The sequence below is a fragment of the Leptopilina boulardi genome, unplaced genomic scaffold, assembly GCF_019393585.1.
Source record: "Leptopilina boulardi isolate dan_hultmark-lab unplaced genomic scaffold, ZJU_Lbou_2.1 LbouV2_134, whole genome shotgun sequence".
NCBI lineage: Eukaryota > Metazoa > Arthropoda > Insecta > Hymenoptera > Figitidae > Leptopilina > Leptopilina boulardi.
Window position 1 is genome coordinate 489 of NW_026137679.1, and position 288,358 is coordinate 288,846.

At 27.9% G+C, this 288,358-nt stretch overlaps 3 protein-coding genes across 7 annotated transcripts; 2 read left to right on the top strand and 1 right to left on the bottom strand.

The window, feature by feature from the left end:
• The first annotated feature begins 34,264 nt into the window (after positions 1-34,264).
• Positions 34,265-176,386, top strand: LOC127291361 (acireductone dioxygenase). Of its 2 annotated transcripts, none has more exons than XM_051320447.1 (4): positions 34,265-34,603; positions 87,425-87,544; positions 114,979-115,158; positions 140,180-140,791. In XM_051320447.1, exons 1-4 carry the CDS (start codon positions 34,481-34,483, stop codon positions 140,216-140,218), a joined length of 462 nt encoding a protein of 153 aa, XP_051176404.1. In that variant the 5' UTR covers positions 34,265-34,480; the 3' UTR covers positions 140,219-140,791. The 2 variants fall into 2 exon arrangements, with proteins under 2 accessions (XP_051176404.1, XP_051176403.1); XM_051320446.1 differs by lacking the exon at positions 140,180-140,791 and adding an exon at positions 174,512-176,386 and having other exon boundaries at positions 34,268-34,603.
• Positions 176,387-202,006: 25,620 nt separating this feature from the next.
• Positions 202,007-204,649, bottom strand: LOC127291362 (uncharacterized). 3 transcript variants are annotated; one of them, XM_051320449.1, is made up of 3 exons: positions 204,496-204,649; positions 203,928-204,078; positions 202,007-203,468 (listed from the first exon to the last, which is right to left on the bottom strand). In XM_051320449.1, the coding sequence occupies exons 1-3, from the start codon at positions 204,633-204,635 to the stop codon at positions 203,229-203,231; spliced, it is 531 nt and encodes a 176-aa protein (XP_051176406.1). In that variant the 5' UTR covers positions 204,636-204,649; the 3' UTR covers positions 202,007-203,228. The 3 variants fall into 3 exon arrangements, 2 of the variants coding, with proteins under 2 accessions (XP_051176406.1, XP_051176405.1); XR_007844595.1 differs by having other exon boundaries at positions 202,008-202,761; positions 202,868-204,078; XM_051320448.1 differs by having other exon boundaries at positions 202,008-204,078.
• A 13,120-nt stretch (positions 204,650-217,769) lies between these two features.
• On the top strand, positions 217,770-222,152 carry LOC127291363 (uncharacterized). 2 transcript variants are annotated; one of them, XM_051320451.1, is made up of 6 exons: positions 217,770-218,178; positions 218,414-218,524; positions 219,153-219,318; positions 219,736-220,676; positions 220,821-221,080; positions 221,187-222,152. In XM_051320451.1, the coding sequence occupies exons 3-4, from the start codon at positions 219,179-219,181 to the stop codon at positions 220,544-220,546; spliced, it is 951 nt and encodes a 316-aa protein (XP_051176408.1). In that variant the 5' UTR covers positions 217,770-218,178; positions 218,414-218,524; positions 219,153-219,178; the 3' UTR covers positions 220,547-220,676; positions 220,821-221,080; positions 221,187-222,152. The 2 variants fall into 2 exon arrangements, with proteins under 2 accessions (XP_051176408.1, XP_051176407.1); XM_051320450.1 differs by having other exon boundaries at positions 220,821-222,152.
• Positions 222,153-288,358: the final 66,206 nt, after the last annotated feature.

Here is a 288,358-nt window from a genome sequence, read left to right on the forward strand (position 1 = left end):
TTTTTTATTATTTATTGTTGTTTTTTTCAAATTTTAGTTAGTAACCTATAATATTGTGTCTAATTTTAAGTGTCATTAAAATCAAATGTTTTTAACTTAATAATTTTAACATTTCTTAATTTAAAACGAAACATCTTCTATTATATTAAGTTAGCAAATTTCGAAAAACGACACCGACCCCGTGACCTCGACACCGTCCTTGAAAAATCTATTTTCAATTATTTTCAAATAAATCAAAATACTTTGCATATATGCTGTTAGAAAATCTTACAAACTATTTTTATGTAACATCTTTTTTCAATTTTAACCCGAAAAAGGGTTATTTTGCAATTTTAACCCGAAAAAGGGTTCTTTAGCAATTTTTTTAGAATTTTTTGATTTTTTCAATTTTTTATTATTATTTTTTATTATTTATTGTTGTTTTTTCAAATTTTAGTTAGTAACCTATAATATTGTGTCTAATTTTAAGTGTCATTAAAATCAAATGTTTTTAACTTAATAATTTTATCATTTCTTAATTTAAAATGAAACATCTTCTATTATATTAAGTTAACAAATTTCGAAAAACGACACCGACCCCGTGACCTCGACACCGTCCTTGAAAAATCTATTTTCAATTATTTTCAAATAAATCAAAATACTTTGCATATATGCTGTTAGAAAATCTTACAATCTATTTTTATGTAACATCTTTTTTCAATTTTAACCCGAAAAAGGGTTATTTTGCAATTTTTTAAGAATTTTTTCATTTTTGCAATTTTTAATTATTATTTTTTATTATTTATTGTTGTTTTTTCAATTTTTAGTTAGTAACCTATAATATTGTGTCTAATTTTAAGTGTCATTAAAATCAAATGTTTTTAACTTAATAATTTTAACATTTCTTAATTTAAAACGAAACATCTTCTATTATATTAAGTTAACAAATTTCGAAAAACGACACCGACCCCGTGACCTCGACACCGTCCTTGAAAAATCTATTTTCAATTATTTTCAAATAAATCAAAATACTTTGCATATATGCTGTTAGAAAATCTTACAAACTATTTTTATGTAACATCTTTTTGCAATTTTAACCCGAAAAAGGGTTATTTTGCAATTTTTTAAGAATTTTTTCATTTTTGCAATTTTTTATTATTATTTTTTATTATTTATTGTTGTTTTTTCAATTTTTAGTTAGTAACCTATAATATTGTGTCTAATTTTAAGTGTCATTAAAATCAAATGTTTTTAACTTAATAATTTTAACATTTCTTAATTTAAAACGAAACATCTTCTATTATATTAAGTTAACAAATTTCGAAAAACGACACCGACCCCGTGACCTCGACACCGTCCTTGAAAAATCTATTTTCAATTATTTTCAAATAAATCAAAATACTTTGCATATATGCTGTTAGAAAATCTTACAAACTATTTTTATGTAACATCTTTTTGCAATTTTAACCCGAAAAAGGGTTATTTTGCAATTTTTTAAGAATTTTTTCATTTTTTCAATTTTTTATTATTATTTTTTATTATTTATTGTTGTTTTTTTCAAATTTTAGTTAGTAACCTATAATATTGTGTCTAATTTTAAGTGTCATTAAAATCAAATGTTTTTAACTTAATAATTTTAACATTTCTTAATTTAAAACGAAACATCTTCTATTATATTAAGTTAACAAATTTCGAAAAACGACACCGACCCCGTGACCTCGACACCGTCCTTGAAAAATCTATTTTCAATTATTTTCAAATAAATCAAAATACTTTGCATATATGCTGTTAGAAAATCTTACAAACTATTTTTATGTAACATCTTTTTGCAATTTTAACCCGAAAAAGGGTTATTTTGCAATTTTTTAAGAATTTTTTAATTTTTTCAATTTTTTATTATTATTTTTTATTATTTATTGTTGTTTTTTCAAATTTTAGTTAGTAACCTATAATATTGTGTCTAATTTTAAGTGTCATTAAAATCAAATGTTTTTAACTTAATAATTTTAACATTTCTTAATTTAAAACGAAACATCTTCTATTATATTAAGTTAACAAATTTCGAAAAACGACACCGACCCCGTGACCTCGACACCGTCCTTGAAAAATCTATTTTCAATTATTTTCAAATAAATCAAAATACTTTGCATATATGCTGTTAGAAAATCTTACAATCTATTTTTATGTAACATCTTTTTTCAATTTTAACCCGAAAAAGGGTTATTTTGCAATTTTAACCGAAAAGGGTTCTTTAGCAATTTTTTAGAATTTTTGATTTTTTCAATTTTTTATTATTATTTTTTATTATTTATTGTTGTTTTTTCAATTTTTAGTTAGTAACCTATAATATTGTGTCTAATTTTAAGTGTCATTAAAATCAAATGTTTTTAACTTAATAATTTTATCATTTCTTAATTTAAAATGAAACATCTTCTATTATATTAAGTTAACAAATTTCGAAAAACGACACCGACCCCGTGACCTCGACACCGTCCTTGAAAAATCTATTTTCAATTATTTTCAAATAAATCAAAATACTTTGCATATATGCTGTTAGAAAATCTTACAATCTATTTTTATGTAACATCTTTTTTCAATTTTAACCCGAAAAAGGGTTATTTTGCAATTTTTTAAGAATTTTTTCATTTTTGCAATTTTTAATTATTATTTTTTATTATTTATTGTTGTTTTTTCAATTTTTAGTTAGTAACCTATAATATTGTGTCTTATTTTAAGTGTCATTAAAATCAAATGTTTTTAACTTAATAATTTTAACATTTCTTAATTTAAAACGAAACATCTTCTATTATATTAAGTTAACAAATTTCGAAAAACGACACCGACCCCGTGACCTCGACACCGTCCTTGAAAAATCTATTTTCAATTATTTTCAAATAAATCAAAATACTTTGCATATATGCTGTTAGAAAATCTTACAAACTATTTTTATGTAACATCTTTTTGCAATTTTAACCCGAAAAAGGGTTATTTTGCAATTTTAACCCGAAAAAGGGTTCTTTAGCAATTTTTTTAGAATTTTTTGATTTTTTCAATTTTTTATTATTATTTTTTATTATTTATTGTTGTTTTTTCAATTTTTAGTTAGTAACCTATAATATTGTGTCTAATTTTAAGTGTCATTAAATTCAAATGTTTTTAACTTAATAATTTTAACATTTCTTAATTTAAAACGAAACATCTTCTATTATATTAAGTTAACAAATTTCGAAAAACGACACCGACCCCGTGACCTCGACACCGTCCTTGAAAAATCTATTTTCAATTATTTTCAAATAAATCAAAATACTTTGCATATATGCTGTTAGAAAATCTTACAAACTATTTTTATGTAACATCTTTTTGCAATTTTAACCCGAAAAAGGGTTATTTTGCAATTTTTTAAGAATTTTTTAATTTTTTCAATTTTTTATCATTATTTTTTATTATTTATTGTTCTTTTTTTCAAATTTTAGTTAGTAACCTATAATATTGTGTCTAATTTTAAGTGTCATTAAAATCAAATGTTTTTAACTTAATAATTTTAACATTTCTTAATTTAAAACGAAACATCTTCTATTATATTAAGTTAGCAAATTTCGAAAAACGACACCGACCCCGTGACCTCGACACCGTCCTTGAAAAATCTATTTTCAATTATTTTCAAATAAATCAAAATACTTTGCATATATGCTGTTAGAAAATCTTACAAACTATTTTTATGTAACATCTTTTTTCAATTTTAACCCGAAAAAGGGTTATTTTGCAATTTTAACCCGAAAAAGGGTTCTTTAGCAATTTTTTTAGAATTTTTTGATTTTTTCAATTTTTTATTATTATTTTTTATTATTTATTGTTGTTTTTTCAAATTTTAGTTAGTAACCTATAATATTGTGTCTAATTTTAAGTGTCATTAAAATCAAATGTTTTTAACTTAATAATTTTATCATTTCTTAATTTAAAATGAAACATCTTCTATTATATTAAGTTAACAAATTTCGAAAAACGACACCGACCCCGTGACCTCGACACCGTCCTTGAAAAATCTATTTTCAATTATTTTCAAATAAATCAAAATACTTTGCATATATGCTGTTAGAAAATCTTACAATCTATTTTTATGTAACATCTTTTTTCAATTTTAACCCGAAAAAGGGTTATTTTGCAATTTTTTAAGAATTTTTTCATTTTTGCAATTTTTAATTATTATTTTTTATTATTTATTGTTGTTTTTTCAATTTTTAGTTAGTAACCTATAATATTGTGTCTAATTTTAAGTGTCATTAAAATCAAATGTTTTTAACTTAATAATTTTAACATTTCTTAATTTAAAACGAAACATCTTCTATTATATTAAGTTAACAAATTTCGAAAAACGACACCGACCCCGTGACCTCGACACCGTCCTTGAAAAATCTATTTTCAATTATTTTCAAATAAATCAAAATACTTTGCATATATGCTGTTAGAAAATCTTACAAACTATTTTTATGTAACATCTTTTTGCAATTTTAACCCGAAAAAGGGTTATTTTGCAATTTTTTAAGAATTTTTTCATTTTTGCAATTTTTTATTATTATTTTTTATTATTTATTGTTGTTTTTTCAATTTTTAGTTAGTAACCTATAATATTGTGTCTAATTTTAAGTGTCATTAAAATCAAATGTTTTTAACTTAATAATTTTAACATTTCTTAATTTAAAACGAAACATCTTCTATTATATTAAGTTAACAAATTTCGAAAAACGACACCGACCCCGTGACCTCGACACCGTCCTTGAAAAATCTATTTTCAATTATTTTCAAATAAATCAAAATACTTTGCATATATGCTGTTAGAAAATCTTACAAACTATTTTTATGTAACATCTTTTTGCAATTTTAACCCGAAAAAGGGTTATTTTGCAATTTTTTAAGAATTTTTTCATTTTTTCAATTTTTTATTATTATTTTTTATTATTTATTGTTGTTTTTTCAATTTTTAGTTAGTAACCTATAATATTGTGTCTAATTTTAAGTGTCATTAAAATCAAATGTTTTTAACTTAATAATTTTAACATTTCTTAATTTAAAACGAAACATCTTCTATTATATTAAGTTAACAAATTTCGAAAAACGACACCGACCCCGTGACCTCGACACCGTCCTTGAAAAATCTATTTTCAATTATTTTCAAATAAATCAAAATACTTTGCATATATGCTGTTAGAAAATCTTACAAACTATTTTTATGTAACATCTTTTTGCAATTTTAACCCGAAAAAGGGTTATTTTGCAATTTTTTAAGAATTTTTTAATTTTTTCAATTTTTTATCATTATTTTTTATTATTTATTGTTGTTTTTTTCAAATTTTAGTTAGTAACCTATAATATTGTGTCTAATTTTAAGTGTCATTAAAATCAAATGTTTTTAACTTAATAATTTTAACATTTCTTAATTTAAAACGAAACATCTTCTATTATATTAAGTTAGCAAATTTCGAAAAACGACACCGACCCCGTGACCTCGACACCGTCCTTGAAAAATCTATTTTCAATTATTTTCAAATAAATCAAAATACTTTGCATATATGCTGTTAGAAAATCTTACAAACTATTTTTATGTAACATCTTTTTTCAATTTTAACCCGAAAAAGGGTTATTTTGCAATTTTAACCCGAAAAAGGGTTCTTTAGCAATTTTTTTAGAATTTTTTGATTTTTTCAATTTTTTATTATTATTTTTTATTATTTATTGTTGTTTTTTCAAATTTTAGTTAGTAACCTATAATATTGTGTCTAATTTTAAGTGTCATTAAAATCAAATGTTTTTAACTTAATAATTTTATCATTTCTTAATTTAAAATGAAACATCTTCTATTATATTAAGTTAACAAATTTCGAAAAACGACACCGACCCCGTGACCTCGACACCGTCCTTGAAAAATCTATTTTCAATTATTTTCAAATAAATCAAAATACTTTGCATATATGCTGTTAGAAAATCTTACAATCTATTTTTATGTAACATCTTTTTTCAATTTTAACCCGAAAAAGGGTTATTTTGCAATTTTTTAAGAATTTTTTCATTTTTGCAATTTTTAATTATTATTTTTTATTATTTATTGTTGTTTTTTCAATTTTTAGTTAGTAACCTATAATATTGTGTCTTATTTTAAGTGTCATTAAAATCAAATGTTTTTAACTTAATAATTTTAACATTTCTTAATTTAAAACGAAACATCTTCTATTATATTAAGTTAACAAATTTCGAAAAACGACACCGACCCCGTGACCTCGACACCGTCCTTGAAAAATCTATTTTCAATTATTTTCAAATAAATCAAAATACTTTGCATATATGCTGTTAGAAAATCTTACAAACTATTTTTATGTAACATCTTTTTGCAATTTTAACCCGAAAAAGGGTTATTTTGCAATTTTAACCCGAAAAAGGGTTCTTTAGCAATTTTTTTAGAATTTTTTGATTTTTTCAATTTTTTATTATTATTTTTTATTATTTATTGTTGTTTTTTCAATTTTTAGTTAGTAACCTATAATATTGTGTCTAATTTTAAGTGTCATTAAATTCAAATGTTTTTAACTTAATAATTTTAACATTTCTTAATTTAAAACGAAACATCTTCTATTATATTAAGTTAACAAATTTCGAAAAACGACACCGACCCCGTGACCTCGACACCGTCCTTGAAAAATCTATTTTCAATTATTTTCAAATAAATCAAAATACTTTGCATATATGCTGTTAGAAAATCTTACAAACTATTTTTATGTAACATCTTTTTGCAATTTTAACCCGAAAAAGGGTTATTTTGCAATTTTTTAAGAATTTTTTAATTTTTTCAATTTTTTATCATTATTTTTTATTATTTATTGTTCTTTTTTTCAAATTTTAGTTAGTAACCTATAATATTGTGTCTAATTTTAAGTGTCATTAAAATCAAATGTTTTTAACTTAATAATTTTAACATTTCTTAATTTAAAACGAAACATCTTCTATTATATTAAGTTAGCAAATTTCGAAAAACGACACCGACCCCGTGACCTCGACACCGTCCTTGAAAAATCTATTTTCAATTATTTTCAAATAAATCAAAATACTTTGCATATATGCTGTTAGAAAATCTTACAAACTATTTTTATGTAACATCTTTTTTCAATTTTAACCCGAAAAAGGGTTATTTTGCAATTTTAACCCGAAAAAGGGTTCTTTAGCAATTTTTTTAGAATTTTTTGATTTTTTCAATTTTTTATTATTATTTTTTATTATTTATTGTTGTTTTTTCAAATTTTAGTTAGTAACCTATAATATTGTGTCTAATTTTAAGTGTCATTAAAATCAAATGTTTTTAACTTAATAATTTTATCATTTCTTAATTTAAAATGAAACATCTTCTATTATATTAAGTTAACAAATTTCGAAAAACGACACCGACCCCGTGACCTCGACACCGTCCTTGAAAAATCTATTTTCAATTATTTTCAAATAAATCAAAATACTTTGCATATATGCTGTTAGAAAATCTTACAATCTATTTTTATGTAACATCTTTTTTCAATTTTAACCCGAAAAAGGGTTATTTTGCAATTTTTTAAGAATTTTTTCATTTTTGCAATTTTTAATTATTATTTTTTATTATTTATTGTTGTTTTTTCAATTTTTAGTTAGTAACCTATAATATTGTGTCTAATTTTAAGTGTCATTAAAATCAAATGTTTTTAACTTAATAATTTTATCATTTCTTAATTTAAAATGAAACATCTTCTATTATATTAAGTTAACAAATTTCGAAAAACGACACCGACCCCGTGACCTCGACACCGTCCTTGAAAAATCTATTTTCAATTATTTTCAAATAAATCAAAATACTTTGCATATATGCTGTTAGAAAATCTTACAAACTATTTTTATGTAACATCTTTTTGCAATTTTAACCCGAAAAAGGGTTATTTTGCAATTTTTTAAGAATTTTTTCATTTTTGCAATTTTTTATTATTATTTTTTATTATTTATTGTTGTTTTTTCAATTTTTAGTTAGTAACCTATAATATTGTGTCTAATTTTAAGTGTCATTAAAATCAAATGTTTTTAACTTAATAATTTTAACATTTCTTAATTTAAAACGAAACATCTTCTATTATATTAAGTTAGCAAATTTCGAAAAACGACACCGACCCCGTGACCTCGACACCGTCCTTGAAAAATCTATTTTCAATTATTTTCAAATAAATCAAAATACTTTGCATATATGCTGTTAGAAAATCTTACAAACTATTTTTATGTAACATCTTTTTGCAATTTTAACCCGAAAAAGGGTTATTTTGCAATTTTTTAAGAATTTTTTCATTTTTGCAATTTTTTATTATTATTTTTTATTATTTATTGTTGTTTTTTCAATTTTTAGTTAGTAACCTATAATATTGTGTCTAATTTTAAGTGTCATTAAAATCAAATGTTTTTAACTTAATAATTTTATCATTTCTTAATTTAAAATGAAACATCTTCTATTATATTAAGTTAACAAATTTCGAAAAACGACACCGACCCCGTGACCTCGACACCGTCCTTGAAAAATCTATTTTCAATTATTTTCAAATAAATCAAAATACTTTGCATATATGCTGTTAGAAAATCTTACAAACTATTTTTATGTAACATCTTTTTGCAATTTTAACCCGAAAAAGGGTTATTTTGCAATTTTTTAAGAATTTTTTAATTTTTTCAATTTTTTATCATTATTTTTTATTATTTATTGTTGTTTTTTTCAAATTTTAGTTAGTAACCTATAATATTGTGTCTAATTTTAAGTGTCATTAAAATCAAATGTTTTTAACTTAATAATTTTAACATTTCTTAATTTAAAACGAAACATCTTCTATTATATTAAGTTAGCAAATTTCGAAAAACGACACCGACCCCGTGACCTCGACACCGTCCTTGAAAAATCTATTTTCAATTATTTTCAAATAAATCAAAATACTTTGCATATATGCTGTTAGAAAATCTTACAAACTATTTTTATGTAACATCTTTTTTCAATTTTAACCCGAAAAAGGGTTATTTTGCAATTTTAACCCGAAAAAGGGTTCTTTAGCAATTTTTTTAGAATTTTTTGATTTTTTCAATTTTTTATTATTATTTTTTATTATTTATTGTTGTTTTTTCAAATTTTAGTTAGTAACCTATAATATTGTGTCTAATTTTAAGTGTCATTAAAATCAAATGTTTTTAACTTAATAATTTTATCATTTCTTAATTTAAAATGAAACATCTTCTATTATATTAAGTTAACAAATTTCGAAAAACGACACCGACCCCGTGACCTCGACACCGTCCTTGAAAAATCTATTTTCAATTATTTTCAAATAAATCAAAATACTTTGCATATATGCTGTTAGAAAATCTTACAATCTATTTTTATGTAACATCTTTTTTCAATTTTAACCCGAAAAAGGGTTATTTTGCAATTTTTTAAGAATTTTTTCATTTTTGCAATTTTTAATTATTATTTTTTATTATTTATTGTTGTTTTTTCAATTTTTAGTTAGTAACCTATAATATTGTGTCTTATTTTAAGTGTCATTAAAATCAAATGTTTTTAACTTAATAATTTTAACATTTCTTAATTTAAAACGAAACATCTTCTATTATATTAAGTTAACAAATTTCGAAAAACGACACCGACCCCGTGACCTCGACACCGTCCTTGAAAAATCTATTTTCAATTATTTTCAAATAAATCAAAATACTTTGCATATATGCTGTTAGAAAATCTTACAAACTATTTTTATGTAACATCTTTTTGCAATTTTAACCCGAAAAAGGGTTATTTTGCAATTTTAACCCGAAAAAGGGTTCTTTAGCAATTTTTTTAGAATTTTTTGATTTTTTCAATTTTTTATTATTATTTTTTATTATTTATTGTTGTTTTTTCAATTTTTAGTTAGTAACCTATAATATTGTGTCTAATTTTAAGTGTCATTAAATTCAAATGTTTTTAACTTAATAATTTTAACATTTCTTAATTTAAAACGAAACATCTTCTATTATATTAAGTTAACAAATTTCGAAAAACGACACCGACCCCGTGACCTCGACACCGTCCTTGAAAAATCTATTTTCAATTATTTTCAAATAAATCAAAATACTTTGCATATATGCTGTTAGAAAATCTTACAAACTATTTTTATGTAACATCTTTTTGCAATTTTAACCCGAAAAAGGGTTATTTTGCAATTTTTTAAGAATTTTTTAATTTTTTCAATTTTTTATCATTATTTTTTATTATTTATTGTTGTTTTTTTCAAATTTTAGTTAGTAACCTATAATATTGTGTCTAATTTTAAGTGTCATTAAAATCAAATGTTTTTAACTTAATAATTTTAACATTTCTTAATTTAAAACGAAACATCTTCTATTATATTAAGTTAGCAAATTTCGAAAAACGACACCGACCCCGTGACCTCGACACCGTCCTTGAAAAATCTATTTTCAATTATTTTCAAATAAATCAAAATACTTTGCATATATGCTGTTAGAAAATCTTACAAACTATTTTTATGTAACATCTTTTTTCAATTTTAACCCGAAAAAGGGTTATTTTGCAATTTTAACCCGAAAAAGGGTTCTTTAGCAATTTTTTTAGAATTTTTTGATTTTTTCAATTTTTTATTATTATTTTTTATTATTTATTGTTGTTTTTTCAAATTTTAGTTAGTAACCTATAATATTGTGTCTAATTTTAAGTGTCATTAAAATCAAATGTTTTTAACTTAATAATTTTATCATTTCTTAATTTAAAATGAAACATCTTCTATTATATTAAGTTAACAAATTTCGAAAAACGACACCGACCCCGTGACCTCGACACCGTCCTTGAAAAATCTATTTTCAATTATTTTCAAATAAATCAAAATACTTTGCATATATGCTGTTAGAAAATCTTACAATCTATTTTTATGTAACATCTTTTTTCAATTTTAACCCGAAAAAGGGTTATTTTGCAATTTTTTAAGAATTTTTTCATTTTTGCAATTTTTAATTATTATTTTTTATTATTTATTGTTGTTTTTTCAATTTTTAGTTAGTAACCTATAATATTGTGTCTAATTTTAAGTGTCATTAAAATCAAATGTTTTTAACTTAATAATTTTATCATTTCTTAATTTAAAATGAAACATCTTCTATTATATTAAGTTAACAAATTTCGAAAAACGACACCGACCCCGTGACCTCGACACCGTCCTTGAAAAATCTATTTTCAATTATTTTCAAATAAATCAAAATACTTTGCATATATGCTGTTAGAAAATCTTACAAACTATTTTTATGTAACATCTTTTTGCAATTTTAACCCGAAAAAGGGTTATTTTGCAATTTTTTAAGAATTTTTTCATTTTTGCAATTTTTTATTATTATTTTTTATTATTTATTGTTGTTTTTTCAATTTTTAGTTAGTAACCTATAATATTGTGTCTAATTTTAAGTGTCATTAAAATCAAATGTTTTTAACTTAATAATTTTAACATTTCTTAATTTAAAACGAAACATCTTCTATTATATTAAGTTAACAAATTTCGAAAAACGACACCGACCCCGTGACCTCGACACCGTCCTTGAAAAATCTATTTTCAATTATTTTCAAATAAATCAAAATACTTTGCATATATGCTGTTAGAAAATCTTACAAACTATTTTTATGTAACATCTTTTTGCAATTTTAACCCGAAAAAGGGTTATTTTGCAATTTTTTAAGAATTTTTTAATTTTTTCAATTTTTTATTATTATTTTTTATTATTTATTGTTGTTTTTTTCAATTTTTAGTTAGTAACCTATAATATTGTGTCTAATTTTAAGTGTCATTAAAATCAAATGTTTTTAACTTAATAATTTTAACATTTCTTAATTTAAAACGAAACATCTTCTATTATATTAAGTTAACAAATTTCGAAAAACGACACCGACCCCGTGACCTCGACACCGTCCTTGAAAAATCTATTTTCAATTATTTTCAAATAAATCAAAATACTTTGCATATATGCTGTTAGAAAATCTTACAAACTATTTTTATGTAACATCTTTTTTCAATTTTAACCCGAAAAAGGGTTATTTTGCAATTTTAACCCGAAAAAGGGTTTTTAGCAATTTTTTAGAATTTTTTGATTTTTTCAATTTTTTATTATTATTTTTTATTATTTATTGTTGTTTTTTCAAATTTTAGTTAGTAACCTATAATATTGTGTCTAATTTTAAGTGTCATTAAAATCAAATGTTTTTAACTTAATAATTTTATCATTTCTTAATTTAAAATGAAACATCTTCTATTATATTAAGTTAACAAATTTCGAAAAACGACACCGACCCCGTGACCTCGACACCGTCCTTGAAAAATCTATTTTCAATTATTTTCAAATAAATCAAAATACTTTGCATATATGCTGTTAGAAAATCTTACAAACTATTTTTATGTAACATCTTTTTTCAATTTTAACCCGAAAAAGGGTTATTTTGCAATTTTTTAAGAATTTTTTCATTTTTGCAATTTTTAATTATTATTTTTTATTATTTATTGTTGTTTTTTCAATTTTTAGTTAGTAACCTATAATATTGTGTCTAATTTTAAGTGTCATTAAAATCAAATGTTTTTAACTTAATAATTTTATCATTTCTTAATTTAAAATGAAACATCTTCTATTATATTAAGTTAACAAATTTCGAAAAACGACACCGACCCCGTGACCTCGACACCGTCCTTGAAAAATCTATTTTCAATTATTTTCAAATAAATCAAAATACTTTGCATATATGCTGTTAGAAAATCTTACAATCTATTTTTATGTAACATCTTTTTTCAATTTTAACCCGAAAAAGGGTTATTTTGCAATTTTTTAAGAATTTTTTCATTTTTGCAATTTTTAATTATTATTTTTTATTATTTATTGTTGTTTTTTCAATTTTTAGTTAGTAACCTATAATATTGTGTCTAATTTTAAGTGTCATTAAAATCAAATGTTTTTAACTTAATAATTTTATCATTTCTTAATTTAAAACGAAACATCTTCTATTATATTAAGTTAACAAATTTCGAAAAACGACACCGACCCCGTGACCTCGACACCGTCCTTGAAAAATCTATTTTCAATTATTTTCAAATAAATCAAAATACTTTGCATATATGCTGTTAGAAAATCTTACAAACTATTTTTATGTAACATCTTTTTTCAATTTTAACCCGAAAAAGGGTTATTTTGCAATTTTTTAAGAATTTTTTCATTTTTGCAATTTTTAATTATTATTTTTTATTATTTATTGTTGTTTTTTCAATTTTTAGTTAGTAACCTATAATATTGTGTCTAATTTTAAGTGTCATTAAAATCAAATGTTTTTAACTTAATAATTTTAACATTTCTTAATTTAAAACGAAACATCTTCTATTATATTAAGTTAACAAATTTCGAAAAACGACACCGACCCCGTGACCTCGACACCGTCCTTGAAAAATCTATTTTCAATTATTTTCAAATAAATCAAAATACTTTGCATATATGCTGTTAGAAAATCTTACAAACTATTTTTATGTAACATCTTTTTTCAATTTTAACCCGAAAAAGGGTTATTTTGCAATTTTAACCCGAAAAAGGGTTCTTTAGCAATTTTTTTAGAATTTTTTGATTTTTTCAATTTTTTATTATTATTTTTTATTATTTATTGTTGTTTTTTCAAATTTTAGTTAGTAACCTATAATATTGTGTCTAATTTTAAGTGTCATTAAAATCAAATGTTTTTAACTTAATAATTTTATCATTTCTTAATTTAAAATGAAACATCTTCTATTATATTAAGTTAACAAATTTCGAAAAACGACACCGACCCCGTGACCTCGACACCGTCCTTGAAAAATCTATTTTCAATTATTTTCAAATAAATCAAAATACTTTGCATATATGCTGTTAGAAAATCTTACAAACTATTTTTATGTAACATCTTTTTTCAATTTTAACCCGAAAAAGGGTTATTTTGCAATTTTTTAAGAATTTTTTCATTTTTTCAATTTTTTATTATTATTTTTTATTATTTATTGTTGTTTTTTCAATTTTTAGTTAGTAACCTATAATATTGTGTCTAATTTTAAGTGTCATTAAAATCAAATGTTTTTAACTTAATAATTTTATCATTTCTTAATTTAAAATGAAACATCTTCTATTATATTAAGTTAACAAATTTCGAAAAACGACACCGACCCCGTGACCTCGACACCGTCCTTGAAAAATCTATTTTCAATTATTTTCAAATAAATCAAAATACTTTGCATATATGCTGTTAGAAAATCTTACAAACTATTTTTATGTAACATCTTTTTGCAATTTTAACCCGAAAAAGGGTTATTTTGCAATTTTTTAAGAATTTTTTCATTTTTGCAATTTTTTATTATTATTTTTTATTATTTATTGTTGTTTTTTCAATTTTTAGTTAGTAACCTATAATATTGTGTCTAATTTTAAGTGTCATTAAAATCAAATGTTTTTAACTTAATAATTTTATCATTTCTTAATTTAAAATGAAACATCTTCTATTATATTAAGTTAACAAATTTCGAAAAACGACACCGACCCCGTGACCTCGACACCGTCCTTGAAAAATCTATTTTCAATTATTTTCAAATAAATCAAAATACTTTGCATATATGCTGTTAGAAAATCTTACAATCTATTTTTATGTAACATCTTTTTTCAATTTTAACCCGAAAAAGGGTTATTTTGCAATTTTTTAAGAATTTTTTCATTTTTGCAATTTTTAATTATTATTTTTTATTATTTATTGTTGTTTTTTTCAATTTTTAGTTAGTAACCTATAATATTGTGTCTAATTTTAAGTGTCATTAAAATCAAATGTTTTTAACTTAATAATTTTATCATTTCTTAATTTAAAATGAAACATCTTCTATTATATTAAGTTAACAAATTTCGAAAAACGACACCGACCCCGTGACCTCGACACCGTCCTTGAAAAATCTATTTTCAATTATTTTCAAATAAATCAAAATACTTTGCATATATGCTGTTAGAAAATCTTACAAACTATTTTTATGTAACATCTTTTTTCAATTTTAACCCGAAAAAGGGTTATTTTGCAATTTTAACCCGAAAAAGGGTTCTTTAGCAATTTTTTTAGAATTTTTTGATTTTTTCAATTTTTTATTATTATTTTTTATTATTTATTGTTGTTTTTTCAAATTTTAGTTAGTAACCTATAATATTGTGTCTAATTTTAAGTGTCATTAAAATCAAATGTTTTTAACTTAATAATTTTATCATTTCTTAATTTAAAATGAAACATCTTCTATTATATTAAGTTAACAAATTTCGAAAAACGACACCGACCCCGTGACCTCGACACCGTCCTTGAAAAATCTATTTTCAATTATTTTCAAATAAATCAAAATACTTTGCATATATGCTGTTAGAAAATCTTACAATCTATTTTTATGTAACATCTTTTTTCAATTTTAACCCGAAAAAGGGTTATTTTGCAATTTTTTAAGAATTTTTTCATTTTTGCAATTTTTAATTATTATTTTTTATTATTTATTGTTGTTTTTTCAATTTTTAGTTAGTAACCTATAATATTGTGTCTAATTTTAAGTGTCATTAAAATCAAATGTTTTTAACTTAATAATTTTATCATTTCTTAATTTAAAATGAAACATCTTCTATTATATTAAGTTAACAAATTTCGAAAAACGACACCGACCCCGTGACCTCGACACCGTCCTTGAAAAATCTATTTTCAATTATTTTCAAATAAATCAAAATACTTTGCATATATGCTGTTAGAAAATCTTACAATCTATTTTTATGTAACATCTTTTTTCAATTTTAACCCGAAAAAGTGTTATTTTGCAATTTTTTAAGAATTTTTTCATTTTTGCAATTTTTAATTATTATTTTTTATTATTTATTGTTGTTTTTTCAATTTTTAGTTAGTAACCTATAATATTGTGTCTAATTTTAAGTGTCATTAAAATCAAATGTTTTTAACTTAATAATTTTATCATTTCTTAATTTAAAACGAAACATCTTCTATTATATTAAGTTAACAAATTTCGAAAAACGACACCGACCCCGTGACCTCGACACCGTCCTTGAAAAATCTATTTTCAATTATTTTCAAATAAATCAAAATACTTTGCATATATGCTGTTAGAAAATCTTACAATCTATTTTTATGTAACATCTTTTTTCAATTTTAACCCGAAAAAGTGTTATTTTGCAATTTTTTAAGAATTTTTTCATTTTTGCAATTTTTAATTATTATTTTTTATTATTTATTGTTGTTTTTTCAATTTTTAGTTAGTAACCTATAATATTGTGTCTAATTTTAAGTGTCATTAAAATCAAATGTTTTTAACTTAATAATTTTAACATTTCTTAATTTAAAACGAAACATCTTCTATTATATTAAGTTAACAAATTTCGAAAAACGACACCGACCCCGTGACCTCGACACCGTCCTTGAAAAATCTATTTTCAATTATTTTCAAATAAATCAAAATACTTTGCATATATGCTGTTAGAAAATCTTACAAACTATTTTTATGTAACATCTTTTTTCAATTTTAACCCGAAAAAGGGTTATTTTGCAATTTTAACCCGAAAAAGGGTTCTTTAGCAATTTTTTTAGAATTTTTTGATTTTTTCAATTTTTTATTATTATTTTTTATTATTTATTGTTGTTTTTTCAAATTTTAGTTAGTAACCTATAATATTGTGTCTAATTTTAAGTGTCATTAAAATCAAATGTTTTTAACTTAATAATTTTATCATTTCTTAATTTAAAATGAAACATCTTCTATTATATTAAGTTAACAAATTTCGAAAAACGACACTGACCCCGTGACCTCGACACCGTCCTTGAAAAATCTATTTTCAATTATTTTCAAATAAATCAAAATACTTTGCATATATGCTGTTAGAAAATCTTACAAACTATTTTTATGTAACATCTTTTTTCAATTTTAACCCGAAAAAGGGTTATTTTGCAATTTTTTAAGAATTTTTTCATTTTTTCAATTTTTTATTATTATTTTTTATTATTTATTGTAGTTTTTTCAATTTTTAGTTAGTAACCTATAATATTGTGTCTAATTTTAAGTGTTATTAAAATCAAATGTTTTTAACTTAATAATTTTATCATTTCTTAATTTAAAATGAAACATCTTCTATTATATTAAGTTAACAAATTTCGAAAAACGACACCGACTCCGTGACCTCGACGCCGTCCTTGAAAAATCTATTTTCAATTATTTTCAAATAAATCAAAATACTTTGCATATATGCTGTTAGAAAATCTTACAAACTATTTTTATGTAACATCTTTTTGCAATTTTAACCCGAAAAAGGGTTATTTTGCAATTTTTTAAGAATTTTTTCATTTTTGCAATTTTTTATTATTATTTTTTATTATTTATTGTTGTTTTTTCAATTTTTAGTTAGTAACCTATAATATTGTGTCTAATTTTAAGTGTCATTAAAATCAAATGTTTTTAACTTAATAATTTTATCATTTCTTAATTTAAAATGAAACATCTTCTATTATATTAAGTTAACAAATTTCGAAAAACGACACCGACCCCGTGACCTCGACACCGTCCTTGAAAAATCTATTTTCAATTATTTTCAAATAAATCAAAATACTTTGCATATATGCTGTTAGAAAATCTTACAATCTATTTTTATGTAACATCTTTTTTCAATTTTAACCCGAAAAAGGGTTATTTTGCAATTTTTTAAGAATTTTTTCATTTTTGCAATTTTTAATTATTATTTTTTATTATTTATTGTTGTTTTTTTCAATTTTTAGTTAGTAACCTATAATATTGTGTCTAATTTTAAGTGTCATTAAAATCAAATGTTTTTAACTTAATAATTTTATCATTTCTTAATTTAAAATGAAACATCTTCTATTATATTAAGTTAACAAATTTCGAAAAACGACACCGACCCCGTGACCTCGACACCGTCCTTGAAAAATCTATTTTCAATTATTTTCAAATAAATCAAAATACTTTGCATATATGCTGTTAGAAAATCTTACAAACTATTTTTATGTAACATCTTTTTTCAATTTTAACCCGAAAAAGGGTTATTTTGCAATTTTAACCCGAAAAAGGGTTCTTTAGCAATTTTTTTAGAATTTTTTGATTTTTTCAATTTTTTATTATTATTTTTTATTATTTATTGTTGTTTTTTCAAATTTTAGTTAGTAACCTATAATATTGTGTCTAATTTTAAGTGTCATTAAAATCAAATGTTTTTAACTTAATAATTTTATCATTTCTTAATTTAAAATGAAACATCTTCTATTATATTAAGTTAACAAATTTCGAAAAACGACACCGACCCCGTGACCTCGACACCGTCCTTGAAAAATCTATTTTCAATTATTTTCAAATAAATCAAAATACTTTGCATATATGCTGTTAGAAAATCTTACAATCTATTTTTATGTAACATCTTTTTTCAATTTTAACCCGAAAAAGTGTTATTTTGCAATTTTTTAAGAATTTTTTCATTTTTGCAATTTTTAATTATTATTTTTTATTATTTATTGTTGTTTTTTCAATTTTTAGTTAGTAACCTATAATATTGTGTCTAATTTTAAGTGTCATTAAAATCAAATGTTTTTAACTTAATAATTTTATCATTTCTTAATTTAAAACGAAACATCTTCTATTATATTAAGTTAACAAATTTCGAAAAACGACACCGACCCCGTGACCTCGACACCGTCCTTGAAAAATCTATTTTCAATTATTTTCAAATAAATCAAAATACTTTGCATATATGCTGTTAGAAAATCTTACAATCTATTTTTATGTAACATCTTTTTTCAATTTTAACCCGAAAAAGGGTTATTTTGCAATTTTTTAAGAATTTTTTCATTTTTGCAATTTTTAATTATTATTTTTTATTATTTATTGTTGTTTTTTCAATTTTTAGTTAGTAACCTATAATATTGTGTCTAATTTTAAGTGTCATTAAAATCAAATGTTTTTAACTTAATAATTTTATCATTTCTTAATTTAAAATGAAACATCTTCTATTATATTAAGTTAACAAATTTCGAAAAACGACACCGACCCCGTGACCTCGACACCGTCCTTGAAAAATCTATTTTCAATTATTTTCAAATAAATCAAAATACTTTGCATATATGCTGTTAGAAAATCTTACAATCTATTTTTATGTAACATCTTTTTTCAATTTTAACCCGAAAAAGTGTTATTTTGCAATTTTTTAAGAATTTTTTCATTTTTGCAATTTTTAATTATTATTTTTTATTATTTATTGTTGTTTTTTCAATTTTTAGTTAGTAACCTATAATATTGTGTCTAATTTTAAGTGTCATTAAAATCAAATGTTTTTAACTTAATAATTTTATCATTTCTTAATTTAAAACGAAACATCTTCTATTATATTAAGTTAACAAATTTCGAAAAACGACACCGACCCCGTGACCTCGACACCGTCCTTGAAAAATCTATTTTCAATTATTTTCAAATAAATCAAAATACTTTGCATATATGCTGTTAGAAAATCTTACAATCTATTTTTATGTAACATCTTTTTTCAATTTTAACCCGAAAAAGGGTTATTTTGCAATTTTTTAAGAATTTTTTCATTTTTGCAATTTTTAATTATTATTTTTTATTATTTATTGTTGTTTTTTCAATTTTTAGTTAGTAACCTATAATATTGTGTCTAATTTTAAGTGTCATTAAAATCAAATGTTTTTAACTTAATAATTTTATCATTTCTTAATTTAAAATGAAACATCTTCTATTATATTAAGTTAACAAATTTCGAAAAACGACACCGACCCCGTGACCTCGACACCGTCCTTGAAAAATCTATTTTCAATTATTTTCAAATAAATCAAAATACTTTGCATATATGCTGTTAGAAAATCTTACAATCTATTTTTATGTAACATCTTTTTTCAATTTTAACCCGAAAAAGTGTTATTTTGCAATTTTTTAAGAATTTTTTCATTTTTGCAATTTTTAATTATTATTTTTTATTATTTATTGTTGTTTTTTCAATTTTTAGTTAGTAACCTATAATATTGTGTCTTATTTTAAGTGTCATTAAAATCAAATGTTTTTAACTTAATAATTTTAACATTTCTTAATTTAAAACGAAACATCTTCTATTATATTAAGTTAACAAATTTCGAAAAACGACACCGACCCCGTGACCTCGACACCGTCCTTGAAAAATCTATTTTCAATTATTTTCAAATAAATCAAAATACTTTGCATATATGCTGTTAGAAAATCTTACAAACTATTTTTATGTAACATCTTTTTTCAATTTTAACCCGAAAAAGGGTTATTTTGCAATTTTAACCCGAAAAAGGGTTCTTTAGCAATTTTTTTAGAATTTTTTGATTTTTTCAATTTTTTATTATTATTTTTTATTATTTATTGTTGTTTTTTCAAATTTTAGTTAGTAACCTATAATATTGTGTCTAATTTTAAGTGTCATTAAAATCAAATGTTTTTAACTTAATAATTTTATCATTTCTTAATTTAAAATGAAACATCTTCTATTATATTAAGTTAACAAATTTCGAAAAACGACACCGACCCCGTGACCTCGACACCGTCCTTGAAAAATCTATTTTCAATTATTTTCAAATAAATCAAAATACTTTGCATATATGCTGTTAGAAAATCTTACAAACTATTTTTATGTAACATCTTTTTTCAATTTTAACCCGAAAAAGGGTTATTTTGCAATTTTTTAAGAATTTTTTCATTTTTTCAATTTTTTATTATTATTTTTTATTATTTATTGTAGTTTTTTCAATTTTTAGTTAGTAACCTATAATATTGTGTCTAATTTTAAGTGTCATTAAAATCAAATGTTTTTAACTTAATAATTTTATCATTTCTTAATTTAAAATGAAACATCTTCTATTATATTAAGTTAACAAATTTCGAAAAACGACACCGACTCCGTGACCTCGACGCCGTCCTTGAAAAATCTATTTTCAATTATTTTCAAATAAATCAAAATACTTTGCATATATGCTGTTAGAAAATCTTACAAACTATTTTTATGTAACATCTTTTTGCAATTTTAACCCGAAAAAGGGTTATTTTGCAATTTTTTAAGAATTTTTTCATTTTTGCAATTTTTTATTATTATTTTTTATTATTTATTGTTGTTTTTTCAATTTTTAGTTAGTAACCTATAATATTGTGTCTAATTTTAAGTGTCATTAAAATCAAATGTTTTTAACTTAATAATTTTATCATTTCTTAATTTAAAATGAAACATCTTCTATTATATTAAGTTAACAAATTTCGAAAAACGACACCGACCCCGTGACCTCGACACCGTCCTTGAAAAATCTATTTTCAATTATTTTCAAATAAATCAAAATACTTTGCATATATGCTGTTAGAAAATCTTACAATCTATTTTTATGTAACATCTTTTTTCAATTTTAACCCGAAAAAGGGTTATTTTGCAATTTTTTAAGAATTTTTTCATTTTTGCAATTTTTAATTATTATTTTTTATTATTTATTGTTGTTTTTTTCAATTTTTAGTTAGTAACCTATAATATTGTGTCTAATTTTAAGTGTCATTAAAATCAAATGTTTTTAACTTAATAATTTTATCATTTCTTAATTTAAAATGAAACATCTTCTATTATATTAAGTTAACAAATTTCGAAAAACGACACCGACCCCGTGACCTCGACACCGTCCTTGAAAAATCTATTTTCAATTATTTTCAAATAAATCAAAATACTTTGCATATATGCTGTTAGAAAATCTTACAAACTATTTTTATGTAACATCTTTTTTCAATTTTAACCCGAAAAAGGGTTATTTTGCAATTTTAACCCGAAAAAGGGTTCTTTAGCAATTTTTTTAGAATTTTTTGATTTTTTCAATTTTTTATTATTATTTTTTATTATTTATTGTTGTTTTTTCAAATTTTAGTTAGTAACCTATAATATTGTGTCTAATTTTAAGTGTCATTAAAATCAAATGTTTTTAACTTAATAATTTTATCATTTCTTAATTTAAAATGAAACATCTTCTATTATATTAAGTTAACAAATTTCGAAAAACGACACCGACCCCGTGACCTCGACACCGTCCTTGAAAAATCTATTTTCAATTATTTTCAAATAAATCAAAATACTTTGCATATATGCTGTTAGAAAATCTTACAATCTATTTTTATGTAACATCTTTTTTCAATTTTAACCCGAAAAAGGGTTATTTTGCAATTTTTTAAGAATTTTTTCATTTTTGCAATTTTTAATTATTATTTTTTATTATTTATTGTTGTTTTTTCAATTTTTAGTTAGTAACCTATAATATTGTGTCTAATTTTAAGTGTCATTAAAATCAAATGTTTTTAACTTAATAATTTTATCATTTCTTAATTTAAAATGAAACATCTTCTATTATATTAAGTTAACAAATTTCGAAAAACGACACCGACCCCGTGACCTCGACACCGTCCTTGAAAAATCTATTTTCAATTATTTTCAAATAAATCAAAATACTTTGCATATATGCTGTTAGAAAATCTTACAATCTATTTTTATGTAACATCTTTTTTCAATTTTAACCCGAAAAAGGGTTATTTTGCAATTTTTTAAGAATTTTTTCATTTTTGCAATTTTTAATTATTATTTTTTATTATTTATTGTTGTTTTTTCAATTTTTAGTTAGTAACCTATAATATTGTGTCTAATTTTAAGTGTCATTAAAATCAAATGTTTTTAACTTAATAATTTTATCATTTCTTAATTTAAAATGAAACATCTTCTATTATATTAAGTTAACAAATTTCGAAAAACGACACCGACCCCGTGACCTCGACACCGTCCTTGAAAAATCTATTTTCAATTATTTTCAAATAAATCAAAATACTTTGCATATATGCTGTTAGAAAATCTTACAATCTATTTTTATGTAACATCTTTTTTCAATTTTAACCCGAAAAAGGGTTATTTTCAATTTTTTAAGAACTTTTTGATTTTTTCAATTTTTTATTATTATTTTTTATTATTTATTGTAGTTTTTTCAATTTTTAGTTAGTAACCTATAATATTGTGTCTAATTTTAAGTGTCATTAAAATCAAATGTTTTTAACTTAATAATTTTATCATTTCTTAATTTAAAATGAAACATCTTCTATTATATTAAGTTAACAAATTTCGAAAAACGACACCGACTCCGTGACCTCGACGCCGTCCTTGAAAAATCTATTTTCAATTATTTTTAAATAAATCAAAATACTTTGCATATATGCTGTTAGAAAATCTTACAAACTATTTTTATGTAACATCTTTTTGCAATTTTAACCCGAAAAAGGGTTATTTTGCAATTTTTTAAGAATTTTTTCATTTTTGCAATTTTTTATTATTATTTTTTATTATTTATTGTTGTTTTTTCAATTTTTAGTTAGTAACCTATAATATTGTGTCTAATTTTAAGTGTCATTAAAATCAAATGTTTTTAACTTAATAATTTTAACATTTCTTAATTTAAAACGAAACATCTTCTATTATATTAAGTTAACAAATTTCGAAAAACGACACCGACCCCGTGACCTCGACACCGTCCTTGAAAAATCTATTTTCAATTATTTTCAAATAAATCAAAATACTTTGCATATATGCTGTTAGAAAATCTTACAAACTATTTTTATGTAACATCTTTTTTCAATTTTAACCCGAAAAAGGGTTATTTTCAATTTTTTAAGAATTTTTTGATTTTTTCAATTTTTTATTATTATTTTTTATTATTTATTGTAGTTTTTTCAATTTTTAGTTAGTAACCTATAATATTGTGTCTTTTTTTAAGTGTCATTAAAATCAAATGTTTTTAACTTAATAATTTTAACATTTCTTAATTTAAAACGAAACATCTTCTATTATATTAAGTTAACAAATTTCGAAATACCATACTTTGCATATATGCTGTTAGAAAATCTTACATACTATTTTTTTTTTATAAGTCCAAGAAAATTAGGGACTTAGAAAAATATTGATTTTTTTATTTTTAATACTTAATTTTCATTTACAATAATGTAAAGTTATAATATGTTTTAATTTATTTATGGCATCCATTCTGCAATTTTCGTAAGTTGTTTTATTTCTTATTAATTTTTAAATTAATTTTTTATAATTTAGTTTTATATGAGTGATGTTATTAATAAATTATTATAATTTATTATATTATTTTCTTTATGTTATGCAGCCGTTACTACTCAGCGCAGCCAGTTTACAGTTTTTGTTATTACTTGATTATATTTTATATATTTTTGTTAATGAGGGAGCATATTTTATATATTTTTTTCTTTTAAATGGTTTTTTAATCCTTTCTATGCGATATGATCAGTATAATAATAATTATAATATTTTTTTATGGCGCTGCCGTTACTGTTCAGCGCAGCCATTTCCAATTCAATGAATTAATTTATTTATAAAGTAGAGTTAGTAGATTTCTTCGTAGTCGAATTTTTTTAAAACATGTGTTAAATATTATTGTAATACTTCTTGGTAAACAATGTTTCTTACATAAATTTCTTTTTCATTGCCTATCTTTTTTGTTAAAGCAAATCCAAGCCTTATTTGAAATTGCTTTCTTGACATTTGAAATGGTATTTCTTCGTTAGACGGTGACAATGTAATTCGTGGCAAAATTACAATCTCATTTTTATAATTTCGCGTTATTACTTGTGCATGAATAGAAAAACTACCCATTTTAATAACTTTTAGTCTTGTTCCATTACAAAGACCTCTTTCTAAATTAATATTCCTTAAAAGTATCACAATTGCACCAATCTTTAATATTAATTTGTGAGGAGGAAGTCCATTTGGAGTTAAACTATTTAATACTTCAATTGGTATTAAGTTAGTTATTGTGTCACACTTTTCATCTTCTTCAGATGAATCTTTACTTAAATATTCTCTAGGTTCACCTGTCATTCGTTTAACAACATCATTATTTAATTCAAATACATCATTGTTCCGGAGAACTAGTAATATATGTAAAATCAAACAAGAATCTCTTTATAACGGTTTACTATAGATAATAAAAATAAAAACCGATATTTTAAAAAGTATTTCGATTTATTACGAATATTTTTCTCAAAAATTTACAAAATCTACATGTGTTTGTGGGACAATTTACATCAATATAATATAATATAATATAATATAATTTAAGATAAAAAAAATATATTATAATATAATATAATTAATATTGTTGTCATAATTATAATAAAAAAAATCTAATATTTAACAATTGTCATTTCATCCTTCAATGAAACTGATCAAAATTAAGATAAATTTTATACAATATTAATAAGATATTAATTTAAAATATAAATTATATATATAATATACATAAACTACAATAAGTAAACAACAATAAGTACAATTTTAACCGAGCGTGCGTTAGCGTGCGAGGAATACATCGCTAGTTGTAATATTAATTTTTAAAAAAATTTGATAGTTATTTCTTAAATAACATTTATTACTTTTAAATAAATTAAACATGAAATTAAATTAAATATTTTAAATTACATTAATAAATATTTAAAACAATAAACAGAAAAATTATTAAAATAAATAAAATGAAATAGTAATAAAATTTTTTTTCAAAAATCTCTGCCATATTGGGTCTGCCATTTTGAATTTTTAAAAACTGATATCATATTCTCAAAGTATATTTTACAATCACCAACCGTAAAAAGGATAAAACTAGACGAATAGCAATTAAATCACCTCTACATTACAAACAAAGAAAATCATTCAAAATCCAGTAAAAGAATGGGAAATTATTGAAATCGGTTGATGCTCGTTTGCTAGTTTTGTTCTGGAACGCTAACGTCTTTCGTAATATTATAGACTTAACAGACAATAGTATAGTTGGTGATGTGTTATGTGTGTCAGAAAGTTGGCTTCAAAAACCTCCTTCTTTCCTACCTGTACATTTAAGTAAATTTAACTTTATATTTCATAATGCGTTACGTGAAAGTGTAATGTGTAGGGCAAAGGGAGGTATGGCAATATTTTTTAGAAAAATCATTTTTTATATTCAAACAATTTAAAAAAAAACCGTGCCATTTTTGTACTATTCAAAAACGGTGACTCAGTTTTTGTAGTGGGGTCGGTGTACTTTAACCCAACCTTGGAGGAAGATTCTTGGCGATCAACCCTGAATGCGGTCTTTACTCGAATTGAAAATTTAAACTTGTGCTGCCCGATAATAGTGGGTGGTGATTTTAATGGTATAATTGGTGAATTAAATCAATTGGATAAAGTTGCCCTAATAGAATCTTTTTTAATTTTTTATGCATCAAGAGAATCTCTTGATAAAGTAATAAATAAGAGAGGCCGTCAGCTTGTGGAATATTTTGGGGATCGCGCATTCATCCTGTTAAATGGTAGATCGAAGGAGTTTTAAGAAAAAGGGGTAAATTTTAAATTTAAAAAAAAAAATTTCACCATGCGAAAGAGCAGAAAAAAACCTTTCGAAAACATATAGGTCAACATTTTTTTCATTTATTTATATAGGAGTTACGATTTTTTAAAGAATCCACTGTTCACATTTGATGAGAAACTTGAACCCCCTCTACAGTTTTGCATAAAACTTAATAATAATTTATATAAAGCGGTAAAAAAGTGATTTTGTTTTGTTTTTATCTATACAATAAGCCTATGCAAACAGATTTTCTCTACATTTTTACTCCATTTAAAATCTCTTCCTAATCACCGTTTCGAACTTTTCAGGGAACCAACGATCCATCCAACCAACGATGCAAATATCTTGACCTGATCTGTAAGTATTTTTGTCACCTTCCACAAAATGAAGTAACAAAAGGATTTGTCGAAATCGGTTATACGGCATTACTCTTCTGAAATTGGGTGCTTCTAACATTTTGTTTCTGGTCAATACATGTCTAATGACGGTTTTTTCACTATGCCCATCAGGAATATAAGTGCATGAAATGCATAAATTTCGTCACATGATGTTTCAGTATATTTTAGAATTCTTGACTTTGGCTTCAATTTACCAAACTGGCGCAAATCATTTAATTCCTTATTTGCATACGCATTCGTTTCGTATGGAATACTCTCTATTATATCTTCTGCAAGAAATGTTTTGAAGATTTCTGACGGAGTATTGCTTATAGAAATACCGCTTTCTGCCTGAATACCTACATTATTATCATTAAACGAATAAACAATGGGAGTAAAAATACCATTCTCACTCCATTTTAGATCTTTTTGAAAATTAGCTAAACGCACAGATAATAGTATGTCAGACTCATCCTCCGAAACAGAGTTAGCACCCATCAGAGGCAAAGTATTTTCAATTATTTGTTCTGTGTCATTCTCAGAATCATTTTCACCAACTAACCATTCATCATTTGAATCATTATCATCGCTGTCGTCATTTGTCATAGGCTCTGTAAAGCTATTCTATGAATCGAAGCTGCTCATTTATACCTGATCAATTTTTCTTTTTTTCAAATTCGCACTCATTTTAAATAATATTTTATTTTGAAAGATAATTCGTACAATTTGACTTAATTCACACCACCTTAGACAGGAAAAACTTATAAGTGCATCCGAGGAGCAAATGACTCGTGAATTAAGGTATCCCAGTAAAAAAAAGAATTGAGAGTAAGCGAAAAAAATTGGTGGTAACTTAAGCTGAATTCGGTTTGGCGAAAAAACCGAATTGGAACGTTACGGTGAATTATTTTTTTCTTACCATGAATTATTATCTTTTGACCATTTCAATTGACGTTTGTTTACATTATAAATGAATAGAATAAATGTTACGAAGTGTAAAAAAGCCGATTTGGAATAAGAAACATATAATTTTTTAAAAAGAAATAAAAGAGAAATGTGACAGATTCACCGACAATTTTATCAAGTGTGTAATGTTCATATTATAAATTTACCATATGAGTACTACTCACATCGTAAAATTGTCGGTGAATCTGTCACATTTCTTTTTTATTTCTTTTTAAAAAATTATGTTTCTTATTCCAAATCAACTTTTTTACACTTCGTAACATTTATTCTATTCATTTATAATGTAAATAAACGTCAATTGAAATGTTCAAAAGAAAAGAATTCACGGTAAGAAAAAAATAATTCACCGTAACGTTCCAGTTCGGGTTTTTCGCCAAACCGAATTCAGCTTAAGTTACCACCAATTCTTTTCGTTTACTCACAATTATTTTGTTTTACTGGGATATACTTTTGTCAAATTATTCTAAATTATCTTAACCTTCGCGCTACCGGGAGCCACCCGGGGTGACGCGGCGATAAAGAATGTTCAAAATCTACTTGAGTAATCTGGTTCTTAAAGCAAAGTTTACCAAATATTATTACTCATCGTAAGTGACTCATCCTTCGAGTCATTTACATATTACGTTTCACTTCAAAAGGAGCGTTCATAAACTACGTAGTACTACAAGGGGGAGAGGGACGTCAAGCTATTATCTACGACAAGAGAAAAAATGGCGCTAATACACTTTACAGCGTGCTACATGAGGGGTGGGGGGAGTTAAAATTTTTTAAAAAATGGTCTACGTTGTTTATGAATGCTCGCAAAGAGAAGGGGTAGAGGGGGGCCAAAAATGGTAAGTTATTGCAATCACAATTAAAAATTTTTAATTTAAAGAATGTGATGCAATATTCGTAATCAGAAAGGCCAAACACTAATAAGCAATAAGTTTCAAGTGAATTCAGCCAATTTTTATCTATTTTTCAATCATATTGAAGCTGACATTTATAATATTGAAAATCTGTATTCAAATTCGCAATCAGCGACCCCAAAAACCCCCGAGTAACCACTTTCAACCGAATCCGCACATTTTTAATAATTTCAATCTGCCATATTGAATCGGCCATTTTGAATTTTGAAAAACTGATGTCAGATTTAGAATCAGCGACCCCGAAAACCCCCGAGTAACCACTTTCAATCGAATTCGCACATTTTTAATAATTTTAATCCGCCATTTTGAATTTTGAAAAACCGATGTCAGATTTGAAATCAGCGACCCCGAAAACCCCCGAATAACCACTCTAAATCGAATCCGTACATTTTTAATAAATTCAATCCGCCATTTTGAATTTTGACAAACTGATGTCAGATTCGTAATCAGCAACCCTAAAAAACCTTAGTAGACCAAGTTTCATGAAAATCCGTTAAAATTTTTTTAACACTCTTTTGGCCCAAAACAGTGAAAATCTTGTCGACTGCCAAGGGGTTATTATACAGGTGAACTTTAAAAAAAATTTTATTTAATCGTTCAAAACAAATAGCGATGACATTTTTAAAAAAATTTCTGAGACCAATTCCAAAATTCTTTAACATTTTCTACGTACTGGTTATAAGATGGACAGTTTTCCTTATTTATTTACATCAAGGCTGTTAAAAATCATGATTTTTTTATTGAAATCAAATTTTTTATATACAATTTTTTAAATGTTTACTTTTAAGTGGTTTGTTTTTTTAATAACAAGTACTAAAAATGATAAAATTTATAATAACAAGTTGTAAATTCAGATGTTCATTACATGAACATTTTGCTTCCTGTTTACGATCAGCAAAAAAATTTGCTTCCTCGTGGAGAAAGCATTAACATTGAAATAAACATACAAAAATAATATAATAATATAAACATTTGAGTACCTATAGATTTGAGTTAAATTTAAAGAATTAATGGAAGTTAAAAAATCAAAAATTCACATTTTAACTGAAATTTCTAAAAATTAATGAAAAATAATATATAATTTATAATTATTTACAATTATATCGGTTTGTTTCAATGCAAGGAACACAATTATTTTATATTTAAACTTGAATTTAAATAAATACAAAATTTTTCAGCTAAAATGTGTATTTTCTATTTTTTAACTTTCATTAATTTATTAAATTTACCTCAAATTTAAATTTTATATATACCAATCGATTCGTTTTTATGTAAGGAATACAATTATTTAATCTATAAACTTAAGTTTAAATAATCACAAAATTTTATAGCCAAAATGTGGATTTTTGATTTTTTAACTTCCATTAATTCTTTAAAATTAAATTAAAACTGTACTTTATATATACCAATCGATTTGTCTTGACGTAAGGAATACGATTTTATTATATATATAACCTTAAATTTTTCTATTTAAAAATTTTTTCGATTAAAAAAAATTATGGAAAAAGACGATAAAATTTTTTTTTTTTGTATTTTTTAAAATCCTTTGGTCAGATTTGAGATATTAATATGATAAATGGGCCTATCAAATTTCATCTAAATCCATTAAAACCTGTTCAAGTCATCTTCTAAACAAAAAAGGGATCCACACATACACACACATATACATACAACATTACATCCGGACAATTGATCAGAATCTCATATAACATGTTTCTATATAGAAAAAAATTTTGTTTCCGCCACTTTGAAAATTTTTTATAAACGAAAGGACTACAAAGCTTCCTCCACGAGGAAGAAAAAACATTAAAAATACTTTCATTTTTATTAAGAATGAATTAACAGGGTTTCCACAGGATATGAAAATCAGGGAAAAGTCAGATTTTTAAAAATTCCTGTTTAATTTTTTTTAAATTGAAAATCATTTCAAATTTTGAATTTGGGTTACGAAACAAGACAAAATTCTGTCTGGAAATCAGGGAAAAGTCAAGAAAAACAAATTCAAATTTTGGTAACAACCGTGTAAATTATACTAAATTTTAATGAATTAATAAACTTTTTTCGCAAGTAGCTATTAATACCAATTTGTAGAACTGACAATTTTTGTTTACTATGGCTTATTTTTTATATAAATAAATTATCTATAACTTCAATTAATCGACTTTTAAAAAATGCATCGTTTTGCAAATATGATTACCTATTTGTCTATGAAAATAAGCGAAATTTTCTTAAGATTTAGTAAAAAAATTTTAAACAAAAAAATTAACTCAATAAATCAGTAATATAATTATATATTACGTTTCGAGGAATTTACATTAAATACTTCGTATTCTATTACTGCTGGAATTAATTGGAACATGTCACTGAAGACTTCGAGTATACACATTTCATTCTTTGAATTATAAAAAAGTTTAATTGGGCACAGCAAGTCAGGGATTTTTTTGTGGAGATAGGAGAGGAAGAAGAATGGGAGAATCTTACAGTGCAGTCTATACAAAAAAATAAAAAAAAATGGATAAATAATTAAAAAATTAGAATGAGAGAAATTGATTTAAAAATGGCCCATGATTCTTCCTCACTCCCCCTTTATCCGCAATTGACTTCTGATCTTATATAAGGACCCCAAAAATACCTCTCATTAAGGGACATTCCTCTCAGACATGGTAGACTGATTGCACAGCTAAGATTATTTAATATATATCAACCCATAATTAAAATGGAAGGAAGCTCCTTTAACGTTAGTCATAATGATTACTGTGATTTTTGCTGCCAGATATTATATGAGTTTGATGATTTATTATATCACGTTTTGGTAAAATGTTCAAGGTTTTCGTTGATTAGACAGAGTATAAGTGAAAAATCACAAACATGTGACATAAGAAATGACTGGATGGATGCATTGAATAACTTAGATAAAAACTTTGTGAAAAAGGTAGTGGTTTTTACTAATGAAGTGTTAAGCACAGAGGTAACTCCTCGATAATGATTATAAGTGATGTAATATAATTCTATTCCTATTGTAATATACATAAAACGTAATGCTAAACTCCTTTGTATAAATCTGAAGATTTAAAACAAATAAAATTATTATTATTATTCTTTGAATTATAATAAATTAAACCACTCATATTAAGAAAATAATTACTTATAGTTTTTTCATGAACTGTGTTTTTATCTGGCTTCAAGTTAATGCAATTTCTTCCATCTCTCACTTTTATCATTGACTGACTCATTTTTTAAGTTGTAAAATACTCTATACGAAAGACAACATAAAAATCTACGAGAGCCACAAATAAATAAAATTTTAAAGTAAAAAAACTAAAATTCTTCTTCAAGTGTAACATTAGTGTGGTTATTATTAAAAAAGATGCATGTGCTGGTAAAATATTTTGAAACAGATCTAACGGAAATACTACTTTGTGATGAACTCTTTAAAAAATCCACTTTCTACTAGTTCAGAGTAGGAACAACGAGTGACACGAAGTAAACAACTTTCCTCTAGTTAGACGAACTCCGTGCCACTAGTGGTACAAAATATCGCCACTTGCGTCTGAGACGCTGGTGAGCCGTAGGGGCTTCCGTAAAGTATGCATACTTTCCTATAAAGGCCTTTTTCTAATATGTTCCTAAATGTTTGCGTTGCGTGACTGACGCGTTGTTTGGCAAGCGCAGTGACGTCATCAAAACATTGATACCAATCACGAACAAATATTAAATAACACAGGTAAACAAAAAAAAAGTTGTTTGTTTCTTGAACTATAGACATACCATTCCTATAGTATTTTAACCCGCTGAATACGAATATGAAGTCAGAATTGCTTCATTACCCTCTAATTTTTTTTAAATCGAAAGAACCACCCTTAACCGGACAAATTCAAACTTAGGGGATAAAAAAATTAATAACAGATTTTTTTATTAAACAGAACCTTACAACTACGTATTTTGGCTCCACTAACTCAAACACAAAGCCATAACTGATCCAGCACCCTCTGAATTTTTTTTAAATCGAAAAAGCCACCCTTAATCGGACAAATTTAATCTTAGGAGATAAAATAATTAAATAACAGATTTTTTTAATAAACAGAACCTTACATCTTACCTTATTTTTGCTCCACTAACCATAGAGATATAAGAATAGAGTGCGCAAGAGGCTCGAAAAAACGACAGATTATATGAAGGCAGGGCCCACTAGTTGCATCTGTCTTCTTCTATTGGTTTGTCTCAGCGTAACTTGGAAATTGTACAGGCTTGCGCACTCTATTCTTATATCTCTATGCCACTAACTTAAAAACAAAACCAGAACTGATCTAGCACCGTCTCATTTTTTTCAACTCAAAATAATTCACCCTTAATCGGACAAATTCAAACTTAGGAAATAAAAAAATTAAATAATAAATGTTTTTTTAAAAACAAAACCTTATACCTACGTATTTTTGCTAGAATAACACAAAAAAAAGCCAGAACTTATTCAGAATCCTCTGATTTTTTTCAACTCGAAACAATTCACCCTTAATCGGACAAATTCAACTTAGGACATAAAAAAAATTAAATAACAGATTTTTTAATAAACAGTACTTTACACCTACGTTCTTTTGCACCACTAACACAAAAATAAAATCAGAACTGATCCATCAACCCTCAGATTTTTTTTAAACGAAAAAAACCACCCTTAATCGTAGAAATTCAAATTTAGCTATTTCGTTGGGAGAAAAATTGAAAGCAAGTACAAATAAAATTTTCTTTACATCTGATACGGAAGAAACCATCATGCCAAAAAGATTGATACTTTTGTAATACTTCTAAGTTTGAGTTTGTCCCATGAAGGGTGGCTTTTTCGATTGAAAAAAAATTAAAAGGGTGCTGGATCAGTTCTGGCATTCTTTTTGTGTTACTCAGGCAAAAATACGTAGGTGTAAGGTTTTGTTTAAAAAAAACATTTGTTAATTAATTTTTTATCTCCTAAGTTTGAATTTTTCCGATTAAGGGTGGTTTTTTCGATTTGAAAAAAATCAGAGGGTGCTAGATCAGTTCTGCTTTGTTTTTGAGTCAGTTGAGCAAAAATAAGATAAGGTGTAAGGTTCTGTTAATTAAAAAAATCTGTTATTTATTTTTTTTATCCCCTAAGTTTGAATTTTTCCGGTTAAGGGTGATTTTTTTCGATTTAAAAAAAATTAGAGGGTGATGGAGCAATTCTGACTTCAAATTCGTTTTCAGCGGGCCAAAATACTATAGGAATGGTATGTCTAGTTCAAGAAACAGACATCTTTTTTTTGTGTGCCTGTGTAATTAAAATTATTAAAAGCTGTCGAGAAACATTTGCATTAAAAATTGTAATGTTGGAAAACAGGGATAAGAGGAACATATACCAAACGTTTTGTTCGAGATTGGTATCAATGCTTTGATGACGTCACTGCGCTTGCGAACCAACGCGTCAGTCACGTAACGAAATCATTTTGGAACATATTGAAGAAATGCCTTAATACACTTTATCAAGTATGCGCTAAAAATCTCAATTCAGAAACAGCCAAGGCGACCGCCGAAAATAGACCATGTGATGTAACCCATATCCTATGCTTACCTTTAAGGCTATGTTTACATGACTATTTATGTTATAAAAAGTTAGAATTTGCATCAAAGAATCAAAATAGTTGGATGTGTAAAAATAACTGAGCACTGTTTCTTCAAATTTTAATTTTCCGTGAGAATTGTAAGCAAGTAAAAGTAAAATGGTTAATATTTGGTATATGGACAATAGTAATGCTGATCAGAGATTTGATCATCAGAAGATACCACAACATTTCTTAAGTACTCAAGAACTTTTAGAATTGACTGGAGTTGAATATTTTAAGGTAACATTATGGTATATTGTCAACATCGTTGCACTGCTTTAATGCTTTGTTTCACATTGAATCAAGTATTGCATGCTTGATAAACAACAATTTTTGAAAACAAATTGGGGTGTGCTGGGGATTGAACCTACGTTCGCCGCGCGCTAGCTAAAGACCCTATCCACTACACTACAGATACCTGGCTGGAAAAAAAAATCTTCCACACACTCTACAACTTACTGATAGACAAGTGATCCTACTTATCGACTCAAAAGGGCGGGCTAATTTAAAAAGGTTTTCACGGAGATATTTCAATATTCCAAATATTTACATTGTAGATGAATATAAAATTTGAAAGTGTGTCGAAATAATACTGTAAAATATTTTTATATAACTGAAGGTCATATGAAAGGATTATTATAAAATTAATTAATTTTTTAAATATTATTTACTAATTAAAAATTTACAAATTGGTGGAAATTAATTTCAAAATTTTTTATTTATTAATAAACAATTCTATTAGTGTTTTATAGCCAAAAAAGGCTTTTTAAAAATAATTAAGGAAACAATTTCAATATATTAAAATAAAAAATGAAAGTGAACATATAAATTCTATTTTCTAAACATTTAAATCAAAATTATTATTTACAATTTATTTATTTATTATAATTGAAAAATTTATTAATTAATTAAAAATTAATTTTTAAATTTTTTTCGTTTTAAGAAAGATTTAATTAATTTTTTAAAGTGGAGAAAAATTGTTTGTTAAAATTAATGAAGTAAACAAATTAAATACATTAAAATAGAAATAGAACAAGTAAATAAAACAAGTAATATAAACACATTAAACAAAATTTAATTTTCAATTATAAAAAAAGGATTACCTAATGTAAAATAATATATTAAAAAATAATAGAACTAGCTAAATTATGTTTTCAATCTATGTCAATTATAAAAAATGCACTATAAATTTGAATTAGAAAAATACCACTGACAAATAAAAATATTTACATGTGAAGATCTATCAGTATCACATAATACCCAAGTAGCACGATATATCAACCAGATGTCACGGTGATATCACCGGGGAATGTCACCGTGACATCAGGAAAATGTCAAAATGTCCGCCTTACGGTGATATCATGGTGACATCAAGGTGATATCACAGTCATATCACGGTGATATCATGGTGATATCACCGTGATATCATGTTGATATTTTACAGGGACTTGAAATTTTTAATAATTTAAAAAATAATAATAAATAAAAAAATAATAAAAATAATAAAAAAAAAAATAATAATAATTTTTTAAAAATTTTAAGTCCTTGTAAAATATCAACATGATATCACGGTGATATCACCATGATATCACCTTGATGTCACCATGATATCACCTTGATGTCACCATGATATCACCTCGATGTCACCGTGTGATATCACCGTCAGGCGGACATTTTGACATTTTCCTGATGTCACGGTGACATTCCCCAGTGATATCACCGTGACATCTGGTTGATATATCGTGCTACTTGGGTATATTATTTTACATTAGGTAATCCTTTTTTTATAACTGAAAATTAAATTTTGTTTAATGTGTTTATATTACTTGTTTCATTTACTTGTTCTATTTCTATTTTAATGTATTTAATTTGTTTACTTTATTAATTTTAACAAAAAATTTTTCTCCACTTTAAAAAATTAATTAAATTTTTTGCAAAACGAAAAAAATTTAAAAATTAATTTTTAATTAATTAATAAATTTTTCAATTATAATAAATTAATAGATTGTAAATAATAATTTTGATTTAAATGTTTAGAAAATAGAATTTTTATGTTCACTTTCATTTTTTATTTTAATATATTGAAATTGTTTCCTTAATTATTTTTAAAAAGCCTTTTTTGGCTATAAAAAAACTAAAAGAATTGTTTATTAATAAATAAAAAATTTTGAAATTTATTTCCACCAATTTGTAAATTATTAATTAGTAAATAATATTTAAAAAATTAATTAATTTTATAATAATCCTTTCATGTGACCTTCAGTTATATAAAAATATTTTACAGTATTATTTCGATACACATTCAAATTTTATATTCACCTACAATGTAAGTATTTGGAATATTCAAATATCTCCGTGAAAACCTTTTTAAATTAGCCCGCCCTTTTGAGTCGATAAGTAGGATCACTTGTCTATCACCCACACAGCACCGAAAGTTTCCTAAACCTGTATTAAAGCTGTGCGTGCCAAGTTGGAAAAATTTACCGTAAAGCTTAGCACAGGTTGTGTAAATATGTAAATGTCCGCAATTGAGTAAATGTTTAGCGTAAAACTGTACTGAATCTTTAAATTACGTATTTAGTACAGGTTTAGCGTAAAACTGTACTGAATCTTTAAATTACATATTTAGTACAGGTTTAGCGCAAAACTGTACTGAATCTTTAAATTACATATTTGGTACCCCTATCGAAAATTCCGTTATCGAAACCTATATAGGAAACTATATGGGAAACTATATTTTTTCCCATATAGTTTCCTATATAGGAAGCTATATATAGCGTCAATAATATAAAAAAAAAATTCTTCCGACGTGTTGACTCTGAGACACGAACCCTCGACCATCATAGCTCTCAACCGCACTGGGAGCGCCTTAATGGGCTCGACCAGGGAAGGCTATGAAATATCTTGAGAAAATGTCTCTTATAACGAAAATACTTTAAACAGATACTTATATTATTTTGTAAAGTCATCAAACAGTTTTTCAGATGTTTATTATTACAAAGAGTATATTATTGTATACATATATTTTTTTCCAATGGTATATGCGTTTTAATACCCAATTTTATATTCGGAGTTTATTAACTTCAACATTTTAATTTAGAATGACATGAATTTAAATTTTAATCAAGTGAACTCTGCATAAATTTCAATTTTTTTGGAAATAAATTAAGTAACAATGTTCGTATAGCAAATTTTTTTTAATAAACTAATGTAATTTGTATAATGCTAATACTTAATTACAACTCACTTTAAACCAGAATTTTCTTATATGAAATTAATGTGATCAAACATAAATTATTACATAACTACAATTCAATAATTATTTTTTTTTAAACAAGGAAAATAAGTTACATTGACAGAATTCTCAAGTTTTTAAAAGTTCCAAAAAAAAGTTATCAAGCAACAAAAATGTACGCACAATTTTATTATTTTTAAACACTATAATATTAGGGGTACCTCCAATTTTAATAAAACTTGGTATACTAACGTATTTTGGTGCGTTAATTATGAAAATGTTAATGAAAATTGAAGCAAATTTGATTATTATGGTAAAAACCGACGAAATGTTTAATAAAATTGTGCGTAAATTTTTGTTGCTTGATAACTTTTTTTGGAACTTTTAAAAACTTGAGAATTCTGTCAATGTAACTTATTTTCCTTGTTTAAAAAAAAATAATTATTGAATTGTAGTTATGTAATAATTTATGTTTGATCACATTAATTTCATATAAGAAAATTCTGGTTTAAAGTGAGTTGTAATTAAGTATTAGCATTATACAAATTACATTAGTTTATTAAAAAAAATTTGCTATACGAACATTGTTACTTAATTTATTTCCAAAAAAATTGAAATTTATGCAGAGTTCACTTGATTAAAATTTAAATTCATGTCATTCTAAATTAAAATGTTGAAGTTAATAAACTCCGAATATAAAATTGGGTATTAAAACGCATATACAATTGGAAAAAAATATATGTATACAATATTATACTCTTTGTAATAATAAACATCTGAAAAACTGTTTGATGACTTTACAAAATAATATAAGTATCTGTTTAAAGTATTTTCGTTATAAGAAACATTTTCTCAAGATATTTCATAGCCTCCCCTGGTCGAGCCCATTAAGGCGCTCCCAGTGCGGTTGAGAGCTATGATGGTCGAGGGTTCGTGTCTCAGAGTCAACACGTCGGCAGAATTTTTTTTTTTTATATTACACAGGCACACAAAAATTAAAATGTGGTTTGGCCGAGACACTACACTAGTCTATTTTCATGTATTTTTTCACGCTGAATCCGAATCCGAAGTCAGAATTACCAGATTGGCTTTTATTCTTGAGATAAACTCAAAAAACTGCTCAGAAAGAAAAATAAAATCAAAAAGTTAAAAAAATTTTTAATGTCACTGCCATAGTGTAATTCCATGTATTTTTTGTCACTGAATCCGAATCCAAAGTCAGAATTGTTAGATTCGCTCAAATTTTTGGGATAATTGCAAAAAAATGCAAGTAACAAAAAACTCAAAATACTCAAAATCAGTTTTTTGGAATTATCTTGAAAATTTGAGCCAATCTGTCAATTCTGACTTCGAATTCTGATTCAGCGTGAAAAAATACATGAAAATGCACTGTCGTAGTGTTTCGGCAAAAAAATTATCTGTGCCCCTAATTCAGAATTTTTATCAGTTTTTGGCGATTTTAGCTCAAAGAAATTTTTTTTTGCCGAAACACTACGATAGTGCATTTTCATGTATTCTTTCATGCTGAATCAGAATTTGAAGTCAGAATTGACAGATTGGCTCAAATTTTGAAGATAATTCGAAAAAACTTATTTTGAGTATTTTGAGTTTTTTCTTACTTGCGTTTTTTTGCAATTATCTCAAAAATTTGAGTGAATCTAACAATTCTGACTTTAGATTCGGATGCAGCGACAAAAAATACATGGAATTACACTATGGCAGTGACATTAAAAATTTTTTTAACTTTTTGATTTTATTTTTCTTTCTGAGCAGTTTTTTGAGTTTATCTCAAAAATAAAAGCCAATCTGATAATTCTGACTTCGGATTCGGATTCAGCGTGAAAAAATACATGGAAATAGACTAGTGTAGTGTCTCGGCCAAACAGCTTTTTATTTTTTGTGTGCCTGTGTTATTGACGCTATATATAGCTATATATAGCTTCCTATATAGGAAACTATATGGGAAACAATATAGTTTCCCATATAGTTTCCTATATAGGTTTCGATATCGGAATTTTCGATAGGGGTACCAAATATGTAATTTAAAGATTCAGTACAGTTTTGCGCTAAACCTGTACTAAATATGTAATTTAAAGATTCAGTACAGTTTTACGCTAAACCTGTACTAAATACGTAATTTAAAGATTCAGTACAGTTTTACGCTAAACATTTACTCAATTGCGGACATTTACATATTTACACAACCTGTGCTAAGCTTTACGGTAAATTTTTCCAACTTGGCACGCACAGCTTTAATACAGGTTTAGGAAACTTTCGGTGCTGTGTGGGCAGTAAGTTGTAGAGTGTGTGGAAGATTTTTTTTTCCAGCCAGATATCTGTAGTGTAGTGGATAGGGTCTTTAGCTAGCGCGCGGCGAACGTAGGTTCAATCCCCAGCACACCCCAATTTGTTTTCAAAAATTGTTGTTTATCAAGCATGCAATACTTGATTCAATGTGAAACAAAGCATCAAAGCAAAGCAACGATGTTGAAACTTATTTATTTTATTTTTATTCCCAAAAAATAAATTTTTTTATTGTCCTCCGATAATTAATAACTAATAATTAATAATAGTAATAATTAATAACTATTAATATAAATTAATACAACAATAATAATAATGATCTATTATTATTATTATTATTATTATTTTTAATACTTCTTAAATATTATTTATTTTTATTTTCTGAAAATGTAATTTAAATTTTCAGGAAATGTTCGTCGTAAAAATTGACTGAATATTTAAATTAAATTTTCAGTCCACTTTTGCGATAAAACTTAAACGAATGTTTAATTTAATTATTTAGTCAACTTACCTGCTAAACATTTAACCATGGAGAATAGACTACAGGAGACCAATCTCGTGTATGTGAAATGAGCGTTTTCTTGTTGTAAGCTATTAGTTCTGAAACATGTCGCGCGCGGCGCAGCGTTCGCATAGTTTCTTCTAATTTGAAAATGAAAGTGCTTCTTGGTTCAAAAATATATTTCCCGGTAAAGACACATGTCTCACATCATGAATTTTTCGCGAAGTTAGTTTACATATTGTTTTTTGGCGAAAAAAATGGATGAGGTAAGTTCAAAATAAATATTTTACCTAAAAAAAATTTCCATTATTCACAATGAATATTTATATATATATTTGTATTTTACTTCTAATTCAAAAATAAAATTATTAGTGTAATAGTCTTAGGTTATATTTTGTTCTGGTTTTAAGTTAAATTTTAAATTAATTTAAAGGTATATTAATTTACAGAATAATAATAAGAGGCGAAAATTGACAAAAAGAAAATGTGCGAAATGTGATTCATTCTTAAACCTGAACACAAATCGCAGTTTTTTTAAAGTACCAACAGTAAGTTTAAATCTTTAAAAAATATTTATCAATATTTAAAATTTATAAAATTTATAAATTTTTTTTCTATTTTAAAATTTAGAATGTTACTTTAAGAGACAAGTGGAAAACTATGCGTTTCTTTCGCCACCTGTCGGAACGTACAGAGTACTACCGCTGAACTTGCAACAACTCCCAGCCCCATTTTAGTCAAGCGCATGCATGGGAGATTTGTCTCCTGTAGTCTATTCTCCATGCATTTAACGAACATTTAATTTAAATGTTTACTCAACTTTCGAACTAAACATTTAACGAACATTTAATTTCAATGTTTATTCAACTTTCGAACTAAACATTTAACGAACATTTAATTTAAATGTTTATTCAACTTTCGAACTTAACATTTAACGAACATTTAATTCAAATGTTTACTCAACTTTCCTGATAAACATTTAAGGAATATTTAATTTAAATGTTTACTCAGCTTTCCTGATAAACATTTAACGAATATTTAATTTAAATGTTTACTCAACTTTCCTGATAAACATTTATTCATGGCGGACATTTTAATATTTATGCAACCTTTACTCAAGTTTGCAATTAAACATTCCGAACATTGCAGTTAAAGCTTTAATAAATGTTTACTAAACTTTCAGTGCTGTGTGGGTTTAAATTCAAAAATCCATAACTTTGTCAAAAAATAAGTTAATCTTGTTTTCTAAACGGGAGTGTCCTGCAAAATTTATTCAACATTATGGGAAAATTTTATATGAATATTAATGAATAACAATTTTTTGTTTATAACAATATAAACACAAGTATGTTTTTGTAAGATTTTTAAAACATAGCTAATTATAAAGAGAAATTCAATATAAGTTAGAAAAAATGACAACTCGGGGGTTTTTGGGGTCGCTGATTATGAATCTGATGTTAGTTTTTCAAAATTCAAAACGGCAAATCCAATATGGCGGATGTTTTTTTTAAAATTTTCCGGATCTGTATGAAACTTGTTAAAAAATTATTATTTATTTATTTATTAAAATTATTGGATTTGCATGAAATTCGTTACTCGGTGGTTTTTGGGGTCTCTGATTACGAATCTAATGTTAGTTTTTGTAAAAAAATAAAAAAAACAAAATGAAAAGAAACACAAAAAAATGGGATCAGTGTTCTGTAACCTACCCGTGGTTGATCCCGGTAACTACAAGTAGGTAGGCAAATGACAGAAAAAATTGGCCCTGGATTTCTAAACAGCCATCGCACATCCGATTTTTTTTTAAATTGTTAGCCATATTGGATCCGACATTTTGAATTTTAAAAAACTGACATCAGATTTGTAATCAGCGACCCCAAAAAAAACCCCTAGGAACGAGTTTCATTCAAATCTGATAATTTTTTTTATAAATCACCGATTTTCCATTTTGGAAAACTGACATCAGATTCGTAATCAGCGATCCAAAAAAATTCTCCAAGAATGAGTTTTATGCAAATCCGATAATTTTTTTAAAAAATCATTTTCCATATTGTATCCGCCATTTTAAATTTTGAAAATTTTTTAAAACTGATATCGGATTCGTAATCAGTGACCCCGAAAACCTTTAAATACAGTGGGTGATGAATTTTTCGTTACTTTAAAAAAGTCAGGCGTTAAAGGGTTAAATTTTTTTATTATTCAAGTTAATAAACATAAAAATAATATATATATATATAAATTTAATGAAAATAAAATTAAAACGAATTATTTATTTCATTTCTTTCTTTCATTGTTTATTTGCCTTCTGTTTATTTATTTACAACATTAACGCAGAAATTATTAGAAATAAATTTGGAGGGACTAGGGAATGAACCCTGGTTCGCCGCGCATAAAGAAACAACCTAACCAACTAACCTAACAACACAATAAAAACCTGGGAACAAAATGATCCGGCTGCCGGGATCATTTTGATACGCAGTAAAAATGAACCGGATCAGGGTAATTCTGAGTTTGAATCAAAATGATCCTGATCCGGATCATTTTGATTCAAAGACAAAATGACAATTATTATCGAATAACAAGTAATTATTCAAAAAAATGTGAATTAAAATGATTGTTTCTAATAAGCAAACACACTGCACTTGGAAAAACTTTAATATTTATTGCCGATTTTGTTGTATTTATTACACTGTAAAATATTTTTTGGTTAAAATCCCCGAAATTCTAGTGACGCAAATTTTCAGGGCATTTTGTGGAAAATTCCCTAAAATTTTCTGGGCAAACTATTCCCTAAAATTTTAGTGAATATTCCCAAAGATTAATATCAATAGTTTAAAAAATTGAAATAAAAATTTTAAAATTTTATTAATGTAGAATTTATATCTTACTCACATTATTTATTGGTACCTATTGATAAAAATTTGTTTTCTTGAAAATTATCAAATATTATCATGAGGTCTCGAACGTAAGCGTCATTAGGAGAGATTTAGAAGTCTAACCCTCTACTAACTACGCCACGCAGGCTCATGAAAATACAATTATAATTTCAATATATAAGATGAAACTATGTAAACATGCTTTGTAACTTTAAAAAAGGAAACAAACGTTAAAAATAGTTGTGACTTATGTTGTGAATCCTTTAGAAATATAAATGTTTGTCTACTTAAAAATACTTATTTAGTTAAGTTATAATAACTTATTTATTAAATGAATAAATTATATTACAAATATCTTTCTGTAACTTAAGTAAGTCTAAAGTTTAACTTTTTTGAAGAAGGATTTCAAAAAAATTGAGCAGTATTCACCACATGTGTTTGGGGAAAAATATATTCATTGGAATTTTGAGAAATTTTCATCAACTTTTTTTAGGGTAAATATATACATTAGAATTTCACGGAATTTTCAACAAAATTTAGGAAAATAATCACTAATTTTTTTGGGGAAAATACTTTCCCAAAAAGTATGAAATATTTACCAAAAAAAGTTGGTGATTATTCCCAAAAATTTTTACAGTGTAAATTATGTAAACTAAATTTTTAGGTTACGAACTGTCATGAGTGACAACGTTCACACCGTTTACAAATAACGTAAACAAAATATTAACGGCGCTACTGTCTAAAAACCAAAGATAATGGCGCAAAATTCAAAAGATGAAAAAGTATAAATATTTTATAAAATTGGTTAAAAATATCTTACAAAAAAGAAACAAACATAAACTAATTTCGAAATTAAAAATTTCTTTTACTTTAATCTTTCTTTTTACTTTAATAATCACTTTTTTAAAATCATTATTAATTTTATTAAAATTTTGAAAAGAATTGAGTTTTACAAAGAGTCACAATTGAAGTTATTTACAAATAAACAAATATTACATTTTTTCTGTTATCTTCTTATAATTTTAGCATGAATCGAAAGTTTATTTGAAGTTTATTTATTTATTTTGAAAGTTTATTTAGAACCTTAAAAACCGTTATAAAGGCCATACATTTTTTTAAAGCATCTGAACACATTAAAAATTTTAATTTTACTTTTTTACATAAAAAATATTTTTTTTAACACCCTTTATTTTACTTCATTTAATTGCAATAAATTGAATGAACATGTATGTAATTAATTAATTATTTAAATTAATTTAATAAAAATAAATAAATGTTGAAATTTAAAAAAATTTAATAAACAAAATTATTTTTAAATAAATGAAATTAAGGAACAATCAAAATCAAAAAAATTCTTATTCTTAAATATTTTTAATTGTTATATAACAAATGTAGTAATAATGATAAATTACCTTCATTTAATTTTTTAATTATTTATTATTGTTTATTTTTAATTTACTAAAAAAAATGATAACTTTTATTATTAATTTTTTGACAAATATAATATATTTAAAAATTTTAATAATATTTAATATTTTTTTTAATAATTATTAAAATTAAATTATTATTATAAATAATATTTTTTTAATAATTAATATAATTTAAATAATTATTTAATAATTTTTAAAATTAAATTATTATTTAATATTATTATTTTAATATTTTAATTTTAGTGTGAATCGAAATATTAATTCTTTAAAATGTAGTAATAGTAGTAATTGACAAACCAGTTCACTTAATTTTTAAACTTAAATTTTCTTCGGAATAAATACACAGCCACACAAAAAAAAATTTGTTTTTGACGTGGAGGTCTTACTATGTCTACCTTATGTTTTTGGGGTCGCTGAATTCGAATCCGAGGTCGATTTAACCCCATCAGATCAGGGTTTTGACATAACCCCAAAAAACCAATATGGCGGACACCTTTTGGACAAGTTCATCGGATTCGCTTGTAACTCGTTACTCGGTGGTTTTCGAGGTGGCTGATTACGAATTTGATGTCAGCTATAAAAAATTCAAAATGTCGGATCCAATATGGCCGACGGTTTTTTGAAAAACTCATCAGATTCGCTTGAAACTTGTTACTCTGGGGTTTTCAGGGTCGCTGAATCCGAATTTGATGTCAGTTTTCAAAAGTTTAATACGACGAATCAATATGTAGGACAAATTTTATAAAGAAATTCTAATTTTTTTGAAATTTGGTATCTAAGAGTTTTTCTGGTCATTGATTACGAATACTATATCATACTCTAAAAATCTCACAACTCCAATAACATTTAACTTAATGTATGGACGTACAAAAATTACTTTAATAGTTTGGATTAAAGTCCTAATAGAGGTCTACTTCACTCTATTGAATTCTGCTCAATGAAGGCTTCAGTATACATTAACGAAAAATACCGATAATAAATCTTATTTCGGTCCTCTATTCGAGAAGAGTACATTTTATGTCAATAGTACGAGTTCAGAATTGTTTACTTCGTCCAAGTTGCACTTAATGTTTTCTGCTTAAGTTCTATGCAGTGCAATTGGATCTTGCGTTTGTCTGCATTCAAGACAGGACCCCCCTCCACGTGGTGACGGTGGGCAACGAAGATTCTCCGCTATCCGGCTAAGTCCCTGATTAATAGCTTTGATGCCGTCATGGCAGACCCATGTAGGAAACGTCTTACGATGCAGGGACTTAGAACCCTAGTATCTGCGGTACAAGGATTTAAAAAAGTGACCTTAGTTAAATCAATATAAAAATAAAGTCATTTTTTGAGGTTAGAAAAAAATCTAATCTGATAGGGTTAAATAGACTTCCGATTCAGCGACCCTGAAATCTCTCGAGTAACGAATTTCAAGCGAATCTTATGAGTTTTTCAAAAAAGCGTCGGATTCAAGCGAATCCGATGAATTTTTCCAAAAAAAAGGCCGCCATATTGGTTAAATCGACCTCGGATTCGGATTCAGCGACCCCAAAAACATAAGGTACACATAGTGAGACCTCCAGGTTAGAGCCAAACTTTTTTTGTGTGGCTGTGATATCTTTAATAGTAACATAATTTGATTTTCATTATTATACACTTTATTTTTCATTGTTTAATATTCATTTATAAATAAATTGTCAATGCTGTTAAATTAAAATCTGATCTTAAGTTTAAATTTCTTTGTATCTTAATCACCAGATGGCGCCCTATTATTTAGACCAACTTAATAATCATAATCTTGGCGAGGATCATTTTGATTTACTTGAAGTTTGCCAATGAATCATTTTGATCCGTAACTCAGAATGATACGCAGCAAAAATGAACCCAGGTTTTTATTGTGCAAATTAGTAGAGCTGTGCCAGTTCTAAACACAGGTAATGCAGGTATCTACCTTACCGACATATGGTAACTCTAGTTTACCCTTGGCGGATGTTACCGACCGTTGTCGCGAGATGGCGCTGTTGCTCGCGGGAATTTTTGAATTTTAACCCGTTTGGCTAGGTTGGTGTTACCGACCGTTGTCGCGAGATGGCGCTGCTGTTCGCGGGATTTTTTGAAATTTTTAACCCGTTTGGTCACCTCCCTTACCACCCACTTTCCACCCTCTTGGTCACCCACCACCCCCTTTATTTGCATATGTCTTTTTAAAATTTAACCCTTTTGGTCGCATACCAACCACCCCCTAATTTGCATATGTCTTCTCTATGTATAAACATATACGGTCCCAAAAATTCAAAAATCATAATTAGAACCTCGAGATAATTGACACTCAAAAAACAGCTGAGGAGTCTACAATTGAGATGGTTAGGAGAACGAGGTGGGGGCCATTGGTGGAGAATCCATCATCGCCAACAATATCTTCATCTGTGAAACGCAAGCGATCTGGTGATGCCATGGCGGGTGCTGCTGCTGTGTATGGCGCCATACCGTTGGGGAAGCGTAATGCAATTATTCCATGGGTCCGAAGGAGTGCGCCTCAACCCTTGACATCAGCATCACCAGGACGAGTCCCGACGCTGCCGCCACCGCCAAAAAGATCTCGGCACGTCATGGTGGCAGCGGCTGCTGCGACAACTTATGCCGCAATCCCATTGGGGAGATGCAACACACTTTTACCATGGGTTCGGAAAAGAACCGAACCCAAAAATTATAATAAATAATTATTAAGATAAATTTTTTTTTTATTTTATAAATAATTTTTTTTATAAATATATTTTTTAAATAATAATAATTTTCTCTTTTTCTGTATTGCAAAATATAGAAAAAAGAGAAATGTTTTAATTCTAAGAAAAAAAAATATATATTTTAAGAATATTTAAATTTTGTAAAATATTATATATACATATATGCATACATATACATACATACACACGTATATATTCTTATAAGAGTCATTCCATTATATTTCGAACAATGTCGTTGCCGACTAATTTTTAAAAATTATGATACTTTGCAGGGATGATCTTGAAGTTATAAAGATCACGAAATGAAAAGATTTTTACTAAAATTTTTATTATTTACTTTAAAATATGAATTTAAAGTGTACGAGGTGCTGAAAATTGACAGTTTTTCAGCCAGCAGAAAATATTCGAAAAAACCTATAATTTACCATAAAAGTGTGAAAATTATTATTGCAATTTATTAAGAATGACTAAATTTACTTTTATAAATTGATTTAAGCATTTAAAGATATGAAATAATAGGAAAAACATGATTTTCAATTTCATCTTAAAAATAACCTAATTTTGCTATTTTTATCGATTAATTATGAGAAAGGGTAAATATTAAATTAAAAAAAAACTTACCAAATATCAAGTCATTGCTATTAACTTTCAGATTTTCTTTGTACTTTTTAATTTTTCTCTTTATTTATATAAAAATTTTGAAAAAGAAAATTGCCACTTTGCTAATTTTTGCGATTTTTGAAACTGAATAACTTGTTTACAGTAAAACGGAAAAATCTGGGATTTTGGGAGTATTTAAATATACACTAAATAAACACACTCTAAAAGTCTTGCGTTGGTTTTTGAGCTATTTTGTAAGATAAAGCAGATCGAAATTTCATTAATTTTGAGGCTATATTGACAATAATTTGTTCTTAACTTGAAGTTGGCTCGCAAGTGTCGTGTCTTATAATAAATTCATATTTATTTATATTAAATGACAACACTTGCGAGCCAACTTCAAGTTAAGAACAAATTATTGTCAATATAGCCTCAAAAGTAATTAAATTTCGATCTGCTTTATCTTACAAAATAGCTCAAAAACCAACGCAAGACTTTTAGAGTGTGTTTATTTAGTGTATATTTAAATACTCCCAAAATCCCAGATTTTTCCGTTTTACTGTAAACAAGTTATTCAGTTTCAAAAATCGCAAAAATTAGCAAAGTGGCAATTTTCTTTTTCAAAATTTTTATATAAATAAAGAGAAAAATTAAAAAGTACAAAGAAAATCTGAAAGTTAATAGCAATGACTTGATATTTGGTAAGTTTTTTTTTAATTTAATATTTACCCTTTCTCATAATTAATCGATAAAAATAGCAAAATTAGGTTATTTTTAAGATGAAATTGAAAATCATGTTTTTCCTATTATTTCATATCTTTAAATGCTTAAATCAATTTATAAAAGTAAATTTAGTCATTCTTAATAAATTGCAATAATAATTTTCACACTTTTATGGTAAATTATAGGTTTTTTCGAATATTTTCTGCTGGCTGAAAAACTGTCAATTTTCAGCACCTCGTACACTTTAAATTCATATTTTAAAGTAAATAATAAAAATTTTAGTAAAAATCTTTTCATTTCGTGATCTTTATAACTTCAAGATCATCCCTGCAAAGTATCATAATTTTTAAAAATTAGTCGGCAACGACATTGTTCGAAATATAATGGAATGACTCATAAATAAAAATAAGTTTTAATTTTAAATATGTCCATTTATTTAACACTCTTCTTTTCGAATTATTTTATATATATAATAATTATTAAATAAATAATAAATAAATAATAAATAAATGATAAATAAATAATAAATAAATAAATGTAAATACAAAAAAAATAACATTCTACAGTACAACTTTGCATTGATGTTACTAACATTTTTCTAATAGATGGCGCCACCTTCTACGCAGTGAATTTAAAACTTCAATTCTATATATGTAACGCTCCCAGAGCTGCTTTTCAGTTAAGGTCCATTCACTGTCTCATGTCACGGTAAAAGTGAGCCTTAAGTTAAAAGCATATTAGTATGAACATTTTCTAAGAGATGGCGCCACCTTCTACGCAGTGAATTTAAAATTTCAATTCTATATATGTGACGCTCCCTGAGCTGCTTTTCAGTTAAGGTCGATTCACTGTCTCATGTCACGGTAAAAGTGGGCCTTAATAGTAGAATAGATATTGTAAATGTGGAGTTGCGTGCTCAAATATTAAGTATGTATTAAATAACAGTAGGGGTATTGAGATTAAAATTTTACATTTGCTTATAAATAAAAATGGTATTACCCCCTCTCCATAGCCCACTAACTTCTAGAAATATCTTAATGTAGATATTTTCCACCCCCTCCAGTCCAACTTGCGTGCGCATTCTTTCAATAGAGAGGGTGATGCTTACACTATGTTAAAGTGAAGATGCGTGCGCAGTTTTTTTAAAGTGGGAGTGAAAAGAAGTGAGAGAAAAAAGAAGAGTGGGGTTGATGGCATATAATGCAGAACACAAGCCCGGAGATAGCATAACTGTTACAGATATACTGAAGGAACAACATCCACAGCTGCAACAGTATTAGCATCACTACTCTATATTCTATAAGGTATATATTCTACTTTAACTCCATTTTTTAACCCACTCCCCTTCCAGCTTAATTTTGATTTTTATATTAAAATTTTCCATTTACTTCTGCTTACAGATATAAAAAGAAATCATGGATTTACAAAAACTCAACGCTATTGGTCACATGGAAAGTTTCCTGACAACAAAACCGTTTGCTGAGTTGACTCCAAATGCTTTATATACTGTAACCAAAATAAAGAGGGTGCAGACAAAATTCGGAGGTAGGATTGTAGCAGAACTAGATACTACATTCAACACTTTCCTCCCAGCAAGGTTCGCGAAGCTGTTCGAAGCTGAACCTACGTCACTCACAATGATGGAAGAAGCCGCACAATCTCAAAAATTACAATTAAAATATATCGGCAGAAAGTTTAATGTAATCGAATTTGAATATAAGTAATATTAAAAAATTATTAAAATATAAAAAGAAAAAATAATTGTAATATAAAATTGTAAATAATCAAAATGTGAGAAAAATAAATGTATTAATTTACATAAAAAATTGTTTCTTTTCTTATTTTACCTTCATTATTAGTCTTAATTCTAAAGGTATAGGTTCAAGTAATAAATAGGCGTTTTTTTATTTTTTAGAAACTAATAAATTAATTTATTCAGATAAAGTATTTAAAATTTATTATACATAAGATTCAGAATTTTCATAAAAAGATTTTAAAGTAGTATAAGTACAATCCACTTCATCGACTCCATTTGATAAATTTCTCAATTCATTCGATACATTCAGAAACCAATTTCGAAGAATCATAACAATGTTTACAGCACAATGATTAGTTTGAGTAATATGATGTGTACATGTAGTTAACAATGATTCAGTTTTAATATTTTTAATCGCTGGACAGTCTATATCTTCTAAATTTTGTACATTTAACAAATATTTTTCTAACCACTGCTTTTTTTCAACACCTTTCGTGTAGATAGTTTTTGCACCTCGTAATGTTTTTTGTATAATAGTACGCAGTTCATCATAAGATACATCTCCAGACATCCAGTGGATTCCATGATAATTTTTTGTTAGCCAGAGATTTTCACTTTTATAACGTTGAGGTAGTGAATTCCAAGCACATGGAGGTTCAAAGAGGTAAACTCGAGGTTGAGCATCAGCTTCAAGAGGAAGTATAGCCAACTCTTTGAAAATGAAATCGTTGCAGGGTTTCTTGAAGCCTTGAACGTCTACGATGAACACCATCCTGGAATAGAAATAAATTTCTATCCCAGGAACGTGAGTTATATACCTCTCAGTTCAACCCCCCATTACTTTCATTTTACCCCCTTCACTGCTTTACATCTTCTTGACTATACCGCTGATTGGTTTATACTGTACAATGCGATCATGTATGATGAGGCAATAAGCAGTTGTTTCAGCTGGTATATTATTTCTAGCTTCAAATTCCAAACGTACATCAACTGACGTTTGTTTGAGAAACTCATTTTGTTTTGAACAATCAATAACAATTAGAGGAGTTAATGATTTAAAAGTGTCAAGCTTCAATATGGGTTCAGAATCTCTTCCATAGTAGAAAGATTGAAAATTACCATACATATCCTAAAGTATAGAATATTGATTTTGATTAAAATTTAAATTTAAATTTCCATAAGGATATGATTGTGAATTCAAAAAGAGTTTTACATTTGTAATGTCGCAGTGATCAAAATAACTGGCAGACTTTTTACGTTTATCTTTTCTTCCTGTTTGGAATCCAACAATTACATATCGAGGCTTCTCTAATTGTGTTGACGATTTTATTTGCCACATGACTCTTGTACTTGACGGAATTAAGGGATATTCAAACATTTCCCATGATCGAAAACTCATTGAAATTAGTGGATCTTTCTCGATAAATTTCAATAATTTGATTTTATTATTATCAGATGGTAAAACATATGGCACTAACCATTCCCCTTTATTAATTTGTACTTTGAACTGTTCATCTGCACCTTCGCCCGTTTGAATAATAGAATTTAAATCACTACGTGCTCTTATTAAAATCAGTTCATGTTTCGCATTCATAACAATTTTTTTATAATCTTCAGCAAAACCAAAAATCATACCAAGTGGTACTGATACATCAAAATATCCATCTTGTAATGACATTCTTGTATTCAATTCCATATTCAAAATTCCTGCATTTTCAGCGCGGTTAAGTTGAGGTGGTGTTAATGAAACCAAGCTTTTCATAGTAGTTGTATGTCCAACGTACTTGCAACGGTCAATCTCAATACCATTCAATTCATAACGAATTTCATCAAACAAATAGGCTATCGCATTGTTGGTGAAATGAATATTTTGTGTGGCATCAGTTCCATCAGCATTAGTCAACCTTCCAAAAATATGTAATACACTATTGCTTGGTAAAATAGATAAATCTTGATTTTGTACAATAATGCGAATTTCATCACTATTGTTAAACGATGAGGATGCATATGGTTGATGACTGTGAATCTCATAATTAGCTATGGATTCATCAAAATTCACTGATGCTGGAATGCTGAGAATCTCCTCCATTTTTCTTATAACAGCTACACAAAATAAACAAGAAAAAATTTTCTCTCTTCTCTTCTTTCTCTTCCTTAGTTTTGATTTCTGACTCGTAGACCTAGCTGCTTCAGGAATTGTCGACTCTGAGGTGTTAACACCTTGCGAGCTGTATTCAAACTGATCTTCGATGGACATGGTGTTTGAGTTTTATAACTACTTCCGACTTTTCGATTATAAACAATACCCATTACATTGATTTAATGTGTAAACGGATTGTTATTGTCTCTCCTCTAAAATTAACTAAAATACCGTTCTGATCTACTATACGTAGCTGAATGTTATGTATTGTCCTTACGGCGACTGGAAGGTAAATGATGTGTGCTGGAACTTCTACAATCTTATATCCCGGTGGAACAGTGGGGAAAAATTCATGTATAGTGTGGACTTTTTCATTATTTATAAACGCTCCAGTGGTAATATTACATTCAATGCGTAGAGCATTCACTTTCAATATTTTTACAGGTAAATCAGAGGAATGTTTTACATTTGGTGGTAGTTTGCGAGCAGTGAATCCCAATAAACTAGCAATAGAATCTTCAGGAGTAAAGTCAATGCAAAGATTTGATTTAATATAGCATCGTAATGTACTATTGTTGCACTCTATTGACAAATAATTTTTATCTGTTATTTGACGTTTTAAATATGCTTCTATATCTTTAATTTCATAACTACCAGTAGGTATAGTAATCTCAATATTATTTATATAAAATTTGTTGGAACTTTCATCAATATTAGGAATTGAGTTATATGTAAATAAATCAACAAGTCCAAGTGTATAATTTTTATTAGGTGAAAGTTCAATAGGTGGGAAGTATGAAGCCTCCAGAACTGAAGACTTTCCCGTTAACGTTAAAGTAAAAGAGTCATTCATGTTGGACATCTACTTTTATACTGAAGGTTATAATCGTTTACATATTCTTATATAGATTAAAACTGTTCTTAACGTTAAGTTGCTTACATAAGAATTTAAGACATAAATGACCACATATAAATGTATCAAAATTTTGATATCTCTCATGATTATATTTGATATAGCTACCAACACCTAGATAAACAATGAGATCCAATGGTGGTGAAAGATTTCCAAAACTATCAAAATATTCAGTTTCATTGTTTATCTTTTTATATGCTACCCAATGTGTTCCAGGACCTTCTTTATTATCAAGATTAATTATGGCTGATTCACATTTATAAGGTCCTGTAATAGGTAATTCATTTCTCATGAAAACTCCACGAAATTGAGGTATTTTCATAAGTTTAGCATATTTAAGTAAATCATAGTCGGTTAGTGCGCGGTGAGGTAGCTTCAATATTAGTTTTTTTGAACACTCTTTGTATATTTCAATCCATTTCCTTGATGTGGTTTAATATAAAGACCAAGTCCTTTACGATAGGGTTTCAAATATATACCCTTTCCTATAGCAATGGCCTCCATTGTTTCATTATGTCGATGAGTTTCTGAAAGTTGTTTTTTAGCAGCATTAGCATCATTTACTGCTTTTACAATACCACTGACTCCACCACTAAGTGCTCCTAATGCACTAAGCCCCGCAAAAATTGGTATTAGTGGTAAAATACCACCAACTTTTGAAGGTACAGGAAGAATTCGAGGAGATGAAATTTTACATTTACTACCAAGATTTTTAATTGCATTTTGTGCACCAATCATTGCTGTTTTAATAGTGTCCGTTGCGTTATGATTATTTTTCATATTATTTTTAGCAGCATGAATAATCTTCCCTAATGTCATGCGTTTATTTTTCTTGGAAATTGTATTCCTCTTCTTATTCTTCAACTTCTTCTTCTTCTTCTTCACAATCTTTTTCTTAATATTATTATTAATTTTTAAACCCATCCCAAATTTAGATTTAGCTTTCATTATATTAGTTACAGCTAATGCAGCTGCTTTTTCACTAATTTTAGCGTCCTTGGAAATTACTCGTTCCCACGCCTTTTCCGCTAGTATTTTGTCTGCAGTATTTCTTGCAGCCACGTCTTTATCTTTTGAATAGGCTATATCATGCTCCTTACAAGCCGTATCCAAAGGATTTATACCAGGATCCCCTCGTGCAAGACGTTTTGCCAACTTTGTTCCAGGTCCACAATATTGATAACCAGGAATGTGACACTCGAATGGTAATTTGTTAATTAAAGTATTGAGAAATCCTTGACCACTGCAAGAATTTTTCTTCACTTTATCGTGAGTAATCATTCCTCACTCGACAATGGTCTATAACCAACTGATTGAGGGTGACTATATAAGTGGGGTATTTATAGTTTTTTTCATTAGTCAATTCCAAGATGCAGTTCAAGGTACAAGCTGAACAACTCCCGATTGCAAATGTGGATAACCTCATTGAAACTAAAGATAATGGGGTTAAACGACATGGAAGTTTATTTTCAAATAGTATTCGAGCAGCTTTTTGTGGACCTTCAAATTGTGGAAAAACGAATGCACTTCTTTCTCTGATTATACATCCGAATGGTTTAGGATTTGAAAATATATATTTATATTCAAAATCATTACAGCAGCCGAAATATAAATTTTTGGAACAAGTACTTAGTAAAGTAGATGGCATCGAGTTTTTCCCATTCAGTGAACATGAACAAGTTGTTACACCTAAAGATGCAAAAACTAATTAAATTTTCATTTTTGATGATATCGCTTGTTAAAGCAGGACAATGTTGAAGCGTTTTTTTGTTTGGGGCGACATGTTAACGTCGATAGTTTTTATCTTTGTCAAACATATGCTCATATTCCAAAACATCTTGTTAGAGATAATATTAATTTGCTTGTGCTATTCAGACAAGATAAATGGAATCTCAAGCATGTTTACAATGATCATGTTAATACAGATATGACTTTTACACAATTGCGAGATTTATGTTCAGTATGTTGGAACACTGATAGGTATGGATTTGTAGTTATTGATAAAGATAGAAATATGAATGATGGAAGATATAGGAAGGGATTTGATTGCTTTATTCAGTTATAAATATTAAGCATTTCAAGAGAGAGCGAGAGACACTACATCAAATAGCTGCAGCAAGTGATGCTATACGTCGAAAGCATCGTATTCTTAAAAGTGGCAGAGAGTCAGCTGAAAATATGTTGAGAGAAACCTTTCAACCATTAGTTATTCCATTGGAAAAATTAGTGAATATAAATAAAAATCCTACAAAGATTGAAAATTTTCAATACCATGTAAAGGAAGAAGAAGAAGACTTTGAATCATCTTTTAAGACTGACATTAGTAAAGATACACCTTTCAACAAATCTATTTATAATGATGATGTAACGTTTTATGATCCTATTTAAGAAGAAGAAGAAGACATGCAAAATTTATCAAAAGAAAATATAATTGATAGATTGTCAAGTCAAGAGAATCATAATGTTATTACTAATGAGCAAAATAATAATATACTTAATGATGACATTCATGAGCAGGGCATGTACGATATTAAGGATGAAAGTAATGTGGTTAATACTGTGGAAGAAGATTCTGATAAATTAACAAAGAAATTTCTACTAATGTTGGACAAAAATAAGAAACAATATATAGATACGGTTTATGGAGTACGTAGACTTCCCGACGGTAGATATATGATTGGTGATACGCAAATTGATTTTGAAGGTTCTTACATTAATCTAGTTGGGAAGAAAAAATATTCTAAAACGGATGGATTATTAGAACTCATATTCCGTCAAAAACCTGATCAGAAGTTAACAAACGCTAATGATTTCGGAAACTATAAAGAAATCCTGCATATAGAAAGAACTATAACCCAAATAAACCTATTCGTCGCATCACAACAGGCTGGCAATTCAAGTCATAACAATGAAATTATGTCAATAATTGAAGAAATTATCCACGTCGAAAAGTAGAAATGCGTGGAATTGATGAAACTTGGCAAGCAGATTTAGTTGAAATGATACCTTATTCTAAAGATAATAAAGGTTTCAAATATATGCTGACAATTATAGATATATTTTCTAAGTATGCATGGGCTATTCCTGTAAAAAGTAAGAGTTGAAAAGATGTTTCTGAAGCTATGGAATCTATACTTGTGAATGGACGTGCTCCTAAAAAATTGCATACTGATAAAGGAAAAGAATTCTATAATTCTATATTTGAGAGTTTAATGAAATCATATAAAATTAAACTGTATTCAACTTATAGTAATTTAAAAGCTTCAATTATTGAAAGATTTAACCGCACATTAAAAAATATGATGTGGACACAGTTCAACTTACGAGGAAATTACAAATGGGAAGACATTTTACCATCTCTTGTTAAAAAGTATAATAATAATAAACATCGTACTATTGGAATGAAACCTAAAGATGTCAGCAGAGAAGATGAAAAGAGACTGTTGAAACGCATATCCAAACAAAGGAAAATTTTACCTAAGAAAGCAAAATTCAAAGTTGGTGATAAAGTGCGAGTTAGCAAGTATAAGAATGTTTTTGAAAAAGGATACACACCCAACTGGACAACTGAAATATTCACCATCACTCAAGTAAAATCAACAAAGCCGGTAACATACAAGCTAAAGGATTATCAAGATCAACCCATCAAAGGCGGTTTCTATGAAGAAGAAATTTCCAAAGTCAAATATTCAGATGTTTATCTTGTCGGGAAAGTTCTCAAAAATATTCATAATAAAGTCTATGTAAAATGTCTTGGATTCGATAATGCTCACAATAGTTGGATAAATAAATCAGAAATTTAAAATTTTCTAAAAGTTAAAGTTAACTTTTCTAAAAGTTAAAGTTAACTTTTCTAAAAGTTAAAGTTAACTTTTTGAAAAGTTAAAGTTAACTTTTTGAAAAGTTATATATAAAAAGCATGTAAATTTTAAGAAAGTTAAAGAAAAGTTAAATTGACTTTGAAGTAATGTTAACCTAAAATGTAATAATGTGAATTTCTTTATTTCCTAATTGTTAAACTATATTAAGGTTCTATTAAATAAAGATAGACAAAGTTTCAGAGTATATAGAAAAAATTTTTCATTTATTTAAAAACCAATGTGTATAACAACATTTATAAAATATTGATCAATATAATAAATAACATCAATAAATATTCATAAATATAAATAAAATTACATTTTTCTTTTCTATTTACAATATAATACTTATATTTTATTACAATAAATACTTAAATTCTATTTTATAATTCTATCATTTCTACATCGTTTTCTATGGCTTTATCTCTTTCTATAATATAATGACCCCATGCAAGAGTGTCAGTGTTGTGTTTCAATAAAAATCTTTTGTCATCATAGGGACTTAGGGCTATTTTTTTCTGTTTTAAAGTAAGGACCTTGTGGAGTTTGGAGCGAATGGAATATTGAGTTCGAGATTGGATTTTAATATTTTTTAAACAATAAATGTAATCATTAAAAGTTATATGTTTCTTAACTACATTAGACTTTACACCTTTTGCCTTTTTTAAGAAATCTTGATTATCCACACGTAAACTATACATTTTACTACGCAAACCAACAAATTCAGTGACAATCCTCCCATTGCATTCGTCCTTCATAAGACCTAACACTTTTTTGTTGGCTTGCGGAATGCCATATATATTATTCATGGGATAATCAGAAGTATCAAATTTGAAAATGTCTGCTTTCATATCAGAATAGACATCCTCACATTTGATATTATAAATAAGGCTGTCAGTGTCAGTATAAAGCAGTTTACAGTTGTTTCCATACTTTTTCCTCATATAATCATAGTGAAAATCGTACATAAGGGTTTTTGAGATGTCTAACACGCTAAGACCTATATAAATCGGCTTATTCATGTACACCTCAGTCTTCCTAAGTTCCACAGCTATCAAATTTTCGCTAAAGATAGCTCGCGTGTGGAAGTTAGGTTTAGCAATTAATGCTTCTGCCCCATACCTACCCTCCCACTTTGTCACGAGTTTCACGTTTACGTGATTACGTGCATTCTCCATTGTCTTACCATACACCGCATTATTTATTAATTTAAACAAGTTTTTCTCGAATTCATTACTAGCCTTTGTTCGTTGACTAGTATTAAAATCGACATAATCTTTAAGCCAAGTTGACTGTTTAAATTGTAAAATGCGGTGGATGTGAACCAATTTAAGCCCATTGGCTAATGCTTGTTTAAGCGCACAATAATGGAGAATGTATTTTCGTTTAGGTTGGAGAGTAGTTAGAAGCTTTTCACCATAGGGAAGAGACTGCACCATGGCCCAACCATACAGATTATTAGCGTCTAAATATACAATTTAAGAAGTCTCCTCATTCACATTGTGCTCTTTCATATATTGATTATTTGCTTTGGCATAACGATTTGTACATTGACTTATGCCGCCTCTTATACCACGTTCAATAAACATTATCATATCAATGTCAGTGAGAAGTTCTAGTTTTACATTTGTATATTTTAACATAGCATCCCAAGTAAAACCAGGTGTCGTGTAATAGTGTGCAGGATCTAACCCGTATGCTTTTAAGCATTGTTCACGGAAATTTTCAAATACATCAGCAAGCAGCAAGATGTCAGTTTTCATATACAAATAAACATAATCACTGAGACTTTTACAATTGAATTCTGACCATACTTGCTGAGCATGTGAATATTCTTGATCTGATATATTTGAATCATTCAATGTACTATAAAAGCGTTCTTCTTGGGGTAACTGAGTTTCTTCGAGTTTTTCCTTAGAGTCGAGATACTCGTAAGGAAAAACTCCTTTTCGGGTTAACAAATGAACTTTATCATCACTATAGGTTGAAAAGTTTGATTTAACAATTTTATATTCATTCAAATAAGATGCTAATTTGTCTAAAGATGATGCCATAAATCTTAATGAATCAATAAATCTAAATTTAATGAGACTTGCTTCAACATGTTTTGTAAAATTAATATATTTTTCCTTGTTAATGGGAAGAACGTCAACTTTACCTTCAAACTCATTCGCGATTGCTTTAATAATAAAATGTGCATCATAACCACTTAAATTATGAAAGACTACAGGAACTATTCGAGAATCTTGATAATTGACATTACAATCTTGATGGGCTGCACCTCGATACACCCCAGTCAGATGGCAATGATCTCTAACTTTTACTTCTCCATGCTTGATAGTTTTCATACAAATATGGCAAATATTAGCTACTTTAAATGCAGGCTTTTTGATCTGCATTTAGAGTATCCATTGGAATATTTACCATAAATGTAGGTTCAATTTCTTCCGCCAACTTTTTCAACTCTTTTGCAAACCATCTCGCCGGATCTTCTTCATTCCTGGGTGATGCCCGGTATTCATTTAAAGAGTCATCATAACTCTTTAACCATAGCAACTTCCAATGCTGAGAAGCTTGATGTTGTCCTGAACTACTTCCTGTGTGACATCCCATACGCATGAAGAATTCTCCCCTGGAACTAGTAGACTCTCGCAATCTGCATATATGACTGAATGGTACTTTTTCTTTCATCTACTAACACGTTTCTTGAATCTCGAATCACTACTAGCATCCTCGGTTTAGCGCTAACGACTGATCCTTTGGTGTTATCTCATTCCTTTTGGCAATCCTCAACGTGCTCGGTAAGTTTATCGTTGCTTCTGAAGTAGTGAAGACAACGATCGCAAATAAATAACGCATGTCCATCTGTCGACACTTGGTTATTTATAAGACGTGATAGAGATTTTATCCAAACATAGTGGAATTTGTTGGAAATTGCGGAATCTTCTTTATCATCGTCCTCATCAATATAGCGATCATCAACACGTAGAAGATTAACATGTTTGGATTGTTTCTGCGAGGTTAGGTGTATTGGCGAGACGGTAAATTTCCCCTTTCGTTTAACAAGACAGTAAACATTTACTGAAATATTGTTAAGCACTTCAAATCTTGCAACGTCATTGAGTGCTACGGGGAATTTAATATTTGTAAAATTTAACTGATGTTGAATATTTTCATAGTTTTGCAAACGAGATGGATTTGACGAAGCTTGATACAATGCCGATAATATTGCCCACTTGAAGCATTCATTATCCTCTTCATTTCTGACATTGACACAAGCACGTTTAGCTTTAATAGATGGCGGTAGATCAATGAAAGAACCAACACGCAAAGGATTGTATTTGTTAATATTGACATCTAATCTATGGATTGAATAGAGTTGCCAATTTGATTCTTTATCTTGAAAATCTTCAATTTCTTTAAGTGTTTTCTGTTTTACATAATCATTATACCAATCGCGTAACTCAGTTGAAGGGAAAATTGTCTCTGACTTATTAATGAAATATTTTATATCGAATTCTGTAGTACCGTCAGGTAAAAGCTTTTTATATTTTGCATTGAATACTGTATATACTTTCAACGGACCGAACGTGTCTAAGCAAGTTCTAATATGATTTTCAAAAGGAACAAAGGCATCATCTAAAAATTCATTAACATCTAAGTGACTTAAATTAATGACTGTACCGGTTTGTAGTCGATTATTAAAAGCCGAATCAGTTAGAGCCCATTTAATTTTTTCATTTGTTTGATTAAGTCCTGCACCGTGCTTCATTAGCGAATCAAAGTGGCATTTCAAGTAATTTATATGATGTAATAACGTTAAGATCCTATGTTTTTGAAGAACTGAGAAGCTATATTTTTTAAAAAATTGAATTAAAATTGCATAATTTTGTCTAGACTTGTGTTGCCACTGAAACGCACTATGGAGTCGATCGTCACCGGATTTTCTAGAGCATAACTCTATATTGGCAGCATCAATGAAATTGTCTGAGGCTTCACAAATCTTATTGAAACTATCAATAGAGGTGTATGGTTTAGATGTTTCGATATTTCTACGGTTAGCCATTTTTTTTAAATTCTGAAAAGGATTAAATAAGGAAAAAGCTGAAAAAATCTGAAAAGAACGCTGAAAATAATACTGAAAAGAACGCTAAAAAGAAGGCTAAAAAATGCTGAAAATAACCTAAAAAAATCTGAAAAACCTATCAAAAGAATTTGGAACAAGTTGGAAAGGAATTAGTGGTGGTGAAGGGGTGAGGTAGTGCTCGATGACAAACGCTTTTTAAAGATGTCTCCCGAAGATGATGTTGTGAAGCTTCACTCTGCTACTTTTAGTATATCTGAAACAGAAATAGAATTATAATCAATTTGATGAATATTAACCCTTTAAGGCCTGAATTATTTAAAGTAATGAAATACTCAACATCCTATGCAGTCAACGGTCATTTGGGTCGCTGATTACGAATCCGGTGTCAGTTTTGAAAAATTCAAAATGGCGGATCCAATATGGCGGACGACGATTTTTAAAATTTATCGAATTCGCTTCAAACTCGTTACTCATGGGTTTTTGGGGTCGCTGATTACGAATCCGGTTTCAGTTTTGAAAAATTCAAAATGGCGGATCCAATATGGCGGACGACGATTTTTAAAATTCATCGAATTCGCTTCAAACTCGTTACTCGGGGGTTTTTGGGGTCGCTGATTACGAATCTCAGATCAGTTTTTCAAAATTCAAAATGGCGGATCCAATATGGCGGACGACGATTTTTAAAATTTATCGAATTCGCTTCAAACTCGTTACTCATGGGTTTTTGGGGTCGCTGATTACGAATCCGGTTTCAGTTTTGAAAAATTCAAAATGGCGGATCCAATATGGCGGACGACGATTTTTAAAATTCATCGAATTCGCTTCAAACTCGTTACTCGGGGGTTTTTTGGGGTCGCTGATTACGAATCCGGTTTCAGTTTTGAAAAATTCAAAATGGCGGATCCAAAATTCAAAAAGTTAAGCTATGCTCATGAAACTGTCCACTTTGCGGCTTTTGGGGTTGCTGATTACGAATCCCGTGTTAGTTTTAAAAAAAGCAATATGATGGATCTAATATGTCGGACAAAAATTCAAAAAGTTAAGCTATGCTCATGAAAGTGACTACTCGTGGTTTTTTCGCTGATCACGAATTCAATGTTAGTTTTCTAAAATTGAAAATGGCTTATTTAATATGGCGGTCAAATAATATAAATGCTGATCTAAGGTCTTGAAAATTTTACTGTGTGGTTCTTAGCGTCACTTTTTACGAATTTGGTGTCAGCTTTTAAAAATATAAAACTGCGGATCTAATATGGCGCATCGTACACGAGGCGCATGCGCATGTTGATCTTTCCACTGATACTGAACTCCCACTCCTACAGCTCTTTAGCGAGAGCTTGCAGCTCGATTGCGGACTAACGTACTTCATTGTGCTTTTGAATGAGCTTATAGATTATATGAACATAAAAAAAGCATTTCATCACTAGACGCTTACGAATACTGCGCGCTCAAAAAGTTTATCCATAATAACTGTACATAATTATGAATAGAAAAAAACAAACATATTCACTTCGTTCGAATAAAAGTAACGAACAAAACTTTGCTCTACCTGTCAATCCCGAAAATTCTGACGTTGACGGGGACAGTGATTCGTCAGATGAGAATGACGATGAATCAGAACCCTGTGGCGAAATCGACTCAGGTTCAAATTCTGATTCAGATTCTCATTCTGAACCCGAAAGTTGCGATGAATCTTTAGAACAAAATGAAAATTGGTCAGAGGATACAAGTTATTTTAACCCTTTAAGGGTTAAAATAATGTCTGGGACATATATGTCCCAGAAACGCGTTTAAAAATTCATAAGTCCGACAAAAATAGAGATTTTGTGGTTCTCTTTTCGGCATGATTATCCTACGTTCTTCTAGTTTCTAGAAAATATGTCCACTTAGCAATATTTATAAAAATTTATTAACTATAACTGAAAAAAGCACCCTATGTTTATTGTATATTAAATAGTTTTATCACAAAAAATTAGAATTAATAACTAAAACGCTTTGAAATAAAATAAAAATTCACTTCACAGACAAATTTGACTTCTTGAGAATTATAACCACCGCAAGTCTCAAAAACTACCCCTATAATCGACCCCTTTTACAAGAAAATATTTTTGGTTACTTTTGCGTTATGTCACTGTATGGACATCTGAGAAAAAATTTTAAATCTTATTTTTTTTTAGTTTATATGCATACTCTAAGGTTTTTGGGATTGCTGAATCCGAATTTGATGTCAGATTTTCAAAATTCAAAATGGCGGATCCAATGTGGACACCCAAATTTTTAAAAATTGACCAGATTCGTTTGAAACTTGTTACTCGGGAGGTTTTTGAGGTCGCTGAATCCAAATTTGATTTCAGATTTTCAAAATTCAAAATGGCGGATCCAATATAGACACTAAAATTTTTAAAAATTGACCAGATTCGTTTGAAACTTATTACTCGGGCGGTTTTTGAGGTCGTCTAATCCAAATTTAATGTCAGATTCACAAAATATCAAAATGACGGCTCTAATATGGCGACACAATATGGCAAATATTTGTATTTTTGTACTGCAATTAGCCTCCAGGTTAGTAGTTTCCAGGGTCCACCGCGCGGAGGTTACAGTACATTTCCAGACCCCTTTTTTGATTTTTTTTTTGTTTTTTTATTATTTTTTTTTGTTTTTTTAGATTTTAAAAAAAATTTTTAGTTTTTATATTTTTTTAATTCAAAAGTTTGTTTTAGACATCTCGTCTCCTATTGGAGTGACGTTTTTGTCCTGAATCATTTTTCACGTAAGGTTTAGAATTACCCAAAAAACAGATACTCACAAGAAAACAATCACAAAACATAGACAAAAACAAATTCATAAATATGGACGAAAATTTACAAAAAAAAATTAAATTTACAAAGCCAACCTGGGTAACTCATTGGGAATGAAATTTCTGGAAACAAGGATCAATGCAAAGGGGAATTTTGCATGTTTTGCAAACTATCCTGGTTCTAGTTTCTTTATTATTTGCACTGCACAATTGGCATCGCTTTCTGCTATTTTCTTTGACAGGCATGTGTTTGTTTTCTTGAGTCCGAATGTTTTTTGTAATTTTCAATACCTTCGCATCGTAATGAATCGGGCGACCTCTTTTTTTCCGTGAAGAAAAGGTGCCAATCAATTGTTTTGCCAAATTGATACGAAAGTCAAGTTGATGAAGCGATTTTTTTTCCTGGTGAATTTTAAAAATTATGAACGAATTTATAATTGCGAGATCAATCAGAAAATAAAAAATTCGATGCCACCATTTCTTTGATCGCCTGCCTATGCCATATCGTTCTTTGAACTGATCAAATCGATCTACAGCTCCCATAAATTTATTATAAGCAAAGATTGCTTCAGGACAAGGAACAGAAATTTTTGTGCCATCTTTATTCTTCCTAGTGACGAAGGTGACAGTGGTAGGATTATGCACCGTTGTCAGTATTGTAACTGGCTTAGAATCCATCCATTTAATAGCGCCAACACAACCTTTTGTCTGGTAAACGTAGTCACCTCTAATCATTTTCTGTCCTCTTTTCCCCTTATTTACATTACTCTGCTTCAATATGTCTGGTAGACCTACACGATTAGTTCTCACTGTACCTACCGCAAAAATTTGTTTGGCCTTCAACTCTTTCATGAGATTGACAGACGTGAAGAAGTTATCAAAGGCTACCAAGATTCCAGTGTTTCGTAAATGATCAGTTAACTGAATAACAACCCGTTCACCTAACGTATACCCTGTCTGGGAATCTGCCAGGCACCAATCTTTGTACCCTCTTTTTATGGGCTTCATTGGATTGTACTGTTTTAAAGTTGAACGACCTTTAAATAAAATCATGGATTCATCAACTGCCACAGTCTTCGAGTTACGATAATGCTTCTTTATATTTTTATTGAGAACTTCAATAAGAGGCCTAACTTTATGAAGCTTATCATAATTAATGTTTCCCCTAGGCAGCATAGTATCATTAGAGTTTAGATGAATTGATGCAGTTATCTGTTTGAAACTGTCACGCGTCATGACATTAGATATTGCCTCAACTCTTAAAACTGAATCTGAACTCCAATAATCTCGAAGTCTTGGAAGTTGATGAATTCCCATGAGAATATGCATACCAATCCAAGCCTGCAATTCCTTAGCACAAATATCTGTCCAGATCGTTTCTGTACCACTTGTGGATGTGCTAGAATTTGAACACGGAAGAGTGGAAAATTTTTTTTTGGCATATGAATTTGTCTCAGAGACAATGAAATCTAAAACTTCTTTAGTAAACAGGTGGGAAAAATAATCAATTTCTGCATGATTTCTATTAATTTTCAATTTTACTTCTGGATCACCATCGAAATTTATATTTAGTGCATTAATTTGAATAATAAATAAATTTAAAAAGATATATAAATAAATAATAGTTTAATAATAAAATAATAATAACGGAGATAATTTGAGAGAAAATTCTTGAAAACTAACAATTTAAAATTTTATGTTTCCACTGCACTTTTCCGGAAAATTTACTCCTATAATTTTCTGAAAGTTAACAAGAAGTTACTCAGGGAAACTGCCGAACCAAGAAGACTAGAACCAGGAAAGCGAACTGTAGAAGTGCGGAGGGAACGAATAAATCGGTTAACTGTGAGACGGTCTTCTTAGTTGGGTTAGAGTGCGAAAGACGAATTTGAGTATTCTGCGCATACTAACACAAAATCACAATTCCACGTGCTGCATATAACGTATTTACATTGCATATGTGTTAGTATGCGCAGAACACACAAATTTGTCTTTCGCACTCTAACCCAACCCTGTAAAAGAAGTTAGATAGCGAGAAGTGTAGTTAGTCCAATACGTTCGATTGAAAATAGCGTTAAAACGAATGAAAAAACGTTTTAAATGGAATAAAAGTGACCTTTTAATAATAAGAAGATTAAATGAATTGTAGAGAGACCAGAATTAAGAGAAAAATGGAACTTTCAATTAAAAATAATAGAATTAGGTTATTTAGTAAATGTGTTACCATTGAAGAGAGCTATTCGTCGGGTAAGTATGCTACTCTGTTTACCGACAATGGATAGAAGTTATTGAATTTAAATTTCTATTGTCGGTATAGAACTGAATAGAATAATTACTTTTTTCTATAAATTAATTAATTGCAGATAATGTAAATAGTGATTAATAAAGAGACAAAACAAGAAAATTAATTAATAATAATAAGTGCAATAATAAATGAAAGGAAATTGAGAATAAATAAACTAAATCCTCATTTTAAAGGTAAGACAAAATGATTTATTCACGAATATTAATTGATTAATAATAAAAATAACCACAACTTTTTTACAATGCTCATGTATATATTAAATAAATAAATATATTAAAAAAAGAATAAGGCCTTAAATTAATTTTCTTTTTATACCTTTTATTAACTAAAAACTAAATCAGTTGTAATTAGATCTAGAGATATGTCCTCAGTAATTTCAAAATTATCTAGTTCATTAAAAATGCACTCTTCGTTAACACCAGTACTTTGAACATCTATTTTTTTAAATCGGCTAGATAAGATGCTATTGTTCTTAACAGAGATTCATTCTCTTCAATCAGCCGTTCACATTCTTTAATTGAAGCAGAGCAAACCCTGCAAAAAAAACCGCGCCTTAAAACTTAGTGAAAATCCGCAAATCCTGTTAAGCCCCTCATTGTCCCCTAGTATTCTTACACACTTAAAATATAGTGTCAGATCTGATCCATTGAATTTGATTTTCAAACCTTTCCTTGATAAAAAGTGAAGATCCTCGATACTTTTTCTAAATAACTGTTTAGTTTTAAATTTTTTTAAATGCTTCGCATAGAAAATCGTAGAAACGAAAATGTTTTGCAGTTTTGCAGACATGTAAGGAGGCAAACAAGCAAGGGATACATATACACCTCCAAATTTCTCTTCCCCAGCATGGCTTTTCAATGCGTTTCGTGTTTCGAATTCATCAAAGTATAAGTGAAGCGGTAAAATGATTTTATCTGTCTCTTGATACTTCTTTTCTCACAATTCTTCTTGTATAACGTTTGATATGCAGTCTTTTTCTTTACTCAAATCACTCATATAAGTGAAGATTGATTGCAAGACACCTGGAACCGAAAGCGCTGCTTGCAAGGTATCCTTTAAAGAAACGTGTGCTGCGTATACTGTTTTCATTTCAACGCGTACATTTTTATCGTCATCGGTAATATACGTACTTTCTTGTCCAACTTCAAACAGTTGAGGTTGTATAAACAAACTTTTTTCTTCGTATAATTTAAATCTTAAATGTTCAGTAGAAATTGGTCTAAAAACATCTTTAAAATTTTCTAAAATGAATTGTGTTTTTAAAAATGGCGCTTCCGTTGAAATAGGTCTTACAAGTAGGTCAATCTCATTTTGAAGAAATGGAACGAACTTTTGTGAAAGAAAGTCACTAAATATATTTATTACAACATCTACGTCTTTTCTAGAAATGTGCGAAATATTATACAATGAAAGAGACAACTTTAACATTTCTGTACTTAAATCATTTCGTGTAATATTTTGAGGAGTAGCGAAGGAATTAATGTTTTCCATTGCAATAGTTTGAAGATAAACTTAATAAAGAATTTTTTTTAATTGAAAGACGTTTAATGCGATTCACAAAATATTATGACTCTGAATGAAATGATAACTATAATTAAACAAATCACTGAGTTATTTAACTGTTCAAAACAGCAACAAAATAACGATAATAAATAATTATGACTTTAAAGGTACAAGAAAATAGAACGTCCCATTTAAGTTGGTTTAGCTTATCTATAACATTGGCTACTGCACCACTGAAATTAGAGATCTCAAACTTATAAACTTCTCTCCATACATGATTGCAAACGTGCGAAAATTTTTTGCGAAAAACTTTAACGCATTGGAAACACAAGTCAACAGCTTTCGAAGCACTCTGTACTTGATATGTGTAATCGCCGAGGATAACATACGCAGATGTTATGTTATTTAAAGATGGGCCATTTATGACAACCAAGGGTTCCAGCATTACTTTATGTTCAGTGTGCAAAACTTGTAGCCGCTCACTTACTGCCCTCAAAGAATCACTGATATTGTCCTCGTCCTTTTAAAAATTTTTTAAAATTTTTAGTATTTAGTATAAATACTTTAAGTTCATAAAAAATTAATTTTTAAATATTAAGGGGAGGTTCCCATTGCGGAGGCCAAAATCAACACAAACTTTGACAATTTTTTACAGGGAACGGTTAAGACTTAGTCTAAAACAAAAACTTAATATTTTTTAGAAAGGTGACATCCTAAAGAATAGGTTATACCTATAAAATAGTTAAAAAGTTAAACAAATGACAAAATGGCGGCCAATTTTTTAAAACACTGCGTTTTTTGCCTTATTTTTTCATGTTTGACCTCTTGTAAAAAATCTTTATTGTTAATAATTGTATCATATTAAAGGTATAACCCCAGAAGAATTTAGTTACCTTTAATTAGCCGCAAACCCGAAGTTGATTGGTCAGATAGTTTAGACGCTACGATGCCCACCAGTTTGAAGAATCTTATTTCGAGAAAAACGCGTTTAAAGTTTTGGGAAAATTTTGAAGCATTTTTATGTGTAATATTTGTCTACTCTTAAAAAGCGATTCAAATGCCTGAAATTCCTTACTCGGGAGTTTTTCGGGTCGCTGATTACGAATATGATATCAGATTTTCAAAATTCAAAACAGCGGATCCAATATGGCGGAAGACTTACGACCTCAGCGGTTCTCAGCTTCGGAACGTCGGTGAGTTCAAGACGCTATAGAAACGAAAATATTCTTCGGATCAAAAAATCGCTTTACACACACATTCCACACATATATAGCTTTCAAAAAATGCAATAAAAAAAAAATATTTTTTTTTAGGCCCGCAATGGGGAACTTAATAATTGCAAATGCATGAGCTAAAAATATTTATTTATAAATAATTTAAAAAAATATTTTTATAAGTTTATAGTTTATACAGAAACACATTTATTTAAAAAACCAAAAAGATAGGTAATTTAATTTCCTGAACAAAAGTGTGATTAGTATTTCTAAAATCGTTATTGACTTTATTTTTTATAGCAAAAATACTAAAGACATACTGTTTGATAATATATTTATATTTTATTTTATTTCCAATCAAAACACAATAAACATTACACTTTACCTGCACAAGATGAACGAATGTACTTAGTACTACAGATTTCTCAGGATTCCAAGCTTTGCTAAGACTTGACTTCTTTGTCAATTTTGTGATTTTTTTGAATAGAAATGGCAGTACGATTAATGCGAAAGTATTTGCTGACTCTGAAAGATAAAATAAATTTTGAGAAAGAATTTTTAATATATTTATTTAAAAATTTCAAACCATCATTGTAATTTTCAAAAATCTGTTTAACCTCCTTATCCCTTTTAAAAGATTTAGCCAGTTTAATTATTTTCTGAGCTACAGTTGGCCAATTAGTCTCGAAACATGTTTCAGATTTTTCAAAAGCAACTTGAAAGTCTGCTTGTATCTGTAAAAAACTGACCAAACTGTAACCAAGCGAATTGGTTAAAACAGGAAACGTCTCGAAAATCGTGTTCAAATCAGATTTCGAAAAAAAACGAATTTTTTTTATCAATTGCAGTCCCTGTCCATTTCGCTTTATAATTTTTGTCTACAATATTTACAGGTTTTCTTAAATCTTTAAGTGCTTCAAGAAGCAGTGCATCTGAAATTTTTAACATAAAAAAGAAACAATGAATGAATATAATTCAAATACTATTTTTCAATTCAATATAACTTAATGAAAAAAATTGATGTTATACCTTCATCTTCAATTTTTCGTTTTCGATTTTCGGATATTTTAATCAGTTGTATTGCGATTGCTTGTTCTCGAAGTTTTGTGTAAAAATTTAAAAGTACTCCATGTGCAGCCACATTATTATTCGCACGACAATAGAAAGTTTGTTTTAAATATGGTGGAAATAAATCTGCTGCACTTGCTGCCAAAAACTCAAATCTGTCTGACGTTATCCTTAAAAAAATGATAAAAATGAATTTTAAAATAAAAGTTTTACATTGTGTTTGCAAATATATGTTTACTCACGAATACGATTGTGTGCGTTTAATTTCGTGGTGCACTAGAATTCTGGCCACTTTGTGAATAGAAAAATAAGTTTTCTGTTTTGTGTTCAATAAATGCTGTCGATTTTCACCTTCTTTTTCGAAATCGTAAGATTTAATTAAAACTTCTCCTTCATTTGTTTCAGATAAAACTTGATATACATAGTTTCTGAGTCGATGAGGAGTTTCTTCTTCAATACTGTTTTCATGTGCATTGGTTGATTCAAATGAATTAAATAGAAAACTATTTTCATGATCCAACAGTATTACATTTGAACCAAGCTGCACACTGTTAATGAAAGAAGAGCTTGAACTTGATTGTAGCCTCAATTTATTATTTGAAATATCTGCTGAAAAGAAAAATATTATTAGTGAAACCATATGAACTTTATATATTTCTATTATATGACATTATCTTTTAACTCCATAATTTTGTTTGACTTCTAAGATCCAGTTGATAAACCTTTCTTTAGACTTCGTCATATAAAATAACATGCGATAAATTTATATAAATCTTATATAAACCTGCATCAACTGGATCTAGGCGCAAAAGCATATTTGCAAACCTTGTAAACATTGAGAAACCGTAGTTGGCGGTACTTCTGGACTTTTGAAACTCATCTGACTACTACCCTCGACTTGATTTAAAGAATTCATTGTTCTTTTCTACATGTATCCTATATAAAAAATATAATGCATTTAAATTTGTCAAAGTTAAAAAAATTATTTTACTTCAAAATTTCGAAACATTTTAGTTAATGCAAAATTAAAATAATTTTTTTATAAAACTTGTGGATGTAATTCAGACTTAAATACCACTTTGCGCTTTTTATAGGTTCCTTTTTTATATCACGTCACATTATATATTTACACAAATCTTCCTGTACTTTTTAATAATATTAAATTTTATCATCAAGAAAAGTTGTAGCCATCGAATTTAAATTATCATAACTAGTAAATCAAAATTTTTATTTATTTTCAAATTAATTAACACACTTTAGGAATGTTAGATTACAAATAAAAATTTTATTCCGGAATAGTAAATTCACGTAAAAATAATTCAATTAAGAAACCGCAGCACATAAATGTAAAATTCGACAATATTCGATAGCAAAATCCATTTTCTTTATAACTATAAAAAATGATGAAACACATAACCTAGAAATATTTTACTTCAACTTTACTTCCATATTTACTGACAAATTTCAAAATGAAACATTTACTAAAAATGTATGCTTACGTGATAGAATATTTACTTGATGAAAACTAACTTATTAAAAAAATAACAATAAACATTATTTATAAGACGTGATAATATACGCTGCTAAAAATGTGTGGGAAAGTCTATATATAACTTATTTCAAATACCGCGTGCAAGCGTCGTTAATGTACAACACATGAAAGCGAGCATATACTTTTTTAATTATTGTAAATTTATTATGTATTCAATTTTGTACAACGCACAAGACAAACTTATCAACACACGCGCTTGACACTCAGATTGTATGGAACATATACTCAAAAAGCATGGGCAGCCTGCAATTAGAGTAGGGTGACACTACATACGAAATGCGCGAGGCGGCGCTGCTAACCAAGTATACATTTATACTACAAGAGCAGAACTATTACGCCTTTTTCGTATAGGGGCCTATCACACCTGAAACGTATGAATTTATACTTCATAAGCAAGCGAAGCAGCCCTGCTATGAGAGTATGACTACTCTCATACTGCAAACCCTTGATTTTTTTCTCGGTGTATCTTTTAATTCTTATTCAATTAAATTAAATAATGTAATGTTATTATTAATTGAAAAATAAGATTATCTTTTTAAATACGGTTAATAAATAAGGAAAAGAATAAAATCATTTATTTTATTAAAAGAAGTTTTACATTAGGAAAGGATAGTTTATTAGAAAATTTTCTATTATAATATTTCTTAAATATTTAAACGCTTAAAAATTATATCTTTTTCACACTATTTTAATGACAGACAAATCTCTTAGTATTATTTGTTAAATATTCAGTCTTTTAACAATTATAATTATTTATAAAATTAAATGACAGTCAAATCTCTTATTAAATATTGAAACATTACATTTACTGTCCACTAAAAATTGTTGTTTTATTATTTTGCATCCTGATCCTTTGTTGCTTATCTTGTAAAATTGTGCCATCATGCTTCAGTCGTAAATCTGCATACGTTTGTATGATGAAAAGAATCAGTTGATGACGATGATTTATCAAAGGTTCTTGTTGAAAACAGTGGTCTTGATCGAATAAATTTTCTTGACGTCCTATGGTTTGTTCGACTCTTTTACAGATGAGAAATACGTCTTCAGAAGCGAAAATCAGACCTCCACGATTTTTTAATTTCGTTAACTTTGACTCTACTTTACTTTTGTCTAAAATATCACAACAAAAATCACAATGAATTTTAGATTTTACAATTCGAACTACTGCTCCAGCAATATATTTAACTACTTCTTCCGCATATTCCGTACATTCACTTAAATGATCAACAAAATCATTTTGGAAATCATCACGTGGAAAAAAATCTGTGACTCTGATATTTTGTTTTTCTATCTTTCCTGCTTTTCTGATATGGCTTGGTTGTAAATCCTCCGTACTTTCGACTAAATTTTCTTCACCAACATTTTCAGCACTAGAAATCAAAATTGTCGCATCCAAAGGAGAGCAGTCGGCATTTGCAGAAATGGCGATGTTGGAATTATTTAATAAAATCTTTTTATACGCCGATAAGTATTGTGTAGTTGTCGGATTGTTATTGAATCCATTCATTCGCCTAATAGTCGAGAAAAACATTTCCACGTGATCCTGGGAGAGTTTGTAGCTTAAAAAATACTTAACAATTTTGCGTTCGATCAAGTCTATGGACAAACTATACAGGTTTCGTAAATAAATGATAAAACCCACAAAACCTGTGTTTACAGAGTATGATTCAACAACAGATTTTCGCGTATAAGTTACCTTACTATAATTACCATTATTATCACAGATTTGTTTATTTTTTCTTTCGCGAAAATTGATTTCTAAATTTTCAATGTAATTTACAAACTCATCAACTTTTTCTTTCAATTTTCCTAAAGAATCTGAATTTATACTCGATCGACCTGGGGTTTTACAAAATTGATTTCTAACGTTGAATAAATCAAAAATATCATTGAAATTGTTACAAAAAGTAGCTGTCGGAGAAGCATTTTTAAAATTCTTATCTTTTAAATCTTTTTCTAAAAACTTCAAGGCACAATACTTGCGCTGCAAGAAATACTTTCAATTTCTCTTTGTGAAAATAGACATGTCGTTTTCGAATTTTACATGCGCAATGAAGATTTTCATTTTCTTGTTTAATCTGGAGCTTTTTAATGAACTCCCAGTCTATAAATTTTGTTTTTTATAAATTATCGGACCCTTTGTGCCAAAATAATTTCTTACGAGCTTCAGACAATGACAAGGATCATAAAAAATGTAGACTAGTTTTGAACTAACGGGATGTTCGAAATAGGGCGTTTCTTTGTTTTTATAATCTAAATTGGCTCCTAACTTTTCGCATGCTGTTCGATGACTTTTGTCTCCATCGAAAGTTACACTGACAACATTAATCTTCTTTTCATGCAATTTTACCAACAGATCTTTAAGAAGAATAGCCTTTTCATCCCCTTTCAATGAATTGATTAAATAATGTGCTACTGGAGTTTTAAATGCACCGATTATGTTAACAAGCATGAAAACCAAGGCTTTGCTAGCAACCTTCGGTTGAGAATCTTCATTGGAGTCTTCAAGGGTTTCATGTAATTGTCCACCTAAGTCAACCAGACCTTTCCAAGAATGAGTAGTTTTGTCCCATTCTCTATGCTGTTTTATATGCATCTCGTCGAAAGTTACGTTAAAAACAAGAGGTTTGCCTTTTTTTCCTCGTTTTTGACTATATTTGAAATGTTATTGATGACATCTTCAGAAATTCCCGGCTTAAAATCTTTTGAGCAATACCACTTATTCAGCGTTTGCGTGGATGGTAAACATTTTAAAAAACTGTTTCTAACGGCCTCATAAGCAGCTGGCGAATGAAAATGTAAGGTTCGCGCAAAGTTTTTAAGATTCGGAGGAAAAGGAGCCGTTGGTTTGCGATTCTTCATACGAATTAGCAGAATTAAATTCTTCTCTTTCCTTTAGCGATTTTAATAACTCCCTGCAATGACGTTAATTTCTTCTTCTTACGGAAATATCTGCAGTATCCAGCAGCTCCTTTTGCCCGTTCATTTACAGAAAATCTCAAAAATTTTTCCTATGCCAAATCTGAAGCGAAATATTCTGGAGAAATGTATTCTGTTGAACCACTTCGTGTAAAACGAATTTGTTTTCTTGGTCGACTGTCCATTGATGGCAATGAACGTGGCCTATAATGTAAATATTTTTACCTTAAATAGAATTCATAATAATAAATAAATAATAAATACTCTAAAGAATATATTTCTTTAACAAAAAAAGCATTTTTTATAGTGAAATTTTAACGACACACATGTTTTAAAACAATTAAAGTTTAGCTTAAACAAAATAATTTGTATCTAAAAACTAGTTCTATAGAAATAATTAAAAAAATCTGCGTAAAAAAGGTAATTTTTAAGACAACAAAGAGATTTTATTAACTGTGATTTAATTAACCATTTTCTACTGTTTTCGGTAGTATTTGATTCACCATTTTTCTCCACGTCTGATTTCTGCCCACATAGCACCGAAGATTTAATAAATATTTATTAAATATTTATTTTCAATGTTCGCAGTATTTAGAATAAAGGTTAAGTAAAGCTTCTGTAAATATTTAAATGTCCGCACTTGAGCAAATGTTTAGCGCGAACCTTGAGTGAAGCTTGAAATTAAATATTCGTTAAAGGTTCGGCTCGAAACTTGAGTGAAACTTTAAATTAAAAATTCGGTAAAGGTTCAGCTGGAACCTTGATTTAAGCTTGAAAAAAATATTCGTTAAATGTTCACCCAGATAGCTGGATTTAAAAATTAATTAAAGTATTAATTGTATTAATAATAATAATATAATTAAAATAATTATATCTTTATTTTGAATCAGTTTAATAAATAAATTGATTTAAGAAATTTTAGTTTTCGAAAATGAAAAAAAAATAATTTCTTAAATTTAGGGACTCATACTTGATTAAGTAATTTTTTAGAGACTTTAAATAACGAAATTAATTTTGAAAATAAATTGGGGGACCGGGGATCGAACACGGGTTCGACGAACGCAAACGCAATACCTAACCAACCGAGCTATACGAGCAATTACTTAATCAAGTATGAGTCCCTAAATTTAAGAAATTATTTTTTTTCATTTTCGAAAACTAAAATTTCTTAAATCAATTTATTTATTAAACTGATTCAAAATAAAGATATAATTATTTTAATTATATTATTATTATTAATACAATTAATACTTTAATTAATTTTTAAATCCAGCTATCTGTGTGAACATTTAACGAATATGTTTTTCAAGCTTCACTCAAGGTTCGCGCTAAACATTTGCTCAAGTGCGGACATTTAAATATTTACAGAAGCTTTATTTAACCTTTATTTTAAATACTGCGAACATTGAAAATAAATATTTAATAAATATTTATTAAATCTTCGATGCTATGTGGGTGTTCATCTGCATTTGCATCTTCAGCTACTGATTCGGAACTTTGATTAATTTCTCCGTTTACAGTCATTTCATTACTGTCATTGTTCAATGGTTTTTCAAAAGTAAAATTTTCTGATTTTGCATTACTGTTTAATACCGTTTTCTCCGATGAATTATTTGCTGACTCTTCATAATTTAATATTATCACATTACTGTCTTCGGTTTCAGTTATCACATTACTGTCATCATTCGATTCTTTTTCAGTGGCAGTATTTCTTGATTCTTTATTAGTTAATGTTAGACCAGGTAAACAATCTGAGCGTATTCTTCTCTTTAATGTCTTATCGTTTCGCCTGGAAAATGAGGACTGGTCAAGATGATCGCTACATACGTGAGCGGTTTTGAAATTAATCACTTTTGATATTTTTAGAGCATTCAACCATCTTTTTCTTTTATCTGGTCCTTTTGGAAACCTAAAATTATAAACATTTATACAGAACTACCAAATTTAATTTGAGGGGTACACATAATTTTGAGGTTATAAATTATATACTGAATATATACAAAATTTTAAATTGAAACTTCCATGTGAAATGTTCTACTACATCCCTCGTTTGGTTTACTGCGACATACAATGCATTTTTTCACCATGATTTTAACTTTTATGCATAAAAAAATAATAAATAATAAAAGCCACGTTTTCCAGAGAAAACATTCGATGAATTCTGCTGCTTCTCTATCGCGCATGCGTCATTGAAAGAGGAAAGAGAGTTGGCCGAGATTGACGCTGTCTCTTTCTAAAACGTCTGTCGCACTTTTCAGTCGTTCGCGCACTCTATTCTTATATCTCTATGGTTAATAATGACAAGCTGTCCCCATTTACCCCAAAAATTTGAAAACTCAGGGTAAATGTGGACAGTTTGTCACTATTAACCAAATTGGTAAAAATCAAAAATTAAAGTGAATTTCTATTATAGGAGTCATAAAAAATAAGAAAAAAATTTGGTACGATTTTTAAGTTTGTTTTCTTTGGAATGCGAGACATAATTCTGAAACAGTTTGACATTGATTTTCAAGTTTTTATGCATTAAGCGATAACTTGAATTATCTTGCTTCCAATTGTCAAGATAAAAGCTTGGCAATACTGAAAACTTCTTGCAGGTGATCTGATGTTAAAATATTAATATTAATTAAAGCAATATTTTTAGAGTTTAAGTGTTAGAATAAATGGCAACAAATCGTATTTCATTATCTCGTGTAGTTCTTGCAAACTTTTCTGAAAAAGAGGCTAGGTTAATTAGTTTAAAGAAATTTAGAAAATATACATTGGTACCTCCATTCAAAACAAACTTATCTGGCAATGGTCGTGTAAATGAACCGCTCTTAATTTATCCCTCTAAAGCAGCCAGACTTCTTCTTTCTCTAACCTCGAAATATTTTTCAAAGCATTTTTTATTTACAGCAAAACATTTAGAATGAAATTTATGCATTTAATTTTTTTTTTCATTACAAGAAAGAACATTTAATTTTTTTATTACATGATGCACAGTAAACTAATGATTCTTAAAAACCATGCACGTACGCATTAAGAAACTCGTTATGTTATTTGTTTGTTATGTTGTCTTGTATAAGAAGTTCTAATACAAGAACTTGTTCCAAATTCTGGTGCTAAAATTGTACATTTTCTTGTACATTTTCTTATCAGAACTGGTACAAATTCAGTTGCTAAACAGGTACATTTTCTTGTACAATATCTTGTACAGGAATTTTTAATAGGGCGTTTTTAAAATTATAATATACGACTTCTTGAACTTCTTATTTTGACACAATACGTTTTTCATATCCAGCACTTCAGAGTTAGTTAAAGAACGAATACATGCTGAGTATATTAATACATTATTTGAATATACATATTGATATCTTCATTGATGTCTTGTCCTAATTACTAATAAATTATAATTTCTTTAAAATTTGGGCATTTTTTTAGGGCAGGAAAGATATATAAAAAACATCTTTAACGTTTCCAAACCGGTACTTGTTTCCTCATCAGAATTTATTAATCTCTTATCATATAAATGAATGTTAAATTATTTGTTTTTTAAAAATAAATTATTTTAAATGAGATAAAAAATCTACATACGGTCAACTTCTGACAAATTAAATACAATTTTCGAATATGATTGTGATTAAATCCTATGGATCAAGATAACCTATAAGAAATTATATCTATGTATTGGGATGTCCGCTGAGGGCGTGGCTTAGCATTTTATCCTACGTTCAGTAGTACCATTTTTCACCACTATGTCTGAAAGTTACTCTGATTGGTTTAAACTGGACAAAAATTGACAAACATCCTACTTTCAAGGGTTAAAAATGTTTTCAACAGAGAGCGCTTCACAGTAACGGACATCCCAATATATAAATATATTTTGTCAATTAAATTTCCATCGGAAATCCGATTCTGTGGAAGTCACTGTCATTTTAATGCAAATAATTTTAACATTTCTCAAATGTTAAGCGTGTTTTGACATTCCACTTATATTGCATGTTAAATTTTTTATTTATTGATATAGGAAATTTAAAAATTCAATGAAAGATTCGTCTTACTCTTAGAAGATTAGCTGCTCTACCAGTTCATGTAACTTCTAAAAATATCAGTTCTTAAGAGTAGTAGGGCTGTACCAGTTCTAAAACAGTTTGACCTTGAACTCTTTTTTCAACCCTCTTGGCCCCCCACCACCCCCTAATTTGCATATTAACCCTTTTATTCACCACCCACCACCCCCTAATTTGCATATTAACCCTTTTGATCACCACCCACTTTCAACCCTTTTGGTCACCCACCTTCTGAATTTTAACCCGTTTGATCACACCCCCACCACCCCTTACCACCCACTTTGCATATTAACCCTTTTGATCACCACCCACTTTCAACCCTTTTGGTCGACCATCCACCCTAATTTGCATAACCCTTTTCAGTATAAACATATACGGTCGCAAAAATTTAAAAATCATAATTAGAACCTCGAGGAACAAAGGGTTCGCGAGATACCGCGCGGGGCTGTGGGTGGTGCACAGTGGATGTCTCAAAAGTGAAAGGTGCGCGGCAGATGTGCGCGTACGGTCACCGGGGCCCGTTGGTAGTCCATGCGTCAAGTGGGGATGGAGTTCAGTGGTGGGATGTTGTGTATGGTGGGGACTACATGTATCTCAGGCGATTTCAGTGGCAAGGAAAGTCATTCTGTTCTACCTTCCAGAATCAGGAGCATCAGACCTCTGGCACTAGTCATATATCTACAGCAATCCTCTTCAGAGGTCTCATTCCAGTACAAAACTTTGTTGAAGAAGCATTACCAAGAGCATCAGTGTAAGTTAATCTTATTTATATTTTCTTATGTATAAATTATATCAAATTAATCATAATCCTTTTTTTCTGTTATAGATTCAAAAAAGTAGCAAGTTAATCTTCCTACAAGAGACAAACATTCATTTGCATTGCCAAATTGTGTAGCAGCATTGTAAGTTTACTCAATTAACATCTCATTCGCAAACATTTATCTTAATATGCATCAAATTGATTGTAATTTTATTTCTGTTTCAGTTATACTTAAACGAGCAAAGTGAAGCTTCGCATGAAGAGAATTACTTATTTGATGAAATATATAGAGAGAGATTTTTATAGTAGATGGAGAGAGATGTGATGAGACGCTCGAATAGAGAGGTAGTGGGAATTATTACCCGCCAATTCATCTAATTCGGAAACATTCGTAGAAATACGAATCCCTGCGAAAGGTTTCTTATATAATTTTATTCTCATGCGTTTTCCACACTATTATAATTAATCTCGAGATTGACTTATCGCTGCACGATAAGCGCGTCGCCGACGACCTTATAGGTATGTCTCAAGTGTCATTTTGGTGCAGTTGTAATACAAAAGTATGTGATTTTGTTCAGTTATTGAAAGAAATATGTTGTAAATTTTTATAGTGTGGCGATTTTTAAGTGGTTCTCTTCCAATGTAAAAGAGGTTTCATTCCTCGCCTCGTGGTCAACTCCAATGGCATGTATTTCAAGTGTCCGGACCATTCATTTGCAAGTGGAGTATTTGACTAACGAAGTCCGTGAGTCGCTATTCTGCATTTGGAGGATAATCTCTTTTTACTCTAAGGAAGCGATAAGTCCATATTTTATATCACATTGTATTTGTAATTGTCTCTAAATTGTCTATATCTCTCTCTACATCTAAATTATTATTATATCTACATTCTATTTAATAATTAAATTTGCATGATGAGCTCATCTATAATAAATAATATGACCTGATTGATATTTGCTTTATTTGGGAATGAAATGTATAAAATTATTTGCGATTGTATGACTGTATTAAGGACTGATTTATTTAATATATATATATATATATATGAGGCATTCTTTGTCAACTGAAGCCCCCCTCTGTCCAAAATTGGTTTAAGTATAAAATATCGGGCATAGGCCTATTATTTCAATAAAAATAAGTACTTTTTAATTCCGTGTGGCGTTTTTCAAAATTCAAAATGGCGGATCCAATATGGCTACTAATTTTAACAAAATTGATTGAATTTACTTGGAAATTGTTACTCGGGGGTTTTTGGGGTCGCTGATTACGAATCTGGTGTTAGTTTTTAGAAATTCAAAATGGCGGATCCAATATGGCGGATTAAATTTTAAAATTTACTCGGATTCTTCTGAAATTTCTTACTCGGGGGTTTTTGGGGTCGCTGATTACGAATCTGGTGTTAGTTTTTAGAAATTCAAAATGGCGGATCCAATATGGCGGATTAAATTTTAAAATTTACTCAGATTCTTCCGAAATTTGTTACTCAAGTGTTTTTTGGGTCGCTATGTACGAATGCGGTGTTAGTTTTCATAAAATCAAAATTGCGAATCAAAAGACCAAAGACCAATCAAAAAGTGCGCCATACATTTTTTGTTCAGAACTTTCTTCTAATCACTATGGCGGTATTCCCGAAAGATTATCTAGCGAGATTAATTTTTTGAAAATTTTTCCAAATTATTTTTGAGTGTAGCTCAGCATCCGCTGGACCAATCAATAGGTGCGCCATACATTTTTTGTTCGCTACTTTTTGCTAAAGACTTTGGCGGTATTCCCGAACGATTATCTCGAAAATTTAATTTTACGAAAATTTTTCATAAATTTATTCGAGTGTAGCTCAGCATCCGCTGGACCAATCAAAAAGTGCGCCATACATTTTTTGTTCGAGACACCCGAGTTTAGACTTTGGTGATATTCCAGAAGGATTATTTCGCAAATTTAATTTTTCTAAATTTTTTCTGAAAAAAAAGTTTCAAACAAAAAAGTGTATGGCGCACTTTTAGATTGGTCCAGCGGATGCTGAGCTAAACTAGAAAACAAATTTGGAAAAAATTTAGAAAAATTAAATTTGCGAGATAATCGTTCCGGAATACCGCCAATAAAATAGGGAAAAAGTTTCGAACAAAAAATGTATGGCGCACTTTTAGATTGGTCCAGCGGATGCTGAGCTACGCTCGAATAAATTTATGAAAAATTTTCGAAAAATTAAATTTTCGAGATAATCGTTCGGGAATACAGCCAAAGTCTTTAGCAAAAAGTAGCGAACAAAAAATGTATGGCGCACTTTTTGATTGGTCCAGCGGATGCTGAGCTACACTAAAAAACATTTTGGAAAAATTGTTGAAAAATTAAATTTTCCAGATAATCGTTCGGGAATACCGCCAAAAAAATAGTCAAAATGTTCTGAACAAAAAATGTATGGCGCACTTTTAGATTGGTCCAGCGAATGCTGAGCTACACTCAAATATAATTTGGAGAAATTTTCAAAAAATTAAACTCGCTAGATAATCTTTCGGGAATACCGCCATAGTGATTAGAAGAAAGTTCTGAACAAAAAATGTATGGCGCACCTATTGATTGGTCCAGCGGATGCTGAGCTACACTCAAAAATAATTTGGAAAAATTTTCAAAAAATTAATCTCGCTAGATAATCTTTCGGGAATACCGCCATAGTGATTAGAAGAAAGTTCTGAACAAAAAATGTATGGCGCACTTTTTGATTGGTCTTTGGTCTTTTGATTCGCAATTTTGATTTTATGAAAACTAACACCGCATTCGTACATAGCGACCCAAAAAACACTTGAGTAACAAATTTCGGAAGAATCTGAGTAAATTTAAAATTTAATCCGCCATATTGGATCCGCCATTTTGAATTTCTAAAAACTAACACCAGATTCGTAATCAGCGACCCCAAAAACCCCCGAGTAAGAAATTTCAGAAGAATCCGAGTAAATTTTAAAATTTAATCCGCCATTTTGAATTTCTAAAAACTAACACCAGATTCGTAATCAGCGACCCCAAAAACCCCCAAGTAACAATTTCCAAGTAAATTCAATCAATTTTGTTAAAATTAGTCGCCATATTGGATCCGCCATTTTGAATTTTGAAAAACGCCACACGGAATTAAAAAGTACTTATTTTTATTGAAATAATAGGCCTATGCCCGATATTTTATACTTAAACCAATTTTGGACAGAGGGGGGCTTCAGTTGACAAAGAATGCCTCATATATATTTTGGTTTTCTTAGAAAATCATTGGAATATTCCACGGTGATATTCAAGGGATGTTGAGGGGCTACACCGTGCTGCTTGGGTTCCTCTATTATATAATATTAAAAAATGGAAATGGAAAATGAAAAAAATGTTAATAATTTCCTACATGACTGTAATTATGGCGTCGCAAATGACTTTCTCACAAATAAGACTTCTTATGATTTAAAAATTTAATTATTATTTAACAATATTAATTTAAAATTTGATATATGTTTATTTTTTTCGATATAATGAATCAATAAATCTTGTTTTTTGAATTGATGTTTCATGTTTATATTCATTACATTGTATTATAATTTTTCATTAACAGCAACACCATAAAATTTGTTTAAAAATATTTATAAAATTTGAATTTTAATTCTTGACAATTTTTCTAAAAAACAAAGAATAAAGCATCTCATGTCACTCCCAATCTTACACAAATGCACTCAATCAATGCACATTTCCGAAGATTTCATGCACATTTTTTTTAAAAATATTTATAAAATTTGAATTTTAATTCTTGACAATTTTTCTAAATAACAAAGAATAAAGCATCTCATGTCACTCCCAATCTTACACAAATGCACTCAATCAATGCACATTTCCGAAGATTTCAATGCACATTTCCCTTTTAGATTTTTAAATCATTGATTACGGAGATCGCTAAAACGATTTAACATTCGTTTTGGCTTTGATAAATACGAAGATCAGTTCCCTTATATATTTTTAGATTTACAAATTTTAATACTATATAATATTAACAAGTAGGGTATTTGTTAGGAAAAGTGGTAAGGCCAGTTTTCCTTACATAGCATTTAGTAGCAATTGAAAAAAAGGAGAAACAATTTACAATCAATATTGTAGAATAAAATCAGAATTTAAGTCAACAGACATATGAGGCAAAATTCCTGAAATGTCCGAACAAAAAATTAAAAGTTCTCGAATTTAATCCATACTTTTCTAAAATGTTGTTATTGTTGGTGAAAGTCTAAAAATCAATTATTATTGAATTTAATAAAATAGTTTTTGAATTACAACGTTTTTAATTTTTGACTTTTGAAAAAAAAATTTTTTTTCAATGTACAATATTTATAAGTAGAATGCATAAAAGTTAACATATATATAATGATTTTTAAAGCTTTTTTGACAAGCTACACGCTGTTAATAAAATTTTTTTTTTAAATAACATTTGACCTTGAGATTCAAGGTCAAAATGTTAATTTACGTTTATCTCAAAATCGGATTTTTTAAAATTATTTTTAACTATCTCAATGGAAAGCTTGAAAAATTTCCTACAAAATATGTAATTTTCAGAGTGGGATCTTTTAAAGTTTTTGAGATATTAATTAATTAATTAATTAATGTTTATAACAAATGAAATATATTACAAACGAATAAAGTTACCGTAATTCTGAAGTTAGTAATTGAAAGTTAACGTAATTCCGCATCCAACGAGCCCTATATGAAGTATTTTGGATAAGTAGATTGTTAATAAACAATTAGTTAACATTGCAATTGTTTATAACCAATCTACTTATCCAAAATACTTCATATAGGGCTCGTTGGATGCGGAATTAGCTTAACTTTCAATTGGTTAGTTTAGATTTATGATAACTTTATTTGTTTGTAAGATATTTCATTTTTTATTGTTATTTAACTAAAATTGAACAAAAATACTTCATATAGGGCTTTTGGATGCTTGTTGTTAGTAAAAAATAAAATATTTTACAAACAAATAAAGTTATGGTAATTCTGAACTTACCAATTGAAAGTTAAGGTAATTCCACATCCAACGAGCCCTATATGAAGTATTTTGGATAAGTAGATTGTTAATAAACAATTGCAATGTTAACTAATTGTTTATTAACAATCTACTTATCCAAAATACTTCATATAGGGCTCGTTGGATGCGGAATTACGTTAACTTTCAATTACTAACTTCAGAATTACGGTAACTTTATTCGTTTGTAATATATTTCATTTGTTATAAACATTAATTAATTAATTAATTAATATCTCAAAAACTTTAAAAGATCCCACTCTGAAAATTACATATTTTGTAGGAAATTTGTCAAGCTTTCCATTGAGATAGTTAAAAATAATTTTAAAAAATCCGATTTTGAGATAAACGTAAATTAACATTTTGACCTTGAATTTCAAGGTCAAATGTTATTTAAAAAAAAATCTTTATTAACAGCGTGTAGCTCGTCAAAAAAGCTTTAAAAATCATTATATATATGTTAACTTTTATGCATTCTACTTATAAATATTGTACATTGAAAAAAATTTTTTTTTTCAAAATTCAAAAATTAAAAACGTTGTAATTCAAAAACTATTTTATTAAATTCAATAATAATTTATTTTTAGACTTTCACCAACAATAACAACATTTTAGAAAAGTATGGATTAAATTCGAGAACTTATAATTTTTTGTTCGGACATTTCAGGAATTTTGCCTCATATAAAATTTGTTTTAGTACATTAAATTAAATTTTTTTTAAAAAGTAATTTGAAAATTAAAAAAATTGAATTACTATAATTTATAATGAAATAATAATTTAAAACAAAAAATAAATATACATATGAATAAACTACAATACGTAAAGAAAATAAAGTAAAACTTTAACCGAGCGAGCGAGGAATATATCGCTAGTATATAATTAATCTCCATCTCCACAAATAATGCTTTTCACTACTTTTGTCACTCTTCCGCCATTTTTAAATATTGATGCACTGCGCAGTCTATAGTAACTCTTACGAAATAAAAAGTATTTCAAACTACGCTGTTTAGTAGAATCTAATGAACGGAACTATACTACGTTTCATACATGCAACTTTATATTTAGTCGTTATTACTACTTTTTCGCTTAGTAAACGCGTAAAGTAGAATCCACTAAAACTCTTCTCTCCGCGCACTTGTGTAGTATTCCTTGTCACATGACCGTTATCGACAAAAAGCAATTCGGTCGTCTAATGGGGACTATAAGCAATACATTTTATAGAATTCATGTGACTACCTAATGGAAAAAATACCATTGGCGTATTAATGGTCCAATAATGGGAGCCAGGGATGCCAATATAATTTCAATAATGGCACCCAATAATGGACCATTATTGGTAATGTCATGGGCTGTCCACGCCGATGCCAATGATTGGCAAATTATTGGCAATCAATAATTAGCCAATATTAAAAATTTTAATAATAATTTAAAAAATCAATTATTTAAAAAAATTTTTTTTTATTTTCATTATTTTTTAATAATTGTTATTATTATTTTATTTTTAACAATTAAATTAAAATTAAAAAATGGTCATCACAGTATTAGTGAAACCATTTCTTTCAAAAAAAAGTTTGTCTCACATCCCAATAAATATGAGAGACATCGGGCAGAAAAAAATTTCGACGAGAAAATAATTTTCGATCACTGGTTATATACCAATCTAATGGCATCTCAACGGCCAGAAACAGTGATGTTCTCCCTCCCTGTGGCGTTGAGCGAACTAAAGGAGAGAAATTCGAAATTCAAAATAGCGGATATAAAATGAAAAATTAATAACTTTTTAAAAATTTGATCGCCATATTGGATCCACCATTTTAAATTTTCAAAATCTGACATCAGATTAATAATCAGCGACCCCGAAAACCCCTACTTACCAAGTTTTATAAAATATTTCTAATTTTTAAAAGATATATTGTCACTTTTCATTTAGGGGTTGTTTTCACCCCTAAAAACAACAAACGACTTGATCTAGCAAAACGGCCAGACACGGGTATTTTTTTTGGGTCCTAGTTTCCGAAAATGTTGGATTTTTTTGTGGGTCAAAAATCGTGTCGGACGGTGTAATCAAACTAGAAGTTTTCAGTTTTTATTGTCATTTTCATGCAACCTAAAGATGCTTTAAGCCTACCGTGTTATGTCTTAACACATCATACCATGCTAGGCACGATTTGAAATTAGAATTAAATTAGGAAATATACTTTACAACTTATAATAAAGCCGCAGCGTGCAATAACATGCACGCTTTACTTTGTTTGGACTGTCTGTTCCAACCACAATGTCTACTGCGAGTTGCGATAGCCCTGCGTTGGTGTTGTTGTTGCACGCTGCAGCTCAATTGAATAATTCACAATCATTTCTTTTTGTTTTTTCAGCGAAATAATGGTAACTTCCGAACTTATCATGATTTTCCCTATTAAAAATCCCTGTACAAGAACTTGTACAAGAAAATGAACATGTTCAGCAGCTGAACTTGTACAAGTTCTGGTGCGGAAAATGTACATTTTCTTTTACTAGAATTTGGAACAAGTTCTTGTATCAGATCATGTACAAGAAAATTTATTTAATATTTGTATACAAGAAAATATACGTATTCTTGTACACATTCTTGTGTAGGTTCATGTATATTTTCTTGTACAAGATTTTGTACAGGGATTTTTAATAGAGTTATTTTCAATTAATTGAATATATTAATTTATTCTTTTATAGATTAATGCCTCCAATCATAAAACTGATACAGTTTTGCGGGATTTAAAGAAAACACGCAATTACACCTACGAGGATGAAATTACTTGCTCCAAAGAATACTTAGAAAATTATGAAGAAAAGGTGATATATATTTGTCTTAAGCCATTTTCTCTCTATCAGTTAAGAATAACTGTAGAATAGTAAGGTTACATGTAAAGATTGTAGTAAGATTACATGTAAGGTTGTAGTATGCTTACATGTAAAGATTTAAGTAAGCTTACATGTAAGGATGTAGTATGCTTACATGTAAAAGTTGTACACATGAAAAAAAGTCTTACTCCGAACATAGTCTAATTTCTTATTTTGATTAGAAAGTAGCCGATAACTAATATTAATCACAAATAATGGTCTAAAAATAAGCCGTTGAGGTCTTAATGAAAAACGAGATATTAATATGAAAAATATTTAGTTCTATTAGATTCAAAACAAGCCTTTGTGGTCTTGGACTCAATACAAAATTTTATTTGCTATAAATGAGACGTTAAAAGTCTTCAATCAATCCCATGAGGTCTAGATACTATTGAGTTGTAACTAGACGTACAACGAAAGTGCCACGAGTGTAAAGTGTCATGGACGCCTTTCCAAAAATGTGACGCGTCTATATTTAATCGGAACTTAAAGAATTAATTCAAAAAACTCTCATCTTCATTCCTGTATAAAAAATTTAAAAACTATGTTTATAAAACATTTTCATATCATGAATTGTTTTTGTCCTATAAATTCAGCTTTAGTTGTTATATGAATGTGAAAATAATGTTATATATACAACATAATTTTATTACAATTTTCTCACACATATAAAAATGTATAAATTATATACAAAAATAAATTGGTCTCTTTATGTTTTATATATATATAAAGTATAATTTATATTAATAAGATGTTTTTTGATGTTTTAAAACTTGTGTAAAATTTCAATAATATGGTGTTGACAGGTTTCATAAAAGTTTAGGTTATGTTAGCTAATTTTAGCCCAGGTTCGGGCTTGTGGATACTTTCTATTTCGAAAGGCAGCTTATTGTTATCCCCTACAGTAGGCTTAAAGTAAGACTTATTCTATGAGCGAGTTAGAAACTATATCACTCTAGTTTGTGTCCCATATTGAAACTAGCTTCTTTTCAGGTGTGAAACAAAACTTATTTTTTCCTGTGTAGTACCTTACTCAGTAAGGTTATGGTAATCTTACGTGGTAAGGTAACCCAGTAAATAATAAAAGATACCAAAACTGCGGATTCTGGTTACAAGCTCAATAGCTGGTAAACAAATCAGTGAAAATCTCGGATACGAGCACTTTTCGGTATCCGAAATGATTATAAGCTTGTAAACGTACTGCAACGGAAGACTTTTGTAGAGCTTTTAATCAAGCAAAAGCAGTTAAATGGATGTAGAAACAATGGAAAATTAAATTAGAAAAGAATGAATGATTATTTATTAAAGAAACGTACATTTAACCAAAAAACAATTATTCTCATCAATTCAAACTTCTCCATTAAAAACATTGTGAGAACAGTGTACTGTTGGTAATTTTACCATGCAATTCGGAAAATATGTCTTTCTACTTTAACAACACTGGATATTAATTTAAAAGGGGTGTTTCGATTTTTCAATTTCAAAAGCAATCCAAAATTATTAAAATACTAGCTAAAAGAAACGCGCGTGGTATATATAATTTTTTATGAAAAATTAAAAATTTATTTTTATTTGACGAAAAGTTATTGGAATTTTGATCTCACAAAATTAATAATGTTATTTTTGAAATCGTTACTGTATTACTATTTCAACATTATGGTGTTATAATAATATAATACCTATTATTGCACAGTCAATATGACCTTTAAATTTTGTACTCAAAAAAAGATTATATGCTACGATCATCGAATTGTTAGCAATATATTTAATTGACCCATCTCAGGATCCATGCAGGGTGAATTCCTATTTTGTTTACCACAATGCCCATGAACTTAAAATCGCTTTACAATGTTAAAAAGTTCTGGATTCTTTATTTCGTCTGTGATTTCAGCCCATGTAATTTTATTTAAAGTTTCTGAATCGCAAATTTGTGTACGTAAAAATATAATTAAACGCACATGTGTCAATCCCAGCATTTTTCTTCTCTATGAAAGACGATACATATCAAATTGTAAATGAATAAAATTACAAGTACCTTGAGTATGCTTAAGGTTAACAGTCCATCCAGGATCACCATAAGGAAACATTGTAGGATATGTCATGGGATTAAAATTTTCACTAACAATAAGACTAGAAATTATTTTCTCATTATTTTCTGTTGTGCATACTGAATTTACATCAACATGTAAATCCTTCCTCAATTTCTGTAGATAATTTCTTTATCCTACATGACAAATTTTTTTCTTTGGGTATTTTCTTTTCATTCTCAGTTTCAGTAGACAGAACTCTGTTGTCATTTTTACTGGCAAAAGTCTTACAAAAATATGAAAGGTTTAGTCCACCATTTTGAAGTTCTTTAGCTCGATTTATGAAAAGACAATTCCAATCATTCTCTACAAATCGAAATACTAATATTAGACATTCTAACTGCCGGAAAATGATTTAATTAATTGTTTTCAAAAAATGATATCAAATGCTTGCTCACTATATTATTATCAATTTCATAAATTGATATTTTAATTTACACTGTTAACCAATACAGATGTTGCAAATGCTATTTCATATACTTCACACTTAACTGTACCAATCGGTTGTTGATCAAGAGCTTCAAAAACTACTGTTGGTTGAAAAGGGAACAATCTAATTAAATATTCTACTTGGAAGAACATTCAAACACCCTGCATTAAGACTTTCAAAAATATAAAGTTTTCTAATGTCTTTAAATCTCTTTGTCTCTCAAATTAACAATTGATATTCAAATCAATATTCTGCTCACAAACTATTATTTCACCCGTAAAACAATATTCAACCCGCTTTTTATGTAATTAATTTTCAAAAAGCAAGCTTCCACTAATATCAAACATATAATATTTTTTTCCAATATCAAAATATATTCAATACCAATTTTATCCTCAAAATCCAAATAATATCCTTATTACCAATGTTGTCCAACACAGCATTATAAATAAATAGAATAATTGTTTCGAAGTGCAAAAAAACCGATTTGGAATAAGAAATATATAATTTTTTAAAAAGAAATAAAAGCGAAGTGTGACAGATCCACCGACAATTTTATCAAGTGTGTAGTGTTCATATGATAAATTTACCATATGAGTACTACTCACATGCAGTACTGCTCACATGATAAAATTGTCGGTAAATCTGTCATATTTCTCTTTTATTTCTTTTTAAAAAATTATATATTTCTTAGTCCAAATCGGCATTTTTACACTTCGAAACATTTATTTTATTTATTTATAATGCAAACTCGAATAAAAAAACGTCAATTTAAATGTTCAAGAGAAAAGAATTTACGGTAAGAAAAAAATATTTTACCGTAACGTTCCAATTCGGTTTTTTCGCCAAACCGAATTCAGCTTAAGTTACCACCAAATCTTTTCGCTTACTCCCAATTTTTTTTACTGGGAATATAAAAAAAACTGAATGGAAGGAATTTTTTTTATATATCTGTATTCTGGGACTATTACAAGTTTTCTTTAGTAGCTGTTCCACTGCTGTGAGAAGAAGAACCCCTATACTCTATCGGACTGGGCCTATTTCAGGACCTCGCGAAAGGCAGACATTGCGGTAGGCCTGAGTGGCGTTATCGGGCATAGTCATTGGTAAGTAAAGTATGGGTTCACCACTTCCACTCACGGGAATTAAACGGTCATCACCTGTGTCACGTATACAATAATAGAAAACAAATTTCCCTCAACCCAAGGCTGTGTGGATAAAACGGGCGATCACGGATTGCGTCCTGTAAAGGGAACTGGTGTACTCCTACTCAACAGGCATGGCTCAAGCTTGGACCTCAAGTAAGTCAATTACAGCGCGGGGCCTGTGTGGCGTTCTCAGTCTTAATGACAATATTATTTTATAACGCTTAATGAGTTTTTCATCAAAATTATAAAATTTTTAAATATAAACATTTTTTAATTTATTTTGATATATTTCTCGGAATTTCACGATTACCAGCATATGTTGTTCCAAATATATATGTTAATATTCAAAAGTTTTATAATTTTGGTACAATAAACCTATACGATGTATTTTAAACCAATTTAACCCAAAGGTACTGGCACCAAAGATTTTCTTCTTCATTTTGATTCTCCAGTATAAGCACATGGTTATAGCTTGGGCGCGGCTGGTAAGATGAGGGACACCACTTCTCCTTACAGGACAGTAATTAAACGATCACCGACCATCTTATATAAACAATAATAGAAAATAAACCCTCAACCGAAGGCTGTTTTTGACGAAACAAATTGCAGGTAGAAACCCTCGAGAACCCTCATTATCAAAGCAAAAATGTATATGTATATATAATCTAATAATAACGAGAAATTTTAAGTGCTAAGAAAATGTGAATGAATGAAGGAAGGAATGAATACATGGATTATTATAAGATAATAATAATAATAATTAATATTAAACATAACACAGGCACTCAAAAAAAAGTTGTTTGTTTTTTGAACTAGACATACCATTCCTATTGTATTTTGGCCCCCTGAAGACGAATATGAAGTCACAATAGCTCAATCACCCTCTGATTTTTTTTAAACGAAAAAAACCACCCTTAATGGTCAAATTCAAACTTAGGAGATAAAAAATTAAATAACAGGTTTTTGTAATAAATAGAATCTTACACCTACGTATTTTTGCTCCACTAACACAAAAACAATGACAGGACTGATCCAGTACCTTCGGATTTTTTTTAAATTGAAAAAACCACCCTTAATCGGACAAATTCAAAATTAGGAGATAAAAAAATTAAAAAATAAATGTTCCGTTTAAAACAAAACCTTACACTTACGTATTTTGGCTCCACTAACTCAAAAACAAAGCCAGAACTGATCTATCTGAAAAATCAAAAGCAAGTACAAATGAACTTTATATTACCTATGATACGGAAGAGACCATCATGCCAAAAAGATTACTACATTTGTAATACTTCTAAGTTGAAGTTTGTCCGATGAAGGGTGGTTTTTTCGGTTGAAAAAAATTCAGAGGGTGTTGGATCAGTTCTGGCATTGTTTTTGAGTTAGTGGAGCCAAAGTACGTAAATGTAAGGTTTCGTTTTTAAAAAACATTTTTTTAATTTTTTATCTCCTAAGTTTGAATTTGACCGATTAAGGGTGGTTTTTTCGGTTGAAAAAAATTCAGAGGGTGCTGGATCAGTTATGGCTTTGTGTTTGAGTTAGTGGAGCCAAAATACGTAGTTGTAAGGTTCCATTTAATAAAAAAATCTGTTATTTAATTTTTTATCTCCTAAGTTTGAATTTGACCATTAAGGGTGGTTTTTTTCGTTTTAAAAAAATCAGAGGGTGATTGAGCTATTCTGACTTCATATTCGTCTTCAGGGGGCCAAAATACAATAGGAATGGTATGTCTAGTTCAAAAAACAAACAACTTTTTTTGTACCTGTGTAATATTGTACTCATTTTTAATTTCCTTTTTCCCTTTTAATTAAATACTCCTGGATTGCTTTTGAAATTAAAAAATCTAAAAACCCGCGCGTTAACTTAATATCCAGTGTCGGTAAGGTAGAAAACCATATTTTCCGAATTGCAAAGTAAATTAACAACAGTACACTGTTTTCACAATGTTTTTAATGTAGAGGTTAGAATTGATAAGAATTCTTAATAAATAAATTCTTTAATAAGAATCTATCTTCTAATCCATCTTCTTTAAATTCTTTAATAAATAATCATTCATTTTTGTTTTTAATTTAATTTTTCATCGTTTGTGCATCCATTTAATCCCTTTTTCTTGATTAAAAGTCCTACAAAAGTCGTCCGTTTCAGTGCGTTTACAAGCGTATGATCATCGCGGATACCGAAAAGTACTAGTATCCGAGATTCTCACGGATTCGATTACCAGCTATCGAGCTCTTAACTCGAATCGGCGTTTCTGTTATCTTTTATTGGATATTGTAAGTTATGATTATAAGCATACTGTATTTAATATTCTAAGCTTCCAAATGGGAAATAAACCACTGGTTTTGGGCCAGAATTTCTGAAATGGATCACCTAAAAAAAATTTATTTTTTCTCCGAAAATTATTTTTTTTTACTCCTTATAGGATTAAAAAAGTGTCCTGAAATTTTTAAGTAAAAAATTTTTTTTTGTTATTGTTATTAAAAATTTAATTTTTAGGTACTCTTAATTTAAAAAATATTTTCTCGACTTACAGTTGACCGATTTAAAAATAAAAAATGGGTTTTCTTCGTCATGAAATGCACTTCTTAAAACTAATTTTTGTTTTTAAAAATTTTTATTATTAATAATAATTTACATTATTTGTTTATAAATTGTTAATAACAAATTATGTTCTGCGTGTCTTAGAGAAAAAAAAGAAATTGTCTTTTATTTCTCACATATCCCTGAGTCGAAAACCGCTGAGAAAAAAATGTACGTCATTTACGAAAAAAGATATTAAATAATAACTGTGACTGTGGAAAACTATAACGATGAACTATAGTCGCACAACCGTGGCTCTATTGCTTCTGTGTTACATATAAAAAGACGGGGTCGTGTCTCGGATTTTTGTCCAAATTCTGTAAATTGTAGTTGTACTTGTGCTAAATAAGTGTACAAATTTTGAATTTGAAATTTTTAATATTTTTGGAGATAATTACAATAACAAATTTACTGAAGCCAGGACAGTAAAAACAAAGAGGACACTATATTTATGTAAGGCTTTGTTTAATAATGTATTTATAAGAACAATTTTCTAAAGAACAGTGTGTAAGAAACATAAGAAAGAGACTAACTAAGAGGGCGACGACGAACAGAAGTTCAAAAGTTTTACACAAAAAATATAGATGTCGCCACATTAATCAAACTTAAACATCAAAGTTTGTCATATTAATTCAACATTTCAATTAAATATTCAACACTGCCTCTTAAGCTGAAAGGTTTAAATTTAAAAATTCACTGATTTTAGTCCAAACTAAGTTCAATAAAAAATCTTCTTAAATAGAAGCTCCTTAGCTGCTTCTGTCAACCCCATATATTCAGCTTTAAGACTTTATTGAGCAACTGTTACTTGTTTTTTGCCTTCCCAAGAAATCGATCGTCTACCTCGTTGACCTGTTTTGAGAATTAGTGACCTGCCAACAGTATTTCTTGAACGAGCTTGTTCAAATCCGAGAAAAGGTTCGTTATCGGTTGAATAAACACTATCATCATCAGCGATTTCGATGTCATCTTCTTCCTCAGTTTCAATGTCATCTTCCTGGATTGAATCTTGTTGTTGAATCTCTTCCCTGGGTTGAAAAACGAATTCAGTACATCTTCTTTCATCAGCTTCTTTTTCAAAATTCAGCTTGACAAAAACTTCTTCAAGGAGTCGATTATGTAATTTGATTAAAAAAATGAAAAAATTAAACTTTAATTTAACGTCGAAGTTAAATAAAACAATGAATTTGTTGAATTAAATTTGACATTGACATTTAAATGAATTTTATTTTGACGTCAAATCAAATTACATAATCGACACCCTGAGACAAATTCTTCTTCTTTTTGCGTTGACATAAACTGATTAATAAACGATACATCTCGAGAAACTTCAATTTTTTTCATTTGGGATCCATACTCTGTAACCCTTTGAAACTTCAGAGTATACAACTTTTCCAGGTTGATCCACTTTTCCTTTGTTTAGTTTTTTGTCCAAAATCACAACTTTACAACCGAACGTTCTAAGATGAGATAGATCAGGCAGCTTTTCCCTCCAAATTTCTGTATTTTGGTGCGCTAATGACAAAAATCAGAGTTATTTGATTTAATTTGTATGGTGAAAATCATAAAAACAATCATAAAATTTTTGTTTTTTTCGTTTATTATGTGTAAATTATACAAAATTAAAAAAAACTTTTAGGCAAATGTTGTAAATCTTATTGTAGTACGTACATACATACATACCAAAATACATTAATGTACAAAGTATAAATAAAACCGGAGATATTTTAAAAAAATTCAAAATTCCGAAAATATTGTAAAAAATGTTTGCCCACACCTGGACTAGGCTTAAAAGTTAAATTTGAAACAGTTTTTTTTACAAACAATTTTGAAAAGAATCGATCAGTAGGGTCAGCTGGGGTAAATGCGGGGACAAGAGGTGTTGGAGCTTAATTTACAGTTTTAAAATGAAGTTCAACGTCAAAATTTTAACCTCAGATCACCTACAACAGGTTCTGAGTATTGCCAAGCTTTTAGCTTGACAATTGGCAGGAAGATAATTCAAGTTAACGCTCAATGCAAAAAAAACTTGAAAATCAAAGTCAAAGTGTTTCAGTATTTGAGTTTTCAAATTTTTGAGATAAATGGTGACAGCTTATTATTATTAACCAAATTGACAAAAATAAAAAATTCTAGTGATCTCAATTTTTTTCTGCTGCATAAAACTAATCGTGAGAATGAATAAATAACAACTTAAAAAAAATTAACCCGCAAATATTACTATTTAAAGAAAGAAACTTAGGTAATTTGTGAAAAATAGGGAATTTGTCTCCATCTACCCCAACTGACCCTACGTCAATTGAGAAAAATAAATTTTTATCTTTAAATTTAAAAATTTGATACTAATAACGTTTGAAAAAAAATTTTGATTTTTTTTAAGTACGTTTAAAAACACATTTAAACAATTTTTTAAATTGATTAGTTTTTAAAGAAGTTAAGAGCATTCAAAATAAAAAATTATTAAAAATTTGTAATTTCGAATAATCTAGATCTCGTAAATGACTTGTAAAAAAATGGAAAAACTCATGAAAGTTATTCTCAATTTGTACTAAGAAAAATTTCAAAAAAAATCGAAAATATAATTGCAGATAGACCTCCAATTTAATGTGAAATACATCATTATGTTAAATATGTTCGATTTTTCTTCTATATTTTAAATTTGTATTAAAAAAATAATGTAACAGTAAGTATTTAAAAAATTGAAATTAAATAAAAAAAATGACTTTTCTCAAAATTGAAGTAATACAGGCAAACTTCCATACGGTGGACTTCTATACGGTGGAATCTCTGTAGGTAAGCGTAGAAGGGACTATGTCGGTGAGCGTTGGGACTGTGTGAGTGATATAAAATTCAGGGCCGAAAAGTTCTAGTGCCACTTAGTTTTGTGCGAAAGTAAATATGTCGCCAAAAATGAAGCTGCAATATTTGACATTTAAAGAAAAAGATGAGGTGTTAAGTGATATAAGTGCGGGTGTTTCTAAAAATATTATAATAGAAAAATATAATATTAAAAAAAGCACGTATTATAATTTACGTAAAAATAAAATTGACTTAAATGCAATGAAAAAAGAAAACACTAAATTTTACAAGAAAAGATCGAAATTTAGAAAATGTTCTTATGCTTTTGTTGATGAAGCTGTGTTAAGGTGGTTTCGAGAAAGAAGGGACAGAGGTGATCCCATAAGTGGACCAATTTTACAAGAAAAAGCGCGCATTTTCAACGATATGTTAAATGGTCCTTCATCTTTTACGGTAGGAAAAATTGTTTTAACATGATAAAATGTTGTATTGTATTGTATTTTTTAATCTGTATTTTATATATTTTATTTCATTAATGTAAGTAAGCTTTATTAATTGAATAATTTTAAAATGTTATTATTTATGTATCAATATAGACAATTAGTTTGTCGAGGAAATCTTTACACTGTTTACAATTCATATATTATAAAGTGTCAATACATATTAGAGAATTAACTTGAACAGCTACTTACCATTAATTAAAAATATTTAAGATTATTTTGTTGAGGTTACATTTTTAAACATATTTTTTAATTTTAAAAAATTAAAATTCCCTTTTAATCGATAAACTTGCATTGGTTGGCTCGAAAAATGTAGAAATACATAAAATTAAATAAATTACTTGTTCATCAATTTGAGTATTTTAATGTAATTGTTATTAAATTAATGTACTTAAATTTTGTTTGAAACATTTTTTTAAATTAAAATTTTAAAATTGAATTAAAATTAAATTAAAATTAAATTTAATTGAATTTATCATTCTAGAGAATTTGTTTTTCGAGGTCATCTTTCTACTGTTTACAAATTGTTATAAGTGTCAATACTTGGAAATTAATTTGAACAGCTATTTACGATTAAGTGAAAAGCTTAATATAATCTCGAGTATATAATTTAAACAGTTATTTGTTAATAAAGTTCGAGTATGTTGTATTTTTTAATTTATATTTTTTTAGGCAAGTAATGGTTGACTCGATAAATTTAAACTACGTCACAATATTGTTAATGTTAAATTGATGGGTGAAAAATTGTCTAATGACAATGAAGCTTCCGAACATTTTTCAACATTTTTAACTAATAAAGTGAAAGACGAAAATTTAAATTTACACAACATTTATAATGCCGATGAGTCCGGAATTTATTGGAGGCTTCTGCAAAATTCCACCTTTGCCTTCAGTGGAACAGATGTTTCAGGGCGAAAAGAGAGTAAAGATAGAGTTACAGCGTTATTTTGCTCAAACGCCGCTGGAAACCATCAAATTCCGCTCTTAATAATTGGCAAGGCGAATGTGCCAACATGCTTAAGCGGATTCATGACCAGACGACAAAAAAAGCAACGGATAAAAAATCTAGAAGAACTTGGAATTCTCTATTCAAATTCAAAGAAAGGCTAGATGAATAGGCAGATATTCTTGAACTGGTAACATATATTTAGTAATAAAAATTATCTATTAATATCGAAAATTTCTTGCATTTTAAACTCGATGTTTTTCAGGTACCAGGATGAATTTATTCCACGAGTTTTAGAAAACCAAAAAAAACTAGGAATATCTGGGAAAGTTGTTTTGCTTCTCGATAACTCGCTAACTCATCCACTTTTAGAAGATCTGAATGCCATCCATACGAATTACTGCGCTTATCCAACCTTTGGATCAAGGTCTAATTGCGATAACCAAGAAATTGTACAAGAAACACCTGTTAAGAAGTTTACTTATTGAAGAAAAAGCAGGTAACAGTTTTGAATTTTTGAAGTCAATAGATTTTAAAAACTGTTTTGGTTTACTCAGCAAAGCTTGGGGAGAAGTTAAAGAAAGTACCCTTCGAAAGGGATGGAAACCGATCTTAGGTGAAGAAATTATAAGAAACTTTACTGAAAATTCTATGACAAATGAACGTTTTTACCCAGAACATTTTGACGAATTACAGTACCAAAATGAAATAAGAAATATATCTTGTGAATTTTCAAATATAATTACTGCAGGACCTAACTCATCTTATACAGAAATTAGAGAAGCTCTTCATCAGTGGTTTGAGAAAGATGCAGACGATTGTGGATGGCAAGCATCATCTGACGAAGACATTGTGAATTTTGTCACACATAGGAAGATAACAGCAGAAGAGGTTTCCGACATTGAAGAAGAGGAAATAGTAGATGAAAGTTCGGAAAAAGAATCAGTTTCATCAACAGAAGCATACGAGAGTCTTTCGAAATTTAAGAGTTGGCTGCAAAATCTACCGCAACACTTACAGTATCATTTACACAGTATTGATTTACTTCAGGATTTCGTACGACAAAATAGCAAATTTACGGTGCCTCAACTTTAAAAAAAACATATTTACAATTGTGATTTTTATAAATACACAGATGTTTATTTTATTTAAATTATTTAATTTATATTTGATTTAAAATTTTTGTTTATTTTATTATGTAAATATTTTATTTTATGATAAATAAACAAAAAATTATAAATTTATTAAAGTACATATAAAACAAAATAATTACAAATAAAAATAAGATTTTAAACATGTGATTTTCAACTGCAGAAGACTGACTTGTTTTAATTGTTTGTATATATATATATATATATTTTATATTGAAAAACTATCAATTAAAATTATAATATACATATATAAGAAAAGTTAAAAAATATGTATGAACTGTATGTTATTAAATTAAATTATTAATAAATTATCATAATTTCTATTTCATATTTAAAAACCTTATGATTTTAAACGGTTGATACATTCCTGAACGTTCACTCACTAATAGCATTTAAATGCACCTCTCTACGGTGGAAACGTCAAATTGCTTTCCACCGTATGGAAGTTTGCCTGTAGATTATATAAAAATTTTTTTATAAATTTAATTATAAAATAAAAAAAATGTTAATAATATTGTTTTGGGAAAAGTCTCTTTTTAAATTTAATTTCAATGGTTTAGATGCTTTTTGTTGTACAAACGTTATTTCCTACTAGATATTTAAAAAATAGAAGAAAAATTAAACGAATTTCGTACACAATATTATTTTTTATCCTGTTATCAGAACAGGGAAAAAAGGCACATTTTAGCACAAGCACAAGTTACATTTTACAAAACCAAATAACTTTAACAGTTTTTATCAAACATCTCTGTGTTCCTTGGTCACCTGTCAATTTCAGTTTGTTTACATTTCATTTAACTGATACACAGTTGTGGGAACGGTTAGATATGTCCCCTCTCACTTTTTCCGGCAGGGAGTGGGGGATTATGTAGTGTGCGTGAATTTAGTAAGAACGTATGTGATTTCGGAGTAGCACGTACGCGTGTTATCTCATTTGTATTTTAAACACATATAATTATATTTCGGTATATTAAATAAATAGTGGTTATATTTTGTAATTATGGAGTCAGATTTATTTGAAAGAACACAATGCGGAATTTTCTAAATATTAACTAATAAATTAGAACAACATCCCACATTGGTAACCCCGACGATGCCTCGTGTCGGTAGTGATTTTTAATCGATCAAGATATGACTAATAGTGTGACCATCCAAGGATTTTGAGCAAATCAAATCGAAAATAAATTTTTTTCGCATCTGTGGTCATACATATTTTTACGATGAAGACGATTTTTCAAGAAATTCCGACGTAGTAGAGGCCAACCACGTTTTCTATCTATGGGACGCCATTGTGTTTTAACCACAACCGAGAGTATTTCCAAGGATTCTTGCCAATTGAGAAGATAATCTGGAATTTGTTTTTATATCAACCTAACCACGCCGAGCCGAATTTAAAAACTTTGTGTACCTGGTGCTATTGAAAATGGAAACATTCTGAGAAAGTTCCTGACGGTGAGGATGACGTCACATGTGATAGGCGTATTCGAGTTTGGTTGCTGATTTTTTAATAAACAAATACTTTTGAAAACGGTGCATGGGCATCATATTCCAGCCCATGCAACAAGTATGTGTCATTTTCCCTGGTTTTAGCTAGCTAACAGTTTTCAAACAATTTTCGTCGCTTGATGCGTCGTGATTTTTTTCTATGTCCTTGCGGCCGAGCGCCTGGGTTTTGTGATCGACATGGGCCCGCCGAGATCTGGAACTCTTTCGACAGCTGACTGAGACATTTTTTGAGACGCATTCAGGATAATCGTTACCGTGGAATGACCTTGAAGTCACATGTCATTTCTACATCGAGCCTTTTATGGACGCCATCGCCATGGTCTACGACTCTTCCCATCATCAACGACATCGCAACGTTTGGAGCCATGTTCTTCTGCATTTCGACATTTTGTAGCATATTTTTTTTTGTTGTGTAAGTGAGAATTTGAGTCAGTGAAAATTTTTTCTTTCGCGATTTTAATTTTTCATTACCGTTTGGAACGATATTTTTAATTTGTCACATCTATAAATTCTTTGATCTAAAATATTTTACGCCTTCAAATGAGAATTATTTTTAACGTAAATTCGATTAACGTAAATAATATGTTTACTGGTTTGTGTTCGGTCGAGTCACGTATAACTTTAACAGTTAATTAGTGTCCTATTGTCACATTGTTGTCAATGTATTTTCTTTGCCAGTTTACATATTCAGCCAATTTAATTTTTGAAATTTTCGATGTGATTTCCTTAATCACATTTATTTTCGAAACGAGTATTTATACTTGAAATTTCAGAATTAATTTTTAAAAAATATTTTTAATAAGATGCGTATCGTTTTAAGCACACCGACGTTTGTTGACAATTTCATTCGGTTGTGTTTATTAGTTATTATCTAACGACTTTTCTTAATTTATCCAAAAGTTAGTATGGAAATAATTTAGAATTTTACGCGACATGCGATTTTCGACAAATTATTGTGTTTTTTATGTTTTTAATCGCATTTATCGTTTCAAACGTGATGTTTTGAATCTCGGAAGGAACATTGTTTGCAGCATTGCTTTTTCGATTAAAATATTATTGTCGGGTTTTAGTAAAGTAAAATGGATTTTCAATTTGGGAACGGCGAGGCACATGAGCGAACATCTTTTGTTGGTGCTTTCGGTCCTGCCATATCCCCGGGTCAGGTGTTGGATGGTGGATCTGTTCGAATCCCTAAACTGTCGAGTTTCTTTCGCAAGGATTCCGTTTTATGGTTTGCCCAAGCAGAAGTGACTTTTGAGGTTTTGCATATTTAATCTGAACGGACTAGAGCTGGAGCAGTTGTGTCGGCTTTCGATTGTGAGGTCCTTCAAACGGTCGGTGAATTATTGACTTCTGTTGTTCCCATTCCCAATTTATACATGCGAATCAAAGAAAGGGTAATTGAAAATTTTGCAAGCTCTCCGGAGAGCGAATTACGCAGTATATTAAAGGGAGATAATTCTTGTGATGGTAAACCATCTGCTATCTTAAACAGAATTCGTCACTTAAGTCGCGGTCGGTGCAGTGAGGAAGTTTTGAGGTCGATATTCACCACAACATTCAAAATGAAATTCTTGAACTGATGGCTATGGAAATTATGACTGAATACTATAACAAAATATGTGAAGCAGAATTTGTTTCTATTTCAATTGATGAATCGGCTGACAAATCTCAGTTAGAACAAGTCTCCATATGCCTGCGGATAGTTTTAAATGGCTTGATTGTATCTGAAATTTTTGTAGGATTTTTTCAACAGTGGACACTACAGCACAGGCACTATTTGAAATTGTCAAAAGTCTTTTTTTTCGTATTGGTTTGCCAATGACCAAGCTTAGGGGTCAGTGCTATGACGGGACTGCTAATGTATCGGGCAGATTAACAGGGTTACAAGCGCGTATTCGAGAGGAAGAATCACGAGCTTTGCATGTGCACTGTACAGCTCACAAATGGAATCTTGTTGTCTAAGATTCAATTGAAAATGTTCCAAAAGAGAAAAATTTCATTGGAGTAGTCAAAGAAATGATTTAGTTTGTTCGTGACTCGCCTAAGCGGATTGCGCAGTTTAAGTGCATACAAGAAAATACATCCGATGGCGACTCCACAAGCAAGAATCCAAAACTTTCAGCGTACTGACCAACCAGGTCAACAATGATTGAATTGCTAGACAGAATTGAAATTCTGAATGGTAATCTTCAGAATAGTGAGTATTGCGTGATTGATTCTTATCAAAAGGTGGAGGCAGTTATCGATAGTTTAAGTAATTCTCGTGATTCAAAATTCGAAATTATTTGGGAAAAAGCTTGTAACGGTGTTGAAAAATTTGACATTGAAGAACCGTCTTTGCCACGATGCAAAAGAATCCCGAAGCGATTATTACATTCATCAAATGCCAATGTTCAAGATCATGCTTTTCAAACACCGAAAGATATGTATCGAAAGTTATACTATGAAGTTTATGATCAATTTCTTACATCGATTTTTGAAAAATAATATCTTTTTACACGGATGACTTTAATGAAGAAGGTTTGCTTAAAGATCGTCATTTGTTTTTAGATATAATAGGTAGAAAAGAAATCAAAATGAATAAACTCAGAGATGTCGTCAATTTTTTGCAAGAAAACGATTGGTGCTTCGGAATTCTTCCCGAATATATTCGTTTTATAAAATTGTTGTTAACTATTCCCGGGTCATCGTACACAAAAGAGCAAAGTTTTTCGGCCCTCAGAAGGTTGAAAAATTACTTGCGATCAACTATGTTGCAAGAACGGTTAAACAATCTTGCAATTTTACATGTTTATTCACACGAAACAATCGAACTTAACATCGAATAATTGTTGGATATATTCATTTCTAGAAATAGCAAGCGAACTTCAGTTTTTGCTCTATTCACGTGTAAAACGTGATATTTACTGATAAATCAGTTCCATCACTTAAAATAATGAAGTATGTTCTTAAAAACTCAAATTTATATAAATGTTTAAATTTAAAAGAAAAGTATTTCATTTTGATCGTTTATTGACACCAATACCAAGTAGACAAAAAACCATCAAAATTGTGAAAAAATTATAGAGGAGGGTAAATAGGTTTCAGGGGAAGGGATAACTTAATTTGGAACTCAACACACCACTTGGACCCGTTCCGCCGCCCCTAAATGCACTGAAATTTTAATCTAAATTCAATAGGAAAGATATTTTACAGAAATAAAATCCCAATTTTTCGGGAAACCTACATCCAACATTTTTAAGTGTGCTCTTTCCAAAAATTCTATCAAAAAAAGACTTAAAAAATGTTAAATAATGTTTATTAACCCTTTCGTGTCCCCGGGAAATCCACCAAACGGATTTAGTTGAAACTTGTTACTCAGGGGTTTTTGTGGTCGCTGATTACAAATCCGATGTTACTTTCTTAAAATTCAAAATGGCGGATACAATATAGCGGAATTTTTTTAAAAAATTGTTTGGATTTACTTAAAAATTTCGTATTCGGGGGTTTTCGGGGTCGCTGATTACGAATCCAATGTTAGTTTTTCAAAAACCAAAATGGCGGATCCAATATGGCGGATTTAAAAAAAATTGCTTGGATTTGCTTAAATATTGGCACTCGGGGGTTTTTGAGGTCTCTGATTACGAATCCGATGTTAGTTTTTCGAAATTCAAAATGGCGGATCTAATATTACGCAAATTTTTTTAAAAATAGTTTGGATTTGCAGTTTTCCAGGAAAACAACAACTGAAAATACCTAATAATAGGACAGAATAAGAAACTAAGAAAGAAAGAATAAGAAAAGCTCTGGAAAGAACTGATTTTTATGTTTAGACTATTAATATCCACCTACCTGCAAGAACACACGAAAAATTCGTAATATTTTTATCTCAAAGTTGTCTGTACTTACACTACCGTCGGAAATTGTCGGTACGATTGACGTGCGCGGGATGAAATGTTGATGTCGCACCTAAATTAAGATATTTTAAGTTTGAGAAAAGCTAGAGAATTGAAACTTAGATCACCTGAAAGCTGATAAAATTCTGCTTCTGAATATATACCTAGAATTTTTTTTCGACTTTCTGGAGCGATTATAACACTGGAAAGATTTCGAAAAAAAAACGTCTAATTTTCCCAATTTCGTACCCAGTTTTTGATTCCCTGCATAATCTAGGAAAATGCAAGGAAAAATTTGTAACTCCTACAACATAATCTTTAAGATCTTAGCTTTAAAAGTAATTTTTAAGACTTAAAAAATATTGTTTCGTTTTTGAGATAAGTTGAAAAATGTCAGAGCATGTTTTTTACACAACTCAGCGTCAAAGATTAGTTCTTGCATCCCCGCTGCTTCGCCCGTTCCTTGCGCCAGGGCCGAATTTGCGTGCGGGCCCCTGCTTGAAACCCGTCTTGTATTTTCTTACATTTACAGTTATTGATTATTATAAATGTTATAAATATTTTATTATTATTAATATTTATATTATTATTAATATTTATATTATTATTATTTATTATATTATATTATATTATACTATATATAATTTAGTGTACATAAGAAAGTTCTTTTTTTCTGAAAATTCACTTTCTGCCATTTTAATCGAGACTAATTTTTGTATCTACATTCAAACTTTTGGTTAAATTTTACCTATAATATTGTCAATAGCTTGAAAAGTTTTGGAATCTTATGAGAATAATGAGAATAATATTTCGACAATTTCTAATAAGCAAAGAAAAACAATTTTTTCATAATAATTTCTGAATAAATTAATTAATATTCTAATAATCAATAACTGTAAATGTGAGAAAATACAAGACGGGTTTCAAGCAGGGGCCCGCACGCATATTCGGCCCTGGCGCAAGGAACGGGCGAAGCAGCGGGGATGCAAGAACTAATCTTTGACGCTGAGTTGTGTAAAAAACATGCTCTGACATTTTTCAACTTATCTCAAAAACGAAACAATATTTTTTAAGTCTTAAAAATTACTTTTAAAGCTAAGATCTTAAAGATTATGTTGTAGGAGTTACAAATTTTTCCTTGCATTTTCCTAGATTATGCAGGGAATCAAAAACTGGGTACGAAATTGGGAAAATTAGACGTTTTTTTTCGAAATCTTTCCAGTGTTATAATCGCTCCAGAAAGTCGAAAAAAAATTCTAGGTATATATTCAGAAGCAGAATTTTATCAGCTTTCAGGTGATCTAAGTTTCAATTCTCTAGCTTTTCTCAAACTTAAAATATCTTAATTTAGGTGCGACATCAACATTTCATCCCGCGCACGTCAATCGTACCGACAATTTCCGACGGTAGTGTATATACTTCTCAATTTGTCTTGATTGTGAGAGAACCTACCCTAACTACGCCTGCACCACCTTGTGGACGAAAATACAATTACAATATAAAGCGCGCTATTACCTGGCGACTACACAGGTCAACAAAGCACCAATCAAGTATCGAGGTAAAGCGCGTGTTTTTATAAAAATGATGATAACGATGCAAATCACAAATTAATTTAAAAATATTAATTCAACATAATTTAAATAAATTGAAATTTAACGTAATAATAATAATAAAAAATTTTCTATTATTTTACGAATAAAATTTAAATCATAAACAGATGGTTAATTTTTAGACATTGATATTTACGATCTAAAATATAATTTTAATTTTTTTCACTATTTTGGAATAATCAATTTGAATTTTTAAAAACTGAGATAAGTTTAGTATTCAGTATATTTCAAAAAGTCTTTAGTAGTGAATTTCTTGAGCTTAAATAAATTTTTGAGAAACTCGATTGTCATATTTGATCCGCTATTTTGAATTTTAAGGAACTAACATCATATTCGTAATCAGCAACCCCGAAAACGCTTATACTGTGATTTTTGCCGAAAATAATCATTTTCTAGAAAATTTGATAGTTGTTTTGACAGCTGGCAATTGTCAAAATGTAAATCTGACATCATATTCGTAATTAACGACCCCGAAAACCCTTAAACTGTCCCTTTCACCTAAAATAATAGAATTTTAGAAAAGTTGACAGTTGGTTTGACAGCTATTAACTCTCAAATTGTCAATTCGACATCATATTCGTAATCAGTGAACTCGAAAACCCTTAAAAACATGTGCCACTTATTGATAATTATTATTACTACTTGGGAAACGTAAGATATTTTTTCTATGTTTAGGGCGCCATCTATGATTCGCCATTTTGAATTTTTAAAAATTGGTAAAAGATTTGTATTCAGTGGTTCAAAAACATTCAGTGAACGTGTCCGATAATTTGTTTTTGACATTGATCTGTGCACGCGAACTCACTGGTTTTTTTTCTCGAAACTATGACCTTTACTGAAGTTTTATAAGAGGGACATAAACGTCCCGCAGATGTTAGTGGGTTGATGTTTATTTGCAAAATGACGCGATTTTTTAATGATTTTTTAATAATTTTACAAATATTCAGAAAGGAAAACAATTTTTCCGACAGCTATCAAATATATATATCGTGCACTCGATTGTTAAACTTTAAACAAAAAATGATCCCCCTCTTCTCCAGACTTTAATTTTTTCAAAATGGCGTCCAAAAGTTCAAAAAATTATGAAAAATAATTTAAATGTGCCAAATTTTTTAAAGTCGACGAATTTAGCTAAAAATATTTACTTGGGGGTTTTCGGGGTCGTTGATTACGAATTTGAATAATCAAATTTTTTTTGTTTCTTTTCAAATCCTGATTATATTATTTTAATTACATTTATATATTATGTTGTGTTTTTTATTAACAAAATAAAAAATAAATAAAAAAGTAAATAAAATAATAAAATCAGAAATAGAATAGTAACACAAAAAACCAAAAACTATTTCAAAAAAAAAAATATTTATATTTCAAAAAAACAAAAAATTTTTTAAAAAATGATTCTTAATAACTATCTATTTCTCCGTGGTGAGAGTCGGGCAACACCAATTAGGACTAGGTGGTTAAAGATGTTATTGTAAATGCATTTAGCGATCTCGAAAACCCCCGAGTAAACATTTTTAGCTAAATTCTTTGACTTTAAAATTTTTTGATCGCCATATTGAATCCACCATTTTGATTTTTCAAATTCTGACATCAAATTCGTAATCAGCGACCCCGAAAACCCCCGAGTAAGCATTTTCAGCAAATTTGGACACAGTTTAAAAAATTTGGCACATTTAAATTAATTTTTTGAACTTTTCGACGCCATTTTGAAAAAATAAAAGTTTGGTGGAGAGGGGGAATATTTTTTGTTTAAAGTTTAACAATCGAGTGCACGATTTATATACTTGATAGCTGTCGGAAAAATTGTTTTCCTTTCGAAATATTTGTAAATTTATTAAAAAATCATTACAAAGTCGCGTCATTTTGCAAATAAACATTATTTAACATTTTTTAAGTCTTTTTTGATAGCATTTTCGGAAAGATCACACTCAAATACATTGGATGTAGATTTCCCGAAAAATTAAGATTTTTTCTGTAAAATATCATTCCTTGAATTTAGACTAAAATTTCAGTGTATTTGGGGCTTAAGGGGTTACACCACTTTGACCGCATGAAAAAATACGCGTTTTCAAGAATTTGTTTTGATAAACGGAAATTTTTTTACTAAAATTCAAATAAATAACGTTATTATGCTACTATTAAACTCTAAAAAAAATATTAAAGAAATTTTTTTTTGAATTGGCTGTTTGGCAGGTAATTTAGCGGAGCGGTCCAAACATCAATGGTCCTGCGGTGGCCCAGATAACTCACTCCAGATTTGAGCTAAAATAAAAAACCAAAAAGCTTTAGTTTCAGTATCCTAAAATCTAGAGAAATACGTAGTGATTTTTAAAAATATGCATTTTTGACAAAATGGCGTCGATTTAAATGAAAATATACGTTTTTTGGCCTAAATTTCGTTATTTAAAGATGTTCAGAAATTGTAAATATTAATATTTCGAAAAACCCCTACGTATTTCTGTAGATTTTGGGCTACAGAAACTAATGCTTTTTGGTTTTTTATTTTAGCTCAAATCTGGAGTGAGTTATCTGGGCCACCGCTGGACCATTGATTTTTCGAGCGCTCCGCTAAATCACTTGCCAAACAGACAATTTGAAAAAAAAAATTTTAATATTTTTTTAGAGTTTAATAGTAGCATAATAACATTATGTATTTGAATTTTTGTAAAAAAATTTCCGTTCATCAAAACAAATTCTTGAAAACAGGTATTTTCTCATGTGGTCAAAGTGGTGTAACCCCTTAATGGGTTAATGAGGGTATTGTTTGTGTTAAGTTTTCTGGGGCTCTAATACAGGTATATATACAGATATACAGGGTGTCTCAGTCATGGGTACATATTTTACGGAAAGAAATAAGACAAAAAGGCTTCTACAGTTATTCAAAATTTTTGTAATTTTTGCGTAAATTGCAATTGAAAATTTTTAAATTACACGTGGTGATTGGCCGCGCGAGCTCAGTGGGCCGGTGGGCAGGGCATAGCGCGCAGGAACTTTCCTGATTTTTCAAGCGTAGGCAAGTATAGTTTACGTGATGAGTTGAATTAATCCTGTGAAAAATACATACATTATGTATATGTATTTTTCAAAAGAATATTTTAACTACTTTTTTTTTTACTTTGAGAAATACACAATGTATGAATTTTTCAAAGGATTAATTCAACTAATCGCGTAAACTCTGCATGCCCACGCCTGGAAAATCAGGAAAGTTCCGGCGCGCTATGACCCACCCACCGGTCCACTAAGCTCGGGCGGCCAATCACTACGCGTAATTTTTGAATTTTCAATTGCAATTTACGCAATAACTATAAAATTTTTTGAAAAACTGTACAAGACTTTTTGTCTTATTTTTTCCCGTAGAATATGTACCTTTAATAAGTACACCCATGACTGGGACACCCTATATATTTATTTTTATTTTCAAAGCAAAAAGGAAGAACATTAAGATTTTAGACGAAGATGTCATTTTGAATTGTCTAGATAGAGAAATGCAATGTTAATCGAATAAGTACTTATGTTATATTCCTTGGTCTAAAAAAGAAAATTATGCGATACCTATTAATTCAGTTTTAGACTTTCTTTATAGCTTTTCCATGTGACAAAGGGAGAAGGTAATTATAACCTGGGTCCACAAAGTTATTAATTAATCCTCTTTAACAGATTGCAGGTCAAGCGAACCCTCATTTGCAAAATAAAGACATATCTTTGTCTCTCCATAACATGTTCTTCTCTTTGTCACCGAAAACACAGCAGGGGTGCGGACGAAAGAAATGAATGAACTGGCAAATTATTATTATCTTATAATTATAATAATCTCTGTATTCATTCCTTCATTCACATTTTCTTAGCACTTAAAACTCGTTATTATTAGATTATATATATTATATACATATATGGGGTAAAATTCCTGTAGCGAACTAAGTGAAAAAAAAGTTGATCGGATCGGTCTGTAACTTGCACATAGTTTAGCCCTAGGGGTGCCCAGGTGCGAATTTTCCGTCGGCCCATGGTTGGGCCAACTTTGCAAAAGTTGGGACAACTTCACCTGCCAAAGGGTGGGCCAACTAGCGAAATTATAACGGTTTACCACCCATTGGCATCGATGGTCGGGCCAACAACTCGTCCCAAGGTTGGTCCAACTCTAAAAGTGTATGTTGTACCAACTATAATTCTCATTGGTTGGCCCGACAATTTGTCCCAAAGTTGGTCCGACAACTTGTCCCAGAGTCGAACCAACTTTAAATGAGTATGTACCAAAAATATAAATAATTAAAAACATGAATTAATTATACAATTAGCACACTGGTAAGTTCTGAAGAATTTTACATATGTCCTTACTTATTAATATTAAACGCAATCTCCTAATACATTTTTGAAAATATCTAACGCTCGCTGGGATCGAACCCCTAACCTAACGCATCGCAGTCTTATACGCTAACCATTACGCTACGCTTACATGGGATTATTTTTCAGAAATGTATTTGAAAGCTGACTGAAGAAAATAATAGCTTAGGCAGCATTAGAAGAATAAAGAAACAATAATGATGCGGCACGACATACATATTTTAATAAAAAATATATTTAACAAAATTGATAAACGTTATTAAAAAATGAAATATTTTAAAACTAATGAAATGAGGATTATTCTGAATTTATTAATTAAAAGCTTATCAAATTCTGCATTTAACATGCCTATTATATGAAGTACTTTGAATTAACGAATTGTTAACAAATAATTAATAAAAACAATTTGGCCAACCATAGCGTTTAGGTCTTTTAAACTACGTTTGCCGAAGTTTTGCCGACGGTTGGCCCAACTCTGGTTTAAGTTGGGCCAACGGTTGGCTTTACTCAGCATGCCATAGTTGGCATGCAAAGTTGGCCCGACCTTGATTACTTGTAAATACCCAGGTTGGACCAACTTTGGTTACCAAGCTTCGCTTGCCAAAGTTAGGCCAACCTAGGCCCAACCATCCAACTCTGGCAGCCAGCCTAAATTCGCACCTGGGTAGCTGGACAAACTTTCCGACCATCGGGCCAATCTACACCCAAAGTTTGGCCAACCAAACTTTTTGAGTCTTTTAAAGTATGTCTCCCGTAGTTTTGCCGACGGTTAGTCCAACCTTCACCCAGAGTTTGACCAACCATAGCGTTTAAGTCTTTTAAACTACATTTGCCGAACTTTTGACGATGGTCGGGCCAACCTTCACCCAGTGTTTGGCCAACCATAGCGTTTAAGTCTTTTAAACTACATTTGCCGAAGTTTTGACGACGGTCGGGCCAACCATCACCCAGAGTTTGGCCAACCATAACGTTTAAGTCTTTTAAACTACGTTTGCCGAAGTTTTGACGACGGTTGGGCCAACCATCACCCAGAGTTTGGCCAACTATAGCGTTTGTCTTTTAAACTACGTTTGCCGAAGTTTTGACGACGGTCGGGCCAACCTTCACCCAGAGTTTGTCCAACCGAAGCATTTAAGTCTTTTAAACCAAGTTTCCCGAAGTTTTGCCGACGGTTGGCCCAACTCTGGTTTCAGTTGGGCCAACGGTTGGCTTTACTCAGCATGCCATAGTTGGCATGCAAAGTTGGCCCGACCTTGGTTACTTGTAAAGGTTGGAGGTTGGACCAGGTTGGACCAACTTTGGTTACCAAACTTCGCTTGCCAAAGTTAGGCCAACCTAGGCCCAACCATCCAACTCTGGCAGCCAGCCTAAATTCGCACCTGGGTGAGTAATTTAACCCCGAAGTATTGTTCGGTTTTTTCAAAAACTGTAGAAGAGGGAGGGAGTTGAATTTTTTTGAAAAATTTAAACAGTGAATTTTTGAAGACTTGTAACTTTTAAACAGAACGAAGAAGAAAAATTTGTCCCATATGTTTTCGAAAGGTTTTTTTTTGCTCTTTCGAATGGTGCAAAACTTTTTCTAAAAAATTCAAATTTTAACCCTTTTTTTGAAATTAAACATTTTTTCAAATTTTTTTTTAAGTTAGGTCCTTTTTATTTTTTTTATTTATTTTTTTTAAAAGCTAAAAATGTGTTTTTTCACCACAAAAAATATTGAGTTGTCCTTTTTTGTTATTTTCGAGATATTAATCAATTATACTTTTAGTAAAAAATGTGTACAAGATAAAATGTGAGCTTTTTTGAGACCTACAAGTTTCGTCTAAAACATTTTTCTAAATTTTGCTTTTTTTACGAGATAATCAGAAAAAGCCATGACTATATGATGATTTTTATGGTTTTGGGTGAAGTTCCAAAAGCGTCTCACCTCCGATCTTAATGAAACTTGGTATACTAACGTATTTTTGTACCCTGATTACGAAAATGATTGTGAAAATTGGCGCAAATGTGATTATCATGGTAAAAACAATAAAAAACACCATAAAATCATGTTTTTTTGCGATTGTCTCACAGTAAACTTGGTTGTCTCTTTTTCTATTGCAACGTTTTGATCCACATAAGTTATATCAAAAAGAGATCATTTTGTGTATCATTTTTAGAAATGATACACGAAACGGTCTCATTTTTTGATGCAAAAAATTTAATCAATTTATATCAATCATGGCCGAATTGAATCGACTCAAAATTAAACGAATTTTTTTCAGATATTTTGGTAATAGTACAATTGCGGAGACCATTGCACTATTTAATTTGAAAATGAAAATAACAGAAAATCAAAGACAATGTGCAATTCGATAATTAAAAAGTGACAGCTTATAAACATAACCTAAAATGCATGGGAAAAAATTTGTCGATAAAATCAATATAGCCGAGCTTTTTAGAAGGTAGATGGCAGCACTCATCTATTTTCTTTCTTTAAATTTTTTCTGAATCCTTTTTAAAAAAAGCAAAACTGCCATCTACCTTCTAAAAAGCTCGGCTATATTGATTTTATCGACAAATTTTTTCCCATGCATTTTAGGTTATGTTTATAAGCTGTCACTTTTTAATTATCGAATTGCACATTGTCTTTGATTTTCTGTTATTTTCATTTTCAAATTAAATAGTGAAATGGTCTCCGCAATTGTACTATTACCAAAATATCTGAAAAAAATTCGTTTAATTTTGAGTCGATTCAATTCGGCCATGATTGACATAAATTGATTAAATTTTTTGCATCAAAAAATGAGACCGTTTCGTGTATCATTTCTAAAAATGATACACAAAACGATCTCTTTTTGATATAACTTATGTGCATCAAAACGTTGCAAAGATTTGATGCAATTTTTGGTCTCAATTTGAGACTTTTAGGAAAACTGTGCTCTTAAAAATCGCAAAATTTCAAAAAATGTTTTAAATAAAAGTTGTAGGTCTAAAAAAACACACATTTTATGATTTATGCATTTTTTACCAAAAGTCGTTATTTTTCGAGAAAGTTCCGAAAAACCATAAAACATCATGAAAATGACGGAAAAAAGACTCAAAAAACAGTGCACATTATAAATAGAGGAAAATTTAGTACTTTTAAGTATATTATCGTATTTTTGTGCCCTGATTACGAAAATGATAGTGAAAATTGGCGTAAAATTGATTATCATAGTGAAAAACATAAAAAACACCATACAATCATGGTTTTTTGCGATTATTTCGTGAAAAACGCAAAAATTTTCGAAAAATGTTTCAAATAAAAGTTGTAGGTCTCAAAAAAACACACATTTTATAATTTATGCATTTTTTACCTAAAGTCGTAATTTTTCTAGAAAATTCCAAAAAAACATAAAACATCATGAAAACTGACGGAAAAAACAGTGCACATCATAACTAGAGGAAAAATTAAGACTTGTAAGTAAATAACCGCGTCATCAAATTGCGTAAACTGCTACTGTTGATCCCACCAACTTTGTCCGCACAATACTTTCGCCCATATCCACCCCCCCCCCACGCCAAGGTGTCTTTAAAATACGTAAAGAAAAGAACTTTACGCGGCCGAAGCCCGCGTCATTAAATTACGTTAACTGCTACTGTGGATCCCACCGACTTTGTCCATAGAATACATTCGGACATATCCACCCCACCCTTGCCAAGGTGTCTTTAAAATATGCAAGAACAGTACTTTACCGGGCCGAAGACCGCGTACTTCGTTTTCTGTGGACTGCAGCTTATGATCCCATCTGACTTTTTTTTACATTTACTTTCATTGACATTCATTATTTGTATATGGTACACTTAATGTAAATACATATACATATACGCGGTCCCCTTTAGTATTATAACATATCTTATTAGCCATAGTCATTTCTATGTATGTTTGACACTTTTTATAAAAAATGCATAAAACATAAAATGTGTGTTTTTTTTAGACCTACAACTTTTATTTGAAACATTTTTCGAAATTTTGCGATTTTTACGAGATAATTGCAAAAAACCATGATTTTGTGGTGTTTTTTATGGATTTTACCATGATAATCTCATTTGCGCCAATTTTCACTATCATTTTCGTAATCAGGGCACAAAAATACGCTAGTATACCAAGTTTCATTAAGATCGGAGGTGAGATGTTTTCGTAACCTATATATATCCATGGTTTTTACCATGATAATCAAATTTGATCATGAGGCTTTATGTCACAACTGTTCCAATTGTTTCACGAATTATCGGCCAGGAGTAAGTTGGTTCCTAAAATCTGTCGCTGGCTCCCGGACTATAATATGAATCCAAAGAAAAAGAAAAGTTATTTTTTGTCGAGTTAAATAATTAAATTTTTTTAAGTTTTTAGACATATTTATAACGTTTTTTTAATTTCTTCTGTTATAGCTTAAACAGTTTTTCGTAGAGCATCTTCATACCGATGAGGAAATTCGTCTGGTTTTAAGCGGATCAGGATATTTTGATGTTAGAGACAAGGACGACCAATGGATTCGAATTGAAGTGAAAGAAGGAGATTTAATTATAATCCCAAGTGGTATATATCACAGATTCACATTGGATATGAATGTAAGGCTTTCTGAAAAGGAATGTTTTTACTTTATGTAGGTTAAAATTCCTGTCCCTTGATTAAAAATAGAATTACAAACATAATTTTGCTAAAAGTTTGAGTTTTATGAAATTTCGATATATGTAAACGTTCACATGAAAAGGACCACTTCGGTACTATTTGACTTATCTGCATGAGTGTATGCTTGATTAAATATTTTGAAAAATTTGAGCGTTTTTCCCGAAAAATGTAATTTCAATTTTTACAATTTTTTATAGATTTGTTAATGTAGTGAAAACAGAAAATATAATATTCTTTATTAACATTATTAATTTTAAATTGCAAAACAAACATTTTTTAATCTAAATTAACATATTAAATATAAATATGGAGTTTGAGTCCGGGCTTGGCTAACGAGAAATACTACTCACGGAATAATTTATATTTTATTTTCAAATTTAAGTTTCGGCGAAATCCTTGAAAATTTATTTTAAACGGGGCAATTAAATTACCACGTTACAACGTTTACACTTACTTCATTTATTTTTCCGAAGGTTGTTTATGTTTGTACTTGAGCCAATGGCCAAGAAGCTTCATCAGTGTGAGGATTAACCGTTAAATGAGTTTACTGTTATTAAATATAATTAAATCAAATATTTGTATATAAAATTATAAGTGAATCAACATTCTGGTAAGTAAAATATATATACAAATTATTTTATATAATAAATTTCGTATATGAGAATAAATGGAATAAATGCACGTATATTTCAAAAAATGTATAGGTTATGTTGATGAGTTCAAAATTTAATTCTTTAAAAAAAGGTTTCTTTTATCGGTATATTTCACAAAAATTTTGAAAATCAAATACGAATCAAAATTTACAAGAGTTTAAATGTTTAAGGTAAAAATTTTTTTATTTTTCTCCCAGAAATCCAATTTACTTGAAAATGTTTATTTGCAGTTTTTGGGGTCGCTGATTACGAATCTAAAATCCGTTTTAAAAAATTCAAAATGGAGGATCCAATATATCCAATAAAGGCTAGATGTAATGCCGAATATTGAAAATAACTGAAAAAATAGAGAAGTAGCAGTGTTGAAAGTTACATCAACAAACCAAACATTACACATAAACAGCTGCGTCAAATTCACTGAAGAAGAAAAAATTAGAATTCTCCCGGAATCTTCACCTTCCTCTTCATTGTCGTGATAAGAATCGTATAAAAGAAAATTATTTCCACCGAGAGTTTGCTTGTATTGTTCCGGAATTTCTTCTAAATCAGTGATTCAAATAGGGTTGCCTTAAATATTTTTGCATAATGTTTGGCACATCTTTCCGCAGTTACTAAACTAGGATGAACTGAATCGGTAACCTGATAGATTTAAGTACGTAAAAACGTAGTTTTTCAAATTTTTGGTTCAAAAGTCCGCCATTTTTTTATTTTTTGGTTGAGAAAGTCACCACATATGACTATTGATTCAAAATGGCGGAATTGCAAAATAATCCGATTTATGATCAGATTTTTGTTATCCGGAATATTATTTATACGATTCCGGAGTTAGTCCAATTGTATGCAATTAAAGATTAAGAAATTTGTCTGGTCAGGGACGGAAATAATTTGTTTTTTACTACAAAGTCCGCAATTATTCCGAAATACTCCGAATTATGGTCAAGTTCAGGTCATCTGGAATAATTTCAACTATGTTTGAAAGCAATGCGGTTTAAGTATAAAGATGTGAATCCAGAATTAGTACGAGCTAATCCCGAGTTAGTCAGGTTGCATGAAACTATTGAATAAGAGATTAGTCTGGTCAAGTACGAAAATAATCGTATTTTATACTTTCAAATCCAGAATTATTGCAAAATAATCTCATTTATAATCAAGTTTATGTTATCCGGAATAAGTCCGGTTAAAGCTTAAATCAATATGGTTTTAGAATAAGTTGCGAATTTACTGATTTCCGATTGTTAAAGACGGAAGTTAATTAACAAAAATAAAATAAATTATTTAAAGAGAAAATAATAAAGTTAGAAATAATACTAATTTTTATTATTAACAATTCCGCTTATTTGGAAAGCGTAAATTGCTCTTTGCTAACAAAGTTAGATTAAGGTAGTGGACTGTCGCTTAGAATATTATACATTCAATAAACCCGGATAGACGGTATTTTAGTGAAAATGATCCAAAAGCGAGATATAATATAGACATCAAAAAAGGTGGTTGAGTAAATAGAAACGTAATTATCACAACAAAAGAAATCTGTTTATTCATTCAACCCCCAAAGATATTACATTCAATTTCTCAATTGATCCATAATAAAAATGATTACAATAAAAAAAACAGCTACTACTTTAAGCTACTTGAATTAGAAATTCAAGTCTCACAAAAAATCATTTATTGCAAGTACAATAAAGAGATCAATAATAAAAGAAAGATTTTAACAACAAGAAAATAATTCGTGCATTTGAAATAAGTGTGATAGTGTTTGTTTTATGAGATTCTGTAATTTTCAAATAGTGAATATAAATTCAGAGCAACTCACCTGAATAATAATAATTAAAATGATACAGAAAAGTATCAAATTACTTTCCTAACTTTTATGGAGTTTAAAACTCTTATTTGTTATACGACTCTGAGGTATGCGGAAGTCGTTCTTTTTACCTTCCTTTTATTTTATATATTTTCTTTTGACAAACTTGTATTATTTATTGTCCTTGAACAATTATTTCAATATTTCAAATTCTGTTTATTAAAAATTCAGAATATTGGGTTCACCAAACCTGAATTTTCAAACAGTTAATTTTGAGATATAAACAATTGTTGTAATAATAAATACTTTCAAAAATAGGAAAGGATTCTGCACTTTAACATTTATAACACTTTGTACTTGATTCAACGAACTTTTTATATGATAGTCGACTTCACAAATTGTGGAATATACACTTTATAATTTTAGATAATTTGACAATTTCAACCCTTACTGCGGGGAATAGACAATAATCTCAACCACTCTCAGTGGGAATAAAACTTTAAAATCATCCGTCTTTTTGCGGAAAATACATCCGCTCTGCGGGAAAAACAAATTAAGACTCCTTGAAGAATAATTCGGTGGCAACGATCACACCCTGTTTGTATGTTATGTTAAGTAGTAGGAGGGTTGGTTTTTCAATCAACACCTCGTTGTTTCCATGCAAGTTTTAGCAAACTTGCATTTTATTAGTGGCGTGATCGATTCAACCACCTGAGTTGCCTTTGTAATTTATATATGAGGCAAAATTCCTGAAATGTCCGAACAAAAAATTAAAAGTTCTCGAATTTAATCCATACTCTTCTAAAATGTTGTTATTGTTGGTGAAAGTCTAAAAATCAATTATTATTGAATTTAATAAAATAGTTTTTGAATTACAACGTTTTTAATTTTTGACTTTTGAAAAAAAAAATTTTTTTCAATGTACAATATTTATAAGTAGAATGCATAAAAGTTAACATATATATAATGATTTTTAAAGCTTTTTTGACGAGCTACACGCTGTTAATAAAAAATTTTTTTTTAAATAACATTTGACCTTGAAATTCAAGGTCAAAATGTTAATTTACGTTTATCTCAAAATCGGATTTTTTAAAATTATTTTTAACTATCTCAATGGAAAGCTTGACTAATTTCCTACAAAACATGTAATTTTCAGAGTGGGATCTTTTAAAGTTTTTGAGATATTAATTAATTAATTAATTAATGTTTATAACAAATGAAATATATTACAAACGAATAAAGTTACCTTAATTCTGAAGTTAGTAATTGAAAGTTAACGTAATTCCGCATCCAACGAGCCCTATATGAAGTATTTTGGATAAGTAGATTGTTAATAAACAATTAGTTAACATTGCAATTGTTTATTAACAATCTACTTATCCAAAATACTTCATATAGGGCTCGTTGGATGTGGAATTACCTTAACTTTCAATTGGTAAGTTCAGAATTACCATAACTTTATTTGTTTGTAAAATATTTTATTTTTTACTAACAACAAGCATCCAAAAGCCCTATATGAAGTATTTTTGTTCAATTTTAGTTAAATAACAATAAAAAATGAAATATCTTACAAACAAATAAAGTTATCATAAATCTAAACTAACCAATTGAAAGTTAAGCTAATTCCGCATCCAACGAGCCCTATATGAAGTATTTTGGATAAGTAGATTGGTTATAAACAATTGCAATGTTAACTAATTGTTTATTAACAATCTACTTATCCAAAATACTTCATATAGGGCTCGTTGGATGCGGAATTACGTTAACTTTCAATTACTAACTTCAGAATTACGGTAACTTTATTCGTTTGTAATATATTTCATTTGTTATAAACATTAATTAATTAATTAATTAATATCTCAAAAACTTTAAAAGATCCCACTCTGAAAATTACATGTTTTGTAGGAAATTAGTCAAGCTTTCCATTGAGATAGTTAAAAATAATTTTAAAAAATCCGATTTTTAAATAAACGTAAATTAACTAATAACTAATTGTTGATAACTAATTGTAATTCTATTGAGCACCTATTTTTAAAAATTAGCAGTTTTTCTCTTATTATTGGTACGGTCTACATACCCCCATGTGCAACGCTCGAGATTTATAATTGTTTGTGTCGTACTATTGAGGATACACTTGTGCCATTACAAAACTGCTCGCTCTGTCTGGTCGGCGATTTCAATATGCCATTTGCAAGGTGGAATTATAATAATAAAAATGAACCTTCATGTGCAATTAAACCTAATTTTCCCTTGAGGATGCATAATGATATAATTAATAATATTTCTGACACTTTAGATTTTTTGAACTTATCGCAGTATAATAATTTTCCTAATAAAGTCGGCTCAATTTTAGATTTAGTTCTTTGTAATTTTTCAAATTTAAATTTAGATTTATGCCTCGATCCACTGCTTCCTGTTGATGAATTTCACCCTACTTTAAAATTAACTTTAAATGTGAATGACTCTGTGACACCTAATAATAAATGTAATTCGCTCTATTCATTTTCAAAATATGACTTTAAAAACGCGCATTACGGTGAAATTATGAGACTTTTGGATGAAGTTGATTGGGAGAGTGCATTAAATGTTACTGATGTCAATAAGGCAATTGATATTTTTTACTACTATATTTACTCTGCGTTAAATTTATGTGTTCCTCTTAAAGTTATTAGACATAATAATTATCAACCCTGGTTTACCCATGAATTAAGAATGCTTGTATCGGATAAAAAAATTGCGCACTCAAAGTTTAAAAACTCTGGTCTATTGGCTGATTACGAATTATTTTCTGATTTGAGATCTCAGTGCAAAAATTTATCACGGCAATGTTATCATACGTACATAAAAAATACTGAAAGTGCATTATTAGATAATCCTAAAAAATTTTGGAGTTATGTCAATTCTCGCCGTAAAGTTGGAGGTATACCTGATCAAGTTTTTCTAGATAATAATATCGAGAGTGGCAATGTAAACATTGCAAATTTATTTGCTAAAAATTTTAAATCAGTGTATTTAGATAATAACTTCTCCAACTTTACACCTAATTCTATATTTCAGGATACTGTTGATATTGCTCCATTTACTTTTAACGAAAATGATATTGTTATCAAAATTAAAAATTTAGATATTAACAAGGGACCTGGAGCTGACGAGATACCTCCAATATTGATAAAGGCATGTTGCTCCTCTTTTGTTAAGCCTCTATCTCTCATTTTTAATAAGTCTCTCTCTTTAGGCATTTTTCCTTATGAATGGAAAAAAGGATTAATTATTCCTATTCATAAGTCGGATTCTGTTTCTGATGTGAAGAATTATAGGCCAATTACTATTCTGTCCACGCTTTCTAAAATTTTTGAAAGTCTTATTGCAGATATTCTTACTGCTTCAATTTCAAATTTGATAATTCAGGAGCAGCATGGCTTTGTTAAGGGAAGGTCAATTAACACTAATTTATGTATATTTTTAGATAATGTTATCAATGCGGTGGAATCTGGAAGCCAGGTTGACGTGATATATACAGACTTTGCCAAGGCCTTTGATAAAGTTGATCACGGTATTCTGGTGGCAAAGCTTAAGAACATTGGCATTCATGGAAATTTTTTGAGTTTGCTTTCCGATTATTTAAATTATAGACCTCATGTGGTACGCATTAATTCTGAATTTTCTGACCCATTTCTTGCAACTTCAGGAGTACCACAAGGATCAGTACTTGGTCCACTTTTATTTATTCTTCACATTAATGATATAGGCACAGCTCTTGACTCATGCTTATTTTCTTTGTATGCTGACGATTTAAAAATTTATAGAGTAATTAATAATCGAAGAGATTTTGACTTACTACAATCTGCAATAACTGGCCTATTGAAGTGGTGTGAAGAGAATAATTTTAAACTTAATGTTAATAAGTGTTCTGTTCTTTCTTTATCGCGGAAAAAAACAATATATAAACATGAATATCGAATTGGAAACAGTACTCTTTTAAGAGTTAATTCAATGTGTGACCTTGGTGTAACATTTTGTGAAAATTTATCATTTAATACTCATATTTCGAACACCACTAGTAAGGCACTCAGAGTTCTGGGCTTTGTCACCAGAAATGCTGGATTATTCAAAAGTCCCCTTGTTCTTAAGGTCCTGTTTTTTTCCTTGGTCAGGCCAATTATTGAGTTTGCATGGTTAATTTGGTTTCCATATTACGAATTGCATATCAAACGCATTGAAAGAATACAAAATCGTTTTCTTCGCTTCGCTTCTTTTTGCTTGGGATTCCCATTCGATCGCCTTAGTCATGATTATAGTGATATTAGAATCAATTTGAATATACCATTAATTTCGGATAGATTTCTGTATGCTGATTTACTCTTTCTTTATAAAATTTTACACGGATCAATCAACTGTACGGACATTATATCAAAATTTAACTTTTTTGTACCATCTTTTAGACTGAGATCTCAAAATATGTTTAAAATTCCCTTTCATAGAACTAACTACAGTAAATTTTCTGTTTTTAGTCGTTTAAGTAGTGAAGCGAATGACTTTTTCAACGATTTGAACTTCTTCGATTCCAATGATAATGCATTTGTTTCGAGTTTGCGCACATCAATATTAAAACTATAATAATATACTCTATGTACTATACACTATCACTGTATCTCTATAGGGCTATAAGCCCGTTGGTTCATTAAATAAATAAATAAATAAACATTTTGACCTTGAATTTCAAGGTCAAATGTTATTTTAAAAAAAAAAATTTTATTAACATCGTGTAGCTCGTCAAAAAAGCTTTAAAAATCATTATATATATGTTAACTTTTATGCATTCTACTTATAAATATTGTACATTGAAAAAAAATTTTTTTTCAAAAGTCAAAAATTAAAAACGTTGTAATTCAAAAACTATTTTATTAAATTCAATAATAATTGATTTTTAGACTTTCACCAACAATAACAACATTTTAGAAAAGTATGGATTAAATTCGAGAACTTTTAATTTTTTGTTCGGACATTTCAGGAATTTTGCCTCATATATTTCCTAATATTCCAGACTAATGTGGCAACTTCTATACATTGTAATTCCCACAATTAGCGAATTCTATTCACAATTTAGTTCGTGTTATTTCGCAATACGAAGTTCAATAATCTCAAATCATTTGGGAAATAACCATTGATTTTAAAATTAAAATAAATGAAAAATAAAATTATAAATAGTTATTAAATTAATTTGAAATATTATTTGAATATTTTAGTATCAGAAAATTTATATATGTGTGTGTTGTGTATGTTTTTGATGTATAATTGACAACATTTTTGTAGTATTAATTAACAAATATTATTTTTAATAAATAATATTTAACGAAAAAAATTAAAAATTTACGGAATTCCGTCCGTAACAAATACCCCCCTTTGTTCTGGCTGACGTCCCTTGGCAGCCTGTGTAGGCGTGATGTCATCTATTTATAATTTTTTTTTACCAAGAATCCTTTTGTGGTTTTACATTTTTAATGTTTACAAATTACCCAAGATCGTGAAATTGTTGTAGTTTGTAGAGTAGCTGAAATAAAATTTTAACGAAAACTGATTTTCCTTTTATAGTGGTAAATAGTCGTTTCCTCTTTTTTTTTGTTTTAGGAAGATTTTTAGGAAAAGGTCAAATTAGTTCTCGCCTGAAAAAATGTGTATAAAAAGAATACAAAAAAACTGATATTATTCTTAAAAATATAGAGAAACAAAAAGAATAAAAGCAAAATGATTAAATTTTTTTGTATTCTGATTAAGTTATAAATTGGTATATTAAAAAAATTAAAAGCTGATATTTTGTTAAGTTTGATTAATTTTAAAATTATTATATAATTAACATTTAAAAAGGTTTACTAATTTGCTGAATTTAAAAAAAATAACACATAAATTCAAGTGTATGGATGTATCTTAAAATAATTAAGAGAAATATATACTACAGATAAACAATTTGAATTTTCAAATTTGTATATTGATGTCACTGTTATGTCGTCAGTCGCAATTGTCGTATTAACGAGTTTATATATTTTATATAATTTAATTTTTTATAGTTGGAAAAAATTTAATGTTTAAAAAAAGGAACATACAAGAAATATTAATTTTTATCAGATAATTGTCCTAAAAAAAGGACTAACTTCATGAGAGTTGGAAAAGTCATAAAAACTTACAAAATTTTGATGCCAAGAAAGATTATATAGGTAAAACAAAAAAATTCGTCCCCAGCGGAGACAATGTGTTCAATATTTTTTCACAGTTTCTCACTTACTTTCGAAAAAAAGATTAAAATTTTAGAAATTTGAAATTGTACATAAATAATTGTTTCCTTTTAGAAATTTTCTAGTTATCTGGCTTAGTGCGTTCATTCCGCAAGTGGTTCCTCTATTTACAAAGAACACAGCGATTTCTAGTTTTATTTGACATATTATATAAAATGCAATTTTAAACTAGTTTTCCTTTTTAAAACTCCGCTTCCAGATTTTACAATTTTCATTTTTAAAGAAAACTTTAAAAGAGGAATAAATATTGTAAGTTATTTAAGAGGTTTTCCAATTGCACTGTACCGTCGGTAGGTTTTCATATATCTGTATAGTCATGGTAATGTCGTCATCTTGAAAATCAGAATCCTGGTTAACGTATTTTGATCCTTTTTTTAGCGCCCCTACTTATAACATATAATAGTGTCGATTTTCCGTGTCTTTTGAAAAGGGAAAAATTTACTGTTTCTATTCGGCGGACTTTAAGGTCCTGTTGTGGAGAGTATGTGAGTAAGTCAGCTGTTTCGATAAAAGTCAGTTAGTTTCTCTGTAACTCTTCTCGATCTACAATACCACCGTAATGAAGCGGGAACTTAGGGTTATAGGTAATAAAAAAATCAAATTTAAATTTTGACATTGGTTAAAACACATATTTAGGGGATTAAATTCATGCATCAATTTGCTTTCAAAGAGTACAGTCTTGTTAGAAAATATCTTTTTATAATGCTATTTTTCATTCACCAAATCTGTGAAACTAAGAAAATAGATAGGGCGAAAATTCTAATTTTCCTTTTTAATTCAAAACTACTATATCGCTGTCATAGTCTACCGTCGTATTGGAGTCTCATGTCCAGTCTCCATTGCGCGAGGTAAGGGGGTAACTCTACAAACTGGTTTTTTCTTCAAAATTGGGTTCACAAGATTGTGATAAATTTTGAAACTAGGTGGTAGCTCGGTTTTTGATTTGACTCGTTTTCCCGCGCGTTTCCCCCTAAATTTGTTTTTCACTTGACGTTTATTTATTTTCCCGGGTGACATTTTGACTCTAACTTAATGTTTTATGGAGAGTGAGAAAAAAAACAACAACAATTTTCTCTTGATTTTCCTTCTCTTAATTTTTCATAATATAAATTGTCATGCTACATCAAGCTTAGCATGTTAAACTTTCCTACACGGGGAGATCGTACCGGATCAGCGCTTTTGAGCTTGCAAAGATGAGAAGAAAATGCTACTTTTCTTTTGATCTTATTTTTCTCTAGAAAAATCACTTAAATGCAGCCAAGATTTATCCGATCTCGCGGCGTTGTACCGGCAACAGCGAGGGAGAGTAATTGGTTGGGAAGTCAACAGATAGATCGATTGATTTGCTAACTATCGATTCATGACAATTTTTTAGTATGGGAAATTATTCGAAATTTTGAATCAATTGTATTAATTCACAAGAAGATTTTTGCATTTCCCTTTTTTAAATTTACTGTAAATATATCAATTCTAACGCACTTTTTCATCCCAACATACCAGGATATATAATTTACGAGAGTGACGATTTTCCTGATATTTTTCGTGCCCTAATTGAGTTTTTCCGACCTGTGGTGGGTGTCCTTGTACGGGGTTAATTTCTACTTCTGCTCTATTTAATATACATTCAAAATAGTATGAAAATTCTTCCCATTCGTTAAAAGGTTTTTTAAAATTATCATCAAAAGCTACCAGTTACAGTTATAAGAGAAAGAAAGAGAAGAAAAATCATATTCTTTTTTGTATTTCTCTTTCGGTTTTAATAAGATTTTATTTTTGAAAATAAATCACGATGAATTGCCTGGCGCTCTCCTTTCGGTCTCAAACAGGAGAAAAGGGATTTTCTTTTAATTCTTTGGATTTCTGGAGCTCCTAACTACTGTGAGTTTTCGGAGCCGTGTCTTCCAGCGAACAATTTGCGGAGCATCGTCTACCGGCACTGTTCACCAAGAAATTGAATTAGCTGGATCAACAAAAAGAAAAGAAAACTCTCTCTCTCTCTTCTTTTTTGTTAGATCTCACTTCCTTGTCGATTAGAAGAATTCTAAGTCAATTAAGGATAGCCAGTGTTCAGTTTTCTGAACAATCAGATCTCCGTGCCGATAGCTGGGTTGCGTTTCAAACCTTATGGTGAATTCACGGAGCCGTGACTGCCGATAAGCGAATGACGGAGCCTCGTCTATCAGTGTTTTCACCAAAACATCGAGTAGTAGGTCTACGTAAATTATGCCTTACTAGTCTTTCCCACTATTTGCAGCGGAAAATAGATTGTTTTAATAAAAGATAATTAAAATAGTATCTGAGACAGCTCAAAAAACAAGGCATAAACATACATGACTACAAATAGGGACAAAGAAAAGAAAAACTCTGATAAATGTAACACTTTACTTCGTCACAAAAGTAACGTGGCTAGCAGCTACGTATGAAGCACCCCACCGCTGTCACCATCAGCTTGTTACATACCGGAAAATTATTTAATGAAAAATTATTAATTTTGAATTTAGGGGAAGCACCAAGCTGCCAGAATTTAAAGTTAACTGAAAGTGTATAAGAAAAGAAACTTGTGGGTCCACCAAGTTGGGATGGCGCAGTTACCTCGGGTAAGAACTGGCCAGTTGATTAACAAGAATTCCAATTAATTAATCATATAATTAATTAGAATTCTCACTCAAGTTGGCTTCCACTGGACTTTGCCGGCTAAAGAATTTTATTTTATTTTCGTCCGTCCTTGTTTACTTATAACTTTGTATGAAGATCTAACACGGGTTCTGACTCGCAGACGGGCTTAGTCGCGGCGTTTCCAGACTCAAGGAACTCTTCTGCCAGGCTAAAGCCAGGAGAAGAGTTTCTTATTGAGCGGGGAAAGTTGTATTGCGTAAATTTAAATTTTGCGACATGCCTTTAGTCCTTACCTCGGGGTCTAGGTGGGATATTTTAGAATTTAGGGAGTAATAAAGAATAGAAGTAGGGAAAATGCACGAGGCCCATTAGACATTGCATTTTTGCTGACGTGTTTGAATCTCACGCTGATCTTCGTGAGAACGGAAACACCTAAAAATTTGTTACTTTTCGGGAATCATTATTTCTAACTAAAATTATAATTATACTGTTAAATTTTGTTTATAATTAGAATTTATCTATAGTTATGTCTATTTGATATGACTCACAAGGATAATAATTTTCCTTGTCCTATATTAATATAAGTTACAGGTACATGTATATTTATTTAAATATCCATGTAACTTACATCCTTCTGTCTTTTTATTGCTAGTTAGCAATAAAAAAATTAACCCAAGTTGCAACAAAATGTTTAAATTGATTGGGATTTGAGTCATAGCATTTCATAACACACACTTTGAGAATAGTGCATTGTATATACAGCAGTAAGCTGAAATTTCAAACTCACATTCTTTTGTTTTGAAATTCTGTAGTCCATAGGCCTGTAGTTTCAGAGGAAAGAAATGGGGATCTCAAAACATAAAATTTGGATTTTAAATTTGTGTACACAAATTAACGCAATCAATGTAGCAACATATATAAATTAAATTGATGTTAATTTCTGTCTTACTTTCTGAACCTTTATTACTTTGATTTAAAAATAACTGTTTATGACAACGTACGTAACATTTTATTTCACTTTTTTAAAATTACACATTTTTAATTTATGTGAATATGAAAATTGCATAACGGTCATGCTAATCATTGGCATCTTACTTATTCACACTCTAAAAATTTATAAATTAATTACATAATTTAACTAAAATCGACATCGACTCAACGAAGATAATATAAAAATATTAACTTTTTGAAAGAAATGTGATATCTTTCTAATAAGTTTATTATGTATATTAAACTAGAAGTTACCTAACCTCAAAATTTTTAGTTTAAAATTACAAATTTTTACAACGATTACATCACTTACCTTAAAAAAAGATAAAATTCAAGTTAGGGAAGATTATTATTAATAATTAGTAGAAAACACTAAGTTAGACAAAGTCACACATATTATTTTCTCGATAAATAGCACTTGTTGCAGACTGACCTGTTGCTATGCTAATTTCCTATATTGTCGCTATATTGTCGAAGCTAATTTTTGAAATGTTCAACAAACATTTCGGACATCATAGATAAGGTACATGAGAGTGATATAATTTGTATTTGTAAAACGTAGACTACTAACCCGGACATAAAGTGTCAACAACTTCCAGATTTTATTTCAATCGTCTCACCAGCTTCTAGATCAAGCATTTACGGCAGGGCTAAGGGCGGCCTTTTACTGTTATTAAACACATAAATTTACCAAGTAACTGAGATATCAATTAGCGTATGTCATATTTTTGTAAAAATTAAATCTTCATCTATAGTTTTTATTTTGGGACTAATTTATTTTCCTCCAGATGATAAGTTTTCTGAGATTTTTGACAATTTGGGTTCGATTTTGAATTTTATTGCTGAGAGATATTTTGATTTACCATTAGTTATAGGCAGCGTCGCTTTTTTTTAGTCAACTGTGCTATTTTAGTCCTGAAACATTCTCTTATGATTGTATTGTTAATTTTAAGAGAAAGTGTCTAGTGGAACTTTTAGAGTCTTGTAATTTGATAGTTTTAAATGGTTGTTCTGTAAGTGACTCTCCAGCAAATTTCACTTCCATAGGTACACAGGGAATGAGTGTCGTGGATTTGGTATGGTGTTCATAAAAGGGATTGTCCTTGTTCTGTGATCTCCATGTCTTAAACCTACCCTCTCTTTCTGATCATCTTCCAATAGCTTTGTCTTTCAATTCTCCGGTTACGCCACTTGAAATAAAGAAATCAAATGGAAATAAAAAGTTAGTTTTTGATGAAAATAAAATAGAATAATTTAATTCTTTAATGGCATGGAGAAGGGAGGTAGTAGACTTGGACCAAGATGTGAATTACACGCTTATTTCTAGCATAACTTCGGTGGCGAAAACCTTGGCTGGATAATGACTGTAAAATAGCTAAAAAACAAGTATAGTTAGCGATAAAATGCGCAAAAACAAATGCTTTTTCGGAAGAATCAAAGTGTGAGTTGTTGAATGCAAAATCAGCCTTAAGAAATGTAGTAAAAACTAAAAAAGAAAAATATAAAAAAAATAATTGACAGAATTGCTGGTTGTAAACAACAGAATCTGTTTTGGACTGTCATCATTTCAGTTAGAAAGCATTCTTGTTAAGAATCACTTACATGGCTTACTTACATGGCAGAACTTTCTCCAGTCGTTTTTTCCTGTAGCTCATCCGATCTCACTGTCAAACAATTCTTTTTAAAATGTATCTCATCCTATTCTGGACAGTTGTATCACAGTCGAAGAATTAATCTGTGGTATTTCAAATGGTAAGAGTGGGAAGGCCCCGGGAATCGATGGAATCTGCTATGAAAAATTGCAAAATTGGCTTTTATACGTAGAACGATTTTTTAATAAAATGTTTGATACAGAAACGGTTCCTCAGTATTGGGGAAAATTAGTAACTTCTATATTGTTTAAAAAAGTGGACGCGGGATTACCAGAAAATTATAGACAGATATCATTGATCAATACAATTGCAAAAATTTTTACACAGTTTATTTGCAGTCATATAGTTGCGTGGGCTGAAGAATTAAATTTAATACTGGAATCACAGTCAGGCTTTAGAAAAGGCAGAAGCTGTCTGATAAATCTACGGGAAAAGAGAGAATCTTTTTCACATTTTATCATATTGTCCGGCATGTACTCATTTGTGCGCAACTGCTTTTCCTGATGTTTACTCTAACTTTGATCCGGTGGAAGGATGGCTTTCGGTTTTAAATTCCTCAGAAATTAGTATTGTTAAATCTTTCGTAAAATTAATTATTCAATTACTACATGAACGACATAATAGTGAAATAAAAGAGTATTAATGTTACAGTCACTTCTATCAATTGTTTTTTGTTTTAATTTTAATTGTATCTGTACGAAGTAAATAGGTATAAATGTAATTTTATCTCATAATTTAGTTTTAGTTTCTTGCGATAGTGATTCTCCGCTTGTAATCATGTTAAGAGGTAGACAAGAGTAAATAAATTAAATTAATACACTAAAAAAAAGTTGAAAAATATTATTTTCCTTATATTTTTCATTAGTTAGACCATTAATTGAATTTGCTTCATTGATTTGGTCACCTTATCAAGAATACTTATTAATAGTACTAGTCATGACTATACTGAGCTAAGAAGGATTTTGGGTATTCCTCTATTAAGAAACAGATTTTTATTTACTGATTTACTTTTTATATTTAAAATTATTAACGGCATTGTTAACTGCCCTCCACTCTTATCTGTACTAAATTTTGCTGTTCCTTTTAGACAAACCAGAGCAACTAATGAGTACATAAAAACATTGATTTTTATGGTACAGTCGTGCGCATGCATGCCTTCCCTCTGGATAAGGCACCAATTTCAAGTAATTTGCCAACGCTCTATGATGTTTTCATGGCGTAAGGATTAATTTTGCGGAATGTGAAACGGGAACTGTCAATTCTGAAAATTTTTTAAAAGAGGTTGTGTTGTTGTTTTTATTTTGGTTAAATTTTATGCGAAACGTGAAAGTTTAGTGTTAAAAATAATAGTTATTAATAATAATCGTGTTCAGAAAGATGGAAGTCTAAGGGATTTATAAAATTTTTGTTTAAAAAAATTGGTAAGTTCATTTATAAACGTATTAAAAGCACATTGTTTTTGTTCATTTTATCAATTTTATATTTAAAAAGTTATAACGAAATTATTAAATTAATTAAATGTTGTTAATTAATAACGCCTTTTTAAGTTACAAAAAGAAAACCCAACGTGAAAATTGTTAGACGCCAGCCGATTTTTTTATGGAATTGGCAAACCAGAAAAATCACAAATTTCACGAAATAACCCCAACACTCAAATTAACCAAATTAAATCTCAGAGGAGATTCTGTCAAAAACGAAAGTCGCAAAAAGGGACACGACACAACAAAATTGGACTTACCCACGACGACAAAATCAGCACACAGCTTCCCCTCGGCAGGTCCTCGTGGTCGATGAAAACTCGCCGGCGTCGAGAAAAGGGCTGATTAATAAAATACACACCACACTTCTTTTCTACTCTTTATTTATTAGTGAGTCGAGCTCTATCTCGACTCTATCTCTCAACACTCTCGACACTCTTTACAAAAAAGGAAACACACAAAAATACTCTAAACTTCTTGAACTGATTTAGTACCCCTGTACTCTCAATACACGTTCGTAGAACAACTTGATCGATTCTCTCATTGATCGCCTTCGTCTCCGCCTCGTTCCGTAGTTGGCCGCCGTGATGGCGCCACCTCCCGGACTCCTGCGTTGTCTGGGCTCCAAACTCCAAAACGCGCGAAACTCAACCCGAGTCAAAAATTGCCTTGTGACGAATTACTTCGTCACAAACACCTCCCCCCTAGACCGTTACTACTCCCAGCAGTAACGCCCAACCAAACCACCAAAACCCAAGTCGAAAAATTGTCCGTCCCTTGTCGACTACATGGAGGACTACATTTTGTCCAAGGTCCTTGAAGCTTTTGTCATTGATCTCGTTCTCTGTGTCTCATATTACCCTTGTCGAAATTCCTCCTCGAATCTAAAATTATATTATCATTAGTAAAAATTAATGAGGTCGTGGGGGAAGATATCGTTTAAGGTCTGAGACATGGATTTTAGGAATACGACGACTCTCGTTATCGCGTAAGACAAAAACTGTAGGTGATAATTTCTCCACGATCTCGAAGGGGCCTTCATATTTCGTGCGAGTTTTGTCGCGAAATTCCATGTACCACTCGACAATTTGTGTGATTTACGGAGTACTAGATCACCCACATTAAACAACCCCTCACGTCGATTACGGTTATAGTACTCGGTCTGTCGATCACGTTCTTTGTCGATAAATTTCGCTACCAAGTCTCGCAACGCATCCAACCTCTTTACCCTGTCTACCCAATCTTCTGGCGCAATTCTCTTAACCTGATCTCGTGGTTCTACCTCCCGTCGCAAACTTTTAACCGGTCGAGGATGTCTTCCGTAATTCAAAAATGCGGGAGACGTTTTAGTCGCCACCTGTGTCGCAGTGTTCATAGCATGGCGAAACTCGTGAACATGAAGATCCCAGTCGCGATGATCATTCCCTATGAAAGTCGCAATCATGGTCTTCAATGTGCGGTTACTCCTCTCCACAGGATTAGCTTGCGGGTGGTAGGGTGGTGTGGTGATGTGTTAAACACCATATTCCTGAAGCGTTTCCTTGAGGAACTTGTTGTCGAACTCCTTCCCATTGTCTGTTAATAAAAAGTCAGGGGTTTCCCAGCGAAAGAGGACCAATTCTTCAAATGCTTTGGCCACCGACTTTCCATCAGCTGATCGCAACGGTTTCACCTCAACCCACCTCGAGAAAAGATCTTGGAACACGACAAGATATTTACACCTACTCTTGCTTGGTGGAAACTCCATCGTGTCCGCTGCCACTACAGCCCAAGGTCGCTCAACTATCCTCTGTCCCATTAGTCCTGCCGGTCCAGCTTGTGATGCTTTGTGAAGCTGGCACTGGGGACATTGAGTGACATACTGGTGGACATCATTCCAGATTCCTTGCCAGTAATATTCTCTAGCCACTCGATTGTACGTTTTCTCCACCCCCAAATGACCTGTCGACGCCAACCCATGGCCGTCGTGGAGAACTCTCTCTCTGTACTCCTCAGGTACCACCAGTTTCCAACCATCCTCGTCGCCAACAATCGGAAGGAGTAACGGGTCACTCCTATGTCGATAAAGATGATCGTTCTTAATTTTCCATCCAGGAAAACGCTCCGGGAATTGTCGAACCAAATCTCGTCGCTTAAGGTACCACTGGTCCATAATGGTATCAAAGGCATCGATCATCTCCTCGTCATCCACACTCATTCTGGACAATGCATCTGGGATTTAGTTCAATGCACCTCTCCTGTGAATGATTTCAAAATCCCACACCTGCATTTCCAGGGCCCATCTCGCTAGTCGACCACTCGGGTCTTTCAAGTTTCTGAGCCACTTTAGGGCACTGTGATCTGTGATCACCTTAAACTTGTATCCCTCGATATACGGTCGCAACTTTTTAATCGCCCACAACAGCGCTAAACACTCCTTCTCCGTGACGCTATAATTCCGTTCTGCCCCTGTCAGAACACGGCTGATATACATCACCGGATGTTCACCGTCGTCAAACTCCTGAGTCAACACAGCTCCAATAGCAAAATTACTCTCATCACATTGGATGGTGAATGTCTTACTAAAGTCAGGACGGGCCAACACTGGCGCTGTTGTAAGTTTGTCCTTCAACTTGTCGAAAGCCTCTTGTTGCTCCTCGCCCCATTCCCAGTCTTGACACTTCTTGAGCAATTTAAGAAGAGGTATCTTGATTTCGCTATCATTCCTGATAAATCTCGAATACCACCCCACCATGCCCAAAAATCTCCGGAGTTGTTTGACGTTCTTTGGCGCTGGATAGTTTCTCACTGGCTCGGTTTTTTCGGAGTCCGGTCGCAATCCTTCATTGTCGAGAAGATACCCCAAGTAGGTAACCCTAGAGCACCCAAACTCACATTTCTCTGGGTTAACCAAAAATCCCGCGTCTGCCAACTTCTTCAAAACTATCTCTAGCCATTTCACGTGTTCGTCGAAAGTATCTGTCACAATTATTATATCGTCGAGATAACCAAACACGTGAGGTTCAAATTTCGATCCGAAAAGAGCATCAATTACTCGTTGAAAAGTCATCGGCGCATTAGTCAAGCCGAATGGCATTCGTCAATATTGCCACAGTCCCGAGCCGGGTATGGCGAAGGCCGTGTACTTTCTGCTCTCTTCTGCCATTGGAATTTGGTGATATGCCAGTTTCAAATCGATCTTCGACAAGTATCGCGCCTTCCTCAACTTGTTGAGTATGGAGTCTATCGTCGGAATTAAATAGGCGTCCTTGACGGTAACCTTGTTGACATCCCTATAGTCCATACACATTCGAAAATTTCCATTTCCTTTTCTGTCAATCACCGGTGCACTCCTCCAGTCGCTACTTGATGGTTCGATAACGCCTTGCCCATGTAGTTGAATCATGTGTCCTTGAGCCCACGTGATCATAATAGGTGACATGCGTCTCTAGCGATGCTGTACTGGTGTCTCGTCTGTAACCCTTATATGATGTTCTGTCAGATTTGTCACCCCCAGTACGTCAGATTCTGGAAGAACCAATCGGTTCACCATTTCTTGAATGATCTCTCTTTGTTTGTCCGTCAACGCAGAGATTCCAGCGCATTCAGCGTAGATCGACTCATCACTCTCAATCCCATCCTTGACGCCAAAAACATGCCAGTCGCCATTGAAAACTCTCCATAACCCCAGTCCCAATTGTACCTCCATATTCCAGGCTTTGCAGAAATCCACACCCAAAATTATATCTTGTACTACTGAACTAAGGACCTTGACGCTAAACGGTTGAGAATGGCCATCCACCTCGATGTTCAAATTCAACAATCCAGCTGTCTCAGTTACTCCTCCAATGGCGCTTCTTATCGATGTATTGCAAGGCTGGATGCGGCTCTTATAAGGCTCAGCCACTCTGTCGCTAATCACCGAGATCATCGCTCCAGGGTCAAAAGTGCCTCATAAGATTTGTCGCCAATGGTCATTCGAAAGAAATAACGATTTTCCATACGACTGCCGTCTACATCCTTGTCGAATAAGGGTTCTGTGTCAGCTGTGCCCGTCACAGCCTCTCCCCTCCCCTGGACTATTGGTACTGACTCCATTTCAGTATCTTTAGTCCCATCTGTCACTAACACGTTTTTGAGTGAATGCTCTCCACTCATTTGGCTTTTTGGTACCTGCGTCACAAATTTAAATGAATTCTCTTCATTTAATTCGTCAGTACCAACAACTCTCTCATCACTACGTTTGAGTGGTCTCTTCCCACTCTGTTGCCCACTGCAGGATGCACCCTCGTTGATGGGGAAAAAATTTAACCCTCTTGGTTTACTCTTATCTTCCCCTGAACCTTCTCCAACCCTGGTCGCTACCCCGTCGTTAAGAATCGGTTTTAATGATTCTTCAGTGGGTTGGAGGGGGGTACAGACCCGCTCTGTGCCCCCCATTGTCCGTTTCCCATAGCGGCCCTCACTTGGACGCAATTCGGACAATTAAGGAAATTCACGCCAGGTGATCGACAAACAAGGCATGACTCGACCTGGACTCTAGCTGGGCACTGTGCCGCGAAATGACCACGCTGTTGACAAACAAAGCATGTCCTCATGGGGCATTCCGAAACTTTGTGTCCGACCATCTGACATGTGAAACATGCCCCCACAAATGGCTTCGACCCGCCAGTCGCAATTTGTGTTGTATGTCCAGTGTTTCCAACTCCTTGTTTTGGTGGAAATTGGCGCTTGCCTTTCCCAGCCGCCACTGTCGCAAAAGTAGGGTTAGAAGCCCGTATCGGAGTCGCGGATGGCTGAGGACTTGATTGCTTAATTGCATTCACCTCTGTAGTCCCATTCTCAGAATCAGTCTTCTTTGTCTTCTTCGACTTTTTCCCCTTACTCTTCTTGTCGACCACCTTCTCTACCTCGCTACCCGTCACTGACTCGTCTTCTAAAGCCGCTATCTTCTTGGTCTCTTTAGAGGAAGATGGCTTTTTCTCATCTTTCTTCGTACCCTTATAAGCCGCGGCGGGAAAACGCATTTTCTCTTTAGGGGGAGGGGGGACGTATCTGTCGTCGAGATCTTGAACCTTTTCGAATTGTCGCAAATTTCTCTCTAATTTCGAGAGTGATTCTAACCCCGATGAATCAACTTGTTTCCGATAAGTGGGGGTGAGTCCCTTATACGCGATTTTAACCTGTTCTCTGGTCGACAATGGTTTCCTAAGATGCCCCATTATAAGTCGCAAACTGGTTATGTAGGAGGATATTTTCTCCCCTTTCGCTTGGGTCCTACTCCTCATCTCGTCTATCACTTCGTCGTCATCAATGGTCGTTAAATACTCTCGTCGAAAAGCTTTTTTAAATGATCTCCACGAACCAATTTCTTTACGAATTGTGCGGAACCACCTACTCGCATTGCCCTTAAAAATGCTGGGAAGTGTTTGGAGGAGGTCTTCGTCGCTTATCATGACGCAATCTCGGCAGTCTTCAATCCTCTCTAAGAATTCTTCGGGATCTTCTCGCTCTTCACCCGAGAACTTAATATCCCAATCTTTTAGAGTCCTATTGACTTTATTTAATCGAGAAGCTAAACGATAATCTCTTCGCCTCTGAGTCCTGTCACTAACGTCAGTCTCGTTGTCAGTCGAAGAATTTTCAAAGAGTGTCCTCCTAGCATCAATCCGTTGAGTATTCCGAGAAGTAGGTCTTCGGCTGGAATCCCTACGTCTCTGACGATCCCCTTCCCTAGTCGAGAATCCGTCGCTAACTTCCGATCTCACTCTACTGTCGCTATGTAACTCACTGGGTTTACTCTTTACTCCGGAACACCTTTCTCTCTTTATGTATGTGCGCCTACTGTCACATACTTCCTCACTCCTAATCCTGTTTTCGCCTACTGTCCGGGGGGTTGGGTTAGGGATGGTGTTGGGACTCTCTCCTCCTGATAGGCCCTGATTAACCGAAGTTATTTCATCCCCTTCCCCTGTCGCAATTTCTACTGTATTTTGAGATGGCCGGTGATAATTGCTATTATCCCCCAAATTCTGACCCATACTAGCAGCCATTAAATGGTTATTAATGCGGATCAGCTGTTGTAGTTCTGGACTCAGGGTAAACTTGGCTATGGATTGTCGCAAGCTAATCACCCCGGGCGACATCGTCGCTGCAACCCTCATTGACGGGGCAGAATTCACGGTGGTCGTTGGCGCGGAGTTCATAGAATGAACGGCTGACATTCGTGGTGGGAAATTTGTGGGGATCGACGCTGTGGACATCACCGGTGGTGATTGTGGAAGGGGCGGTGAAGGGGACGGAAAGTCATCGGTGGTCGGACTTAGTCTGCTGTGCGATGATTTATCTCCCAACCTTTTTCTTATGGCCCCTTTACTTTGTTGATCTCCTAAAAACCCCAAGTCACGAATCGACCGTGAATTTTTCTCCTCGTCGCTACTCGAATAATACTCGCCTCCTCTTTTAAGATTTACATTGGGCAATAATTTTTCTTCTGTGAAAGCCTCAAACTGAAAAACTTTGACTGAGTTCCCTTTATCGTACTCGTCGCAAAAGGGTACGTCAGTTTCTGGGGGGAGCGCGAGTTTCAATTCTGCCCGAAACAATCGTTCTCGCAAAACTTGTAACGAGCCACTGATACATAATTGATTAGTCAACAGGCTCGTTACCACTTGTCCTACCGCCATTCCTAAAATCACTTGCTACAATTCCTTCGCCTGTGGGATTGTTAACAAGAGACGCATCCTTTCTTTGTAGAAATGCATTCGTTCAATTGCCTCTGCCATCTTAAACGCTCAAAAAATTTAATTGTCGAAAAACAAAAAAAAAAATTTATTTTAAGGGGGCCCGTTCCCTATTAGATACGGCACTGGTCAATAAAAAGAAATGCCGTTAAATAATCGAGTCGCCACAAAGAAAATTTTTCTCCCTTAAAAATTTTCACGCAAAATTGTAAATTTATTTTTTGAAGGGCCCGTCGATCCGTTGACACGGCCCTGGTCAATAATTTTTATACACTTGCTTGACTAGTCGCAAAGGAAAATTTTACTCCCTAAAATTTTTCACTTATTTTGGAATTCTAGAAATAGGGGTGCCAATTTTATAGGTACGGCCCTGACAATTAAATTCAAGTTAGCACCACTTGACTTTTCACAAAAATAAATTGTCGCAAAAATTAACCAGTCGCAAAAATTAAATTTGGTAAAAATTATAATTTTTGGGTCCCGCTCACTATTAGTTACGGCACTGGTCACTCGTAAAAATTCAATTTTATAACCGGGTCGTCGTCATTAAGAGAATTTTTCCCATTAAAAATTCTATTCCACACGTTTCATTTAAAATTTTCAATTTCTCCACTCATTGAAAATTTTACAAGTCGCAAGATTCCCTACTGCGCAAGTCACAAGTGTTTGAAATTTCTATCTTCTTCCAAGTCGAGAAGCATGGGTCTCAAATTCAAACACCGAGATATCACGTAATACGCATGCGCGACGAATCACATGGTATGGTATAATTAATACGCCGGCCACGTGGGAAGCAATTATTAATAATAAATAATTTTTTCAAAATATAATCACGCACAAAAATCCAGAAAAATTCACTGATTCCGAGAAAAATTGATTCGTCAAAATCAGTCGAGAGATGTCTCTGAAATTAATTCTTGAAAATTTCAACACGTGACTATGGCGGACGCTATGCATATTAAATTTACCTGGGAACACTCGCGAAATTGTCTCACTTTATTCGCCCGAACACAACTCCTCAACCATGTCGCAAATTATAAATTTCAGGGCAGAAACAATAAAATTCATTACATGAAAAATTACAATCAGCAACAAAACATTTTCTGTCGAAAATATCAGGTCGAGAAAGTCACAAAAATCAAGTCACAAAAATTTTGTCCTGTCTCAAAGATTCTCAACGAGGCCCCACGTTGGGCGCCAATTTTTATAACGAAATTATTAAATTAATTAAATGTTGTTAATTAATAACCCCTTTTTAAGGGGACTTTCTGGTTTAGAATTGACAAAAAAGGAAGGTTTTAAAACCTTTATTGTAAGAACAGTATTAAATAAATTGTAAAAACTATTTTTGGACATTGTAGCACATTGCGTAGAGAAAATTTAAAAAATATGTTTGAGTGTATTTAGTTCAATTTCATAGCTGTAGGTGGCGTGTTCCAAAAGATACCTTTTTTTTGGTACGTTAGATTCCGGGCAACCTGTAATACATAAATTCAAGTTCCAAACGGGAATCTTTTTATAAGGATTTATTCTTGTGCCTAAACCTCAAAAACGATTTTTTTAAAGGTTTTTTATGGAATTGGCAAACCAGAAAAATCACAAATTTCACGAAATAACCCCAACACTCAAATTAACCAAATTAAATCTCAGAGGAGATTCTGTCAAAAACGAAAGTCGCAAAAAGGGACACGACACAACAAAATTGGACTTACCCACGACGACAAAATCAGCACACAGCTTCCCCTCGGCAGGTCCTCGTGGTCGATGAAAACTCGCCGGCGTCGAGAAAAGGGCTGATTAATAAAATACACACCACACTTCTTTTCTACTCTTTATTTATTAGTGAGTCGAGCTCTATCTCGACTCTATCTCTCAACACTCTCGACACTCTTTACAAAAAAGGAAACACACAAAAATACTCTAAACTTCTTGAACTGATTTAGTACCCCTGTACTCTCAACACACGTTCGTAGAACAACTTGATCGATTCTCTCATTGATCGCCTTCGTCTCCGCCTCGTTCCGTAGTTGGCCGCCGTGATGGCGCCACCTCCCGGACTCCTGCGTTGTCTCGGCTCCAAACTCCAAAACGCGCGAAACTCAACCCGAGTCAAAAATTGCCTTGTGACGAATTACTTCGTCACAAAGTATAAAAACGGTAATTGATAAGCCATTTAATTGTAGTAGTTTATAAATTAATTACTTCTTTATTAAATTAATACGTAACTGTTTTTAAAAAGTAAAGAAAGTATTTTTAAATTCAATTATGTGGAAAATTTTAAGTGAGGTTATCTAATGAAACTTTTGTAAAAAAAGGTATATTGAAAATTTTAACACTATTTCTTATTTAAAAATAATTAAGTAAAATAATTTAGTTAAAACGAAAAAAAACATATTGTTTAATTAATTTAATTTCGTATTTAATTTTTTGCTTTCAATTAATTTTTGCAAAACAAAATTTATATTTATCCCAGCAACAAATCTTTATTTTAATTACAATTTGAATTATCAAGAATAATTATATAATTAATATATATTATAATGTATTAAATATAAATATATTTAATCCCGTTTATGATAGTAAATAAATAAATATTGAGTAAATATAAATAAAATATAATATAAAATGTAATAATAAAATTTAAAAAAAATTTATTAATTAATTTCAAAATAAGTTTCCCAAAAAAAATTTATGCCTTTGGTTTCAGTGACATTGTATCTGAATAATATTTGTAGATTTTTTTAATTAGTAATTGTTTCAGAGTGTCTGCAATATCGAACGAAGAGACTGCGTCCAATGAAGAAGAAAATAACGTTGAACGTCTAATAAGGAAAATATTTGAGGAAAACGGTGTCATCAGTGTCAGTAGATTGACAACTAAATCAGTGGATTCTTCATAGAGATAATATAAATAGAGTAGACAAGGTATAGGCGGCTGCGTAAGAGGGAAGTGTCCTGACATAAACAGAATGGGTTGGAAAGAGAAGAAAGATTTAACACCAGTATCTGTCCTTCAATAAGCACCAGCGCAAGAGAGACACCTACTGGTGCTAAAATCGCGTTCTCTTTCTATCAAACGGACGCCTCTATACAGACCATCTCCACTCTATTTATATTATCTCTATGGGATTCTTTGAACGACAAGAGTCCTTCGAGCACAATGACAAACTAATTGTTAAAGAACCTCGATATATTTGTATAGTGATAGTGCCAGTGTCAAGAGTTAAAGTCCTCTGTTCAAGCATCATTTTATTAAATTTATAATTTACAATTTGAAATTTAATCAAATTATTTAATTTTTATTTGATTTATACTTCAATTTATTCATATTTTAATTTTTTTAATTTTAATTGTCAGGAATTATAATTCTTCTTTATTTTTAGTGATAAAAATGATTGAAATTTCAATTAAATTATGCCGAATCTTAAATTTTTGTAATTTAAATTCATTATAAATTAAATCATCCCCAAATTCAACCCATTCAAACTTTAATTGATCTAAATTTTAATTAATCCATTTTTCAATCGACTTTATTTTCAATGCATCCACACGGAAAAAAAATTTAAGACGTGAACGAACGATTTTTGGAAATATATTTAATATGAAAAAAGACACAACCAACGCTGGGAATTTAGCTTCACCGCAATAGTCGAATGTTTAGCCAATTCGGCTAAAGTGAACATAAGTTGAATCTCATTCGTCAGCCATATTGAAAATATTTGGAAAACCGTTCTTACCAAGAAATATTTCTTAAATCACAAATATCAAGTTTTGTGATCTTTAATTTTAAAACAGTTTTAATTTGAATTTATTTTCAATTGTTTGTAATATGAATTATAAAATTAAATAGATTTAAAAATACGCATTTAATATTACTCTCTACATAATTTTAAGTATATTTGTCATTTTTCGGTTATGTTGTTCTTTAACTAAAATCCAATATCGCCAGTCCGGTGATATTGCCAATATCGCTCGTTCATTTTCGACTAAATGTTTAGCTGTTTTGGCTAAACCATTCACCGGTTCAGTTGTAGTTTTTTTTCCGTGCAAATTTCAAAAGATTCAGGTTTCAATTATTAATAATCAAGAATTAAGAAATTAAGAATCAATTTATCAGAATTTTAATGGATTATTTTTTAAATAATCGTTTTATATCAAATTTGATATTTGTATTTTATCTTAAAAGCAGAAGAAATACCAACGTTGATAAGAACGACCAGAGTTGTTAGCACTTGAACACATTTTGGCCTTTCCGGAAAATGCAACAACGTCTCCTACAACTGTACGAAGAGCCCATCGTTGGAGGAGATTTTTCGTTGACTTGAAAGAGATGAAATTTCTTCGATTACTTTTTGCGAATCCAGGATGCACAATTTACTTATCAGGCTGCCTTGCATAAAATTAGGTCACTATAGAAAAAATTTTTTTATTTTACTTTGTCAACAATTTTTTTAAATATTCTAAAGTTGTAAATTTTAATAGAATCATAAGATTCAATTTTTCATTATTTAATTCTCCTAATTGCTTAAAAGTTATTGATTTTATGTTTTAAATAATAAAAATTTTCACATTTTGAACTAATTGATAATTTCTAAGTTTTATTGTTTAATTTCATTTAATTTACTTTGTTATTCTAACTTTATTTTCATAAAATTTCTATTCAAATGTAATTATTCAATAAAACTTCAATTAATTCCATTGATATTATAAAATTTAAAAACAATAAAATATTTGAATTTTTATTTTTCAGAATCCAACAAAGTCATAAACAACTGGATTTTGATTTGTTCATGGGCATTATTAATTAATTTGTAATGCCTTTCTTTAGTCTTTTTAGATTTTTAATAAATTTTAAAATTTTTAGAAATTTTTAATAATTGCGAATATACACGAAGAAAAATAATCAGCTTCGATAGTTAATAATTAGCTTTTACAGTCTATGTGTTTGATTCTTAACTCACGTCTTTGCTGTCATTGCTAATGATTTTTTGTTTGGCGATTAATTATTAGCAATCACAACTAATAATTAGCTATCCATTTAATTGGGATCTGACATTCGTACACATGCCATCTGGTGTTGAAAAATGTAACTAGTTTTGGATAACTGTTTGTGTCACTTGCAATTGTAGTTCCGCTGTCATTGTTAATTATTTTATCATTATGAATGAATCTACATTTTTACCGCGTGAGAAATCTTCCTGCAGAATTAAGTGTTCTGTGAGAGGCTGTGGCAGTACTGTAGCGAAAAATTTAAGCGTAATTTTCCATAAATTTCCGAAACCAAAACAACGAGTAGTGGATGTGAAATATACGTTCGATAATTTTGAAAAAGTCGATCAATTAAAGGCCTGGAAAAATGCTTTAAAAATAAACAGTATAAAGCCTTCTATGAGAGTATGTTCTCTGCCTTTCAAAAGAAGTGATTACATTTTACCATGTAAGTTTAAGATTTTAAAATTTTGAGGTTATATAATCTTTCATATTACCCGTGTATGTGAACATTTTGAAAGTTAATTTATCACTGTAAAAACGGATAAATACATTTTTTTTCACTTCTTGTTAACAGACTTTTACAATGAAAAATGAAATACATACATTTATAAATTTTCATATAATTACATGAAATATAAAAGGAAAATACAATACTTTTCTTGCACATGTATCGCTGGATTTGAGAAAATAATTTGTATAAAAATAAGATTTCTTTTATATTTTTATTCATGTTTGTAAATAGGAATGTAAATAGTAATTTTGTATTAGAAAAATTCACTTATACATTTATTAAATTAAGCAATATTTTTTAAACGATTTTAAAAACGATTTTTAAACATGCATCCCATGTTATTCCCATGTAAATTCACTAAAAGTGTTACCCAATTTACGCCATATTGCTTTAGGCCCCGCCCCCATGTCAGATCCATTGAGCTACCCGTGGAAGCTGATCTTATTTCTCTGTGTCATTGACTTATTTAAGTAAAATACAACTTTTTTTGTAAAAATGTAACCATTTGCGGCTTTAAGGATAATTTTTTTTATTTACATTCATTTAATTTTTTAATTTACATAAGATTAAATCATGAGGATTTTTCTAGCTTAAAATTGTTGTAATTATTTAATTCGAAAAAAAAACTCAAAAATTTAACCAAAAATCATAATCATAATAATACTGATAAATTAGACTTTAAAAATATTTAAAGCAAAAAAAAACAAATAATTTATTATTTGTTTTTTTTTGCTTTTATGTACAATTTTTTTTTCTCAATTCTAAAATATTCTACATTAAATTTCTTTAAAATATTTTTTAAATTTGATCCGAGACCTGTTAAAACTTTACAATTAACAGTGTTTTAATAATAAATTGTTTTAATTTTATAAAAATATTTTTTTTTTACTTACAGAAACTTTTTAACGGTTAGTCAGATAAAGTCAGGAAATTTTAAAATAAAGATATGCTGGTACTTTTGTTGTCTATTAAACCGATTTGAACAAAAATGTGTCCAAATAGAGAAATAATTTTAAGTTTACTTTGTTAAACTTGTTTAAAAATATTTCAAGTTTCAAAATGGAAAAAAAATCGTGAAATTCTATATTCCTTTTTTCTATTTTCATATAAATTATTCATAGACTGAAAAAATAAGTTTTTTTACAATTTTTCAAAAAAATTTTTAAATATTATAGAATTTCACAATTTAAAAATCAAAAGGCTTAAGATTATAACTAACAATTTAGTTTGCGATTAAACTGACTGTTTCATTACATTTGTCATAAAATAAAATTTCAATTAAAATTCAATTATTTAATTAATTTTATTAAAATTATATTTAAAAATATTACAAAATTAAAAACAAATTTTTTTTTGTCCAACAATGTCACCAAAGATAGGAATTCATTTTCTGATTCATTTATCATGCTTGCAACACTACGTATTTTATGTATTCTTTAAATAAGTTGAACTATTTGTGCCCGTTTATTGTGAAGAGTATTTATCGCAATCAACGTTCAGCGATACTAAGGGCGATACTAACGAAGAACTAAACAGACAACCCGAAAAGCAAAGCACTCTTCACTACGAGTTTAATGTTTCAAGAATAAAAGTTAAATTTACCAGAAACTGTCGAATAGTTCATTTTTGTAACGTTTGTCACAATATTTCTGGCAAAGCAATAGTGTCAAACAAATTAATTTCTATGATTGCAGGCAACATTTAGATTAATTAAATCATTTTCTGATAGATAATCTACAATTTTCTGAACACAAGCATGATTGACTTGGAAGAAGTTTTCTAATTTTCGCAGCAATTTTTTTTTCGTGAGCGAGGCTAGTCTTTTTGCTTCTTCAAGTTTTTCATTTATTAAATGATGGAAATCTTGAAGATAGGACAATTTTTGTTCAAAAGATTTTTTAAATTCTTCATTTTGTAATACTACAGCGATTTGTCTAGTGCTCATTTTATAAAGTGATTTAACAGTAGTATAGCAAAGCCGGTTCTGGCGCAGGTTCTCATCTCGGCTAAGTTACCCCCAGTCGGTAAGGTAGATTTCTACATTATCAGCAGCTGGCCGAATTCAAACCCAGTTGGTAAGGTAGAAATCTACCTTACCGACCGAGTTAGTTTACTAACCACCCAACAGATGGCGCCACTAGCGAATTCAAATCTGCTTGGCGGGAAATTTAAAAACTTATTTGACAATTCAAATTTGCTTGGCCGCCATTTTGTTTTACCGACCGAATTAGTTGAGCGGACACCCAACAGATGGCGCCACTGCCGATTAGGTCAATTGTGCTATAAGAATTTTTAAATTTTGGCGGTAAAATGTTTATTGGTAATACATGCTCTGCTTTACCGACCAAATTAGATGGTCAAACACTTAATAGATGGCACCACTTTACTTTATTGATTATTTACCATCAAGTTAATAAAAAAATTATATATTAAGTAAGCTTAATACAATCTTTTATTAATTATCTTATTAATTATGAAAGTCAAACTTAACCTAAATGTAATCTTAATTCTAAATTAATACTAATGAGGTATTGAATTAAATACAACGTAAATAACATATTATACATTTATTATATGCAATATACAATATTTACACTTGTTTTATTTTAAATTCAATATGGTTGTATGGACCACCAATATACTTAAGCCGCAATTGTCCAGAATTAATAGCTTTTTGCATTTGGTTCAAGCATATCGAGTCATCAGTGAACATTGGTACAAATCTTGAAGGTAGGAATGTATTGAACTTTTTATCTACCTCAACAACAATTTTTTCTCCATATTTGGTGTTGACTACCTGGATCTTTGTAATTGGATACTTATGTCCAGGAGTCAATTCGGAGAGCGGCTTCGTTGGCAAAAATGCATCCATACGGCCAATGGCGTTAATTTTACTGAGATCCATAGCTGCTAAAACTGTGAACAAAAGAAGAATGAGCAAAAATGCTTATGGACCCTATATTTATACTCTAAAATTTTGCTCGCGCATGAGCAATAGACTTTTACCCCTACTCTTGCTATTTACCCCCACTCATTCTTGTACGCATGCGCAGTTCTTTTTTGCTTTTTCTACGCATGCGTGATACCCCCACCACTCCGAAGTTAGCACACCCACTTTGTGACGTCATAAGACAAGTTTATACATGCTTAAACTCGTTAAAAATAGCTTAAACATATAATAAAGATAATAGGAAGGTAGGGTAAATTAATTTAAAACATTTTAAATACATTTTTATACATTTATTCATTGCATATAAAATTTTCACAATCATTATAAAAGTCTTTTAATGTACAATCGTTGTCAACTTCATAATTATTTTCTATATTATTTCGTAGTACATTTGATGGTTGTATCAACCAATTTCGTAGGTTACATACATTTTTAACAGCGCAATTGCTAAAACTACGTGTGTGGTTTGTACATGTAGATGAATTATCTACATCTAAACTTTTTAATGATGGACATTTGAAATCATCTAAATTAAATACGTTTAAAGTATATTTTTCCAGCCATCTTTGTTTTTCCAAACCTTTTACGTAAACAGTATGGCGGCTCGAAGAGGTAGACCAATGGATGAGCATCTTCTTGAAGAGGTAGAATAGCCAGCTCCTTGATGACAAACTCGTTGTAGGGTCTTTTGAAACATTGGATATCTACAACGTACGACATGATATCTGTAACAGAGGTATGACCCAAGCTGCATAGAACTGCTCCTTTTATATTCACTCCTCCCCACCACTAACACCCTTTCCTCTCTTCTAATTGGCTATTACAACCACCAATCATGATACTTTTTTAACAACGCCGCTGATTGGTGTATATTGGATAATACGATCATGAATTATTAAACAGTATGCAGCTATATTATTGGGAAAATTATCACTAGCTTCAAATTCCAGGCGTACATCTACAGATGACTGTTTTAAAAATTCGTTTTGTTTTGAACAATCTATGACAGCTAGTGGTGCATAATCTTTAAAGTTATTTCTGTTTAGCAAAGGCTCAGGTTCTTTTCCATATTGAAAATTACAATACATATTATAAAGAATAGAAAATTGACCTTGATTAAAATTTAAATTCAAACTACCATATGGATAGTATTGTGAATTTAAGTAAAGTTTTACATTGGTTAAATTACAATTATCAAAAATGTTGGCATACCTTGTATGATTTTCTTTTCGGTTTGTTTGAAAACCAAGAATAACATATCGAGGTTTTTCAACTTGAGTTGAAGTTTTTACAGTCCATATATGTTTTCGTGTAGCAGGAATCATAGGATATTCATACAAGTCCCACGCTCTGAAACTCATCGTTATAGGTGAATCTTTTTCAGTGTATTTTAGTAATTCAATTTTTTGTCGATCACTAACAAATAAATATGGAATCATCCATTCAATTTTACTAATTACAATTTTGAATTCTTCACGCTCTAATCCGTCAATGTTAACTATAGCATTAAGGTCTGTACGAGATCTTGTTAAAATAAGTTCATGTTTTGCATTTACAACAATCTTTCGATAGTCCTCAGCAAATCCAAGAATCATATTTAGTGGTATATTTACATCAAAATATCCATCAGTATTAGTTACTCTACTAGCATCATCAAAGTCAAGATAACCTGCATTCTCAGCATAAATCATCTGATTAGGTGTTTGAGAAATGTATGATTTCATAGTTGTCGTTAGACCAACATTTTTACAATGATCAATCTCAACCCCATTTAATTCATAACGAATCTCATTAAACATGTAACAAATACTATTGCTAATTAGTTTTGTATTTGTTACAGCATTATTATTAGTTTTAACTAATCTTCCATGTACATGTAATGTACTTTTAGAGGGAAGAATGTATAAATCTAGATGTTGAACTGCAATTCGAATCTCATCACTATTATTAAATGCTGATAAAACATACGGTTGATGAGCATGAATTTCATAATGTGCTAATGAATTATCATATTTTACTGGACTTAGAATATTTAAAGTCTCTTCCATTTTTATTACAACAGAAAAAGAAAAATATGTGAATTATTAGTTTTCCTTTCTTTGATTTTCTTGATAAACCCGCAGACCGAGCTGCTTCAGGAAACGTAAATTCTAAGGTGTTAGCCTCTTGCGAACTGAATGAAGACTGGATGATTTCTGACATTGTGACTCGTTTATGTAGTTTCCACCAGTTTTTCTATGAAATATAATACCCATTACACTGATTTAACGTGTAATCGAATTGTTATAGTTTCACCTCGAAAATTTATTAAATCTCCGTCTTGATCGATGATTCGTAGTTGAATATTATGTATAGTCTTCACGGCAACTGGAAGGTAAATGACGTGTGATGGTACTTCCACTATCTTATATCCTGCAGGAACAACTGGAAAAAATTCATGAATTGTGTGTACCTTTTTATTGTTAATGTATGCACCAGTAGTAATATTACATTCAATTCTAATAGCATTTATTTTGAGAATGGCTACTGGTAAGTCAGACGTATGAGTTTTATTAGCTATTAGCGCTCGTGGTGTAAATCCCAACAATTCACCAATAGAATCTTTAGGTTTAAAACTTACTTTGTGAGTACTTTTTATTTCACTACGTAACGTATTATTGTTTGGTTTTATAGTTATACTTTTAACTCCATCTGTAATAGAATTTTGAATATATTTTTCAATATCTTCAATTTCATAACTACCAGGAGGTATAGTAATTACTTGATTATCAATATAAAATTTATTTTTACCCTCATCAATATTAGGAATTGAATTGAAAGTTAACAATTCAACTAAGCCAAGTACATAATTTCTATTAGGTAATAGTTCTATTGGTGGAAAATATTCAGACTCCAGAATAGATGAATTGCCAGAGATAGTTAAAGTAAACGATTCATCCATGATGATGACTTTTTATAAACTGATTAGGTTATATAAATACCATCATTTATATAGAATATATTTTTGTGTGATTTCAAGTTGTCCACATAAAAACTTAAGACATAAATGACCACAATGAAAAGTATCATAATCTTGATAATTTTTATGATTGTATTGTATTAGAGTATTATAACCTAAATAACTAACAAGTTCAAATGGTGGTTGAAGATTACCAAAACTGTCAAAGTATTCAGCTTTATTATTAACTTTTATATATGCAACCCAATGGGTTCCAGAACCATCTTTATCATCTTAATTAATAATAGCTGATTCATTTTTTCGCGGCCCTGTTGTCGGCAATTCATTTCGCATAAAAACACCTCTAAAGTTAGAAGTTTTCAAGTCTTTAACATACTTGAGCAACTCAAAGTCAGTTAGTGCTCGTTTAGGAAGTATCAAAAACTTTTTTTTTTGGCATCTCATGGAGCTGTCAATACAAGTCATAATAATGAAATTATGTCAATTATTAAGGAATTACGTGAGGCTAAAATCATATATTAAGGTGTGCTTTAGTAAATGTCATTCATTTCAATAATGAGCATTGATCTGTTCGGACATCCTCTCAGTCAAGGAGGAACAGTAATAGCAAGACGTGGACCTACTGGAGTTGGATTTAAAGTTAATTCAAGTGGCCACTTTGATATAGATAATAAAAGACTTTGTAACGTTAAGGACGCTGAAGAACTGCATGATGCAGTAAATTTAAGACTTGTACAAAACATTGTAAAAAACGAAATAAAAACTATTTTCCAAGTTACGTCATCATTAAGATCATCTATTGATGACTTGAATCTTTTTATGCAAATTATTGAGGACAGAGTTAACGAAAAACTAAAACAAATTGAATCACAGCAAAATTTATATTTAATGCAGCTAAATTTATTAAAGAATGATGGCTGATAAAAAGTTAACAGTAGTAACTGAACTTCATACACAGGCTAGAAAAAATTTCCATCGCCGTCGCGTAGAAATGCGTGATATTGATGACACCTGGCAAGCAGATTTAGTTGAAATGCTACCTTATTCAAAAATAAACAAAGGTTACAATTACTTACTTACAGTCATAGATATTTTATCCAAGTATTCTTGGGCTGTTCCAGTAAAAAGTAAAAAATGGAAAAGATGTGACTAACGCAATGAAATTCATATTTGAAAAAGGACGTATTCCAAAGAACCTTCATTCCGATAAAGGTAAAGAATTCTACAATTCTCAATTTGAAGCTTTAATGAAAAAGTACAAAATTAATTTTTATTCAACATACAGTAACTTGAAAGCATCTATTGTTGAAAGATTTAATAGAACACTTAAAAGGAAAATGTGGATGCAATTCAGTTTACGAGGAAATTACAAGTGGTATGATATATTACCTAACCTCATTTCTACTTATAATGACACAAAACATAGAACAATTGGAATGAAGCCTAAAGATGTTACTGTACAACATGTTGATATTTTAAAAGATCGAATCTCGAAGCTCAGAGAAATTCCGTTAAGACGATCTAAATTTAAAATTTGTGACAAAGTGCGAGTTAGCAAATATAAAAATATTTTCGAAAAAGGTTATACTCCTAATTGGACTACTGAAATATTTACAATTGATAAAGTGGAATCAACACAACCTGTGACTTACAAACTCAAGGATTACCAAGATCAACCCATCAGTGGAGGATTCTATGAAGAGGAGCTTCTAGAAGTGAAATATTCAGACATTTATCTTGTTGAGAAAATCCTCAGGACACGTGGAAACAAAGTTCTTGTCAAGTGGCTTGGTTTTGATAACTCTCACAACACTTGGGAAGACAAAGCAAATGTATAATTTATAGTTAATGTTAAATCAATGTTGAATCAATGTTAAATCAATGTTGAATCAATGTTAAATCAATGTTAAATCAATGTTAAATCAATGTTAAATCAATGTTAAATCAATGTTGAATCAATGTTAAAACAATGTTAAATCAATGTTAAATCAATGTTAAATCAATGTTGAATCAATGTTAAATCAATGTTGAATCAATCTTAAATCAATGTTAAATCAATGTTGAATCAATGTTGAATCAATGTTGAATCAATGTTATAATGTATATATGTAAGGAATTTTTAAATAAAAAACACATAAAATTAAAATACAATTCTTCTATTTATTTCTTTTTTCACAGTCTTTATATTTCCCGACATTTTTTTCGAACTTATCAACTATTTACAAATCGTCGAGATTTGGGATCGCATAGTGACCCCACGGTAGAGTGTCGGTACTCCCCGGTAACAAGTACCGTTTATTATCATGCGGACTCAATGCTACTTTCACTTGTTTAACAGTTTCTACATTATGTAACCGTGACCTAATATTATATTGAGTTCTGGTCTGAATTTCAAAATTGTGAAGGCATTTTACATAGTCATCAAAGTTTATTGTCTTTTTGACGACCCCTGCTTTAATGCCTTTAGCTTTCTTAACAAAATCCTCACCTGCAACGCGTATGCTATACATTTTACTCCGCAAGCCAACAAATTCGGTAACTATTTTACCATTACACTCATCCTTCATGAGGCCGAGCACTTTTTTGTTGGCTTGCGGCATGTCATACACGTTGTTCGTGAGAAAATCAGATGTGTCACACTTTTCAATGTCTTCTTTCATGTCTTTGTAAATGTCTTGACATTTCACTTCATACACTAGACTGTCTGTGTCTGTGTACAACAGATTACATGCTCCACCATATTTCTGGAGCATGTAACTGTAGTGAAAGTCATAGACCAGCGTTTTCGAGATATCCAACACACTTAAACCGAGACGCCTACTTTTTCCTCAATTTTTAAATAACCGAATTTTTAATTAACATAATTTAAAATTACAAAAGTGTTAATAAACCGAATTTAAATATTTCAGAATTTTTAAAAAACCGAATTTTTATAGTTCCAAATTTTCAGTTTACACAATAAAAAAATAATCGAAATACCATTGGTTATAATTTTTATGTTCTCGAATATTAAAATTACAGAAAATGAAAAGAGCAGAAGTTTCACTTGACAGACTTTCTGTTCAACCTAATTGCGATTGGACAAAATTTTAAGAGAACAGAAATATCAGTTAACATAATTTCAATTTTGCAGAATTTTTAGTTAACATAATTTAAAATAAACAGAAATGTCATTTGACATAATTTTTATGTTCTCGAATTTTAACTTTTCCGAAAATAAAAATAACAGAAATTTAACTTGACAGACTTTCTGTTCAACCGAATTGTGATTGGACAGAAATTTAAGAAAACAGAAATATCATTTGTCATAATTTTAATTTTGCCGAATTTTTAATTTACAGAATTGAAAAACAACCGAAACACCATTTGTCAGAATTTTTATGGTCACAAATCTCAGATTAACCGAAAATGAAAACAGCAAAAGTTTCACTTGACATACCAAATCCATTGTGTATTCATTGTTTAAACAATCATCAACAATGGATTTATTCTATCAAATGAAAGTTCTGCTGTTTTTATTTTCGGTTAATTTGAGATTCGAGAACATAAAAATTATGACAAATGACATTTATGTTTATTTTTAATTATGTAAACTAAAAATTCTGCAAAATTGAAATTATGTTAACTGATATTTCCGTTATCTAAAAATTCTGTCCAATCGCAATTAGGTTGAATAGAAAGTCTGTCAAGTTAAATTTCTGTTATTTTTATTTTCGGAAAAGTTAAAATTCGAGAACATAAAAATTATGTCAAATGACATTTCTGTTTATTTTAAATTATGTTAACTAAAAATTCTGCAAAATTGAAATTATGTTAACTGATATTTCTGTTCTCTTAAAATTTTGTCCGATCGCAATTAGGTTGAACAGAAAGTCTGTCAAGTGAAACTTCTGCTCTTTTCATTTTCTGTAATTTTAATATTCGAGAACATAAAAATTATAACCAATGGTATTTCGATTATTTTTTTATTGTGTAAACTGAAAATTTGGAACTATAAAAATTCGGTTTTTTAAAAATTCTGAAATATTTAAATTCGGTTTATTAACACTTTTGTAATTTTAAATTATGTTAATTAAAAATTCGGTTATTTAAAAATTGAGGAAAAAGTAGGCGTCTCCTTAAACCCACATAAATTGGTTTATTGAGTAGAATCTCAGTCTTACGCAGTTCAATGGCCACAAGGTCCTCATCGAAGATCGCTCGACTGTGGAAATTTGGTCGAGAGATGAGAGCTTCGGCACCATATCGGCCGTACCAGTGTGTAACCAGCTTAATGTCAACATGCTTGCGAACATTTTCCATGGTCTTACCATACACTGCGTTATTCATCAATTTGAATAAATTCTTTTCAAATTCATTTTTCGCAGTGGTTCGCATGGCAGTATTATAATCAATGTAGGGTTTCAACCATTTGGATTGGTTAAATTTAAGCACTCGATGAATTTTTACGAGCTTCATACCGTTTCCCAGAGCCTGTTTTAAAGCACGATAATGTATGACATACTTTTCTTTAGGCAGGAGAGTCGTGAGTAATTTCTCATGCTTAGAAGTAGGAGGTTTTGCATTTACTGCGCAAAACGGCATGTCTTTGTGAAAATCATGCAAGCTCTCGGGATACTCGAGGTCAACTTCCAACATATACCCGACTGAAGAGTCGTCGGGTACGTTGAAGTCGAACGTCTCGTTAGGATTGGCAATCCACTTAAAACCACCAATTGGAAGTGCCTGTGTCATTGCCCAACCGTACAAATTATTGGCATCGAAATACATAATATACTTAATGTCTTGAGATGGATCAAACTGATCCATATTGGGATTGTTCGCTTTAGCATACCGGTTACAACACTGGCTAATGCCACCTCTGATGCCCGACTCAATAAACATCATCATGTCTATATCGGTTATAAGTTGCAATGCTATGCCCGTATATTTTAGCATAGCATCCCAAGTTAAACCGGAGGTAGTGTAATAGTGTGCTGGATCTAACCCGTACGCTTTTACACACTGTTCGCGAAAGTTCTCAAATACATCAGCAAGTAATAACACATCAGTTTTCATATAAAGGTGAACATAATCGTTAAGGGTTTGACAATTAAATTCAGACCAGACTTTTTGGGCATGCTCATATTCATCATCAGATATACCAGCGTCGTAGAGAGTACTGTAGAATCTCTCTTTCGCTGGCAACTTAGTTTCATCAAGTTTACTCCTTGAATCAATATACTCATAAGGGAAGACACCCTTGCGGGTCAATAACTGTATCTTTTCATGAACAGTCACTGTACTGCCAAATACGGATTCAATGATTTTATAATCATCAAGGTATGACGCTAACTTCTCGAGAGATGCAGCCATGAATCGAAACGAGTCGATGAAGCGGAATTTAACCTCACTCCCCTTGATATTTTTCGTAAAGGAGATATATTTCTCCTTGTTCAAGGGGAGGAGGTAAACTCGACCTTCAAAGCTCGTCGATACAGCATGAATTATAAAGTGTGCATCGTACCCACTTAAATTGTGAAATACAATGGGTACGATTTGACACTCTTGATAATTCAAGTTGCATGACTCATGCGCAGCACCTCGGTATTTACCAGTAAGATGACAGTGATCTCGCACTTTTTTAACACCCGCTGGTATATGCTTCTGACAAATATGGCACACTGTTGCTTTATTAAAATCAGCTATTTGCTGTTTAGTTAAGACATCCATAGGTATTGGATTCTTGAATACATTATCAATTTTTTCCGCGAATTGTCTTAACTCACCAGCAAACCACTTTGCAGGGTATAACTCCTGCCTTGGACACGGTACATATGTAGATAATGAATCATCGAAACTACATTTGACATAATAACCAAGACTTAACAATTTATGGCGCTGGAAAATTTCAGTTTTACTTAAATTATCTGTATCTTCTTCAGCGGGGAGAAGTAAACTTTCACAATCGGCGTAGATGACAAAAGGAACTTTTTCCTTGTTTACATAGTTCTTAAACGTAACTATACAATTCTCAGGTTTCGGTAGTTTTACGCTACATATATTCTTTAGTTTACAATTTTCATCGTGTGAATTTAATCTTTCTACAGATGAGAAGTAGTGTAAACAACGGTCACAAATAAACTGTTTATGATCTCTTTTAGACAATTGTTTCGAGACAAGTCGTGATAAGTCCTTAATACACACATAGTGGAAATTTTCGAAATTAACATCATTATCGTTACAATTTTGGTTCATGCTTTCATCGAAATAAAAATCTACTACATGCAGTAGATTTACATGTTTCACCCTCTTCTCTGCGGTGAGATGAAGAGGGTGAACTGAAAAATTACCATACCTTTTGGTAAGGCCGTAGACATTAATCGATATATCATTAAGTTTTTCAAATTTCACAATACTTTTCAACGATACAGGAAATTCTATTCCTTCAAAGTTTAGTTCATTGTCAAAGTCTTTATAGCTTGATACGCGATATGCATCTCTTATATTTGAGTGCAAAGCTGACAATATAGCCCATTTGAAACATTTTTTATCATTGTTTTGTACATTAATACATGCCTTTTTTCGATTAATTTGACTAGGTAAGTTGATATATGAACTCGCACGCATTGGGTTATATTTATTTACATTAATCTCTAACTTAATGATTGACTGCAGATTCCAGCTGGACCCTTTCTCATAAAATTCTTCAACTTTCCTTAAGATTGGCTGCTTCATATTTATCTCAAACCATTCCTCTAATGGTGTTGTTTGAAATATACTATTAGATTTGGCTATGAATGGTATTGGCTGCACCACTTCTTCTTCATTCTGCATCCTCTTGAAGTTGGCAGTTAGTACACCGTAGATCGTGAAGGGGCCATTTTTTTTACAACGTCATTTATATGACGTTTGAACAAAATGGCCGCATCATTCAGAAACGCACTTATGTCTATATGTACAATGTTTATTATCACATACGTATATAAGCGGCATTCAAATGCACTCTCACACATAGCCCATCTTACACGATTATTAACATTAAGGTCTTGTACACCACCGCCCACTATCGTTTGAGATTCGAACAATACTCGATATCTCATTATCGATTGTAAAATGTTCTGACAACGACTTTTTTCATGTGTAAAGTACAATGATCTTAACATGCTTGTTAAAACTTGTTCATTGCGAGAACATTCTTCAACCCATCGTGATATGAAATTTGTTTTATTGACATCATTACTCAAACTTGTGAGCAATTCTAGAGCATCCTTGATGAGTGCAATCGTGACCTCACATTCATCAAGGATGGTGCTATAATTAGGACGCTTCGCTTGTCCTTCAATGCTTGTAAACTTTCGTTTACCCACAATTGTACAAGTAATAAAAATAATAAAAAAAGGAAAGTAATTAATCAGAATAATAACAAAAAAGAACAATACAAAACTTTGAAAAATAGTTAAAACTAACTTACAAACTAATGCACTTAAAAGCTAAATTATAATATAAGAGAACGCAAAAAAGAACAATACAATAAACACACTTATAAACTAAATCCTAATCTAAGAGATCACAAAGAAAGGAACAATACAATAAAAGTGCTTATAAACTAAATCCTTATCCAAGAAAAACTGAAAAAAGAAGAGTACAATAAAAATGCTTACAAAATAAATTCTAATCTAAAAAAATTTGAAAAAAAGTAAAACAAAAACGTGGGATACTGTAATCGGTGTTAGCTTAACTGCGTCTAATCTGGCTGAGTTCACAGATTACAATGAGAAATCTACTCATGAAACCCTCATTTATGATCTGAAATCCCCACTCTAATACCCAAAAATCTCCCACTACTTCTTTTGCGCATGCACAGAAGATCCACTAACCCCACTACTTCCTATGCGCAGGCTCAGAAGACCCACTAACCCCCACTATTTCCTTTGCGCAGGCGCAGAAGACTCACTAATCCCCACTATCTCCTTTGCGCAGGCGTAGAAGACTCACTAACCCTCACTCCTACTTATCACGCATGCGCGATTACTTACTACCACAACTCTCCATCATTCTACCGCTATTTCAACATTCACACGTGCATTACATTGTAAATCCCTAACCCCCTCCAGACTCAACACATAATAAATACACACTCATTTTCAAAACTGAACCTTTCTATTATTACTAATTATTATTATTATTATAATTATTAATTATAATTTCAATATAAATATTTTGACGTCGTTGTCGCTGACAACGGTGACGTCGTTGTCGCTGACGACCGTGACGTCGTTGTCGCTGACCTCCGTCGTTAGGTTCAGGTGGCGCTGTTGGACCAACCTCTGGTGGGGGTGGCGACGGCGACCTGGTTAGTGGCCTTGGCGAAGACGACCGAGATGGTGGCGTCTCTGGCCGGTGCCATTGATACCTCGGAGGCGTCGGCGATCTGGGAAGTGATGGTGGCGTCGGCGACCTTACAAGAGGTGGTGACGTCGGCGACCTGGGTGGTGTTCCCAGTTCTACCCAGGGTGGTGACGTCTCTGGCCGGTGCCATGGATATCTAGGGGGTGACCCTGGTGGCGTTGACGGGAGTGGCACCTGTTGACCTGGGTGCTGCAGCTAACATATCTAATTATATAACAATTTAATTATTAATAATTACTTACTTAATTATTAATACTTACATTGTACGCAGACACCATCCGCACTAGGCAGTTGTAGCACTCGCACCTTTGCTCCATCGTGACCCACCTGCTGCTGTGCTGAGAGCTGAATAAGCTCCTCTGCTGAGTTGCTTGATACTTATAGGAATATCCCTACCACGCGTTCTCCCCACTATACATTCTTACGATCACGCTTTGCAGCGGTTGAGGGAAACTATCATAATACTGACTACCCGTCGGTAAAGCGCGAAATTCAACTTTCTTGAAATTTGAAATTGTTGAATAATTTAATTACATTTTTTAATTAAAATTTTCTATTCATTTCAATAAAAATATTAGCTTGGTTATATTTTTTAAAATTAATTAAAGGTTTAAAGTTAACTAAAGTCAATTAATTAGAAGTAAGTTTATATTTGAAAATTGGTTCACATTAAAGATTAAGTGTATTTAATTATATTATAAGGTATTATAAGAATAAAGTAATGTAAAACATCTTTTTAACAAAAATATATATTTATTTAACAGTAAATTTCTATTTATATACAGTTATAAATATACAATTCTTTAATAAAAACATTTATGAAACTATAAATACTAAAACTTGAAATTAAAAAACAATTTTTTATAGAAAAAAAGAATAGTAGCAAAACAAAACGAAAAAAGAATTTTTTTATAGAAAAAAGAATAGTAGCAAAACGAAATGAAAAAAGAAATTTTTTTATTAAAAAAAGCATGAAAAATCTTTAAAACATTTATGAAAGAAGTAAAAAGAAAACGAAAAAGAATTTTTTTTATAGAAAAAAAAGGATGAAAAAATTTTAAACATTAATGAAAGAAGTAAAAACAAAACAAAAAAAGAATTTTTTCTATAAAAAAAAGCATGAAAAACTTTGAAACATTTATGAAAGAAGTAAAAACAAAACAAAAAAAGAATTTTTTTATAGAAAAAAAGCATGAAAAACTTTGAAACATTTATGAAAGAAGTAAAAACAAAACAAAAAAAGAATTTTTTTTATAGAAAAAAAGCATGAAAAACTTTGGAACATTTATGAAAGAAGTAAAAACAAAACAAAAAAGAATTTTTTTATAGAAAAAAAGCATGAAAAACTTTGAAACATTTATGAAAGAAGTAAAAACAAAACAAAAAAAGAATTTTTTTATAGAAAAAAAGCATGAAAAAACTGTCAAAGCTTCTATTCGAAGCTTGTAATACGTTTCCGTTTTGCATTTTTTTGCACAAATCTCTGCATAGCAGAACATAAATTTTCTTTCGGCTCCCTTTGTTTATGCCCCTTTTTTAACATTTGAGGTTCAACAAGTTGAATTTTTCTTTTTTTTTCTTGAGCGTTCGCAACTTTTAACCTCAATCTTTCGATATTTGTTAGCCCATCGTCAGGCTGCTTTCGTGATGGACTTTTTTCTATTTTTTTTTGTCTTAATGTGCGGTCAAATTCTGAGCTGTGAGATTGTGGAATTGTATTGCACCTTTCTGCTGGCTTATGTGGATCTTGGGTTGAGGCTTCTATTTGGTTTTGGAATCTGAATATTTTTTTAAATTTGGATTAAAATTTTTATGTTCTGCGTCTGTTTGAAAGAGTCCAGGTAGTTCCGGATTGTATTCCATGCCGTCAATATTTCTAAATAATTTATTGAACACTGTATTTTTTTTTTAAATGTCAATACGTTTAAATAATTGTGCATTTCTTACATCCATCTGAAACATTATTAATTAAGTAATTAATATTACTACTTACGGACTAATAATATGTAATAAAATAAGTGGTAGCTTAAGTGGATATTTATTTCCTATATATTTAATTTCAGTTTTTGTAATTATTAAACTAATAAGTAAAAAAGTAAACAAACTACATAGTTTATTTTAACAACTAATAAAATTGAATAAATGAAATCATTTATAAAATTGAAAAAATATTTAGAATATATATAAAGTAAAAAATAGAATGTTTTGCATGAGAAAAAAAATAAATTTTGTTAGGTTAGGTTGAATTTGGTTTAAAATCAAATTGAAAATTTGATTAATATCAACTTTAATATTGATTTACTTTTTGATTCTATATTAATGTATAATCACACTTTAAATGAATTCTATAATTATATTAACTTTTATTTAAAAAAACGTGTGAAATAATCATACCATTTTTTCCTTGTCATCCAACACATTTTCAACCCCTTGCACATTTACAATCTTCTCCATATTTTTAATTCCTTCCATATTCACGTTTATCGTCTTTATAGCTTCCTAAATAGGAAAAATAATAGGATATAATATTATAAAATAAATGTTCTTTACAAAATCCTTCTTTTAATGACAAAATAGTAAACTTACAATTGTTTGGTTCCTTCAAGCACTACACAAAGTTGTCTGCAAGCATGGGTTGATTAGAAATGTTAATATTAAAATAATACAATATTTTGGAAGAACTTATGTTCTTCCAAAATTAATTTATAAATAAAGTATAATTTTTTAAATAACATGAAAGGCGGGATAATTTAAAAAAATTTATTAATATGGGAATTACAAAACTTATTTTACGTTTATTGTAAACATGACTTCTTGTTCGTTAAATAAGGCGCGAAAACATTTTAAATTCAAAATTAAGTTTTTTATTATATCAATTACATAAATAGAATTCATTGAAGAATAACTTCGGTTTTAAATATTACATTATAAATTATATAGAATTCAGTGTTGTAATTAATAAATAAGTTGTAAATAATATTTTGAGTTAGAGTTTTGATAAATAATATAATTTTGTAAATAAAAGTAACTTGTGTTTAAATTTAGAATTTTCAAAAGTAATTTATATTTCGCAAAAAAACATAAGTATATGTTATATACTTACCTTTGTTCATAAACTAGTGAAATTAAATGAAGATAATATTTCAGTAAATTCTACATATGAATTAAATAAATTTACACTCCTTACTACATAATTGGTAATAAAATTAAATTAATTAATAAATATTAATTAATATTAATAATATTCAAAAAGAGAAGATAGTGATAATAACTAATTATTGAAAATAAAAAGAATCAATACGATAGGTCGGTAAAACAGTTTCACCCGCGAAATTCAAAATACCCCAGAGAGTTTATTTTTGTAAATATTTTTAAACCTCCCGCCAACAACTCGGTCGGTAAAACAGGGATGGGTAGCTCTCTGACCAAGCCAATTTAAATTGTCAAATAAATTTTTAAATTTCCCGCCAAGCAGATTTGAATTCGCTAGTGGCGCCATCTCTCGGTGACAACCGAAACTATACTTGGTCGGTAAAACAAAATGGCGGCCAAGCAAATTTGAATTGTCAAATAAGTTTTTAAATTTCCCGCCAAGCAGATTTGAATTCGCTAGTGCCGCCATCTGTTGGGTGGTTAGTAAACTAACTCGGTCGGTAAGGTAGATTTCTACCTTACCAACTGGGTTTGAATTCGGACAGCTGCTGATAATGTAGAAATCTACCTTACCGACTGGGGGTAACTTAGCCGAGATCAGAACCTGCGCCAGAACCGGCTTTGCTATACTACTTTTAACTGTAAACCGATTGCCAATAAGAATTTCTTTGTTTTCATATATTTCTAAATTTAATAGTTTTACTTTAAAATAAGCTGATTTTTCTTCCAGCTCATTTAATTGCTCTTTCAAATTTTTTGATAAAAATTCTCGATAATTAAATGAAACAAAAGCCAAAGAAATAAAATCTTTAATACTGGGTTCTATTTTAATACTTAGAAAGTATTCAATTAGTCTAAGGTAATACTTAATCTTATTCACGCTTAAATTTTTCATTTTTATCATTTGCTGACACGTAATTGTAATTATTCTATCTTCGCTTGTTGAAAATCCATCTTGAAAAATTCCTGCTTCGACTGCCGTTTTGATATAATCTTTTTTCTTTTTGGATAAAACCATTGTTTTCAGGAGTGTATATCCGTTTACGCAAATCCCCAAATCTCCATAAAACGTTTGCATAATCGTCTTAATACTTTCCACTGGCAAATTTCTTTTAATGACGTAATACGCCGCAAGCGTTGTCCTCATAGTCGTCTTTGAAATTATTATTTCCTACAAATTCATTAATACTATCGTGGTCGTTCATTGCCGCAAAATCCAAAATTTTTTGAACGTCATCATTAATCGTTTCTTCGGAACAATTAATACTCATTTTTGTCATTCCTACAAAAGAAAACTAAAATTTTGATTGATTCTTAGGATTAATTTAAATTTTTTTAAGTCCACCTAATGTTTTACTCCCAATTAATTCGCTTGAAATAAGAAAAGATTGATTTGGAATAAAATTACAAAGATTAAAAGAAATACATTCAGTTTTAAAATAAAATCAGGACTCGGATTGCATGACTTTTTTGTCTTTTTTCAACAAATGTGATTTTTTTCGACTTATTTTAATAAAATGCGATTTTTTCGACTTTTTTAATATAATATGAGATTCATTTCGACTTTTATAGTCGAAAAAATTGACTGATCAAGTTATTTATTTTATTTTTACGTGATGAACAGGACATAAGCAAAAATATTAGTTTTGAATAGTTTTTAAAAATTTATTTTTGAGTATATTATAATTTGTAAATTATAAGTAAAAATCTTAAAAATTTTCCTAACTTAAAAATTATTATAATTATTTGATTCAACCATTTTTCAGGAATTGATCTTGAATAAGTTTTTACAAAACTGATTTTACTGATTTTGAAAATTTTTCATTCTTTTAACTTTAAAGTTTTATTCAAAATCTGCAAAAAATTTCTACAAATTTACTTTAAATAAATAAACAATTAAATAAGCCTTGAAAAATTGTTGAAAAAAGAAAAATTTTGAAACTCTGTTTAATATAAAAATTTTAAAAATTTGTTTACTTTAGATCTGAAAAATATTCTAATGAAATTAATCAAAAATATTTCCATTAATTATTCTTAATAAAGAATTAAATTATATTTTTACAACTGTTTCATGTTTGATTGCATCTTTATATAATAAATTTTGACAAAACAAATAATAATAAATTAATTTCCTTATGAAAAAAAGTATAAATATCATAAAAATTATGCCACTATTTTTGGGTTATAATTTGACAATCGATACAATAACATGACTGTACAATATCTTTATCAATCAAAATTTAAATATGATTATAAGAAAATTTGTAAGTTTAATATACGTAAATTATTATTATTAGAATAATTTTTGGAATACTTACAGGTTTTTTGGAATACTTATTAATTTAAAAAATTTCTAAACGTCAAACTTGAAATTTTAATATTTAGTGCTTGCGTGTTATATGTTTTTCAATTGTTTTCCACCCACATAAATTTATTTCTTTAGGAAAAAATCAAAACATTGTTTGCAATTTTTCTACAATAGTCTTGCTATTTTATACCAAATCAATCTTTTCCTATTTCGAAAGGATGTATTCGGTGTGAAATAATAGGATTCATAAAAATTAAAATTCGTATTTAAAATGAAACAAATTAATTTAAAATGAAACATAACAGTATTTAAAAGAAATAAAATTAAGCTTCCGAAAAAGCAGATTGACTGAGAAAAGTATTTTGATTAAAATAAATAAAAATTTAATTATAATTAAAATTTTATTTAACAAATCAGATTTTATTACTATTGTAATTCTAGAATATCTTACACTATGTATGAAATAGGGCTAAATAAGATTCATATTTTAGAAATAAAACATAATTTTCTTTTTATTTTGTAGGAATATCAAAAATGAGCATTGATTGTTCCGAAGAAAGAATTGTTGATGCCGTTTCAGAAATTTTAGATCTTGCGGCCCCGAACGATCACGATTTCAACAACGAAACCTAAAAAACCTCGAAAATTTGAAATTGTCATGGAAATTTTTTTCAGTCATGGAAAACCTGGAAATATCAGGGAATTTTCTGAAATATCGTTCTGAAAATTTAATTTCCTATCTTTCAATTGAGAAACTATCAAGTTTCCAAGTTTTCGGTTTCAAATTTAGTGCTTAAAGTTTAAGTCAATATCAGGGTTTCTATAAACCAGGGAAACCGGGAAACGAAAGAAAACAGGGAAATAGTCGGAAATTGAAATACTTAAAATGGTAAATTGTCGTTGAAATTAAAAAATGAATTTCTTTTTTATTTATAAATTGTTACTTAAATTCATAAGTATTTAAAATGACTTTTATTAAAATAAATTTCAATTGTTAAATCTTATAAAATTAAATAAATTATATTTATGGTATTTGTCGCGTAGATTCGTTTTCAAAAAAGTTCTTCAAACTTAACATGATTATTCCCCAACTTTTTATCTATAAAATAAGACCAATCTGATTAAAATTGACCGTATGTGGGTTTAAAAAATGTAAATTAAAGTTTTATAATTTACATGTATTCTTTTCTAGTAGCATTTATAATTTTTCGAATTTATATTTGTCAGAAATTCGATTTAACCGATTTTTTTATTGCAGAATTCTTGATCGAAAATTAATTTGAAAGAATTTCTGTTGGATAAAATTTTAATTAGTCAGACATTTAATTTCATCAAATTTTAACTTGTCAGAAATTCAATGTGATCGAAAATTAATTTGGCAGCATTTCCATTTGTTTGAATTTTAATTTAGCAGGATTCTATCGCGAATTTTAAAAATGGCCGATCATAATTTTCTTGTTAATTTCTGATCAGTTAATTTTAAAATTTACGTCGAAATATTTCTATCGGATCTATTTTCGACTATTTAAAAATTTTGTCAAATTAAAATTCGATCAAATTAATTTTTTACTACACAAAAATTCGATTAAGTTACATTTCTGCTAAATTAAAATTTGATTTAATTAAATTTTTGCAAAATTAAAACTTGATCAATTAAAAGTTCTACATTAAAAAAAATAGTTTAAATCAAAATTCTGACACATAAACATTCCAAAAAGTAAAAATTCTACTAAACAGGAATTTTTTTCAATGATTTTTCTGTCCCATTAAAATTTGATCAAATTGAATTCCAGACCAATTAAACTTTGATCAAATATAATTTCTGTTAAGTTAAAATCCGATCGAATTGAATTTTTTACAAATTAAAATTCTATTAAATTGAAAACCTTCTAAACTGAAATTTGAACAAATGGAAAATCTGCTAAAATATCATTCTGGGAAATAAAATTCTATTAAATAATAATTATAACAATTTCACTTTAGAGCTTATTCATGCGCACCTCATCAGAGCATTGAAAAAATCATTTGTAATTTGAACAATCTTATTTTGTCGTTTCTATCAAAAAATATTCATTTACAGAATACTTCATTGTTAATTTAATTGAAATAATTTGTATTTATTATTATTATTATTATTATTAAACAGCTAGTATTAGGTCTGGAATTTTTTAAAAATGGTTTGGAAAACCTGAAAAAGTCATGGAATTTTAAAATCAGTTTTTCGTGGCAACCCTGAATTAATAGATTTTCAATGGAAAACAGATTTGAGGACGATTACGATATATCAACATTTGCAGCTTATTATATCTTTAAAAGAAATTCGCCAGTCAAAAATACAGAGGCTATTATTATGATGAAGATTTCTTGTAATATCGGAATTAGCGTCAACGGATGCACTCTGCTTCTAGCAATGGTTCTACCTGATTTTGAGAAAAAAGAAGAATACACCAAAAGGCCGGTAGCAACAAATTTTCTTCTAAAAGAGTTTTTAACATTAAATCAATGACTTCTAAATAAAAATTTAATAATCGTAAAATCAATCAGAAAATATCATTGTTTATAAAAAAGATTTGAAATAACGGTTCATGGGAAATATTTTGTTACCTAATTTTCTCAACTTATAATATTAAATATAATATAATATATTAAATCCATTTAGCTTTCAATAAACATTTATGAATTATGTTATATTATCATAATTTGTGGACTGTTTAAAAATAAGCATTAATTACATTTTAAGCAAAGCCTGAAAAAATTTGCATTCTAAATAAACATATTTTCTGTTTGTTTTTGAAAATTATGTGTTCTTTTGGATCAGCTAAAATTTGAGAAATTAAAAATGAAATACAGCAAAATTTCAATAAATTTGATTCGGTTTAAATTTAATAAATTGGAAATAAAGTTGATCAGAATTTAAATAAATTTGAATTTAGATTGATACAAATTTTAACTAATAAGTCAGTCCACTAATTAATATTAAAATATGAGTGTTTAAAAGGAAAAATTTTTAGCTTTATAAGGGAAAAAATGTATCAATAAGAAGACGAGAACAAATGCAAAGTAAATTATTAATCATAATTTAAATAAAAAATACAAGGGACAGTGAATCGGACAAGGAGAAGAAAAAGATTATTGGTAATCAAACGGTAAGTAAATTATTATAAATAAAATACCTTTAAATAATTAATTAAAAAATAAAATAAAATTATTTTTTAAATTATTTTAGTAATAAATGGCTTCATTTACTTTGTAAATACATACTTTATTTACCGATAATGAAATATATAATAATTGAAAGAATACACTGCAATATTTCTGCATAAACTTTTTAGGTATAAAAAAAATTAATTTTCTGAAATAATAAAAATAAGATAAATGCAATTAAAAATGTAATTCAATATAAGTAATATGGATAAAGCGTTCAACAAATAAATCAATCTATAAATTGACAAAATTATTATTTAATTAAAAAACATTGAGGAAACACGAGAAGGGAGCTTATTTTTTAATATTTTATGTATTAGCTTTTAAATTACCTTTTGACATTTCGGCTTTTCTAAATATTCACTATAATTTGAAAATAACATTTTTAACTTCTTGTCAGACTCAGAAAGAATACCTTCTTTTTTTAAAACGTTCAGATACTTTATTTTTGCTTTCTGCCAAAATTTTTCCAATTCAGTGCCTGAAATTTAATTTGTAATATAAATATTTGATAATTATTTTTAATACAAATAATTTATAATTACCTATTAAAAAGAAATTAGTGATAAATCATTATTACCTGCAATATAAAAATATTTACATTCTTTTTCAATGATTTTTACCGCAATTAAATCATAGGCATCTATATAACATTGCCTACTTTTAACAGTTTTATAGTTGTAATCTTTTTTATTTAAAGAAGGATAATCCTTCATTTCAAATAATAAAATTTTTAGAAGTTGTAAATTCATCTTGAAAACACGGTTATGTCAAGTCAAGAAAATAAAAAATAGTAGAAATGTCATTTTTGAGTTGCAATTGTTTATAATTTCAATCATAGACTTCAAGTTTGGCAGCAGTGAAATTTGTTAAAACATTCATTTATTCCATAATAAAGTTGATGTCAAAGTGAAATATACATTTTGATTATAATTTGTCGTTACTAAAAATACATTCTAATTGGAATTTCTAAAAATGGCAGAACGTCATCAATTCGCGAATTTATCCTGTAAATACAAATTTTATCGTATTTTATACATTAATTAGAAAAATATTTTTTTTTCAATCGTGAGTTATTCAAAAATACATTCTAAAACATCGTTGCATGACTATATAACACATAAAATTAAATTTGGATGAAATTTTATTAATAAGAGCATTTATATTTTTTATATAAATAGGTTTTTATAGATTCGGATAAAATTTGGTAGACTTATTTAGCACGTTAGTATCTCAAAATGGACACAAGCATTTTCGAAAATACATCGAAGGAAAAATTTTACAGCCTTATTTTCAAAAATTTGTTTTTTAATCAAAAAAAAGTTCTTGTGTTATATAATTTATAAATTTATGTTATATAATAAAATTGTATTATTTATTTTAAAACAGATCGATTATTATATATAAAGTATAGATTTGATTTAAATTCAATTATTTAATAATTAAACAAAATAAAAAAAATAAAAAATTCACATTGTAGTTAAAAACTTTTATCTTTATATAACTGAATATATTAATTTTATTAGTTAATATATAACAGAATGGTATGATTTGCATACAAACAAATCGATTAGTTTATATAAAGTATATATTTTACTTAAAATTTGTTGTCGCCGTAAGAAACAACTAATAATATTATTTTTGTGAGTTGGTTACTCAACTGAGAACAAACTCTACTTTATTTATTTAACAAGCAAAGTACAAAAACTTGGAGATAATCAATCCTTCCAAAGCTTCACTGAGTCTTTTTGGAAGACAATTTACTAACCGTGCTATCACTTTGAGTAGCGACTAATTAATCTGACCACACCTGCTTATGCATTAGTTTTAAAGGACTGTGCAATAGTCCCCACTTTTTACAATACACACTCATACTTCATACTGTCGACAAATTAATAAAAAAATTTTTTTTTATTTTTAAAAAAATTTGAATTTTCTTTTTTTTGTGGTTAAAATTTCTTTAACGGTGTCAAATGAAGGTAAGACCTTTATTGCTTCCTCCACGAAAAAGCAAATTTTTTGCTTAACCAAATGAAAAAGCAAAATGATTATGAAATAATAAAGGATTAATTAAAATTTTTTAATTAAAAATTCTGTAAAATTCTATTGCATGTTGTGAAAAATTCGTTAAACGTTTCCAGCAGTTTAAATTTACAAAAATTTCAAGTTAAAATCTCTTAAAATTAAATTATTTAATAAAATCTTAACGGTATAGCTCTTTCAAAGTTTAATAAATACTTATTATTTAATAAAATCTTAACGGTAGCTCTTTCAAAGTTTAATTATTTTTAAATTAATTAAGTTTTTAATCATATTTTTTCAAAAATAATTCAGGGATACTAATATGAAATTTTTATAATACATAGTTAAAAAATTTATGTGGGCAGTAAATTAGGTTCCACCTTTTTTTTCCGAAAGAAATATTATGCTGCTGTATAAATATGTATACATCCTTTGGAATATGGCATAAGTAAAATCACATATTTTACACACTTATATTACAAATAACTAATCTATTATTTTACAATTATAGCGTTCAGTTTATTTCCAATTAATTTTAACGATTATAATACTATTAAACATAATGACTTACATTTCTCTACGAGCACGTGCAGTCTCTATTTTTCCAAGCAGCCAAGTTTAAAAGTTTGAGAATAATTCATTATATTCATTAATTAGCTTCTAAAGCCGCCTTCTATGAGTACGAAATTTAAAAGTGTGCAACCAACAGTATTTTTGTGCATAATATTCTCAAACCGGTCTTCTTTATTTCCTTAACAGTTTGAGACTTAATAGTTGACTGCTAATAACTTATTTTAGTCCAAATTTATATTACAGCATATATACTTTACAATGATAGAGAAACACCAAACTAAATTTAAAGAACGTTTGAATTATCTGTTATTTGTAACAGTTAAAAATTATAATAATTATTATAATTAATTAATTAAAAGTTTTAACAATTAAAATTTTTTTAGAGCTAATTCTTTTTTATTAGGTGACTTCTAGTCTTTAAAAAATTGCGTTCAGAAAGAAATGTTTTTATTTACTGCTGTTTAACCAATTTCATTTAAACTTAAATAAATATTTTATAAATTTTTATGGTTTTTAAATAAATTACATTAAAAATTAAGTAAAATTAAAAATTCTAAAAGAATGTTTTTTTGTAGTGATTCAACGGAGTAGAATTGTCACTTTACACCAAACCGGATCAACCTTTCACCAAATTGCAGAGCAAGTAAATTGTTCAGTAAAAACAGTCAGACATTGGGTCAGGACCCACCAAGCAGGAGGAGATGACGCCTTAAGAGATCACAGAGCATTTAATAGAGGTCTGCGAAAAACAACGGCGGAGCAGGACGCTGACATCCGGGATTATATTCTCAATATCAATCCGTTTAGTTCCTCGACGACAATACGTAACGACATTCTTCCAGGAGTTTCTACTTCAACGATAAGACGACGATTATCAGAAATTTCATATGAGAATAGCAAACCCGCGAAAAAAACCGCATTTACTGTAGCGCATAAAGAGGAGCGCTTAGGCTATGCTCTACAGTATTATATGGAAGATGAAGAGTTTTGGCGCGCGGAAGTCTGTATGGACGAAAAAACGTTTTCTTCCTCTGAAGATGGACGCCGCCTGGTGTGGCGACCAAAAGGAGAACGACTGAATGCCGATTTTTTTGTCGAAGAACACCATAGTGGAAGGATAACTTGCGGATTTTGGGGTTTCATAACAACAGCTGGAGTAGGCGAAATCGTGCAAATAAATGTACGTTTGAATGCTCAGATGTATGTAGATATACTACAGAATCATTTTCTACCAAATGTCACCAGACTTCTTCCAAATGAAGAAGAAATAAGGGTCATTGAAGACAAAAGCACTGTCCATAGAGCACAATTGACTCAGCAGTGGTATGAACGACACCCGCAATTCACGCTGCTGCCACACCCACCAAAATCCCCAGATTTAAACGGGATAGAGAACATTTGGGGATACATGATAGTAAACTGTCGATCAGGTGAAGATAGAACTTGACAGGCATTGACAGATCACGTGCATCGTTCTTGGCAGGAATTAAGAGGGAGACCAAACCACGTAGCAAACTGCATTTACTCAATGCCAAGACGTTTGAGAAGTGTCTTAAACAACGATGGGTATTGGCCCGAGTATTAAAATGATTAGTTAGACGAACTAAAGGCATCTTTTAAGCCCGAAATACATCCACAAAAAGACATCCTTAAGACGATTCTTGATAAAGTGTGCTTATGCACCCCAAAAAGTAATTGTGCATCCTGGATTCGCAAAAAGTAATCGAAGAAATTTCATCTCGTTCAAGTCAACGAAAAATCTCCTCCAACGATGGGCTCTTCGTAGAGCCCATCTCTGGTCGTCAACTCTGGTCGTTCTTATCTACGTTGGTATTTCTTCTGCTTTTAAGATAAAATACAAATTTGATATAAAACGATTATTTTAAAAATAATCCATTAAAATTCTGATAAATTTTATGTTGTATTAATAATTGAAACCTGAATCTTTTGAAATTTGGATGCATTGAAAATAAAGTCGATTGAAAAATGGATTAATTAAAATTTACATCAATTAAAGTTTGAATGGGTTGAATTTGGGTATGATTTAATTTATAATGAATTTAAATTACAAACATTTAAGATTCGGCATAATTTAATTGAAATTTCAATCATTTTTATCATTAAAAATAAAGAAGAATTATAATTCCTGACAATTAAAATTAAAAAAAATTAAAATATGAATAAATTGAAGTATAAATCAAATAAAAATTAAATAATTTGATTAAATTTCAAATTGTAAATTATAAATTTAATAAAATGATGCTTGAACAGAGGACTTTAACTCTTGACACTGGCACTATCACTATACAAATATATCGAGGTTCTTTAACAATTATTTTGTCATTGTGCTCGAAGGACTCTTGTCGTTCAAAGAATCCACTGATTTAGTTGTCAATCTACTGACACTGATGGCACCGTTTTCCTCAAATATTTTCCTTATTGGACGTTCAACGTTATTTTCTTCTTCATTGGACGCAGTCTCTTCGTTCGATATTGCAGACACTCTGAAACAATTACTAATTAAAAAAATCTACAAATATTATTCAGATAGAATGTCACTGAAACCAAAGGCATAAATTTTTTTGGGAAACTTATTTTGAAATTAATTAATAAATTTTTTTTAAATTTTATTATTACATTTTATATTATATTTTATTTATATTTACTCAATATTTATTTATTTACTATCATAAACGGGATTAAATATATTTATATTTAATACATTATAATATATATTAATTATATAATTATTCTTGATAATTCAAATTGTAATTAAAATAAAGATTTGTTGCTGGGATAAATATAAATTTTGTTTTGCAAAAATTAATTGTAAGCAAAAAATTAAATACGAAATTAAATTAATTAAACAATATGTTTTTTTTCGTTTTAACTAAATTATTTTACTTAATTATTTTTAAATAAGAAATAGTGTTAAAATTTTCAATATACCTTTTTTTACAAAAGATTCATTAGATAACCTCACTTAAAATTTTCCACATAATTAAATTTAAAAATACTTTCTTTACTTTTTAAAAACAGTTACGTATTAATTTAATAAAGAAGTAATTAATTTATAAACTACTACAATTAAATGGCTTATCAATTACCGTTTTTATACTTTTTAAATATAAAATTGATAAAATGAACAAAAACAATGTGCTTTTAATACGTTTATAAATGAACTTACCAATTTTTTTAAACAAAAATTTTATAAATCCCTTAGACTTCCATCTTTCTGAACACGATTATTATTATTAACTATTATTTTTAACACTAAACTTTCACGTTTCTCATAAAATTTAACCAAAATAAAAACAACACAACCTCTTTTAAAAAATTTTCAGAATTGACAGTTCCCGTTTCACATTCCGCAAAATTAATCCTTACGCCATGAAAACATCATAGAGCGTTGGCAAATTACTTGAAATTAGTGCCTTTCCAGAGGGAAGGCATGCATGCGCACGACTGTACATTTGTATGTAAGCTACGCTCTGGAATTTTTGTCATTGTTTGAGATATAGCAAAGCATTGTTTCGCACTGTCATTTTTCTTATATTTTTTTTATACTTTAGTACACTTGTACGAAAGGGCATTGCCCGTATATATATATATATATATATATATATCAGGCTTCGCACTCATTAGTCAGTAAAAAAATAGTAGCAAAAAGTAGCCTGAAAAGTAAAAAAAGTAAAAAAAAGTAGCCTGCGGAAAAAATTAAAAATATGTGTAGTTTATATATTAAATTGTATTTAATTTTAAAAAATTAAATTTTAACACTTAATTTACATAATAATTTGCATAATACTTTGTTTTTAGGGTATAAAAAATTAAAATTATACCATAAAAGTAAAGAATTTTCGAACATTTAAATGGCAAAAGAGGTAATTTCAAATTTTTGGGTCAATCCATTATATTTTATATCAAAAGTAGTTAAGGCCTAATTTTTTAAAAAAATAGATGCTTTCCGAAATGATTCTGGATGATATTTAAAGAACGAAATAAAAACAATTAAGTCAAAATTTTTATTATTTATCTTAAAATATGAGTTTAAAATGGAGAAGATATGGAAAACTCATTTTTTTAGCAATTAGAAAGATTATTAAAAATATTGACAACTCTTTTAAAATGTACAATGTATTTTGCTGTCTCTTGTTTAGAATTAATTAATTTATTATCTTTTATTCACTACACAGCCTCAGAAAAAAAATTAATTTTGTCCGGCGAAATAGAGTAGTCATTGTTACGTCTTAGTTCTTAGAGATAATCGCAAAAATCTGATAAAAATCCTGAATTAGGGACACAGAAAAAAGATGGTGTTATTTTTGTTGCGGGTAATTTTCTCCAATGCAAAAACCCATAAGATATAACCCAGATTTAGGGTTAAATTTGTTGCATGTTATTTTAACACAAATTCTGGTGTTAAAATAACACTTTGTTTTTCCTGTCGACAAAGATAATTTTTTGCCGACACACTACGATATTGTATTTCCATGTACATTGTACTTTTTTCCACTGAATTCGAATTCGAAGTCAGAAAACAAAGTCAGAAAAACTGATTTTGAGTTTTTTTGAATTTTTGTTTATTGAGTTTTTTGCAATTATCTCAAAATATTTCAGCAAATCTAACAATTATAACTTTGGATTCGGAATCGGTGGCTAAAAATACATGGAATTACACTATCGCAGTGTCATACAAAAATTTTTCACTTTTTGATTTTTTTTCTTTTTTAAGCAGTTTTTTGAGTTGATCTCAAAAATAAGAACCAACTTTTAAATTCTGACCCCGGATTCGGATTCAGTGACCCAAAATACGTAAGAATGACTAGTCTATTTTGCCGGACAAAATTTTTTTTTGGGGGTTTGTTAATTAAGTGAAAAAATGAAAATAATAGATAAAATATGTTTTCAAAGTTGGTCTGTGAAAGTAAGTAAGTTTAAACAGCACACAAAAATGACACAAAAATTAGATCTATAAGGTGCTAAATATCTTGCGGTTACTTTAACCTAGCGCATTAACATTTATGTAAAACTGTGAAAAATAGCCGGTTATCTATATATATTTCGGTGGTGGGGATAAATCACTCTATTTTCTTAATTTCTAGTTTTTTATTTATATAGTTTATTTTTATTTTGATATTTATTTTTATCTAGTTTTTTTATTTTCTTCTAATTTCTAGAAAATTTTAAAATCTTTAAGTTTTTAATTAATATTTATTTAGGCATATTTGAAATTTAAAGAACTGATTTAATACCAATTTTTCACAGTTTTTCATAAATTTAAATGGGTTAAAGTAACCGCAAGATATTCAGCACTTTATAGATCCCATTTTTGTGTGCTATTTAAAATTACTTAAAACCATATACAGGTTTTGAACTCATTAGTCAGCAAAAAAGTAACAAAAAGTTGTCTAAATAGTGAAAAAGTAGCTTTTAGTAGCCTAAGGTTGAAAAAAGTAGCCAAAAAGTAGCAAATAGTAGCTTTTAGTTGAAGAGTGCGAAGCCTGCCAATAGGGGTGAGTACTTTAACCATGAAGTATTGTTAGGTTTTTTCAAAAACTGTAAGAGAGAGAGGGGGTTGAATTTTTTTAAAAAATTAAAACAGGGAATTTCTGAAGACTTGTAACTTTTAAACAGAAAAAAGAAGAAAAATGTGTCCCATAAGTTCTCGAAAGGTTTTTTCCTGCTCTTTCGAATGGTACAAAACTTTTTTAAAAAATTCAAATTTTGACCCGTTTTTTGAAAATTAAACATTTTTCGAATTTTTTTTAAGTTCGGTTTTTTTTATTTATTATTTTGAAATCTAAAAATGTGTATTTTCACTACAAAAAATATTGAGATGTCCTTTTTTGTTATTTTTGAGATGTTAATTAATTCATTGAATACATACATTAATTGAATACATGACTGCGTACGCTTTCTTGAACATCTTTACTGAATTCTATATTTATTTGCCTGATTTTGTACGGAAATTTTAGGGAGAATATTAATTTAATACACAAAATAATTTTTAAATATCTTCTGTTTCAGAACTTTATTAAGGCAAAACGCTATTTTGTTGGAGAACCAATATGGCTTCCTTATAAGAGACCAGCCGATGAAATGGATTGTCGAAAACAATACCTGAATAGGTTAAAAACAGGCTTTTAAATGTAAAAAACAAATTTCTTGAAGCTTTTGAAAAACTATTTTATACTATCTCAACTTTGGTACACACCGAATTTGCTTTTGTATTCTTATAGAGAATTTCCATAAATTCCAGATTGTTGGTGCAAAAATTCAAAAAATAATGAAGGGTTTTTTCTGTAGTAATGCAATAAGGCACATAAGCTTGTAGCAAGTTTGTGTCAAGTTGTACAATATCTTATTGCTACAATATTACGCAGCAAGTTCATTGTAAGCACATTCGGAAAACATGCAAGTTTGTTGTAAGCTTGCTGCAAGCTTGTCGCAATAATATTATTTGTAATTTTTTAATTGAAGGAAAATTACAAGCAAAACAATTGTTTAAAGTTATTTTTTGGAGTTTCGTCATTAAAAATTCAAATGCGCATAACTTTGTTAAAAATAAATTTTACGAAAAATAAAAAAATACATGTCTTTATTTTTCATACAGAATAACATAACATGGCAGTTAAGTTTACAACTTGAAGTTAGTCGGCCTGCACGATTTGAAATAGATTCAGCCTTAAGTCAAATTTTATTAATTATTTTTCGAGATATGACTTATTTTTGAATATATGCTGAGCAGTCTAGCTGGAAGGTAAAAAAATGTACTACGCAGCAGTAGGTCGCATAGAATACAATTACGCATCGTTTTAGGAATTTTCAAGCTTACGCGACAATCTTGCAGCAAGTTTGTTGCATAAGCTTACACCATTAGGACATTATGTTACTTGCCACAACCTTTCTGCAACTATACACGGAAAAAATAAGTCAGCAAAAGTTTCGTAAACTAGTATTTCACTTTTGAACGGGTCACAAATTTTTAAACTTTTTTACACTTTTTAGTAATGAAGCATAAACTTTACCGAAAAAGTGAAACAGAGTCAAGAAATTATTTACAAACTGTATAGAAAGAGCAGTTTGTTAATCTATATTGAACAGTTTTTAACAATATTGTTTAAAGATTGTCAAATTTCTATAAAAAGTTTTACAACATTGTAATAATTGAGGTTCGAAAGTTTGAAACACAAAAGAGAGTAGTTAAGACAGCAGTCAACGAAAGAATCGTAGACTTTTTCTACAATTCCTAACATGCGCAGTTCGTAGCTTGGTCAGTGTTGATCAGTGGAATTAACTTATTTGTTCGCGTGGCTCTCGATAGCCGCGGCGGTTAGTTCTTAAGACAAAATGCGTTACATGTCTTGGTTAGGTAGGTAGTTTCGAATCACGCGGAAGCAAATTCCACATGGAAACCTATATTAGATTCCGGAATTTCTAACAGGATTTGGTGTGATTTCCATATTTAAATACATGTAAAAATTTGCATGAAATCAAAGTTGAAACAAAATTGAATCGCTGGAAACAATAAGGGGGCGTACGCTCGGCTGGACTCTGTAAAGCTAATCAAACGGTCAAACTTATTAAAAAAATTGAAAATCGAAATTTCGACTTTTGAAATCTCCAACCTCGTAGGAAATAATGAGACGCATCTTTTTTTCCTTTAAGATTTGTTTGTAAAACGAATAGTTTAGAAAATAATAACAAAAAATTGGTCAAGTGCGAGTTACACTAGCTTACCTAGGGTTCCGTTCACGATTATTTAAACATTTATATATATATATATATATATTGTGACGTTATTTTTTGTGATAGACGTCACAATTGCACCAATCGCAACTAAACTTTTGAATTCTTGTATTTTTGAGTTTCAATATAAATAACGATTTAATGTTTACCGTATATATAATATTTCATTTATTGTTTACGAATTATTTATTGTTACCATGATCTCTCTAATTATTAAAAGAAACCATCCCTCTCTCCACGACCTGCATAACTGACTAGCACCGGCACGTGCAGAAGACTTAATTAAAATTGTGCCCTGACGCGGTGAAAGGGACCTTATGGTCCAATTGCAAATTGTACTTTAAATGTTCATAATAAAAAATGAATTGAACAAAATAATTTCTAATTTTTTGAAATCAAATTATTTGAGTTCCTCTTTCATTTCCAAAAACTAGAAATTATTTTGTTCAATTCATTTTTTATTATGAACATTCAAAAGTACAATTTGCTATTGTACCATTAGGTCCCTTTCACCGCGTCAGGACACTAATAATTCTTATTGGTCGATCTTAATTAATATTTTATTAGTTATAAGTTTGAGATTTGTTTATTTGAGATTTGGATTATAATTTAGTCCGGTTGACAATACCGGCGATACAAAAGTTGTCTTGCGCCCTTCCATACCGGGGATCGTCCATAAGAATAAAAGGTTAAGTCGCAACGTAACGTTTTGCTTATTTTGTTATCTGATTTTTCTAAGATTTAAAGTAACATAAATTAAGTTTCAGAATCGAGTCACTTTGCATTAAAGTTTGAATCCAATTTCGTCCAAGTTTAGTAATTTTGATAATCAGAATTATTTGTCGTTTATTATAATAAAATTTAAAAATCAAGTTTAACAGTAAGTAGATGAAAAACCTAATCGCATAACTGCACTTTTGGCAATAGGCGATAGGCATAAGCGCATAACTGCATTCAAAATAAAAAAACAATTGACGTAATCTACAAAATTAAAGTAATATTTTAAAATAAAAATATTATTTATTTATTTATTATTTATTTTTATCCTATAATAAGGAATTTCAGAAAAAATAAAATTTTTCATTAAAAATTTGTTTATTTTTGTTTAAATTTTTGATTTAATTTATACTTACTAGATTTCAGTTATATTTTGGGGTTATTTGTCTGCTTTGAGAATTCAAATATAAATATAAATAAATATGTAAATATAAATATTAAAAAATATATTTAATAATAAAAATTATAACATTGAAAAAATGTAATATACTTTCTTTCGTATCAATAAAATAAGTAAAATCAATTTATCAATAAATAATTTCAATAAATAATCAATAAATAATAACTTTAATAATTTGATAATTAGAATTTTTCTATTGAATTAAAAATTCAATATTCAAATTTTTTATTTTTTTAGCGTTTTTCTTTTGTGCGTTATCGATTGATTTTCTCTTTCTTTGACGACTTTTCTCCTCTGCAGTGTGTTTATCATTTTCAATTTCCATTTTTGCATTAGACGCTAACTTTTTGTTTCTTAAACACCTTTTCTTCCCAGTAGTGTGATTAACATTTTCGTCGACATTCTCTTTTTCAATATTTTCGATTTCTACTGTTGATTTTCTTTTTCTTTGGCGTCCTTTTTTCTCTACTGCGTGATTGACAATTTTGGTTTCTGCATTGGTGGCTGACTTCTTCTTTCTCAGACACTTTTTCTTTCCTGTAGTCGGACTAAAATCTTCATCGACATTCTCTTCTTCGAGATTTGGAATTCTTGCATTAACTTTCGATTTGCCCTTCCTTTGGCTTTTTTTCTTTTTCGTACTCTGGTCAATATTTTCCTCAGCTTTCTCATCTTCAATATTTTTCGCATCTAAATCGATTTCCATTGTTCGATCAATATCTGGATCTAAATTAATCAGACTCGGATTTTCTTCTGCTAATAAATTTTCGTAGAATACTTTTGCTGATGGACTAAGAAGATGAAGAATAGATATGAGGTCAGCCTTCTTCTCTTTTGTTATTAAAAGATCACCCGTGTAACACAATTCTAGCTTCTGGTTGAGATCAAAATTCGATATTCCTCTTCTTCACAAATTCAGTACTTGGAATTCCTCATCTTCAGATAAACTGGTCTTGTAAGAAACTAAACCTTGAGATTTCGTGTACCTGAGCCATTTAACATTAGTCATTAGAAAGGGTTCCTTCTCTTCATTTTTGTGCCGCATAACAAGAGGTCCTTTCAACAGTTTTTCAAAATCGTAGAAATTTTCGTTCGACATTTCTGTGACGTGAAATGGTTTCTTCGATCTTATGTTTCGAACTAAGTCATACCAATTTTCTGGAACTTCAATTTTGTTGAAAAGCTTCTTCTTGGTTCTTTCTATCAATGCATGATCGGTATCGCATTCCATGTGTGTGTGTCCAGAAACAAGAAATTTGTGATCCACAATTTCCAATGTGGGGTGTTTAGCCACATAAGACGAGAACATTGCTGATACGATTTTATTTTTATTTTGTCCACCGCACGTATCTGAGTAAAAAATTGCATGTTTTATGTGAGAAGGTAAGTTTTGCAGGAAATGTAAAGATAAAACCTAACGAATTTTATAACCTATTTTTAAAAAATATTCGTTTGATTTTTTTCACAGATACAATAAACAGAAATAATAATTTTATAAATAAATAATGATAAATAATAATTTTATTCTTTTTACCTTCATTATAATCATCTCCTTCAGATATATTTGTTTCAGACTCAGATTCGTACGTCGCCTGTTAAATCCATTTTGACAATTTATTATGACATGAAAAATAGAGTGAAGTTGGTTATATATTTAAACTTGAACAGCAAAACACATAACTGCAAAAAAACTTTAATTTGTCTAAGAATATATTAAATTTCATATGAATTCGTGCGTTTCATTAAATGCGATAAACGTATTTTAAAAATACATTAAATAATAAGACTAAATGCCGAATACCAAACACATCCGTTGATTTTCTGATTTGACAGAGCTAAATGAATATTAAAACTCATTTTTCTCAAAATCGTGACAAATGCAGTTGTGCTGTTATGCCTTTCAACCACAGACTTGTTTCCTGGATTTCTTTTGAATCGGTTTAACCCTCATCAGTGTTCAGCAAATACTCTCGTTCAATTAATTTAAACTTTGATTAACTCATTGTCAGTGCCTTTATTGTGCTTTATTTTTTTTGTGTAAAATTTTTTTTGTTCTTTTGGCTACAGAACCTGTGCAATGGTGGTTACAGTTTTTTTTTTACTTTTTGGTGAAAATTTTAATTTCCTTGATTGTGTGTGCTGCTAAGAGGATTGTTCAATTCTGTGGTGTTATTTAAAGTGTAATTAATAATATCATTTTTAAATTTTTCTCGCCATGTGTCTCTAATTTGTATATGTGAGTAATACTCGTCGGTTGTAGACTCGCATAGATAGTTACAGTGTATTAGTGTGCGTAATACATTATAGTATATTCTCCTTTTGTCATCGGAATATACCCCTCACGCGGGCGTATTAGCCTCTCGCTCGTACATATAGCGCGTTCTCTATCCTTGCGCGTCTCTCCTTTGTGCGGATCTTCGCCTAACCGCAGCAGTGTACAAGTGATATACAAATAGACTCAAGTTACAGAAAGTTCAGGCGAGCTACAGCACCAAAATACAGGAGCGATAAAAAAAAATCCGTTACATTACAATAATAATAATAATAGTCGCCCGCGGTCAAATGCTGATTTCGAGTCCTATCGACACCTAAATGTTAATCATTGTCGCGGTAATTATGAGTTTAACGATCAAAAAGATCCACAAGATAATAATCGTCGCGTTATCTTACCAAATCTGGAAGATTATCAATCCGGTATGCGCAATCGTTATAATCAATCAACTAATTATAACGCGCGAAATAACTATCAATCAGGTAGATACGCGGACGCGGATGCAAGAACAGCCTTACAAACACTTTTAAGTCCTCACGCGTTATTACAAACAGTGCAACGATGGAATTTACAATTTAGTGGTACATTATTGGTCATACGTGAAAATGATTTATTAAAAGTTATACCTTTTACATTAAATGATGCTGCTTTAACATGGTATAGAGGGCGTGTTAATTATTTCAGATGTTGGCAAGACGTTAAAATTGCCTTGCGTTCGAGATATGCAGATCCAGATTATCAATTAGCTTTGCTCGAAGAGATCGCTAATCGCACGCAAGCTAATAACGAACCCGTCAGTGATTATCTCACTTGCATGAATAGTTTATTTGCCCTCACTGACCTAAGTTGGTCACAATACGAATGCGTTCGATATGCTCATCGAAACATGTTACCAACCTTTAAATTAGTGATTCCCTTACATAGAGAACTCTCTATGGACGGACTAGAAAATTATGCATCTCGACAAGAAAAAGTGTTAAACAGCGTGATTCAATACCGTCCACCCCCACTACCTGAATATTCCATGTGCCCAGCATATGCTTACACAGGGCTCCGTAAAACAACAACTCAAACATCGCGACCGTTGCGACCTCTAATGAAACCAGATCAATTACATGCCATGAGTGATAATTCTATGCAAACGGAAAATATTTCAGATAGTTACAGTGATTTGCCTACAGATTTATTAGACGCATTATTAATAAGACAACAAAATAATCGGTCAAGTAATTATAAATCACCAGTGTCCGAAAATCGTCCGAAAGCCCCAAATACCTCAAATAAACCCAAAGTTACAGACAATTCAAAAACCGCGCCACATACAGCAACAATTACAAAAAAGGAGCTTAATACTGAATTTCGGTGTTGGAATTGCGAAAAGGTCGGACTACATCACATGTTATCTCCAGAACTGAGACGACGATTTTGCTACGGTTGTCGTACTTCAGTTGTAACCAAACGCGAGTGTCCACACTGTAATAAGTCAAACGCTTAGAAGTGAACACTGATCCGGCAAGTGTATTACTTACGAAAAAAAAGTCGGAAATTCCCTTACGGTCATTGTTACAGTTTATGAAACGAGAAAATTTACAGAGTGCAGAAAACTGGCTACAGTTTAAAGAACAAGTTACAGAATTACAGGAAAAATCGGAAGTGTTTGATTTTGCAAATTTGTTTACTAGTTTAGACGACCATTCAAAACAAGTAGCGTTCTTTGTTAATTTTTCTTTTGCGGGACATAAAATTAAAGCTTTAATTGATTCAGGTGCATCAAAATTATTTCTCGGTTTAAATGGAATCCAAATATTAAAGAGTTTGGGGTTAACAACAAAACAAGTCCTTACACGAAGAGTAATGGTTGCTAATGGTGACGAGTTTCGAATTGAAAATGCGATTGAAGCAACTATAGTATTAGAATATCGTGAACATCTCGTTAACTTGTATTTAATGCCAGTTTTAGCGCAACCTTGTGTTTTCGGATTAGATTTCCTCCAAGCTGCGGGCTTAATAATCGATTTTGCCGCAAATAGTTGGTATTATAGGGATGATCCAGAATCTAAATTTGTGTTTACACCGGAAAGCGATAAAGAGCATGTTAAAGAGTGTTACGTGATACAGTTACTAGACGAAGAACAATCTGCCATTTTGAAAGACTTCTTGGACAAAAGAATTCTACCACAACCGGAAAAACAACCAACTACACCATTGACCTTTCATGATATTGATGTTGGAGATGCTGAACCAATTCGACAAAAGGCCTACCAAATGACACCAATAAAACTGAAGGCTCTATGGGAGGAAACCGACGAATGGTTAATACAGGATATCATAGAACCAAGTCAAGCAGACTGGTCAAGTCCACCGGTACTGATCAAAAAATCAAATGGGAAATGGCGCCCCTGTATAGATTTTCGAAAGGTCAACTCCTGCACCAAAAAAGATGCTTATCCGCTTCCGAACATGATGGGGATTTTGGACCAGCTTAGGCAGTCTAATTACATTACGACCTTGGACCTCACTTCGGCCTACTTACGTGTACCACTAACGGAAAGAACGAAACCGATCACCGCATTCACTGTGCCTGATAGAGGTTTATTCCAATTCAAAAGAATGGCTTTTGGTCTAACTAATGCACCAGCAACCTTCCTGAGATTAATGGACAAAATAATTGGTCAAGAGATGTTTCCCTATGTCTTTGTTTACTTGGACGACATCATTATTGTAACAAAGACCTTCGAGGAACATCTTTACTAGCTGAACAAAGTGTTAGTAAAAATAAGGGAGGATAGTTTAGTGAAAAACAGTGAAAAAAGCCAATTCTGCTGTGCCGAGTTGTGTTACCTTGAATTCCGTCTCAATAGTGAGGGGCTACAAATCGATCCCGATAAAATTTCAGCGGTACTAGATTACTCCCCACCACGAACAATAAAACAACTACAACGCTTCTTAGGAATGGCATCTTAATACAGAAGATACATTCCAGACTTCGCTCAATTAGCTGCTCCTCTTTACAAGCTAGTCAAGAAAAACCAATCCTGGGAGTGGGAGGAAGCTCAAGTGAATTGTTTTGATGCAATAAAGATACAGTTGACAACCGCTCCGACATTAGCATGTCCAGACTTCAGTTTACCATTTACGCTACAGACAGACGCAAGCTCAGTAGGAATTGGAGCTGTACTTACCCAAAATATCGATGGTTTTGAAAGAGTTATTGCCTATGCCAGCCGTGCGCTGACCGATGCGGAAAAGAATTATTCGGTCACGGAACTTGAGTGCCTTGCCGTGATTTGGGCAATAAAGAAATTCCGATGTTATCTCGAGGGATATACTTTCACCGTCATTACCGATCACAGCAGCCTACGCTGGTTACATAATATGAAGAACCCGACTGGCAGACTCGCAAGGTGGAGTTTGGAACTACTGCAATATAATTTCACAATCATAAAATCGAAAGGGTGCGCTCCACCATGTTCCAGATGCTCTGTCACGTACACCTGAACATGCTATCGAACACATCAATCAAATTGATGTAATCGAGGACCGCTGGTATCTGAGACGCTTCCGAGAAGTAGAAAATTATCCTGACAAATTTCCGAAATGGCGAATTGAAAACAACCGACTTTATTATCACAAACCAGAGAACTTTCCAGAAACAGAAGTCACAGATTTGAATGCCTGGAAATTAGTGCTATGCCGAGAATCTCGTCTACGTGTGTTACAAGAAAACCATTCATCACCACAGTCCGGACATCTTGGAGTTGACAAGACACACCGACGAACTGCTCTCCAGTAGTATTGGCCTAACATGTTCAAGGACGTTGTTTCTTTTGTTCGGCACTGTGAAACGTGCCTACGAACCAAGGTCGAACAAACTCGTCCTGCAGGATTCATGGGAAAGAAAACAGTCGAAGAACCTTGGACAGTAGTAGCTACGGATATTATGGGACCACTCACACCAAGTTCCAGAGGTCACGTCTACGTTTTAGTCATTCAAGACTTACCGTCCGCAAGCAGACCCTATAGAAAGAGTAAATCGCGTAATTTTGACAATGATGGTAGCGTTTATACAAAATAGCCACCGCGAATGGGATCTACACCTCCCAGAATTGCGATTCGCACACAACACCACCCATCACACTTCAATTCAAAACACGCCAGCATTCCTTAATTACGGACGTGAACAACAGCTAAGATATCCTTGCGTCGTTCATGCCCTAGATAGCGCGTTCCGCAAACAATCCCAATATTATAATCGTAAAAGGAGAGATCAGCGTTATGCGACCGGAGAAATAGTGTGGAAAAAACAACGCGTATTATCCTCCGCGGAAAGACACTATATGGACAAATTAGTTGATGCATATCATGGGCCATTTGTCATCACAAAACGCACTTCCAACGTAGTCTATTTGTTAGAAGACCTACAGGGACAATCATTGGGAAAATTTCCTGTCCAAGATTTAAAACCTTACTACGCTCCAATCAATGATAATCCTGGTGAGAGAAACATGTCCGTTAAAGAACCTTAAAGTAAGTTACAGTAAATATGTATGTCCTTAATGTAAAATATTTTATGTTGACGTTCAAATGCCTAACCAGATTCCAGTTTTGCAATCACAGCTCCGAAGACGAAGCACCTGGAACGTCTTCGTACCCTGCTCCAGGTGCACCGTCCCCCCCGCAACGTCTGTGCTGGAACTGCCATCAGGAGGGGCACAACTTTAGCCATTGCGCACAAACCAGGCGGAGGTTCTGCCAAATGTGCGGAAGGCATGGGCACACCACCAGAACGTGCCCACGCTGCAGCAGCAGATGGGACCGTATGTCCTAGATACAGTACTAACATTCCTCGGGACCACGACCATCATCGCCACCACCCATACTAAGGTTAAATTTTTCACTAAATTGTCATTTATTTCACTTATTTCACTTTATATTTCACTTAATTTTTACTTATTTCACTTAATTTTCACTTATTTCACTTATGGTTAACTTCCCTTCTAGAAAAAATCAATAAAAATCGATTGAAAACAATAAGAAATATATATTTATTGTCCCCAATCGTGTTTCTTAATCGTGTTCTTCCAATTGAATCCAATTGAATTTTTAATCGTTCTCAATCGTGTTTAATCGTTTACTGTAGGTAGTATTGTTTGGCGGGAATTTTTAAAAATCTAAGAAAGGATTACCATTAAAAAGGTTTGGAAAAATAACTTTGTTTAAAAGATTATTTTCCTGACTAAAAAATTAAAATATTAATTAATGAATTTCTCAAAAGTATTTTTTAATTTTCTGGTAAATTATAAACATCTGTAAATAAATCTGTACAAAATAAAATGTTTATAATTTATCCAAAAAAATTTTTAAATAATTTTTGACAAATACACAAAATAATAATTAAATAATTATATTCTGCACTGGAAAATAATCTTTCAAACAAATTTATCCAATCCGTCATAATGGTAAACCTAAAAATGAAAATAGTATGAGTGAGTGTACCATACAATAGATCAAAACATAGTTTTTATCACAATATTTATTTTTTGTTTAAAAATGTTTGTGAAATTTAAAAATATTATAATCCTTTTATAAAATAATGAAGATAACTATTTCAATTAAAATAGTTTTTAACATTTTTTTCAAAGTAAGAAAGAGCTATTATAACTTTTTAAATGTTACAAATTATAAAAATCATGAATTTTTCAAAAATTAATTTAAAAAAATTTTTTTTAATACTTTTAAAACGATAATTTAAAATTTGTTTTTTTTATATTAGAAAAGATTTTAATATGGTGTTATAATAACATCAATCTTTTGAAAGCAAATAGTAATCATTAAATGACTACATAAAAAATATATTTATGATATATGAAATTAAATATATAAAATTTACTGATAAATAAATAATAAATGAATACTCGCTTTCAATCAAAGGTAAATTATCAAAACCTTCAGTATTTTTATCGGCACAATCAGTTGGATCATTCGAACTAAAATCATCTTTGTTTCCTTTCTCAGTCTTGGACTTTTTAGATTTTTTTTCTGCAAAATAAATATAAAACACATATAATTAGAATAATTAAAAAACTCAAAATATTTCAGATTAGATTTTTATACTTACTTGAACCTGGAACTCTCTGTAATTCAGCAATTTTAGCAGAAATGTATCCTTTCACATTGCTCACTTCCTTGTCAACAATTTCCACTGAAGCCTTTAACCCTTCTAACCAAAATTTTGTTATGTCTGAAAAAAGGTAAATCTTCGTTTGTAAAAAATAAAGACAATACACATTGTTATTAAAAAAATTCAAAAGTTTTTCTAATTAAACAAGAAAATGGACATAAAAGATAAATATAAACATGTAACTGAAGATTATGCTGTATTGCACTTCAAAAATATTTTTAAAAACCGCTGCCAAGTTGAAGTATGTATTTTTGTGTTCATTCCATGAACACTTTGCTTCCTCATGGAGATATTTTGCGATCAGTTTACGATTTTTTATTTATATTTATTTATATAATAATAAGTAAAAAATTAAACTAAAAATTAAAATAAAATAATGTGTGTATAACTTTAGTATAGCGCATTCACCCTATATTAGGAATAATAAAAGTTTTGGGTATGTTTTGCATAAAAATTAAAAAAAGTTTATCACCAAGAAAAAGCTTTCTAATCTAATTATAATGATTTTACAGATACATAAAGATTTTTGAACAAAAAATGCAAACAGGTTTTTATCAATATTATTTATTTTTAAAATGTCAATAACTTTGGATAAAGTAATCGTAAAATGTTCGTTAATAGGTCAAAAGATGCGTCTTGAAAATCTCTACAAAATGAAACTAAAAAACTGTAGGTGTCATAACATTTTTTTAAAGTTATGAGCAAAAAACGATTTTTTATGATTTTTAAAATGTCAATAACTTTGGATAAAATAATCGTAAACTGTTCGTTAATAGGTCAAAAGATGCGTCTTGAAAATCTCTACAAAATGAGACTAAGAAAACTGTAGGTGTCATAACATTTTTTTAAAGTTATAAGCAAAAAACGATTTTTTATGATTTTTAAAATGTCAATAACTTTGGATAACATGAGAGCAGATTGTTCGTCAATAGCTCAAAAAATGCGTCTTAAAAAACTCTACAAAATTAAGTAAAAACATCCCAACTTTCAAAACATGTGTTTCAAGTTATGGGCAAAAAACGATTTTTCAAAAATTTTAAAAGTCAAAAAAAATATAGTTAATATGTATTAATTTGTCCCACAGTTTTCTCATTTTATGTCCCCAAGTGAGATCTACAATTTAAAAAAAAATTCAGCCCTAAAGCTCTTATAGAATTTGAGATATTTATGAAAATGTAATGTATATATACACACACACACACACACATACGGAATGACATTTTCTAAAAATGTCATTTTTGGATTCCTGAGGTCAAAAAACATAAAGATATGTCAAAAAAATGAGTTCGAAAAATTTCGCGAAAACAATACTTCCTCCATGAGGAAGCAAAAAGTAGAAATTTTATTCAAAATTTATTTTGAATATTTTATTTATTAAAATTTTTTTTATTGGTTTGCTTATTCATGTAAATAAATAGATAAATAAATTTAAAAATTTCTAAAGTTTAAAATTTTAAAAAACAAAATTTAATCATTGTAAAATAAAAATTTTTCTTTTTATTTTTAAACTAGAATATGGATTAAATCCATGATAGATTTTTAAATAGTTAAGAAACAATTAATAATTACAATACCTTTTATAGCTAAAACTTTTGTTGGGTCTAGTTTTCGAATTTCTCTTTTCGAATCTTTTTGCCTATTATTCGGCTTTCCAGTTACAGTTGAGTTTTTTAGTTCTGCATATGTGAAAAGCATATCGCAAAGTATTTTCACGAACAAGGAAATCGAATGCATAGTGCACGCTTCAGTATATTTGTATCTCGGCAGCCACACACCTTGTCCGAGATAAATCTGAAAAAATACGTATTGAATATTTCCAGAGAATTATAAACAATTTAAAATAAGCTATAATTTTTTTAAATATAATCATTTTAATGTATATTTTTTGTATTTTCACGAATAATTTTGTTTTTTTCCTAATTTCCGGTTTAATATTGACAATCAATGATATAATATAAATTTACGTGGTCATCAGACGATCGAATAAATCCAATTGGAGGATGAGATAATGCTGGAGAGTTCTGCTTAATTTCGAACATTCTTGCTAAAATAAATAATACGTATATAGTAAGTGCATAACAATATAAATATTGTGAAGAAAGAGAAAATTAAAACAAATATGATATATAAACTAAATATGCAATTAAAATTCTATTAATATGATATAATTTAGCCCTTATCAATTTTATTTTAAAGGAATGTAAACTTTATTTTAAATGAAAAGCAAGTTTTTTAGCATACCAATACCATGTTCTATAATAATAAAAAATTGGGTTGCGATTATTTACAAGTTTTAACCAAGTATGTAGCCTCAAAGTGCCCCAAAAAAAAGTTTATAATGATAAAAATGTTTTAAAACCCAGTTGTTAAATATATGTTTTGTATTGTTATTTGTTATAGTTACAGAAATATTGAAGACAAAAGTTTTAATAATTTTTTTTAAGAAACATTCTCTCTAAATTTGAATCAACGATAAGTATACCACTGGTACCAATCAGCAGATATACGCTGAAAAATCAGTGAAATTCCACTAATTCATCAGTGCATATAAGCTGATTAGAATCAGTGGTATACTTATAGCTGAGAATCAGCGAGATTCCGCTGATTCAAATTTAGAGAGTTCTTTTAAGAAGCTGTTTTCAAGATTAAACGATTCGATTAAAAATGTATAATTAAGAAAATTAAATGAAAAGGGAATAGAATATAATATAAATAAAAATCTTTTAAATTAAAATTTTACCGTGAGCAAGCAATTTTTGATTATTTAAGTTCGGTAATTATTTTTAAATTTACCTTGAAATTCGTCAAAACTGTTTTCAATTTTTAATTGAAGTTCGGCATTTCTTTCCTTTTCGCTTCTAATTTCTAGTCTTTGCTCGTCCACAATCAACAGCTGTTGATTCAGTAATCGAGTTAAATTTGCAATTGTATCTTCAGCTTTCATTAATCGCGATTGACAGTGCAAGTTTGAGCAAACATTTGAGGATAATTGAGTATTACACAGCTGTAGATCTGATGCTGAGAATACGGGCAATATTTTATCAAAAACTAGATCATCATCATGGGACAGTGAATTTAAAGGAAAAGAAATTTTGCCACCCATAAAATTCGAGTTCTCGTCGCTTAAATGCCCATTTTTTTCCCTGTTTTTGGCTTAGAAGAAGCATTGTGACCGTATATAGCAGAGGGAGAAAGAGATTGATTTTTTGCTTGCTGAAGAACTATCACAATTTTCAGCTGTATCAATTGTAGAAGAAAAATTTTTGTTCTCCGAATAAGCTACACAATTTTTATCAGAAGTACTGATGGTTTATCTCTTTTAGAGGAACCAGATGATTTGGAATTAGATTTTTGTAAACAATTCACTTTTTGAGTTTCTGGCAGATTTTGTTTTTTTAGATCGGTAAATGGAATACGCGTTTTATCATTTCTTGCGGGAGAAGAAGGTTTTGAAATTTTCGGAGGAGTATTTTCTTTTAGCTGAGATGTTGATGCTTCATCATCAGTTTTTCTTTTCTTTGATGGAGATGGAATCAGCACCATTTGATCAGATTTTAAAATCAAATCGGTTTTCTTTTTCAAGATTAATGCTTTTAACTCACCTTGTCTATCTTGCTCCTTCTTTTTTTCTGCTATTAAACAAAATATAATGCAATACAAGGGTCACGTTTAGATCAAACTCTACTCACAAGTTTACTTACATCAATTTTCTGTTGACCTGCTACATTTGCATCTGATGATGAAGATGAATCTAAGTATTTTTCGTTGAACCGTGCACGCTCCCTGGTTCTGATTTCACTTAAATCGCTTAAATTTCCTACAGTGTGAAAATAACTTAGTTATCTGTCATTTCAGGCAAAAATAAAGTTTTTAATTTGTTAAAATCATATATATGGATCATAATTATTGAAATGGATCTTAGAAAATTTTCAATAACTAGTTATTTTTCAACGTTAAATAATTTTTTAAATCCTAGAATGATAAAAATAAGTTTCTTAAATTTTTAGATGGAAAACTTTTTTTTTAAAACTATATTGACACTAATTTTTTGTAAATTTAAATAAGATAAAGAATAAATACATAAATTGTTTTCATTAAATTTAATATTATTATACAATAAACTCAAGGACGTTCACAAATGTTAGTTATATTTTTAAGATAAATATAAAAATACAGTGAAATTAGTAAAAACCTTAAAAATTAGATTTTTATTTATAATTAAAAAGTTAAAATATTTTGATAATAAAGAGAAAAAAAACTTAATTTTTGTAGTTTTAAGAATTTCATATATTTATATACAATTATCAATAATTTATACTTAAAATATTTTCGTGGTTAGGAAGTCATATATTTTCAAAAAGTTATCGACAATTCCTTCTGTCATTACACTAATCACGTTTTTAATTATTTTTACATTATTAACAGTGTAAATTAACTTTTTTATTGTGCCAGCAATTGCAGTATATTATAAGCTTTTAAATGTACAATCATTAAAATATCAGTTCATTAGTTTTTTTACTTAATTTTATTAAATTCCACAAGGAAATTTATTCAACAGCCAACTGCACACTTTTTATTTACATTTATTTCTTTAGATAAATACAATTATATGACAATTATTGAACATGAAAATGTTCATTAGCGTTTCCTCTTTCGAAATCTATAATTAAATGTGTTCATTTATATTATTTTTACAGTTTTATTATTGAGTCTGTGAGAGTCTGCGAAAAGTCTGCGAGTTCACAAACTTTACACCGAACGCCATTCGCTAGGGAATCTTTTATTTGAATTGTGAACTTGATATAATAGTTTTTACACAAAATTACAATTCTTCGACAATTACAGATCAAGGTAAATATAAATTTTATTATATACAATAACTTAAAAAGGATGAAAATAAATAAATTTTTAAGGTTAGAATTTTTGCATGTTCATAAACTTATTTATTGTATTATAGACTTTATTTAAGATATTTATGTATTAAATATTTTCCAATAAAAAAAAATTTGCACTTCAAATTATAATACCATATTTTTGCGAAAATAATACAATTTTTTTACTGAAATAAAAGTGTTTCGATTTTTTAAGGTTATGGATGTTTTCTCACATTATGTATTGTAAACGGTAATTCATTTTTTTTTTAATAATTCATATTTATATAAAATTTTGTCATTTTTATACTTGATCAAAATTGTTTTATAATTTATAGTGAACATATGAAATTAAATATAATTTAAAGTTTTGTAAGGTATATTATTCAAATACTATTACGAAAATTAAATGTTTGAAAAACAATTTAATTAAATTGTTTTTTGCATCATTTATTTTTTTTTATTTGCATCATTTAAATGATGCAAAATAAATAATAAATTATTATTAATAATAAATTATAAATTATTATTATTATATAAATAATAAATAAATTATTTTTGTAACTTTTTAGAAATTTTGTTAGTATTTATATCTAAATAAACTTTTTTTTAAATCATAATTTGTAATGAAAATTTCTAAGTTAATATTGAAATTTTGATAAATTCCTGTTGTAAAATATTATGTATTTTTTATAATAAAATTCAAAATAATTTTTGGAAAGTATATACATTTTTTAAAATAAAATCTGCAATAGGTCAAGGGAATAATATAATTAATTTTATATAAATAAATAAATATAAAATTATAAATAAATACAAATTTTCAAACTAAATAATAATATTTTTGCAGGTGTATGTAAAAAATGAACAGTGATAACTCTGACAATGAAAGAAAAATTTACAGAAGATTCTTGCGTCCTGAGTTCAAAGCAAGTATGGTATCTAGTCAAACTGAAAACGCATGGAAACGCCGCATTGCTCAATCGTCCACACCAAACGCACCTCTTCCTTTTCAAAATCAAGAACGTAAGAATATTAATTACTTTTTAATTGATTAAAAAATCTAAATGTTTTTAACCATTTCGTTTAACAATACTATTTTAATATTTATGTTTTGAAATTAAATTAAATCCTATTTTTCTTTACCTTTTGATTATTTGCTTTTGTAAAAATATCTATACTAGAATTTTTAATAAATTAAACTACATTTACTATTTCAGGAAAGGCACTAATCTCACGTAGTTTGCCTCCCATCTATGTTGTTTCCGTGCCTCGGTGGAATCGGCACTGTTAGTTTTATTATTGTTTTGAGTTTTAGGTTTCAAACTTTAAATAAGTTTATTTAAAATTGTGAAAAGTTAAGTTATTGTGAAAAATAAAGAAGAAAGAAGGAGGTGAAAAAATCATCGAAAATTTGCGGGGAGACAATGTTTTTTGGATTCCAAGCTTTTTACTTAATATTCCGCTTATAGTAATGATTCAGGTTTGTTAAAAACGACATTTTTAATTGAAAAATTATTTTAAAAATAATTATAATTCAAAATTCTTTTAAATAAATTTTTTTAAAATTAAAATTTGTATTTAAAATAATTATGTAATGGTAATTCATTTTCTCTTTTCTCTCGATTAATTTTAAGTACTTTTTCTTTTTATTTTATAAAATTTTTGTTGTTTATTATTTGTATGCATTTTTATTTACTACTTATTTTTATTTATTTATTTGTATGCATTTTAATTTACTATTTATTTATTTAATTTTAAATGGTATTTTTTTTAATAAGAAAATATATTTTTCAGAGATAAAAGTGCCATTGAAGGAACGTGTGAAATTTTTCGGTGAGTTTTCGATGCTTTTTATTCAGAAAAATTTTTGCAACACAAATTAGCACAAAAATTATTTTTTATTTAAATTTTTGAATTTATTTATTAAATTTATTTTAATTTTTGTGGTGTCAAATAAAAATTATCGAGATAATATTTAGAAGAGTATTATTAAATGGAATTTATATTGAAACTGCATTGTCATAACGAAGTATTTATTATATTTAACTGAATTCTGTTTTACTAGAATTTCTATTTAGCCAAACTTTTATATAGCAGACTTTTTAACATATCGAACTCTCAATTGACACAATTTCTATTTAACAGAATTGTTGTGTAGCAAAAATGTCTAAAAACAATTTTTTATATTTTTTTATTTAAAAAATAAAATAAAAATTTTTTATTTAAATATTTTTTATTTAAATGGCTTTGCCAACTTCTTGGAAGTATTAAAATTCTTGCAAAAACTTGAAAAATTAAAAAAAAATCAATTTTGAAACTCTAAAAAACATTTTTTTACTCTAAAATCCAAAAATATTTTGAAACTCTAAAAAACATTTTTTTACTCTAAAATCCAAAAATATTGAAATTTTTGAAAAAAAATTTTTGTGCTGAATTGTGCTAGACTCCTACAAGACAACTCTTTTATTCCATTTTCAAAATTGTTGTTATTTTCCAAAAAAAAGCACAATTTTTAAAATCTGGTCAAAGCTTACGTTTAACTTTTTAATTTAAAAAATTCAGTATTTCTTATACTTTTTAAATAACTTCATTAACCTAATTAAATAACTTTTAAGAAAATTGATAACTTTTAGTAGATCTTAAGTAAGTTTTAATGATATTTTAATTTTATTTTTTAAAAAATTATATTTTAAGCTCAATTTTTTCTTAACGTTTTTTTTTATACTTTCGTGACTGTCACGTATTTGAAAAAATATATAATTTTGCAAAATTTTCTAATTTTTTTAAGTATTTTTGTGTAAAATATTTTATTTCAAGTAATAAAAATTATGTTCTGTTATAAAATAAGTCGTCTTCTCAATATTCGAGTTTTTAAAATATAATAACTATTTTACAGGCAAAAGAAAAAACAGGTGCTACAGCTCCGGTAATTTATGTTCCTCCACCTGGCGCAGCGTCAGCAATAATAATGGAAGCATTGGAAGCTGAAATGCCTCTAGTCGTATGTATCACTGAAGAAATTCCGCAACACGATATGGTTAAAGTTAAAAGGCGACTTCTCGAACAAAGTAAATCCCGTCTAATTGGTCCCAATTGTCCAGGAATCATTGCTCCCGAGCAGGTATATATTTTTTATTAATTAATTTACATAATTTTCAAAAGAGAATTCAAAACATTGATTTATTTATATCATCATTGATTAATAGGAATTTATATCATTGTAGCTTAATGTTAATTAATATCAACAATAATTAATAATTATTAAAAATTACATTAATCGATATTAATTATTGACCATATTAATTAACATTAATCGATAATAGTATAAATTACTATTAATTAATGACGATATTAATTAATATTAATTTATATCATTATCGATTAATTTTTATTAATATCGTCATTAATTAGTAATAATTATTTTAATAAAAATTAATAATAATCAGTGATTAATATTAATTATTATCATCATTTATAAATGTCAATTAATATCGTCATTAATAAATAGTAATATAGATTAATTACAATTAATGTTAAGTAATTCCGTAATTTATTAATAGCGATATTAATTAATGACAATGTTATTTAACATAAATTGATAACATTAATTAATTGTAATTTTAATTAATAGTAATTTACATCATATTCAATTAATTTTGTTAATAATAATTATCATCATTTATTATTAGTAATTTATATCATAATCTATTAATGTTTATTTCTATCGTTATTAATTATAATGAATTAATAGTAATTCATATCTATATTAATTAATGTTGAGTAATATTGATAAATAAGTGATTTTCACAAAGAGCCACAATTAAAAATAGTAATCTTTTTTTTAGGATTAACAGCTTTATCGAAAAATTCAAATTACATCTAAAAATGATTTAATTTTGGAAGAGATGGTTTTAAAATTTTTGACATTAGTTAAATTTGAAAAAATTTGTAATTGAAAATTTTTAAAAGTAATCGAAATTTTTTAGAGTTTTATTCAAATTGGTATTTAAAAAATTATGTTTCTTGAAAGTTTCAATTAAATTTTTGAAAATAATTAATTGAACATTTTTAAATGATTCGAATTTCTTAAATTTGTATTGATAATAATTGAATATTTTAAAGAACTAGCGCACTCACAGGCCGCAAGCGGCCGTCTCATTTGCTTTCTTTTTTATTTTAAATTTAGTTAAAATTACCACTTATTTTTAATTAAAATATAATTATATTTAAATAATTTTTACTTAATTCCTATCTAATTCTAATTTTATACTTTTTATTCATATTTTAATTTTTTTAAATTATTGACCTACTTATTATTAATTCTGTTTTTTATAAATTACTATTTATTAAATAAAATTCAAATTTGAACATTCATATTTTCTTTATAAAATAGAAATGACGTAACAAAACACTTTCATTTATTTATATTAAAAAAAATTTGTTTAAATCACATTCATTTTAATTTTTTTGGAAAAATTGGGTTTTTCAATTAACTTATATTAACTTTGTATTATAATAGTTTATCTCAAGTTTGGAATTAATCTATCAAATTTACTCAAATTATCATAGAGACAATTAAGAGAATATATAACAAGAAAATTTCCATAAAACAATGTTTAATTAAAATTTATTATTTAAATTATTTATTAGTAACTTTTAAATTAAAAATATCGTTTTTTGTTAGTAATAGTATACATATATAAATTAAGAAAATTAACAGGTGAATTATGGAAAATAAATACATCACGTTTTCTTAAAATAAAAATTAATTTATTTATATTAATGAAAGTGTTCACTTTTTAAAAGTGACATATTTTTATTATTTTTTAAAAAAAGTAAATTTTTTAACGAAATCTTGATCGCTTTTGTCAAGTGGTTTTTTTTCCCCATAATTCTTCGATATTTAATTTTTGTGCTGACTTCCCCAATTTTTCCAATATGTGACCTGGTATAATAATTAAGGAAATTAATTATATTTGTTATCATTATTGAAAAAATATTTAATTTTAATTCATTATTTATATAAAATTACTTTTTTACCTGATCCTGCATTTCTTGAAGCATATGCTCCGATAGTTTAATGTCCATTTTTTACCGTTTACAATTAAATTAAAATGAAACGAAAATTTTAAATTGTCAATCTTCTTTTTGGTTATGAAAAAATTTTAAAAACAATTGAAAGTCACAAGATTTTTTTTTCCTTTTATTTTGAATAAAGTAAACATAAGATATTAAACTTTCTCAGTTTTCTCCGTAAGAAATTAATGATATTCCATTTCTTTACAATCCTTTTCAGAAATGAAAAAAGTTTAAAATTTTAATTTTTTTACATTTAAATATTCAAAATAAAAATTTTTATTCCTTCTGAAAGAAATTTATTTTCTATCAAAATGGTCAGCGAAAAAATATTATTAAAATATAAATGTCATAAAAATAAATTGTAAACATACATAAAATTATGAGGTATTATTTTCACACCAAAATGAATTAAAATAATCTGCAATGCTTTGATCCATCACAGAATTATTTTAATTATTTAGACACTTTTTATTTACAGAAAAGATTATCCCAAAAATGGATTATTTTAATCTTTTTTGGTGCAACATTAAAATACTTTATAATAAAAGTAAATAGAAATAATAATAATAATTATTATATTTTTTGAAATTTTTAGTTCAACTTTTTTTCTTCTAATATTATTGCCTTCATTTTTTATAATTATAAATCTTCTACAGGCCTCAGATAATATAAACTTATTTACTTTCTTCAAAAAAATCAACTTTTATTGACTTTTTATAATAAAATGCGACTATTTCGGCTTTTGTAGTAGAAAATTTGACTTATTTTGAATGTTTGCAAAATTCAATTACTTCAAATTTTTTTAATTTTATTTTTTTTCCAAGTTATTCACTTCTAATAATTTTAATAAATTACTTGGAAAATTCAATTGTTCAAAAAAAAAGTTTCAATTAAAACTTGTATAAAATTCAATTATTAAATATAATAAATTGCCTTCTATTTTTAGATGTTTTCCAAATTCAATTGAATTCACAATTTTTTACTAAAATACTTTAACAAATTAATCACTTTTAATTATTTTAATAAATAAATTATTTTGAAAATTGAATTATTCGTGAATAAAAGCCTCTAAAATTTAATTATTGGTAAAGATTTTTAAAAAAATCTGTAGTAATTAAAAATTTTTTTTTCAACATTATTTATGTTCTTCTGAATTTCAATTACTTCTTAAATTACTCCTCATTTATTTTTAAATTATTCACTAATATTTTCTCCAAATTAATATTTTTAACAATTACTTTCAAAATGCAATCCTTACAAAACAAATTTCACTTAAAAATTATAAGAAATTCAATTATTAACTATAATAATCTTTGAATTCATTCCTTCATTCCGTCCATTCATTCATTCCGTCCGGACCCCTGCTGGGTTTTCGGTGACAGAGAAAAGAACAAGTTATGGAGAGAGAAAGATATATCTTTATTTTGCAAATGAGGGTTCACTTGACCTGCAATCTTTTAAAGAGGATTAATTAATAACTCTGAGGACCCAGGTAATAATTTCTTTCTGTCTTTATCACGTAAAAAAACTATAAAGAAAGTCTAAAACTAAATAGGTAACGCATACCTTTCTTTCTTACACCAAGGAATATAACATAAGTACTTCTTCGTTTAACATTGCGTTTCTCTATCTAGACAATTCAAAATGGCATAAGAATATCTTCGTCTAAAATCTTAATCTTCTTCCTTTTTGTTTTGAAAATAAAAATAAATATATATCTATATATATATATATATGTGTGTGCATACCTGTATTAGAGTCCCTGAAAATTTTAATAAAAAAATTTAAAAATTATTACCTAAGTTCTCAGAGTTAATTCTTATCAACAAAGGTTCTATTGTCTAAGGGTATTTTTCCATGTAATAAATGGGAGAAAAGAAATTATTACCTGGGTCCTCAGAGTTAATTCTCATTGATTATTTAACAAAGGTTCTATTGTCCAAGGGTTGGTTTTTTGTGGTAATTAATCCGGGGTTTTAATACAAGTGTATATATATGTATATATGGTATCTGTAATGAACTACTGATTAATCATATAAGAGTGTCCTTTTGCACTTATTGGCTGATCAGTAGTTACTCATTCATAGTTCTCTCATTCTATTGGATATTGGTAGTTGTATTGGATAAAAGGCAAAATTTGTTATATTGAATTAAAGGCAAAATTGGTTATATTTAATAAATGGCAAAATTTGTTATATTGGAGAGAGTGAGCGAGAGGATTAAAGATATTTAGATTTTCATGAATCAAAAATAAAATTAAACGAAGTATACTATGGCCAACATAAAAGAGTATGTTATTTTGAGTGATGAAGATTTAAAAATTGTTAAAAATAGAAATAAATTGTTAAATGACATGCATATGTACAAATTTGAAGATTTATTAAAAAAAGATTCCAATTCTTTTTTCAATATGCAAAGTACTTATACTTTTATAGCTTTAATGAGGGATGTTTAAATGTGCATCAAATGAAATATTTAATTAGATTGTTCCCTTTTAAACCAACAGTAGTTTTTGTAGTTGTTGATCAACAACCTTTTGGTAGTGTTGAGTGTGGAGTATATGCAATAGCATTTGCAACATCTATATTTTTTAACGTAATGTCAAACAGCGTAAATTATGAAACTGATAATAACAGAATGAGAAACCATTTAAAGTCAATGTTTGAAAATAATCGCTTAAATCATTTTCCGTCAATAAGAACGTCTCACAATAGGAATTCGATAATAGAGAATGATTGGAACCGTCTTTTCATAAATCGAGCTCAGGAACTTAAAAATAATATTTTGAACCCTTGTTCTGTTTTAATACTTTTCCCAGAAATAATATTAACAGAGTTCTATTAACACAATATTTAGAAATTAAACATTCTCTAAATGACACTAGTGAAGAGAAAATAATTCGTACAACTAATAATAATATGAACAAAATTTCACCACTTGAATATTCAGAAATGAAGTATTTTCTGAGTGAAGAAATTGATAAAAAGATAATTCTAGGAATTAAAGAAAAGGGAAGGCAACGCGCGAAGTTACATATGAACAGAAAATAATTAGACAAGAGAATGGTAGATTGAGAAAACGTAATCGTAATGAAACAGAAACAGAAATACAAAAGAAAGAGCGCAAAAAAAATTTGACATGCAAAAAAAGAAATTATCTATAGAAACTAAAGATGAAAAGAAAATACACAAGGATAAAAATTTGGCATGTAGGAAAGAAAAATATCAATGGAAACTCAAGATGAAAAGAAAGTGCGTCAAGAAAATAATTTGTCATGTAAGAAGAACAAATTTTCTACGGAAACGGAAGATGAAAAGAAAGTGCGTCAAGAAAAGAATTTGGCATGTGAAAACGATAACCGAAATAAAAAAGTGTAGGAGATGCAATAATGTCTTAAAGTTTTCAATGAAAGTAAGGTTCCACAGAATTATTTAGGTTTGATGAATGTAGAATGTAAGTTTTGTTATGCGTTACATTTTCTGTGTGAGAGACCGTCACATAGATTATTTAGTAGTTGCTGTCATAAGGGAAAAGTAAAGTTAAGCGCCCAAGTAGTACGGAATATTGGTTGAATCTAACATTGATATCAAGTGGGAATATTCCTGTGACATTCAGGCGATATCATAATGTCTTCACGGGGACATTCCTCGGTGATATTCACGTGTGATTCGTATGATATTGAGGGAATATTCCCGTGAAATTTGTGTGATATTGAGTGAATTATTCCTCTGATATTGAGGGAATATTCCAGTGATATTAATAAGATAATTTATAAAATTCTAACAAAATTTCAATTTATTTTCATTGATTTATTTGTTTAATTAAATATTCAAAATAAACAACATTTTAGAATTTTCTAAATTACAGGAATATTGTCTCAATATCACAGGGATATTCCCTTAATATCCCAGGAATATTTTCTTAATATTGCGTGAATTTCACGGGAATATTCCCTCAGTACCATACAAATATCACGCGAATTTCACAAGAATATCACCGTAGAATGTCCCCATGAAGCGGACATTATGATATCGCCTGAATGTCACAAAAATATTCCCGCTTGATATCTCCTTGACATTCAAGCAATATTCCGTGCTCCTTGGATGGTAGATTTAATATGAAGAAATTTTTTTTAAATTTCTAATATTAAATTTTTTGAAAAAAAAGAAGTGAATAAAGATATGGTTAATGCACACGAGCAACGTAGTCGGCCGCTTGCGGACGACAAAGTTGCTAGTTAATTTAATAAAGAACGAGTCATTTAGAAAGTTTTCGAAATTCAGAAATGTTGAAACTTTTTACTTAACTATTTCATGATAATAATTATTTCATTAATTTTTATAAATTTTAACTCATTAAAATTAGTTGAAATTATTAACTTCATAAAAAAATCTTTTTAAGTTTGACATTTATTGAATTTTGAATTCAAATTATCTTAAATTAATTGAATAGTAGAAGTAAAAAGTAAATTAATAATTGAATTTAAGAGAATTTCCAATTGAAATTATTTTAGTAATTCAATTTTTGAAGTTTTATATGAATAATTGAATTTTAGAAAGTTTTAAATTGAAATGTTTTAGAAATAATTTAATTTTCAAAATATACTTCGAATTTTTAGTAAAATTTGTAAATAAAAATTCTGAAATGCAATTATTAATTCAATAAATGATAGTTATTTTTGGATGTTTTCAATTTTCAATTAAATTACTTTGAAAATTTAATTATTTAAAATTAGTAATTTATGTAAAAAAAAATTATTTACTACCTAAGTAGTAATTTAATAGTAATTTATTTATTAAGATTTGAAAAAACAATTAAAATTTTTTTTCTGAAATGCAATGTGAGTAAAACAAGTTTTTTCTTATCTTACAAACGATCCTAAGGCCTGCTCTTGTCATTTTTTTTATTAGTGTTGGAGAAAAAAATTTAAATTCTGTCTGGTTATCAGAGAAAAGTCCAGGGAATAAAATCAAAATTTTTGTGGCAACATTAGTAGCGGAGGAAGGTTTGAAAAGTTTGAAAAAAGTCGAATTTTTGGAAATTAATTTATTAATTAATTAAAATTTATTTTCTTTTTCCAAAATACACATAATTTATATTTGGTTATAAGTTTTGAAATTCGTTATTAAATAAAACAATAAGTCAATTATTTATCAGCGATTAGAATTATTTCATCTCGATCAACAAATCCGCTAAAATTTTATCTTACAAGAAAACAAAAATAACGTATTCTTTTATAAATAAAAAGTACGTTTATACGTTTACCAAAAATAATATTGCTTTTCTTTTTTTATAAATTATTCGTCGATGGAAACAAAATGTACATGTAAATCGTATTTTAATTTTTAATTCAAGCAAGAACATTAGAAATTAATTAAATCTATTTTCTATCGAATCTAAAGAAACACAGGATCGGTATCAATAAATTTTTAAGATATTGAGCGGCGTGAAATTTATGAATACCGTAGCCATTTATGTATGTGTATGAAAATTATTCAATAAATTTTTCACGGGTGTCGATAATACAGAATTATTTACAATTTTAAATATTAGTTAACAAATAATTAATTCACCCTGAATTCGTCAATGATTTCTAAGTAGGCGTGGATAAAACAGACTTAAACAAGGAGGGGGTCCTTTATGTTTATTTCATAAACATTATGCTTCCTCATTGTGTGAAGCAAAAAATTCGCTTCCTCGTGAAGGAAGCAATGAATTTGTCCAATTCAATTGATTGATTTAAAAAATTTCGAGTTAAAAATGTTTTAAATTAATTAAATTTTTTGAAAAATAAAGAAAATTTTAATTAATTTTGAGTGAACATAAACTTTATATATACGAATCGATTCGTTTTAATGCAAGGAATACAATTATTTTATTCATCAACTTGAATTTAAAAAAAACACAAAATTTTTTAGCTAAAATATGAATTTTCGATTTTTCAATTTTTATTAATTCTCAAATTTTAAATCAAATCTATACTTTATATATACCAACCAATTCGTTTCAATGCAGGGTATAAAATTATTTCATATATAAACATGAATTTAAATAAACACATCATTTTTTAGCTAAAATGAGAATTTTTGATTTTTTAACTTTCTTTAATTCTTTAAATTTCAATCAAATCTATACTTTATATATATCAATCGATTCATCTTGACATAAAGAAGACGATTATATTATATATTACCTTAAATTTTTCGATTTAAAAAATTTTTCAATTAAAAAAAAATTTTTGGAAAAAAGACGATAAAATTTTTTTTTTTTGGGTATTTTTAAAAATCCTTTCGTCATTTTTGAGAGATTAATGTGTTAAATAAGCCTACCAAATTTTATCCAAATCCATTAAAACCTGTTAAGGATATCGTGTTCACAAAAACGATGCACACACACATACACACACACACACACATACACACACATACATACATCCGGACAATTGATCAGGATCTCATATAACATGTTTCTATATAGAGGAAAATTTGTTTTCACCATTTTTAAAAAGTTTATAAACGAAAGGACTACATAGCTTCCTCCACGAGGAAGCAAAAAACAATTATTTTTTCGATGTCTAAATCGACAAGGGCAAATATGAAGTAAAGTTTTCTTTTTTTTAATATTGAACGTAAACTCAGAAGAAAAAAAGAGAAGTTCATTAAAGTCTGAATCAGAAAAAGCCAAGACAACGAATAATGATTAAAAAAAATGCATTCAATATTACTGCGAGAGTCCAGCTGCAGTTGAAGGATTAAGGTATATTCTGAAGATTAATACCGGTCGATCAATAGTTTGTGAAATGTGTCATGAATAGTGCGATGAGTTGTCTATTTTTCTGCGACCGATTTATCAGTCGTGAGCATCTCCGTCTCTTATATAAATAGTTCTCGTTAGTGAAAGAGTCCAAAAATGGATCAGCTAACTTTTACTGACAGCAGAGTCTTGCTGAAAGTGAGATAAATTAAAAAGAGAACGGTATTCGTACCGTGGAATGTTATTGCTGTTATCCGTTACGACATGCGAGACGAAAAAAAAATACTCTCAATTTTACCTTGTTATTTTAAAAATTGACGAAAAGGATAAATCTTCAAAATTGTGGCACAAAACTTGAAAAATTGATTGTATGAGAGGGCCCACGCTACTGTTTTCCAATCATCGAGCGCATATTATCGATGGGATTAGATTTTTCACTGCCTTTCATCGACAACCTATTAGATTTCATTTTCTTCTCTTCGACGTTTAATTTAGTTTCTCATCGGGAAATCTCATCGGGAAAGTAAATCGGAAGATCGCTTAATACTTTAGTAAATCCTGTAAAAAAATGCAGTTAGTTGAAAGAAAAATTTTTTTAATCGTATCCAAATTATATAATATTTAAATTTAATTTAAAAATTTTTAATTGTTATTTTTGTTTAAATTAACAAATTAACAACAGCCTTCCTTATTTTTGACGCTAATCGTTTAGCCTTTGTAAAATGAGTAAGTACTAGAGATCCAAACAGTTCAAAGTGTGTCAGTTTTGAATTCACAGAATCTTCCAATTCTTTTTTCTGAAAAATTATGGCAACTTTTTCAAAGCTTAGTTTTAAGAGCGACAAAATGGTGTATTTATTATCTTCAGTAAGTCTTTTTTCCCCGTAGATTTCCAATCTCTGCATAAGGACATGAAAAATTTCAAATTTTTCACTTAAGTTTGTTATTCTTTCCCACAATCTATGCTCAAAAATCATATCCTTATTTGTAAAACAAACATAGGCAAGGTAAGAAAAATCTTCAATACTGGGCTGATCTGGTTCGATACTTATAAGATATTCTATGATGTCAAAATAATTTTTTAAATTGTTCGAAGAATCATTTTTCAATTTAATAATTTGTTTACATTCAATGGTAATTATTTTATTGTTCGTCATTTGTGAGTATCCGGTTTTGAAAATCCCGGCTTCTACTGCAATTTCAATTTCTTCCTTACTTCTATTACAAAGTATCATTGTTTGTAACAGTGTAAAACCATTTACACAAGTTCCCGTATCAGAGCAACATGTATTCAGTAATGTTGCGATTTGAGTAATCGGAAAATAGAATTTTATAGAATAATAAATTGCCAAACTAACAACATCATATTGATCCTTAATCGCACCAACGTACTCCATTATGTAGTCGTCTATTAATTCACTATCATTGAAAGTTGCTAACTGCAACAACTTTCTAACATGAACATCATTGACGTCCTCTGGGCAAATAAGGTGATTCATCTTTGTTATCCTAAAAAGAACGAATAAGATTAGATTCTACCTATATTGTTATATTTTTGTTCTACGTGAAGTGAGAGCGCTCTCACTAAATGGAGTTTTGATGCAAATTTTAATTTTTCTATTGTTAAATCAGTTTTATAATATTAGAAAAGATTAATAATAAAACAAAATTAAAATTAATAATAAAAAAACAAAATAATAATAAATTTCCTTTAAAAAAAATAAAAACAAAAAAAAATTCAAACAATAATTATACTTTCCATTACTAAGTTTCAATTATTAGTTAATTAATAGTATTAGCAATTAATTAGAATTAATTAGTAATTAGAAACAATAACTATCAATTCTTTTTTTCCAAATCATCAATTTTTGATTTTCATCTCTAATTTAGAATTTCTTTGCAATAAAAGATATTAAAAGTCCTTACGTGTAATTCTTGAAATCCATCGTGAAGTATTTTATTTCACTGTCATTTTTTGTATCCCATTCCGATTTTGGATTCGATGTTCCTTGCAATAAACATTTCTCCTGATGACTTTTCAGATATGGATTAATTACATCACTCATCGTTCGAACCAAGGTTCAAATACGAACTAGAAAAAAATTATCATAATTAAAAAAAATTGTAAATTATAATTCTAAATAAATTTTATAATAAAGTTTTAAAAAGTTATTGCAATAATTATAAATATTAATTTATTATATTAGAATTGTTATTACTTATTAACAGATACCTCTCTATTTAAAAGAGTTTTAACCATATTACATTATGTTAAATAAATTAAATTAAATTAATTTATTATTATAATTAATACCTTTAATAAATAAACAAATATTTTTAGTATATTTTTTAACATAAAAAAAATTATTTTACTTTAAAAAATTCTAATTTTTTATATATAAAAAAAAATTAAATTCATTAATCTACAAATACTTTTTCAATGAAAATCAAGATTTTATGTAACGAAATTTTAAAATAGGGTTTCTTTAGACAACAAAATAGTGTTAATCTTTTCATAAAATAATAAAAGTAAAAATATTTTCGGATAATGAAAACATGCCCTTAAGAGATAAAAGCGGAATAATTTAATTCAGTGCATTAAAATGGAAAAGCATTGTAAGTGAAGCAGATAAAATTGCGAGTTTCTTAAAAACCAGTTAAATAAAAAAATGATTAGTTACGAATTATAATAAAAAATTTCATAAAATAGAAATATTTACCACATCATTCTCACTGAAGGGACTGGCCTTGAAATTCTTCAGATATACACTTAAAACTTCTCTGAGGTAGAATCCAAAAGTCCTTAACGAAATGAATCGTCGATTGTCGTTCTGGAAATTATAAAAACAACATAAACCTAAAGTCTCGAGAAAATAATAAAAATCACTTAATCACTTACATCGCAACCAGTAAAACTTTCTTATTTTACCTTTAAAAATTAATTTATAAAATAAAAAGTAATTTCTTCGACTTAACAATTTTAGTTTTGTTTTAAAAAAATTATAAATAAACTAAGAAATAATATTAAAAAGGAGAAAATGTTTAAAATATTTTTCTATATATTACCCTTATTTCTAATTTGTGAATCCTTCCGGTGACAGCATTCAAAGTCAAAAGTATACATAAGCAACCAAAATATATATTCTTCTTGGACATTTTGGCAAAATTCTTTTTTTTTAATTTCACATTAATCACATTAAGAATTAATAAATATACAGAAAACACAAAAATTGTCTAGTCTTACGCGTCGCACTCGTCACTCTCGGAACGTGAAATAAAAACTGAACTAATAATCAAGAACTATAAAGTGACTAATAAAACTTTACTCGTTTTTCCTACGAAATTCAACACTTTTACGTGACATTAATTTATTTTCAAAAAGAATAACTGATTTTGTGCAGAAATACTAAAATAAAACACTGACTTTTTCCAACCCTTCTTGACAAAGAACCTATGATAATCCATTGTCAAAGTGTGTGTATTTGAAATTTTGAATTTAATCGATATTAGTACTTTGTCCACGATCCGTTAACGTCAAGTACTTTACGTAATCGTTGTGGCATCGAATAAATACAATTGGCCACTATTTGTGGTCTCTGCCTCAAGTCGCTCCACGATTGATAAACATGATCAATTAATGCAGCTCTTGTTCGATCTTGTCCAGATATCCAAGTTCGGGTCATGTAACCCCATATGTTTTCTATGGGGTTTAAATCAGGAGACTTGGTTGGATGCGGCATCAAAGTCAGGAAATCTTGGCGCTCAAACCACTGTAATGTTAATCGTGCCTCGTGAATGGAGCTCTTATCTTGAATCACTTTTATTTCTTCATGTTCGTTTGCCGTTAATATTTGACGAACTCTTGGTAGGAAATGGTTTTCAAGAATGTAGACGTACTCTGCGGCGTTCATTCTCCCATTCACTTGAACCACATCTCCAACACCACGAGTTGTTGTGAAACCCCAAAACATGCACGTTATGCGGCCACTGTGCTGTCTTGGGGCCACAAAGTGTTCATTCAACAGTTCACCACGTGGTCTCCAGACCAACAAACGGCCGTCTTCCGATGAACTGAAGGATTTTTCATCCATACAGACGACATTGTTCCAATAATCTTGATCTTCGCCGAAAAATTGTAATGCATATCCCACCCTCTCCTCCTTATGAAGAACACTTAGAGGGCATTTTTTCTCTGGTCTACAGGATGTAATTCCGATCTCAAGTAAGCGTCTCCTGATGGTTGAAGGAGAAATTTCTACCACGGTGTCGTTTGCTGTTTTTAGCTGATGTAAAGGCATTGATATTCCATATGTAGTCTCTCAATGAATCATCTTGTTCTGCAGTAGTCTTCCTGGGCCTATGATTTCCCGGTCGATGGTCGACTAATCCTGCAAAACCCACTTGCTGGTAAATTCGCACCCAATGGCGTACTGTTTTTTGTGAACACTGCACATTCGCAGCAATTTGTGCAAAAGTTTGTCCCGTTTCATGTAGCGTAACTATCTTGCTCCGAACTGCCACTGTAAACAATCATTTTAAAACATTTTTATATTCAATAAAAACTTTTTTAAAGTTGTCGCAGGTGAGAAAACAAAATGGAAATTAAATTTTTATGATTAGAGGAAAACAGTCATTTTAAATTTTTAACAAAAACCTCAAATATCAGGGAACACTTTTGAAAATATAATAAAAAATAGGCCTAATAGAAAAGTTACAAATTTGAATATCGAGGCTCGATTAAAGTCGACCTTAAAGTTTTAACACTGTAAGTATAGGTATAAAACAGAATCATATATGAACAGTCTACGAGACAAATTCCATGGGAATGCTTTTAATTTAACAAAAATTAAGGTTTTTAACTTTTGTCTTTTGTATTTGTGTATTTATATTTCAAAGGACGTATTCTTATCTTCAAAAAAATCTTTTTAATAATTAATCTGAATCGATTAAAAGTTGTGACACTTTTAAAGAATAAAAATGAGGCGGCACATTTTTTTCGAGAAGAGCAAACAGATAAATAAATGCGCTCGACAAGTAAAATACTTTATTTGAACAGTTAATTAAATTTTAAACAAAATAAGAAAACTTTTTTAATTAATTTGTTGATGCATAATCGAAAATATTTGTTAATAAAATTTAGCTTTGCCGCAGTGGCAACCCAAGCAGCACGGTATATCACCTGAATATTTCCATGATCTTCCAAAAATCAAAATGTCCGCCTCATAGTGATATTCCACTGTAAAATTGAAGGGATATTTCAGTTATTTTTAGGGAATATTCCTGTGATATATACCATTCATATTCCCTTAATATCACCGTGAGGCGGACATTTTGAGTTTCGTAGAAGATCTTGGAAATATTTCACGGCCCTAGCAGCACGTTATATTAAACGAATATCAAGGGAATATTCAAAAAAAGATTAGTAACATTCCAGTGGAATTTAATTTTTTTAATACCACCGTGCAATATTCCCTTAATATTACCGGGGAATATTACCATCAGGCGGACATTTTAATAAAGCTGTAATATTACTGTAATATTCCACTGGAATGTTACGAATCTTTTCTGGAATATTCCTTTGAAATTCAGGTGACATAACGTGCTGCTTGGAATTTTGTCCTCTCATTTTAGGTCTTTTAAAATTCTGTAATTTTCAAAATGTTGGAATTGAAAAAATTAAATTTTAATAAATTAAAAAAATTTTATTTATTTCTTTTCTCATGATAAAAACAGGAAAATTAAAATGTTTTGTATTATAAAACATTTTTCCATTATATTCATTATGAGGTAAATGTAATAAAAAAATTAGCAATAGATAAAAATGTTTTATTATTGATTACTTTTTTCCTTCGACAACGATTAAAGACAAAAACAAATATTGAGCTTCACCATGCAAATGTCAAATCTTTTTACTAAGAAATTGAATAATCATTTATAATAATAGTAAAATTAAATTTTTTAAAATTATTTCAGTCAGTGCAGAAACTTTAGAGCTTTTTAGAAATCAAAGTTATTTATATTATTTTCTTATTATAGGAAAGAGAAATATATATCTATATATATGTAATTATTTATTTATATTCACCAGACAAATTAGCAAAAGGATGTCTTTCTTCCATCTCTGGAAATGCTGAATTTGATAAATAATTTGCAAGACGATAAAATTAAAAATTGGTCGAAAATATTCGGAAATCTTTCTTGGTTAGGAAAAATTGTAAAAACAAAAATGAAACAAAAAACAGCAGATTTAAAAAAAATTGAAACTCGTATTGAAAACTCGTATTGAAGACTTTTTAAAGTCTTCTATTCTTTTAAATTTATTTTGTTTTGAAAAGTAAGAAAAAAAGTTTCAATCTTCCAAATCAAATAAGTGGTTTTTTTCTCATTTTGATTTAAAGAATTATTATGAAGCTGAAACTGGCACCCAGTTACCAGCACCCACTTAATTTTTATATGTAAGAAATATTTGAATTTATAATAATCGATTAAGTGCTTTATCGATATATCGTAGATATTCATAAATCGAAGTATAGGTGGCGTCTTGGGCGTACCCCTTTGTCTCAGTTCTCTTTGAGTTGCCTTTGTGCCATGTCATATTTATATACTGTTTTTTACTAATTTTTAATAAAGAGATAATTCGTGTTCAAATATTAATATTGTGTTGTATCATGCTTCCCATAATCCTCTGACAGGTTATGGGCCCAGTATACTATTGAAAACGGTAGACGTATTGATTTGTCGGATCGAACAGTGAACGCGTGCTTTTGTGTTAAAAAAATGGCCGCCATGCAAGGTTTTTCTAGCGTCGAGAAATTGACTAAACTGAATTACGAGATATGGAAAATACAAATGAAAAGTGTATTGGTGTATAATGAATTGTGGTCATACGTTGATGGCACAGATGCGAGACCGGAGGGGGATGCGGCTGATTGGGTCAAGAAAGATTCGAAAGCCTTGGCGTTGATAAATTTGTGTGTGTCCAGCAAGCAATTAAATCATGTGAAAAGGGCGACTACATCTTCGGAAGCATGGGACGCGTTGAAAAATGTTTTTGAATCTCGAGGTCCTGTGAGGAAAGCAGCGCTATATAAACAACTCTTAAGAATGGAAAAGAAGCCAGATATTTCGATTTCTGAATACGTGTCGGTTTTTACACAACAGGCTGAGAAACTAGAAGATGCAGGTATTAAAATACCCGAAGAACTACTGTCGATAATGTTATTAAGCTCGTTACCGGCCGACTTCGAAAATTTTTGTGTTGCCATAGAATCTAGAGACGATATACCGACGTTAGATAACTTAAAAATAAAAATAATAGAGGAAGACGCGAGACAATGTGATCGAGACATAAAGTCAAACCCAGAAGAAAAGAAAAATGACGCATTATTTACGAAAAGTTACAATCAAAAGCCGAAAGATTTTTCAAAAAATTCAAATGATTATCGATCTAAAGCAACATCTCAAAAGTTTAAAGGCAACTGCAACAAATGTGGAAAATATGGACATAAAAGTCGGAACTGTTGGACAAAAACAAAAAGTGAATCAAATCAATTATGTGATGCAATGACAGCGATTGCGTGTAATGTCGGACATGTCGAGAAATCAAATGTTTGGTATTTAGATAGTGGTGCCACTCGGCATATGTGTAAAGATAATACCAAATTTAGTGAATTGGATCAAAGTGAAAAATTTAAAGTATACACAGCGGATCAGCATTATGTGGAATCAGCAGGAAGTGGTGAAGTGAAGTTAAATAATGTGATTGACAAATATACAGAAAATCAAGTAAAATTAAAAAATGCTTTGTATGTGCCTGATCTTCGGAACAATCTTTTATCTGTTTCGTGTGTAACAGAAAATAATTACACTGTGACTTTCTCGAAAGATCGTGCGACAGTGAATCGGCAAGATGGTTCCGTGGCCCTTACTGCAATGAAACATGGTCAATTGTATATTGTTAACGAGAAGCACAGAAACGAAGCACTCACTTGTCAAAAAAGTAATTCCGAAATAATTAAGTGGCATCAGAGATACGGACATTTAAACTTCGGTGATTTAAAAAAAATGGTAAATGACGATATAGTGATCGGGATGAAATTTGCGTCGAAATCTCAAGATCTTGCTTGTGACATTTGTGCTAAGTGCAAAATACATGTGAAACCATTCGACAAATCGGTTACTCGTGAAAAGGAAAAACTGGCTTTAGTGCATTCGGACATTTGTGGGCCGATGAAAACTCAATCGCTCGGTGGTGCCAAGTATTTTGTCACCTTTATAGATGACGCGACGAGGTACACAGAAACCATTATGCTCAAAAACCGTTCCGACATTTTGCAAGCGTTTAAGGACTATAAACGTAGGGTTGAAAATCAGACCGGGCAACGAATTAAAAAGCTTAGAACGGATAATGGTACCGAGTACTTGTCTAATGCGTTTCAACAATTTTTAACCGATGAAGGAATTGTGCGACAATTGACAGTGGAATACACGCCTCAGCAAAATGGTGTGGCGGAGAGAGCCAACCGGACTTTAGTAGAAATGTCGCGCTGCATTATGCTTGAAGGAAAATTACCGACGTCACTTTGGGGTGAAGCCATAAATACGTCAACTTATTTAAGAAATAGAAGTGCATCGAAATCCTTAAATAATATCACTCCTTTGGAAGCATGGTCACAGAAAAAGCCTTACGTCGGATTTCTGAGAACAATTGGAATCAAAGTGATCGCATTAAATAAACATAACAAGAATGGAAAATTCCAACCAAAAGGTGAAGAGTATGTACTCGTCGGATACTCTCAATAGTCTAAGGCCTACAGATTATGGAAGCGTGGAACTAAAACTGTAATCAAAACTCGAGATGTAAGATTTTTTGAACATGCCGATATATCACCAGTAACTACTGAAATCGACTTATTGCCGGTCAAGATAAACGAATTATTGCGACCTGAGCCGAGCCAATTCGAAATCACACACGAAGATGAGGATAATGGATCATCAGGGGAAATGGCTAACGAAGATGAGGGTAACGAATCATCAGAGGAAACCACTTACGAAGACGAGGGTCATGAATCACCAGTGGAAAATTCTCGAAATCTAGAACAACGACATGAAATTCTATCACGAGCTCCAGGACGTCCAATTTTTGAAAAAACCGGCCAGAGGGGAAGGCCACGTAAAATTTATCAAACAAAAAAGCAGTCAGTTCCTGAGACAGCATCTATGGTTATTGACGGAAGTGATAGTGAATTATGACTAACCGCCATGAAAAATGAAATCAACACTTTACAAGAAAATAAAACTTGGATACTGGTTCCTAGACCGTCTAATAAACAGGTATTGACAAATCGATGGGTTTATAAAACTACGAAAAACGAAAATGGAGAAATAACAAAATATAAAGCAAGACTTGTCGCTAGAGGACACGTTCAGAAATTTGGGATCGACTACGAGAAAGTATTTGCGCCTGTTGCCAGATACGAGATCGTCCGAGCGTTACTTGCAGCCTCCGTAAACGAAGAAATGTTTGTGCATCAAATGGATGTAGTGGCAGCTTATGTGCAAGGAAATTTGAGCGATGAAGTGTACATGGAACAACCAGTGTTTTTTGTTAGTGCGGGAAACGAGGAAAAAGTGTGCAAATTGTTACGACCTTTGTATGGTTTGAAACAAGCGGGCTGTGAGTGGTACAAAAAGTTAGATGAGTTTATCACAAGTGTCGGAGGTAAACGGACCATAGCAGACCCTTGTGTTTATGTTTTCGGAAAGGGTGATGATCGAGTAATTGTAATTGTTTACGTTGACGATCTTATTATTTCGTCTAAGAAAATCGAAAAACTACAAAATGTAAAAATAAAATTATCTTCACAATTTAAAATAACAGATCTTGGTCCAATTAAAGAAATTTTAGGAATAAATGTAGAACGCGATGGACCAACGGGAAAAATACGTATTTCGCAAAAGAAATATATTGATAAATTAATTCAAAACTTCAATATGAATTTAGCAAAGTCAGTTTCAACTCCAATCGAATCAAACATGAAAATGTCAAAAGAGATGTGTCCTACATCGGAAAGCGAGATTTGCGACATGAAACAACGTCCTTATAGAGAATTAGTAGGAAGTCTCATTCATTTAGCTAACGCGACACGTCCTGATATTGCTTTTGCCGCGAGTACGCTAAGTAAATTTTGTTCGAATCCTGGTAAAAGCCATTGGGAAATTGCCAAACGCGTGTTACGATATTTAAAGCAGACTTCAGACTATGGAATAAGTTATGTTAAAGACAACGAAAAGATTAGAGCATATTCGGACTCCGATTGGGCTGGAGATTTAGATGATCGAAAATCATGTTCGGGAAATGTCATTATGTTCGCGAGTGGTCCAATTAGTTGGCAGTCTAAAAAACAAGCATCTGTAACTTTGTCTACAATGGAAGCCGAATACGTAGCACTTTCGGAAGTGGCACGTGAAACTGTTTACATGCGGCGTCTCTTATTACACATGGGTTTTGATAAATATGTTGAGTCCCCTGTTAACGTAATGTGTGATAATCAGAGTGCTATTCAACTGTCCAAAAATGCTGTTTTTCACAAGCGTAGCAAACACATTGACATTAGTTTTCACTTTATACGAGAATTAATAGAACGACAGGAAATTGTGCTTAGTTATTTGCGAACAGATCTAATGATTGCGGATATTTTAACAAAATCACTGGCTAAATGTAAACACAACAGATTCGTTGAAATGTTAAATTTAAAACAAAAATAATTTTTCTAATTGTTTAGTTTATAAAGCACACATCGATAGAGGGAGTGTAAGAAATATTTGAATTTATAATAATCGATTAAGTGCTTTATCGATATATCGTAGATATTCATAACTCGAAGTACAGGTGGCGTCTTGGGCGTACCCCTTTGTCTCAGTTCTCTTTGAGTTGCCTTTGTGCCATGTCATATTTATATACTGTTTTTTACTAATTTTTAATAAAGAGATAATTCGTGTTCAAATATTAATATTGTGTTGTATCATGCTTCCCATAATCCTCTGACATTATAAAAGTTTAGGTTGGCAATAAAAAAAAACTGAAAAAGTGTCAAGCAGATTAACGTTACTTACGTAAATAATATATATGTTATATAAATATTATTTGATTTGCTTTTGCAGAATGAATGTCTAATTTATTAATAATTAAAAAATAACTAATTATTAATAATTAATTATTAATATTTAATTATTATAATATTAATTTCATAAATTCCGATTAATACTCCCACCAACATTTTTAAAAATAAAAAATTATTATTAAAAATTAATTAAATAATAAATTTAAATAGAAATATATAATAAATAAATAGAAATACAATTTTTTTATTTTACTATTTGAAATATTTTTTAATATAAAAATATAAAAAAATTTTTAATTGAAGTGAAAAATAAAAATTTTTATATTTATAATATATGATTTAAATTGAATTAAAAATTTAAATTAAATTTGAAAATTTGAATTTTGAATTAAATAAAAATTAATTTCTGTCAGTTTTTAATTATATTCCGAATTTTTTGGAGAAAAAAAATAACACGATTCCCAGCGCTCGCGTCCCTCTGTCTAATATTTATTTCTTGCTATTTTAGTACCCAACAAAAGTAGAAAAAGTAACGAGATTTTTTTTTCCCTAAAAAATTCGGAAAAAAATTAAAAACTTTTTCCTTGACGAAAATCAGATGTTGCCAATAATTTTTCTACTTTTGTTGGGTACTATGAAAGCAAGAAAAAAATATTAAAACGCGGGACGTCAGCCCTGGAACTTGTGAGATTATCTCCAAAAAATTTGGAAAAAAATTATTAACTTTTTCCTTGACTAAAATTATCTGTTGCCAGTTTTTTTTCTTCTTTCGTTGGGTACTAAGAAAGCGAGAAAAAAATGTTAGAACGCGGGACGCGAGCCCTGGAACTTGTGAGATTATCTCCAACAAAATTTGGAAAAAAATTAATAACTTTTCTCTTAACTAAAATTAGCTGTTGCTAATATATATTCTACTTTCGTTGGGTACTAAAAAAACGAGAAAAAACATTAGAACGCGGGACGCGAGCCTATATCTTTAAGATATCTTAAATATATATCTTTAAGAATTATCTATAACATTGTCAACATTTTTTTATTTTAAATATAATTTTAGCAGGGCCGTCAAATTCAACATTTACGTGAATCAAAATTTGTGATGTGTGCCATCATTTTTTGATGGTTTAAATTTTTTAATGAAATACACGTTTTCCAGTTCAGAACAATAAATAAAAAGTATATCTTCAACAGTTTTGCGAAATATGCAAATTTATGCAAGTTATTGTTATAAACATTTTTGTGCATAAATTTACAGAAAAATGTTTTTCTACTGATGTATACCTATAATAAAACATTTTGATTTTTGGTAAAATTATTTAAAAGTAATGTTGTTTTCGATTTATATTACTGATTTTAAAAAATTAATTTATTTGTTCAAAATATAAACAAATTAATTAAACAAGCGAAAATAATATTGACTTCTCCCTCGATTGTTTAATTTTCTTTTGTTGCTTATTAATTGTTAATAAATCTAAAATCATTTTCAAAAGAAAAAACTTGGTAACTTACATTTGGTTAAAAGTTAATAAGGTTTTTATCCAAGTTTGCAGCGAATATTTCGCGATATCGATGGGCGCAGAACCTAATGAAATGTTTAAACAAACAAAAATAATGTGATCTTCGTTTGTTTTAATATTTCAATCAGTTTCCGCGCCACGATTGCACGAAATATTTGATGCAAACTGGGATAAAAACTTTATTAACTTTTAACCAAATGTAAGTTACCAAGTTTTTTCTTTTGCAAATGATTTTAGGTTAATTAACAATTAATATGCAACTAAAAAAAATTAAAAAATCGAGGGAGATGTTAATATTATTTTCATTTGTTTCATTGATTTGTTTATATTCTAAACAGATTAATTAATTTTTTAAAATTAGCAATATTAATCGAAAACAGTATTACTTTCAAATAATTATACCGAAAATCAGAATGTTTTATTATATAGATCAGTAGAAAAACATTTTTTTGTAAATTTATGCCCAAAAATGTTTATAACAATAACTTGCAGAAATTTGCATATTTTGCAAAACTGTTGAAGATGTATTTTTTATTCATTATTCTGAACTGGAAAACGTATATTCCATAACAAAAATTTAACCTTCAAAAAATGTTGGCACTCTTCACAAATTTTGACTCACGTGCAAATCGCTCATTTAAGTGGAAATTGTCAGAAAAAGTGAGGTTAGGAGAGACAAATAAAGTGTCCGACAAATTAACATTGCGGCGATCACATGACCTAACAGTCACATGGTGTTAAGTAAAAATAATCGGACAAAAGTTATCATTCAGCGTCGGAAAAAACGTAGAGCCGCAAAATCGTTCAATTGTATATATGGAAATATCGTTAACGGTCAATTTTCATATATTCTTTTGAGGCTCAATTAATTTTGGTCATCTCTATTTGAAAAGGCTTTAAAAATCTAGTAAAAATGTGTGCCAAAACTATTTAATCCGGGTCGGTAAAAAACGCAGAGCGGAAAAATCGTTTAAAATAGCGAATATGAATACTTCACCGTTGATTTATATATTTTTTTAAAGCCTATCATTTTTGGCGACTGCTATTCATAAAAGCACTAAAAACTGTGTGAAAATAACGTGCCAAAAATTAGCAAGCCGCGTCGGAATAAAACGCAGAGCAGAAAAATCGTTAACTTACACATATGAAAAGAAAATGTTACAGGTCAATTTTCATTTAATTTTTGACGCCTCTACCAATTTTTGCCACCGCTATTCGAAATAAAAGAGCATTAAAAATCAAGTGAAACCTAGTATGCTACTAAAAATCGAGGAAATATTGTATGCTAAAAATTTTCAATCCTTGTGGGAAAAAGACGCAGAGCGGAAAATTCGTTAAATTATAAAAACAACATTAACCTTCAGTCTCAAGAAAGTAATAAAAATCACTTAATCACTTACATCGCAACCAGTAAAACTTTCTTATTTTACCTTTAAAAATTAATTTATAAAATAAAAAGTAATTTCTTCGACTTAACAATTTTAGTTTTGTTTTAAAAAAATTATAAATAAACTAAGAAATAATATTAAAAGGAGAAAATGTTTAAAATATTTTTCTATATATTACCTTTATTTCTAATTTGTGAATCCTTGCGGCGACAGCAATCAAAGTCAAAAGGATACATAATCAACCAAAAAATATAATCTTTCTGGGCATTTTGGCAAAATTCTTTTTTTTAATTTCACATTAATCACATTACATTATGAATTAATTTATATAAAGAAAAGACGAAAATTGTCTAGTCTTACGCATCGCACTTGTCACCCTCGGAACGTGAAATAAAAACTGAACTAATATTCAAGAACTATAAAGTGACTAATAAAACTTTACTCGTTTTTCCTACGAAATTCAACATTTTTACGCGACATTAATTTATTTTCAAAAAGAATAACTGATTTTGTGCAGAAATACTAAAATAAAGCGCTGACTTTTTCCAACCATTCCTGACAATGGACTAACCCATAATGGCCATAATTGAGTATTATTGCAAACCCTTCTTGACAATGAACCTATGATAATCCATTGTCAAGGTGTGTGTTTGGAAATCAGAAACAGTGAATAGTGGTGCACAAGTGAATGCTCATTGTAATTGGTCAGTTCCATTAACCCTATTTTTTGATTGATTCAGATATTGCTGATTATGTCAAAACATATTGTGCGTTCACAGCTCTTTGTGAAAATATAACCACATCTTTCTCTGTTACATGATATAGGTATGAGTCTGTCCTGCTCTTACATTTTCTTTGGAAAATACCAAATGAAAATTAAGAGTAGGACAGACTTATGCCTTTATCATGTAACAGAGAAAGATGTGGATATATTTTCACAAAGTGCTGTGAACGCACCCTTATTTGAATGGATGCCTCAATTTGTTATTTTTTACAATAATAACAAAAAATTGATGTATTATAGCGAATTTCTATTCATTAAATGAAGCAACATTTAATTTACTTAAATAATTACTTATTAAATAAAAATATAAGTAAAACTAATAAAAAATCAAAAGTTTCTTTAATTTTTGAAACTTTCATTGAAACTTTCAATTGAAAGTTTCAAACGAATAAGTTTCAGAAACTTGCCTTTGCTATTCATTGTCAAGAAGGGTTGGAAAAAAGTCAGTGTTTTATTTTAGTATTTCTGCACAAAATCAGTTATTCTTTTTGAAAATAAATTAATGTCACGTAAAAGTGTTGAATTTCGTAGGAAAAACGAGTAAAGTTTTATTAGTCACTTTATAGTTCTTGATTATTAGTTCAGTTTTTATTTCACGTTCCGAGAGTGACGAGTGCGACGCGTAAGACTAGACAATTTTTGTGTTTTCTGTATATTTATTAATTCTTAATGTGATTAATGTGAAATTAAAAAAAAAGAATTTTGCCAAAATGTCCAAGAAGAATATATATTTTGGTTGCTTATGTATACTTTTGACTTTGAATGCTGTCACCGGAAGGATTCACAAATTAGAAATAAGGGTAATATATAGAAAAATATTTTAAACATTTTCTCCTTTTTAATATTATTTCTTAGTTTATTTATAATTTTTTTAAAACAAAACTAAAATTGTTAAGTCGAAGAAATTACTTTTTATTTTATAAATTAATTTTTAAAGGTAAAATAAGAAAGTTTTACTGGTTGCGATGTAAGTGATTAAGTGATTTTTATTATTTTCTCGAGACTTTAGGTTTATGTTGTTTTTATAATTTCCAGAACGACAATCGACGATTCATTTCGTTAAGGACTTTTGGATTCTACCTCAGAGAAGTTTTAAGTGTATATCTGAAGAATTTCAAGGCCAGTCCCTTCAGTGAGAATGATGTGGTAAATATTTCTATTTTATGAAATTTTTTATTATAATTCGTAACTAATCATTTTTTTATTTAACTGGTTTTTAAGAAACTCGCAATTTTATCTGCTTCACTTACAATGCTTTTCCATTTTAATGCACTGAATTAAATTATTCCGCTTTTATCTCTTAAGGGCATGTTTTCATTATCCGAAAATATTTTTACTTTTATTATTTTATGAAAAGATTAACACTATTTTGTTGTCTAAAGAAACCCTATTTTAAAATTTCGTTACATAAAATCTTGATTTTCATTGAAAAAGTATTTGTAGATTAATGAATTTAATTTTTTTTTATATATAAAAAATTAGAATTTTTTAAAGTAAAATAATTTTTTTTATGTTAAAAAATATACTAAAAATATTTGTTTATTTATTAAAGGTATTAATTATAATAATAAATTAATTTAATTTAATTTATTTAACATAATGTAATATGGTTAAAACTCTTTTAAATAGAGAGGTATCTGTTAATAAGTAATAACAATTCTAATATAATAAATTAATATTTATAATTATTGCAATAACTTTTTAAAACTTTATTATAAAATTTATTTAGAATTATAATTTACAATTTTTTTTAATTATGATAATTTTTTTCTAGTTCGTATTTGAACCTTGGTTCGAACGATGAGTGATGTAATTAATCCATATCTGAAAAGTCATCAGGAGAAATGTTTATTGCAAGGAACATCGAATCCAAAATCGGAATGGGATACAAAAAATGACAGTGAAATAAAATACTTCACGATGGATTTCAAGAATTACACGTAAGGACTTTTAATATCTTTTATTGCAAAGAAATTCTAAATTAGAGATGAAAATCAAAAATTGATGATTTGGAAAAAAAGAATTGATAGTTATTGTTTCTAATTACTAATTAATTCTAATTAATTGCTAATACTATTAATTAACTAATAATTGAAACTTAGTAATGGAAAGTATAATTATTGTTTGAATTTTTTTTTGTTTTTATTTTTTTTAAAGGAAATTTATTATTATTTTGTTTTTTTATTATTAATTTTAATTTTGTTTTATTATTAATCTTTTCTAATATTATAAAACTGATTTAACAATAGAAAAATTAAAATTTGCATCAAAACTCCATTTAGTGAGAGCGCTCTCACTTCACGTAGAACAAAAATATAACAATATAGGTAGAATCTAATCTTATTCGTTCTTTTTAGGATAACAAAGATGAATCACCTTATTTGCCCAGAGGACGTCAATGATGTTCATGTTAGAAAGTTGTTGCAGTTAGCAACTTTCAATGATAGTGAATTAATAGACGACTACATAATGGAGTACGTTGGTGCGATTAAGGATCAATATGATGTTGTTAGTTTGGCAATTTATTATTCTATAAAATTCTATTTTCCTATTACTCAAATCGCAACATTACTGAATACATGTTGCTCTGATACGGGAACTTGTGTAAATGGTTTTACACTGTTACAAACAATGATACTTTGTAATAGAAGTAAGGAAGAAATTGAAATTGCAGTAGAAGCCGGGATTTTCAAAACCGGATACTCACAAATGACGAACAATAAAATAATTACCATTGAATGTAAACAAATTATTAAATTGAAAAATGATTCTTCGAACAATTTAAAAAATTATTTTGACATCATAGAATATCTTATAAGTATCGAACCAGATCAGCCCAGTATTGAAGATTTTTCTTACCTTGCCTATGTTTGTTTTACAAATAAGGATATGATTTTTGAGCATAGATTGTGGGAAAGAATAACAAACTTAAGTGAAAAATTTGAAATTTTTCATGTCCTTATGCAGAGATTGGAAATCTACGGGGAAAAAAGACTTACTGAAGATAATAAATACACCATTTTGTCGCTCTTAAAACTAAGCTTTGAAAAAGTGGCCATAATTTTTCAGAAAAAAGAATTGGAAGATTCTGTGGATTCAAAACTGACACACTTTGAACTGTTTGGATCTCTAGTACTTACTCATTTTACAAAGGCATTTTACGATTAGCGTCAAAAATAAGGAAGGCTGTTGTTAATTTAGAAGAGAATACTGCCCTTTGTTATTATTCTGGTTTAGAAGTTTTGAAATATCTTTCAGAAAAAAATCTAGATGATTTTAATGAAGCGCTAAAAAAAAGGTAAATTATAATTCTCAATTATTGTTTTTAAAATTTTAATTTAAACAAAAATAACAATTAAAAATTTTTAAATTAAATTTAAATATTATATAATTTGGATACGATTAAAAAAATTTTCTTTCAACTAACTGCATTTTTTTACAGGATTTACTAAAGTATTAAGCGATCTTCCGATTTACTTTCCCGATGAGATTTCCCGATGAGAAACTAAATTAAACGTCGAAGAGAAGAAAATGAAATCTAATAGGTTGTCGATGAAAGGCAGTGAAAAATCTAATCCCATCGATAATATGCGCTCGATGATTGGAAAACAGTAGCGTGGGCCCTCTCATACAATCAATTTTTCAAGTTTTGTGCCACAATTTTGAAGATTTATCCTTTTCGTCAATTTTTAAAATAACAAGGTAAAATTGAGAGTATTTTTTTTTCGTCTCGCATGTCGTAACGGATAACAGCAATAACATTCCACGGTACGAATACCGTTCTCTTTTTAATTTATCTCACTTTCAGCAAGACTCTGCTGTCAGTAAAAGTTAGCTGATCCATTTTTGGACTCTTTCACTAACGAGAACTATTTATATAAGAGACGGAGATGCTCACGACTGATAAATCGGTCGCAGAAAAATAGACAACTCATCGCACTATTCATGACACATTTCACAAACTATTGATCGACCGGTATTAATCTTCAGAATATACCTTAATCCTTCAACTGCAGCTGGACTCTCGCAGTAATATTGAATGCATTTTTTTTAATCATTATTCGTTGTCTTGGCTTTTTCTGATTCAGACTTTAATGAACTTCTCTTTTTTTCTTCTGAGTTTACGTTCAATATTAAAAAAAAGAAAACTTTACTTCATATTTGCCCTTGTCGATTTAGACATCGAAAAAATAATTGTTTTTTTTAAGTCTGTTTTATCCACGCCTACTTAGAAATCATTGACGAATTCAGGGTGAATTAATTATTTGTTAACTAATATTTAAAATTGTAAATAATTCTGTATTATCGACACCCGTGAAAAATTTATTGAATAATTTTCACACACATACATAAATGGCTACGGTATTCATAAATTTCACGCCGCTCAATATCTTAAAAATTTATTGATACCGATCCTGTGTTTCTTTAGATTCGATAGAAAATAGATTTAATTAATTTCTAATGTTCTTGCTTGAATTAAAAATTAAAATACGATTTACATGTACATTTTGTTTCCATCGACGAATAATTTATAAAAAAAGAAAAGCAATATTATTTTTGGTAAACGTATAAACGTACTTTTTATTTATAAAAGAATACGTTATTTTTGTTTTCTTGTAAGATAAAATTTTAGCGGATTTGTTGATCAAGATGAAATAATTCTAATCGCTGATAAATAATTGACTTATTGTTTTATTTAATAACGAATTTCAAAGCTTATAACCAAATATAAATTATGTGTATTTTTGAAAAAGAAAATAAATTTTAATTAATTAATAAATTAATTTCAAAAAAATCGACTTTTTTCAAACTTTTCAAACCTTCCTCCTCTACTAATATTGCCACAAAAATTTTGATTTTATTCCCTGGACTTTTCTCTGATAACCAGACAGAATTTAAATTTTTTTCTCCAACACTAATAAAAAAAAATGACAAGAGCAGGCCTTAGGATCGTTTGTAAGATAAGAAAAAACTTGTTTTACTCACATTGCATTTCAGAAAAAAAATTTTAATTGTTTTTTCAAATCTTAATAAATAAATTACTATTAAATTACTACTTAGGTAGTAAATAATTTTTTTTTACATAATTTACTAATTTTAAATAATTAAATTTTCAAAGTAATTTAATTGAAAATTGAAAACATCCAAAAATAACTATCATTTATTGAATTAATAATTGCATTTCAGAATTTTTATTTACAAATTTTACTAAAAATTCGAAGTATATTTTGAAAATTAAATTATTTCTAAAACATTTCAATTTAAAACTTTCTAAAATTCAATTATTCATATAAAACTTCAAAAATTGAATTACTAAAATAATTTCAATTGGAAATTCTCTTAAATTCAATTATTAATTTACTTTTTACTTCTACTATTCAATTAATTTAAGATAATTTGAATTCAAAATTCAATAAATGTCAAACTTAAAAAGATTTTTTTATGAAGTTAATAATTTCAACTAATTTTAATGAGTTAAAATTTATAAAAATTAATGAAATAATTATTATCATGAAATAGTTAAGTAAAAAGTTTCAACATTTCTGAATTTCGAAAACTTTCTAAATGACTCGTTCTTTATTAAATTAATAATTGAATTTCTTATAATTTTTAAGTGAAATTTGTTTTGTAAGGATTGCATTTTGAAAGTAATTGTTAAAAATATTAATTTGGAGAAAATATTAGTGAATAATTTAAAAATAAATGAGGAGTAATTTAAGAAGTAATTGAAATTCAGAAGAACATAAATAATGTTGAAAAAAAAATTTTTAATTACTACAGATTTTTTTAAAAATCTTTACCAATAATTAAATTTTAGAGGCTTTTATTCACGAATAATTCAATTTTCAAAATAATTTATTTATTAAAATAATTAAAAGTGATTAATTTGTTAAAGTATTTTAGTAAAAAATTGTGAATTCAATTGAATTTGGAAAACATCTAAAAATAGAACGCAATTTATTATATTTATTAATTGAATTTTATACAAGTTTTAATTGCAACTTTTTTTTTGAACAATTGAATTTTCCAAGTAATTTATTAGAATTATTAGAAGTGAATAACTTGGAAAAAAAATAAAATTAAAAAAATTTAAAGTAATTGAATTTTGCAAACATTCAAAATAAGTCAAATTTTCTACTACAAAAGCCGAAATAGTCGCATTTTATTATAAAAAGTCAATAAAAGTTGATTTTTTTGAAGAAAGTAAATAAGTTTATATTATCTGAGGCCTGTAGAAGATTTATAATTATAAAAAATGAAGGCAATAATATTAGAAGAAAAAAAGTTGAACTAAAAATTTCAAAAAATATAATAATTATTATTATTATTTCTATTTACTTTTATTATAAAGTATTTTAATGTTGCACCAAAAAAGATTAAAATAATCCATTTTTGGGATAATCTTTTCTGTAAATAAAAAGTGTCTAAATAATTAAAATAATTCTGTGATGGATCAAAGCATTGCAGATTATTTTAATTCATTTTGGTGTGAAAATAATACCTCATAATTTTATGTATGTTTACAATTTATTTTTATGACATTTATATTTTAATAATATTTTTTCGCTGACCATTTTGATAGAAAATAAATTTCTTTCAGAAGGAATAAAAATTTTTATTTTGAATATTTAAATGTAAAAAAATTAAAATTTTAAACTTTTTTCATTTCTGAAAAGGATTGTAAAGAAATGGAATATCATTAATTTCTTACGGAGAAAACTGAGAAAGTTTAATATCTTATGTTTACTTTATTCAAAATAAAAGGAAAAAAAAATCTTGTGACTTTCAATTGTTTTTAAAATTTTTTCATAACCAAAAAGAAGATTGACAATTTAAAAGTTTCGTTTCATTTTAATTTAATTGTAAAGGGTAAAAAATGGACATTAAACTATTGGAGCATATGCTTCAAGAAATGCAGGATTTTCCGTTCCTATATGATCCGAAGAGAAGAAGTGGAAAAAATGCGAAAGGGAAACAGGAACATTACGACGCGTATACGAAAATTGCTATCCGAATAATGGAAAAAGATTGAAAATACTTTTATATATCAGGTAAAAAAGTAATTTTATATAAATAATGAATTAAAATTAAATATTTTTTCACTAATGATAACAAATATAATTAATTTCCTTAATTATTATACCAGGTCACATATTGGAAAAATTGTGGAAGTCAGCACAAAATAAATATCGAAGAATTATGGGGAAAAAAAACCACTTGACAAAAGCGATCAAGATTTCGTTAAAAAATTTACTTTTTTTAAAAAATAATAAAAATATGTCACTTTTAAAAAGTGAACACTTTCATTAATATAAATAAATTAATTTTTATTTTAAGAAAACGTGATGTATTTATTTTCCATAATTCACCTGTTAATTTTCTTAATTTATATATGTATACTATTACTAACAAAAAACGATATTTTTAATTTAAAAGTTACTAATAAATAATTTAAATAATAAATTTTAATTAAACATTGTTTTATGGAAATTTTCTTGTTATATATTCTCTTAATTGTCTCTATGATAATTTGAGTAAATTTGATAGATTAATTCCAAACTTGAGATAAACTATTATAATACAAAGTTAATATAAGTTAATTGAAAAACCCAATTTTTCCAAAAAAATTAAAATGAATGTGATTTAAACAAATTTTTTTTAATATAAATAAATGAAAGTGTTTTGTTACGTCATTTCTATTTTATAAAGAAAATATGAATGTTCAAATTTGAATTTTATTTAATAAATAGTAATTTATAAAAAACAGAATTAATAATAAGTAGGTCAATAATTTAAAAAAATTAAAATATGAATAAAAAGTATAAAATTAGAATTAGATAGGAATTAAGTAAAAATTATTTAAATATAATTATATTTTAATTAAAAATAAGTGGTAATTTTAACTAAATTTAAAATAAAAAAGAAAGCAAATGAGACGGCCGCTTGCGGCCTGTGAGTGCGCTAGTTCTTTAAAATATTCAATTATTATCAATACAAATTTAAGAAATTCGAATCATTTAAAAATGTTCAATTAATTATTTTCAAAAATTTAATTGAAACTTTCAAGAAACATAATTTTTTAAATACCAATTTGAATAAAACTCTAAAAAATTTCGATTACTTTTAAAAATTTTCAATTACAAATTTTTTCAAATTTAACTAATGTCAAAAATTTTAAAACCATCTCTTCCAAAATTAAATCATTTTTAGATGTAATTTGAATTTTTCGATAAAGCTGTTAATCCTAAAAAAAAGATTACTATTTTTAATTGTGGCTCTTTGTGAAAATCACTTATTTATCAATATTACTCAACATTAATTAATATAGATATGAATTACTATTAATTCATTATAATTAATAACGATAGAAATAAACATTAATAGATTATGATATAAATTACTAATAATAAATGATGATAATTATTATTAACAAAATTAATTGAATATGATGTAAATTACTATTAATTAAAATTACAATTAATTAATGTTATCAATTTATGTTAAATAACATTGTCATTAATTAATATCGCTATTAATAAATTACGGAATTACTTAACATTAATTGTAATTAATCTATATTACTATTTATTAATGACGATATTAATTGACATTTATAAATGATGATAATAATTAATATTAATCACTGATTATTATTAATTTTTATTAAAATAATTATTACTAATTAATGACGATATTAATAAACATTAATCGATAATGATATAAATTAATATTAATTAATATCGTCATTAATTAATAGTAATTTATACTATTATCGATTAATGTTAATTAATATGGTCAATAATTAATATCGATTAATGTAATTTTTAATAATTATTAATTATTGTTGATATTAATTAACATTAAGCTACGATGATATAAATTCCTATTAATCAATGATGATATAAATAAATCAATGTTTTGAATTCTCTTTTGAAAATTATGTAAATTAATTAATAAAAAATATATACCTGCTCGGGAGCAATGATTCCTGGACAATTGGGACCAATTAGACGGGATTTACTTTGTTCGAGAAGTCGCCTTTTAACTTTAACCATATCGTGTTGCGGAATTTCTTCAGTGATACATACGACTAGAGGCATTTCAGCTTCCAATGCTTCCATTATTATTGCTGACGCTGCGCCAGGTGGAGGAACATAAATTACCGGAGCTGTAGCACCTGTTTTTTCTTTTGCCTGTAAAATAGTTATTTTATTTTAAAAACTCGAATATTGAGAAGACGACTTATTTTATAACAGAACATAATTTTTATTACTTGAAATAAAATATTTTACACAAAATACTTAAAAAAAATTAGAAAATTTTGCAAAATTATATATTTTTTCAAATACGTGACAGTCACGAAAGTATAAAAAAAACGTTAAGAAAAAATTGAGCTTAAAATATAATTTTTTGAAAAATAAAATTAAAATATCATTAAAACTTACTTAAGATCTACTAAAAGTTATCAATTTTCTTAAAAGTTATTTAATTAGGTTAATGAAGTTATTTAAAAAGTATAAGAAATACTGAATTTTTTAAATTAAAAAGGTAAACGTAAGCTTTGACCAGATTTTAAAAATTGTGCTTTTTTTTGGAAAATAACAACAATTTTGAAAATGGAATAAAAGAGTTGTCTTGTAGGAGTCTAGCACAATTCAGCACAAAAATTTTTTTTCAAAAATTTCAATATTTTTGGATTTTAGAGTAAAAAAATGTTTTTTAGAGTTTCAAAATTGATTTTTTTTTTAATTTTTTAAGTTTTTGCAAGAATTTTAATACTTCCAAGAAGTTGGCAAAGCCATTTAAATAAAAAATATTTAAATAAAAAAATTTTTATTTTATTTTTTAAATAAAAAAATATAAAAAATTGTTTTTAGACATTTTTGCTACACAACAATTCTGTTAAATAGAAATTGTGTCAATTGAGAGTTCGATATGTTAAAAAGTCTGCTATATAAAAGTTTGGCTAAATAGAAATTCTAGTAAAACAGAATTCAGTTAAATATAATAAATACTTCGTTATGACAATGCAGTTTCAATATAAATTCCATTTAATAATACTCTTCTAAATATTATCTCGATAATTTTTATTGGACACCACAAAAATTAAAATAAATTTAATAAATAAATTCAAAAATTTGAATAAAAAATAATTTTTGTGCTAATTTGTGTTGCAAAAATTTTTGTGAATAAAAAGCATCGAAAACTCACAGAAAAATTTCACACGTTCCTTCAATGGCACTTTTATCTCTGAAAAATATATTTTCTTATTAAAAAAAATACCATTTAAAATTAAATAAATAAATAGTAAATTAAATTGCATACAAATAAATAAATAAAAATAAGTAGTAAATAAAAATGCATACAAATAATAAACAACAAAAATTTTATAAAATAAAAAGAAAAAGTACTTAAAATTAATTGAGAGAAAAGAGAAAATGAATTACCATTACATAATTATTTTAAATACAAATTTTAATTTTAAAAAAATTTATTTAAAAGAATTTTGAATTATAATTATTTTTAAAATAATTTTTCAATTAAAAATGTCGTTTTTAACAAACCTGAATCATTACTATAAGCGGAATATAGTAAAAAGCTTGGAATCCAAAAAACATTGTCTCCCCGCAAATTTTCGATGATTTTTTCACCTCCTTCTTTCTTCTTTATTTTTTACAATAACTTAACTTTTCACAATTTTAAATAAACTTATTTAAAGTTTGAAACTGTCATATAACCTAAAACTCAAAACAATAATAAAACTAACAGTGCCGATTCCACCGAGGCACGGAAACAACATAGATGGGAGGCAAACTACGTGAGATTAGTGCCTTCCCTGAGTGAAGGCATTTATGCATTCTCCTGTACAAGCAATGGATATTGTCGATTCGGGCTCTAGCGATTCTCAAGAGGAAGAGGTACATCCACTTTCTTCAACAAGTGAAGATTACGATGAAAGTGACGATGGGTACCTTTCTTCAATTGGTTCAAGAAGCGAACAAAATATAGATGAACCAGCTGTTTTGAACGAACAAATTATTAACGAAGAAAATAATCCAGAGCTGGAAGGTAATTTCAATAATAATAATATCAATAATGAAGCTGTAAATGATTTTAGCCTTAGATTTGGTCTTTCATTGGAAGCTCGATTAGCTTTAGTCAATTTACTAAAACTATGTGCCGGTCCTGACTTTGAAAAAAGATTGACCTTCTGTTTTTACTGTCCTTAGTGTAAAACAAGTTTAATTTCAACCCGTAATAAAAAATGAACAACCCTGAAGGTCTTTGCGATAAATGCGGTTCAAGGTGTAACTTATCCATAACAAAAGGAAAATATATTTTAATGGTTGATTTAAAATATCAAATTGAAAAGTTATTCAAGATTGACGATGTAAAAACTGCATTATCAAATTTAAATATGGGACGAAATCGCGTTATTGCAGAAAACAATGTTATTAGAGATTTCCAAGACGGAACATTGTATAAGAATCTGAATCCTACCAACGCTCATAACATTTTAACTTTAAATGTTTTTTTCGACGGAGCTGTCATGAAGCGAAGCGGCTCTGAAAATTTTTGGGCTGCTCTAATGCAAATCAATGAATTACCTATCGCGCTTCGGATGAAATTTATCATATTGTCAGGATTAATGATGGTCTCTAAAGAACCTCAACCCGATTTAATGAATACTTTTATAGATGAAGTTATAAAACAAATTGATTTATTGAATGAGACTGGAGTTGATCTAAAAATTGTCAATATCACTTTCAATTTTACATTCAAGATTTTGTTTGCTGTGGTCGATTCCGTTGCTCGCCCTATACTTCAATTTAGAATCCAATACAATGGATTTTTTGGATGCAGTTGGTGTTACCAAAGAGGAATCTATATCAACTATGTTAGGTACCTCTTCGATCCTGACTTTCAATTAAGGACTCATGAATTACACCAAAGAGATGTTGATGCTGTACGCGAAAAGCAAGCAAACACAGTTATTAAAAGTGTTCAGGATTTACGCAATACTTTTTTTAATGGAGTAAAAGGTCGATCTAGTTTCCTAAATCTTACTCAATTTTTCGACATGGTTTGGAGTTTCTCCTTATAGTACATGCATTGTATTCTTATTGGAGTTGTACAACATTTGTGGGAATTATGGATTAAGCTTGGTTATCTGTCACAGCAAGATATAGAAAATATTAACGAACTTTTAAGTTCACTTGAAACGGTTCTTGAAAATCACAGAGTTATGCGAGAGTTTTCTTCCAAGTCCAAATGGAAAGCCACAGAATGGAGATGTTGGCTATTGTTTTTTGGCGTACCCTGCTTGAGAGGAATTTTACCCGACAATTGTCTTGAGCACTTCGCGCTACTCGTTAATACTGTCTTCACTTTGTTAAAAAGAAATATCACACCACAAGAGCTTCTTAAATGCGAATTAGACATGGTGCAATCTGTTGGAGATTTTGAGGGTTTATATAGGGAAAATTCAATGACTTTGAACGTCCATATATTACTTCATTTGGTTGAATCTTTTCGACGTTCAGGTCCTCTCTAGGTAACTTCCGCTTTTTGTTTCGAAAGTCATTTACACGTTTTGAAACAGTATGTCTTAGGGGCTAAAAAACCGGAACAACAAATGGCCACGAAGGCTCTTGAAATTTTAGATTATAAATTTCAAACATCCACAGAGATTTTCCATTCAGAAGTAGCAACACAATATTCTCAACAAATCTTCTCTGTTGCTCCATTGTCACGATTTGTCATAAGAAGCCCTTATGGGGTAACATTTTTTGGAAGAAGTTCGCGAATGGAAATTGAGAATCCATCAAATGGGGAAGTATTGGAAGGAGATTCTTTCATTAAATGTATTTATGGAGGAGTTGTTTATAAAAGTATTAAAAATACACTCTCTACTAAACGCAACGACACTGTATTTGTATTAAGTTCTGGCGATGTAATTCAAATTCATGACATCATTCAAACGGCCGAAACATGCTATTTGTCAATTGTTAAGTTCCATGTAATTCCCGATGAACTTGTTGAGCACATGTATAAAATTGAACAAAAGGATAAGGAAACTAGCTTGATTTCAATAACAGAGGTTTCAGAAAAATTAATTTACATTCATTGTAAAAACGCCAATTATGTTTGTCGACTTCCGCAAAACATTGAAATTCAATAGATTTGAAAATAAAATATTTTACCGAATTCCCAAAATGAAAAGTTTATTGTACGCAATAAAAATGGCAAATACCCCGATTGAAAATGCTAATAATTTTGAAAAAATTTTATATTTAAAAATAAAGGTATAAAAGTGTAAAAAAAGTGTATGTTAAAAATAAATAATATATCATATGTGTGCGTTGTACATTCATATGTTCTACAGTTCTTAAAAGTGTGAATAAATAAATATTTAATCTTTTCAGAGTAGGTATATATGGGTTATCAAACATATGTCATAAAAATTTATTCCTAAAATAAGATATATACAAGAGGTAAATATAAATTAATATGAAACACAAAAGCAAAATGATTTGTGCTGAACATTTGTACTTAATAAAAAAATTATTTTAATAAAAATCGTTTAACATTATCTTATTGTAAAACATTTTTTTGTCTATTTCTAATTATTATTTATAAATTCAACAAATAACAGTATAAACGTATAAATTAAATATTTTTGTAAAAAAAACTAAATACAATTACAATAATTTAGTCTTAAAAATTTGTTATCATTTTTATTAAATTATTAAATTTATCATATCATTTTATATAATTACTTCATTTATAGTCTTGAATGAATTTATAAAATCTAGTGTGTTTTATAATTATATAGTCATTATATACAGTTACTATTTTTTAAATAAAGTATTAAATTTAAAATTATTTATACTTACCAAATTATTTTTTTCTTTACATTTAATCGATTTGAAAGAATTCAAAAAATTCACACTTTTGGGAACTATATTAAAATCGATGTTTAAAACGTATTTGTTATTTAACTATTTACTTGTTTTAAACTATAAATTATTTTTAAATTATACTTAAATTGTCGTCAACCGTGAACGATTTAACACAATTAACTCTAAATTGTTCAAAAATGTGGTTATAATCGAATTTTTCAAAAAGATAATTTATTTTGCGCATGCGCGTGTCGATTGAGAACGATTGAGAAAAACTTTAAATTATTTACACAATTAGAAACAAAAGAAACCAATTCAAAAAATGTTAACCTCTATTGGAAACGATACAAAACAATTAATCAATTGTCGTCCCTGAATCGTTCCAAATTGTGATCAATTGATTTTTTCTAGAAGGATTGTATTTCACTTATTGTTAACTTGTAATTTCACTTAATTTTTCAAAATATTTCACGTAAATATTATATTCACTCAAAATTTTCACTTTATATTAAGCTTATGATTGTTAAATTGTCGACGACTTTAGACCAAACGTCATTGTCATTCACTGTGTAGGGGGGGGGGAGAGAATGATTTAGAATCATTACACACGGAGAGAAAAATCTGCCTTTTATAGTATAGAAAGGTTTACATTTAATGCACAGAAATTTTATATGCTATATAGACATGAAATTTGAGTAATTATAGTACAATCGTATGTCTTTTTACCATGAAACTTGTCTATGCTAATAAAGTTTGTCATATAGCCTCTTATTACATACTTATTATACTTTTAATCCGACGGCGCCATGCGGAGATCGCACATAACATCATCCTACCATGTTTGCGTAAGTTCTATGCTTTTTCGGGGATAGACTCTTGCAACTGGCGATTAGGCCACGCCCACCTTTACTTAATTGGAAGTAACTGTGTGCCTAATCGCCAGTTGCAAGAGTCTATCCCCGAAAAAGCATAGAACTTATGCAAACATAGTAGGATGATGTTACGTGCAATCTCCGCATGGCGTTGTTGCTATTAAACTACATGTTTCGTACTATAGAAGCATATATACTATGCTTTTTTAGTACGGACAAATACTATCCTAAAAATTCTCAAATCTTTGCTCTATTAGTATGAAAAGTTTAAAGAAAAATAGCAGTAATCTATTTCATACTATAAAGCCTTGATTTTTCTCTCCGTGCACAAAGCAAAAAAAAACTACTTTGTAAGGACTCATGGTGAGAAAAACGAGTTACAGTTAATGTTACAGTTATAGTCGGTTTATTACAACATCATTTTTTTTCATTTTTTAATCACAACATCTCCTGTATATCGCTTTTATTAGACACGGAACTCTTTAACTTTTACTCCGTTACATATTTTTTTGTGTTAATTTAAATGTAAATCTTTGTAACATTTCGAGTCTTAATTTATTTCACTTTTCACTCCGTTATATATTTTTTTTCAACTTCGTTCATTTTTACCACACTTTAGTCAAATAACCCTTAACTTTGTCACTCCATTTCGTTAGCCTTCACCAATTCTATTTTTGAACAAAATTTCAGTTGGAAAGTTTCCAATTCGGTTTTAAATAACCAGTTAAGAGTTTTGTCAATAATTTTTAGATCAGTCTTAGGTTTTTCGAAATATCACTTCCCTTGTTGGTAAGAGTTTAAATTTTTTTTCTCCAGAGCACTAGCTCGGTACCGGGAGTGCACCTTGTATAATAGTCACGGTTAATAGTTTTTGAAAAATATTTTTGGCATTTTTGGTTAAAATTCAGTTAGTTGGTGTCCCGATTTTAGAGAAATAAAGTAAATAACATTTCTTTTATTATCTTCAGTAATCTTTTTCGGTAGGGGCGACTGTGACGTTATTTTTTGTGATTGACGTCACAATTGCACCAATCGCAACTAAACTTTTGAATTCTTGTATTTTTGTGTTTCGATATAAATAACGATTTAATGTTTACCGTATTTGAGAATTTTTGATACTTGACACAAGTCCAGTTGAAATACTGGCGATCCATTTTTAAGGAATTTTGCATTAATTTAGTTTAAGTTAGTTTTAGGTTGGCAGGCTTTGTCGAATTTCCGGTATGACAGGTTCCAATATTCAAGTATCGCGGGCTTGATATTGGAAAAGTCACTTAAGTAGTATTAGTAATTCAGAATTCTGGGAGAAGTAAGGTAGGAAATTGTTTTTGATTGGTTTAAATTAAAGAAAATCGTTGCGTCATCCAGTGTTAATTTTAAGGTTAATTAAGTATTTAGTTTTTAAACTCACTCTCTTGCCATGCAACCCTCATCGAGTCAACATGTTTAGTTTTCAATAGTTTTTCGATCATGTGTTTCAAGTACAGTTTTTGTGGTTACAGTCATACTAATAAAATATAAATTATTTCTAATTAAATATTATTAAAGTTTAACAACAATAAGTTCAGTTTATTTCAAAGTAATTGCAATAACTCGTTTTTCCACCATGGGTCCAATCATCAATGCAGAGCATAACTGTAAGTCATTTTTATAATTGTTTGTAAGAATCTTTTCATCATTATTGTTAATAGAATAATGTTAATAAATAAAGTTTTAAAAGAAAGATTGAATATGTCATAAAGAAAATTATTAATGTCAATAGTTTATAATATTAAAATATAATATTTCATTTATTGTTTACGAATTATTTATTGTTACCATGATCTCTCTTATTATTAAAAAAACCATTCCTCTCTCCACGACCTGCATAACTGACTAGCACCGGCACGTGCAGAAGACTTACTTAATAATTATTATTGGTCGATCTTAATTAGTATTTTATTAGTTATAAGTTTGAGATTTTTTTATTTGAGATTTGGATTATAGTTTAGTCCGGTTGACAATACCGGCGATACAAAAGTTGTCTGGCGCCCTTCCATACCAGGGATTGTCCATAAGAATAAAAGGTTAAGTTGCACAGTAACGTTTTGCTTATTTTGTTATTTGATTTTTCTAAGATTTAAGGTAACATAAATTAAGTTTCAGAATCGAGTCACTGCATGTTAGCATGTCAATTTCATGTTAGCCAATTGTTTATTAACAATATACTAATCCAAAGTACTTTAAAGTTAATTAATTAACTAAAAATTGTCAATAGTATATAAGTAGATAAAAAAAATTTTGACATATATGTTTTCCAAATGTTTTTTTGTGTTCTTTCGACTGGTGAAAAAAAATTTTTTTTAATAAAAATTTTTTTTTTTTTTAAATTTATTTACGTTTTTTTGAAAGTTAAAAATGTGCATTTTTACCTCAAAAAATATTGAGATGTCCTTTTTTGTAAATAAATGTTAATAAAAAATTATATATTTTATAAACGAATAAAGGTATCGTAATTCTGACGTTACTATATGAAAGTTGACAAAATTCCGCAGCCAAGGAGCTCTATATGAAGTAGTTTGGGTTAGTGGATTGTTAATAAATAATTGGCTAACATGGCAATTGTTTATAAAAAATCCGCTAATCCAAAATAGTCCATATAGGACTCGCAGGATGCGGAATGACGTCATATATGGGACAAATTTTTTTTCTTCTTTCTGTTTAGAAGTTACAAATCTTCAAAAACTCACTGTTTAAATTTTTCAAAAAAATTCAACCCCCTCCCTCTCCGACAGTTTTTGAAAAAACCGAACAACACTTCGTGGTTAAATTACTTACCCCCAGGGCTAAACTATGTGCAAGTTACAGCACGATCCGATCAACTTTTTTTTTTACTTAGTTCTCCACAAGAAATTTACCCCACATATATATGTGCAAAGTTTAAGATGGTCGGCTAAAAAATTGTTAAAGTTAAGATAAAATGGAATTTTGATCTTTCTTCAGGATTTTTGAGTTTTTGTAGCGAAGCAATATTGAAGTCAATTTCAAAAGGGTTAGCTATATTTTTCATGAAATCTACACGTAAATTTAAATATGTGGACCTAGTTGGAACCTCTTAGCTCCAAAACTGTAAAAGTTAAGACGGGGGACACGCTTTTTCAGAAATTTCAAATTTTTCGTTTATAACTAAATGCAATCAAATCCCAATCAGGTTCGCTATAAATTAATTTTAATCTACTCGCGAAAATGCGTATGTATACCAAGTTTGAACATCCCAGCTCCAAAACAGTAAAAGTTGAGGGGGGGACATACTTTTTTCCAAAATTATGAGTTATTGGAATATAACTATATTCAATTCAATTCCAACCAAGTTTAAGCTCAATTGGTTGAAATGCCTAGTGTTTAGAGTGGGGGGACATGATTTTGTAGACGGACATGAGTGAAACCATAAAGGTTCCGTTTCACTGAGTGAACGGAATCCTAAAAACAGTAAAATTTACATTCTCAAAATTCATTCAATTTTTAAACATAAACCGTTGTATCTTCGATAAATTTTAATAAATTTACTTGGGATTCAATATTTGAACGCCTTTCGGTCCATAACAAATTTTAAAAAATTAAATGTTTAATAATTTTTAATTCTTAATAGCGACCCGTCGATAATCACCGTTCCCCATCTTTTCCGTTAAAAAGTCTGTTGGGGTTAAGTTTATAGTTTAAAAAACTTCCAGTGAGACATTTGTTTATTACAATTTGAGGAAGTTTTCTGTAAATTTTTAGAAAGATTCCTTAATTATTTATTGAAATATGTTAATTATTAGAAACAGGCGGACGCACCGAACTTTCGCATTTCGGAGTCTCAAGTGAGACTTGGCCACTGGCTTGACGAAATATGATTCTCTTTGCAGTAAACCTTAAATTAGGTGTTCATTTTATGACCATTTAACTTCCTCATCATGATACACTTATACATATTCAAGATTAAAAGAAGGATAACAACTAAAATAGCGATCAATTTTATAATTATTGGTAAAGTGTAAACTTTATATACACCAAACGATTCATTTTCATGCCAGGAATACAATTTTTACAAGAATTAATTAAAATTTCTATATGTGTACGTCCGCATGAAAAGGAACCACCCCGCGTGAAAATGAATCACCATGGGAAGACCCTGGGAAAAGGTTTTTGAAAAGAGATTAAAAAGCTTGGGAAAAACATGGGCGAAGATAAATACATTCTCTAGCACTACCCTTGCTTATGAACGTTTCCCATGGTGTGGTAAATGCCTGGCAATACATTTTTTTTTCTTTTTTCATGAATTTCCACTTTTAAACCCTTGGCGATCCATGGATCAAGGCAAAAATGCTTTTACCATGGATGAACATTTTTTTTTCTTTTTTCATGAATTACCTCTTTTAAACACTTGGCGAACCATGGATCAATACAAAAATGCTTTTACCATGGATGAACCATGGACAAACATTTTTTTTTCTTTTTTCATGAATTACCTCTTTTAAACCCTTGGCGAACCATGGATCAAGACAAAAATGCTTTTACCATGGATGAACCATGGACAAACATTTTTTTTCTTTTTTCAGGAATTAACTCTTTTAAACCTTTGAAAAACCAAAATATTTAATACTATTGGAAAACCCTAGCTTAAGACAAAAAAAGGTGTACTCTCAATATTACGGCAGAAGCGTGGGTCAAAAACGTATTTTCCTTAGCCAAACTATGGCAAAAAATTTCCATTTTTTAATAAACATATTTAATACCATGGCAAAACCCTAGCTAAGCCATGAGAACAAATTTTCTTTTTTAGAAAGAACACATTTAATACCATGGAAAATCCCTGGCTCATGATAGTGTCTGTTATAAAAAATTGTTATAAAGTTTATATCTGAATGTAAATTATTCACCTCATGTCGATGGTATCTATTTTTTAGGACAGTGATCCAATACGAAATGATATCTTTTTTTAAGGAAGTTATTTTCACACATTATTTATTATATTTTTCATGATGAATTTATTTGGATTTTAACATACTTTAATAAAAGTGAGATTTTAATAAATAATTAATTAATTTTAATCTTAATTAACTAATAAATGAATAAGTAAAATAAATAAAAAATCTACTGTAAAAACTGGCGGTCTTAAAAGTGCAAAAAACGTCTTGTTATAAGACGTTTTCGCGTCTAAGACACTAGATGTGTCTTAAAACAAGACGTTTTCTGCACTTTTAAGGCGACTAGTTTTTGCAGTGTCCTTCAATCAATCAATGAAATAATTAATAATAATGAATAAATAAATTTAATATTTGAAAAAAATAAATTGTTCAGATATATTCTTCTCTTCAAACATATTATACCGTCAATTCCTCTTGACTTGCAGACTTATTGTCTTCCTCATTATTTTTTTCATTCTCTTCACTAGGTTTTTTTTATTATTGTTATTTTTTGGTTTGGGATGTCTTAATGTATAGCACTGGTTGTTCAAAGTTTCAATATATTTCTTGAAGGAATACTTATTATTCTTAATTCTCACATAATCTAAACAATATTTTAAACAGTTAATATAAAAATATCAATATTTCTGCAATAATTATATTGATTGTTTACCAGAAGCAATATATTATAAATAAGTGAAAAATAACGAATTATTAATAAAAAATGACTATTTATCAATAAAGCAAGTGATTAAATATATCACAATTTTTTCAGTGAAGGAAAAATTGTTAACTTCAACTAACTCTCCTCTTTAATTAGGAATACACTAATTCTTAACTAAGCAATTAGTAAATAAGTTATTATTTAAATCAATGTCTGCCTTTTTCTATAATTGGTTATTTTTAACCTAGTAACATTTGGAGAGTATTTAATGTGAATACACACTGTAAACAGCATTCCTAACTGTTTCCGGTATTTCTTTTCTTTCTTTTCCTTTTTCACCTCTTGACTTTCCTAGGGCAGTCATAGATTTTAGTTTTTCCCGCCCTATTAGTTCTATCATAAGACGTCGAACCAATTCATCCGGTCTTTTCTTGAACCTTGTGAATTGTACTTCCCTTGATTTGTTAATAATCAACTCATCATTTATAATCATTACTTTCGTCGACGTTGATGCAACATTCGCATTGGGTCCCAAGTTTAAAAACTATTTTCAAACAGATAAAATGAAATAAAATATTTGTACTAAAGAATTGAATGAAAATAGCGAGTAAGTAATAATAAAGAACAAAGAAATCTGCAAAAAAGTGTCTTCTTTGGTGTCTCAGACACTTAAAACTTTGAGACACCTTTAGTGTACTAAAGGTGTCTCAAAATAAGACACTTATTTCTTACAGTGGAGAGTTAGAGAGAGACAGTAATTGGGGTGAGTAAGAAGATGAAATTAAAATAAAGGGTGTAGAAGAGTGTAATGTATTTAAATAGCATTTATTTAACATATATAATGATACATGAGAAAGACAACTATACTGTTTGAGACATGGTAAAGGAATGACTACGCATGTCATATAGAAGCACACACACACACATCCAATGAGGTCTCTAGTTACAAATGGTAATAAATTACTATATATCCCTATACATCACAAAGAGAGAAAGAAAGACACTAAGGGAAGGTCTGTTAATATTAAAGATATCATTAAGTATAAATCTTTCGTAAATTGTTCAGAACATAAGATATGTATTATAATAGATAACAAACTGGATTCATAGCAGTTGTATTCCCGTTTGAAGTAGCTTCTGCGTAGACGGCAAGTTGCTTAAGGAATATAACAACTTCTGGAGTTACTATAAGCTAAATATTTTGTAATCTAAATTAAAATTACTGAAAATTAAAGGTGTTCAAAAAGCTTGAAAAGTCGACTTTCTTCAAGGGGACCATCCATATATTACGTAACGCTTTTTTTCCAAAAAAAGGCCCCCCCTCCCCCCACGTAACGCACCATCCAATAGATTAGCGCCATTTTTTCTACAGACCGTAACAAACAGCTTGACCCCCCTCTCCCCCAAAATGCGTTACGTAATATATGGATGGTCCTAAGTCAAACCGATCATGCATTTGAGTACTAAAAAATTTCTAAAACTCGAATTCATCTCAGAATTAAAAATTTCAAACTTGAAAAAAATTAACCTCGGTTTAAACTCGAATTGATAAAGCTATACATATTTTGACTAGAAATATGAAAAAGGTGAGAAAATTTGATAGACTTTTGAGCTTTTTTTAACCTCTACTTGGAATCATTTTGTCTATAAATGAGTTTAGATTAAAAATTTACATTTAACAACGGCTTTAGTAGCATCAAATCTAACCTTTAGGGAAAACTAAATTTTCATTGTTAGTCAGTGTAGTCTCACTAATTTTTTTTCTCAGATTTGTCATTTTCTTCTATTTCATGTATTAAATTTGAAGGACCTGTTTTATCCAAATCAAAATTTTGGCTCTTTGGCACATTTATATTTTCTGGAGAATCCAACTCGTCTGAATAGTCGCTTTCGGTATGATATGATTTTTGGTAAACTTGACTTTTATTTGCTGCCCTATCCGTCATCTTTTCGGACTTATTTCCTTTAGAGAGATGTTTTAAATTATTTTTTAGATATAGATACAAATAAAATGAATTAGACATATTTTAATGTGTTATTTGTAATTTTAATACTTTCAGTATTCTGAAAATGTCTATAAGGAAAAGAACAACTGTTTGAGTAACTACACTAAAAAAAAATTTATTTGATTCAAATACTCGATTACTTGAGTATTATGAAATAAATATTTACTTGAACCAAATAATTTTTATTTGAATTAAATAAATTGTATTTGAACTAATAATTTTTGTATTTAAAACAAATACCATTTAATTGATTCAAATAATTATTATTTGATACAAATAAATATTTAATGGATAATAGTCAAGTAATCGAGTATTTGAATAAAATAAATTTTTTTTTAGTATGTAGAAAGAATGAGAGAGAAAACGGAAGAAAGTACATTCTGGGAAATGATATACTTGGCTTAGACGAAAGTAAATATTTATTTGTTTCAAATAAATGCAAATAAATATTCCACATGGTTGTGAAATGCATAGAAAACGATGTTTTCCGTTAATTTATAATTTTGTTAGACAATTTTTATTAACCTTTTGGATGCGGTGGTTGTGTCCTCTTAAGGGGACTTTCTGGTTTAGAATTGACAAAAAAGGAAGGTTTTAAAACTTTTATTGTAAGAACAGTATTAAAGAAATTGTAAAAACTATTTTTGGACATTGTAGCACATTGCGTAGAGAAAATTTAAAAAATATGTTTGAGTGTATTTAGTTCAATTTCATAGCTGTAGGTGGCGTCTTCCAAAAGATACCTTTTTTTTGGTACGTTAGATTCCGGGAAACCTGTAATACATAAATTCAAGTTCCAAACGGGAATCTCTTCATAAGGATTTATTCTTGTGCCTAAACCTCAAAAACGATTTTTTTATTTTTTATGTACATTTTTCTCAAAAACTCGCAAAAACGCCGTGTTTTTGGGTCAATTTACCTCCATATAAAAACACAGGGGGTAGAAATATGAGTTTTTAGAGGTTTAGGTACCAGTTTTTTAAATAAAGAATCGAAAAATTTTTGGGATTTCAAAATCGGTTCGGTAGATTTCGAAAAAAGCTCTGTACCAGTTTGAAAAATGAGTTTTCGAGAAAAACGCGTTCAAAGTTTTCATAACATAATTCATTGAGTCATAAATATCAAAAAATTTTTTATTACAACAGAACTTCGTATCCCGCTGTTTTTGGGGTCGCTGATTACGAATTTTATGTCCGTTTTGGAAAATCCAAAATGGCGGATCCAATATGTCGGACGAAAAAATAAAAATTCAACCGGATTTGCTTAAAACTTGTTACTCGGGGGTTTTTGGGGTCGCTGATTACGAATTTGATGTCCGTTTTTGAAAATTCAAAATGGCGGATTTTCAACTAAATTTAATTAATTTCTTAACCTTTGTCCGCCATATTGGATCCGCCATTTTGTATTTTCAAAAACTGACATCAAATTCGTAATCAGCGACCCCAAAAACCCTCGAGTAACATGTTTCAAGCTAATATCAATAAAAGAGGAACACCAAATATGTAAATAAGATAACTGTAGATTGTTGTTGAAATACAAACCGTCATAAATATTGTTATAACTTTTGTTTTTGTACATATTTTTTAAAAAACGTTTTGGGACAGTAATTCTATGATACTATGGAACATTTTTAAGCAAAAAAAATCGATTTTTTTGAAATTCTAAACCAGAAAGTCCCCTTAAGTAATTTTATACTTTCAAATATGTCAGATTCGTCATCCGAATTGTCGCTTTCGACAGTCTGCTTTTCTTCGCAAATTTGATTCTTATTTCCCATATCATCAGTATTTTTTGTGACCTTCCACCTTCAGACATATTTTTAAGGTTTTATTTACTTATGAAGGAGAAAGCAAAGAGAAGCGAAGTCGGGAGAGCGAACGAAAAGTAGAATTAGAGAAAAAGAAAGTTTGAGGTAGAAAGAGATAGATAGGAAGGTTATATTATATTTTTTTTATTGAATCATTAATAACTTTCAAGATGCGGCGATTGTTTTCTCTTTGAAATATTTGAACCTTCCGAAGGGCCAAACCTCATTATCCGAATTGTCGCTTTCAATTCTCGTATTTTTTGAACCAGTTCGTTTTTTATTTTTATTGCTATTTGACTTTTCACCTATAAATTGTTTAAAATTAGGTTTTAGTTGAGAGAGAGAGAGAGAGAGAGGGGGGCGGAGAGGGGAGGTGGTAAAAAAGAAATATGTCGAAAAAGTTTGATGGAGAGATTAAGCGTGTGGCTGAATATAAGTAAAAGGTGAGAAGGAGGGGGAGAGAAATGAACAAGAGTAGAAGATTAAATGAGAGAAAGAAATTAAGAGATGAAGAGGTAAAATAGACCTATAAATATGTCGAAGGGAAGAAATGAAAAAGAGACAAAGAGAAGTGGAAACGAAGAGACGAAACATTAAAGAAAAGAATTGAGGAAGAAAAAAAAAGTCGTAAAGAAGAAAAGAAAAAACAAAGAGACGAAGGTGATAAGAGTAATAGCGAAAAGGAATAAATAGAAAAAAGGCAATTAGAAAAAGGGAAAACTATTTTCAATTTCATGTAAATATATTTTTTTTAATATAATCTTTAATAACCTTCAAGATTCTTCGATTATGTTCTTTTTCGAATATTTAAATCATCAGGAGGGTCAAGCTCAGTGTCTGAATAATCGCTTTCAATTCCCGTATTTTTTGAACCAGTTCGTTTTTTATTTTTATTGCTATTCGACTTTTCACCTATAAATTGTTTAAAATTAAGTTTTAGTTAAGAGTGAAGAAAAGAATGCGAGAAACATGAAGAAAGAGAGAGCGAAAAAGAAGTATGATGAAAGAAAGAGAAATATGATGAGAAAGTTTGATAGAGATGTAGCGGGAGGCCAAGTATAAGTAAAAGAAGTAAGGAAAAAACAGATAACAGAAGAAAGAGAAAGGGGAGGGAGAAGTGAAAAAAGAAATAAGATTAAATAAGTGGAAGAGAGGAAAAAAAAGACAAGCAGAGAAGATAAGTAATGTGAGAAATGTGATAACTAGATGAAGAGAAGAAAAGAAGAAGAGTTGAATAGGCAAAGAGAAAAAAAGAGATGATGAGAAGTAGAAACGAATAAGAGAAGAAAAGAAGAAGAGTTGAATAGGCGAAGAGAAAAAAAGAGATGATGAGAAGTAGAAACGAATAAGAAAAGAAAAGACAAAGAGAAGAATTAAAGAAAAAGGTAGAGAAAAAGGGACAAATTGATGAAATAAAGAAGAGTCGAGAAAATGAAGGTTAGAAAAGAGGAATAGAATTAGAGAAAAAGTAAAAAGGCACGAAAAAAAGATGAGAAGAAAAAATACAGAAGAAAGTAAAAATATATGAATAAAGAGAATAATATATAATGTTAAAATATTAAATTACTTTGATCCGTGGAAGCTTTCCTTTCTATAAGGAAATTTGTCGCTGAACTCAGTTGAAGAATTTCCTTATTTATTTTTGTTCGTACTAAATTTTTTTCTTTCGTCTTATTTGCCGCAACAGACATTTTCTCCTTTTTTAAAAATTATTTTTTGATGAATTTGATGATTTTTTCATTATTTTCCCCTCCTTGGAAACGTCCATTTTCATCAAGTAGTTTTTATTTTCTAGATTAACCTTTTAGCTGCCGGAAAATTTTAGTACAAATTGACCTGTCATAAAATCCAAAATTTATACATAAATTAACTGGATATATCAGGTAGAGTCCCCGACCTGATTGCTGGTCGATATATCGACCACCCCCGCAATCAAAAAAATGTGCAATAAAAAAACCGAATCCGGCTAAAAATTGGTACGCGGGGGTTTTCGGGGTCGCTGATTACGAATCTGATGTTAGTTTTTCAAAATTCAAAATTGAATTTTGTCTAGAAACATTAAATATGTTGTGTTTCTTGAGTGGTCGATATATCGACCAATCCCGCAGCTTAAAGGTTAATAATATTTTTGAATTTTGAAACATAAAATGTTAAAATATTTATTCAGAAGTAAGTGAGAAAAAAATCAAAAATAAAATGTTATAATAATTTAATTTTAAAAGTAACAAAAATGAATTTAAATTTTGAAAATTTAATTTTACTCTTTTAAAAAGATTATTTAATTAATATTCATTATATTTACCGCTCCTTGCCAAAACTATAATTTTATAAGTAATCCCGTTAACTGTAAAATCGGTTTCGCTTCCGTCACTGATGCGTTTAATTCTACTGGTTCTTCAATAATGCTAATATTTTGCTCTTCCTTCCAAAAAACTAAACAATAATTTTTTTTCGACATTTTGAAGACTTATACGTACGAAATGACTGGAAATTTCAAATCAGTACACTGAACTTTGTCACCTAAAACAATTGCAGTGAAAATCTCACACAATTTTTTGAATTATAAACTTAATTTACAAAAATATAAATATTATTAATTGATTAATAATTTTTAATAATAATAATATATATTTTTATTTTTTCTGGATTAAGGGTGTTTTCGGCATTCACTCAGAGTTAACTCTAGAGTTAGCAGTGGTGCTCAAATGTAAATTTTGATTTTCAGTTCGTCTGTTGGTTGTGAACGTTGTTGATTGGCAATTTGGCATAGACGGTTCATTTTGACTGGCGCAGGGTTTGTAATTGTAACAACATGTGAAACGGGCCTTTTATTCTAGTAATGTAATGTTAAAATAAAATTTTTTGTTTCTAGATTTCATAAAAGTCCCCAAAAATTTATTACTAGATGACCCAGAGTTAACTCTGTTTTCTTGCGAGAGTAAAGAAAAAGGGTCAGTCCTAACCTTTAATGGCCGACAAAATTTGTTAACGGATTGTTTGTTTTGAAAAGTGTAAATTGAAATAAAATTCAAGAAATAAAAACTTTTCGTGAGTTTAGAGTAAGAAAAGGGTAACATCAAAATGGAAGAAGGTACGTATATCATTAATAAAAATTAATGTTTATAAATAAATTAAGTGTTTATGAAAAATTTTGTTCTCTTTTTGTTTTAGTAACGCAATTTTACATAATTTATTTTTATTAAAAATTATTTTAACTTTTTATTTATAAAAAACAACTTTAATTAAAATAAATAATCTAGTTTCTAAAACAATTCAGATTAATTAAAGTTAGGGAAATAATGAAAAATTTGAAAATTATAAACTTTAAAAAAATAACACGTTTATGGGTAGCAAAAATATGTTCCATTTTTAAATGAAAAACAAAAAATACGTATAAATTAAAAAAAAGTAAGCAAACAAGGACAACTAACTTCAAACTCAGGGTGATGAAAATAGAAAATCAATTATTTTATTGAGGTAAATAAATTTTTTTATAAGTATACAATTTTTTAAAATGTTTCTAAACTTCTCTAAATTACTATTTGAAAAAAGTCCTGCTTAAAATCTAAATATTATGGATATCTCAAACATACCCCCTTTAGTTCATTAGTTATTTAAAAGAAGATTCAGCTCAGAAAAAGGTGATTTTTCAAATTATTAAATTTACAATTACCAGGTAATCAAATAAATTTGATTTTATCTTTCTCTAAATTTTCTCTTTCCTTTCGATTGAGAAGCTGTGAAGAATATCTCACTGAGCGCTCGGACGCACGCTCTAACATCAGTCAAGAAGCAGCAAGCGCCTCTGGGCACTCACTGCTACCTAACTGGTAGCGTCCGAGCGCTCGGCTAGTTCTTCTTCCCGACTCCTCAATTGTATTGAAATCAGATCCTACATAACTACTCCTAAAACCAAATGAAAAAATCCTGTATTTTAGTCTGTAATAATAATTATTATGTTGAAAATAAATTAGAGGATCTACAACTTCCTATGGTGGCCATGGTTGCCTACAATATGATTTTTAATGAGGAAGAAGAAGAGGAGATCGAAATCGTTAATTTATATCTGGCTACTGGGAGGAAAGAGAAGAACATCAGAAGAGTGAAAACTTTTTTGAAGAAACGATTCCAACGTATTCACTTTCAGGTATAAATAATTTAAGAACGCTTTAATTTAAAATGTTTACCTAAATAAAAACTTTGAAATTAATTTTCCACTTATATTCAAATTCTATTAACAGATAGATTCTTCAATCTATTTTAATCTTTGTTAATTCCCACATATGTCACTCCGCACGAGAAAAGGGACCTATCGTCCAAAAAATCGATTTTGAGTTTTTGGTGACAATCAGTACATTTTCATTTGTTCTTTCAAATGCAAAAATCAGAAATTAAAAAAACTAAATAGTTTTAATAATATACAGCGCAAAAGATAGACGTATTCGTCCAGCTACGTGTGTTTTCGGTCCCTAGTCTCGCTTTAAATGCACGCCCTGTAAAATTCACTCTTTCAGCGATAGGTCCCTTTTCTCATGCGGCGTCACATATGTATATAAGCATTTATATATCAACTCCTCCCATGTAAAATTTAATACAATTTATTGTTTTGTTAAATAATATTATATTTAATTTACAAAAAAGATAGGAGTTGATAAATATTTTTCGAAAAAACATTTGTGCAATTAAACACTACACAAAGAAGCTTTAAAAGTTAATTGATTTTTCTAGAACTTATGTTATTAAATTTATTCCAGAAGTAAATAATGTTTTAGTAAATGTTGCAAGTATTTCTCTTCAATCGAATCTCATAGAATTTGCAACTTATAAACCACAATTTGTAAATTTTTAAATTATTTTCTTTCTTCTAACTTCTTTCCCATAATTACTAACAGATTTCCAATCTCATTTCCGAATGACGAGGACAACTTTTGAACAGCTAGGTCAGATTTTAGGTCCAGATTTAAATAAGCCTCATGTAAATGTACCAGTTATGAAAGAATTGGCTATTTCAATTTGGACATTTGCGAATCAGGAGGTCTATCGGTATGTTTAAGTATATTTTATTATTCTTTAATAATTTAATTTTATTGTCTATTGCAGACACAACATAAAAAATTTCCAAGAAAAAAATGGTTTTTAAAATTATAGTAAATATTGTTACTTTATTTATTTGAAACATATGATGTTTATTAATCAACAAAAGACTTAAATATGTATCACACAGTTTTTTACAAAACATAAATTTTTTCAAAACAATACTGACTCTTGTTTAAATGCAAAAATGTATTTAACAAGTTTTGAATAATTGTGAAAACACATTTTGCAATTCAAACACGTTAATTTCAAAATAAACCCCATTTTTTAATTATGCAAACACTTTTAACAAAAGCTATGGAAATTTTCGGTTAGGAAAAAATCCCCTGTCATTTCCCAGTTTTTCCTGGTTCAAAAAAATCCCCTGTCATTTCCCACTTTCCTAGTCCTGTGGTCACTCTGTAAATGCCATACTTAAAATTGACTATTATTTTAAACGAACCAAACCAGGAGGACCGTTTTTTTGAAAAGATTGAGACAAAATTTAAAAGAAAACAAGAAATTTTAGAATCTATAGACAATTCTTTGGATGTGCATATCCTTTTTCATATTTATTTTTTGAAATTATGCATTGCATATAAATATTTTGCAAAAAATGCAGTAATAACCCCTTTAAGAAGAACTTACTTCATTTTCTGAAAATAATTTAAAGTCATTTTTTGTTTAATGTCACTTAATGAATAAGTAGGTATATTTTAAAAATTATGTATTTAATTCCAGAAAAAGTACATTTAATAACAATAATTTCATTTCTATATGTATAATAATATTAAAAATTTAATAATACTTACTAATTAATACTTAATAAATTAAAATAATCTGATAAAACTTTTGAAAATTGACTAATGAAAAATATTTTTAGTTGCGGATGAGGGAAAAACGTTCAGCTTGTTAAAATGAGAGATTAAGAGCTCGTTATAAGAAAGGGGCGTTCTATTAAACGTCGTTATATAAGATTTGAGTGTACTAGATTTTAATTTGTATTCATGTCTACTTTTACTTTTTAGAATAAATAATTTGCATTTTAAATTTTTTCAGTTTTAAAATCCTGACGTTTTCTGCAAATATTTATTAATTTTGCTTCCTCGTGGAGGAAGCTTTGTAGTCCTTTCATTTATAAAACTTTTCAAAGTGGCGGAAACAAATTTTTTTCTTTATAGAAACATGTTATATGAGATCCTGATCAATTGTCCGGATGTATGTATGTGTGTGTGTGTGTGGATCCCTTTTTTGTTTAGAAGATAACTTTAACAGGTTCTAATGGATTTAGATAAAATTTGGTAGGCTCATTTATCATATTAATATCTCAAATCTGACCAAAGGATTTTGAAAAATACCCCAAAAAAAAAATTTTATAGTCTTTTTTCTAAAATTTTTTTTTAATCGAAAAATTTTTTAAATAGAAAAATTTAAGGTTATATATAATAAAATCGTTTTCCTTACGTCAAGACGAATCGATCGATATATATAAAGTATACATTTGAAGTAAATTTAAAGAATTAATGAAAGTTAAAAAATCAAAAATTCACATTTTGGCTATAAAATTTTATGATTTTTTAAATTGAAATTTATATATGAAATAATTATATTCCTTACGTCAAGACGAATCGAATCGATATATATAAAGTACACATCTGAGGTAAATTTAAAGAATTAATGAAAGTTAAAAAATCAAAAATTCACATTTTAGCAATAAAATTTTGCTTTCTCCACGAGGAAGCAAATTTTTTAGCTGATCGTAAAGAGGAAGCAAAATGTTCATGTAATGAACATCTGAATTTACAACTTGTTTCAATTGTTCCAATTGTTAGTGAACAGAGTTTGCATTTTATGGATTTTTTTGTTTGAATTTTTATTTCAAAAAATATTACTTTAACTAAATAAAATTTTGGCCTAATTTTCATTTACCCAAATTATGGTTTAAATGGAAATCTCTTAAAAATATTTTTTTTATTAATTAAATTTGCATTCAATATAATTTTTATTTCACGAAATTTTTGTTAAAGCGGATGTAATTTTATTTATAAAAATAATAAAAAATTTAGAAATATTTGTTTTTAACGAATTATTTACAAAAAAAAATTTTAAGTCAAAAATTAGCATAACAGGAATCAGGAAATAATTTTTTACGCAGAATCCAATGACGCTATTAGTTTTTTTTAATTCACAATTAGTTAATTATTATTCATAACGAATTTAAAAAAAAATTATAAGATTTTTAACGTCAAAAATTATTACTATTGGATCTCTTTAGTTATTTTTTCGACATCTGCTTGTCTGTAGCTATGGGCAATAATAGGTTAATCACGAAAACGACATTTAGTTTAACGGCAGTAAATAATATTGCAATTTTTTTGAATGCAGGAGGAGGAAGAAAAAGAGGTAAATCTGCTGGAAGAAGTAAAAAAGAATGGTATTTTCGACGAAGCCAATGGGAAAATTATCAAAATGGAAGAAATAGTGGAGAGAATGGAAGAAAAGATTATAGAAACAGAGGAGGAAATTATTTGCGTGAAGAAGATAGATATGATAATTTTGAAAGAGGGAAAAGAGGAGGACAAGGAAGAGCACGAGGTGGTAGACAAGGAGGAAGAGGTGGAAGAAATGGAAATCATTGGCAAGGAGGAAGAAATGGAAATCATACCCACATAACACATAATATTGCAGCAACATTGCTACAACATTTTATTGCAACAATCGGAATATTCTAACATAACATTGCAACAATGTTACGGAAAAATTGCTATGTCCGACTCAATAAGCATTGCAATGTAACATTCGAGAAATATTATAAAGAAATATTCGCAAAAATTTCTTTTAAGATTGTTAGAAAATTTTCAAATAGTGTTGCTAAAACGTTATTTTGAGTATTACATAAATATTTCGACGTAACATTCCACTAACATTCCGAATCTAAATTATGCACTATTTGAATCAAATTTCAAAAATACTCCAAAAAAAAGTTAGAAATGAAAAATATGAATTTCAAGAAAAAGCAAAAAGTAAGTAATGTGGAAAAGAAATTATTCAGCAAAACAATGGAATGTATTTGAAACTAATTTAATTATTATTTTTGAGAAGACAATTACAATATGAATAATTGTAATAATAATATTAATGGTAATAATATTAAAAAGAATATATAAAAAAATGTTTTTCAAAAATCAATAATTGTCTTCCTCGTCATCAGCATCTGCTCTATTGCTTTCACTTTCATGAGCGTCATCTACAGGAGGTTCATTTTCAACATTGTCTCCTTCTGAATCACTACCTCCAGAATTTTTCTTTTCGCTGTTAAAAGAAAAATCAATATTATATATGACTTCAGAATAACGGTAACAAATTCAAAAAAAAATTCTTTGCTCTCGGGTCACTTTCTTGAAATTTAATTATTAGTAAACTCCTCGCGCACTTTTTGCTTCAGCAATTATTAAAAAATAATTAATTAGTTGTAAAAAAATAACCAAAAAATTAGTCAAATTGTAAGGAAGAGTCGGTAGTGGCGAGACACGTTTTGTTTTTTTGTTATAGCACTCACATTTTCAAGAACATCAAGTCTGTATATATATCCATGGACAGGTGTGACTCTATACTGCAAATTTAACTTATACAGTTACAGAACAGATATTGGAAAAAAAGTTATTCCCGATTTACGATAATGTCTCGCGACTACCGACATAAAAAATCGTCCGTAGTGGCGAGACACTATCTTAAAATCAGAGTCTTTATCGTTCAAACGTAATAAAAACAAAGGAATCAAAGAGAAAGAGTATAATAATTGATGCCTTTAAATCATAATATTGTTTTATTCAATCATAAAAATACAGGCAAATATTTTTCTGATTGTGAGCCGCTAATCCATGTCACAGTTATTAAAAACAAATAAGCTTTTCTTCCTGTTCATCTTTTTCAATTTAAACTATAGTTATGAAAAGTATTGTCGACAAAACGTACAAAAATTATATCAAATTCATTAGGACATGTACAATATTATTAGATATAAAAAAGCCACTGCCGACAACAAGTGTCTCGCCAATGCGGAAACAGCATTTTTCGGTAATGACGATGTACAATCCTATGCATCGAACAATAATTATTCATAGTGCTCTGGAAATGTTGAAGGAAACTTAAATACTAAAGACTCAAAACATTTAACCCTTCAGAAAATTCCGGAAATTTTTATATATTATCACTTATACCGATGGGAAATAAAACTTTTAAAATATCTTGAAACTGTTATTAACAGTATAGCGATATTTAGTACATCAAAAACGTATGTATCATATGGAAAAGTTAAAGCACAATACAACTCGACATTCAGACCAGAAGTGCCAGCACAGTCAGTTCAGCTGTCTGAAATATCCTAATGTCTCGCCACACCGGCTGTCTCGCCACTGCGGACAACTCCTTACTAATTGAATTATTTACTATAATTTCTACTAAAATTTTAGTTAATTTAACATAACCTAAAAATGAATTTAAGTAATAATTAGTTATTTTTAACTAAATGATTAGTAGAAATCTTACTAATTGAATCAGTGACACACTTTTTGCTATCAATTTAGTTATTTCTTATTAATTCAAATTTAGAGAGCAGATTGTTATGAAACTATTATAAATTTCTCTTCAAAATTCCAGATATTAATCATTTTATGTTAAAAACATAACATTATACTGCTTACTTTTCCCTCTTCAATCTGGTCTTGGCTTGAGCTAACCACTTTGATCCAACAGCTTTGATGGTATTTGTTGTTTCCTTCGGAAAATTAACTTTTACACTACCTAAGAATAAAAGCAATCGTCATAAATACTTTTATCAGTTGATTAATTTTCACTTTTTTCTCTTAATCTGAATTAACTTAATTTCAATTTATTGGGTTATTTATTAATTATTTGCTTATTCAATTATTTGTTTTTTTATTGAATAATTAGTAGATAATTAATTAATTAATAATTAAAATAATCAATATTATATGCATTGTTACTTATTAATTAAAATTTATTATTTCCTTTTTTATATTTTTATTATTATTTATTAATTTATCTATTTGTTATTTGTATTTTTTTCTATTTCATAATAATATTTTCACTAACTCAAATTGGTGGTTAGCTTATTCGGTTTAAAATATTTTATTTAAATTTAATGTACATTTAAAAAATAATGTGTTTCAAGGAAAAGTAAAAGTTAAATAAATTTGAATCATTTTTTTGAGTAGTTGTATTTTGGATAAAATTTATCAGGCCTCTTTTTTGTTGTAAGATAGCTATGATTTTACCATACTCCCAAAAAAATAAATATTAAACTCTGATCTCTGTAATCGATTTTCTCAAAATTGTATTAACTCTCCCCAGTCTCCCCTATTTTGCACCAAGGATTTGGCATTTGGAAAGCCGCATAATTTAATGATTTTAGATCTTGAATTTTTATTTTGCCATTCTATTTATTATTTAATTATTTTAAAAAAACATGTATTAAACACCACAAATACAAATAAACATTCAAGATCCAAATTTAATAAATCATTTCAACTTACTTATAATAATATCTGTCAAAATCGTATCTTCTAGAGAAAGCTTTGTCTTCTTCCTCCCTGACCAACTATATTCATTTGCTAAAGAATTGGTAAATAATTTTTCACAAATATTAGCTACTGCATTATTCAAATTGCGTCCACCAATAGATCCCAAAGCTTCGATCTAAAATAATATTTTTAGAATGATTTCTTTGAAGTGTTTTGACTTAAACTTTCTCAAACTTCTACTGATAATTTTTTTTCAAAACAAATTAATAATTTATAAAAAATTTATAATAAATTATTAAATGAAATTATTTAATTAATTTCTTTAATTTAACTATCAATATTTTATTTTTTATCTTATTTTTTATTTTGTTTATGTTATGTTTAATTTATTTATTATTATTTAATAAATAATTAATTTCACTTTAGGATAATTTGGAAAAATTTTCTTACCATTTTCATTTTGAGAGATTTTATTTTCAACTTCTCTGAAATTTGATTAAGATTTGCTTGAGATGAAATGGGCAATTTAGGGCACTTGTCAGAATCAAAAAAGGATCGGCTGCTGTTTGTCGAACCAGACTTGTTTTGTAGTTGTAGTTTTAGTTGTCTTAATAAAAGTATTATTTCATTTAATTTGGCAAATGAAAGTTCTTCATAAGACATGCCTGAAGTATATAATAATTTTGTTAATTATTATAGTCAAAAGCTGCTAATTATTGCTCTTTAAATTTAATTGCACTGAATATATTCAATTTTTTAAAATATCTAAATTTGAATGAAAAATGTATTGTTTTATAATAAACCTCTCTAACCGACAATTCCCTTTAATTTTTGTGACAGAATTGTAATTTTTAGGGGTGTACCTAAAAAAAGTTTTTGGGGAAGGGTTTTATGATAATAAATATCAAAAATATATTTGCAAAAAAAGGAGAGGGTAAAGAAAATTTAACATTTCTGGGGGAAGAGGTGGAACCCAATACCCTCTTGACACACCCCCGGTAATTTTTCTGAAGTTATTCTTTTAGTGTAAATAGAAATGTTATTTTCATAATCATTATAATACCACATTTTTTGTGTTGGTAATCAAGACTTGCCATGCAATTATCAAATTTTGATGCGCCCTCTCTCTTTCTCTCTGGACGCTTTACGGAAACACGGCTACTACTGTCCTGATTCTTCGATGTTGACGAAGTTGATTCGAATTGAACACTTGTATCTTTTTGTAAAAAAAATTTATCAAAGTTAGAGTCAAAACATAAAGAAAAAAATATAAAAAATCTTCAAAAAGTGAAATATTTTTATATTTAAAGTAAATTCAAATAATAAGTTTACTTCCATTATTTTGATTTTTCATTCATTTGAAGTAAATAAATATTCCTCGAAAATTGTCAGCTAAAACTCAACTTTTTTAAATATGAAATTTATAAAAAAAACATTACAAAAATATTTATAAACTTTACAGTAAAAAAGGAAGAACATGAAATACCATGTGAGAATATTCCCGAGAAATTCTCGGGAATATTCCTAATTCGATTTCCAAAAAGTTTTGAGGATCTATAAGAAAATTTAAATAAGTAAAATGGATGTTTTTGTACAATCATCGTAATACCAGAGTTTCGGTCTAATTGATCGAGGCATGCCATGCTGTCATCAAAATTTCTTGTGCCTTCTTTCTTTCTCTCAGGATTCTTCAAGGATTGTTTCGGAACATGAATACTTTTCTCGTAAATCGCCGAAGTTGATGGAGATGTATCAAATTGTACACTTGTATCTTTATGTGAAAAATGTTTGCAAAATTAAAATAGTCAAAATATAAAGTAAAAATCTATAGAGAGCTCCAAAAATGTGAAATATTTCTTTATTTGGAGGAGATTCAAATTTACTTAAACTTTTATTTAAACCATTTCATTATTTTATTATTTAAAATTATTATTTAATTTATTAATTTATGAGTAATAAAATTTTACAATAAATTAAAATTTTAATACAAATTATTTAAATTCCACGTGGAAATACTCCCGGGAAAATCAAGGTTTTTCGAGAATTTTCGTGAATTTGATGGAAATCAATTCCCGAGAATCAACATTCAAAAAATTCTAAAACTTCTAAGAGTTTCCCTAAAATATTTTTATGTGGAATAAGACACGAATTTTAATGTTCAAAGTAATAACAAATTTTAAATAGTTAAAATGGTTGTTTTTTATAATCTTTGTAATACCGGAGTTTCGGTCTAGGTGATCAACGGTTGCCATGGTATCATTAAAGTTTCTTGTACTTTCTCTCTTTTTCTGAGGATCCTTCAAGGATTGTTTTAAAACATCGATACGTTTTTCATGAATCTCCGACGTTGACGGAAATGGATCAAATTGTAAACGTGTATCTTAAAATAAAAAATATTTGAAAAGTTAAAATAGGGAAAAAATTATAAGCTTGCGTAGAAAATGAAAAATTAAAAAAAAGTGAATCAAATTTTGAGGACTAAAGAAAAAATAAAAATTAAAAAATTGTAACTGGACATTTTTTAGAGATGGAAAATATAAAGTATTTTTTAATTTTTTCAATTCAATTCTTTAATTTATTAATTTTAAAAACTTTTTAAATTCAATTTTTTAATGTAAATAATTTTTTTAATTTAATTTTTTAATCTAATTTATTCATTAGAATAACTTTTTCAATTTAATTTTTTATTTTAATTGAATAATTTGTAAGGTACTTTTATATTTCGATAAATTGAATTATTATTCATTCATATCTTCTTAATTTGATCACATTTTACCTGTGACTTTTTCAACTTCACTATTTGTTCTAAGTTTTTTTGATGGTGGTATTGGAAGTTTGATTTTTTCTTGCAATATGTTGTTCTCTATTATTTTTGGCTTTTGAATAGTTTTGGTGCCAGAATTTGCAGAGGAAAAAGATTCTACATGAATTATAAAAAATAAACATGATTATGTTGATTTAATTTTTATACTACATAGGATAAATGTAAAACATATCATTATAATTATTGAATGTTTATTTATGATAATATTTCATATTATATTTTTTATTCACCTAAAAGTTGACCAATATTAGCGGTGGCCTTTTGTTTCGATGGTTGGGTTAATTCAGTGGTTTTTTGTCTCTTCGCTTCTTTTTCATTCGATTTGATATTTTCCGCCGACGGATTAATTTTTGCTCGATTTTGTCTGGATCTCTTATACTGATCTGCGTAATTTTCTGTGTTTTCACTATCAATTTCAGAGAATACCAAAGCTTCTAACAACTTTTCCTTCCCTTTTTCCAAAGTGCCTGATTGTGAAAATTATAACAATTCATTTATTATCTTAAGTGAATAAAATACAAAAAAGACACTTCTTGTAGTTTTTTAATTTTATTCTTTATTCTTAAAATAAAATATCATTTAAAAGTTGTAGTAAAATTTTTTTTCCAAAAAAAACTTTTTTTTCAATTGAAATTATTTTATTTAAAAAAATGTTATTGACAAGTTAAAAACCAAATTTTTTTCGCAAATTAATTTAGCAAAATAGGAAAAAAGTGAAACTATTACAAAAGGGAATAAAATGTCCCTATGAATATGAAATTTAAATTCAAAAATTGAGTGTTTTAAAAGTGTAAAAATAAATTCTGATTTCAATTTAATAATAACTTTAATGATTTAATTGATTTTATATTAATTTTTACTTATTTTTTTTAAATAATTCAGAACAATGTACTGCTTCCACGTAATTTTTGGATCGACCAATTTGGAGACCATCATATTAACTGTCATTTTATCGTCTATTGGCGGATAATAACAAACAAATTTATTATTGTTTCCAGGAGAAACAATCCATTTAGTCGGAACTAGTACTAATCCATCTTCTAGTTCAACTACTGAGAACGGGAACTTTTCGTCTACCATTTCTAAAAAATTTTAGCTTCAGTTTTTACACTAGAAAATTAATAATATATAATAAATTTGAAGTTTTTTAATAGAAAATTTTTTTCTTATAGCTGAAAGCTATTCCGTTGCGGGTAATCAACTTTGCGTGACTGATTTTGACTTTTACAGAACAAATGAATATTGTTTTAAAAAAAACAAGTTCAGTTTCTATGGAGCGTAAAAAATGCATGTTGTTGATTGGTAACTAAAAAAATTAGATTTTGATGATACGTGATATTATCGGTTCTTACGTTTTTTGAAATGATTTTTATAGATGTATATGTGTATTTGAAAACTGAAAATATTTTGGAATTTTATAATTCCGTCAACACAATCTTCATCTTTTTTACAGGTAAGTGAAGTTTATATTAATTTTAAGATATTTAATTCCTTACTTTATTTCGTTATTCTTGTTTTTATTATCAATTTAACAAAATATTTTGTTTTATATATTTTTTAGACGTTTGAAAAATTTTTAACGTTAAAATGTTTATTTCTGGTACAATTTTGAAAGTTGAAAATTTTCCCATTTTTATACAATATTTTTGATTGTATCTGGCTTTAATTATTTCAATTTTTGTAGATTGTATCATGTCACCAAAGTTTTGACATCACTGTTGTACAAAGATAATGCCTAAAATAAGTGAGACTGGGTGTTATTCAAACAGACATCTTCGACGATTAGGACATTATCAAGCAACGTTAGATTTGCAAAAACGTTCTTCTGACAATTTTACATCAGTACTAAATTCCAATGAAAATAATTCTTTAAATCTAAAAAATAATATTAATGCTGAAGTATGTAATGAGGATATTACTACTGACGATGAAATCCATTCCGAAATTTCTGAGTCTGATAACGATTTTTATTCTCAAAGATCGACTGATTCTGAAAATGAAGCTGTTTACTTCGACCTACATGCAACACAAGATTTAACGAAAGAAGAAAAAGAAGAAAATTATGATACCAATAGTACCGACAGTGATGATTCGCAATATTCGTTAGACTTTGATTTCGAAAACGAAGAGTTTTTCAACGTATCAGATAGTGATTCTGAAAAAAATTTTGATACGGATTCGGATTGCTTTGAAAAACAAGAAAGAGAAGAAATAGAAGAAAAAACTCATCAAGGCAAGAGTAATGAATTTAAAACCGCTTTAATCAATTGGGCTTTTTTGTTTAATATTCCTCACTTGCTATAACCGCACTACTTGTGATTTTATCGCTATTCACAAATTATTTATTACCACGCACTGCACGAACTTTGTTACGAACTCCAAGAAAAACTGAACCTATTGTTACTTTGTCTGACGGAGGAGAATATCTTCATTTAGGTGAGGTCTAGTTTTTTTTGGATAAAAATTAATTATTAAAATTAGAATAAAATAATTTGAATATTAAATAAGTAGTAAAAAAATAAATTAATGCTAAATTAGTTAATTAACAAATTTATTGAATTTTTTAAAATTGAAATTAGAATTATTTTTAAATATTACTAATTTAATATAATACCCTTAATATATTAATATATTTAAGGTGAAGGACAAGTGAAATTTCAATCCTACGAAATTTATTTTCTTTCAATGCGTCAATTTTTTGGGTATTATTTAGAAACTAAATTTATTCAACATTATTAAAATTTTAAAAATATTATTGTCGACTATTTTATTATTATTATTATTATTAATTATTTATTATTTGTCAAAAACATGAAGAATTTGGAATATTATAATATCAATTGAAAAAATTATTTTTTTACATTATCGATGAAAAATTATAAAAATTTTAGAAAAAAATAGATTAAAGATATTACCAATACGATTGAAACCAATCAAAATCAAAGTTTCATTTACTTATTTCGATGCAATTCAATACAATTTTAATACAATTATGAAAACATTTAAAAACTCATTTTTGAACTTTTCACGGTTTTTCTATATTTTTAGAAATTTTATTTATTGAAAAAATTGAATATTTTTATATCTATACGATTAAATTTTTAGAATCATGAAAAAATTATATAAAAAATCTGTGGGTAAAAAATAATAGAAATTATTAAACATTTTCAAATTTCAATTTTTCAAAAATTTCGAATTTTATTAACCCGTAATGGTCATACATCGAAATAATAACGCAATGGTCATACGGGGTCCAGCGGACCCCAGGCAGCAAAACAGTCGCTGTTTCCCTTCCACTTATTTTATCGGTTCAATTTCGAAACTGAACTTCAGTTTAAGGTCTAATCTTCAAAATCCAATAGTATTTTGTTACATTTAAAATTTTTTGCATATTGAAAAAATGGAAACAAAAAAAATTGCAAAAAATGGCACCTTTTTAAAATAATTCATAAAAAATTTAAGTTTTGAGATAAAATAAAAACAATTTAGGTTTTAAACTCACTGGATATTGTACTTTCAAGAAAAAAATGTTTTAGAACTTTTAGAAAAAAATTGTAATTTTTCGTAAAATATGCGTGTATTCATCGAATCACAGAAGCAAACTGATGCAATGTCGACCTTCGTCAACCCTTGGAACTTATTGAGATACTTGTCAGCAACGACAAATGGTACCGCAGGTTTCATTTTGAACGACCAATTTTAAGAAATTTTACAAAAAAAATTTTTTTGGGGTCCTTTGGACCCCATATGACCATTACGGGTTAAAAAACTTATTAAGTAATTAATTGTTTTCTCAATTTTCCGTAGTTTATAATTTCATTAAATACTCAATATTTTCTGAAAATATATTGACACTTCTAAACATTTGTTGTTGAAATTTCAATTTAAAAAATTGAAAAAATTAAAAATATTTTAAAAAAGTGGAAATTGAAAAGTGAAATTGAAAAGAAAATGAAGAAAAATTCAATTCAAATTTCAATAGTCCCTCCTCGTAATATTAAAATAAGAAATCCAAACAAATTAACATCTTGATATTTTATTTAGGTTTAAAGCGAACTTTAAATTCAATTATTATAGAAGATTGGAGACACAAAGGATCTAAAAAAAATAATATTAATTTACTCATCAATATTGACGGCCTACCAATTTATAAATCTTCAAGAATTGCTTTTTGGTTAATTTTGTGCTCTGAAGTGACATCAGAAAATGTTTATTTGATTGGATCTTATGCAGCGATTCATCATCCTAAAAATGCAAATGAGTTTTTATTAAGATTTGTAGAAGACGCAAAATTTTATTGCGAAAATGGAATAATTAATTTTGAAGATCGTAAAATCAAAGTAAACATTTCTGGGTTGGTTTGTGATGCTCCAGCAAAAAGTTTCGCTTTAAATGTCAAAGGTCACACGGGATATGATTGTTGCCCTAAATGTCAAATTAAAGGAGAAGGTATTCAGCCCAATCAATGGAGAAGAAATAAAAGGAAAAAGCGACGTGTTTGTTACCCAGGAACAGGTCCATTTGCTGAAAGGACTGATGAAGAATTTTCCAGGAATATCTATTTAGGAACTTACCAAAAAAGTAGAGCAACAATTATGACTGAAATTCCTAGATTTGGAGCTGTTTCTAATGTGCTAATTGATTATATGCACCTGGTACTGTTGGGAATAATGAAGAAAATGATTTATTTATGGATTTAGGGTCCACCTAATGTAAGACTTAATCAAGATTACATTGATAAAATCTCGGCAAAGCTAAGAGGAATGAGGAAAAGTCAACCAACTGATTTTTGTAGACGACCAAGATCATTTAGAGACGTGAAATTTTGGAAGGCCACGGAGTTCAGGAACTTTTTGTTGTACAGTGGTCCAATTGTGCTAAAAAAATTTTTGCCTAAAAATATGTTAGATAATTTCTTGTTTCTTCATGTGGCAATGACAATTTTAGTAAGCCCAATTTTCTCAAAATGTCAAGAAAACATCACTTATGCGCAACAGCTTATTGAATATTTTCTTCAAACCTTTCAAGTTATTTATGGAAAAGAATTCATGTCGTATAATTTCCACAATTTACTTCACCTTTGTAAAGATGTTGAAATCAATGGTCCTGTAGATAGATTTTCTGCATTCAAATTCGAAAATTTCATGACAAGTGTTAAAAGAAAATTAAGAAAAAAGAATCAACCTTTACAGCAACTAAGCAAAAGATACGCGGAAATTGAGGTATCGAAAAAAATAAACAATCCAAAATTCAAACATAACACTACTTTGAAGCGTTCACATTTTGATGGCCCATTAACAAACGACAATTTAAAAATTACTCGACAGTACAAAATACTTGATCATGAATCATTTCACATTGATTGTGAAAGTATCAGAGATAACTGTGTCCTTTTTAAAGATGGATCTATCTCAACAATATTAAATATTGTAGAATCTGGAAAAAACAATATCTATTTTATCGGAAAGAAATGCTTGTCACAGGGAGATATTTATGACATTCCATGTCATTCAAGTGACTATAATATTAATCAAATAACTGAAACTGACAATGAATTATTCTGTTGGCCATTAACTGAATTGAAAGCCAAATTTTGGAAAATTCCTACGAGTAACATGAAATATGCAGTCTTCCCAATTCTCCACACAAATTCCTCATAAAAAATTTTTCTTACAAATGATTTGAAATTATCATTCCAATTTTTTAAAATTTTTTCATAAGAAAACGATTATTCTACTTTGGAGTTTTGACTGCCTAATTAAAATGTTGGTAAGTTATTTATAATGTTCTATATTATAAAACTGAAATTACATACAAAGAAAGCAGTTCAAAAAAATTCAAATGTTTTAAAATTCAAAATTAAATTCAATATTCCCTACTCATTAATAACTATTTAAAAATTAATGAAAAGTTAATCAGATGATTTTTAAAATTATCAATTTTTTTAATTGTAATTATAAAATATTTATGAAAGCAAGTAAGCAAATATCTTAAATTAAATTTATTAATTTATTGTAATAAATTTCAAGCAGTCCTTGGAGAAATAATTAAATTTTTTAATGTAATTAATATTTAGGGTAATTCGCAATTAAAATTACTGTCTTTAATTGATTTTGCTTCCTCGTGGAGGAAGCTATGTAGTCCTTTCGTTTATGAACTTTTTAAAAATGGTGAAAACAAATTTTCCTCTGTATAGAAACATGTTATATGAGATCCTGATCAATTGTCCGGATGTATGTATGTGTGTGTGTGTATGTGTGTGTGTGTGTATGTATGTGTGTGTGGATCGTTTTTGTGAACACGATATCTTTAACAGGTTTTAATGGATTTGGATAAAATTTGGTAGGCTTATTTAACACATTAATCTCTCAAAAATGACGAAAGGATTTTTAAAAATACCCCAAAAAAAAATTTTATCGTCTTTTTTCCAAAAATTTTTTTTTAATTGAAAAAATTTTTAAATCGAAAAATTTAAGGTAATAATATATAATATAATCGTTTTCTTTATGTCAAGATGAATCGATTGATATATATAAAGTATAGATTTGATTGAAATTTAAAGAATTAAAGAAAGTTAAAAAATCAAAAATTCTCATTTTAGCTAAAAAATGATGTGTTTATTTAAATTCATGTTTATATATGAAATAATTTTATTCCCTGCATTGAAACGAATTGGTTGGTATATATAAAGTATAGATTTGATTTAAAATTTGAGAATTAATAAAAATTGAAAAATCGAAAATTCATAATTTAGCTAAAAAATTTTGTGTTTTTTTTAAATACAAGTTGATGAATAAAATAATTGTATTCCTTGCATTAAAACGAATCAATTCGTATATATAAAGTTTATGTTACACTCAAAATTAATTAAAATTTTCTTTATTTTTCAAAAAATTTAATTAATTTAAAACATTTTTAACTCGAAATTTTTTAAATCAATCAATTGAATTGGACAAATTCATTGCTTCCTTCACGAGGAAGCGAATTTTTTGCTTCACACAATGAGGAAGCATAATGTTTATGAAATAAACATAAAGGACCCCCTCCTTGTTTAACATTCTGTTTATGTAATTATTTGATAATTCGTTTCATTTTTTAATTAAAAATTATTGAAATATCTGGCTGCACTTAATAAGAGTTTTTTTGTTACAGATTGAGCGAGCAATAATTAGCAGTTTCATTAACTCTAATAATAGTGTTACTAAAGGAACAAAAATTCGTCAAACAGTAACTGATCCTTCTTGACTCACAATCAGAAAAGTATCAGAAAATTCTCCTTTTTTTCGAATGCAATTCCGTCGAGATTGCTTGATATTTACTTTTCCTTGTTGTGATATCTCGTTCTAAATTTTATTACTCTGTAAATTTACATCTCTACCAAGAATTAACTACTGGCGCAAAACTGCGCTAGTACAACCAGTACTGTAGCGGTACTGGCACCAGTACTGCGCTAGTAGTGAACTCTGACAATTTTTGGTAGGTATTAATTAAATTCTAATAATAGAAACAGAATACGTTACTTACTAGTTTGAAGTTGAATGCAACATTATTGTAAATGAGATTTGGTCAATTAAACTTTAACACTTAATATTAGAGAGTGATCCTAGTAAGGGTTATCACAATATTGCTTTGAATAATAATACTGATTTTTCATTTAACAGAGCAAAGCAAAATATGGAAAATAGTGATCCAGAAAATAAAGAACACAATTACAAAGAACATGGAGACGATGACTCCGATTTGTATGAAAAAATTAATTACAATTTTTTATTATTGTCATAAATATTATGTTCAATTTTTATTATAAATAAAAAATACATGTCTTACGTAATTTCTATTATTTTATCCAAGGTATTTTTGGGTAGTTGAGCTAGTGAAAATATTACAGAAGAAATGAAGGAATCCTGGGATTTTTCAAAAGTATTATTATGTGAGTGATTCTCTTTTGTGACAACAAAAAGTCCTCCATTAATACCTAAATTTCTCTACATTCTTTGATTTTTCTTAAAATTCAAGTCTTTCATTTTCTAAAATATTTTTTTGAGTATTTTTGAATTTTTATTTAAATATTTCAGAATTTATATTCGAAATACTCGTGAAATGTTACGTCGAAACATTTCTAATACATTCAAAGAAATGTTTCAGCAACATTACTTAAAAATGTTCGAGCAATTTTAAAACAAATTTTTTAGAATATTTCTTTGTAATATTTCTGGAATCTTTCACTGGATTGTTTAATAAGTCGGACATAACAATGTTTTCGCAACATTGCTGCAATGTTACGTTAGAATAATCCGAATGTTGCAATAAAATGTTGCAGCAATGTTGCTGAAATGTTATGTGTTATGTGGGTATTGGTAAAAAAGGAGGATATGATGGTTTTGAAAGAACAGTACAAAGAAAAGGACGTGGTGGAATAGAAAGAAGAGAAAGAGGAGGTGGAGGTGAAAAAACAACGGCAAAATATGTGTCATTACACATTCAAATATAATTTAAAATTTTTTTATTTCGAAAAAATAATTTTTCTCCGTGTGTTAAAAAAATTTCAATACATTTTTGAATTTAATTATTAAATAATTTGTTGTATAAAATTATAATGCAAATTTTTATTCGATTAATTATAGTAATTGCAAGATTTTTCTTCACCCTAAGATTTGATTTTAGTCATCAAATATTTTTAATATAAAAGCATTTTTTAAAATCATTTTAAAGAATTTCATACCAAATAAAATACCAATAACCGACACTTCACAGAAGTTTAGTTTAATAATATAATAATGTATATAATTTGCTGTTATATATAAATATATTATAATATAAAAATTATAATATTATTAATTACACGGAAATAATGAATTGCTTACAGATGCTAACTGATGTTTGCTATCGGATCTATCAAAATTAGTAACTAAAAAGTACTTTTTAACAGAACTAAAAATATATTTAAAATTTATTTCACCCAAATTTGACAGATCCAATTGTAAAATTTTCGAAAAAAATTATTTTTAGTAAAAATTTGTTGTTAAATAATAATTAATAAACATTTTGTGTTTTTTCTTAAAAGTTACTAATCAATTCTCATTTCTATCCAATTTTAATGAACAATAACTCATTTTTCTATTTGAATGATTCTTTACAATTCTGATTCTCTGTTTTTGTAAAATAATTGTTTGTTTAAAAAATTTTAAAAATTAAAAATTTCATTTCTTTTTTAACGTTTGAACAAAATATTGTTAATTAAATTCAATAAACAGAACTGTAGAAAATCTTTCAAAAAATAAAATGAACTATTGTTTGTAAAAGTTGGATAAAAATTACAATTTTTCTCTAACTTTAAATAAAAAATATAGGAAGTGAAATAATTATTATTTAAAAACAAATTTTTGCGCAAAATAATTTATTTTGAAAATTGCACAACTGAATCTTTAATAATTTGATAAAACTAATTTTATTTATAGTTTTATTTGTTGTAAAAAACAACTTTTTAATTTATAGTTATGATAATGAGCCGTTAATTATTGTCACAAATTTTTTAGACTAATAAAACTAAGAACTATTCCAAAATTTTTAATTTAAATAAATTGTTTAAACAAGATTTCTAAAAAAATTTTAAATGGAACGTTGAGACTTATTTTTAAGAACTTTGTTCTACTTAATTAAGATTATGAAAATTTGTTTGAGTTCGATTTTGAAATATGCGAAATATATTTTATTGATAATATTCTTACAGAATTATTCTTATTAAGAAACCAATAAAATGAATTTAATATCTAATATCATTAGTTCTTTAAAGTAAAATATTTATTAACATATTTGTTTTTAATTGACTAGGGGGGTCATGGAATATGTGATATCTCCGAGGGGGAATTTACTCAGGTAGTCAAGTGTACACTCTTCCTGTAATACTTGTGTAATATCGTGTAATATCGTGTAATAATGCGTTATTACGGTACTGTAATAACGCAAAAAAGTCTGTAATATCTCTGTAATAATGTGTAATATTCTGTAATAACGTGTAATACTAAGTAATAAGGGTAATTTGAGGTGTATTACTGGTAGTCAAGTGATATCCCTCTGATATCACTGTCAGGAGGTTTATTGTAAGTACCTAAAGATGGGGCATAACAGGGTATTAAGCAAATACGTTACATTAAGTATATTTTCAATTTTTCCCACTGCATTCAATCAACATGCGTTTTTATTATTTATATATTTATTTATATCTATTATTATCCTTATATTATTTAGTTTAATAAATATTTATTTCTTTTTATAATTTAATTGATATCAAAAAAATAATTGAAAAAAATAGAGGAATATTTCACGAATCATACATATTTCTGTTACAACAAAATGAGGATATCCTCAGGATATACTGAACAAATGTAGGATATCCCAAAAAAGTCAACAGGATACCCTAGGATATCCAAAGGTTGTTCATAGGATATATTAGCCGACGCTTTGAAAAATATTTTTGGGATATCTTTAGGACATCCGTAGAATATCCTCAGGATATCTCTAGGATAATAGTATTTTCATTTTTTTAGTTACTTTATATACATTCACAGAAAATTAAAAGGCATTCAAATAAGCTGCAATGCTTATTATTTTAATCCAATTTTGCTTATTTTAATTCATTTTGATATTAAAATAAGCAAAATTGGATTAAAATAATAAGCGTTGCAGCTTATTTTAATACCTTATAATTTTCTGTGTTGTGATTATATCCTAAGGGTACCTTAAAATTAATGCAAAGTTATCCTGGGGATATTATAGGGATGTACTAATGATATTTTTTGAATGTCCAAAGGATATCCTTAGGATGTCCCAAGATATCCAAACCGCTGATCTCTAGAATACCAAAATATTATCCGTTGAATATCTCTAAGACATCCTTAGGATATCCACGAGATGTCTTCATGATATCCGGGGATATCCAGTGCTGTGAGGGTTTTAATACTACCCATTTCTGCTCCACCGGTGGAGCAGAACTAAGTATTTTGCATTATTTTGAAAAATTTGATATAAGCTGTTCCAAAAGTTTTTTTTATTACAATTATCATTGTATTTTCATTCTCTGATGTTTGAGGAAGAATTATTTACTTGAATCATTTTTATCATTTGATTCTTTGTAAAACGCAAATTTTAAAAAGGTACCCGGATTGCCTCACCTTCCCCTAACTTAGACATATCTTTTCAAATAGCATAATTATAGTTAAGAAATAACGACTGATTATATTATAAAAAGATTTCATCGCCGCCACCGCTGATTCAGAAATTTTGACAAGGATGGGTCATTCCATGTCAAGTGTGCCCAACTCATGTTTTTGACAAGGTTAGGTAAGGGTTAGCCAACCCATCCCCCACAGCACCGAAAATTTCCTAAAGATTTATTTGCAAACTTCGGAAACTTTAATTGCAAAGTTTAGAGAAAATTGTATAAAGATTTAAATGTCCAAAATGAGTAAATGTTTGGCGTAAAACTTGACGGAAGATTTAAATTAAATTTTCCAGAAATTTTCGACGCGAAAATTGAGTGAAGATTTAAATTAAAGTTTCGTGAAATGTTTGGCGTAAAAGTTGACTAAAAATTTAAATTAAATTTTCAGAAAAGGTTGGACGAAAATATTTGTAAAAAATACAAAAATAATATTTAAGAAGTATTAATATTATTATTAATATTAATAATAATAATAATAGATAGATAGATAGATAGATAGATAGATAGATCTTTATTATTATTATTATTATTATAAAAAAAAAAATAAATAAAAAAAATTTACTATCTGGGATTAAAAATAAAATAAATAATACAAACATTGTTGCTCTGCTTTGATTCACATTGAATCAAGCACTGCATGCTTGTTGAGCAAGAACTTTTGAAAACAAATTATGGGGTGCTGGGGATTGAACCTACATTCGCCGCGCGCTAGCTAAAGACCCTAACCACTACACTACAGATATCTGGCTGAAAAAAAAAAATCTTCCAAACACTCTACAACTTACTGATAGACAAGTGATCCTACTTATCGACTCAAAAGTCGATAATATAAAGTTGTAGAGTGTGTGGAAGATTTTTTTTTTCAGACAGATATCTGTAGTGTAGTGGTTAGGGTCTTTAGCTAGCGCGCGGCGAATGTAGGTTCAATCCCCAGCACCCCATAATTTGTTTTCAAAAGTTCTTGCTCAACAAGCATGCAGTGCTTGATTCAATGTGAATCAAAGCAGAGCAACAATGTTTGTAGTATTTATTTTATTTTTAATCCCAGATAGTAAATTTTTTTTATTTTTATTTTTTTTATAATAATAATAATAATAAAGATCTATCTATCTATCTATCTATTATTATTATTAATAATATTAATAATAATATTAATACTTCTTAAATATTATTTTTGTATTTTTTACAAATATTTTCGTCCAACCTTTTCTGAAAATTTAATTTAAATGTTTAGGAAATGTTCGTCACAAAAATTGACTGAATATTTAAATTACATTTTCACTCAACTTTCGGTATAAATTTTTAATAAATATTTAATTTAAATCTTTAGTCAACTTTTACGCCAAACATTTCACGAAACTTTAATTTAAATCTTCACTCAATTTTCGCGTCGAAAATTTCTGGAAAATTTAATTTAAATCTTCCGTCAAGTTTTACGCCAAACATTTACTCATTTTGGACATTTAAATCTTTATACAATTTTCTCTAAACTTTGCAATTAAAGTTTCCGAAGTTTGCAAATAAATCTTTAGGAAATTTTCAGGAAATTTTCGGTGCTGTGGGGGATGTTTTTGACATGGATAGTACAATGGTTGGTTACACTTGATAAGGAATGACCCATATCCCATGTCCCCTCCTCTCATCTCCCCTCCCTAGCCAAAAATGACATAAATTTTGAGGATATGTTTATTTCAAAACTCTGAATAGAGCCGCAAGTCCTTCCTCTTGCCCTCGTCTCTTTCCGTATTTCCCGCCAAAAATGACGTAAATTTTGAGGTTATGTTCATTTCAAGACTTTGAATATAGACGCAAGTCCTCCACTCTCCCCCCTTACCCTCCCATCTCCAAAAATAACATAAATGTTGAGGTTATGTTCTTTTTTGGACTTTCAATACAGCCACAAGTGGAGGTGTATTTCTCGCTAAAAATTACCTGAATTTAAAGGTTATGATCGTTTCAAGACTATGAATATAGTCGCAAGCCCCCCTCTTCCTTACGTTGAAGGGGAGGTGGATTTTCCGCCGAAATTGAACTAAATTTTAAGGTTATGTTATTTTGCGGGAAACGACTAGGGTTGTAAAGTTTCATGAAATTTTCGTTGAATGAAATTTTCATGAAACTTTCAATTTAGTTCAAACTTTGAAGGAAAATGACCAAAAAACGAACATATACTTAAATGTAGATCAAATTTTAGCAGGAAAATTTAAAAAATTAGGTAAATTTTGTTTAAAAAATTGAAAATAATAAAAAGTATTATTAATAAAAATCGTAAATAACATTTAAAAAAATAAATAATAAAATATTAATAATAGTTTTAAATTTTAGAAATTGGTCAAATATTAACTCAAAATAGGTCATAAGGCCACCTACAAAAACAATAAAAACCAGAGGGTTGGCCGCGAAGAGCGCTGAGGGGCAATTCCCCCGTAGTATATATATATGTGTGTGTGTGTATTTAAGAAATTAAAGTATTATAAAAATCTACTTTTCACTGATTCACGAGCGAAATTTTGCTGATTTATTAACAAGAATCCAGCCTTTTCTTCTATTTTTTAAAGTATTAAAAAATGTGTTTTAGAAGCAGTTTCTTTTAAATAGAGTGTCTATTTTCGGTGAACCAAAGTCCCATTTTTTCGTAATTCTCATTAAGTTAATAAAGATTCTTTAATTTTTATTAAAAACAATTATTAAAATGGATCATTATTATTAAAAGTTTTATGTTTTTGAACTTGTTTAAACTTACATTTCACTGAATTTTCATTTGACAGTTTTAGATTTTTCAAGTACTTCATGCCACATTTTCTAATTATATTGTCTTTTTAACTTAATCGCAATTTTTATAACCTAAGTGTTATAAATTCGCCAGTGCCTAGTTTTTCGTTTCACAGGTTTCTTAGGATCTCAAATTGAGACCATAAAGTGTATTATGCAACGTTTGGATGCTGTTTATGGTCTCAAGTTGAGAGCCTCAAAAAACTGTGATTACAGTTTCTTCTGCTCATACTGGACTCTTATTTATATAAACTTACCACATAAATCGTCGTCTTATCTATCTATTTACGAAAATACTCTTCTCGTTTTCACTCTTCTTACAGTTTAACAGGTGGCTCATTTCATTTAAATTGTCATATTCAGCCTCCAGAAAAGTTGAGTTGGAAAATTTTGATTTTAAGGTTGAAACTAATTTTTTTATACAGTTTAACATGTTAAATTAACGAAGTAAATAGTGGTCACAAAATTAAAGTCATATATTTCTTATGGCAGACGGTTTTTTTTGGCAGAAATCGTCATATCTTATAAAAATTTATTTCTGTCAATTTTTGATAAAATAATAATACTAAATATAATTTGATTTGACTGGTGATAAGTATACTAAGGTTTTTGGGGTCGCTGAATCCGAATTTAAAATCAGATTTAAAATATTCAAAATGGCGGACCTAAAATGGCGACCATGAAAATTTAAAAGTTGATTCGATTCGCTTGAAACTCGTTACTTAGGGGTTTTTTGGGTTGCTAATGACAAATATGACGTCAGATTTTCAAAATTTAAAATGGTGTATCCAATTTGGCGACCCAATATGGCAGATAATTTCAAGAATGATGGGATTCGGTCAAAATTTTTTTCTCGGGGGTTTTCGGGGTCGCTGAATTCGAATTTGGTGACAGATGAACCCAAAAATCTTAAATAGGATGAAATCAAATTTTTTGGAAGCTCTGTTTAGAACCTTATTAGGCTTATAAGTGATTTTTAACTGGACTGCGAAGGGGTTAAAAATTATATAGGCAAAATGCAAAATTTATGTCCTTAAACATTATAAACATAAAACAAATAATCATCTATTCATTTCGCCGAAAAAATTAAAAAAAAATTTTTTTGTGGGGGCGGGTATATTTTATTGAAAAAAATTAGGTGGGAGGGTTGCGTGTACGGGTCATGTAGTACACGATTTAAGCTTTAATTTAAGACTTTTTTAAAGTTTTTACCACGTCAGGTTAAAGAGAAAAATCATATTAAACACCCATAAAAACATGTTTCTTGGAGGTTTTTACCCCCACTTTTTTCAAAATCCTGACATGCTAAGCAATTTTAAGATCCAGGATCGTGTTCAGCGCCCAAAAATACATTAGAAACTATTCTAATATCAAGATAAAAGAAAAAAGTTTTATTTTGTAGGCCTCTATGATTTATTACCTTTACTGAAGCCATATATATACATATACAAATTTGCGGCAGATATCGAATTACGTGCGCTTGGTTGAATTGCGTCCCAAGGGATGGCAGGTATAGTTTGAATTGGGTGCCAAGGGTAACCCTAATGTAGTTGAATTGCGTGCAGCGGTCGATGTCCTATATATATCATTGTAGGTTACACATTTTCCTTCGCACTCTACAGATCAACGCAAAATAGATTCTCAGTTTGAATTTTGCGAGGTTATTTTGCGTTAGCCTTATCCAGGATTAGGACTGGCAGCAGTATTCACAACGAACAATAATTGGGAGTGAATATTATACACACGCGTACACAACAAACGTTAAATGCCAAATAAATTTGAATGTATTATCGGTTTTAAACGTAAGAAAATTTCTAAAATTGAAAACATTGAAATATTTCAATCTTTCATGAAATTTTTCTTAGCTTATATCCCTATACGAAGGTGATTTTGGAGGGAACGGCACGCAATTCAAACATAGGGAGGGACGGCTCGGGACGCAATTCGAACAAAAATGGATCATACCTGAAAAACCGCACGCAATTCAAAATCACCAAATTTTTAACAATTTTTGAATTTTTTCAAAAATTAAAAAAAATTATCAAAAATCATTAGTGCTTGCATTTTTCAGCTATATTAACTCAATTTAACTGAAAAATATTTTTTTTTTCAAAAATAATTAATTTTAACAATTTTTGAAAATTTTGAAAATTTTGAATTTTTTCAAAAATTAAAAAAAATTATCAAAAATCATTAAATTTTGCATTTTTCAGCTATATTAACTCAATGTAACTGAAAAATAATTTTTTTTTCAAAAATAATTAATTTTTAACAATTTTTGAAAATTTTGAAAATTTTCAAAAATTAAAAAAAATTATCAAAAATCATTAAATTTTGCATTTTTCAGCTATATTAACTCAATTTAACTAAAAAATAAATTTTTTTTCAAAAATAATTAATTTTTAACAATTTTTGAAAATTTTGAATTTTTTTCAAAAATTAATAAAAATTATCAAAAATCATTAGATTTTGCATTTTTCAGCTATATTAACTCAATGTAACTGAAAAATAATTTTTTTTTCAAAAATAATTAATTTTTAACAATTTTTGAAAATTTTGAATTTTTTCAAAAATTAAAAAAAATTATCAAAAATCATTAGAGCTTGCATTTTTCAGCTATATTAACTCAATGTAACTAAAAAATATTTTTTTTTTCAAAAATAATTAATTTTTAACAATTTCAATTATCAAAAATCATTAAATTTTGCATTTTTCAGCTATATTAACTCAATTTAACTAAAAAATAATTTTTTTTTCAAAAATAATTAATTTTTAACAATTTTTGAAAATTTTGAATTTTTTTCAAAAATTAATAAAAATTATCAAAAATCATTAGATTTTGCATTTTTCAGCTATATTAACTCAATGTAACTGAAAAATAATTTTTTTTTCAAAAATAATTAATTTTTAACAATTTTTGAAAATTTTGAATTTTTTCAAAAATTAAAAAAAATTATCAAAAATTATTAGAGCTTGCATTTTTCAGCTATATTAACTCAATTTAACTGAAAAATATTTTTTTTTTCATAAATAATTAATTTTTAACAATTTTTGAAAATTTTTTCAAAAATTAAAAAAATTATCAAAAATCATTAGAACTTGCATTTTTCAGCTATATTAACTCAATTTAACTGAAAAATATTTTTTTTTCAAAAATAATTAATTTTTAACAATATTTGAAAATTTTTTCAAAAATTAAAAATATTATCAAAAATCATTAGAACTTGCATTTTTCAGCTATAATAACTCAATTTAACTGAAAAATAATTTTTTTTTCAAAAATAATTGATTTTTAACAATTTTTGAAAATATCCAATTTTTTCAAAATTTAATAAAAATTATCAAAAATCATTAGAACTTGCATTTTTTAGCTATATTAACTCAATTTAACTGAAAAATAATTTTTTTTTCAAAAATAATTAATTTTTAACAATTTTTGAAAATTTTGAAATTTTTTCAAAAATTAAAAAAATTATCAAAAATCATTAGAACTTGCATTTTTCAGCTATATTAACTCAATTTAACTAAAAAATAATTTTTTTTCAAAAATAATTGATTTTTAACAATTTTTAAAAATTTCGAATTTTTTCAAAATTTAATAAAAATTATCAAAAATCATTAGAACTTGCATTTTTCAGCTATATTAACTCAATTTAACTAAAAAATATTTTTTTTTTCAAAAATAATTAATTTTTAACAATTTTTGAAAATTTTGAATTTTTTCAAAAATTAAAAAAATTATCAAAAATCATTAAATTTTGCATTTTTCAGCTATATTAACTCAATTTAACTAAAAAATAATTTTTTTTTCAAAAATAATTAATTTTTAACAATTTTTAAAAATTTTGAAAATTTTGAATTTTTTTCAAAAATTAATAAAAATTATCAAAAATCATTAGATTTTGCATTTTTCAGCTATATTAACTCAATGTAACTGAAAAATATTTTTTTTTTCAAAAATAATTAATTTTTAACAATTTTTGAAAATTTTGAATTTTTTTCAAAAATTAATAAAAATTATCAAAAATCATTAGATTTTGCATTTTTCAGCTATATTAACTCAATGTAACTGAACAATATTTTTTTTTTCAAAAATAATTAATTTTTAACAATTTTTGAAAATTTTGAAAATTTTCAAAAATTAAAAAAAATTATCAAAAATCATTAAATTTTGCATTTTTCAGCTATATTAACTCAATTTAACTAAAAAATAATTTTTTTTTCAAAAATAATTAATTTTTAACAATTTTTGAAAATTTTGAATTTTTTTCAAAAATTATCAAAAATCATTAGATTTTGCATTTTTCAGCTATATTAACTCAATGTAACTGAAAAATAATTTTTTTTTCAAAAATAATTAATTTTTAACAATTTTTGAAAATTTTGAATTTTTTCAAAAATTAAAAAAAATTATCAAAAATCATTAGAGCTTGCATTTTTCAGCTATATTAACTCAATGTAACTGAAAAATATTTTTTTTTTCAAAAATAATTAATTTTTAACAATTTCAATTATCAAAAATCATTAAATTTTGCATTTTTCAGCGATATTAACTCAATTTAACTAAAAAATAATTTTTTTTTCAAAAATAATTAATTTTTAACAATTTTTAAAAATTTTGAAAATTTTGAATTTTTTTCAAAAATTAATAAAAATTATCAAAAATCATTAGATTTTGCATTTTTCAGCTATATTAACTCAATGTAACTGAAAAATAATTTTTTTTTCAAAAATAATTAATTTTTAACAATTTTTGAAAATTTTGAATTTTTTCAAAACTTAAAAAAAATTATCAAAAATTATTAGAGCTTGCATTTTTCAGCTATATTAACTCAATTTAACTGAAAAATATTTTTTTTTCATAAATAATTAATTTTTAACAATTTTTGAAAATTTTTTCAAAAATTAAAAAAATTATCAAAAATCATTAGAACTTGCATTTTTCAGCTATATTAACTCAATTTAACTGAAAAATATTTTTTTTTTCAAAAATAATTAATTTTTAACAATATTTGAAAATTTTTTCAAAAATTAAAAATATTATCAAAAATCATTAGAACTTGCATTTTTCAGCTATATTAACTCAATTTAACTGAAAAATAATTTTTTTTTCAAAAATAATTGATTTTTAACAATTTTTGAAAATATCCAATTTTTTCAAAATTTAATAAAAATTATCAAAAATCATTAGAACTTGCATTTTTTAGCTATATTAACTCAATTTAACTGAAAAATAATTTTTTTTTCAAAAATAATTAATTTTTAACAATTTTTGAAAATTTTGAAATTTTTTCAAAAATTAAAAAAATTATCAAAAATCATTAGAACTTGCATTTTTCAGCTATATTAACTCAATTTAACTAAAAAATATTTTTTTTTTCAAAAATAATTAATTTTTAACAATTTTTGAAAATTTTGAATTTTTTTCAAAAATTAAAAAAATTATCAAAAATCATTAAATTTTGCATTTTTCAGCTATATTAACTCAATTTAACTAAAAAATAATTTTTTTTTTCAAAAATAATTAATTTTTAACAATTTTTAAAAATTTTGAAAATTTTGAATTTTTTTCAAAAATTAATAAAAATTATCAAAAATCATTAGATTTTGCATTTTTCAGCTATATTAACTCAATGTAACTGAAAAATATTTTTTTTTTCAAAAATAATTAATTTTTAACAATTTTTGAAAATTTTGAATTTTTTTCAAAAATTAATAAAAATTATCAAAAATCATTAGATTTTGCATTTTTCAGCTATATTAACTCAATGTAACTGAAAAATATTTTTTTTTTCAAAAATAATTAATTTTTAACAATTTTTGAAAATTTTCAAAAATTAAAAAAAATTATCAAAAATCATTAAATTTTGCATTTTTCAGCTATATTAACTCAATTTAACTAAAAAATAATTTTTTTTTCAAAAATAATTAATTTTTAACAATTTTTGAAAATTTTGAATTTTTTCAAAATTTTACAAAAATTATCAAAAATCTTTAGAACTTGCATTTTTCAGCTATATTAACTCAATTTAACTGAAAAATAATTTTTTTTTCAAAAATAATTAATTTTTAACAATTTTTGAAAATTTTGAAAATTTTGAATTTTTTCAAAAATTAAAAAAAATTATCAAAAATCATTAGATTTTGCATTTTTCAGCTATATTAACTCAATGTAACTGAAAAATAATTTTTTTTTCAAAAATAATTAATTTTTAACAATTTTTGAAAATTTTGAATATTTTGAATTTTTTCAAAAATTAAAAAAAATTATCAAAAATCATTAGATTTTGCATTTTTCAGCTATATTAACTCAATGTAACTGAAAAATAATTTTTTTTTCAAAAATAATTAATTTTTAACAATTTTTGAAAATTTTGAATTTTTTCAAAAATTAAAAAAAATTATCAAAAATCATTAGATTTTGCATTTTTCAGCTATATTAACTCAATGTAACTGAAAAATAATTTTTTTTTCAAAAATAATTAATTTTTAACAATTTTTGAAAATTTTGAAATTTGTTTTTCAAAAATTAAAAAAATTATCAAAAATCATTAGATTTTGCATTTTTCAGCTATATTAACTCAATGTAACTGAAAAATAATTTTTTTTTCAAAAATAATTAATTTTTAACAATTTTTGAAAATTTTGAAAATTTTGAATTTTTTCAAAAATTAAAAAAAATTATCAAAAATCATTAGATTTTGCATTTTTCAGCTATATTAACTCAATGTAACTGAAAAATAATTTTTTTTTCAAAAATAATTAATTTTTAACAATTTTTGAAAATTTTGAATTTTTTCAAAAATTAAAAAAAATTATCAAAAATCATTAGATTTTGCATTTTTCAGCTATATTAACTCAATGTAACTGAAAAATAATTTTTTTTTCAAAAATAATTAATTTTTAACAATTTTTGAAAATTTTGAATTTGTTTTTCAAAAATTAAAAAAAATTATCAAAAATCATTAGATTTTGCATTTTTCAGCTATATTAACTCAATGTAACTGAAAAATAATTTTTTTTTCAAAAATAATTAATTTTTAACAATTTTTGAAAATTTTGAATTTTTTCAAAAATTAAAAAAAATTATCAAAAATCATTAGATTTTGCATTTTTCAGCTATATTAACTCAATGTAACTGAAAAATAATTTTTTTTTCAAAAATAATTAATTTTTAACAATTTTTGAAAAATTTTGAATTTTTTCAAAAATTAAAAAAAATTATCAAAAATCATTAGATTTTGCATTTTTTAGCTATATTAACTCAATGTAACTAAAAAATAATTTTTTTTTCAAAAATAATTAATTTTTAACAATTTTTGAAATTTTGAAATTTTGAATTTTTTCAAAAATTAAAAAAATTATCAAAAATCATTAGATTTTGCATTTTTCAGCTATATTAACTCAATGTAACTGAAAAATAATTTTTTTTTCAAAAATAATTAATTTTTAACAATTTTTGAAAATTTTGAATTTTTTCAAAAATTAAAAAAAATTATCAAAAATCATTAGATTTTGCATTTTTCAGCTATATTAACTCAATGTAACTGAAAAATAATTTTTTTTTCAAAAATAATTAATTTTTAACAATTTTTGAAAATTTTGAATTTTTTCAAAAATTAAAAAAAATTATCAAAAATCATTAGATTTTGCATTTTTCAGCTATATTAACTCAATGTAACTGAAAAATAATTTTTTTTTCAAAAATAATTAATTTTTAACAATTTTTGAAAATTTTGAATTTTTTCAAAAATTAAAAAAAATTATCAAAAATCATTAGATTTTGCATTTTTCAGCTATATTAACTCAATGTAACTGAAAAATAATTTTTTTTTCAAAAATAATTAATTTTTAACAATTTTTGAAAATTTTGAATTTTTTTCAAAAATTAAAAAAAATTATCAAAAATCATTAGATTTTGCATTTTTCAGCTATATTAACTCAATGTAACTGAAAAATAATTTTTTTTTCAAAAATAATTAATTTTTAACAATTTTTGAAAATTTTGAATTTTTTCAAAAATTAAAAAAAATTATCAAAAATCATTAGATTTTGCATTTTTCAGCTATATTAACTCAATGTAACTGAAAAATAATTTTTTTTTCAAAAATAATTAATTTTTAACAATTTTTGAAAATATTTCGAATTTTTTCAAAAATTAAAAAAAATTATCAAAAATCATTAGATTTTGCATTTTTCAGCTATATTAACTCAATGTAACTGAAAAATAATTTTTTTTTCAAAAATAATTAATTTTTAACAATTTTTGAAAATTTTGAAATTTTTTCAAAAATTAAAAAAAATTATCAAAAATCATTAGATTTTGCATTTTTCAGCTATATTAACTCAATGTAACTGAAAAATAATTTTTTTTTCAAAAATAATTGATTTTTAACAATTTTTGAAAATATTTCGAATTTTTTCAAAATTTAATAAAAATTATCAAAAATCATTAGATCTTGCATTTTTCAGCTATATTAACTCAATTTAACTGAAAAATAATTTTTTTTTTTCAAAAATAATTGATTTTTAACAATTTTGAAAATTTTGAATTTTTTCAAAAATTAATAAAAATTATCAAAAATCATTAGATTTTGCATTTTTCAGCTATATTAACTCAATGTAACTGAAAAATAATTTTTTTTTCAAAAATAATTAATTTTTAACAATTTTTGAAAATTTTTGAATTTTTTCAAAAATTAAAAAAATTATCAAAAATCATTAGAACTTGCATTTTTCAGCTATATTAACTCAATTTAACTGAAAAATAATTTTTTTTTTCAAAAATAATTAATTTTTAACAATTTTTGAAAATTTTGAATTTTTTTCAAAAATTTATGAAAATTATCAAAAATCATTAGATTTTGTATTTTTCAGCTATATTAACTCAATGTAACTGAAAAATAATTTTTTTTTCAAAAATAATTAATTTTTAACAATTTTTGAAAATTTTGAATTTTCAAAAATTAAAAAAATTATCAAAAATCATTAGAACTTGCATTTTTCAGCTATATTAACTCAATTTAACTGAAAAATAATTTTTTTTTCAAAAATATTTGATTTTTAACAATTTTTAAAAATTTCGAATTTTTTCAAAATTTAATAAAAATTATCAAAAATCATTAGACCTTGCATTTTTCAGCTATATTAACTCAATTTAACTGAAAAATAATTTTTTTTTCAAAAATATTTAATTTTTAACAATTTTTGAAAATATTAAATTTTTTCGAAAATTAAAAAAATTATCAAAAATCATTAGAACTTGCATTTTTCAGCTATATTAACTCAATTTAACTGAAAAATAATTTTTTTTTCAAAAATAATTGATTTTTAACAATTTTTAAAAATTTCGAATTTTTTCAAAATTTAATAAAAATTATCAAAAATCATTAGACCTTGCATTTTTCAGCTATATTAACTCAATTTAACTGAAAAATAATTTTTTTTTCAAAAATAATTGATTTTTAACAATTTTTAAAAATTTTGAATTTTTTCAAAATTTAATAAAAATTATCAAAAATCATTAGAACTTGCATTTTTCAGCTATATTAACTCAATTTAACTGAAAACTAATTTTTTTTTCAAAAATAATTAATTTTTAACAATTTTTGAATTTTTTCAAAAATTAAAAAAATTATCAAAAATCATTAGAACTTACATTTTTCAGCTATATTAACTCAATTTAACTAAAAAATAATTTTTTTTTCAAAAATAATTGATTTTTAACAATATTTGAAAATTTTAAATTTTTTCAAAAATTAAAAAAATTATCCAAAATCATTAGACCTTGCAATTTTCAGCTATATTAACTCAATTTAACTGAAAAATAATTTTTTTTTCAAAAATAATTAATTTTTAACAATTTTTGAAAATATTAAATTTTTTCGAAAATTAAAAGAATTATCAAAAATCAGTAGATTTTGCATTTTTCAGGTATATTAACTCAATGTAACTGAAAAATATTTTTTTTTTCAAAAATAATTAATTTTTAACAATTTTTGAAAATTTTTTCAAAAATTAAAAAAATTATCAAAAATCATTAGAACTTGCATTTTTCAGCTATATTAACTCAATTTAACTGAAAAATAATTTTTTTTCAAAAATAATTGATTTTTAACAATTTTTAAAAATTTCGAATTTTTTCAAAATTTAATAAAAATTATCAAAAATCATTAGACCTTGCATTTTTCAGCTATATTAACTCAATTTAACTGAAAAATAATTTTTTTTTCAAAAATAATTGATTTTTAACAATTTTTAAAAATTTCGAATTTTTTCAAAATTTAATAAAAATTATCAAAAATCATTAGAACTTGCATTTTTCAGCTATATTAACTCAATTTAACTGAAAAATAATTTTTTTTCAAAAATAATTAATTTTTAACAATTTTTGAATTTTTTCAAAAATTAAAAAAATTATCAAAGTCATTAGAACTTGCATTTTTCAGCTATATTAACTGAATTTAACTGAAAAATAATTTTTTTTTCAAAAATAATTGATTTTTAACAATTTTTGAAAATATCGAATTTTTTCAAAATTTTATAAAAATTATCAAAAATCATTAGAACTTGCATTTTTCAGCTATATTAACTCAATTTAACTGAAAAATAATTTTTTTTTCAAAAATAATTGATTTTTAACAATTTTTGAAAATTTCGAATTTTTTCAAAAATTAATAAAAATTATCAAAAATCATTAGATTTTGCATTTTTCAGCTATATTAACTCAATGTAACTGAAAAATATTTTTTTTTTCAAAAATAATTAATTTTTAACAATTTTGAAAATTTTTTCGAAAATTAAAAGAATTATCAAAAATCATTAGAACTTGCATTTTTCAGCTATATTAACTCAATTTAACTGAAAAATAATTTTTTTTCAAAAATAATTGATTTTTAACAATTTTTAAAAATTTCGAATTTTTTCAAAATTTAATAAAAATTATCAAAAATCATTAGACCTTGCATTTTTCAGCTATATTAACTCAATTTAACTGAAAAATAATTTTTTTTTCAAAAATAATTAATTTTTAACAATTTTTGAAAATATTAAATTTTTTCGAAAATTAAAAGAATTATCAAAAATCAGTAGATTTTGCATTTTTCAGGTATATTAACTCAATGTAACTGAAAAATATTTTTTTTTTCAAAAATAATTAATTTTTAACAATTTTTGAAAATTTTTTCAAAAATTAAAAAAATTATCAAAAATCATTAGAACTTGCATTTTTCAGCTATATTAACTCAATTTAACTGAAAAATAATTTTTTTTCAAAAATAATTGATTTTTAACAATTTTTAAAAATTTCGAATTTTTTCAAAATTTAATAAAAATTATCAAAAATCATTAGACCTTGCATTTTTCAGCTATATTAACTCAATTTAACTGAAAAATAATTTTTTTTTCAAAAATAATTGATTTTTAACAATTTTTAAAAATTTCGAATTTTTTCAAAATTTAATAAAAATTATCAAAAATCATTAGAACTTGCATTTTTCAGCTATATTAACTCAATTTAACTGAAAAATAATTTTTTTTCAAAAATAATTAATTTTTAACAATTTTTGAATTTTTTCAAAAATTAAAAAAATTATCAAAGTCATTAGAACTTGCATTTTTCAGCTATATTAACTGAATTTAACTGAAAAATAATTTTTTTTTCAAAAATAATTGATTTTTAACAATTTTTGAAAATATCGAATTTTTTCAAAATTTTATAAAAATTATCAAAAATCATTAGAACTTGCATTTTTCAGCTATATTAACTCAATTTAACTGAAAAATAATTTTTTTTTCAAAAATAATTGATTTTTAACAATTTTTGAAAATTTCGAATTTTTTCAAAAATTAATAAAAATTATCAAAAATCATTAGATTTTGCATTTTTCAGCTATATTAACTCAATGTAACTGAAAAATATTTTTTTTTTCAAAAATAATTAATTTTTAACAATTTTGAAAATTTTTTCGAAAATTAAAAGAATTATCAAAAATCATTAGAACTTGCATTTTTCAGCTATATTAACTCAATTTAACTGAAAAATAATTTTTTTTCAAAAATAATTGATTTTTAACAATTTTTAAAAATTTCGAATTTTTTCAAAATTTAATAAAAATTATCAAAAATCATTAGACCTTGCATTTTTCAGCTATATTAACTCAATTTAACTGAAAAATAATTTTTTTTTCAAAAATAATTGATTTTTAACAATTTTTAAAAATTTCGAATTTTTTCAAAATTTAATAAAAATTATCAAAAATCATTAGAACTTGCATTTTTCAGCTATATTAACTCAATTTAACTGAAAAATAATTTTTTTTCAAAAATAATTAATTTTTAACAATTTTTGAATTTTTTCAAAAATTAAAAAAATTATCAAAGTCATTAGAACTTGCATTTTTCAGCTATATTAACTGAATTTAACTGAAAAATAATTTTTTTTTCAAAAATAACACAGGCACACAAAAAATAAAAAGTTGTTTGGCCGAGACACTACACTAGTCTATTTTCATGTATTTTTTCACGCTGAATCCGAATCCGAAGTCAGAATTATCAGATTGGCTCTTATTTTTGAGATAAACTCAAAAAACTGCTCAGAAAGAAAAATAAAATCAAAAAGTTAAAAAATTTTTGAATGTCACTGCGATAGTGTAATTCCATGTATTTTTTGTCGCTGAATCCGAATCCAAAGTCAGAATTGTTAGATTCGCTCAAATTTTTGAGATAATTGCAAAAAAACACAAGTAACAAAAAACTCAAAATACTCAAAATCAGTTTTTTGGAATTATCTTCAAAATTTGAGCCAATCTGTCAATTCTGACTTCGAATTCGGATTCAGCGTGAAAAAATACATGAAAATGCACTATCGTAATGTTTCGGCAAAAAAAAATTTCTTTGAGCTAAAATCGCCAAAAACTGATAAAAATTCTGAATTAGGGGCACAGATAATTTTTTTTTGCCGAAACACTACGATAGTGCATTTTCATGTATTTTTTCACGCTGAATCCGAATTCGAAGTCAGAATTGACAGATTGGCTCAAATTTTGAAGATAATTCCAAAAACCTGATTTTGAGTTTTTTGTTACTTGTGTTTTTTTGCAATTATCTCAAAAATTTGAGCGAATCTAACAATTCTGACTTTGGATTCGGATTCAGCGACAAAAAATACATGGAATTACACTATCGCAGTGACATTCAAAAATTTTTTAACTTTTTGATTTTATTTTTCTTTCTGAGCAGTTTTTTGAGTTTATCTCAAAAATAAGAGCCAATCTGATAATTCTGACTTCGGATTCGGATTCAGCGTGAAAAAATACATGAAAATAGACTAGTGTAGTGTCTCGGCCAAACAACTTTTTATTTTTTGTGTGCCTGTGTAATTGATTTTTAACAATTTTTGAAAATATCGAATTTTTTCAAAATTTTATAAAAATTATCAAAAATCATTAGAACTTGCATTTTTCAGCTATATTAACTCAATTTAACTGAAAAATAATTTTTTTTTCAAAAATAATTGATTTTTAACAATTTTATGAAAATTTTGAATTTTTTCAAAAATTAAAAAAAATTATCAAAAATCATTAGTTTTTGCATTTTTTAGCTATATTAACTCAATGTAACTGAAAAATAATTTTTTTTTCAAAAATAATTAATTTTTAACAATTTTTGAAATTTTGAATTTGTTTTTAAAAAATTAAAAAAAATTATCAAAAATCATTAGATTTTGCATTTTTCAGCTATATTAACTCAATGTAACTGAAAAATAATTTTTTTTTCAAAAATAATTAATTTTTAACAATTTTTGAAAATTTTGAATTTTTTCAAAAATTAAAAAAAATTATCAAAAATCATTAGATTTTGCATTTTTCAGCTATATTAACTCAATGTAACTGAAAAATAATTTTTTTTTCAAAAATAATTAATTTTTAACAATTTTTAAAATTTTTGAATTTTTTCAAAAATTAAAAAAAATTATCAAAAATCATTAGATTTTGCATTTTTCAGCTATATTAACTCAATGTAACTGAAAAATAATTTTTTTTTCAAAAATAATTAATTTTTAACAATTTTTGAAAATTTTGAAAATTTTGAATTTTTTCAAAAATTAAAAAAAATTATCAAAAATCATTAGATTTTGCATTTTTCAGCTATATTAACTCAATGTAACTGAAAAATAATTTTTTTTTCAAAAATAATTAATTTTTAACAATTTTTGAAAATTTTGAATTTTTTTCAAAAATTAAAAAAAATTATCAAAAATCATTAGATTTTGCATTTTTCAGCTATATTAACTCAATGTAACTGAAAAATAATTTTTTTTTCAAAAATAATTAATTTTTAACAATTTTTGAAAATTTTGAAATTTTGAATTTTTTCAAAAATTAAAAAAAATTATCAAAAATCATTAGATTTTGCATTTTTCAGCTATATTAACTCAATGTAACTGAAAAATAATTTTTTTTTCAAAAATAATTAATTTTTAACAATTTTTGAATTTGAAAATTTTGAATTTTTTCAAAAATTAAAAAAAATTATCAAAAATCATTAGATTTTGCATTTTTCAGCTATATTAACTCAATGTAACTGAAAAATAATTTTTTTTTCAAAAATAATTAATTTTTAACAATTTTTGAAAATTTTGAAATTTTTTCAAAAATTAAAAAAAATTATCAAAAATCATTAGATTTTGCATTTTTCAGCTATATTAACTCAATGTAACTGAAAAATAATTTTTTTTTCAAAAATAATTAATTTTTAACAATTTTTGAAAATTTTGAAAAATTTTTTTTTTTTCAAAAATTAAAAAAAATTATCAAAAATCATTAGATTTTGCATTTTTCAGCTATATTAACTCAATGTAACTGAAAAATAATTTTTTTTTCAAAAATAATTAATTTTTAACAATTTTTGAAAATTTTGAAAATTTTGAATTTTTTCAAAAATTAAAAAAAATTATCAAAAATCATTAGATTTTGCATTTTTCAGCTATATTAACTCAATGTAACTGAAAAATAATTTTTTTTTCAAAAATAATTAATTTTTAACAATTTTTGAAAATTTTGAAAATTTTGAATTTTTTCAAAAATTAAAAAAAATTATCAAAAATCATTAGATTTTGCATTTTTCAGCTATATTAACTCAATGTAACTGAAAAATAATTTTTTTTTCAAAAATAATTAATTTTTAACAATTTTTGAAAATTTTGAAAATTTTGAATTTTTTCAAAAATTAAAAAAAATTATCAAAAATCATTAGATTTTGCATTTTTCAGCTATATTAACTCAATGTAACTGAAAAATAATTTTTTTTTCAAAAATAATTAATTTTTAACAATTTTTGAAAATTTTGAATTTTTTTCAAAAATTAAAAAAAATTATCAAAAATCATTAGATTTTGCATTTTTCAGCTATATTAACTCAATGTAACTGAAAAATAATTTTTTTTTCAAAAATAATTAATTTTTAACAATTTTTGAAAATTTTGAAAATTTTGAATTTTTTCAAAAATTAAAAAAAATTATCAAAAATCATTAGATTTTGCATTTTTCAGCTATATTAACTCAATGTAACTGAAAAATAATTTTTTTTTCAAAAATAATTAATTTTTAACAATTTTTGAAAATTTTGAAAATTTTGAATTTTTTCAAAAATTAAAAAAAATTATCAAAAATCATTAGATTTTGCATTTTTCAGCTATATTAACTCAATGTAACTGAAAAATAATTTTTTTTTCAAAAATAATTAATTTTTAACAATTTTTGAAAAATTTTGAATTTTTTCAAAAATTAAAAAAAATTATCAAAAATCATTAGATTTTGCATTTTTCAGCTATATTAACTCAATGTAACTGAAAAATAATTTTTTTTTCAAAAATAATTAATTTTTAACAATTTTTGAAAATTTTGAAAATTTTGAATTTTTTCAAAAATTAAAAAAAATTATCAAAAATCATTAGATTTTGCATTTTTCAGCTATATTAACTCAATGTAACTGAAAAATAATTTTTTTTTCAAAAATAATTAATTTTTAACAATTTTTGAAAATTTTGAAAATTTTGAATTTTTTCAAAAATTAAAAAAAATTATCAAAAATCATTAGATTTTGCATTTTTCAGCTATATTAACTCAATGTAACTGAAAAATAATTTTTTTTTCAAAAATAATTAATTTTTAACAATTTTTGAAAATTTTGAAAATTTTGAATTTTTTCAAAAATTAAAAAAAATTATCAAAAATCATTAGATTTTGCATTTTTCAGCTATATTAACTCAATGTAACTGAAAAATAATTTTTTTTTCAAAAATAATTAATTTTTAACAATATTTTGAAAATTTTGAATTTTTTCAAAAATTAAAAAAAATTATCAAAAATCATTAGATTTTGCATTTTTCAGCTATATTAACTCAATGTAACTGAAAAATAATTTTTTTTTCAAAAATAATTAATTTTTAACAATTTTTGAAAATTATTGAATTTTTTCAAAAATTAAAAAAAATTATCAAAAATCATTAGATTTTGCATTTTTCAGCTATATTAACTCAATGTAACTGAAAAATAATTTTTTTTTCAAAAATAATTAATTTTTAACAATTTTTGAAAATTTTGAATTTTTTCAAAAATTAAAAAAAATTATCAAAAATCATTAGATTTTGCATTTTTCAGCTATATTAACTCAATGTAACTGAAAAATAATTTTTTTTTCAAAAATAATTAATTTTTAACAATTTTTGAAAATTTTGAAAAATTTTTTTTTTTTCAAAAATTAAAAAAAATTATCAAAAATCATTAGATTTTGCATTTTTCAGCTATATTAACTCAATGTAACTGAAAAATAATTTTTTTTTCAAAAATAATTAATTTTTAACAATTTTTGAAAATTTTGAAAATTTTGAATTTTTTCAAAAATTAAAAAAAATTATCAAAAATCATTAGATTTTGCATTTTTCAGCTATATTAACTCAATGTAACTGAAAAATAATTTTTTTTTCAAAAATAATTAATTTTTAACAATTTTTGAAAATTTTGAATTTTTTCAAAAATTAAAAAAAATTATCAAAAATCATTAGATTTTGCATTTTTCAGCTATATTAACTCAATGTAACTGAAAAATAATTTTTTTTTCAAAAATAATTAATTTTTAACAATTTTTGAAAATTTTGAATTTTTTTTCAAAAATTAAAAAAAATTATCAAAAATCATTAGATTTTGCATTTTTCAGCTATATTAACTCAATGTAACTGAAAAATAATTTTTTTTTCAAAAATAATTAATTTTTAACAATTTTTGAAAATTTTGAATTTTTTCAAAAATTAAAAAAAATTATCAAAAATCATTAGATTTTGCATTTTTCAGCTATATTAACTCAATGTAACTGAAAAATAATTTTTTTTTCAAAAATAATTAATTTTTAACAATTTTTGAAAAATTTTGAATTTTTTCAAAAATTAAAAAAAATTATCAAAAATCATTAGATTTTGCATTTTTCAGCTATATTAACTCAATGTAACTGAAAAATAATTTTTTTTTCAAAAATAATTAATTTTTAACAATTTTTGAAAATTTTGAAATTTTTTCAAAAATTAAAAAAAATTATCAAAAATCATTAGATTTTGCATTTTTCAGCTATATTAACTCAATGTAACTGAAAAATAATTTTTTTTTCAAAAATAATTAATTTTTAACAATTTTTTAAAAATTTTGAATTTTTTCAAAAATTAAAAAAAATTATCAAAAATCATTAGATTTTGCATTTTTCAGCTATATTAACTCAATGTAACTGAAAAATAATTTTTTTTTCAAAAATAATTAATTTTTAACAATTTTTGAAAATTTTGAAATTTTTTTTTCAAAAATTAAAAAAAATTATCAAAAATCATTAGATTTTGCATTTTTCAGCTATATTAACTCAATGTAACTGAAAAATAATTTTTTTTTCAAAAATAATTAATTTTTAACAATTTTTGAAAATTTTGAATTTTTTCAAAAATTAAAAAAAATTATCAAAAATCATTAGATTTTGCATTTTTCAGCTATATTAACTCAATGTAACTGAAAAATAATTTTTTTTTCAAAAATAATTAATTTTTAACAATTTTTGAAAATTATTGAATTTTTTCAAAAATTAAAAAAAATTATCAAAAATCATTAGATTTTGCATTTTTCAGCTATATTAACTCAATGTAACTGAAAAATAATTTTTTTTTCAAAAATAATTAATTTTTAACAATTTTTGAAAATTTTGAATTTTTTCAAAAATTAAAAAAAATTATCAAAAATCATTAGATTTTGCATTTTTCAGCTATATTAACTCAATGTAACTGAAAAATAATTTTTTTTTCAAAAATAATTAATTTTTAACAATTTTTGAAAATTTTGAAAATTTTGAATTTTTTCAAAAATTAAAAAAAATTATCAAAAATCATTAGATTTTGCATTTTTCAGCTATATTAACTCAATGTAACTGAAAAATAATTTTTTTTTCAAAAATAATTAATTTTTAACAATTTTTGAAAATTTTGAAAATTTTGAATTTTTTCAAAAATTAAAAAAAATTATCAAAAATCATTAGATTTTGCATTTTTCAGCTATATTAACTCAATGTAACTGAAAAATAATTTTTTTTTCAAAAATAATTAATTTTTAACAATTTTTGAAAATTTTGAAATTTTTTCAAAAATTAAAAAAATTATCAAAAATCATTAGATTTTGCATTTTTCAGCTATATTAACTCAATGTAACTGAAAAATAATTTTTTTTTCAAAAATAATTAATTTTTAACAATTTTTAGAAAATTTTGAATTTTTTCAAAAATTAATAAAAATTATCAAAAATCATTAGATTTTGCATTTTTCAGCTATATTAACTCAATGTAACTGAAAAATAATTTTTTTTTCAAAAATAATTAATTTTTAACAATTTTTAAAAAATTTTGAATTTTTTCAAAAATTAATAAAAATTATCAAAAATCATTAGATTTTGCATTTTTCAGCTATATTAACTCAATGTAACTGAAAAATAATTTTTTTTTCAAAAATAATTAATTTTTAACAATTTTTGAAATATTTTGAATTTTTTCAAAAATTAATAAAAATTATCAAAAATCATTAGATTTTGCATTTTTCAGCTATATTAACTCAATGTAACTGAAAAATAATTTTTTTTTCAAAAATAATTAATTTTTAACAATTTTTGAAAATATTGAATTTTTTCAAAAATTAAAAAAAATTATCAAAAATCATTAGATTTTGCATTTTTCAGCTATATTAACTCAATGTAACTGAAAAATAATTTTTTTTTCAAAAATAATTAATTTTTAACAATTTTTGAAAATTTTGAATTTTTTCAAAAATTAATAAAAATTATCAAAAA

Bases quoted from the DNA above. Each gene is read 5' to 3' on its own strand.
- LOC127291361 (XM_051320446.1), top strand. From the start codon at position 34,481: ATGGTTAATATTTGGTATATGGACAATAGTAATGCTGATCAGAGATTT. The intron at 34,604-87,424 runs GTAACATTATGG...ATTCTTTTATAG, and splicing joins CTGGAGTTGAATATTTTAAG to ATTAATGCCTCCAATCATAA. The intron at 87,545-114,978 runs GTGATATATATT...CTTCTGTTATAG, and splicing joins TAGAAAATTATGAAGAAAAG to CTTAAACAGTTTTTCGTAGA.
- LOC127291362 (XM_051320448.1), bottom strand. From the start codon at position 204,635: ATGAGTGATGTAATTAATCCATATCTGAAAAGTCATCAGGAGAAATGT. The intron at 204,079-204,495 runs GTAAGGACTTTT...CGTTCTTTTTAG, and splicing joins ATGGATTTCAAGAATTACAC to GATAACAAAGATGAATCACC.
- LOC127291363 (XM_051320450.1), top strand. From the start codon at position 219,179: ATGAGTGATGTAATTAATCCATATCTGAAAAGTCATCAGGAGAAATGT. The intron at 219,319-219,735 runs GTAAGGACTTTT...CGTTCTTTTTAG, and splicing joins ATGGATTTCAAGAATTACAC to GATAACAAAGATGAATCACC.